This window comes from Cynocephalus volans, chromosome X (genome assembly GCF_027409185.1).
Source record: "Cynocephalus volans isolate mCynVol1 chromosome X, mCynVol1.pri, whole genome shotgun sequence".
Lineage (NCBI taxonomy): Eukaryota > Metazoa > Chordata > Mammalia > Dermoptera > Cynocephalidae > Cynocephalus > Cynocephalus volans.
In genome coordinates, this window is record NC_084478.1 from 167,519,602 (window position 1) to 167,796,909 (window position 277,308).

Sequence of the window (277,308 nt, forward strand, 5' to 3'; positions counted from 1 at the left end):
CAGGTTGGCATTTCCTCAAGTACTTAAGCATGAGTTCTCATATGACCCAGCAATTCCATTCTCAAAAGAATTGAAAACGTATGTTTTGTAAACTGTTTCTACTTTTTGACTGTCATGAATAATGTAGCCATATAAAGGAATAAAGTGCTGAGACATGCAACAGCATGGATAAACTCTGACAACATTATGCTTAAGTTAAGAAACAAGATGTAAAAAGCCACATGTCCCATGATTCCATTTATATGAAATGTCCAGAATAGGCAAATCCTTAGAGAAAAAAAGTATAGTTGAGCGTTCGACAACACTGGGGTTAGTGGTGCCAACTCCCCATGCAGTTAAAAGTCCACATATAATATATACAACATTTTACTCCTCCAAAACTTAACTACTGAACTACTTAGCTACTACTTAAGTACATCTCATGAATTCAGGGGGTGAGCAGATGGTGGGGCGGGGGACATTTGGAGTGATTGCTAATAGGACCTGGGTTTCTTGTTGGGTGATGGAAATATTGTGGACTTAGGTAGTGAAGATGTTTGCCCAAAAGTGTGACTATACTAAAAACCCCTGTACTGTACACTTTTAAAGGGTACATTTTAAGATATGTAAATATATATCAATAAAAAACAACAATAATAATAGTTATAACTGCCCAAGACTCTAATGATGAGAGAAAACCCATATACACCAGAGATGTGTTTCTGAATGTAGTAAAAACAAAACAAAACATAACATTAAAATGCTTCCAGAACTTTCACTCAACACATTCTGCATTAACGAATCCATTGTAAAAGCACAGTGTCATGAGCCAGTTTGTCACAAGCTCATTCCTGAACCACTTCCCAGAGTCTTCCCAACACATCAGGGACAACTGAGGCTTTTTTTTAAGACAGACAAGAAATTTGGTAAAACCATCTCTCCATAAAAAATCTTACAGAATTGTACAGGCTCTTCTTGACAGCAGGTGACACCACGTAGCATGTGAATATCCCTCTCACTATGCAGTATGTCCTCAAAGATCATATACTTGTGCACACACATGCTCACACATAGGCACATGCATACAAGCATCAGTTTATCACATAGTTCAATGAGGTGGGAGGTGGGGAAGGATGGGGGGAAAGTGAGAAAACAATCAGCTTGGAGAGAAAAAGCACGATTGGATCAGAAACTGTAGGAAGATCGTTAAAGAGAATAAAATGCCCATGTCAGTTTCGGGGGTCATGAATCTAAATAAGACCCTGGGGCAGCGTTGTGTGTTGTGTCCAGCTGAGCTTGGCTGCATGGGAGCAGGTGAGAAGTGGGGGGACAGTGGATTCCACTAGTAAGGTGGTTTAGGCATAGAGTAGAAGGGCGGGGTAGTGGACCCAGGCATTGTGTTGAAAATACCAGCACAGACTAGGTCTTTCCGGAGCTCACAGGTTAGTTTACTGGGTGAGACTCACAAACAGCAAATACACAAATAATAAATCCTAACTTGCTGAATGCCTGCTCTGTGTCAGGCATGGGGGTATACACATTTCAGCTATTAACCTCTTGAATCCACACAACTGAGCTGTCCAGTGGGTATTGTTATTCGCCATTTCACACATGAGGAAAGAAAGGCACAGAAAACCTTGCCAAGGTCATGGATTCCAAAGAGCCCCATATACGAGTGGAGGTGAACTGCATACAGATGAGGGGTTAGGGGGGTTTAAGGAGAGGGTGGGGCCAGCTTGGCCAGAGGCCATCTGAGTTTGGATGGGTTCTGGGCAGGCCCACTCTTCTGCCCTCCCTCTGCCCTTATAGATCTGACCACATAGGGGAGTTAGGAGCAGCATTCAGATGCTGAGACACTTGCTCTTGCCCTCATTCATACTTTGCAGCCAGATTTAAAGAACTGGTTGCTGTGTGCCACACGTCTGTCTAGGCTCTGGAATAGAGTGCTGACCAAGATGTAAAGTGTGCCTGACCTCACAGAGCTGAAAATTTGCTGTGAGAAGTTGAGCTAGTCATTACAATTGCACTGAGAAGGAAAAATACAGGCAACTGCAGGCGCATATAATGTATCACGTCATCCTTGGGCTCGGGTGGGCAGTGGTTAAGGAAGATTTCCTGGAGGAGGAGAGAGTGTTTTCACTTTGATCTGACCTATGAGGAGGAATTCAGTAGGCTGGGGGAGTGGGGCTGGGTAGGGTCAGAGAGGCAGTTTACTCCAAGCAGCAGGATAAACACAAGCAAACGTTCAGGCGAGAGAAAAGGAACAGAATAGCTCAGGGCCCTGGAACAGAGGGCAGGAGACTGGGGTCTAGAGATGCTGGCCTGGAGGGCCTGGTGATCCAGGTAAAGGGTGTGGCCTGACCCTCTGAGTCACGGGAGGTGGTAAAGCACTGCTGTTCCATGTTGTTTCTCTGGGCTTTAGTAGTGCAGTTTCCTACAGCCTCATTGTTTAATTTTTAAAACTCTAATCTATAAATGTTTCCTCCTGGGTAACTTTAGAACTTCAATCAGTAGGTTGCAAGAGTTTAGCTCCACCGCCAATGTGGTGAATGAAAGCTGTTTTCACATTTCCCTTTGGAGGGTCCTTGGAAACATCTTGTCATCTCTTGGTCATTGCAGTACTGCCACATGGGCTTCTGCCTGAGGAGAATAGATCAGGCCTAGAGAACCACCACTCAAGATGAACAGGTGAGAGAGAAGCTCTGATCCATTCTTATCCTGAGGGCAGGTGTGGACAGGGCAGTGAAACTACAATATGTGTCAGTCTGGGGAAGAAGGAGGCAGAACGTCAGCATAATGACAGTCTTCTATTTTTATTGGTTATGAATATTCATGAGATACAGAGTTGATTGTCACTCCTCGAGCTGAAGAGGTGAAGGCCAGATCCATATTGGCAGCATGCCCATTACCATAAATTGTGTTTGTACCCCATGTCCCCCACCCAATTATGCCCACCCTCCCTCCCCCTCTCCCTTTCCCCCACCCCACTTTGTATCCCTAGGTCTGTTCTCTCCCTCTGCAAGTCCAACGCAACACTGTGGTCTTTCCTTCCTTCCTTCTTTCTCTCTTAGCTCCCAGTTATGAGTGTGAATATGGGGTATTTATCCCTCTGTGCTGTGCTTATTTCACTCAACATAAGTTTCTCCAGGCTCATCCATGTTGTTGCAAATGGGAGAATTTCATTCTTTTTTATGGCAGAGTAGTATTCCATGGTGCATATATACCACAGTTTCCTTATCCAGTCATCCATTGATGGGCATTTAGGTTGGTTCCACATCTTGGCTATTGTAAACAGTACTGTGATGAACATGGGAGTGCAGGTATCCCTTTGACATGATGATTTCCATTCCTCTGGGTATATACCCAGAAGTGGGATTGCTGGATCGTATGGAAGATCTATCTGTAGTTGTTTGAAAAACCTCCATACTGTTTTCCATAGTGGTTGTCTATTCTGAGTCATTCATCTTTCCCTTCCTCTGCTTTGACAGCTTTAGCATTTATCCTCGGGGTCTCCCTTTGGTTCGGTCTTCCCATCTAGTAGAAATGCCATTAGCAGTTTATAAGCCCAGCTATGGCTTCATTGAGGCTATGCTCTTAGCCTAGTATGCCCTCACAACTCTCTACCAATAAACATAATATATATTTTTTCAAAAGCTAACTAAATATCATTTCCACCATGAAGTCTTCTAGCACGGGCTGGAAGACATTAATTTACAATTTTATTGCATCTTGTTCTAGCTGATTGACCTCAAAAAAGTCACTTGACCTTTCTGAGCCTTCATGTCCTTCCTTTTGCTGCAAAATGGGGATAACAAGCATACCTTTAGCTGCTCAGGAAATGACTTATGCTTCCAAATTTAATCCACTAACAAATTCTGTTGGCACTACCATCAAAACATCCCCAAATCTTACCTGTTCTCACTACCTCTGTTGTTACCAACTTAGTGTGAGCCACCATCATCTACCACCTGAATTGTTGCATGAGCTTCTTCTTGCTCAAATGAGACCTTCTCAGTGATGCCTTTTCTGACAATTCTTTTTAAAATTTGATATCTCATTCCCAGCTTTATTCTTCCCTATTGCATCTATTATATTCTAATTTATTTATATCTGGTCTGCTTTCCTCCCAGTTGAATGAAAGCTTTAGGAAGGTGGGGACTTTTGACTATTTGATTCACTGTGAAATTGCCAAATACTGCCTAGCCTATACCAGGTTCTCAATATTTGTTTAATGAATAAATACTTACCTTAATGGTTTATTGTGAAAATCAAATGAAGTAATAAATATGTGAGTCTATCATATGATTAAGCACTATAAATGTGAGCTATTTCCCTCAGCTGGAATTGAACATTGCCTATCTAAAGCTCATGTCCCTGTTCGTAGGATTCTTTTAAAGAGCTTACTTATTTAGGTGTCTGTATCATGATTTCTTTCTCTCTACGCAAATTGAGGGCCCGTGTCTCAAACTCAGGCTGAAATTCTTGATGTCTGAGCTGGGTGGAGAATGACTAAATTGTGGGCTTCAGAATGTGGAGACAAGAAAGATCTGTGAGAAAATGCCCAGGAGTGAAACTCGAATTGAGAGTGGACAGTCCAACTGGTACAGACTGTGTAGAAAGTGAGAAACAAGTTACCAGGCAACAGTATGGACACCATAACAGCAGAGCAAGAAAAATAGATTTAGTGAATGAGTAAAGAAGAATAGAGGATAGATGGTAGAACCTAGAGCGTTTTCTGAGGTATTTTCACAAAGACACAGATAAACTATATATCAACTTTGGTTTTGTCTGTGGGAGCTATTGACAGTTGTGAGCTGGTTAAGATACCACATCTCTGACATCCTCACCATGGGTGGAACATGATCATTGTTTCCCTGGGGACACTAAGTGGAAAGCTTGGACAGTCTTTGGAACATACTCTAAGTGGGAGAAATAATGCTATGATGGCTTTTTTGGGCATATCACCATACTGGAGCTGGCTAAGGCATTGTGTGTTCAACATCTCCCTTAAAATATACTCCACTTTTTTTGATTATCCCAATTTATCCCTGAGGAAGGGATAGGATCTAGAAGAAAGCAGTAAAAGAGAGAGTACTCCTTCATGACAACGCTGGATTCAGAAGGCAGCTACATTGATAACTACTGTTATCTGGAAGGGCACAGAGGAATTAATGGTCATGCAGCTTTAAGCATCGGGCTGAAATTTGGGTTGCTAATTCATATGTATTGACAGGAAGGCCTAGTATAATGTTTTCCTCTTTAAAGGCCTAGTACTGGCCAACATATTTCTTTTTAAAAAAAATTAATTATGCATATTCATGGGGTACAAAGCTGACCATCACCACCTGTGCCCAGGATGTCATGATCAGATCAAATACTATCAGCATGCACATCACCACAGATTGCAGTTATTCCCTTTGCCACCCACACAACCTCTCCCTGATCTCCTTTCCCTTCCTCTCACCCCAGCAGCCCTAGGTACGCTCTCTCCCTCTGCATGACCAACTCACCACTGTGGTCTTTCTTTCTTTCATTCTTTCTCTCTTAGCTTCCACTTATGAGTGGGGACATGTGGTATTTTTCCCTCTGTGCCTGGCATATTTCACTAAACATAATTTTCTCCAAGGTCATCCATGTTGCTGTGAATGGGAGTATTTAATTCTTTTTTCTGGCCAACTAATATTCCATAGTGTAGATATACCACATTTTCCTTATCCAGTCATATGTTGATGGACATTTACGTTGGTTCCATATCTCATCTATTGTAAATGGAGCTGTGATGAACATGGGAGTGCTTGTATCCCTTCCACGTGATGATTTCTATTCCTTTGGGTATATATCTAGAAGGAGGATTGCTGGATCATATGGTAGGTCTATCTGTAGTTGTTTGAGAAACCTCCATACTATTTTCCATACTGGATGTACTAATTTACAGCCTAACCAACAGTGTGTAATGGTCCCCCTCTCTCCACATCCTTGCCAGCATTTGGTATTCAATCTTTTTGTTTATGGCCAGTCTAACTGGGGTGAGATGTAGTTTTGATTTGCATTTCCCCGATGACTAGCAATGTAGAGCATTTTTTTAAAACCCCTGTTTGCCATTTATATGTCTTCCTTCTAAAAATGTATCTTCAGCTCCTTTGCCTATTTTTTAATTAGGTTATTTGTTTTTTTACTATATAGTTGCTTGAGTTCCTTGTATATTCTGGATATTAATCCCTTGTCAGATGTTTAGTTTATAGATATTTTCTGCCATCCTGTAGGTTGTTGTTTCACTCTGTTGATTGTTTTCTTTGCTGAGCAGAAGCTCTTTCCTTTGATATAATCCCATTTATTTATTTTTTCTTTCATGGCTTGTGCTTTTGGTGTCTTATTCATAAAGTCTTTGCCCAGTCCTACTTCCTGAAGGGTTTCCCCTATGTTTTCCATTAACAGTTTTATAGTTTCAGGTCTTATACTTAAGTCTGTAGTCTACTTTGAGTTGATTTTGGTATATGGTGAGAGGTGCAGGTCTGGTTTCATTCTTCTGCTTATGGATGTCCAATTTTCCCAGCACCGTTTATTGAAAAGGCAGTCTTTTCCCCATGTGTGTTCTTGTTGCCTTTGTCAAAGATCAGTCAGCTGTAAGTCTGTATGTTGATTTCTGGGTTCTCTTTTCTGTTCTATAGGTCTGAGTGTCTATTTATATGCCAGTACTATGCTGTTTGGGTTACTATAGCTTTGTAGTATAATTTGAAGTCAGGTCATGTTATGCCTCTGGCTTTACTTATTTCTGTTCAGCATTGTTTTGGCTATTTGGTGTCTTTGTTCTGATATGTTACATTAATGTTTTCAGATTTCTGCCACCTGATTTTTAATGGATAGAGTCTATACAGCAACCAACTCACAAACATCACCCAGTACAGTTCTTTCATTTAGTGGATGACTACTCTATTCTTTTTGCCTGCATTTCTTTTTCCACTGGGCCCCAGGGTCTCCGCATTTGTGTGTAGTATAGTGGTCAGCCAGGATTTGGGGCACAGTCTATACACAGATTTGGAGGCCCATCCCTTCTGTTACTCTCTTACTTCCAGGGCTCCCACCCCTGTTATTCCACATTCTGTGCTACCTTGAGCCAGCAGCACCGTTGTATATGCCACAGGAATTCTAGGTTTGGGGAGCACCTTCAGGAAAGAAAAACCACAAACTCACAATTCTAACCCACTACTGCTGTCATCTTTCAAGGGTAAACTCACCGTAAGTTTCTGTCTGCTTACAGTCACTTCCTATTACTTTCAAGTTGTGTATGTATGTGTGTGTATATGTATACACATATGTATGGTACATTTATATATATATGAGGGTTCTTCAAAAAGTTCATGGAAAAATAGAATTAGAAGATAGCACAAATCTTTCCATAAACTTTTTGAAGTACCATATCTCTCTCTCTCTCTCTCACTCACACACACACACACACACACACACATACACACACACAGGTGTACTTCAAAAAGTTCATGGAAAAATTGAATTAAAAGATAATACAAATTCTTTGATGAACTTCTGCACACACACCGAGTTGTTGTTCAGAATTTATAATTAATAGCTACAGGAAGATGTATCCAAACAATTTATTCTACTATTACCAAAACCTGGCATATTTGTTGTTATTTTAATTTGTGTTAAGACTAATACTTCCTTCATGTTTATTAGCAATTTTTGTCCACTTCATGAATTTTCTGTTTATTTACCCATTTTTCTGTTTGTGTTTGTTTTTATTTATCTGTAAGATTTCATTATTTATTAAAGATAATAAGATATTAGCCCATCAGACATATTGTTATTTCAAGGTTCAGATGAAATGTGTGTTAAAATATAAGGTTCTGGCATTATGGTGATTGTTTTATTGGCCTTTGATATTTATACGGGATCATTCAGCAGTAGAGAGCAAGTAAGGAGCTTGTCCTTACCAGAGATATCACTCCACAGAGGAGGGAGCTCTTGCCTTTCCTAAGGCAGAGTCTTGTGGTCAGCTTGTATGATTGTGGGGGGAAGTTGTCAGTGATCTTCCTAAGAAAAGTCTTGTCAGATATATTAGTTCCATACCTATCAATCGTCATGGCATTACTTCTCAATCACAATCATTTGCCTTACTCACCAGTAACTGCTGTTAGTAGACTTCTGCTTCCCTGCATCAGAGGAAATATTTCAAGGTAATTGATATCTGCTAAGAGCACTGTGGGTCCTCACCAGAACGCTACTGAAACATTGTTCTCTCTCTTTTTGCTCCTAGGAGTATACTATTGATGTATTTTTTCAGCAGACATGGCATGACGAAAGACTGAAATTTGATGGACCCATGAAGATCCTTCCATTGAACAATCTCCTGGCTAGTAAGATCTGGACTCCTGACACCTTTTTCCACAATGGCAAGAAATCAGTGGCTCATAATATGACCACACCCAACAAGCTGCTCAGACTGGTGGACAATAGGACCCTTCTCTATACAATGAGGTCAGAGATTGGTGGCCCCACCCCAAAGTATAGTGGGGGTAGGACTGGTGTTGAAAGCAGGGTGTTTTAAGATATCCATTGAAAATTCTGTCAGGTTTATAGATTAGAAATGCACATGTATGTATACACTTCCTTACTCATTTGCATGTATACACACACACGGACATTCATATTCTAGATACACATATAGAGAGTTGCACAGATGAACATTCTGAGACACACAGAGATATATGTCCATGATGTGAAAAAGTATGCATACTCAAGGACACATGTGGACTAACACGTGGCACATACATATTCTTTTTTTTTTTTTTTTTTATTTTGTCGATATACATTGTAGCTGATTAATGCTCCCCATCACCAAAACCTCCCTCCCTTCTCCCTCCCCCCCTCCCCCCCAACAATGTCCTTTCTGTTTGTTTGTTGTATCAACTTCAAATAATTGTGGTTGTTATATCTTCTTCCCGCCCCCCCCAGTTTGTGTGTGTGTGTGTGTATGTGTGTGTGTGAATTTATATATTAATTTTTAGCTCCCTCCAATAAGTGAGAACATGTGGTATTTCTCTTTCTGTGCCTGACTTCTTTCACTTAATATAATTCTCTCAAGGTCCATCCATGTTGTTGCAAATGGCAGTATTTCATTCGTTTTTATAGCTGAGTAGTATTCCATTGTGTAGATGTACCACATTTTCCGTATCCACGCATCTGATGATGGGCATTTGGGCTGGTTCCAACTCTTGGCTATTGTAAAGAGTGCTGCGATAAACATTGGGGAACAGGTATACCTTCGACTTGATGATTTCCATTCCTCTGGGTATATTCCCAACAGTGGGATGGCTGGGTCGTATGGTAGATCTATTTGCAATTGTTTAAGGAACCTCCATACCATTTTCCATAGAGGCTGCACCATTTTGCAGTCCCACCAACAATGTATGAGAGTTCCTTTTTCTCCGCAGCCTCGCCAGCATTTATCGTTCATAGTCTTTTGGATTTTAGCCATCCTAACTGGGGTTAGATGGTATCTCAATGTGGTTTTGATTTGCATTTCCCGGATGCTGAGTGATGTTGAGCATTTTTTCATATGTCTGTTGGCCATTTGGATATCTTCCTTAGAGAAATGCCTACTTAGCTCTTTTGCCCATTTTTTAATTGGGTTGCTTGTTTTCTTCTTGTAAAGTTGTTTGAGTTCCTTATATATTCTGGATATTAATCCTTTGTCAGATGTATATTTTGCAAATATTTTCTCCCACTCTGTTGGTTGTCTTTTAACTCTTTTAATTTTTTCTTTTGCTGTGCAGAAGCTTTTTAATTTGATATAATCCCATTTGTTTATTTTTCCTTTGGTTGCCCGTGCTTTTGGGGTCGTATTCATGAAGTCTGTGCCCAGTCCTATTTCCTGAAGTGTTTCCCCTATGTTTTCTTTAAGAAGTTTTATTGTCTCAGGGTGTATATTTAAATGCTTAATCCATTTTGAGTTGATTTTAGTATACGGTGAGAGGTATGGATCTAGTTTCATTCTCCTGCATATCGATATCCAGTTATCCCAGCACCACTTGCTGAAGAGGCAGTCCCTTCCCCAGTGAATAGGCTTGGTGCCTTTGTCAAAGATCAGATGGCAGTAAGTGTGTGGGTTGATTTCTGGATTCTCTATTCTATTCCATTGGTCAGTGTGTCTGTTTTTATGCCAGTACCATACTGTTTTGGTTATTATAGCTTTGTAGTATAGCTTAAAGTCAGGTAGTGTTATGCCTCCAGCTTTATTTTTTTTGCTGAGCATTGCTTTGGCTATTCGTGGTCTTTTATTGTTCCATATAAATGTCTGAATAGTTTTTTCCATTTCTGAGAAAAATGTCTTTGGAATTTTGATGGGGATTGCATTGAATTTGTATATCACTTTGGGTAGTATGGGCATTTTCACTATGTTGATTCTTCCAATCCAAGAGCATGGAATATCTTTCCATCTTCTTGTATCCTCTCTAATTTATCTCAGCAGTGGTTTGTAGTTCTCATTATAGAGATTTTTCACCTCCTTGGTTAACTCAATTCCTAACTATTTTATTTTTTTGGTGGCTATTGTAAATGGGCAGGCTTTCTTGATTTCTCCTTCTGCATGTTCACTATTGGAGAAAAGAAATGCTACTGATTTTTGTGTGTTGATTTTGTATCCTGCTACTGTGCTGAAATCATTTATCAATTCCATCAGTTTTTTTGTAGAGGTTTTAGGCTGTTCGATATATAGGATCATGTCATCTGCAAACAGGGACAGTTTGACTTCATCTTTTCCAATCTGGATGCCCTTTATTTCCTTCTCTTCTCTGATTGCTCTGGCTAGTATTTCCAACACTATGTTGAATAGGAGTGGTGAGAGTGGGCATCCTTGTCTAGTGCCTGTTCTTAAAGGAAAAGCTTTCAGCTTTTCCCCATTCAGGATGATATTGGCATGGGTTTGTCATATATGGCTTTAATTATGTTGAGATTCTTTCCCTCTATACCTAACTTATAGAGGGTCTTTGTCATGAATGAGTGCTGAACTTTATCAAATGCTTTTTCAGCATCTATAGAGATGATCATATGGTCCTTGTGTTTGAGTTTATTAATATGGTGTATCACATTTATTGATTTGCATATGTTGAACCAACCTTGCATCCCTGGGATGAATCCCACTTGATCGTGATGAATAATTTTTCGTATGTGTTGCTGTATTCTGTTTGCTAGTATTTTAGTGAGGATTTTTCCATCTATATTCATCAAGGATATCGGCCTGTAGTTTTCTTTTTTGGTTATATCTTTACCTGGTTTTGGTATCAGGATGATGTTTGCTTCATAGAATGAGTTTGGGAGATTTGCGTCCGTTTCAAACTTTTGGAATAGTTTGTAAAGAATCGGTGTCAATTCCTCTTTGAATGTTTGGTAAAATTCTGCTGTGAATCCATCTGGTCCTGGGCTTTTCTTTGTTGGGAGCCTTCTGATAACAGCTTCAAACTCCTTTATTCTTATTGGTCTGTTCAAATTTTCTACGTCTTCACGGTTCAGTTTTGGGAGCTTGTGTGTGTCCAGAAATTTATCCATTTCCTCCAGATTTTCAAATTTGTTGGCGTATAGTTGTTTATAGTAGTCTCGAATGATTCCTTGTATTTCAGATGAATCAGTTGTAATATCGCCTTTTTCATTTCTAATTTTTGTTATTTGAGTCTTCTCTCTCCTTTTTTTTGTTAGCCATGCTAATGGTTTGTCAATTTTATTTATCTTTTCAAAAAACCAACTTTTTGATTCGTTGATCTTTTGAATTGTTTTTTGGTTTTCAATTTCATTCAGTTCTGCTCTGATCTTAATGATTTCTTTCCGTCTGCTAACTTTAGGATTGGATTGTTCTTGTTTTTCTAGTTCTTTAAGGTGAAGTGTTAGGTTGTTCACTTGCCATCTTTCCATTCTTCTGAAGTGAGCATTTAATGCAATAAATTTTCCCCTCAATACTGCTTTTGCAGTATCCCACAGGTTTTGGTATGATGTATCATTGTTTTCATTAGTTTCAATAAACTTTTTGATTTCCTGCTTGATTTCTTCTTGGACCCATATGTCATTAAGTAGAATGCTGTTTAATTTCCATGTGTTTGTATAGTTTCCAGAGTTTTGTTTGTTATTAATTTCTAGTTTAATCCATTGTGGTCTGAGAAGATACATGGGATAATTCCAATTTTTTTGAATTTATTGAGACTTGATTTGTGACCTAATATGTGATCTATCCTGGAGAATGATCCATGTGCTGCTGAGAAGAATGAATATTCTGAGGTTGTTGGGTGGAATGTTCTGTAGATATCTGCCAATTCCAATTGGTCTAGAGTCTTGTTTAGATCTTGTGTTTCTCTACTGATTCTTTGCCTAGATGATCTGTCTAATATTGACAGTAGAGTGTTCAGGTCCCCTGCTATTATGGTATTAGTGTCTATTTCCTTCTTTAGGTCTAATAGAGTTTGTTTTATAAATCTGGCTGCTCCAACATTGGGTGCGTACATATTTATGATTGTTATGTCTTCTTGATGGATCAGTCCTTTTATCATTAAGTAGTGTCCCTCATTGTCTCTTTTTATGGTTTTTAGTTTAAAGTCTATTTTGTCAGATATAAGAATAGCCACTCCAGCTCGTTTTTCTTTTCTGTTTGCATGGTAAATCTTTTTCCATCCTTTCACTCTTAGTCTGTGTGAATCTTTATGGGTGAGGTGGGTCTCTTGTAGGCAGCATATAGTTGGGTCCTGCTTTTTGATCCAGTCAGCCAGTCTGTGTCTTTTAATTGGGGAATTTAAGCCTTTAACATTAAGAGTTGTTATTGAAAGGTGTTGATTTATTCCTAGCATTTTATTGGTTGTTTGGTTGTCTTAGGTGTCTTATGTTCCTTGCTTTCTGATTTACTGTTTGGTTTCTTTGTTTGTTGGTTCCTTAGGTTGTAGATAGTGTTTTTGTTAGCTTGTTTTCTCTTCATGAATGCCATTTTTATTGTACTAGCAGGTTTAGATTTTTCTTAGGTTTTTATGGCAGTGGTAGTTATTTTTCAGGAACCAAACCCAGTACTCCCTTGAGGATTTCTTGTAAGGGTGGTCTTGTGGTAGTGAACTCCCGCAGTTTTTGTTTGTCTGAGAAATATACTATTTGCCCCTCATTTCGGAAGGATAGCCTTGCAGGGTAGAGTATTCTTGGCTGGCAGTCTTTGTCTTTTAGTATTTTGAAAATATCATCCCATTCCTTTCTAGCTTTTAGGGTTTGTGATGAAAAGTCTGATGTTAACCTGATTGGGGCTCCCTTATAGGTGATTTGACGCTTCTCTCTTGCAGCTTTTAAGATTCTCTCTTTGTCTCTGAGTTTTGCCAATTTGACTATGACATGTCTTGGAGAAGGCCTTTTTGGGTTGAATACGTTTGGAGATCGTTGAGCTTCCTGGATCTGAAGATCTGTGATTTTTCCTATACCTGGGAAGTTTTCTGCCACTATTTTGTTGAATATGTTTTCAATGGAATCTTCATTTTCCTCCCCTTCTGGAATACCCATGACTCGGATATTTGAGCGCTTGAGGTTGTCTGATATCTCTCTCAGATTTTCTTCCATGTCCTTGATTCTTTTTTCTTTCTTTTTGTCTGCTTGTGTTATTTCAAACAGCCCATCTTCAAGTTCAGAGGTTCTCTCTTCAACTTCGACAAGCCTGCTGGTTAAACTCTCCGTTGTGTTTTTTATTTCGCTGAATAACTTCTTCAGTTCAGCAAGTTCTGCTACATTTTTTTTCAGGACATTGATTTCGTTGTATATTTCCTCTTTCAGATCCTGTATACTTTTCCTCATTTCATCATGATGTCTAGCTGAGTTTTCTTGTATCTCATTCAGTTTCCTTAGAATTATCACTCGAAATTCCTGGTCAGTTTTTCAAGGGCTTCTTGTTCTATAGGATCTAGAGTATGAGATTCATTAACTTTTGGTGGTGTACTTTCTTGATTTTTTGTATTTCTGGTGTCTTTTTTTTGGTGTTTATTCATTGTGGCAGGGGGTTTCACAGTCCACCGGTTTGAGACTAATGACTAACTAGGATGTTGCTGTGGTTGCCAATTTGGTATGGCTCCCACCGTGACTGCTCAGTTGGCCTCTAGTGTCTTGTGTGTGTGGTTGCCTCGGGTCTTGGGCTTCTCCGGGGATCCACCTTTCTGGTCAGCTTGTACTCTGCTGGGCTGGTGGATCACGTACCACAGGGTGTGTGATCTCTGTTGAGCTTTCACTTTCTGTACAGGACTTCTCCCCGTTCCGTGTGGTCTGGCCCAGGCTGTTAGATCGTGCAGTGGCGACCCCACCGGGTGTGTGGTTTCTGTCGTGTCCGCCTCCCTGGCCGCACGTCTCCCCCCTCTGTGCACACTGTGCTGGGCTGGGGCGTGTCTTCTGCACCCCTCGTCTATCAGCTGGGCCTTCAAGACCCTGCTCAGCACCGCCTCGCCCAGGAAGTCTACCAGGTTTCTGCTAGGCACAGACGACCGGTCTCTCTGGGTGCCTTTGTAGCACTGTGTAGATCTTTCTCGGGTATTGTTCACCTTTGTATCCCCCAGGTATAAACCAAGTCTAGTGCCCGCCTGCAGCCTGCTCTCCGGCAGGTTCAAGCGGACCTGGGAACTCTCCTACCACACTATTCCCAACCAGAAATTCGTTAGGCTTTTTTCCAAACTGGTGGTCGCAGAGATGGTATCTGCCTCCCAGTAACAGGAAGTTTACCGGGGCGGAGTCCAGGGTGTGGTGGAGTGACAGTCGGCCCGCCCGTACTTCCTAGCCCTCCCAACACTGGTCGGGACTCCCCACACCCCCAGCCCCGCCAGAGAACCGCGGAGGGAGTGGGAGAGGAGGCCGGCCCGCAGGGTCTGGAAAGCCCCGCGCTAGGCCAAGCAAATGGGATCAGTGATGGCCGAGCAGGGCGGAACTGCCCGCACCTGGGAAAATGGAGGCAGCACCGGGGCAGTGAGTGGCCTGGTGGTGCAGGCGGGAGCCGCGTGGGCATCCACCCCCTGAACAGAGCTGTGCCAGGGATCACTCACAGTGCTGTGCCAGGTCGGGCGCTCGCTCTGTCTCTGGTTTGTTGCCTTCCGTGTTCTTGGCACTGCCGCCTCGGGCTGTTCAGTCGCGGCGCAGCTCGGTCGCTCCCAGGAATCTTCTTTAATGCCAGCCTGAAACCTCGAATCCTGAATAGGGCAGCTGGCCGCCTTCAGTGCGGCCCCAGCCTCCGGGATCCTGGCTGCATCCACAGCAGCCCTGGCGCCGTGTTCCCTGTTTCAAGACTCGCTTTTGCAGCTAAGAATCAGTTCTTTTCCTGCTCCACACTTCAAAGCTGTTGCCTGTAAATGAGGCAGCCTCTCCTGCCGGGGGCAAAGTGGCGTTGAGCCCCCATGACCGGCCAGCAGCAGCAGTCCTCCCTTAAGAGATGGCCAGAGGAAGGTCCACAAGTTTCCCGGCTGCCTGAGGCCCAGTGGCCACCTTTTCCACCTCAGCTACTCCGCGCCAGCCGCAGCAGCCACCGCCATCTTGAAACTCTCTCGGCACATACATATTCAAGGACACTTAAGTACACAAACTCACAAAAACATATACACAGGCATGAACAACGTGATAATCAGAATAAGCCAGATTTAACTGTAGCAACAAAGTGCCACTATGATTCAGAGTTGTGAGAATTAAATGAGATGATGAGTATTTTCTAAAACATACAGTATTTTATACATATAAATAAAAACTTACAGCAACATTTATTTATGCCACATTGCCTAGAGATGCTGAAGACTTTGATATGAGTGAAGTTTCCAAACAACTTAATGTTATAACTTTTAAACATGATAGAGATAGATAGATGATAGATAGATAGATAGGTTGGTATTGAATTCTTCATAAAACAGAAAGTATAATTCATAATTTTTTACCTCCCGGTGCATAAAACCATCACAATTTTATGTATTTCTTTTCTTTTTTTTTTTTTTTTTTTTTTTGTCTTTTTTGTGACCGGCTCTCAGCCAGTGAGTGTACCGGCCATTCCTATATAGGATCCGAACCCGCGGCGGGGTCGTCGCCGCGCTCCCAGTACCGCACTCTCCCGAGTGTGCCACGGGCTCGGCCCACAATTTTATGTATTTCATGACTCATTATTGCAACTAGAGTTATTATCAACTGGTGTTGAATTTTCTGTCAATAATAGTAACTTTGAAATCATTTACAGTGCAATAAGATTCTTTGCTCGAATACTAAGAAACTTCCTTGGCTCTCATATCTGCTTTTAGGCTTTTGCTAGTTCCTCTGCTAAAAGTTGTCACTTCTTGAAGCTTTCTCCCACATTCATGAGTGTTGATTTTGTACAACTGAGTGAACCCTTACTGAATGGATAAATGCCCCCATCTAGTGCAGGTTCTATGGCTATTTCAAATTTATGTATTATTATTTTGCACAATGAAACTCAAATTATGCATGCCTGGCAAATATATGGTGAGTAAATTAAGTTTGTTTGCCTGTATACTAGTCCTTCATTACTTTGAATTTGCTATTTTTTGATGTTTTTCCTGCAAGAATTTGGGACACAGAAAGATGACCAAGGAAGAAAGGATAACGAATGAGTATTTAAGAGAAAAGCTGAACGAGAGAGGAGGAGATGGAAGACTAGAGGAGAAATGAGCACAGAGTAGAGGAGAAAATGATGAAGAAAAGAAGTAAAGTAGATAGAATGGGAAAAGAGGGTAGAGGGGGAGGGAGATACTAATCATATATATATATATACACACACAATATATATACAAACACATAATTGTCATTTTAGTACAGGCATATATATACTATATATGCATGCATGTATGTATGTGTCAGGGAAATGAAGGTGGAGAAAAGAGAGAATATAAGAAGAGAGAAAAAATAACAGAAAAGTCGAGAAAGTCAAGAAGAAGATGTAGTAAAATATCAATAAGCTATATATTAGAATATCCTAAAGACAGGAGAAATTGGTGAAGAAGATGTAGTAAGTGGGAAGAAAGACGAGAAGACATAGATAAGTGGAGAGGGACACTGGAGGAAATGAACCAGAGGGAGGGAAATTGTGGATGGAAGAAAGATACGTGTTCATCATTTATTCACTAACCAAACATGTTTTGACTTCCCATACATGGCCTTGGCCTAAGTTCTTTGTATGTAGACATTAATGACACATGGTCTCTGTTCTTAAGACAGTCACAGTATAACAGGGGAGAAAGAGTAATTAATCACAAACAATATTGGCTGAAATTTTGAAGATATGGGTAACTATGGGAGAGTAGGAGAGAGTCATCTTCCTCATTTTGGGGGGGTCAGGTTGAGCAAAGAGTCCCTGCAGAGGGCACCACCTAAACTCCCGATTATTGGTATTATCATTAGTTTTTATATTATTAGATAAGTAGAATGTAGTCAAGAAGATTACAGGTAAGGGGAAGATGAAGAGAGAAGGAAAACCAAGAGAGTAGCTGTAGGAATTGGAATGACATTTTACATAAGAGAATGAGGTGGTTAGTTTTCTATTTTAATATGACACTGTAGTTACTGTGTAAAAAATGCGTTCAAAGGCAACAAGACTGAAATTAGAGAAAACGGTTAGGAGACAGTTGAAATAGTCTTGGTGAGAAGTGACGAAATTCCAGTTCAGAGCAGTGGATTAAGATGGAGCATGGGAAATACATGGAGGAAATAGGCAGTACAAACAGACAACTTCAGACACAGAAAGGTTCTCAAGGTAGTAGGTAACCAAGCAACATGGGTGTGCAAAGTGGGGTAGACCGTATGCAAGCGAGAACCAGTTTAGATAAGAACTCTGTGAGGCTAATGTTGGACAAGATCAACTTAAGAAGACTGTAGATTATTCAGGGAGAGAAGCCTAATAGCAGTTGGATATGTCTTAAAATCGGGAGAAAGATGCAAGCTTGGGATGTAAAGCTTGGTACTGTTAGTAGGTTAGGACAAGTTGAAACCGTAGGAATGGATGTGATCACTTCCCAAAGTCACACCAAGGGTTTAATCATGTAGCACTACTGTCATTCAAGCAGCAGGGAGAAAGAGTAATCTACGAAGGAGATCAAGAAAGAAAAGCAAGCGAGGTGTAATGGAACCACCACTGTGCAGTATCCTGAAAGCTAAGTATGTTGATCAGTACTGTCACTTTCCGTCATTTCTACGTCATCTCTTTCTGCGTACGTGGTAGTGTCGCACTTCCCTTGAGCCTTGAGGTTAGGCATGAACAGATTACTTGATTTGGCTGACCGTATGAGAATGTAAATGGCATGTGTCAGTTCTTAGGGGGGATGGGAAGTCTTTTAGAGCCAATATGATGTCAGGGGTAGGGTCTAGGGGAGCCTGATAGTGGGCCTCAATCCACCTAGTCCTCTTACCAGGTTCTTGACTCCACCACAGCAAAGAATTCAAGTGCAGAGTCACAGCAGAAAGTGAGGACACGTTTAATATAACAGATAAGAAATGCAGGATCCACACAGAGAATGTGGTATGCTCCAGAGACTGAGCAGGGCCCACACCAAGTTTAACACAAAAGTGAGTTCAGTACAGATATCAAGTCTAACACAAAAGCAAGAAAAACACACTTAAAGTTCAGTACAGAGTGCAGGCTGGCTCAAGAGAGTGAGCAGCTGCTTGCTGAAGGAAAGTTTGATACAATGTAAAGAATACACACCTCAGCCAGGGTAGTAAGTTTGATACAAAGTACACACACCTCAGCCAGGGAAGTGTAGGTTGCCTCCAGGAGGATAAGCAACAACCCTGCCTTTGGCTGGGATTTGGCTACCTAATGAATATTCAGTTAAGGGGGTGGCTCCCAGTTATGTAACATTTATCTTGCACATGCTCAGTCGTCTCTTCCTGGAGCATGTTCATTGGTCAGACCCCATCACATGCACCAGGCATATTCAAGAATATTCTGTGCTTTCTGTTGAGCATGCCCAGCCACTGGATGTGCATAAGCCAGCCTGTTTTCATCTTATTTTCCCCATGTTTCTGCTGAAAATAGGTTTAACTGGCAACAGTAACTTACCTCCAGGCGAGAGCCTAGAAGAGGGGGCCTGAGACCTCAGGAAGTAGCTGGAAACCCAGAGGCGTGTCTTGAAACCCAAGCCCAGGGAAACTGAGCACCTCCTATATCAAGTGTATGATTTGCCGTGTTACCTTCCCCATGCCACAGTGAGTAGCATTATGCTGGGGGGTCTTGGATCCATCACTCTGTTTCTTACTGAAAATGGTATAGAAGTAAGCCCTCTTGCCCCAACCTGAGAAAGAGAGTGCGAATGAGAAATAAACCTTTCTTGCTTTAGGACACTGAGATTTTAGGATTGTTTCTTACTGCATGTTAATCTAACCCATCTTGATTGATATATCAAAGGAGTAAAGAGTTTCAGAAAGATGACAGTGATCAATAATAACACCAGTAACAGCATAATAAGTACAATAATTAGAATCAATATAGTACTTAAGTGAGTTTACACTGTTCTAATCACTGTGATTTTATAATCTTCATAGCAACTGTGTGAGATAGGTACTATATTTTATTAAGATAATAGTGATTTTTATTTTTATTTGAAAGTTTTATATATTTTATAAATATTTTTATTAATAAAATGAACAATAATATTTAATATGTTAACAGAACAAGTTCAGAGATTGTTTTTTGTTTATATATATATATATGTATTTATTATTGAAATGTAATTGATTGTGCATATATTTGGGTGTAGCATTGAATATCAATACCTGTGTGCGGTATGTGATGCTTAACTCAGGATAATTACTATATTTATCATTGCACATATATTCATTTTTTGTGGCCCTTTACAAATTTCTCACCACCCCCTCTCCCCCTCCCCCACTTCTCTCCTCTGGTGGCCTCAGTTCTGTTCTCTCCTTTTGAAAGTTCAAGGAATTATTGAAGTTCAAAGAATGATTGTATCATTCTTTCTACATTTATTTATTTATTTATTTATTTATTTATTTGTTTGTTTGTTTGTTTGTTTGTTTGTTTGTTTGCTTGCTTGCTTGCTTGCTTGCTTGCTCGCTCGCTCTCTCGCTTGCTCCCACTTATGAGTGAGGACATGCAGTGTTTCTCTTTCTGTGCCTGGCTTATTTCCCTTAACATAATTTTCTGTAAATTCATCCATGTTGCTGTGAGTGGCAGAATTTCATTCATTTTTATGACAGAGTAGTGTATATATATATATATGTATGTATATATGTGTATATATATACACACATACATACACACCACAGTTTCCTTATCCACTCATCCTTTGATGGACATTTAGGTTGTTTCCAACTCTTGGCTATTATAAACGGAGCTGCGATGAACGTGGGAGTGCAGGTATCACTTCAACATAATGGTGTCCCTTTCTTTGGGTATTTACCCAGCACAGTGATTGCTGGATTGTTTGGCAATTCTGTGATTGTTTGAGGAACCTCCATACTGTTTCCCACAATGGCTGCACTAATTTACAGTCTCACCAACAGTGTAGGAGGGTTACCCTTTCTCCATATCCTCACCAGCATTTGTTATTCTCCAAATTTTGGTAATGACCATTCTAACTGGGGTGAGATGATATCTCAGTGTCGTTTTCATTTGCAAGTTTCTGATGCTGAGTGATGTTTGGCATTTTTTCATGTGTCTGTTGGCCACTTGTTTATCTTCCTCTGAGAAGTGCCTATTTAGCTCCTTTGCCCAGTTTTGAATCAGGTTATCTGTTTTCTTACTGATAAGTTTTTTGAGTTCCTTGCATATTCTGGATATTGATGTCTTCCCAGAAGCATAGTCTGCAAATATTTTCTCCCATTCTGTATGCTATCTTTTCGCTCTTTTTACTGTTTCTTTTGCTCTGAAAAGCTTTTTAGTTTGATATAATCCCATTCATTTATATTTTATTTTGTTGTCTGTGATTTTGGAGACTTGTTCTTTGCTCAGTCCTACTTCCTCAAGTGTTTCCCTTTGTTTTCGTTTAGTAGTTTTATAGTTTCAGGTCTTATATTTAAGTTTTCAATCCATTTTTAGTTCATTTTGGTATGTGGTAAAAGATACTGGTCTAGTTTCATTCTTCTACACTTGGATGTCCAGTTTTCCCAGCACATTTGTTGAAGAGGCGGTCTTTTCTCTAATGTATGTTCTTGTTGCCTTCGTCAAAATCACTTGGCTGTAAGTACGTGGGTTGATCTCAGGGTTCTCTGTTCTGTTCCATTGGTTTAAGTGTCCGTTTTTATGCCAGTATCGTGATGTTTTGATTACTATAGCTTAGTATATAATTTGAAGTCAGGTGGCATTATGCTTCTAGCCTTATTATTATTATTATTTTGCTCAGGATTGCATTGGCTATTCAGGGTCTTTTGTTGTTCCATATAAATGTTAGGACTGTTTTTTCTATTTTTTTGAAGAAAGTCATTGGTATTTTATGGGGATTGCATTGAATCTGTAGATCACTTTGGGTAGTGTGGACATTTTCACAATGATCAGTCTTCCAATAAAAGAGCATGGAATGTCTTTCCATCTTTTCGTGTCCTCTTTAATATCTTTCATCAGTGATCTGTAGTTCTCATTGTAGAGATCTTTCACCTCCTTGGTTAAATTGATTCTTAGCTGTTTTATTTTTTTGTGACTATTGTAAATGGGTTAGCTTTCTTTATTTCTTTTTCTGCTAGTTTGTTATTGGAGTATACAAACACTACTGATTTTGTGTGTTGATTTTTGTATCCTGCAACTTTACTGAAATTGCTTATCAGCTCTAAGAGTTTTTTGGTAGAGTCTTTAGGTTTTTCTATATATAGGATCATGTCATCTACAAACAGGGACAGTATGACTTTGTCTTTTCCAATCCGTATGCCCTTTATTTCTTTCTCTTGCCTGATTGCTCTGGGTACAATAATTAGGAGTGGTGAGAGTGGGCATCCTTGTCCTGTTTCTGTTCATTCAGGGTGATATTGGTGGTAGGTTTGTTGTATATGGATTTTATTGTTTTGAAATACTTTCTTTCTATACCTAATTGGCTCAAAGTCTTTATCATGAAGGGATGTTGAATTTTGTCAAAAGTTTATTCTCCAACTATTGAGATAATCATATGGTTATTGTCCTTGATTTTGTTAATGTGGAATTTCACATTTATTGACTTGCATATGTTGAACCAATCTTGGATCCCTGGGATGAATCCCACTTGATCATGGTGTATAATTTTTTCTGTAAGTTGCTATATTCTGATTGCTAGCATTTTGTTGAGGATTTTTGCATCTATGTTCATCAGAGATATTGGCCTACAGTTTTCTTCTTTTTTAAAAAAAAAAAAATTTGTCTGGTTTTGTTATTGGGGTGATGCTGGCCTCATCAAATGAGTTTAGGAGAATGGCCTCCATTTCAATTATTTTGGAATAGTTTGAATAGAAATGGTACTAATTCTTCTTTATTGTTTTTTTTTTTTTCTTTTTCGTGACCGGTAAGGGGATCGCAACCCTTGGCTAGGTGTCGCCCACACCACGCTCAGCCAGTGAGTGCACCAGCCACCTCTATATAGGATCTGAACCCGCGGCGGGAGAGCTGCTGAACTCCCAGTGCCACACTCTCCCGAGTGAGCCATGGGGTCGGCCCCTAATTCTTCTTTAAAGGTTTGGTAGAGTCAGTAGTAAAGCCATCTGGTCCTCAGTTTTTCTTTGTTGGGAGACTGCTGATTACTGCTTCAATCTGGCTGGTTTTTATCGGTCTTTCAAGATTTCTGTCTTTTTAGTTCACTCTTGGTAGTTTGTATGTGCCCCCAAATTTATCCATATCCTTCAAGTTTTCAAATTTGTTGGTGTATAGTTGTTTATAATAGTCTCTAGTGATGCTTTGAATTTCTGTGGAATCAGTTGTGATATCTCCTTTTTCATTAATAATTTCTGTTATTTGGGTCTTTTCCTTCCTTCCTCCCTCCCTCCCTCCCTCCCTCCCTCTCTCCCTCCCTCCCTCCCTTCCTCCTGGCTAATGGTTTGTCTGTTTTTTGATTTTATCAAAAAACCCTTTTTGCTTCATTGATCTTTTGTATCATTTTTGGTCTCTATTTCATTTAGTTCTGGTCTGATCTTAATTATTTCTTTCTGTCTAGTAATTTTGGGATTGGATTATTGCTGTTTTTGTAGTTCTTTGGGGTGTAGCATTATGTTGTTTATTTGAAAACTTTTTGTTCTTTTGATGTAAGCATTTATTGTAATAAACTTCCCTCTTAGTAATGCTTTTGCTGTATCCCACAGGTTTTGGTGTGATGTGTCCTTACTTTTGGTGTTTGCTAGAAATTTCTGATTTACTGTTTAATTTCTTCTTGGACCCATAGGTCATTCAGGAACATGTTGATTTCCACGTATTTTTATAGTTTCCAAAGTTTTGTTTGTTATTGTTTTCTCATATTAATCCATTGTGTTCTCAAAAGGTCCTTTGAATGAATTCAGTTTTTAAAAATTTGTTGAGACTTGACTTATGACCTAACATATAGTCTACCCTGGAGAATGTTCCATGTGCTGAAGAGAGGAATGTGTATTCTATAATTGTTGGATGAAACATTCTGTAGATATCTACCAGGTCCAATTGGCCTTAAGTATAGTTTAAGTCCTGTGTTTTTCTGTTGATTTGGTGCCTAGATGATCTGTCCAGTGCTGATATAGGGCTGTTCAGTTCCCCCACTATTACTGTATGGAGGTCTATCTCTTTCCTTAGGTCTAATAGCATTTACTTTATGTATCAGCATGCTCTGGTGTTGGCTGCATATATATTTATGGTTGTTATGTCTTCTTGCTGGAAAGATACATTTATCTTTATATAGTGGCCTTCTTTGTCTCTTTTTATAGTTTTTGGTGTAAAGTCTGTTTTATCTGATATAAGAATAGCCACTCCTGCTCATTTTTGGTTTCTATTTGCATGGTATATCTTTTCCAGCTATTCGCTGTTCGTCTGTGTGTCTTTACAGGCAACGTGAGTCTCTTGAAGACAGCATATAGTTGGGTCTGTCTTTTTAATAAAATCAGTCAGTGTGTGTCTATTGAGTGGAGAGTTTAATCCTTTTACATTTAGTGTTGTTATTAAAAGGTATTGTCTTACTTCTGCCATTTTATCCATTTCCATTCGGATGTTTTAAATATCTTTTGTTCCTTTCTTCCCCTTTCATTGTTTGTCTTTGATGCTTGTTGGGTTTTTAGGTGGTAACGTTTATTTTCCTTCTATTTCTCATTTGCATTTTTGTTCTTTCTTTGTATTCATGGTAGTGATTATTGCTTTTTGGATTCCAGGTGCAGGACTCCCTTGAGGATTTCTCACAAGGCTGGTCGTATGGTGGTCATCTCCCACAGTTTTTGTTTGTCTGGGAAATATACTATTTCCCTCTCATTTCTGAAGGATATCTTTTCTGGGTATAGTATTCTTGGCTGGAAGATTTTTTCTTTTAGTATTTTGTAAAAATATTTCCATTCTCTTCTGGCTTATAAGATTTCTGCTGAGAAGTGTACTGTTAGTCTAATGGGGGCTCCCGCATAGGTGACTTGATGCTTTTCTCTTGCTGCTTTTAGGATTCTCTCTTTGTCTTTGAGCTTTGCCAATTTGACTATAATGTGTCTCGGAGAGGATCTTTTTGAATCTGTCTCAGGATCTTTGAGCCTCCTGGATCTGAAGGTCTATGTCTCTCCCTATTTCTGGGAAGTTTTCCATTATTTTTTCATTGACTAGGTTTTCAATGTCTTTTCCTTTCCCCTCCCCTTCTGGAACACTCATGATTTGGATGCTTGTGTGCTTAAGGTTATCTTGTAGCTCTCTTAGATTTTCTTCATTTTTAATATTGCGTTTTCTTTTTCTTTTTCTTTTTTTTTTGTCCACCTGGGTTACCTTGAAAAGACTGTCTTCAAGATCAGAAATTATTTTTTCATCTTGCTCTAACTTGCTTCTTAAGCTCTTGTTTGTGTTTTTTATATCATTGAATGAGTACTTCAGTTCCAGGAATTCTTCTACATTCTTTTCTAAGGTATTAATCTCTTTGTAAATTTTCTCTTTCAGATCCTAAATATTTTTTCTTGTTTTATTGTGGTGTCTAATTGAGTCTTATATCACAGTAATTTTCCTTAAGATTGTTGCTTGGAAATCTGTTTCAGTCATTTCAAGGTTTTCCTTCTCTATGGTGTCCGCTGCTTGACAATTATTGTGCTCCATTGGTGGTGTTGTATATTCCTGGGTTTTGTTTGCTTGTTTCTTTGTTTTGTCTTTCTAGTATCTGTATGTTGATGTCTGGTCATCTGGAAGAGCAGTTGCTTCTTCTACTACTCTTAAGTGGGCTTTGAGGGGAAAGACTTCCTCCTCTTTTTCTAGGCTCCACTGTTGACTCTTCTTTTGTCAGTGTAGTCAAGTGGGAGGCAGGCTGCCTCAATGGTGGCCATGGCTGCTACTGTGGCAGTGAGGCACCCTTGTGGCAGCAGTGGCTGTGGTGGTAGCTATGGTGGACCACCCACATGGAAGTGGTGTTTGCAGCATCACTGGGTCCCCAGTTGTGCTCCTGCCTTCTGTTGGGTAGGGAAGCATGCCCATGGCTCCTCCCTATGTTCTCAGGCATGCTCCTGCCTCCAAATTTTCTGATAGGCTCAGTGTCAGAGGGATGCAGTTGACATGTGTCACCTGTAGGCTGTCCATTGTGCTGCAGCCACAGCCCTGTAGCCTGTCATCTCTGGCCTGTCCCATTCACCCTGGCAGCCACCATCACCTGCTCCCTGCCACCTAGTGAGATAGGTAATATTATGTACATTTTACAGATGAGGGAACTGAGACACAATGTTGATGAGAAAAATTTCCAAGTTTACGTAGGTAGTAGCTGGTTGAGCCAGCATTCATACTCTGGCAGTTTAGCTTTATTTATGATTATTTATACATTTATACAACATCGTTGGCTATTATAGAGATATCAAGTAATATAGAGACTGAAAAGTATGTATCAGGGTTAGAAACATGGAGGACATTGTTGTTCTTCACGTACACAGTTTCTGTGGAGTGGCTAGTGCAGCGGAGGGTTTTTAGGAGTGGAGTAGAGGTAGTGGAGACAACGAACATGGAAAGAACTTTCCAGAGCTTGTTTAAAAATGAAAGGGAGGGGTGTATAATAGCTGCATTCAGGGGTAAAAGAAGTATTTGCCTTTGTTTTCAATGCAGAGACCAACACATATTTGTGAGATAGTAGAAAGAGGTAGAGGAGGATAGGGCAGAGGACAGCTATGAATGGATGTAATGTATGCAGGACAATTTGAAGAGAATGAGCATTAGCAGAGGAATCGTTGGAAGAGAGACATGCTTGTTATAAAGTGCAGAAAAGAGAAGAGTTTGAAGAGGATACAAGCGTGTACAAAACTGTGGAAAGAGTGGAGTGGATGTAAAGAGAGGAGAGGACATATCGAATGAGCTGGATGGAGGGATGAAATGATGATGCAGAGATGTTGATGGGTAAAAGATAGTAAGCAAATGGAAGGGAAGCCAGATGAAGGAGAGATTGATGGACAAGAAAGGAACCGAACACAGTAAAGATTGCGAGTAGGGGAGGAAAAGAATAGGGAACGAATGAGGACAGGATAGAGGAGAAATCGAACAACAATAGGAAGAGACAACAGAAGAGGTTTGTGTTTTGGCGGAGGGGTAGAGAAGAGGGAAGAAAAGAAAGGGGAGGTTGGTAATGTGGCAATTGAGGTGGGCAGAGGAAGAAGCAGAGCAGAGGATTAGTCACCTGGAAATAGAGCTGGATGAATGGGAAGATGATGACCATCGGGCTCTTCCTTATGATCTGAATTGAGCAAGAAAGTCAAATTTGATGAGATGGGAGTCTATGTGGAATGCCCTTGTGCTTGCTCTAAAGTATAGAACATAGGACGTACAGAAGTACAGAAACATGATGAAGCCAGTGTTTCCCCTACACAGTAGTTAGTTAACCATAGATCCAGGAAAGTGGGTCTGGACAGAGAGAAAGTTGGTCTGATGCAAAACTGAAAGATAAAAGCCTGTCTCTCTTCATGGCCCCACAGTTGATTCATCTAGTGACCACCTTGTACAAGTCACAAACTGTCTGCTTTCTCTAGTCTCCCACTCTGAATAAAGTAGCTGCTGCCTGTCCCGCCGGCACATGAAAAGTACAAATTGGATAAAGTCTGCAGAACAGTTATAGTTTTTAAGAAAATGTTAGACCCCTATTATTATTTTCACCCTTAGAAATCTTATCTGGATTCTATGAAAAAACTAGATAAGGACTACTCCCTAGAAAAATCTGGCCGGGAATTGCATGGGTTTGTAACTAGGGCTGTGGAGAAAGAAACCTTGCCTTGCCTCATCTTGGGACCTCAGGAAAACCATAAAAATGCAGGCCAAAGCCCATTACCTGCTGTTTACTTCAGCAGCCCACATACTAAAACTGGAAATATCCATAGATTAACAGAGCCCAGCCCAAGATGTACACACCCTTATGTACATTATTTTCTATTATTCAGGCATGGACATATAGTAATCTTTATTAATGATATCTTACTTGTTGATGGGGATATGGGTAAACATGTTCATTGTATTTTTCTCTGCACCTATTGTATATATATATATTGCATAATATATGATACAGTAAAAAAAAAAAAAACTCCCACTGATTATCTGAACAAGAAAGACACATATTTGTTGAATTTAACTAGATTTTATCTCATTTACTGGAATTCTTCGTTCAGCACATTTACAGGTGCTTATTATGTTTAAGGCTCTAGGATACGTACTAAGCTACAGAGATAAATAAGACGTAGCTCAAGCTCATGCTGTTAATGACCTTACAGTCTAGTAGTTACAGAGACAAGTGCACAGATAGCTGCATGATAATATAAAATTCCTTAGATAGTGGAGGTGCAAATGTGGTAGAATCACACGATAAGGAGCATTTAAAATGACATGGAGGCATCAAGGAAAGCTGCAGAAGGGTGTGAGGCATAGCTTGTCTCTTGACTCTTGAAGGAAGTGCAGGTAGCTATCAGACAAGTGAAGGACAGGGCTGAGGGAGTAGAGGATATTCCAGGCAGAGGAAATAGCATGTGCAAAGACATGTATTCATGAATTGACATCACGTGTCAGAAAGTTCATGTCTCATATGAGACATGATAGGGGAAATAGACAATACTATGGGAGCATCTAGCAGGGACAATGAAATGAATCTGTGGGGAATATCCCTGATAAATTCTGGAGGAAATCACCTTTACCCTGAGACTTAAAGGGTATGTAGCAGTAAATTAGATTAAAAGACAGGGAGGAAATATTCCAGAGAAAGAGTACAGCAGGTATGAAGACCTGGAAAGTGAGTGGGGGGAGGTAGTGATGATACACATTGACAAGTTTATCTCAGGGGAAGGAATCAAACAGATTTGCATTTTAGATAGATCACTCTGGGAGCAGTGTAGAAGGCAGATTGGAGGAAAGCAAGGCTGATGGTGAGGTGCCTAGCTAGGAAACTGCTATGATACTCCAATAGTAAATATAACAACTACTGTGTTTTGAACAGCTACTATGTGCCAGGCACTTTATGTAAAATATCTTTAATCTTCACAACAACTATTCAATATAGGTATATAGTATATATATTTATTATCCCTAGTGAGCTGATCTAGAAGATGAAGCTTGAAAAATAAAAGCGATTTGCCCAAAGGGATGCCAATATCAGGTACATTCAGGTCCATCTGGCTTCAAGCTACCGGTTTTTCCACTAAATAAGGTTTGAAGATCAATATGGTGCCTGACTGGAAGTCAGTGCGGTTTAGGGTGCTGTATGGATGGTTCCCGTAAGCAAAAACTACCCTAGGATAATGAAAGGACTTAGGGTGCAGGAAAAATGATGAACGAATTGTTAACATTCCCATTGAATGTGGAAGAGTAATAAGCATTCGGAAAATGGCAGTGAAGAAGGGCAGTGGGAAATAAAGCCAAATAGCATACCTGTTTGGAGGATAATAATCTGCAAGTGATATGGAATATGATTGCCCTGTGGTTACAGGAAAGCATTATTGGATTATAAAAAGTGAGTGACATTTTAAAATAATTTTTGCTATTTTGTGTTAACAAGTTAACAAACCCCAAATTATATAATAGTTCAAACATGATAAAAGTGTATTTCTTACTCCTTAAAGTTCAAAGCAGATGTTCCTCATTTGCAGGTGGCTGATTTTCACGTGGTGTTTCAGGAACCCAAGTTCCTTTCATCTGGTGACTTTGTCATATTCAACACATGGTTTCCAAGACCACTGCGATTGTCCGTATCAAGGGAGTGGAAGAGGAGAGAGCATGGAGGATTGTACCTGGGAGGTTTTTATGGGCCAGGCTTTGAGTGACATACTTATTTCTACTGGCATTCCTTTGACTAGGATGAGGTCACATGAACATGCTTAACTGCAAGGGAAGCTGGGAAAAGAAATATTGCTGTGTGCCCAAGAAAGAGAAAATGGATTTAGTGAACAGTTGTGACTCTCTAACAATTCCAGCTTTTGGTTTTTTTTAATTAAAATATCTGGTTGCTTTCTGGAGTATCAGTTGAACACAGGGATACCAGTTAGTGGACCATTTCCCAGTCCAGGGAAGCATGACAAGAGCCTGAGCAAAGGCAGTGAAAAGTAAGAGTGGAGAAGAAAGGTCAAATATGAGAGAGGTTGTCAACAGAACTCGGAGTCCAACTGGACTTGGTGTAGTGAGGAAAAAGGTACATTGAGAATGTCCTTGACGTATGCTCCCTGGATACTGAGTAGACTGTGCTATTAAGCAAAATACTCACGATAGGAGAAGTGGCAGATATTTTGGGAAGGAGAGGTGATGATTAGAGACTTTATACTTCTTGAGAATGTGCCATAAGCCAGGCACTGTGCTAAGTGTTTTACATGTGTTAGTCTCATTTAATTGTCACAGCAATGATTGTGTATATATACCACAGAAGTACTACAGCTTTTTACCCATTAAAAAGATGGGTTCTGCAGTGAGACTGTTCCTGGTTCTTCCTACGTAAAATGAGGTGAATCATAACAATGCCTGTCTCATAAGGCCATTGTAGTGAATAAATGTGGTAAGGCATGTGAATTGCTTGACATATATCCTGGCATGTGTGCACTCTGTGGAGATTTTTGTTTTTGTTGTTAATATCCCCACTTTTATAATTGGTAAACTGAAGTTTCAATAAAACAGAGTCATACCACTAGTAAGTGGCAGAGCTGGTATAGAGACCAACATCACTCTTATGTTAATGCAAACCTTTTTTTTTTCCTTCTACATCACACCCCCTCCTCCAATAAGGGAATGTTTGGGCTGTCAATTTTAAGTAATGAGTCTGAGATGGACATGATAAGCTACAGCTGGAAATCCAGGTCTGGAACTCAGGAAAACTTTGACACGATGGGATTTTGTAAAATTGAATACATTGCCCAAAGTGTCTTCTGTGTGTTATGCTACATAGAAATAGTGTCCTATATTTAGCTGATAATCAAAGGAAATAGGCAGTAGTTTCTCCATGTTGAATCATCAAGAGACAAGTGGTGTTTTGAACCACTTAGGAGAGGGTTACTATCATATTCCCACTGTGATGCCTTCCTTTATTTCTTGATTGTACAATTGGGTCAGTTTTGCTTATGTATTTGGGAGGTTCCAAAGACAAATTGTTTGAAGGATAAATTCTGCATGATTTCAGGAGCCCTTCTCCACGCCTCCGCCCCCCAGTTTTGTCTGTAAAACTCCTCTCTTCCTAGTTTAGATTCAAATAGCTTGCACTTGAGTTTTCATTATAGAGTGCCTCAGAAATGGCCAGGAACCCAAAGCATTTGGGCCAGATTGTTAGTTGTATAGGACTTAATGTAATCAGATCAACCAAGCATTAATAGCTTGTTTCACACAGTCCTTTTTTGCAGTGGCTTTTGCTCTAGGGGATCCACCTGTAGTTCCTTATTCATTAAGCTAGCAGCTGACTCACAGAGCCACACTTTGTGAGCCTCACTCTAATGAACAGAAGTAGAGCATGGAAGAGATGCAGTGGCTCATTTTGGGCTCTGAGAAAGCTTACAATGAGGTGAGAAACAAGTAATAGTATAAGTCCTCAGCCAATCACAAACTACTGTGTGCACTCCATGCAGTGCCATCAACCCTGCCCTCCGAGAGCTCACATCCTAGGAAGGAAGATAGGGCACATCATTCACCGTACTATAAGGCATAATGGAAATTTCACAAAAAGCCAACAATGAAGTGCTGCGAACTAAAAATTACAGGATTCACTTAGACTCGGGGGTATGGGCCCAGATATGGGAGGCCTTCATATCTGGGAGAAACGTATCCCCCAGAGATATTCCTATATTTGTTTCATTTTTGCCAGTTCCAAGTGGAAATCAGGGCCTTGAAATAACAAGGATGGCCTTTATTCTTAAAAGCAAGAAGCTGGTCTCCAGGCAGATTGAGCCTGTTAAAAAGCTCATTCTATCACAAGAGAGATTTTCAGATCAACAGAAGTGTCCCTCTTGTTTCAAAGAACCCAGCTATTTTAGATGCTACCCCTAGACAGAGTGGAACCTCTATGTTGCAGTGGAATGTACATTAGAATAGAAATTAGGAGCTCTGGGTGTGAGTCCCAGCTCTGGCACAGATCAGCAGTGTAACCACGGGCAAGGCATTTCTTATCTATGGGTCTAAGTTTCTACTTGTGGGAAATGTGGCTGAAAATACCTGCTCTGTCTGTGTTTCAGAAATATTTATTAAATCAAGAAGCATTTATCAACCATATGCTACATGCCAGCCACCATACTGGGGATGGGATTACAATGATGGACTGAGACTCCTCTCTCACGTTGCTCACAGTCCTGTGCAGAAGACAGGTGCATAAACAGATACTGATAATCCTATGTGGTACGGACTAAAGTATTTGTCCAAAATGCTCTGGGATTTATGCAAGCTGGAGAAAATCACTGTGCCTTGAAAGAAACATGTTGCATATTCCAGGCAAGGAAAACAATGCATGCAAAGATTTGGACACATAAGAGCTTTGTTTTGTGAAATCAAAAGTATTTGCAGATTGCTGGTGAGAGAGGAAAAGTGTGGGTGTCAGAAAATGAGGCTGGAGCTCCACTTCTGAGGTAATTGTTAAAACTCAGATGTGCTCCCTCTGAAAGCTAAACGCAGCAGTAAAGTGGTGGCCTTCCTTCTGGTAGTTACCCTCTTGTCTACAGCTTCAGGATTTAATGCGAAGCCCATCGACAACTGGGATTCTTGTGACTAATGTGCAGCTTGGTTTGGGTGTTTGGTGGCGGTGTATTTCAAGTGACTCATCCTGTGCTGATAATGGCTATTAATGATTTACTGTCTTCTTTTTTTTTCACTGTAAATCCAAGAACCTGCCCTTTGCACCATGATTACAGAAATAGCCTGCTTGGCCCCTCAACTTCTCCAGAAGTACTGTTGTCTGTACTTTGGTTTTTAGAAAGAACATTCCTCAGAGTGCAGAGTAGATTGTTCCATTTCCAGAAGCCCTCGTTGACAGATTACCTATGGTGGGGCTCATACTGAACTCCAGAGACCCTTGTCCCCTACAAAGTTTAAGCCGCTTCCTGCTACATTACTCATTTATTTTATTAATTTCAAGTTAACACTTTTTATTTACTTGTCATTATAAAATGTACCTACTTGGATTTTGCATTTAATTCAACAGTACAAAATAACAATTCACATATAGTAGTTTTTCTTGGCTACTTGACAGGTGTAACATACTGTGATGTAAGGCAACATAGGCAGTAGGCATTTGAAAGTATAAATCACCATACGTAATGTTATCTATTTTGATATTATTATTACACTGGGATGTCTCTATAATCTAATGCTTAGTGTCCTAGAGGCAGGACAAAGTTCGAATGGAAACTGTTCTTATTTATTTTTACTTATTTTTTAATAATTAATGTATTTATCATTACACAATGCTCCCTCCTACATTACTCTTAATGGGTTGATAGCATCACTGAACAAACAGTACATATTATATTCAATGAGCTTTAGACATTTATCCTTTAGGACTCTTGTTATCGTAGGAAATTTTATTTACTTTAGGGTTTTCTCTTATTTTATGCTCCCACTTAAAAAACAATAGATATTCTATATGCAAAAATCTAGGAATAATTTGATATATTTCTGTGGGGCAATTATTAAGATCAAGGTGATTCCATGTTGTATGATTCAATGTATATGAAATGTCCTGAGTAGGCAAATCTGCAGAGACAGAAAGTAGAGTAGTGGTAGCCTAGGGCTAGGGGTTGGCAAAAGGGAGGGGCAAGGAAGGAGGTGATGATTAAGGAGTGCAGAATTTCTTTTTTGGGTAATGAAAAGTTTCTAAAAGTGATTGCAGTGATGAATGTACAACTCTAAATATACTAAAAGCCATTGAAGTGTACACTTTAAGTTGGTTAATTGTGTGGTATGTGAATTATAACTCAATAAAGCTGTAAAAAAGAAAAAGGAAAAGGATCTAGGTGATTCATTCTCGTTCATATTAATTTTATAGTTCTTAGAATTCTTTAGTTGAGATATAGCATGCATATTTTAAGGTATACAAGTGTCATGTGTATAGATCCATAGCACTCTGTGTACGGAGTGTGCTAGAGGTTGTAGTATTAAAACAGTAAAGAAATGGGAGAGTGGCTTAGTAAGGTGAGAGGTATTGTCAAGTTATGAGGACCAGAACCTCATTTTCCAGAAGGATCACTTTCCCTGGGCCAAAGTCAAATGGGCACTGTTTTAATTCATTTGTGCTGCTATAACAAAATACCTTAGACTGGGTAATTTATAAACAACAGAATTCATCACTCACAGTTCTGGAGGCTGGGAAGTCCAAGATTAAGGAACCAACGGATTCAGTGTCTGGTGAGGGCTGCTCTCTGCTTCAAAGATATTACCTTCTTACTGAGTTCTCATGCGGCAAAAAGGGCCAACGAGCTCCCTTGGACCTCTTTATAAGAGCACTAATACTCTTTTATAAGGACCTTTTATAAGGACAGAGCCCTCACCTCCAAAGGCTCCACCACTTAATGTATCACATTGCGGGTTAAGTTTTAACATATGAATTGCAGGGAGACACAAACATTCAGAACATAGCAGGCACAGAGAGCATGGACACAATAGCTTCTCAGTTGGAAATTTTTTCTCATTGACTTAATGCATTGGATAGATTCCCACATAAAAGTAAATGACTTACACGTGGTATTTAATCTAATTCAGGAAACGACATATTTGACTCCCCAAAAATCCTAAAAATGCAAAGCACTGTGTAATACATGCAAAGTAAATACTGGTTTTTATATCAATGGTATAATAAAATAGAAAAATAATCAGCAAATAGCATAATAAGAATAATCTCTCATATGTGTGCTTGTTTTGAAAACATACTTAGATATTTCCAGTGAGGATGAGATAAGGGCACCAAATAACCAAGTCACCAATTTGTCTCAATTCCAAAGGAGTAGAAAAGAAATTATTTACCCAGTGCCTTTAAGTCAATAGCAGGGATTCTTAACTCAGTGAGATGGCATAAGATAATTACTAGAGTAAGCACTTCAAACTACCACAGTCAGTCTATTGTTTACCCCCTCACTTTATGCCCCCTTCCCACTTCGAGATTTGCATCTTCTGCCTGAGGTAAAAGCAGTAAGTAGTGCCTGCTATAGAAAATATGTGAAATGTTGAGTACCACTCCTGTGTTGGGAGTCAGGGGGAAGACATTAACCCGGGACACTGAATCTCAGTCCTCGGACTTCCTGTTTCCCCTGTCTATCACCACTCCCTTCATAATACCTTCCAGTCTTAGGGCTTTAGTTAACATCTGTAAGGCATTCGCTAACAAGGTACAGATGATTGAAATAACTTGCACACAGCTACTATGAGGTGGAGCTGGATTTTTAAATCTGGCAGTCTGGTTTTGGGATCCATGCTCTTTTTTGTTAACTGACAAATAAAAATTGTATATATTTATAGTATACAGCATGATGTTTTGATATATGTATACATTGTGGAATGGCTAAATTAAGCTAATTAATATATGCATTACCTCACATACTTTTTTGTGGTGACATTTAAATTATATTCTCTTAGCAATTTCCAAGTAAACAATACATTTTTATTAACTATATTCACAATATTGTGCAATAGATCTCTGGAATGTATTCCTCCTGTATGACTGAAATTTTGTATTATTTGATCAACATCTTTCCAATCCTCCCATACCCCAGCCTCTGGTACCATCATCTGTTCTCTGCTTCTATGAGTTCTACTTTTATATACTCCACATATAAGTGAGATTGTTCAGTATTTGTGTTCCTGTGCCTTATTTCATTTAACATAATGTCATCCAGAGTCATCCATTTTGTTGCAAGTTATAAGATTTCCCTTTTTTACAGGCTGTATAATACTCCATTGTGTGTATATACCACATTTTCTTTATCCATTCATAAATTGGTGGACACTTAACGTTGATTTCACATCTTGGCTATTGTGAATAATACTGCAATAAACATGGGAGAGCAAACATCTATTCAACATACTGACTTTATTTCCTTTGGATATATACCCAGTAGTGGGATATACAGCCCCCAGTTTGTTCTTTTTGCTCAGGATAGCTTTGGCAATTTGGGGTCCCTTTGTTGTTCCATACACTTTTTTGAATTGTTTTTTCTATATCCATTAAGTGTGTCATCGGTAGTTTGATGAGGATTGCATTGAATCTGTAGATTGCTTTGGGTAGTATGGACATTTTAACAATATTCATCTTCCAATCCATTAACATGGAATATGTTTCCATTTATTGGTGCCTTTTTCAACTTCTTTTATCAATGTTTTATAGTTTTCAGTGTGCAGATCTTTCATCCCATTGGTAAAATTTATTTATTTATCTGTTGTAGCTATTGTGAATGGGATTGTTTTCTTGATTTCTTTTCTGGATAGTTCATTGTTAGTGTATAGAAACACTACTGATTTTTGTATGTTGATTTTGTATCCTGTAACTTTACTGAATTCATTTATTAGTTCTAACAGTTTTTTGGTGGAGTCTTTAGGGTTTTCTATATATATGATTATGTAGTTTGCAAACAGACAAATTAACCTTTGCTCTCCTATGTGAATATAATTTTTTTCTTTCTCTTGCCTAATTGCTCTGGCTAGAACTTGGAATCTATGTTCTTAAACACTGTGTTGTAATGCCTTTCTTTATTATTTTAAAAAATAAGAGGTATTTTAGAAGTATCTTTTACATATGATAAAATTTGTTTTAAGTGTACAATTCAGTGACTTTTAGTAAATTGAGAGTTGTGCAACCATATCCACAGTTCAGGTTTAGAACATTTTCATCACCTCCAAAAATCCCTCCAAAAATTTTAGTCACTTTCCATTGTCACCCCCAACCCCAGGCAACCAGTAATCTACTTTCTGTATCTATAGATTTGAGTTTATTGGACATGTCATGGAAATAGAGTCATACAGTATGTGACATTTTGTGTTTGGCCACTTTCGCTTAGCATAACACATTTGAGATTCATCCATGTCGTTGCGTGTATTCCTTTTTATTGATGACTAGCATTACACTGTATGGATATACCATATTTTGTTAACCCATTCACCATTTAATGGACATTTGGGTTGTTTCCACCTTTTGGCTATTGTGAATAATGCTGCTATGAACAGGTCTTTCTCTGGACATATGTTTTCTTTCCTATTTGGGAGTGGAGAATTAGAGTAAAACCACAGTGTCTGGGCCGAGCCTGTGGCGCACTTGAGGGTGTGCAGCGCTGGGACCATGGCGACGCTCCCGCTGCAAGTTCGGATCCTATATAGGAATGGCCAGTGCACCCACTGTCTGAGTGCCAGTCACAAAAAGGACAAAAAAAAAAAAACCAGAAAAAACAACAAAAAAAGCAGTGTCTTATGGTAAGTTTATGTTTAACTTTTTAAGAAACTACCAAAGTATTTTCTAAAGTGTGCTTTAGCATCATACATTTCCAGCAGCAATTTATGAGGTTTGTTTTCTCCAAATCCTTGTCAACATTTGATATTATCAGTCTTTTTTATTTTAGGCATTTTAGTGTGTATATATTTCATTGTGATTTTAATTTGCATTTTCCTAATGACTAATTATGATGAGCATCTTTTCATGTGCTTATTAGCCAACAGAATATCTTCTTTGATTAAATGTATATTTAAATATTTTCCTCATTTTTAAATAAGACTATTTTTTTCTCGTTATTGAGTTGTGTTATTTATATATTCTTAATACAAGTTTTGATTAGATATATTTTTCACAAATATATTCATCCACTCTGTGTCTTGTTTTTTTGTTTTGTTTTGTTCTTTTTTTTTTTTTTTTTTGGCAGCTGACTGGTACAGGGGTCGAATCCTGGACCTTGGTGTTACCAGCACCATGCTCTAACCAACTGAGCTAACTGGCCAGCCCTTCATTTCCTTGATGGTGTCTTTTGACAAGCAAAAGTTCTGAATTTTGATGAGCTTCAATTTATCATATTTTTTATTATATGGATTATGCTTACTGGTGTTGTATCTAAGAAATCTTTGCCTAACTCAAGGTAACAGACATTTTCTTACATTCTGCTTCAGAAGTTTTAGCTATTAAATTTAGGTCTATGATCTGTTGTTAGTTGATTTTTGCTTACGGCATGAGGTAAAGCTTCATGTTTATTTTTCTTTCTTGCATGTGGTTATCTAATTCTCTTAGCACTGTTTGTTTAAAAAGCTATTTTTTCTCCAGTGAATTGTCTTGGTTCCTTGATCAAAAATCAATTGACTATAAATATCAAAGTGTATTTCTGGATTTTCTATTCTTTTCCATTGGTCTGTACTATATATCTATAGTCCAAAACAGCACTATAATGATTACTGTAGCTTTATAGTATGTTTTAAAATTGGGAAGTAAAAGTAGTTACAATTTTTTTGAAAGGTGCTTTGGCTATTCTAGATCCTTTGTATTCTCATATTAATTTTAAAATCTGCTTGCCATCTCTACAAAAGGAAAAACCTTCTGGGTGGGATTTTAAAAGAAAGCAAGTTGAATCTATAGAGCAATTTGGAGAGAACTGACATCTTGATATAAGGTCTTCTAAATCTATTATCGCAGAATGTCTAAACATGTCATCTGCAAATAAAGACAGTTTTGATTTTTCTTTCTATTTTTTGTCTTATATTCTTTAGCTTGATTAATTATTTCGACAGCTTTTTTGCAATATAATTCACATGCCACACAATTCACCCTCTTGAAGTGTACAATTGAATGATTTTTAGTATATTCATAGTTGTGCAACCATCACCAATATCTAATTTCAGAACATTTTAGTCACCTCAAAAAAGAGACTGCATACCCATTAGCAATCAGTCCCCATTACTTTCCTCTTGAGACAGGTTAAAATCTTCAATAACAAATTGAATAAGAGAGAGCAAATATGCTTGCCTGATCTCACGGGGAAGTAATTTAGTCTTTCACTATTAAATATGATGCTACATATTTTTTTTGTAAAATGCCCTTTATCAGTTGAGAAAGTTGTCCTCTACTCCTAGATTTTTGAGAGTTTTAAATCATGAATGGGTGTTGCCTTTTATCTCCCTGATTTTGTTCTTGCCTTCCTTCAATTTATTCTCTACACAGCTGCCAGGATAATCTTGAAATGTCGGTTAGATCAAGTCACCCTTCTAATCAGAATCTGGCAATGGTTCCACATTTCACTCAGAATGAAAGCCGAAAGAAAATCTCCTAGGAGGCCTTATACTATCTAGTCTGTACCTCACAGTTTCCTCTTTGAACTCAACTATAAGTCTTCTCTCTTGAACTCCCAACTGTAGCCACAGTAGCCTAGCTGCTATTCTTTGAACATACTGGACACACTTCTACCTCAGGTTCTTTGCATTTGCTACACCTTCTTTGAGTGCTTTTCTCCCAGGTTTCCACAAAGCTCATTCACTCATCTTCAGGTCATTGCTCATATGTCACCCATTCAGTGAGACACTCCCTGAACACTCTATTGAAAACTGCATTTTTTCCCTAATACTCTCTACGTATATCTTTTTATTTTTCTTTCTGGGCCATATTACCTTTTTATATACTAAATAATTAACTTATTTATCGTTTTTAGTTTTTGTCTAACCCCTATTCAAATGAGAGCTCTAAGTGGGCAACAATTTTGGTATGTTCACTGATGTACTTATAAGGTTTAGAACAATACCTAGCACACAGCAGGTGATCAATAAATATTTGTTGAATACACCAGCAGGTCAAGAAACTTTTAGTCAGCTCTGTCCCAGACAAGTTGGGTAGTTTGGGGCAAGTTTCTTCCCTTCTGTTTTCTCATACATAAAATATATGAGAAGATAAACTGGATGCTTTCTATAAGGTTCTTTCGGCTGGAAAATTCTGAGAAATGAATTATATGCCCATAGAAGGGGATAGATTGGTATATTATGTTATTAATGAGTAATATTAACATGTTATTTTGCCTGGAACCCAAGGAATATCTGAACCTCGTGTCACCCAACATACACCTACTCTCTGAAAGGTCCCCATAGAAATATATGCCTTTAGAAAAGTCATTTAGTAATTCATTCTTTCAGTGGATATTTATTGAACACCTATAACGTGCTAGGTACTTCACTAGGTTCTTGGCACACATTAAAAATGATAGAAAAATTCCTAACCTTATAGTAAGGAAAGAAAGAAAATAGATGATAAATAGAATAGAATAAAATAAAATAGCATGTTGCACGTTAGGTGCTATGGAAGAAGACAGAGCATGGTAAGGTTTACTAGCCATGGTGTGGGTAGTAAACTGAGTGGAGGGCAGGGTAAGCCTCATTCCACAGGTGCTGATCAAGCAGAGACTTGAAATAAGGCAGGAATTAGTCAACCAGGTACTTGAAAGAAAAGCTTTCGAGGCAGAGAGCATAGTAAGTGCAAAGGCCATGATGTGAGAGAGCTTGACATGTTTAAAGAGCTGGAGCAGCGTGAACAAGAGAGGGCATAACAGGAGATAAGCAAGAGAGGAAGAGAAAATGAGATCATGCCAGATCTCTTAGCCGTTGTCAGAACTTTGGCTTTTGCTCTGTATGAAATGGGGAAACACTAGAAGGCTGTCGTGTAGAGAATATATTGCAAGAGGGAAGGGGGAAAGCAGAGAGACAAGTTAGTCAGCAATAAAACTTTAACTTATTACTGTGGTGGGATAAAAACTGTTCAGCAGCAAAGGGAAAGGTGACAAAGGAGTCAGAATGTGACAAAACAGTAAAATGAGGATAACTGAGGAGTGTGTGTGTGTGTGTGTGTGTGTGTGTGTGTGTATGTGTGTATGTGTGTGTGTGTGTGTGTATACACAGGGCTGAAAAGGGCCATCTGTGTCCTCCTTCCCCAAAGAAGGGGATTTCCGGGATTGCCTCTTATTTTCTATCTGGTCTTCGCATAGGAATCAAAGCTGGCCAAACTCTGGATTGCAACTGGAGCCCTAAGATCTGCATGTCACATTTTGAGGGGGTCTCTGACCTTTTTCTTTTTCTTGACAAACCCGTTAAAGACTACTAGCAAAAATACAACCAAACTTAGTAGCGCTCCGAAAATGAGTCCATGCAGAAGGAGATGGGTTGGAAAAGGAGACAGGAGAGGGAACATTTTACAGGGTTTGTTTATCTTGCTGATCTCAAGTCAGAGGCAACTATTTTACCTAAAGGCTCTGATTCTGCCCCAGCTCTCTTTCTGAAATTATTTTCTGTGTATAATATAGTAATGATGGCAATAATTTTCTAGAGTAGCAAAAGCTTCTGGCTTCTTTTTTCTGACTTGTGCCCCACAACATCCTGTAAATCTATGAAGTTGTTGAATGGAGAAATGTTATGTAGGGACAGGGGTTATTGTCTATATTCTTTTTATAGGTCAAGGAACTGAAGTTGAGAAAATTTCAGTCCCTAAAGACAGTTTGACTTATTTTTCCTCCTAAATATTTTTAGTGTCTCTTTCCATCTTTACTGCTAATCTCTTAGTTCACATCCCTATTGTCTCTTAACTGGATTGCAGTGATATCTACCTCACAGATTTGCCACTCTGTAGTTGTTCCCCTCCAGCCCATAATTCCATAAGTTAAATGGCAATTTTCAAGCCATGACCACTGAGTTATCTTGTAAGAGAAATGGTGCTTGCTAATAAAACCAAACCAAAACAAAAAATATAGTATCTTTATCCCAGTCCCCGGAATGATCTTCTTGAAAGACCAATCTTACCTTGCCAGTTATTAGTTAAAGACCTAGAAAGTAAATCTCCTTGCTTAGTGTGATGCCCATAGCTCTGGACATCTGACTCTAGCCTCGTCTCCCACCACTTCTCAGCTATCCTCAATCCTAGCCCTTATACCCTTCCCTCTAGTCCTAGTGGATCACCAACCATTACTCAGATAGGCCAGATTTGTTCATGCCTTTGTGCTTTAGCATATGTAACATTCTTCAGAATGCCTTTTTTGCCTCGTCCTACTTTGCCTTTAAGCTTCATCTTATGTGACCTATAAAGCCTTCTATGATGGCCTAAAGCATAATAGTTTCTTCATCTTCTGTATACCCACCTATCATAGAACTTGATACGCTGTGTTGAGACTGTGCACATATGTGTTATTCCTCTTAGATAATAAGCTCATCTGAGACTGGGTCCACATATCTTGCCTGATATACTGTGAGTGTTCATGAATATTTGTTGGATGAATGAATGAACACAAGATCTTTGCAGTGAGATTAGGCAGGAGAATGAGCCTGGAACAGAGTAAGTATAAGTTAATTGAATAAATTAATAAATGTATTTTAGCTTCTGTGACTGCAGTTAAGTACATATTCTCTTCATCTCTAGATTTAGGGGGCTCTGTTCATGTGAGGACTCTTTGGAGGTCAGTCCCCATCCTGTGGCAGAGACTCCTTATTCTGATGTCAAAATTTTTTGTCAATGACCTGGCAAGCCTCCAGGGCTAGGGGAAAATATTATTTTATAGAGATTAGAAAATGTAGTATTTGAAAGAAAAACTTAGATATTGTCAGCCATAGGATGAATGACAAAACTGAGGCTAACAAAACACAGCTCTGGAAGAAACTAGCAGGAAAATCAAGCTCAGTGGCATTCTACTCAGCCAGCCTCTAGGTGGCCAAATGGCCAGCATCCCAATCCTGCTGATTGCTAAAGCTGATGGATGTGTAACATCCTAACAAATGATCACAGCAGCAATAGTAGATATTGCTCAAAGCAGGCTAACTAAAACAAATGCCCATGTGTGTATTAGCAAGAACCCAAGGCTGTAAGTCAGAAACCAGGTGTGTGCCCTTCAGCAAATACTTACCCATCTTTTATTTTCAGTATCCCGATCTAAACAGTAAGTGGTTGGAACTATATGGCAGAGATCCTTGCAGCTCAAACTAATCCCCTGAATATTTGCAAAATTTTCCATGTGTCTTGGGTGAGAACTCAGTTCTCAAGCCAGCCTGCAATATTCCACCAATCTGACGTCTATTTTTAAGGCATAAAGGGGGTTTTGTGACTCAAAGAACCAGACACAAAAGAAATGTATTTTACTGAGAAACCTGCTTCCTGTGTTGGATACTAAAAAGATCCCATAAGGATTTAATAAAGAAGATTGTGTTCCTTCTCTACACTTACATTATTATTTCCAAGATACTGCCTCTAATGAGTAATGCCAAGAGGTGTTGCTTTGTGTTGCTTCACTCCTCACGGATTTGTCACCCCACTTCCCCTGGGTGACGGAAATGCAAATAAATGATTACTCAAAGCCCATCTGTACTGAGCAGTGAGAGGCCCCAAAGTGGTTAATCTCCCACTGAACCCTCAAGTGAGAGGCATTCCTTTCTTGGGAAAGTAACACCGAATTAGGGTTCTCATCCTGCTTTTATTTTCCAGACCAGGAAGTTACAGGAAGAGACATAGATAGAGTTATAGTTTAACAGTATAGGCTGGTAACTTTCAGTGAAACAAGACAGATGACATTCTGGTAAGGCTATCAACCAAAGCTTGATCTTAGCAAACATTCCTTCTTATAGCAATTTCTCAGTATCTTTACATAACAATCAGTAACTAGTCTGTCTTTGAGACTGCAACCAGCTGTGCCACAATTCTTATCTGGTAACAGAGATTTACAGCCTGAGTAAAATTTCCAGTCCTCTGCAAGGTTAATATTTGAAACTGCAAGACTTTGGAAAACCAGGCCCTGTAAAGTACATATGCTTTATAGTATATTCCACATCTCCCCCATTTTATTTATTTAAAAGAAAAAGAAAAAGCTATAGATCAGTTTGGCATAGTCAAGACAAAAAGCATTTGGTTAATGCAAAGTTAGTATCATTTAGCATGGCAAGTCCTTTTAATTTACTTCAGTTGAGGACTGATGATGTCATCACCTCTTAGGGCAGCTGCAGCGGCATCACTCCAGGTGCTGTGAATTGGGTGTAATTAATAATTGTTGAAACTCTGGGAAAGGTATTCTGCTCACATAGTTGATTCTGAGTCCAGAGATTTTGTTAATGTTAAAACTGTCCAGGACATTACTGTTTCCAAAGTGTTTAGTCTTTTGTAAATTTTTGATCAATTACAAGTCTTTTGTTTAAGAACCTGATGTCTCATCCAAGTTACAAACACCCTCTTTAAGGCCAAGAAAATTTAGAGAACTGCTTTTGCAGAGAAGACGTCATTTCCCCCTTTATGATCAAGGCATTCCTCATAAAAACATTGATGATCAATATCTTGATTGGAAAGGTCTTACTTTTCCTTGCATAAATCTCTTGGTGTTGGGAAGGCTCTTTCCCAGGTGGTGATTGAAAGAAACATCTCAGCTCACTTTCTTACAGTGATCTGTCCCACGTTCCTGGGAATGCTGTTTCCCAGGTTGTGTTTTGTCCCCCGTCAGGTGAAACATGAACAGCAGGATGAAGCAGCGCCAGGCCATATTTATGGCAACATAAAAAAGGGGTCAGCAACATGGAAATGACACACGCTATCTTGTATCCAAAGTTTTAAATTATATCCTGTTATAAGGAGAGAGAGAGTAAATTTTCATTGAACTTATAAAAATAGCCACATTGCCATAATGATTATAAGGATACTTAAAGTTATTAAATTTTGGGCGGGGGTTAAATAGGGAAAAAACAAATGCTTTTATCTCTGTTTTAAATGACATTTTACCAAACTGTTGTTAGTTATAGATAGATGAAGAGAGAGGGAGAGTTTTCTTACATTTGCAAAAACATTAGGAGAACCAGCAGTGTTTTAAAATAAGGAAATTGTAAAAACCCATAATACTTTTTAATTAGTTTACCAATTAACATTTTTTGTTTTGACCTTTGTGCACAATTTCACAAACCCATCCGTTTTTTCATTAGAATTTTGGAACTTCATTTTAAAGCTATGAACTCAAAGTTTGTCAGAAACTGTACCTATCAGAGTTTTTTCATGAAATATTTGAAGACATAACATTTTAAAATTATAATTAAACCAAGATTATGACCGATAGCATATATATCAAGACACAGATATCTAAGAACCTTACAACATTTTGGAACACATATCCATAACACCTTCAGTACTGACAATGCTTTCCCATATAGTTTAATTTATTAAATAAGCCAATTAGTTCTGATACATCTTTTATATATCCTTTGAGAAACTCCAGGTCCCTTGGAATTTCTCAAAGTTATTTTAAACTTTTAGAATTTCGTGTTGGAAAGCTTTGTTAAATAACAAAAGGCTTAAAACATTTAGTTGAATAAGATCACAAATTACTACAGAAAATAAAACCAAAGTGACAAACAGATTCAAAAGCAGAGAGCACAAGAACTTATCATGAAATAAGTTTTTAAAATCAGTTATCTAAGGGAGAAAGAAAACCTTTTACAATTTTGTATTAAGAGCAATTAAGTGTTGTTTTTTTCTTTTCTTTTTTTTTTTTTTAAGAAAATCTGGTTGTTCCATCGCAGGAGAGCAAATTCTAACTCTGTATTAGAATACTACTGACATTAATTTTTAGAAAAACTCACATAATTAGTTTTTAAATCAAGTTAAATTTTTTGCTATAAACCCTTTTAACAAACTTATTTACATAAACCATTATCAAGACTTACTCATGCATTCTGTTTTTGTCCTATACTTCCTACTTTCTAAATAGCCAGTCGTTTTACTCTAGGACAAAAATACACTGTACTAGATGCTTTCTTACATAAAAATTATTTTTCTTTCTCTTTAGCCCTTCCAACCATAGCCATATCCCCACATCCATAACCTTCTTTAAATTACCTCCTCTTTACATACTTGTTTCTTTTTAATTGATGTTAAATTAGCCTAATTTGTCTAAAAATTATACATAAAATGGGTTTTTTTGTATTTAGCTTTTTTTGGTTTTGGCGGGGTTTACAACTTAAAAGCGTCTAGCAAAGACAAATGTAGCCCTGTTTGATTAGTAAACTCAGGCACCAATGTGTGTTGCTAATATACATTCAGGTTAGTAAATAGGCGTCCATTTATCAGAGCAAATTATACAAAGCCCATTTTTAGTTTTAGCTAAATTTACCAAATACATATTTATGGTTTCCCAGTCAAAAACTCGGTGTATTAGATTTATACCCTTATCAGTTAATGTTAACTAGGGCCTATGTGATATTTGGCATAGGTTTCTTTTCACTAGCCATTTCAGGTCCCAGGTTTCCACCTGGCATTTGGAGCCATGTGGAATCCAGAGAGGCAGAGGGAAGTATTCACTCTCTATGTCTAAAAGATATTGTCTCTCCCAGCATGGCCAGGAGGCAGAGCCAAGATAACAAGGAGACATATTGACCTAGAGACAAATTTAGGTAAAAGGTTTGAATCAAATTTTGAATATATATTTATCAAAACTTTAGAAGATTTAAGTCATGTGAACTTGAAAAGTATACTTATTTATTTAATGAGCATGCATTAATTATAAGCCAATTTGGTACCTTGCACATAAAGCGATTACACAAACAGACATGAACATATAGACAAAACATATGTCTTACACACGCATATATGCAGACATAAACAACAAGAACAAAGATCTTATAGGTTTTGTTTAAGATGTAATAAAAAGCTCATTAGTAAAAAGGACAGTCAGGTTTAGATTTTGTTTTTTCCAAAAGACTTATTGGCGAGGGCTCATCTTGCCTTAAAGAAAGCAAGATAACAAATTTACATTGTAAAGCAAAGTATGCAAGCCTTTTCACGAAGATGCAGAGAAGATTTTCTTCCTTTAAGAAGATAGCATACATGATGAGACTAGAAGATAATTTAGAAGTCTGTTTAAGATAACTAAGTGGATGCCAGAAAATTTGAGACCATCTAGTTAAACAGGTAGATTTTAGGTTAGTTTTAGTTTCTTAAATGAGTTACTAAGCTCAAGAGCTGAGCCACGAATCAGAGATGAAACCATTTGAATCTTGAGGTTTTTAGGAGAAGAGCAGTAGACCCAAAAGGGGTCTGGTTGGCCCCATGGCTGCTTTTCTTCATGAAACTCATGAGTCTTCAGCGAAAGAGAGTAGCACATGCAGTTAAGAAAAGAACCACTGCTTTTAAGAGAGGAGAGAGGCATCGTGCAGATAAGAACATGCTCAAAGAATACCAACACTATAAAGAAATATTAACTTCGTTTACTTTAGATTGTCCAATTTAAAGCTCTCTCAGTCACTGGCAAAGATTAAGTTTTATCCTTTTTTGGTGACATAAACATGTCTTAGTTTTTCGTTAAGGTCTTGGATAGGTCTCAGAGTGATTTGACATAGATTACCAGTTGTTAGGTGGGAAGCCTTAACAAGACCCGTAGCATAATTAACCAGTGACCAATTTGTTCACAAATTTTTATGTTAAGGCTCCCTTCCTTGACGTATCAAGGACATGGTTATTTAACATCCACTAACAGTTTTATAAGATGCCATTCAGTTACTTACAGCCTGCTGCTTTAAGGAGACATTGGAGTTGTAATGTATGTTCAGTCTCCCCTTTCGTTAATGAATATCCATATTTTAAAAGTAAAGAGAATAAAAAAATACCTCCAGGCTTGAAAAAGTCTAACTTTGACCTGCCACAGGTGTGCAACATGCGTTTCCCTTATTAGAGACTACCTTGCTGGGATGAATGGACGTCCTATTCCTCTCTAATGTTTGGCAGGTCAGCCTCCGACCCATGGAGAACATCCTCAAATGGGGCACCATTTTGTTGCTTTGTGTTGCTTCGTCCCCCATGGATTTGTCTCCCCACTTCCCCTGGGTGACGGAGATGCAAAGGATTACTCAAAGCCCATCTGTAGTGAGCAGTGAGAGGCCCCGAAGTGGTTAATCTCCTGCCCGAACCCTCAAACCAGAGGCATTCCTTCCTTGGGAAATTAAAGCCAAATTGGGGTTCTCTTCCTGCATTTATTTTCCAGACCAGGAAGTTACAGGAAGAGACATAGGTGGGGTTACAGTTTAACAGTATAGGCTGGTAACTTTTCAGTGAAACAAGCCAGATGACATTCCAGTAGACAATTAAGTGGACTTATCAACAAAAGCTCGACCTTAGCAAACATTCCTTCTTATAGCAATTTCTCAGTATCTTTACATAACAATCAGTAACTAGTCTGTCTTTGAGACTGCAGCCTGCTGTGCCACAATTCTTATCTTGTAACAGAGATTTACAGCCTGAGGAAAATTTCCAGTCCTCTGCAAGGTTAATATTTGAAACTGCAAGATTTTGGAAGACCAGGCCCTGTGAAGTACATATGCTTTTTAGTCTATTCCACAAAGGGGAAATTTTATGTCGACCTAGCAGTCCTGAGGACGTGGAGAATAAAAGACCATAACAAATAGATTATCAAGGCAGAATGCAAAGGTAGTGATTTCTGATTACGAACAGAACTGATTTATAATAACTTCTATCTTCCTTCCCATCCACTTTTCATTCATCACACCTAAGCACAGAGCAGAAAGGAAAAAGCAGATGTTTGTGGGGGCGGGGTACTTCACAGCCCAATTATGTTGTGCTCTTTTCATTGCATCTTAAACACATCCTAATACTTTCTGACCTTCTGAGTCACACTGTCTTCCCTTCTTGTCTTTCCTCTCTCCCTACACCTATCTATGACTTTCATACCCCTTCAAGCTTTCTCTGCAACAGAAACACCCTGAATGTACCCAGGCGAATGTACTCAACTCCTGCCTCATGTTAATAGCTAACTGCATATGTGTGTGTTATCTTTCTCCTATAACAGTAGTCATTGTGCGGGCAGAGATTGTGCCTCGTGCCTCTGATTGTTCCTTCTTTCCTTGGTATCTCACCTTATACACAGGAAATGTTTACTTAAAGGTAACCAGAGATCATTAGAGCATCCCTCATATGACTGAAGGATTCCTGAGGAGCCGAGGAGACATTTACCCTCAGATGAATAGAAGATAGCTGATGTAGAAAAAATACTGGATTTGCACTCTAGCTTTTTAGGTTGTGTGACTCTGAGCAAATCACTTTAACTCCATGAATTCTCATCACTGAAGTAGGGATGATGATAATGCTTGCTTGCAATACGTCCTTCACAGGGTCACTATGGGAAGCAAATGGCGTAAATAGAATATTTGGTTCCAGGAAACCAGGATCTCTACATTGCAAAAGTCAGGGGCAGGTCTGAATGGAATTATTAAAGAGAGTGTGCTTTAAAAGTTGTAACATGCCGTGAGCATCTCATGGGTTATTAGCAATGATTATCATGATAGTAATTATACATCGAACATACCGTACCTTCCTGAACATGTGGATGTTTGTAATTTTACATTAAATATCTCTTGGTATCTCGCTCTCAGCAACCGAAGAGAGGTAGTATTAGGCAACACTAGCCTGGGGATATCCTCTTGTTAGGATCTTGCTTCCTGACACTATTACAGTAGCACTGGGGTTGAGGAGAGTGAGAAATGGATACTCTGCACATGAGATTCTTACAGGCATTTCTTTACTTATTGCTCCAGCAGGGCACTTCCCCAAAAGGTTTCTTCAGTAATCACCTAGAAACGAGACATATTCTTGTCAGTCTGATATATTGATGCTTTATTAAGCAGGACATCTGGTCCCAAGGAATACTTGGGTCCTAAAAAGATATGAACAAAAGTGCCTGTCCAAGGGAGGAGGCTATTGGGGGAATGAGTGACACTATAATTCATGAGCATCTTCTCACCTTATCAGAACTCTAAGAGGAAGGCAGGGATTGTGTCCAGTATAACCAGGAGGTATAAAGGCTAGACAGAAATAGCTCGTCAGCACTAGATTCCAAAGAACTCCGAATTTTTTTTTTTCTATGTGGGATCTATTTCCACATAGAAGGCTTCTATCTAGGCAAAGAAAAGTTGAGCCTCAAATAATTTGAAAGAAATCAGAGGGGAAACCTTGGAATAGATTGGAATAGATTATTTAGACTTAATTATTTGGCTTAATTATTTAGACTAATGCAGAGGAATGAGCTTGTGGACATGGCAAATTATACCTCATCCAGATCATCGCTGAAGAATCCATGCATAATTTCTCCCACATGTTGCCTCTGTTGAGAAAGCATGAGCTTTTTAAACTTGACCTCTGAGGTTTCTGATGTCCTTCATTACCTTTGCATTTTTTTCTGGAGTGGCCAGTTGCTCTGTGCGTGCGTGTGTGTGTGTGTGTATGTGTGTGTGTGTGTGTGTGTGTGTGTGTGTGTTCTCCAAGAGCCATCTCTTTCAACAAAGCTATAGCAGTTCCTACGAACTGCAGAACCATCTTTTGTGTCTGTCTGTTCACCATCATGGTAAAGATACTCTTTCTGCACATCTTTCCTCTCCAGTGCAATCTTTAAATTGGTAAACTGGCACAATAGCCTGCTGAGAAGAATTATTTCAGAAATAATTAAACTGTGATCAGTAGTGAATGAGTCAGAATCTGCTGTTTCCAAGTTTCTTGGGGGTTGTCTAAGGAAGTACAGGTAGGGAAGATAACATATTTGTTACTAAAGGTGGCGGGTGGGATTCAGATCTGAACTAAAAATGTGAATACTCGATGCTGCCTTGAGAGACTGTCTAGTTCATTTAATTTATCCCTTGTGTTCATGAAGACTTGACTCTCCTTTGTGTTCATAAAGATTGAGTCTCAGTGAACCTAAGCCAAACAAATTCCCCTGTTATTCTTAGAAGCATCCCACTGCTGATGAGTGGGAACTCAGGCCATGTTTATTTTATTTAACATTTATTTTAACTTAGTTTCATTTTCTCTTCTTCTTTCTTTTAGGTTAACTATTCATGCCGAGTGTCCCATGCATTTGGAAGATTTTCCCATGGATGTGCATGCCTGCCCACTGAAGTTTGGAAGCTGTTCGTATTTTCTCACTTTTTAAAAATCATCTTTTCCCAAAAGAAACATAACATATCCTATTCCGTCACCTAGGAGTTTCTAAAGCTGACGCCTGTAATCAGGCTGCTATGAGAGTGAGTTATGGAAGTGGGGTTGAATATTACTTACTGATCAGGAGGAGGAGACAGCCTTTAATAGTTTTCTTCCTAAGCAGCAAACGTTATTTCAGCATTTCTAATTTCTCTGTCATTATATTGAAACATTAACATCTGTTTCCTATTGCCCAGAGGATAGAGCAAGAGAGAACTGATAAAGTATAGTAGCAGCTTTCTAAGGATAAGATCTCTCAAACAAAATGTGTTTACATTTTTTGAAATGTCTATTCTACCTGCGTCTTTTTATACCTCTGTCCAGTTTTCAGTAGTAGATGGTAGACAGGAAGAAACTCTGGAGATTTGCTCATTTTTGAGAGTACTGCCTTTGCCGGTAGCTATAAATTTTACAGAGAAAAGAATAGATACATAGTCCATTTTCGAATAAACTAGGAAAATCAAAATTGAATAGAATTTGTGTTTCTGAATCTAAGAATTTTAGAGTAAGTTTCATATAGGGAGTCATCAGTAATATATCAAGATATGTGTTGAGCATGTCTAAATTAGATTGAGCTTTGTGTTTCGAAATTGAAAGTGCATTTGAAAAGACCTGAATAATTATGTACGACATATTTTTTCAGTCATTAGTATGTCAAATATTTACAGAAAGTCTCTCGTGTACCAGGCTCTGTTCTATGAACTTGGAATGTATCCATAAATAAAACAAATCCCCTGCCCTTATGGAGCTTATATTATAGAGAGGATATAGATGGCAAAAGATACAATAAGTACAATGTATTTTGTAAAGTGAGAAGAACCATGGGAAAACATAAAAGTACTAAAGGATAAGAGGAATCAGTCATGCCTAGGTGAAGAATATGTGTTGTCATTGGAACTGAAAATAGGGTGATCAGATCACCCTTTTTTAAAAGAGTGACATTTGAACAGACATTTTGAGGAAGTAAAGAGGTTAACAGTGCAGATATCTGTGTAAATAGTGCTCCAGCTAGAAGGAACAGCCAGGAAAAAGACCTTAATTCAGAAAAGTATCTGGCTTATCCTAAGAACATTAATGTCATCAATGTGGCTGGCCAGAGTGAGTAAGGGGGAAAGCACTAGGAGAGGGTGAGATCAAAGAAGGGGCCTTGTCATCTAGAGTGTTTTAGGACACTAAAGTGCTTTGGATTATATTATGAGGGAAAATGGGGAGTGATTGGAGTATTTTGGACAAAAGGATGACATTATCTGACTTATGTTTGTAAATAATTACTAGTTATTTTAAAAATAATATAAGTAGGGCCAACCCCGTGGCACACTCGGGAGAGTGCGGCGCTGGGAGCACAGCAGTGCTCCTGCTGCGGGTTCGGATCCTATATAGGGATGGCCGGTTCGCTCACTGGCTGAGTGCGGTCACCAAAACGGACAAAAGAAATAATAATAATAATATAAGTAGTGGAAGGATCAAAGCACAGAATCCAGTTAGGTTATTGCAGTATTTCAGGTGAGAAATTATGGTGGCTCAGATCAGAGTGATAGTAGTAAAAGTGATGAAAAGTGGCCTGATTTGGGATAGTATCGTGAAGAGAGATCCAAAAGGATCCCCATGGATTAGATGGGGAATATTACAAAAAATTCATTGGTGACCTGCAGATTTTTGTCCTAATGGATTTGTTATAAAATGAGATGAGTATTACTTCCATTCTGGTTAGGACAGAGTTGTTTGTCAGTGACCAGTGGTCCCATTATGAACAATTAGAAGACCTAGAAGCAATGAGGATTGAAGAGACTAAAATTATGCAGAAAGGGGAGAACCTCTCATAGTTGAATTTGTGACCTTCAGCTTCTTCATCCCTGGGGGAATTTGACAACTATGGCCCTCAATTACAGCTTGGATTCAAGTTTTAGCTACAGGCATAGGGCTGATACTGGTGGATAGGAAAAAAAAAAATCAGCAGTGCTTTCAATGGTCACATAGGGCTAGGGAGACAAAAGTAAAGATAGCGCTAAAAGGTCTCAAACTCTTGGCTGTTACTCACTTCAGTACAGTTGCTAAATTTTGAATTTGTGCAGAGCATGAGGCAAAAAACTAATATAAGAAATCTTTAAAAGCAGAGCTGCCTTTCTTGGAGATTCCCAATGCTAAAAACAACAACAACAAAAAACAAACAAACAAACAAAATGTGACATGCCAGGCTATCAACATAAAACCCCAAAGAGCTACGTTCTAGTTATGCTGTGAACATAGTTAGCTATGTTCTCTGTTCCAGCAGAGACAGACCAGATTTAACCAAAACTTTAACCTATAACACAGCGCAGTCCTTTATAGGATTTAGGTGATAATTCTCTCCACACGTTACTGCATAGTAAAGGAAAAAATGAAGCCTCTCTGGTAGAAGAGAAGCTTCCAAGTAAAAACTCTACAGTTTTATACACAGTGTTTGGAATTCAATAAAAAAAAATCACTAGGCATATGAATAGGCAGGACCATATGACTTAAAACCAAGATTTAAAAAGTAAAACAAATATGTGGAGACAGACCTACAGGTGATCCAGATATCAGAGTTTGTAGACACGAACTTTAAAAAACTATGGTTAATATGTTCAAGAAAAAAGGGATAAAGATGAATAGAACAGATAAAAGAGAAAATTTCAACAGAAGATTGTAATGTACAAAGAGGAATCAACTGGAAATTACTTACAGAAAAATATAATATCTAAAATTCAGAATTTAATGAATAGATTTTACAAGTAGAAGATAGGATTAGATAACTGAAAAATGGCTAAGTAGAAAATAGCACAACTGCAGCACAGAAAGACAAAATACAGAAAAGACTAAGAAGCATGTAGGACACAGTAAAAGAAAGTAGCAAAAGCAATAATTAGGTAGTTAAAGAAAAATCATTTTAATACTGATGAAAATTATCAATCCAAAGATTCAAGATATCAATCAAAGGTTCATGGAAACACCACATTTACATGGAAGTGCCAAGAATGAAATTGAAAAATTTTCAATAAAATCTAATCCAATATTAGATATCAAGACCTATTTCAAAGCTATCATAATTCAGACAAGGTATTGTTGCAGAGATAGACAAATATATTAATGGGACAGAACAGAAAGAGAGAGAGAGAAAGGAGAGATCTTAACTCTTATCTCACATCATATACAAAAATAAATTCCAACTGGATTGCAGATGTTAATGTCAAAAGGTGAAAGGTAAAATAATAAAGTTTTTAGAAGAAAACATAAGAAAGTATCGTCATGATCTTGGAAGAGGTAGAGATTGCTTAAACAGGACATAGAATAGCACTAACTATAAAAATAAAGGAGGATGACTTAGAATATAGTAACAATAACTTCTCTTTATCACAACAAAATTAAGAGAGTGGAAAGGCAAGCCACAGGGAGGGGGAAAATGTTTGTATTGTGTATGCATGACAGAGGACTCAAATCCTTAAGTTGAGATCCCCTACAACTCTGTAAGAAGTAGTCAGAAACTTTAATATAAAAAGGGCCAAAGTCTTGAATAAGCATCATAAAACAGGGATTCTCAGATGTGTGTGCATGCACACAAACACACACACACACACAGTGACCGATTACATTAGCCAGCAGGGAAATGCAACTTAAAATCTAAAGGGTACCACTACACACCCATTAGAATGACTAAAATGAAAAAAAAAGAAGAAAAGAAAATACCACATGTTGGTGAGGATGTGCAGCAAATCTATACTCTCATACACTACTGATAAGAATGGAAATTTGTACAAAGGTTTTTGGAAATTGCTTGCTTGATGGTACCTAATAGTGCTGAATGTACACATATCATGTACCTTTGCATCTCCTGTCCTGAGTATATTTCCAAACATATATCAGTGTTTATATGTACCAAAAGGAATATAAAGAATATCTATAATAGCAGAGCTAATTATAGACACACACTGGAAACTACCTAATATGCATCAGAATGGATTAAAAACATGTGACATAGCCACACAATAAAATACTGTACAGCAATGACAATTATATTACACTCAGCAACATGGATGAGGTCACAGATATGATGCTGAGCAAAAGCCAGACACATAAATGTGTATAGTGTGGGATTCCATTTATATCATATACAAAAACAATCTAAACAAATCTGTGGTCTTAGGAGTTTTTAATATTTTTTCTATCATTGCTATTGGTAGTTTTCTAAATTCCTGACATATTAAACTATGGGATTCAGGAACCCGAAGTTGGAATTCCCAGGAATTTTATAAATTAAATGTTATTTTTCAAATACTTCAAACCTTACTAATGCTCTTTACTCATTATTATGGACATCCAACTTTTTTATTAAATAAGAAGTAGTAAGTTTTGAAATATTAACAAAGACTGGTAGCATATAGAATATACTCAAACACTAGAAAATGCCAGCAAACTTTATTGGGTGGTATTTGAATATCAACATTTGGATCTCTTATTAAGGTGAACAGCACTACAGAGTCAGGGGTCAAAATTGTCAGTGTAAGGATTTGTATTTGCTTCCCAAACCTGTTATTTCTTGGAAGAACACTCTCAGAGTTTTTATACAGTATACCATGTATGCATGTAGACTTATTAATATTTAATTTGCAAAAATGCCTTACCATTTAGTAGCACACAGAGCCACTAACACACACGTACAATGTGCACAATCAGCTGATCAGATTGTGACCACTTCAATCCTATGTACTTCTGTCCTGGTATCTGAAATTTTTAAAACTTGTGGCTCAATGTGCCAGCATTTCCTGCTGTTGCTTTTGACATGACATCAATAGATCCATTCAAATTAGTGGTCTTTTTGTCTATTCTTAAGCTTTAACTCTTGCAAGAGAATTGTAATATTTTTTTTCATTTTTGCTCATTTCTCAACTATTTTTTTCAGGATTTGATATTCAGAAAAGTTGATAAATTTCCCAATATAATGCCAGGAAGGGATTTTTACACAGAAACACTGGTCAGGATACTGGTTATTTTTTTATTTTATTTTATTTTTATTTTTTTGTATTTTTTGTTTTTTTTCTGGAAAGGGACACATATGATGCTTCTGGGTGCTGGTTACATGGAATGTAAATCTGGTGTTTAGAAAAGAGATCTGGACTGGAGATTTAATTTCAGTGTCATCCATATAGATGGCATTTAAAGGCATCACTAAGGAAATGACTGCATATGGGGTAGAGAATAGAATCAAGGACTGTTTCTTCAATCATGGCAATATTAAGAGGCTATGGAGAAGAGAATAATTCAATAAACATAAAGGAGAGAACAGGAGAAGTATAAGGAAATCTAAGGAAACAAGTTGTCCTGGAAGCCAAATAAAGTACATCAATAAGGAAAGAGTGATTTAAATTCTTTAATTCATAAGTGGGCAGTTAAAATTAACTTTAGAAAATCTCCAGTGAGGAAACAATTCTGGAATAATGGAGTAAGGACTTCTGAAAACCCACTCCTCCATAAAAGCAATAAGACAATTTTCAAATATGTCAAAATAAGCTTTCTCCAAACTTTGGAAATTAACAAAAGGCTCATAACAATCTGTGGAGTATTATTGAAGAAAAAATGGCCAATTCCCAGTAACACCAGAGAGTCCTTATTCCCCTCCTCTTCTCCCTAAATCTGAAGAAGCTTTGAAGATTTTCTAATGATTAAAGGGGCAATCAATCAAGAAGATGTAACAATTATAAAGATATATGCACCTAACCACAGAGCCCCAAAATACATGAAGCAAAACTGACAGAACTAAAGGAAGAAATAGACAATTCAACAATAATAACTGGAGATTTTAATATTTCAGTTTCAGTAATAGATAGAACAACTAGGCAAAAGACCAACATAGAAATAGAAGACTTGAACAACACTATAAACCAAATAGACCTAATAGGCATTTATAGAGCACTCCACCTAACATCAGAATGCACATTATTTTCAAGTGCACATGGAACACTTTTTGGAGTAGACCATATGTTAGGCAATAAAATAGAACTCAATAAATTTAAAAGTATTGAAACCATACAAAATATTTTCTCTGACTTTAATTGAATGGATTAGAAATCAATAGCAAAAGAGAATTTGACAAATTCATAAATATATTGAAATTAAACAACACACTTCTAAATAAACAGTAGCTCAAAGAAGAAACCAGAAGGGAGATTAGGAAATATTTGGAAATGAATGGAAATGATGACACAACATACCAAAACTATGGGATGCATCAGCTTAAAGCAGTTCTAGGAGAGAAATTTATAATTTTAACACCTAAATTAAAAAGAAAGATCTAAAGTTAATAACCTGACCTTCCACCTTAAGAAATGAGAAGAAATAAAAGCAAACTAAACCCAAAGCAAGCAAAAAGAAAGGAATAATAAATATTGGAGTAAAATTAAGTGAAATAGAGAATAGAAACACATTAAAGAAAATCAAAGAATTGAAAACTTGGTTATTTGAAAAGGTCAACAACACTGATAAACCTCTAGGTAGACAGACCACACAATATAGAGAGAAGAATAAAATTACTAAAATCATTTTAAAAAGGACATTGCTACTGACCTTATAGAAATAAACAGGATTATATGGGAATATTATGAGCAACTGTATGACAACAAATTAGATAATTTTGATGAAGTGGAAAAAATTTGTAGAAATATTCCATCTACTGAAACTGAACAAATAAAAAAAGTTATTGAATATATAACAAATAAATATATTAAATTTAATAACTTGTCATAAAGAAAAGCCCAGGCCCAGATGGCTTCACCATTGAATTCTACCAAATATTTAAAGACAAATTAATACCAATTCCTCACAAGTACTTCTTCTGAAATATAGAAGAGAGAAGAGACCATTTCTTAAGGCATTCTATGAGGCCAGTATTATCCTGACACCAAAACCAAAGATCACAAGAAGATATAAGTATAGGTAAATATTTCTTATGATTACAGACACAAAAATCTTCAATAGAATTCTACCAAACTGATGTAAGCAAATTATAAAATGGATTATACACCATCTTTAAGTGGGATTCATCTTAGAAATGCAAAGTTGGCTTAACAACTAAAAATCATTCAATGTAATTCACCATATTAATAAAATAGAGGACAAAAACGTGATCATCTCAATAGATGCAAAAACACATATACCCCATACTAGAAATCCAAAATTTTGTCCTGATTTGCCAGTAACTAGTGCCTATAACATGTCCTGTCACTTTGGATAAATAAAAGTCCTGAGAATTACAGTTATTTTATTTAGTTATAAACTTATACAGTGCTTGCTTCCATTTGATTTCATATGTATGAATCTTAGGCTGTAGCTGTCAGGTTCATCTCATCCCTTGGAATTTTGCTGAATATGTCCAAACCAAACTGATGATCGTTTCTCTAAATCCTTCTTCTGTATTCTCTATCAGGGTTTAGTTTCTGTATTCTAGCTGTTACTTACCCCTTCGTTCTTTTATGCATATATACACACATATATATACATACACATATATTTATTTATTGACTTTTTAATTTTTTTATCATTATACAATGTAACCAATTTTCATGGCTCTTTTCCCCTCCCCCGCTTTACACCCCTGACAACCTGAGTTCAGTTCTCTTGTCTTAAAAAGTTCAACAAACTATTGTGATTGTTGTATCTTTTTTCGTTCTTTACTTATTTGTTTGTTTATTTTTATTAGCTCCCACATATAAGTGAGAACATGTGGTATTTCTCTTTCTGTGCCTGGCTTATTTCACTTAGCATAATTTTCTCTAAGTTAATCCATGTTGCTGCAAATGGCAGAATTCATTCTTTTTTATGGCACAGTAGTATTCCATTGTGCAAATATACCACATTTTCCTTATCCACTGGTCCAATGATGGGCTTTTTGGCTGGTTCCAATCCTTGGTTTTTGTAAATAGAGCTGCAATAAACATGAAAGTACAAGTATCCCTTCAACATAATGATTTCCACTCCAGTGGGATTGCTGGGTCATATGGCAGTTCTATCTGTAGTTGTTTGATGAACCTCCATAACATTCTCCATAATGGCTGCACCATTTTACAGTCCCACCAACAGTGTAGGAGGACTCCCCTTTCTCCACATCCTTGCCAGCATTTGTTGTTCTCAGTCTTTTTGATAACAGCCAGTCTAACTGGGTGAGATGATAACTCAAAGTGGTTTTGATTTGCATTTCTCTGATGCTTAAGGATGTTGAACATTTATTCACGTGTCTGTTTGCCATTTGTATATCTTCTTTTGAGAAATGCCTATTCAGCTCCTTTGCCCATTTTTAATTGGGTTACTTGTTTTTTTTTACTGTTAAGTGTTTGGATTCCCTATATATTCAGGATATTAATCCCTTGTTGGATGCATAGTTTGCAAATATTTTCTCCCATTGTGTAGGTTGTCTTTTTGCTATGTTAATCATTTCTTTTGCCATGCCAAAGCTTTTTACTTTGATATAATCCCATTTATTTATTTATTTACTTATTTATTATTTATTTATTTGTTTATTTATTTGCTGCCTGTGCCTTTGGGGTCTTGTTCATAAAGTCTTTGCCCAGTCCTACTTCCTGAAGTGTTTCTGCTATGTTTTCTTTTAGGAGTTTTACAGCTTCTGGATGTGTATTTAATTCTTTAATCCATTTTGAGTTGATTTGGGTATATAGTGAGAGGTACTGATCTAGTTTCATTCTTCTGAATAAGGATGTCCAATTTTCCCAGCACCATTTATTGAAGAGGCAGTCTTTTCCCCAGTGTATGTTCTTGGTGACTTTGTTGAAGATAAGATGGCTGTAGGTATATGAGCTGATTTCTGTGTTCTCTGTTCTGTTCCATTGGTCCATATGTCTGTTTTTATGCCTGTACCATGCTGTTTTGGTTACTATAGCTTTGTAGTATAATTTGAAGTTAGGTAGTGTTATGCCTCAAGCTTTATTTTTTTTTGCTCAGGATTGCTTTGGCTCTTCAGGGTCTTTTGTTGTTCCATATGAATGTTTGGATTGGTTTTTCCATTTCTGTGAAGAATGTCATTTGTATTTTGTTGGGGATTGTGTTGAATCTATAAGATTGCTTTGGGTAGTATGGACATTTTCACAATGTTAATTCTTCAAGTCCAACAGCATGGAATATCTTTCCATTTTCTTGTGTCCTCTTCCTTCTTATATCATCTTCCTTTCCCCTTTACATTGGCCTCTGCCAGTTCCTAAATCTGTTTTTCACTTAGAACACTTTGCACTTACTGGTTTGGGGGGTTTTAGGTTTTTTTTTTTTTTTTTGGTGAGGGGGGTTGTTTGTTAGCTTTGGCCTGAGATGTTCTCTGTCAAACTCCTAACACAAATGGCTCCTTCTCAATTTTTACGTTTCAGTTTAGAAACAAGACTCCTCAGAGAGGTCTTCTCTGATCACTGTATCTGATGACATCCCTCCTTACCCCAAAACACTATTATCTTCATAGCATGTATCAATACCTGTTTTATATTATGTATTTACATGTTTATTGTTTGTCTTTCCTTAATAGACTGTAAACTCAATGAGGGGATGGAAGCTCAAATGTCTTATGACCTCTGTACCTTGACTATCTAATATAATGCCCTATTATTTGTTGAATGAGTGACTGACTGAATCAGTTAATCAAGGAAGCAATCAATCAATCAATCTCTGATGATATAAGTTCAAAAGGAATGCTTTCCCATTGGTGCTACTGTGGCAGGATTGTTTTTTCCTCCCCATCTTCCTGGGGCCTTTCACACAGTAAGGATCAGGTAACTGGAGGAGGCATTTGGCAAAGTAGGTAAAGGCAAAGAAACACTTGTGCTATCATAGCCAGTACAAAATCTATATTTTGGGAGTACAGAAGTTCTAATTGTTGGATAGATATAATTTCTGTGGTATTTAACCCCTCCTACCCTCCCCTAGTATCTCTGTGTAAATAGAATGATTAGAACTGAGAAGAAGGGGCAGGACTCTATGGGAAGGAAGGTTAGGGGTTAAAGGAGCCCAAGGGCTATGGAAGAAGAGAACAAAGAAGGTCTAAAGGGAGAGAATTCTGTTCCCCATTGGGTGAATGAATCCCACCATGCACTTGAAAAAGCTACAATCTCAAGGTCATCTAGAATCCTTCCTTAAACTCCCCTCTTTCTTTTCTTAACCATCATGAAAAACCAAATGTTATAATCTGTTCTTCTGAAATTTCTTCTCTGTCTCACTCAATTCAGCCCACTGTCTACTATCATTCGTTATGTCCCAAGGGTCACTCATACCAAACATTGTGGTGGTGTTTTAAATGTTGCCTTAGTTTCAGTTTCACTCTCTTCCACCAGTCATCCATTCTGCAGCTAGGGTGATTCTTCCCAAGCATACATCTAAGACCATGTCATCTTTCCCCTTCAGGCATGCCCACAAATTTTACCCTATGGATGAAAACTCTCATTTCTTAGGATGAGCAATTAGGATATTTTGTCATATTAGCTCAGCTTCTCTCTAGCCTGTTAAGTCAAGTGATACCAACAATTCCCTTACCACTCCATGCACTCCCATACTTTTTGCCCTTGCTATGTTGTTCTTTTGATAGGAATATTCTTCTTTTACCTACTAAAGATGTCCTCATCTTCTGAGTATCATCTTCTTTATCTTCTCTAACACCCCAGTCTGAGCAGAAGTAATAGTGCTCACCTCTGCTTTCACATAACACTTGTTTTTGTTTCACTAGTGTACATGCTTCTTGTGTTAAAACTTGCGCTATAGCTATTGTGCTCTCTCTGTCTCCACCAATAGATTGGGGGCTTTCTGCTGGTGGTTATTGTGCTTTATTAATCTTTATTTACCAGTACATGTACAGGGGCAGGCTCTGAGCAGACACTTAACAAAGTAGTTTTCAATTTTTTTTTTAGAATTTACTTTTCCTTCTTCGGTCTCTTTCTTCATTAGTCCAGGCCTTTCCTGCTTTGACCTCCATCTTATGAAAAGAGAGTATTTTTTTCCTCCACAAATACCTCTATTCCCATATATTATTGTCAAAAAAAAAATGAAACCATTGCTTTTTTGCATAAAGCAAGTTACCATCTGGGCCCAGTGAAGTTTGAGGTACTGGTAGCTGCATAATTTATTGTCACATCTGCACTAGGATCTGCTAGGATTTTGAGAGCCAATATTCAATGGTGTTTGTTCCATGTACTCAGTTTTAGTTGAGAGATGCAACAAGAAATTCCTTTTCTTTCTTAGGGGTGAAAAAAACCTTTCCATCACTTACCCTTTCCCTAAACAATCCTGTTCTAGCTCTTACATTGTTAAACTCTTAGGTAGATTGGATAGAATTTTGTATTGTCCTTTAAACATAGGGTGTTACAACCACCTGAACAGCAAAGGTAAGAAGACATATACAGGTGATTCTCTGCTTAGGAGTATGGGTACCCCAAGCATATGTACTAAAGATAGAAGGCACTGGGGAAATATAAGATAAGGGCCTTGTGAAGTCACATTTCACTAACAGCACTTTGACAGTCCTCACATAATAGAATACATTTAGGTAAGGGTATGAGAAGAGGCCTGAGTAGACTTCCCTGTCTTCTTGGTGATAGTAAAGATCTACAGCTCCATTTGGTAGCCCTAGATACCCTGTAGGCAGCAGAAGATACTTTGCTTCCAAGGTTGAATCACAGGGACCATAGCCATCTATAGGTGGAAGTTTCTAGACCAGAAGTTGCAAGTTGGGGGGGTATGCATGTGATTTGTTTGATCCATATGGTGTTTACAACTTTTTAAATTATTTGCCAAGATTTGAAATTTTGGAGATGTCACAGAAAATTACATATTTGTTTATTATTTTATAAGACCAGAAGATCCGACAACAATGGGCTTAAATCCTACATGGCCAGAATCAGCTGAGGCTGAGTAGTGGCTGTCCCTTGTAGATTGGGTGCATGCTTGCCCATTCCTCATAATCTTCATCACTTCCACCTCTCTCTCTGAAATCGGGGTCTGATATCAGTTGCCATTAGTCAACTCACTTGCACTCTTGTTTTACTTATAATAGAATTAGGAACTCTGGAAAGAATTAAGAGGAAAGTGAAATAGTTCTTGTACCCATATCTATCAAAAATTTTTTTAAAAAATTAGAATAGACTGAGATGGTTGTGTTTCAAAAATGATGGGCGAGTTTGTATTTACTTGTAGAAATGAAGAATATTTCTACATCTTTACTATGAATGCAGTGTATGCTTTTGTAAGAAAAATAAAACTTTAGATACCAAAATTATGCAATTCATGATTAAAAAGTTCTAATTGATATATAGAAAAGATATGAAAATCTTAAGAAAACAGAAAGTTCAACAGGTTTTGTGTTTGAATGCATACACTAAGTGTTGCTGTTGGGAAATGCAGTTATGCATTCAACAACAAACCTTTCTAGGCATCAAAATATTTTATAGATGACAAATTTCAAAAAGTGTCTTTTAATTGTAGCAGAAATTATGTGCTGAACTAGAAGCATTGTTGTTGGTGTGTTGAAGAAATTACCGAGGCAAAGGCAAATTATGTGGAGAAGTTAAATTTCATACGGCATTTTCTTTCACAGCTTATGAGGGCACAGACATAAAAATAAATTATGGTCTTGAAATTGATACAACAAGCAAAAAGAAAGGACATTGTTGGGAGGGAGGGGGGAGAGGGAGGAGGGAGGGAGGTTTCGGTAATGGGCCCCAATAATCAACCACATTGTATTTTGACAAAATAAAATAAACTAAAATATATTTAAAAAATTATGTAAAATAAACATATTTTAAGGTAAATATATACATAAAAATGAATTATATATATATATATTTTTCATGATGTCAATGAGAATTTTGTTGCAAATGAAGTACATTTTGGCATGTTGCCCATTACAACCAAATCAAAAAGTGGTTTACTTAGGTATATTTAAAAAGTCCTAAAAAGTGTAATGTAAGCAGATCACAGTTAGTACACGTGAGTTGGTGTTAATGTCAGACTTGTTATGAAGTGTATATCTAATGTTGCAAAGTTTTGCAGAGACCCAGAATTTACATTTGTTCATTGGCAGATTCACCAGAAATTATTTGCATTGCGGTGTAAGGTTTAAACAGAGCATTTTATGGGCATAGTAGTTGCCAGCATGATCTGGAGACCTCCCACAACAGACAGCTCAAAACCTGGAGGAAAGGGGCGAACAGTATGGTGGTCAGCTTCCCATTATGAGTCTAGGTGCCTGACTTAGGGCAAGGTGCTCACCCCAAGTATGAAATCTGCTATGTAAAGAGTCAATCGTGTCTGGAAAGGAATCAACTCATTCCTTTAAGACACTGACTAAAGTTAAATAACCCCACCTCACTCCCCCAACATTTCCCTTACTCACACCCCTAATTTGAGTTAATCCATACAAATTCTGTACTTGACATTGGAATTCCAAATATAAGACCTGACATTAGCACCCTGGTGTGGAACAAAAAGTGTCAGGTTTCTGGTTTGCACATCGAAGTGGTAATAAATAAGTTATAAAAGAAAATTATAATTATTAATTATTGCTATTTTTAATTTCCATTTTTTCAATTTTTAATTTGATATATCACTGGTATGAATTTTTGCTTTATCTCATATGTTCACCCCATAATTAATTGAAGAAAATGTTATTACTTTTCTGGCAATTTATTTTTCTTACAATTAGTCTGAGTTGTTCATTTAAGGTATCTCTACCTCTCTGGCTTCTGTAATCATTTGAGTTTGTGACATCTGCATGAGGTAATATTTTAGCCAGTCTTTTCCCGGCCCTACTGTCTACTCTCCAAGAGAAGGAAAAGTTTATTGGCAGGCTAGAATACTGTGAGTCACTGAAGGAAGAGACTGTTTGGGGTTTATTTTGATGTACCCAGCATATACGATAGTAGATATTTAATGAGGGTTTGTTATATGGATGAATGGATGAATTTACTTTAGTTGAAGAGAGTACATACCCAGAACTCTTTGGGGATGGAAGTTGTATTTTAATCTCATTCAAGTTTAGTATCAAGGATAATCATTTTCCTTTCCCTTCAACATCTACTTCTTGACCCTTCTCTGCATTAGATGCTTATACAACAGCCGAAGTGGTTTATACTTGGACTCTTGGAAAGAACGGATCTGTGGAAGTGGCACAGGATGGCTCCCGTCTGAACCAGTATGACCTGCTGGGCCATGTTGTTGGGACAGAGATAATCCAGTCTAGTACAGGTATTTACTTATTTTATTTAACACACGTGTCTGTAACCTGCACCATATGCCAGTCACTGTTCTAAGTACTTGTAACTTACTTAATCTTCAAAAGAGTGTTGTGATGAAGGTATTATTATGTGGAAACTGACACGTATAGAAGTTCAGTAATTTGCCCCATGTTACAGTTGTGTAATATCAGAGACAAAACCTGAACCCGGGCAGAATGGCTCCCAAGCCCATTCTCTTAACCATGATGCCTTGCTACCTCTTGGGGAGTGGGGCAGAAGGTCAGGGGCATTAGGGCTGGAGTATGATCAAAGAGAAAGCAGAGGGAGGCCATGGAGATGGGAGAGGTGAGTTTTGACCCTAAAGGTTTCATTAAGACATTTGTTTAAACTAATGCGGAGGTGTCACGTTAACAGCCCCAGGAGATGTCAGGCACAGAGCCAGCAGGGCAAGGGAGTAGCCATGGACTTATTTTCTTAAGTGTATCACCCACCTCAGAAAAAAGCTTGTTTGTAAAACTGTCAGGTCTTCTCAATGGCTAATCTTTGGATATTGACAGATGGTTCTAGAGCTTTATTCTGTGTCCTTAAGTCCTGTCCATAAGGAAACTGACCAGTTCCAGGGGCCTGAGGGAGGCACCCTGAATACTCACCGTAGGGTATTTGGCAAAATGGAGTATATGCTGGGGCCCACATACCATATAATATTTTTTGCTGTGAAAGGATGGAAGCTTTGAGCATTACCTTTCAAGCCACACGCGTCTCTGTGAATCCACGTTATGAATGAGGTGGCGTACTCTTGTCCTTTCGTTCCATTATCTGGACACATGCTGTTTCCTCTCCTGATGTTACAGCCTGTCATCTTGTCTGCCCCCTGTTCTCCCTCTACCCCGGACCAGGGAGAGGGAACCGAAAAAGCAGCATATGAATTGGTTTTGAAGAACAAAAAGGATTTAGAGATCTGGAATTAGGTGTGGGAAGAGGCTATTTTTAACCAAGGCAGTCCTGAGGTGTCAAAAGTTCAGAGGGATTAGAAAGCGTGGCCTTTAGGAGAAGCAAGATGAGGAGAGGAGAGAGAGTGCAGGGCTGCGGGGGTGGCCGGCTGCTGTCCCCCACGGCGTTCTGGGGTCACGGGCCAGCAGGCCTTCATGGTTGGTTGGACCAGGTTGGAGAGCAGGCAGGTGTGGCTGGCCCAGGTCTGAAGAGTCCCCTCCCTCCCGCGGTGAGAGTCAGCTGCTGAGGCCACGCACCAGGCTTTAGAGGAGGTGGCAGAGGTGGCCGGCGGGCGGGAGGTGTGCCTGGGCCACCTGGGCCCCGTCACGTTGCCCCGTCGCGGGTGGGGTTAGCAGGGCTGCCAAGCAGCCTGGGCTCAGGTCCCTGGGAGTGTGGCCTGGGGCCGGTCGCCGACCCCTCCCGGCCGGCTCACTGCTCATGGAGGAGAAGCGGGACGACAACACGCGTGTTTCCTGCCCGTGGGCTGCAGACGTGCTGCCGGCCTTCGGTGACCCGATTCTTGGGCTGTGCGCACAGGGCAACGCCCGGTGCCAACGTGCTCCACAAAGGGACGCCGGCCTGGTTCTCTCTTCCCGAAGCCCCATTGAAGAGCAGAGCCCAGGGGACCGTCCTCGCACCAAGGTCTTCCTGCAGTGTCACCACGAACTGGGTGAGCCTCCGGCGGCGGGGAGGGGCGGGAGACCCGCTGTGGGCCCTGCAGGCTGCGCCGGAGCCCGCCTGAAGCCACATCTGCCACTGCCTGCCCTGAAATCGCAAGCGGAGCGCAGCCCTGGGGGTGCCGTGTGGTGGTGGCGGGTACCCTTATACGAGAGCACAAGTGGCCATCCTGGGACTGTGCGGGAGCACCCACGGCCACGTGTGCACAGCCATCAGTCGCTCGCCCCACTGCAGAGCAGGGCGCTGTCCTTTGTCCCAGCCGAGCTTCTTTGCGGTGGGGAAAAGAGGACACAGAATAGTACAGCACAGCAGGTCCCGTGCAGCACAGCACAGCGGTTGCCAGAGACCCAGGGCTGGCTCCTGGCTTCTGAGAGGCCCACCCTCTCGGGGACACTGCCTGACGGGCATCAACTTGTGAGACCGATGTTTGTCTATCTAAGCAGTGGAGCTCCTGTTTCATTTGGTTAAACCACTGTTTCCTTTTAATCACACAGACAGTACACATTCATGCTCGGAAAATCAGAAATATGCAGAGGAGCAAATATTGGTAATTAAAGTAGTTTTTAATTCCACTATCTAGAAGAATCTTAGATTTTGGCACATTAACTGATTATTGTACATTTTGGTATTTAAGCAGGTTCCCTTTGCATTTTTAATAGATATATGTTTTTATATAAATGGAACGATACTGTTGGTAATTTTTTATAAACTTTTAAATTTAATTTTATATTATAAACAGGTCTTCATGTCACTAAATGTATAGGATGCAAATAAAATGCACACAAAATTTAGTAACACTATGTTAACAATTAGGATGGACATACATTCATTATTACCTGTTTAAATAAAACAAAACAAAAACACCCTTCTCTAAGGCCAGAGCATTCTTGACAATAATGTGATATGTATTGTTGTCACTGGGAATTATAGCATTTTGTCATGAAGCTCAATAAAATAATTTTTATCTTCATTTGTAATGCCCTCACGTATATGAATCATAATCTACTTACCAATTATCTGCTACCACATTCTGTGTTTTAATGCTATAACAACGCTGTGAAGACAGTCCTTTTCCAAATGGCATTTTGCTCCTGTGTAATTTTCTGCCTAGAATACAGACAGAATATTGAGATTGTTATTTCAGAAATTAGACACATTTAAAAAAAAATTTAATATGTATTGACAAACTGCTGTTCTGAAAGGTTAAACAGCTCGCACCCCCATCAGTGTAAGAGCATGTCAGTTTCCCTCACCCTGGGCAACAGGGGTATTATAGATTGAATTATGTTCCCCCAAAAGATATTGAAATCCCAACCCTCAGTACCTCAGGATCTGAACCTATTTGGAAATAACTTCATTACAGATGTAATTAGTTAAGATGAGATCATATTCAAGTAGGGTGGGCCCCTAATCCAATGTGAGTGGTGTCCTTATAAAAAGAGGAAATTTGGACACACACATGCGGAGAACACCATGTGAACATGACGGCAGAGATAGAGTTATGCTTCTGTAAGCCAAAGAACCCCAACAACTTAAAGCTAGAAAGAGGCAAGGAAGGTTTTCCCTGCGGGACTCAGAGGGAGCATGGCCCTGATGACACCTCGATTTCAGACGTCTAGCACCCAGAACTGAGAGAGAATGCATTGGTTTTGTTTTAACCCATCCAGTTTGTGGTACTTTGTTATGGTAGCTCTAGCAAACTAATGCAACAGGATATTGTCATTCCTGTTTTCTTACTGTTGATTAGAGTAACACATGGGCATGATGGTAGAATTTATAACAGTCAATTTTTGAACATGTAATATATGCCAAGATTGCCCTGAGAACATGTATTAATTTATTTAACCCTTGAACAACACTCTGAGATGGGCACTTATTATCCCTGGTTTACAGATAAGGACATTGATGCTCAGATAGATGAAAGAATTTTCCCAGGGTCACAGTTGGTAAGTTGGTAAGAGTGAGGTTTTGAAACCAGGCAGTGTAGATCAGTCTACACTCACAATCACCACACAGATCTCTCTGTTTTTAACATTTTTATCCTCTTTTCTATCTTGAAATATACAACACAATATTGTTAGCTATTGTCACCCTAGGGCACCAGGACTTATTCTTCGTATCTAACTGTAGCTTTGCAACTGGTCCACCACCCTTTCCTCAGCCCCTCTCTCTCCTCCCTTTCCCTGCCTCTTGTAACCACTATTCTACTCTTTTATTTTTCTTAATTGACCCATGATAATTGTATATATTGATGGAGTTCTATATTTGGGTACATTCATACTGTGTGCCATGATCATATCGGGGTGCTCAGTATATCCATCACCTCAAACATCTGTCACCTCTTCATGTTGGGAATAGTCACCATCATCTCAATCAGCTATTCAGATACACAGGAAAGGAGAGGAAAGGAAAGGAAGAAAAATCAAATAACAGGAAGGTTTTTACTGAAAAGCTGCATTTTCTATTTTAACCACTTAGGTTTTACTTCTGGTGGTTCCCTCCATAGTTCTAAATAATGTTTTTAACCCGCTAGTTTTTCATTTTTTGTTTAGAAATTAAATATAAACTCCATACCTTGAAATATGTGTGCTTAGCTCACTTTGATGACCGCTCCCCCACCTCTCCTCCCCTCCAACATGCTCGTTCTAAGTCTTGACAGCTGATGGAACGGTTACTCCTATTTCTTGTCCCATCAGTCCTCTGTCCTCATATCTGCATCTCCTTTTTTCTTACAACTTCTGCCAGCTAAAATTTTGCTTTTTATTGTCAAAATAGATTAAAATGTACATTTAGTTCTTATAGTAGGCAAGATAATGGCTCTCCAAAGATGTCTACATCCTAATCCCCAGAACCCGTGAATGTGTTAGGTGACATGGCAAGGAGGAATTAGGTTCCTAATCATCTGATTTCAAAATAAAGAGGTGATCCTGGATTATCCAGGCGGGCACAGTGTATTCACAAGAGTCCTTAAAAAAGGGGAGGCAGGAAGACCAGAGTCAGAGAAAAAAAGATTAGAAGAACCTTTGCTGCTGGCTTTAAACATGAACTGTGGGTCCACAAGCAAGGAAATGCAGGCAGCCTCAAGAAGCTGGAAAAGGTGAGAAAATGTGTTCTTCTCTAGAGCCACCAGAAAAGAAGGCAGCTTCGCCAACACCTTTGATTTTAGCAGCATAAATGTATGTTGCTTTAAGCCACAAGACATTCCATCCTGCAGATGGCACTTTCCCCTCAGGACTGAAACTGAGAGCCCCAGCTATTTCCTAAACCACCAGTCCCATATTAGGGAAGACTCACATGATGGATAACCAAAACGTAGTCATAAAAGATGCACTTTTCTCAGTAGGGATAATAATTGAACTCTGCAAATAAAGATGTGGGGCAGAGATTCAGGTAGAGGACCCCTTTTGTGAGATGATTTCTGGGCCAATACAGCAGGATGGGACAGGACCTCATTGATGTGACGGAACCTCATTGACGTGACACTCTAATTTACGGAATAAGAGGAAATGTGGAGCCCTCATAATATAACTTGGAGAGTGTTGAATGGAGCCTTGGGGAGACCTGCCTCTCGTCCTGGCTCCACTGTGGCTATCTATGAATCTGAGGCCAGTCCTTAACCACCCTGAGCCTCTGCTTCAACATTGGTGAAATTGAAGGAGGTTGACCAGATGCCTCTGTGGTCCTTCACAGGAGTCTCTTTCCACCTCCTGCTTCTGCAGTGTTTGCCAGCTCTGCTGTTGGGTGTACCACCTCAGACCTGCAGCGAGGGCTCTGGTACAAGTCTTTGGGACCCATTTCAAGAGAGAGTGTAATATACAACCCTGCAGACTCTTACAGACCTTTCTGGGTAACACTTACTTCATTGCACTTTCAAAGATGAAAAAGAAAGAAAACGCTCCTTAGCAGACTCATGGTAATCGGGGCTGACAGATGTCACTCAGGATTTTATTATTTAAAGCCACAATGATTTTCCAAATAACCTAAAAATATATAATCCAATCTCAAAATAGTGTCCTGCAACAGAGGCCAGGGAACCCTGTAGGAAATGAAGTCAGAATCTTGGCACCCCTTGTGTGCTGGTTCAATGGCTTCAAACACTTTCATGTTCTCTGAGAAATATGGGAACATGGAACCATATCAAGTTGCTTAGTGTGCCTGCCAATGTCTCAGAGAGCTGGGGTGGGGTGGGGGGTGGTTCTTGGGTGTTTCCTCTGGTACCTAAGCCAGCATGACACCTCTCTTTTGGTCCCCATAAAATGCTTTCTCCCCATTATATGAAAGCATGGGTGGAGATATAGCAACCTTTACATATTTAAAAATTAAGTACCCTCATGTCTAGAAGTTGTTCTGCTATATTCAGAAGATCATGTTATAAATCTGGCCACGTTGGTGGTAGAGGCAGTTGTAGAAGGAAACTAAAACATATTGAGTACCTACTGTCATCCAGGCACTGTACTTTATTTAATCTTCATTTTATTTATTTATTCCTCATTGTTATTTATTAAACACAGATGCTCTTTGACTTACGATGGGGTTACATTGCAATAAACCCATTGTACGCTGAAAATATCGTTAAGTTGAAAATGCATTTAATACACTTAACTTACCAAACATCATAGCTTAGCTTACCTTAAAGTGCTCAGAACACTTATATTAGCTTACAGTTGGGCAAAATTATCTAACACAAAGCCTGTTTTATAATGAAGTGTTGAATATCTCTTGTAACTTATTGAATACTGTACTGAAAGTGAAAAAACAAAGTGGTTGTATGGGTGCTCGAAGTACGGTTCTACTGAATGTGTATCGCTTTTGTGCCGTTTTAAAGTCAAAAAATCATAACTCCAACCATTGCAAGTAGGGGACCATCTGTAATATTATTTATATCAATTACATTAACACGTAATTAATAATAAGTAATACATTAATTAACCTTGTGAGAATTATTGTTCCATTTTACAGATGAGGAAATTGAGGCCCAGAGAGGTTAAAGAAATTTCCTGGTGTATAACAGCTAGGAAATGGCAGAACGACGGTTTGAATCGAGGTGGGTAGGTGGGGGTTTTGGAGCTGGCTTGAATTTCATTGCTGGCTAATATCTGGAGCCAGCAGCCCTGGGACAGTGGGTGGGACCAGCAATTTCTAGCAGTTCTAGGAATTGCAGAACTGGTCTGCCTTGAAGTGGGAGGGGTGAAGGGGCATCTTGCCCTAGTCGTCTGTGCCCCACCCCTTCCAAGGAGCTGTCAGAAGCCAGGCCCTGTGCCCCCAGGTGGCAGCCCCTGCAAGGCACCCGCTGGAGGTTATCTGTTCAGATCAGTCTCCAGGAAGCATCTCCGGGTGGCTTCCGAGCTGGGGGGGAGGCAGGTCGGCCTGCCAGCCTCTGACTGGCTGTTATTTGGTTTTCTCTGACTAGATCTTTGTTTCTGTGAAACCCTTAGCGGCTGAGGCTCTCGTGCATCGGCTTAATCGGTGCTGCATGGAGCGCTAGCCTGGTTAAGTAAACACTGTTGGAATATTACCTGTCTGTTAACCTGTCAAAATTGCTTTACAGCCCCCTTTTCTCTTCCCCCCACACGGAATTTCCCCTGGAGTTTTCTGCCTGCTCTCCGGTTCCTTCCCTCACCCTCCCTGCTCCGTCCTGCAGTTTTCCCACCCTCTGAGTCATTAAATATTGTCAGAGTTCCGCCACTTACAGCTGCCTTGTTTGCCCAGTTCAGATAAATTGTTGTGGACTCTGTGATGCAGACCAAGGACACTGGGCTCCAGCCCCAGGAAAGTAACCACAGCGCCTGCCAGGTGGGCAGAGGCAAGGGGGGGGCTGCTCCACCCTTTCTCTAAACACAGAGTTTATACATTTGAGGGTCCCAGGGGAGCGTCCAGTTCTAACCCCCCCAGTCGTTAGAGGCTAAGACCTGACTCCACATTTCGGTCTCACGCGGGATTAAATGAGTTCTTGGATTCTTGGAGATTTCCTTTTTTCTTTTTTTGTTTTAATTGTGCTAAAATACAGATTACAAAATTTACCATTTTATTCCAATTTAAAGTGGCATTAAAGACATTTACAGTGTTGTGCAACCACCACCACGATCTAGTTTCAGATCTTTAAAAAAAAGTCTTTTAAAAAATCTTCATTGACTTATCATTGATATGTAAAAAATGTCTACAGTTTGAAGAGTCTGCACATATGCACACACCACCCTGAAAGGAAACTCTGTACCCATTAGGTGGTCGTTCTCCATTCTCCCCTTCCCCAGGCCTGGCAACTACCTGTCTGCTTTTTGTCTCTATGGATTGCCTGTTCTGGATTTTTCATCTAAACAGAATCACACAATATGTGGCCTTTTGTGCCTGGCTTCTTTCACTGAGCATAATGTCTTCGAGAGTCCGGAGATTCACTTTTGCCTTCTCTTCAGGTTGGGGCTCCTCCGAGGGACAAGGGGGTGATTGCTGGGGACCTGTGGGGTGGTCTTAACTTGCTCCTGGCAGGCTTGATCTTCTAATCTCTCCATCAGTTGCCTGATAACCTGCAGGATTTTCACTGCCTCCTGGGGAGGTCATTGTGACTTTTACTGAACCCATCAGGCCCTCCGTCCCGGCCAGGCCTCCTCACCCCTGACCTGGCCAGGTGCTGGTCTCCTTCCTCCTCTGACAAGTCGTGGACACAGTTCATCTTTGGATGCGTGGGCTCGACGCGCAGCATAGAGAAGGCCTTCATTTGTAATCAGAATTAGGGGTGTGGGCTTAGGATTCAGCTGGAGGTTTAAATCTTAGCTCCGCCGTCACCTAGCTGTGTACCTCAGTGTTTCCACCTGTAAAATGGGTGGCAATGACTATCCTTTAGGGCTGTGATGATTGAAAGCACTGGTGACCGTAAATCACTTTGTGTGGTGCCTGGTGTTTAGGATGTATACGGTAAGTAGTTATTGTCTGCAAAATCTTGGTTCAAAAAATAATCAGCCTTTGCCATTCTAGAAATTTTGGCAACTTGTGGAAAGTGCACAGGGTTTTAGTGCACCTTTTAATGAGAAGCATTTGCTGGTTTTCGGGATTCTGAAGGGCTCCAAATCAGGTCATGGTCTGTGATAAGGAGAAAACCTTGCTTATATCCAAGTCAGCAATAATCTTTCCCTATTTCTTTTCCTTTTTTTTTCTTTTCATTTTGCCCCGCTGATTTTGGAATTTCTCCCAGTCTAAGACTATTCTCTACTCACTCCTGTTTCCATTCCACCAGGCCGACCTCCCAGGGCCTTGGTGACAGGGAGGCCAGTTAATCTGGTGTGACACAGATGCGCTTCAGAGAGTGTGAAAGAGTTCATGTGCCCCGAGTGCCCAGCCCCTTACAGGGTGAGAGGGAAAGTGACTTTATTCTTATTTGTGGCCTGACTCAAGTTCACTGTAACTCTGCAAAGTGTGTTGAACATCTACCAGGTGAGCCCACAAAGCAGGCTGTGGGAATGTTGGTGGGCACATGATGTCAGGTTCTGTTTTTGGCTGCCATGAATGACCAGCACGTTGCATAACCTCTTTGTTCATTCGGTTCCACGTCTGTGAATCACTCGCCTTCAGCCTGTGTGTGTCTTGTGGTGCAAAGAGGGGGACTGGGCTGCTGCCTGGGCCTCTCACCCACTGCCCAGTGGTGGCTCCTGCTCTTGCTGGTGCGCCATGGGCCTTTCATGCATGTTGGGCAGAAGTAGGTCAGGCACCTTCCAGCAGTGGCTCCTCAGTAGGATGAGTGGATGGCTTTGCTGGGCTGTGGGAACTGAACCTACTTTTGTTCCCTAAAGGAAGTAACTTTTTATTCTTAATTGATAAAAAAACAAAAATAAGTACCACACTTTAGTAATGCAAAAAGATGTTACTTTCTTGTTATTTTCTCCCTGATGTGTGTGTGTGTGTGTGTGTGTGTGTGTGTTTTCTTCAGAAGGGTGAGCCTGTGGATTTTTTTTTCTTAAGTTAGGTTTATCGAGGAACACTTTACATATAGTAAAATTCACACTTTTTTAGTGTTTAGTGGATTTTAAGTTGGAATGCAAGTCTCCCTTCCTAAGATATCCCTAAGAAGCAGATTTGGAGCACTGTGATTCTGTGTATGAGCTGGAGTAGGTAATTGTATGTCAGTAGAAGGGGTTCAGACTGACCTGTCATCTGTTCCCGACACTGACCCCAGCTCTGAGCTCTTTCCTGGAAGGCCCTTAAACCATCCACACCAGGGGTCCATGAAACAGGGCAGGTGGTTGTGTAGGAAACGCCCTTGAATGAGCTGCCTGGCCCCAGCCCCCTTCTGGGTGACCTTGTTTTGCCTCCAAGAGACTCATTTCTTCTTCGCCAGTGAAAGGAGTTTCTTGGGGCCACTGTGGGCACTGGGCAGAGGCTGTCATTCTTTTCTTTTGTGCCTGAGCATCTGCACGCATGTGCGGGGAGTTTGGGGCAGGGAATTTGGGCTAGAGAGATCTCCAGCTCCTTCCAGTTCATCGGCTCTGTGATAAGGTCTGATGGATTCTGTGTCACGTTGCTTGGAAACGAGGTGGAAATAGGGCAATTACAGTTTAAGTGGGGCTCTAGAACTTTCTGGGATCACCAGATAGGAGCTAGGCTTGATATCTTTTTTTGGCTCGTTCTCTGCTTGGTCCTACCTCGTAAGCAAAGAGAAAACAAGCAAAAACTCAAATAAGCTGCCTTAAACAAGAGTGTGAAAGGAGGCAGGCACATGTTGTTTTCTGCCAGCTGCCTCATTTGTCATCTAGGGTCGAGGAAGGGTGACTGTCTTGCCTTCAAAGGTGCAAGAACTGAAGCCAGCCTCAGAGTGTCCACTTGGGGGATGGTAGCTGGACCCTCAATGTGCCTGTTGATAGAAGGGAGGGCGCTTTAGGCCGGAGAGAGCAGCTTTGTCTCCTCGCGGCGGCGCATGGGCTCACAGCCACGTCCTGGCTGAGCGATAGTGCGTCCAGCTTGTTTGGGGCCAGGGCTGAGTCACCATGAATCCTCCACAGCGTTGGCAGCGGCTGTTTAAAGAGACCCAGGACTGAAGTAACAGGAGTGGTTAGAGGCTCTTGCTAGAATCAAGCTAGATGGGGCACGGCAAAGATGAGAAATCTGTCTGAATCTGCTGAGACTCGGGGGAAGCCCAGGCCTGTGTGCTGGGACAGGTGAGTGTGGGTCTCTGTGCCTTTGCTAAGAAAGGCACAGAGACTGGCTCATGACACCTTCATTCCAAGGGGTCCTTCTGCTAACACAAGCTGACATTCAGTGGGAGCTTTCACTTAGCCAAGTCCTTAACTACCAAGTCCTTAACTACATTCTTGTGTTTAAGCCCTCAACAGCCACATGTGTATTGGCCCATTTTACAGAGGGGGAAAGAGAGGCTTAGAAGGATTAAGTCACTCAAAGTCAAGAACAGATCAACAGTTTCTCCTTCAGATTCTGTCTCTGCCCTTGTAGGCCAAGTTCCTTTGCTAGCTAGCTCCTACAGATGGGCTCCCAGCCCTCGGAGAGCGCATCTCAGTTTGTGGACATAGACTCATTACTGTGACCATTTGATTAATATTGGTCCCCTCCACTGGACTGGGGAGGTGGTTCATTTTGTTCCACATTGTATCCCCAATATCCAGCACAGAGTAGGCTCTTTAATCGTTGAATGCATGAATAAATGAAAGGCCCAAGAGCTCCTATCTGGTAGATTCCAGCTGCTGCCTGGGCTGCGTATGTGTGGAGCAAGGCCCTGTAAACACGGGTGGCCAAGTTCAGCTTCTTCTTGAGAGACTGGCATAGGAGTTTAGCAGTGCATTTCACAGTTCCCACCTTGTTCACGCCATCTCTTTGCTGCAAGGGGACAGCTTAGGTGGCCAGTTCAGGGCACTGCCCAGAATTGCCTAGAGCTGAGGCTTTTCCATTCTCTTCTTGTCACTGACCAGGTAGGCATGGTAAGAAGTGCTGGTAAAGCTCACCAAAGAGTTAAGTCCCTCCTCTTGTCTCCTGGGATGGTGGCACTGCAGGGACAAACTGTGAACCAACCTTTGGACAGGGTGACCACCCACTTGGGTGGCTCTGCTTGCTCCATTGCTGGGCTGGGGGAGCACTGGTCTCGTGTTACTTTATGGGTTTAGACCACCCCTGAATTTCTCTCCAGAAGTGTCCCATATTCCCAAATGGCCTTTTGTTCTTTCTTCTCTAGGATGTGAAAAGTGTGGTAGCCACCCTAGGTCTATGCAGCAGGGGAACCTGGAAGCTGGTGAAGATAGAAGGGGAGGGATTTTGGAAGCTGGTATTCATATGTATAAACCCACGTGCTTCTATAATTGATCCCAACTAGGAAAGTGGACAGGAAGAACCGACCAAACCCAGTAGTGAGGGGTTGAAAGCACTCTAGCTTTATTACAGATATTTGCTTTATATTCAAATAAATATATAATTGGGGGGATTGCAAGTGATATGAAGCCAACAAGGCAGTTTATGCTTTTTAAAAGAGGAGGAACATGGCTGTCTAATTACTCCTCCTGGGTTCTCTGACCTGGAGACCCAGAGAAGGGGACACTGAGGATCTCAGCCTGCCCTTCCAGCAGGTGCTTCCAAGCCAACTCTGGGGCCTTCAGCACCCAACCTACCTTGGCTGGAATCAAAAGACCTGAGAGCAGGAGTCACATGGCTCTGTGTATCCTGTGACATAGCACAGGGTGGCATTCTGGATCCAGACTGACTGAGTTGGAGTCCCAGCTAAAGCCGCTGTGATCCAGCCTCTAGAGGGACTCCCCGAGAGGTTGTTGCTTTCCCTGGTTCCCCTTCTCCCCTCTCACCATCTGCCCCCAGAGGTGTAGTTTGAGTCATCTCTGTAAGAGGTTTGTCTTTTATGCTGGAGTTCTGTGTAGCACAGTTACATTAGAATTATTTCTACATGTCAGGCTTAATTTGTTGCAAGTTTTATTTGATTCCAAAAACATGTTATATTTATAGTAGGGATGTCTGTCCATATATCCCTCCTCTTTTACAGTTTGTATTAACAGCGTATGCATAACTATTCACAATTAAAAGAAAACAGACACACCCAACACTGACGGAGTATTGCTTACAGCTTGGGGCTTTATTAAAGCCTCCCTTAAGAGTGGTCTCTTTTCATAAGTTCCAGTTCATGACAAAGCCCACGTATGTACAACTACATGCTCAGAACCCTATGGTCTGATTTTTTAATGGCATGGGTTTCAATTAAAGATTGATAGGTTGAATTACCTAAATGTCAATGATCTCCAAATAGGCCTAAAAAGTCTCCATGAGCAGAAAAGTGCTTGCTTCACTCTGGAAGACACAGAAATAACAGCGCTTTGGTTTCTAAGGGTTTAATCTCTTTGCAGTAACTTGCTCCTCCTGAAGTTACTGCAATAGTTTATCAGCTAAGGAGAGAAAGTGTCTCCTTCATTTTTTCCATCTTAATTGAGGCACAACTAACAAAAGTTGTATATATTCAAGGTGTACAAGTGACAATTTGGTGTATGTATATGTTGTGAAATGATTACCACAATCAAATTAACACGAGGAGTTTCAAGATGGCGGCGGCTGCGCGGCTGGCGCGGAGTAGCTGAGGTGGAAAAGGTGGCCACTGGGCCTCAGGCAGCCGGGAAACTTGTGGACCTTCCTCTGGCCATCTCTTAAGGGAGGACTGCTGCTGCTGGCCGGTCGTGGGGGCTCAACGCCACTTTGCCCCCGGCAGGAGAGGCTGCCTCATTTACAGGCAACAGCTTTGAAGTGTGGAGCAGGAAAAGAACTGATTCTTAGCTGCAAAAGCGAGTCTTGAAACAGGGAACACGGCACCAGGGCTGCTGTGGATGCAGCCAGGATCCCGGAGGCTGGGGCCGCACTGAAGGCGGCCAGCTGCCCTATTCAGGATTCGAGGTTTCAGGCCGGCATTAAAGAAGATTCCTGGGAGCGCCCGAGCGGCGCCACGACTGAACAGCCCGAGGCGGCAGCGCCGAGAACACGGAAGGCAACAAACCAGAGACAGAGCGAGCGCCCGACCTGGCACAGCACAGTGAGTGATCCCTGGCACAGCTCTGTTCGGGGGGTGGATGCCCACGCGGCTCCCGCCTGCACCACCAGGCCACTCACTGCCCCGGTGCTGCCTCCATTTTCCCAGGTGCGGGAAGCTCCGCCCTGCTCGGCCATCACTGAGCCCATTTGCTTGGCCTGGTGCGGGGCTTTCCGGACCCTGCGGGCCGGCCTCCTCTCCCACTCCCTCCGCGGTTCTCTGGCGGGGCTGGGGGTGTGGGGCGTCCCGACCAGTGTTGGGAGGGCTAGGAAGTACTGGCGGGCCGACTGTCACTCCACCACACCCTGGACTCCGGCCCCGGTAAACTTCCTGTTACTGGGAGGCAGATTCCATCTCTGCGACCACCAGTTTGGAAAAAAGCCTAACGAATTTCTGGTTGGGAATAGTGTGGTAGGAGAGTTCCCAGGTCCGCTTGAAACTGCCGGAGAGCAGGCTGCAGGCGGGCACTAGACTCGGTTTATACCGGGGGGATACAAAGGTGAACAAGACCCGAGAAAGATCTACACAGTGCTACAAAGGCACCCAGAGAGACCGGTCATCTGTGCCTAGCAGAAACCTGGTAGACTTCCTGGGCGAGGCGGTGCTGAGCAGGGTCTTAAAGGCCCAGCTGATAGACGAGGGGTGCAGAAGACACACCCCAGCCCAGCACAGTGTGCACAGAGGGGGGAGACGTGCGGCCAGGGAGGCGGAGTCTCGACAGAAACCACACACCCAGTGGGGTCGCCACTGCACGATCTAACAGCCTGGGCCAGAGCACACGGAATGGGGAGAAGTCCTGTACAGAAAGTGAAAGCTCAACAGAGATCACACACCCTGTGGTACGTGATCCACCAGCCCAGCAGAGTCCAAGCTGACCAGAAAGGTGGATCCCCGGAGAAGCCCAAGACCCGAGGCAACCACACACACAAGACACTAGAGGCCAACTGAGCAGTCACGGCGGGAGCCATACCAAATTGGCAACCACAGCAACATCCTAGTTAGTCATTAGTCTCAAACCGGTGGACTGTGAAACCCCCTGCCACAATGAATAAACAACAAAAAAAAGACACCAGAAATACAAAAAATCAAGAAAGTACACCACCAAAAGTTAATAAATCTCATACTCTAGATCCTATAGAACAAGAAGCCCTTGAAATAACTGACAAGGAATTTCGAGTGATAATTCTAAGGAAACTGAATGAGATACAAGAAAACTCAGCTAGACATCATGATGAAATGAGGAAAAGTATACAGGATCTGAAAGAGGAAATATACAACGAAATCAATGTCCTGAAAAAAAATGTAGCAGAACTTGCTGAACTGAAGAAGTCATTCAGCGAAATAAAAAACACAATGGAGAGTTTAACCAGCAGGCTTGTCGAAGTTGAAGAGAGAACCTCTGAACTTGAAGATGGGCTGTTTGAAATAACACAAGCAGACAAAAAGAAAGAAAAAAGAATCAAGGACATGGAAGAAAATCTGAGAGAGATATCAGACAACCTCAAGCGCTCAAATATCCGAGTCATGGGTATTCCAGAAGGGGAGGAAAATGGAGATTCCATTGAAAACATATTCAACAAAATAGTGGCAGAAAACTTCCCAGGTATAGGAAAAATCACAGATCTTCAGATCCAGGAAGCTCAACGATCTCCAAACGTATTCAACCCAAAAAGGCCTTCTCCAAGACATGTCATAGTCAAATTGGCAAAATTCAGAGACAAAGAGAGAATCTTAAAAGCTGCAAGAGAGAAGCGTCAAATCACCTATAAGGGAGCCCCAATCAGGTTAACATCAGACTTTTCATCACAAACCCTAAAAGCTAGAAAGGAATGGGATGATATTTTCAAAATACTAAAAGACAAAGATTGCCAGCCAAGAATACTCTACCCTGCAAGGCTATCCTTCCGAAATGAGGGGCAAATAGTATATTTCTCAGACAAACAAAAACTGCGGGAGTTCACTACCACAAGACCACCCTTACAAGAAATCCTCAAGGGAGTACTGGGTTTGGTTCCTGAAAAATACCTACCACTGCCATAAAAACCTAAGAAAAATCTAAACCCGCTAGTACAATAAAAATGGCATTCATGAAGAGAAAACAAGCTAACAAAAACACTATCTACAACCTAAGGAACCAACAAACAAAGAAACCAAACAGTAAATCAGAAAGCAAGGAACATAAGACACCTAAGACAACCAAACAACCAATAAAATGCTAGGAATAAATCAACACCTTTCAATAACAACTCTTAAGGTTAAAGGCTTAAATTCCCCAATTAAAAGACACAGACTGGCTGACTGGATCAAAAAGCAGGACCCAACTATATTCTGCCTACAAGAGACCCACCTCACCCATAAAGATTCACACAGACTAAGAGTGAAAGGATGGAAAAAGATTTACCATGCAAACAGAAAAGAAAAACGAGCTGGAGTGGCTATTCTTATATCTGACAAAATAGACTTTAACTAAAAACCATAAAGAGAGACAATGAGGGACACTACTTAATGATAAAAGGACTGATCCATCAAGAAGACATAACAATCATAAACATGTACGCACCCAATGTTGGAGCAGCCAGATTTATAAAACAAACTCTATTAGACCTAAAGAAGGAAATAGACACTAATACCATAATAGCAGGGGACCTGAACACTCCACTGTCAATATTTAGACAGATCATCTAGGCAAAGAATCAGTAAAGAAACACAAGATCTAAACAAGACTCTAGACCAATTGGAATTGGCAGATATCTACAGAACATTCCACCCAACAACCTCAGAATATTCATTCTTCTCATCAGCACACGGATCATTCTCCAGGATAGATCACATATTAGGTCACAAATCAAGTCTCAATAAATTCAAAAAAATTGGAATTATCCCATGTATCTTCTCAGACCACAATGGATTAAAACTAGAAATTAATAACAAACAAAACTCTGGAAACTATACAAACACATGGAAATTAAACAGCATTCTACTTAATGACATATGGGTCCAAGAAGAAATCAAGCAGGAAATCAAAAAGTTTATTGAAACTAATGAAAACAATGATACATCATACCAAAACCTGTGGGATACTGCAAAAGCAGTATTGAGGGGAAAATTTATTGCATTAAATGCTCACTTCAGAAGAATGGAAAGATGGCAAGTGAACAACCTAACACTTCACCTTAAAGAACTAGAAAAACAAGAACAATCCAATCCTAAAGTTAGCAGACGGAAAGAAATCATTAAGATCAGAGCAGAACTGAATGAAATTGAAAACCAAAAAACAATTCAAAAGATCAACGAATCAAAAAGTTGGTTTTTTGAAAAGATAAATAAAATTGACAAACCATTAGCATGGCTAACAAAAAAAAGAAGAGAGAAGACTCAAATAACAAAAATTAGAAATGAAAAAGGCGATATTACAACTGATTCATCTGAAATACAAGGAATCATTCGAGACTACTATAAACAACTATACGCCAACAAATTTGAAAATCTGGAGGAAATGGATAAATTTCTGGACACACACAAGCTCCCAAAACTGAACCGTGAAGACGTAGAAAACTTGAACAGACCAATAACAATAAAGGAGATTGAAGCTGTTATCAGAAGGCTCCCAACAAAGAAAAGCCCAGGACCAGATGGATTCACAGCAGAATTTTACCAAACATTCAAACAGGAATTGACACCGATTCTTTACAAACTATTCCAAAAGATTGAAACAGACGCAAATCTCCCAAACTCATTCTATGAAGCAAACATCATCCTGATACCAAAACCAGGTAAAGATATAACCAAAAAAGAAAACTACAGGCCGATATCCTTGATGAATATAGATGCAAAAATCCTCACTAAAATACTAGCAAACAGAATACAGCAACACATACGAAAAATTATTCATCACGATCAAGTGGGATTCATCCCAGGGATGCAAGGTTGGTTCAACATATGCAAATCAATAAATGTGATACACCATATTAATAAACTCAAACACAAGGACCATATGATCATCTCTATAGATGCTGAAAAAGCATTTGATAAAGTTCAGCACTCATTCATGACAAAGACCCTCTATAAGTTAGGTATAGAGGGAAAGTATCTCAACATAATTAAAGCCATATATGACAAACCCACTGCCAATATCATCCTGAATGGGGAAAAGCTGAAAGCTTTTCCTTTAAGAACAGGCACTAGGCAAGGATGCCCACTCTCACCACTCCTATTCAACATAGTGTTGGAAGTACTAGCCAGAGCAATCAGAGAAGAGAAGGAAATAAAGGGCATCCAGATTGGAAAAGATGAAGTCAAACTGTCCCTGTTTGCAGATGACATGATCCTATATATCGAACAGCCTAAAACCTCTACAAAAAAACTGTTGGAATTGATAAATGATTTCAGCACAGTAGCAGGATACAAAATCAACACACAAAAATCAGTAGCATTTCTTTTCTCCAATAGTGAACATGCAGAAGGAGAAATCAAGAAAGCCTGCCCATTTACAATAGCCACCAAAAAAATAAAATACTTAGGAATTGAGTTAACCAAGGAGGTGAAAAATCTCTATAATGAGAACTACAAACCACTGCTGAGAGAAATTAGAGAGGATACAAGAAGATGGAAAGATATTCCATGCTCTTGGATTGGAAGAATCAACATAGTGAAAATGTCCATACTACCCAAAGTGATATACAAATTCAATGCAATCCCCATCAAAATTCCAAAGACATTTTTCTCAGAAATGGAAAAAACTATTCAGACATTTATATGGAACAATAAAAGACCACGAATAGCCAAAGCAATGCTCAGCAAAAAAAATAAAGCTGGAGGCATAACATTACCTGACTTTAAGCTATACTACAAAGCTATAATAACCAAAACAGTATGGTACTGGCATAAAAACAGACACACTGACCAATGGAATAGAATAGAGAATCCAGAAATCAACCCACACACTTACTGCCATCTGATCTTTGACAAAGGCACCAAGCCTATTCACTGGGGAAGGGACTGCCTCTTCAGCAAGTGGTGCTGGGATAACTGGATATCGATATGCAGGAGTATGAAACTAGATCCATACCTCTCACCATTTACTAAAATCAACTCAAAATGGATTAAGGATTTAAATATACACCCTGAGACAATAAAACTTCTTAAAGAAAACATAGGAGAAACACTTCAGGAAATAGGACTGGGCACAGACTTCATGAATACGACCCCAAAAGCACGGGCAACCAAAGGAAAAATAAACAAATGGGATTATATCAAACTAAAAAGCTTCTGCACAGCAAAAGAAACAATTAAAAGAGTTAAAAGACAACCAACAGAGTGGGAGAAAATATTTGCAAAATATACATCTGACAAAGGATTAATATCCAGAATATATAAGGAACTCAAACAACTTTACCGGAAGAAAAGAAGCAACCCAATTAAAAAATGGGCAAAAGAGCTAAGTAGGCATTTCTCTAAGGAAGATATCCAAATGGCCAACAGACATATGAAAAAATGCTCAACATCACTCAGCATCCGGGAAATGCAAATCAAAACCACATTGAGATACCATCTAACCCCAGTTAGGATGGCTAAAATCCAAAAGATTATGAACGATAAATGCTGGCGAGGCTGCGGAGAAAAAGGAACTCTCATACATTGTTGGTGGGACTGCAAAATGGTGCAGCCTCTATGGAAAATGGTATGGAGGTTCCTTAAACAATTGCAAATAGATCTACCATACGACCCAGCCATCCCACTGTTGGGAATATACCCAGAGGAATGGAAATCATCAAGTCGAAGGTATACCTGTTCCCCAATGTTCATCGCAGCACTCTTTACAATAGCCAAGAGTTGGAACCAGCCCAAATGCCCATCATCAGATGAGTGGATCCAGAAAATGTGGTACATCTACACAATGGAATACTACTCAGCTATAAAAACGAATGAAATACTGCCATTTGCAACAACATGGATGGACCTTGAGAGAATTATATTAAGTGAAACAAGTCAGGCACAGAAAGAGAAATACCACATGTTCTCACTTATTGGAGGGAGCTAAAAATTAATATATAAATTCACACACACACACACACACACACACACAAACCAGGGGGGGGGAAGAAGATATAACAACCACAATTATTTGAAGTTGATACAACAAGCAAACAGAAAGGACATTTTTTGGGGGGAGGGGGGAGGGAGAAGGGAGGGAGGTTTTGGTGATGGGGAGCAATAATCAGCTACAATGTATATCGACAAAATAAAATTTTAAAAAATAAAATAAAATAAAAAATAAAAAAAATAAAAAAATAACAAAAAAAAATGAAATGTAAATTAAATGTCATATGACTAAGAATAAAAACTACTAATTTTGAAAAAAAAAAAAAAAAAATTAACACATCCATCACCTCACACTGTAACCATTGTGTGTGTGTGTGTGTGTGTGTGTGTGTGTGTGTGTGTGTGTGTGTGTGAACACTGAACATCTACTCTGAGCAAATTTTAAGTAAATCATGCAGTATTATTGATTATAGTCACATGTTGTACATGAGATCTCCAAGACTTATTCATCCTATAACTCAAAGTTATCCCTGGACTGAAGTCCTCTCCTCCCTTGTGACCAGGGAATCACGTAGGAAAAGAGACATGGATGTCCTCTGGCCAGATGCTAAGTCCCTGTAACAAGTTAGATTTTACTCTCCCATGGGCAGATCCTCCTGTGGTTTCTGGGCAGAATTCAAGAGTAGAATGGGTTCTTCCAGCCGCTCAACCAGACCGCAGAGGCCCCAGGAGATAACAAGCCCGAGATCATGGGCGTTGTTTTGCTTGGGGAAATGGAACCAGCATCTTGCACTTCAAAGACTTTGTCCCTCCTGACCCGAAGGTGTGGCCTTGGCCAGAGTGACAAGATTGCAAACACTGGGGTGAAGAAAATATCTCAGGTTGCAGCCCTTTTCCTTCCAGAATATTCTCAACTTCCTGTTGCTTTTAATATGTTACATTTAGAGAAGAGACTCTTAGTTTAAAGCAGGGTCCCCTTTAAGAGGTTGTGTTGTGTATTAATTCAAGCTGAGCTTGGCATAGAAGAGCATTCCCTCTGACCAGTAGCTTGTTTTCTTTCTTTCTTTCTTTCCTTACTTTTTTTTTTTTTTTTCCTTTCTTTTTGCAAGTCAGGATGGCACTTAAGAATCCCCCAGCATGGGGCAGGGCTCAACTTCTGTAAGCCTTCCCAGCCACCTTTTTTTCCAGTCATCCCAAATATATAGCATTTTATACTGTTTCTAAGCATGAGGACAAAGTGTTTTCCATTGAAGAACAGGAATCTCAAAATAAAATATGGGCTTCTTTTGGAAGAGACACGATGGCCACAGTTAGCATGCTGGGCAGGTTCCTGGTTCAAGCTCAATATGAGCCATTTCTAGATAATGCAAGCAGTTTTATAATCTCTATCCTTCCCCTGATTCCTTTCACCATTAAAAAAAAAAAAAAGACATAATTTTGCTATCAAACCCTTTTTGCCTTTTCTGCTACATGCACTGCTATATGAGCCTGCTTGAAGCTTTCCCTTCAGGGAGTTTCAATAGACACTACAGAGATGAGAAGAAAATTAAGCTCGGTGGGGGTTGCCCCTGTACCCCAAAAGTAGTTCCATGATTGAAATGCCAAAAGCCCAATGATCTGTCTGCCTCTCAGACCCAGAGAGGAGAGTGGGACTAGTTTGAATCAATGAGAACGAAAGAAAGTTTAATTTCTGGGTCGGTCTTTGAAATGATCAATCTGGTTTTGGGGAAAATGCTTGTCTTGAAAATTCATTAACTCTTTCTAGTCCCATGGTTTTCTCTCTAGGATAGTGGAAGAGTTAGTTTACCAAGGAAGTCTTTTATTGTCCTAAGTGAAACTAAGTTAAAGTTACTAATCTATTGGTGGTAAGGCAGATGGGTTCAGGCTTTCTGGATGAGAGTGTTGCAAGATGAGTGAAATGCCTTGAAGAACATACTCTTGACACGTTATTGGTGTGTTTCTAGACATTTATTCTGAGGATATCTTTGGACAGGTATGCATAGCATGTATAAGTTTGCCCATCCTGCATTTATGGAACAGCCAAACATGATAGCCAAAAATGATGGAAAACCCTTCAACAGGAGGTATCACCCATCCATACAGTGGAATATCAGGAAGCTGTTAAAAATGATGCTATAGATTTATATTTGTTGATATAGAAGCATGTCTGTGATACATTGTTGAGTACAAACAATCTTGTTCAAAAACTACGCAAGTGCATTGCCATGTAGTATCCCAGATTAGATCCTGCAACAACAACAAAAACTCATTGGTTGCAAAACTGGAGTAATCTGAATAACATCTGTAGTTCAGTTAATAGTCATATGCCAATGTTAATTTCTTAGTTTTGACAAATACGACATAGCTATGTAAAATGTTCACATTAGCGAAAGCTGGATGAAGTCTGTGCAGGAACTCTCTGTGCTGTCTTTGCAACTTTTCTGTAAATCTAAGATTATTCCAAAAAAAAATGTTTAAAAGTGTATAAGCACATTTAAAATTTTTGGAAGGATTTTTTAACAGGATGAACAAGTTACCTCTGAGTGTTGGGATCATGGGTGATCTTGATTTGCTGCTTTTCAATGAGAATTATTTTATGTTAACACATGTCAATAAAGTCTTTTTCCCAGAAAGTAGTATAAAAGTATAATTTTTTGTTGTTGTTATTAGGATACAAGAGCCTATCCCTTCCTCAGCCCTCATGGGTCTTTCAGGGGTTAAGTCGGCCCTTCTGAGCACAGCCAAGTGGCAAGATAGGCTGTGATTCAGAACACGGACTTCAGAATCAGAGACCTGGGTTCGAATCCATCATTTGCTAGCTGTGTGGTCTTGGGCAGTTACTTTGTGACTCATTTTTTAAAAAAAATCTGTAAAATGTATTTAATGACCCGCCTCTCATAAGGCCATTGCAAGAATTAAATGAGGTGACACAGTGTTACTAACAATGATGCCTCAATCTATGAGGGGAAGGTCCTGGAGAACTCTGCTCCAAACAGATTCTGGTGTCTGATCCTCCCCTGGACACATCTTTTCTGAAATCGTTACCACTTCTATGATAGAGAAGAGTGTGAATTATATTTATTTGCTAATTCACTTAATATGAATTAATGGGCTGTTACTCAAACATTGAATATTTGAGAATCATTATGATGCCATTTCTATTCCCACCCCACTGTTCCAAGCCCTGTGCCCAGATAATCTTTGTGGGTTGTGTTTGTATAGGTTGTGTCTAAATTAGGTCAGTTAAAGAAAATTCTTTACAGGTGTGATTTCTTTTTTTTCTTTCTCAGCCCAGATCCTTGCAGAGAGGTGCATTGCCTTCACATGTCCTTGCTCGGCCTCACCTCTAAGTACTTGAGAAATCACTGTGTGTCCCTGGGGAGATGGCCATTGTCACCATCCCTGGTGAGGACTGATAAGAGATGTTACCATAAGCTCGCATGTCCCAGAAAGGTGGCCCGGGGATTGATTGTCAACTCAGAGCCGGAGCCTGACACTTTCCTGCACAGTATGGAATGCTCTGCACATGGACTTGGAATTCATGCCACCTGCATTCTGATCCCAGCTGGGACACTGCTCACCTCTTGAGAAAGGTTGCTAGAGCCTCTCTGTCTGATCTTCCCTCCTTCATAATAATATAGTGGCTAGTTGGGCTTCCTGGGTCTAATGTTCTGTGATTCCAGAACACGTGGCAAGAAAAAGCTCATTTTCACTCACCCCTTAGAACATATAACAAAACAAAAATCTCAGACCAACATCAGAGGCCTAAAGTCTTTGAACATACCATTTAAAAAAATGTTTATTTAATGTTGGATAAAAATATACTGCCTTACCTTTGAAAAAAATAATTAAATATCTAGGAGGACTTCAAAGCATTTCCTCTCCCCTCTGCTTTCAGGAGGAGAAATATTTTTCAAAGTCATTTGAATATTAAAGAGCTGGGCCTAGAAGCTCTTAGTGTCTGGGATGGAGATCAGCAAGTCCGTCAAGTACTTTTCAAAATGTGGGTTTTGTGCACAGTATGGAACAGAGACCCTTTCCCTGCCACCCTGTGATGTTCCCTTCTCTCTGTTCCTTTTTGATCCCATATGTGTGCTGAGAAACTTAATCCATTTGTTTCTTATCCATTTACACTTAACTCATCAAAATGCTATTTAGTGAGAGGTATTTCAGGTCCAAAAGGTGCTTAATCCTACAGAACAGGAAGTTGCTTCTTGCTCAGGGTAACTGAACACAGACCTGGGTTCCTATGACTTCGGTCTTAACCAGACCCAAAAGTAAATCTCTACATTGGTTGGCTTTAAATCGAGCCCTGAGTACCTAGAAGGCCGTCTCTTCTCTCCTCTCCCCAACGTCTCGATCTGTACCCCAGAGATTTGTGTAAACAGCTCTAAAAACTCACCACATCAATCTTTTTTTCACATGAAGCTGTTTGGGATGTTCTTTTATTTCCTTTCCCCCCAATATTTTATTATGGAAATTAACAGATACATAGAAAAGTCGAAAGAACTTTACAGCCAACGCTACTATGCCCACCATGTAGATTCTGCAAGTGACTTTTTCTTTAATTCCTCAATTGACTTGCTTTATCACTTACCCAACCTGATCTTCAGGCCTGTTTCTGTCTCATGTTCCACATAAGCTGCAGACATAGTATATATACTTCCCTCTAAACACTGCAGCATGCATCTTATTAAATAGAATTCCACATTTGGTTGCATATTTTTTTTTCATTTAGTTGAAATTTGCATGTGCTGTACTGCAACAAATCTGAAGTGTACCATATTCCAGCACCCCAGCAAGTTCCCACATGGCCTTTGCAGTCCCTGCCTGCCCCCAGTGGCAACCATTCTTCTAATTATTTTCTCCTTAGATTAGTTGTAGGGGAAACTCATATAAATGGAGTCAAACAGCGTGTACTCCGTGGTGTAACTCTTCCCACATTCAGCACAATGCTTTTGAAATTCATCCAAGTTACTCCATGTATCAGAGGTCTGCTGCTTGGTACTGATGAGTAGTCCTGCACTGGATGACAGTCCCACAGGCTGTGTATCCATTCTCCTATTGCTAGTACCTGCCTCGTTTCTAGGTGTTGGCTGTTTTTTTTTTTTTTTTTTTTTTTTGTCCTTTTGTGTGACCGGCAAGGGGATCTCAACCCTTGGCTTGGTGTCGCCCGCACCACGCTCAGCCAGTGAGTGCACCGGTCATCCCTATGTAGGATCCGAACCTGCGCAGCGGGAGCGCCGTTGCGCTCCCAGCGCAGCTGCGCTCGCAGCACAGCACTGTCCTGAGTGCGCCACCGGTCGGCCCGGTGTTGGCTGTTTTAAATAGAAAGTTGTTATGCACGTTTTTGAACAAAACTTCTTGAGGACACATATTTCCATTTCTCTTGGGTAAATAACTTGGAGTGGAATTGCTGGGTCATAAAGCAGGTATATGTTTAATTTTATAAGAAACTGCCAGACCTTTTTCCAACGTGGCTGTACTATTTTACAATCCCACCAACGATGTCTGAGAGCTCCAGTCACTCTACTCCACGTGAACATGTGGCGCTGTCACTGTAAAATTTTAGCCACTCTGGTGGGTGTGTAGTGGTATCTGATTGTGTCCTCACCCTATGTGTGTCACTTCTGTCACTGTATAGACACAGAGTAAAATAAAATCGTGAGAGGCAATTCTTCTATGAAGAAGGGTTTACTGAGCCAGTAAGAGTTTGACTTCTTGGGGACCTTAGAAACCTTCCTTTTTCCTTTTCTCTCTTCCCTGCGGATCTGTTTCTGCCTCAGAAGATAAACACCTCTGTGGCGGGGGCCGTTCCCCATCCCATCCGCAGTGTGCAGCTCTGTGCAGAGCCCATGAGACCAGTGCCTGTGCTGGCTCACCTGGGTCCCCCTGTCCAGCAGAGGGAGAGACACACAGCAGGTGCTCAGTAAATATCCAAATGAAGTGACAGAGTTGTCACCCTCTTGCAAGTTGTTTATCCGTTTATTCATCAGCATAATCTCAGGTTCTCCTGTTTCCGTGGTGCTAAGTGAGGGGCTGAAGGCAATTTGGAAGTAGGGAGGACCCGATCCTTGCCTTTTGGGAGCTTGGTCTGTTAGAGAATGTGAATAAAAGTGGCTTGACATCCAGGTAGAAAGAAGGTGGCAAGTGCTGTAAGAGACTCGAGGATCGATGTGCGGTGCTGATTCATGGCCCACCGTCACTCAACCGGGGCACGTTGCTTATCCTGCAAACCTCCATATGCCCATCTGTGCAATGGGATGGTAGTAGTTTCCACTGCACAAGGTGGTTGTGGGGGTTCAAGCCTCAGCCCAGAGAGACCTCAGCGTGTTGTCCCCGATGCAGTGACCACTCCCTGAGGGGGAGCTTGCAGTATCACTACATTTCCAGGCGTGTATAGTCTGAAGAGACGAAAGCTCTTAAACTCTGCTGGGTAAAATGGATCTTCTCCAGTGAAGGGATACGTTCCTTAAAGGCCGGGATCGTCTTGTCTGATTTTTTGGGCCTCTCCTCTGGTACACTGTGCTCGGTCTATGACTGTACATCACATGGGCACTCAATGTTAACTGGAGATTAATGTGCAAGAGGATTTTTTTTTTTTTTTAAATTTTGAAAAGGAAGTGTAAACCCTGCAATAGGTGTGGCGTTGGCTCTGTGCACAGACGTGGGTGATCTCAGACGGGCTCTTCAAACCAGTGTTTTAACCTTATGTTACAACAACTGGTGCTTCATAAGGATTGATGATATTCTTGGACTTGGGACCTGGATTTCTCTTCCTGTCCGGCCTCGGGCTGTTGGGACTAACCTGGCTAAGTCTGGTCTCAGGAAAGAGGATTGTAAATAATCACCATGAAATGGCTACAGGGGACTAGCCTGTGTAAAGTAGAAAGTCAAAAATCCTATTTATGAGAATAAGAATAAGGAGAGAAATGATGAGGGGATGTGAACCTGTAAGGTCACCCTGCCGGTGACACTTCCTCCTGCAAGTGTTCAGTTCACTTTCAGGTCGCCTCGCAGGCTCCATGGATGGGATCGCCCCTTGGTTTCTTCACACACCTCGCCAGGCCCGTCCTGACTTCCCTCCTGGTTCGGGGGTCCACAGCTGGGCCTGATGTCAGAGGCAGAGAACTGTCTGGATTCCCTTCCTGGCCTCCCCTTCCAACACCCTTTTGATCCAAGATTGAGTAAGAGACATTGGCAAGAGTTGGGGAGGGACAATTCAATTGTGTCAGCTTGCAGAGAGAGGGGGAAATGGGTTCTTATCTGCGGAAGATTCATGCACACGACCCCCCACTCCACCCTGCCTTTAGAAAGTTCCAAACTGAATACAAAACCAGATGCAAGCCACAAGCAAGTTGCCCCCTTGCGTGCACACGCACTTGGGGTTCACAGACATCCTTGGAGGGAGGCTGCTCAGCATGTGCTGTGCTTTCTAGATCTAGCTCTGTTCAGGGGAGTTGGCGTCCTATTTCTGGGTTTGCTGTTTGGATGCAGGGTGTGATTCTTAGGGCTAGGGTCCTGGACTACCCTGGTAAAGGCCAGGTTAATTGGGCAGGCTCCCATGCAGCATGGTCCCCCGATAGGTCCCTTCTCAGTGGTGCTCTGAGAACAGCTTTTGCTCTGTCTCCTCGAGGCCTCGGCACCAGTGGAAATTTTTTAAAAAGGCTGAACAGAGAGGGAGCGAGGGAGCAAGCGAAAGAGGAATTATTTTGTTTCAACGTGTTTGAAAGTGGGATCTGTGGCCAGTTGGAGTTTTTTCCTCCTCCCCCCCTTATTTACACAGTCTGTTCGGAGACACTAGGGCCTGTCTGGATTGGGAGTTTGCTCTGGAGACAGGCCAAGTATTTCAGCACTGCACGTTGGCACTGCCACCTCGGCGGCACCAGGAGGCCCAGTCGGTCACAAGACCTCACGGGTCCTCCGTGCTCTCTGCTTATCCTCCGTTCACCTCCTCTGCCTTCCCTGCCGCTGATCCCCAGCAACCTTGGGCAGCTGGGGAGCAAGGCTGCCTGCTAAGTGGACTTCACCTTCAGCACGAGGGTCTTCCAGGCTAGGATGGGGCTGCGGTGCATGGAAAGAGGGAGAGAAGGGTTGGGGTACCCTAGGGTAGATCTTCTCTAGAAGGGCCTGAGATGAAACTTGCAATATGTGGAATAGTTCCAGGTTTTAGGAGGTAAGCAGTGGCCCCTGGAAATTTGCATAAGGGCTGTTCTCTGGGGAATGTGGAGCTGGAATAAGGCTTGTCTGGGGAGGTGAAATAGGATGGGAATGAGCCAGTGTTGTGCTCTAGGTCTTTGCTGTGCCAAGTGTGACCCAGCATCAACCTCCCTTGGGAGCTTGCTAGAAATGCAGACTGTCAGGCCTCACCCAGACCTATGGAACTGGAATCTGCATTTTAATCAGATCCCCAGGTGCTTTACGTGTACACTAAAGTGTGAGAAGTGCTGCTATGGGCCCGCGTTTCCCAGAGGGAGTTAGTTTCCTACTAATGTCATCTTGCCTTGAGATGCTTTTGGACAAAAGGATTCTGTAGACAGATATGTTTGGAGAATATTGCAAAATGCATGCCCCCCTCCCCTCTTGGAAATTCATTTTCTTTTGCTTGCTCGTGAGGTCTCTGAGAAGTTCTGCAGGAAGAAGTCTGTCTGATTTGGTTTAACCCGGTGTTTTCCAAATTGGACCCAGATCATCTCCTACCATTCCCCCCCCCCCCCTGAGGAACAGGTGTTAATATTCTCTAGAACTAGCATTGCATGGCTTGTGCTCTGAGAAACACTGCTCCTGTGGGTCAAACAGTTTACCCTTGGGATTTTCCAAGGAGCTTATCTCTAGTTTAGATAGCAGGTATAGAACATAGTGGTAAAGATGTGGACTCTGGAACTAAAATAGCTGGGTTCTGATCCTGGCTCAGGCTCTTACAATGGCTGTGACTTTTGCCAAGTTATATAGCTGCTCTATGCCTCAGTTTCCCCTTCTGTAAATTGGGAATAATGTTAGTGTTTACCAGATAGAGTTGTGGTGAAGTTTAACTCATTCGGTACTCATTTACATCAGAATAGTTCCTGGAACATAGAACCCCTTCATAAATATTGGGTAGCTAATATTTTTGAGTCTTACCCTCTTGGGGTCACTGCCTCCCAAGTATTCTAGTCAAATAATCCCAAGTACAGTTGTGCATCAGAATCACCCATGGAGCTCTTTTAAAAACACAATTTCTCCGAGCCCCACACCAGATCCACTGAGTGGGTCTCCAGAAAAGCCTGGGAATCTGCATTTTGAGAAGATCCTTGCGTCATTCGAATGCAGCCAGCTTGACCATAGATGACTTGGGAAAAACTGCCCTAGAGCCAGTTTTCTATAGCTGAGTGAGACCCGTCTTGATTTTTCACACTGGTTTCAGCCTAACACTTCAGTAGGGGCAGGGGATTCAGTCAAGAGCTCTGACATTAGTGGTGGAGTCTTCTCTCTGCATTTCAGTCTCCTGTTCTGTAAAATGAGGGAGCACTGCACAACGTGATCCTTGGGCATGTAGCATCAGCATCATTCGGGAGCTTGTTAGAATACAGAATCTCTGGCCCTACTCTAGACCTACTGAATCAGAATCTGCATTTTAACAAGATTCCAGGAGGTTCTTGTTAAAAAGTTTGAAAAAATCAAGTTTGCAGGCATCAAATGCAGTAGCCTTCTGTCTGGGTGAGAAGAGAACTGGACCAGGCAGAGGAAGGGGCAGTGTTAGTGAACATTGAAAGAGTGACCAGCTGTTATCCATCCATAAGGGACAAGAGGAAGTGAGCTGCAGGAGCCCCGGGGATCGTGGTCAGGTTTATGGGAACATTTCCTGACGCTGAAGGTTATGAGTCCCTGGGAAGGTTTGCAGAATTAAGTAAGCTTCGGATAGGCTTCTCCAGAGTCTCTTAAAATCAGATCGATTGCCATGCATCCATTTTACAAATGTTTATTTAGGTGCCAACTGTGCGGGAGCTTGGGTACCAGCAGGTTGAGGGCAACACTTGGAGATGGAGATGGTTCTGTATTGCTGCTGTTCACACTCATGCTTCTCATCACCAAGGATAGATGCATACCTGCCTTGCATGATCAGGTTGTTGGCGTGGACCAGCAAGCACTCTAGCACAACTGATGACCTTGTGGAAGTGTGTCAGTTAGCTGTTGCTGTGTAATGAACCACCCCAAAACTTAGTGTCTTAAAACAGCAACTATTTTATTTGTTCATGATTCTGGAATCTGGGCCAAGCCTGGCTGGGTGATATTTCTGCTAGTCTGGCCAGTGGTTACTCAGGAGGCTTCATTCTGCTAGAGAGCTGGTTGGGGACTGGGCTCAGTTGGGATGCTGGAACACTGGGCCTTTCTTTTTTCCATGTCATTTCAGGGCTTCCCTTTTTCCAGCTGGTCTTTTGACATGATCCTTCCAATAGGGTAGTTTTACTGCTTAACCTAAAGACCTCCTTAAACCTCAGGCTTAGAACTGGCACAGCATTACTTGTACCACATTCTACTGTCTAAAGCATAGGGCCAGCCTGAATTCAAGGGCAGAGGACTAAACGAGGGCATGGGTATCAGGAGGCAAGTTTCCCTGGGAGTCACCAGCATAGCAGATTCTCATACAAAGTCATGGCTGCTGCATCTCCTGAAAGCTGGCTGATGGGAGAGGTCTCATTTTGTGTCTGAGAATGACCAGGTTGTCTCTAAACCACTGCTTAGACTTGCCCGTTAGCTTTTACTATTCTGAAGCCATTTCTACCTGAATACTTTGTGGTTCAACTCTTGTCCTCAGTATTTTATTGGCAGTAGGTCCGTTGATCTTCTGATGATCAGAATCTCCATTATGAAGTGAGGTTCAACCCTTCCCCCTTTCTCAGGCCCCCCTACACAGTTTTCTATCCAATTGAACACAAAAGAGCATATTGAGAGGGAATTGGCAGCCTCCATGGCCGTCTGCATTGCTCCTACCTCATGGAGGCGCTTAGTCATGCAGGACTCACTGAGAGAACTTCTGACTGGCCACACGTGTGCCCGGCCATGCTCGTACAGTCTGTTCGCTCCTGGAAACGCCACTTTCATTTCTCCTGCACTCAGCCCATGAGGCATGCCTGTTTCCTACAAGATAGATCAGAATTCTTGGATATATATGGAATCCTTCCTCAATTCCGTGCAAACTGCCTTTTTAAGTTTTACCCTGTCTGCTCTGAAACGGAATCTATGTTTTATCCAGGATGATGTTCTCAGTGCTCCTCCAATGTTGCAAGCTGATTTCTCACCTCTGCACCCTTGATTTTATTGTCCGTCTCCCTTTCCTCCTTTCCTGCTGATTGGAAGCTCAGGTGAGATCCTCCCTTCTTCGCGGAGCCTGCTGTGAACACTTGAGTCACTGACAGTCTCCTGAGGCACTCAGGTCTTTGAACACTTGTCACCTATCGTAGGCATTTGGTGCTACTCACGGTCTGCTTTACTCTATTAATTTTCTCTCTCTTCTGTGAAATTGCAGGCTTTGAAGCAATAAAGCTTTTAAAAAATAATAAAGCAGTTTCTCACAACACTGAGTTCAGTGCTTTACCTATGAGATACGTCTTCAATGTCTTTTGCTCTGTTGGGGAGACAACAGATTTTGTTCTAGATCTGGATCTGTTCTCCACATGCTGAAGTTCCTATAAGATGTTACCCAAAGGGATGTCAGTTGTTCCACTAGGAAAGTGGTCCCTGTGGCAATGGTAATGGCCTTGAAACCGCAGAATGGAGTAGTAGGGAAGAGATGGGGCTCTCGAGGAAGACTTGCTCCCGTTCAGGCCCTGGCTCTGCCCTTGCTAATAAACCACTGTTTCTCAACTGGGGTGCTATTGGCATTTAGAAGGGAAAAGTCCTGCATGATGTAGATATCCAGCATCCCTGCCACCTGCCTACTAAATGTCAGCAGTATCCTGTGCATTGTGACAACCCAGAATGCCCCTCAGGCCCCCATGTTTCCCCAAGACCCCACCTGAGAACCTCTGAGGCTAACTTGATAACTCCCTTGGGCATGCTCTTGATCCTCTCAAGCCTCTTCAATGAGCCTTATAGGATTTTCGCAAGAATTACATTAGTTATGACAGAAAGTGTCTGGCACATAGCTAATGTTTATCGAGCACTTAGGTTATTAATTTACTGGATAACTGTCATGGTCAGCGGATGACACTTAGCTACTGTGGAAGAAGGCACACTAGGGTCTTAGAGGCTTAGGATCTGGACCAGGTTTCTCTTCTTGCCTTCCCAAGTGCCTATGCCCAGGTGGCTTCAGCACGTTTTTGTGCCTCTGTTTTCTTGTCTGGGGAGGACCTGTCTCAACCTGCCGATGGGGCTTGGTAAGATGCCACATCCTTGGTAAGCACTCGGGTCACTCCAAAGCAGCTGCTTGCTTTTTTTCTAGTAGAACACATGAGGTCCTGCAAATGTGTCTTGAGAACTACAGGACATTTGACAGATATTTATCAGGCATCCACTATATGCCTGGAACCCCACTAGGAAAACTATAAAGTGAGTGGTGATCCCAAGAGAAAGTAAATAAGGTGGGAACCCATGTTTGTAGTCCTCACCTGTTCACTTTTGGAGTTGTTGAAAAAACACGTGTGTGCATTCGTGTGTGTATGTGTAAGTGTGGGAGGTGTGTGTGTGTGTGTGTGTGTGTGTGTGTGTGTGTGTGTGTGTGTGTGTGTGTGAGATATTCCAAGGGCAGTCAGGTGGAGGGATTTAGGGTAGAGGTGGGGAGATGGTATTCATACTTAAAGATTAGGAGAGAAGTAGAAAAGAAGAATTAAGTGTCTCACATAAACAGAATGATAGCCCGCTTGGCTCAGTAAAATGTTGAAAATTTGAACATGGAGATTGGGCTGATTGGAAGCCAGGTCTGATTTGCTAAAGAGATCATGTCTTCTCAATGATGACTTCTTTCATGGGCAAATTGTTTTTCAATTTGCTTAACTGCACCAGGTGTTGTCAACTCCAGTGGATTCTGCCCTGTGAAATGAGACTGAGGGTAGAGCCAGCGACCTGTCTTAATTACAGGACACATAATTGCCAGATGTAAAGGAAAGAACAAAAAGACTTGGTCTCCTTCAAGAGTGAGGCGCCTTGTCTGTAGTGTTCATGCTCTTAAGGGCTTTGCGTTTAATGATAACTTCATCAGGGTAAGAAGAGGGGTCATGGATATGGAGAGAATTCCTCCATAAGGGAGAGGGAATTTGGGTCTGGTCTGCACTTTCCAGAGTTAGTGGCCAGTTTTCTTTCATGTGTGCTCTGTGCTGCCACCAAAAACCTCTCTTTGTGAGCCTGAAATGCTGAGACCTTCTAAATTGGAGATGGTCAGGCAGAGGTTCATGAGCCAGATCTGATCCATTGATGTGTGTTGTTTGACAAACAGTGTTCAGTGTTTAACTTCTTTAAATTAGTTGCCGACATTACAAATTGCAATATCTCATTAAAAAAACTCCAGTTTTCTAGCTTCTCTTGAAAAGTCAGAAAACCTGGCAACAATGGGCTCTTCTTTCCCATATGGCAAAAATCAACAAGCTGAGTAATAAATGTCTCCTTAAGACTGGACATTTGCTCTCAATTTATTCAAATCCCCACCACTCCCCACCTGATCCCCACACCTGGCCCTCTTGGCATGGCTTAAGCGACTGCTGGTCCTGTACACACTTAGACCCATGATCTGGATCCAAATGCACGCTGTCCCCTCGGATGCTGGGGAAAGTGGTGATACTGGGTGAGTCGGGGGTGCTTGGCCGCGGGTTTCCTGGGGCCAGTGGTGCTGGCAAGAATGTATGATTCTCTGGGGCTAGGTCAGAAGGCCAAGAGTTCAGAAGTCTTGTTCCAGCTGTGCCCTTGACTTTCACGATGACCTGTCAGCAGTCATTTAACCCAGGTCAGGACGAGTGGCAAAACACCAAAGACCAAAGTCTTCTTAATACATCTGCAGCGGAATCATTTAAGAAGAGGAAAAAATGCCTTCATGTGAAGTTTTACCTACATTGTTCTCTCTGTATTTCTCACCCTCAGTGTCTTATCTTTGGAGCAAAAACTGTCCTGGGAGTTCATTTAAAATCATTCTAATTGTCTTAAACACTTTGGAAAACTGTTTGGCAGTATCTTCTAAACCTGAACATGTCCATACTTTATGAGCCTCAATATATACACAACAAAAATATGTTCACACTTCACCAAAATATGTATAGTAGAACGTTCTTAGCAGCACACTTTTTGTAGTAGCCCCAAATTAGAAAGTACTCACATACCTATCAACAGTAGAATGAATAAACTATGGTATATTTATTCAATGGAATACTATACAGCAATGAAAACACATGGGCTGCAGCTGCACACAACAGTATAGATGAATCTCCAAAGCATAATATTGAGTGACAGATAAACATATAAGCAAAAATAATATCTAGACCCGATAAAGACTACACACTATATTACTATATTTACATAAATTTTAGAAATGGTCAAAGCTAATCTATGGTGTCAGAAGTTAAGATAGTGACTGTCCTTGTTTGGTGGTACTGACAGAAAGTGAGCAGGAGGTGGGCTACTGCAGAGATTGTAAATGATCTGTTTCTTGATGTGACAACTGGTTACCTGGTTGTATTTATTTTGTGAAAATTTAGTGAGCTGTACTCTCAAGAAATGTTCACTTTTCTGTTGTATATTTTATTGCAATAAAAAGTTAAAATTAATAAAGGCAACAGAAAAAGAACAAAAAATGTAACTGAAGAGATATAGTGTTGTTACTTCCAACTACCAGTGCTAGAATTTTTGTACAGAATCCTACGTCCATCAGGATTTTTGTTTGCAAGCAATAGAAATCACCTCTGTCTAATTTAAGCCAAAAAGGTGTTTATTAAAAAGCAGATTGCGTAGCTCAGCATCTCTATGAGGGTGGGGAAGCCAGGTTTGAAGGCTTTGCAGCCAGGAACATGTCCCAAACATTGCAGAGCTGGTCTGATGATGACATCACTTCTACCACCTGGGCATGTCCACCTCAGCCTGCACCACTGCTGCTGAGGGCAGAAGCCTGCAGCAGAGCCACTGCCTCTTCAAGCAGACCATAACTCCTGCCACTGCTGTTCTCTAAGCTAGAACATTCATAGCCCCAAATCAGAAAGTACCGAAGTACTTTCTGCTGTTATCCCTCACCAGAGTGAGTCTCTCGGGGCTTCTGCTGGTTTGTATTACTGCTTCAAGCTCAAAGTTGGGCTTGAATGTGAGTGAATAAAAGAACCTAAGCCTAGCGCTCTTGCCCCTAAAGGCAGGGAGGCTGGGAATAGAAGAACCTGGCATTTACAGCCTCTGGATCAGGAATCGGCCTTTGCTTCATGAGGTGGGGCATTCCCCAAACTCATGAGATTGACACATGTCCACAAGAGACATGATCTACCTAGTAACAGCTAACTGGTTCTCCTGGCTGTCAGTGGGAGAAGGTTTTGGTGGGATGATCAGGATTTTGTGGTCTTTCCTAGACCAGAGGGAAAGTATACCAACAAAGAGGCATTCAGTGGCTAAACTGTTTTCTCCTTTCTTTGCCACAACCTGTACATTCCCAGCCAGCATGGGAGGGGACATTCAATCCAAGTGCCATGAAGAGGTGGGATGGAAATAAAGACTCTTGCTAACATGAACCTTGTACCAAAGCTTCTCTCCCAAATCCTAGGGGTGAGGGGCATGCCCCAGTGTCAGAAGAGTCAGCTCAACAAAGGGATGTGTTGGCAGGGTACTTGAAGGTCACCTAGCTCAGCCTTCTGCCACTACAGGAATTTTCTGTGTTTAGTTGGTCACATTTTGTTGTGTTAAAATTTTCCTGTTGTTTTAAGAATAAATTTATATATCCGAATCTTATCCATAGAGAAAAAATATTAGAATATTTCTTCAGTCATAGTTGATTTCCTTTCTATTTGAAATATGTCTGGTCTACTTTGTTAATGGTTGATGTGGTTGCTTTTTTATATATGGGCTTTTTTTCCCCCTCATGTGACAGATTCCTTTGGGCAAAATAAAACACCTTTTCTAAGCACCATTTTCCTCATGTGTAAACTGAGGATGATACAGTGATAATGCATGGACTGTGCGTGTTCAAATTAGTGGTAATAATGAGCGGGTTAATGATTGGTGCCCTGGAGAGTTTGGAGAAAAAATGAGATGATGTATTAAAGCACTTAGCACTGAGTATGAATTGTAGTAAACACCCAATAAATTATAGTAACAATAGCTATTATTATTTACAGATGCAGAACACATTGGCTGATCTTGGTAATAGGGTAATGGATAGGTGGAATGTCAACCCCCGGCAGACTGTGGGAGAACATGCCTCCACCCTAAGACTTTCCTCCCCCTTGCCCAGTTCCACAGCTAAAGACAAAGTACACAGATGAGGAAGCCTAGGTCTTAAAAAATCTGCTCACAGCCAAGCAGCAAAAAGGTGGGATGCAGGATAAATGAACCACAGAGCCACAACGCATTGGCTAGGCAAGTGCAACTAAACCCTCTCATTGTTACAACGTGTGCATTTCTAGGAGTGTCACTTTGCAAGCCCCATCTAACCAGAGTGACAGGAGATGAGCAGTGCTGTCATCTGGTTTCAGTAAATGCCTTAACCATACCCTAATTTAGACTTCCATGATTTAGGATCCAAAGTATAGAAACCACCCAATTCCCCTTTAGCTCTCTAGTAACTATCCTGACTCTCTCATGTTGGGCAGAGCTGGAGAAACACCTGGCTGGGCTCTGCATCCACGGAGCCAGGCTCTGCCAGTGGGAAGGGTAAGCGGAGTGAGCGTGCTGGCAGATCGCAGACCAGCCCGCTGTGCAGAAGCCTGTGCACCTCATGGCTGCAGTATAAACAGGATGGAAGGCAGGGTGCTTGGGGAACACCACATGTTGCTAATCTTCCTCTCTGTCCCCTCCCTTGGTCTCCTGTCCCCTTGCTCATGCCACACTCCAGACAGCCCGTTGGGAGAGCAGCCTCCTGTTTCCAGGGACAGGCTCCAGGACAGGAAGATGCCTAACTGGCAGAAAAGGCTTTGCCAGCAGTTCTGTACACCTGAGCTGGGCCCAGCAGGGAAAGCTTTGTGACTGCAAGAGGTTAAAACTTGCCCCTGTGTTTACTTTTGTTGGCTGCCACACTGCATAATAATCTGTCAACACGTCAGGTGCGGATTTATTTGTGCATTAAAAATTGCCTAGAGCGGGCGGATGCAGTCGCTCTACAGCATGCTGGAAAATGTGCCTCAAGCACAAAAACAGCCTCTCCAAATATTTAACCCTTTTAATAAGTGCATTTAATTAAAGTCATATAACTTTAAAAAATATATTTAAAAAATTCTTTCGCCTGCTGAAGCTGAAAGTAAACTCTCAAACACAAAGAAAGGGAGTACTTCCCTCGTCCCTAATTCTTTAAAATGGAAAACTTGTTAACTGGTCTGCTGTCTTGCTCTTTCCAGGCTGACTTGAAGAGGGCACGATGATGGCAAGGATGAGGACGAGGGTGTCAGTGTGGCTTAGGGGAGTGGCCCCAGTTGGCATGCAGACAGATGGAGATAACATTTGTTTGTGTTTAATGTTACTTGTCAAATGTAGGGGTATGATGTGTAGGTCATGCACATATATAAAAAAGGAGGCTTTGGTATCAGCCCTTTAAGGGTAGATAGCTATTTTTCATGTTTCTTTTGAAGATGGCCCTTCCCAATGGCAGGGGAATAGACTAAACGACCTCTTAGGACCATACCTTCCAGGAGTGGAATTTGTGACTTTGTAAGGGGGCTGGAGGATGGAGTGGGATGGAGAGGACAGGATCTAGATGATAGATCAGGATTAGTTTTAGCTGTCTGTTTTCCTTTTTCCCATCATAGCTTGGAAAGTCTCTCAATGAGTTGAGACTAAGTTTGACTTCGAAGCAGTGACAGCAGGGGCTCTGTAGACTTGCTCTGAGCTTGCCAGCGGGTTAGGAAACGTGTCAAGGTGAGGGGGTGGCGGCCGCCCTGGAGCTGTGTAGGGACCCACAGTTGGTGAGGCAGGACTGGGGGAAGGAAGGGTGGGGATGTGTGTGGCGTGGCGGTGGAGGTGGCGCCAGAGAGGAGGGGGCTTGGCGGCTGTGTTTGGGAGTGGGCCACCGCAGCATACCAAGCATGGCAACTTGAAGGCCGCCAATTATGCAGCCCAAGGGAGCAATGTGAGACTTCCAGAGCCACCCGGAGAGGTGGCATGGAAAGCCTTATAAGGGGTCTGTGTGCCTTGGGTCTGACCAGGAAATAGCCTCCAGGGCTGTGGTGCTGGGCCCGAGGGAAACAGGGCTGGATGCTGTGGCTGCTTGCATGTCCACAGAATGGTTTTCAAAACTGGTCTTCTGGAGGTTCTCCATGGAGGAGAGAATGCGGTTTCAGAGTCACTGCTCCTTGGTGGCAGGCCAGAGGTCTCTGGAGCTTCTGAAATCCAACATGCCCATTCCAGAAATTCTTCAGAATCAATCCCCTTGGTCTTTGGCATTCTGCTTCTTGTCATTGCTGCTCTGGGAATGCTCATTAACCTCTTTTTATGGCTACAGAAGCAGAAATCTCAGAGTTGGTTACCTGAGGCCACCCAGCAAGAGCAAGGTGATCAAGGACCAGGCAGGGCTTCTTTTTTAAAGTTATTCTTTTCTTAGCATCTTCTAATGATGTGGGAGCATTGCTATGAATGATTATTTTTCCTGTTCACAGAAGGTAAACAAATTCAAGCCCCAGTTCTCAACCTTCTTTTTGAAGTTGAGATCCCTCACCCCTGACTTGGGTTTTGTTTTATGACTTTCCCACCTTCTCCCATGGCATATAAATAAAAATGTTTTAATTGAAATGATCATGTGTTGTTGTTGTTTGAAAATGTAATAGCACCTTCACTTCCCCGGAGAAAATAGATTTTATTTGAGGAAACTAGGCTGTTCTAGACCTAAGCCAAAGGTATACTCTAAATGTAGTTGTTTGCACTATGAAAAACAGTGTTAAATACGGGAGTTGATTAAATGCTATATTTGTGCATGTGATATATAAGTGTTGTATAATTTAAAATATGGATGTGTATATTTATATTAAAGAATGAGGCCTTTTGTTAGCAAACAAACCTTCCTGCAACGTAGCAGGGAGACAACACTAATTGTAAGACAATTGGTCATTACCCTTGTGTGAAAAACTATTTTAGGCCATTCAGAAGAGCTACTAAGCACCTACTATGTGTTGGACATTGTCTAGGGGCTTTTTTGGAGAGTCGGAGTAGGGGAAAGGCTTGAGAAAATTTTTAAAGCATTTACCTACCTATTTATCTATGCACCGTATATTCATAGAAAATTAGAAATAGAGGGAAAGCCTAAAGAAAGGAATAAAATTACACATATTTGCCATAATCTTTTACAATCTGTTTTTTCCCTGCTTTGCAATACCCTGTAGCTATTTGCTCCAGTTGTTAAATAGTTCTCTGCAATGGTGGATGGTTCTCGAACATTGGCTCTTCGGACTCATTTACGTTCAAATGATTGAGAGCCCCAAAGAGCTTTTCTAGGTGGGTCATAACTATTGATTTTTACAGTACAGAATGCTTCAGAAAGTTTACGAAAGGATTATCATATTATCTTTTAATTCTATTTTTCTACAAACTTTTTGCAGTGCCCTTAAGTTCGACATTAAAAGCAAAAAAATTAAAACAAATATTTATTCGTTTAAAAATAACAATAAATCCATTGAATGTTAACCTTATAATATTTTTATTAAAAATACCTATATTTTTCAAAACAAACATTAGCAAGAGTGACATTTTTTGTATTTTTGCTAAACTCTGGCTTCATAGAAAATGTCCGAATTCTCATATCTGCATTCACTCTCTAGAGACATGTTGTGAAATGTGAGAAAATCCAGCCTCAACCAGGTAGGTGTTTAGAAAAAGAAAGAGTATATTCATAGTGTTTTCAGATAATCGTACGTATTCTTCTTTGATATTTCACCAAAACTTGACATGTGGCAGATTTTTTAGTTGTAAATTTGAAACCATTTTGTTGAACTTTGTCATTCTGTTATGTTAATCTGTTGGTCAGCCTTACATTTTGGATGATCTTTTACCCATGCCAGATTTTGAAACATCATCTATTGATCATTTTGAAAATGTTGAATCACTAGGTTATGCAGGTCTTCCAAATATTGTCGTGTTTCGTTTTACAACGTTAAAGAATCGCATTCTTTAACATCTCCGTCAATATTAGAAAGGTCTCTTGGTATTGGGAAGTTGTCAAGCTCATGGTGATGAATGCAGATTTTCTCAAATTTTAATTCTTGATTGAAGCTCAAATTGTATCATTACTCACAATGTGTATTTTCCATGAAATGACAGTCTTCCTTAACTCATTCTCAAGAAAACGTCTGCCAGATACACACATGTGAATATCCATAATCTGTCTGTCAGTTGTTCTTTCAAGGAGAGATGGTGTTCGATGCAAAACAAAGCTAGTTTTGCTGGCAACTTAATCTCCTGAGTGTTTTTCCCTGAGACAACCATATTCTACTACGTGCCAGAAATGCTTTATACGTGCTCCCCATTTTGCCACGCGGAGTATTAAGATAAGACAAATATGCTAGGGTCAAGGTTTAATAAAATTAACAATTTTTATTGCATCAACAAGGATATTTTGACACTGCTGCCTTCATTCATGGCCAAGTGTTGATGATTATCCCTGCTATTGCTTTTGCACCATCAATGCAAATATGAACATGGTGAAAAAGGCAGATAACATCTTGGTATTATGATGAAAGGAACTTTTATCTTGTGGAATGCCCTCCCCACCTCCAAAAAAAAAAAATGTGTGCAGGACTCTCAGGGTCCAGGGACTATACTTGGAGGATCACTGTCAACAATATTGTTAATTACCTGATATCCCATTGCATGGTGTGCTTTAAATCATTTGACCAATCCCCTGTTGGACATTGAGATTGCTTACAGTAGCAAAAATTAGAAATAGTGGCCATCCTTATAACTAAATCTGCTTATATTCATGATTATTTTGTTGAAATAAATTCCTATAAGAAGAGTGTATGTTTCAATGGTCCTTGAGATAGATAGATGGAGAGATAGCTAGGCAGATAGACAGGCAGACAGACTGCCCTCCAAAAAGGGTACCGACTTGTGCCTACTTTCCTGCACTCTTTGTATGTTTTATTTTTAAACTAACAATGTTTAATCTAATTTCAATCACACAACAATTCCATGAGATAAATAATGTGATTCTCATCTTAGAACTCTAATTCAGGGAAATAAAATCACTGTGTATGACTGCTGTGTGGCAGAGCTGAGATTTGGATTCACGTTTATGTGATTCTAAAGTCTCTGTCCTTTCCCCTACCCTCCTCTTCCATGTGGCTCTTCAAGGAGCTTCCTCACAGGCAGCAGACATTCACAAAGATCCTTCTCTAAGCAAGATTCTGGGCAAGTCTGAGAAGATTCAAAGAACTGAAGGATGAAGTCCCTCACTTCAAAGTACTTACAGTCTACTGTAAGATCTGTGCACCATGCACAAACCCCACACGTCGGGATGGCCCACCTCACAAAGACCATGAGACAGAGACCGATGCAATCAAGCAAGAGGAGTTTATTTTCAGCATGCTGGGGTCACTCAGCATTCAAGACAAAAGCGACCACGAGCCTTAAACACAAGAGCTTTTTACACAGTTTTTTAGACAGACTTTCACAATAGGATGAGTTGTTTACTGTTTACAGGTTATCAAAGGTGACCTTTGGATTTATTGGTGGGCTTTAGAGAGCTGGTACCCTGATAAGGAACAGTTCACTTCCCAATCATTTATCTTCCAGGTGGCTTTTAGATAAGGAACTGGTCAGTCAGTTCCTGGAACCAGGTGGTATTTTACTCCCTTCCTGGAATTTAATGAGTTTATTTCCAGTGTGCTGGGGTCACTCAGCATTCAAGACAAAAGCGACCACGAGCCTTAAACACAAGAGCTTTTTACACAGTTTTTTAGACAGACTTTCACAATAGGATGAGTTGTTTACTGTTTACAGGTTATCAAAGGTGACCTTTGGATTTATTGGTGGGCTTTAGAGAGCTGGTACCCTGATAAGGAACAGTGCACTTCCCAATCATTTATCTTCCAGGTGGCTTTTATTTATTTATTTATTTATTATTTTTTTTTAAATTTTATTTTGTCGATATACATTGTGCCTGATTATTGCCCCCCATCACCAAAACCTCCCTCCCTTCTCCCTCCCCCCTCCCCCCCAACAATGTCCTTTCTGTTTGCTTGTCGTATCAACTTCAAATAATTGTAGTTGTTATATCTTCTTCCCCCACCCCGGTTTGTGTGTGTGTGTGTGTGTGTGTGTGTGTGTGTGTGTGTGTGTGAGAATTTATATATTAATTTTTAGCTCCCACCAATAAGTGAGAACATGTGGTATTTCTCTTTCTGTGCCTGACTTGTTTCACTTAATATAATTCTCTCAAGGTCCATCCATGTTGTTGCAAATGGTAGTATTTCATTCGTTTTTATAGCTAAGTAGTATTCCATTGTGTAGATGTACCACATTTTCCGTATCCACTCATCCGATGATGGGCATTTGGGCTGGTTCCAACTCTTGGCTATTGTAAAGAGTGCTGCGATAAACATTGGGAAACAGGTATACCTTCGACTTGATGATTTCCATTCCTCCGGGTATATTCCCAACAGTGGGATAGCTGGGTCGTATGGTAGATCTATCTGCAATTGTTTGAGGAACCTCCATACCATTTTCCATAGAGGCTGCACCATTTTGCAGTCCCACCAACAATGTATGAGAGTTCCTTTTTCTCCGCAGCCTCACCAGCATTTATCGTTCATAGTCTTTTGGATTTTAGCCATCCTAACTGGGGTTAGATGGTATCTCAATGTGGTTTTGATTTGCATTTCCCGGATGCTGAGTGATGTTGAGCACTTTTTCATAAGTCTGTTGGCCATTTGTATATCTTCCTTAGAGAAATGCCTACTTAGCTCTTTTGCCCATTTTTTAATTGGGTGGCTTGTTTTCTTCTTGTACAGTTGTTTGAGTTCCTTATATATTCTGGATATTAATCCTTTGTCAGATATATATTTTGCAAATATTTTCTCCCACTCTGTTGGTTGTCTTTTAACTCTTTTAATTGTTTCTTTTGCTGTGCAGAAGCTTTTTAGTTTGATATAATCCCATTTGTTTATTTTTCCTTTGGTTGCCCGTGCTTTTGGGGTCGTATTCATGAAGTCTGTGCCCAGTCGTATTTCCTGAAGTGTTTCTCCTATGTTTTCTTTAAGAAGTTTTATTGTTTCAGGGTGTATATTTAAATCCTTAATCCATTTTGAGTTGATTTTAGTATACGGCGAGAGGTATGGATCTAGTTTCATTCTCCTGCATATGGATATCCAGTTATCCCAGCACCATTTGCTGAAGAGGCAGTCCCTTCGCCACTGAATAGGCTTGGTGCCTTTGTCAAAGATCAGCTGACAGTAAGTGTGTGGGTTGATTTCTGGATTCTCTATTCTATTCCATTGGTCAGTGTGTCTGTTTTTATGCCAGTACCATACTGTTTTGGTTATTATAGCTTTGTAGTATAGCTTAAAGTCAGGTAGTGTTATGCCTCCAGCTTTATTTTTTTTGCTCAGCATTGCTTTGACTATGCGTGGTCTTTTATTGTTCCATATAAATGTCTGGATAGTTTTTCCATTTCTGAGAAAAATGTCTTTGGAATTTTGATGGGGATTGCATTGAATTTGTATATCACTTTGGGTAGTATGGGCATTTTCGCTATGTTGATTCTTCCAATCCAAGAGCATGGGATATCTTTCCATCTTCTTGTATCCTCTCTAATTTCTCTCAGCAGTGGTTTGTAGTTCTCATTATAGAGATTTTTCACCTCCTTGGTTAACTCAATTCCTAAGTATTTTATTTTTTTGGTGGCTATTGTAAATGGGCAGGCTTTCTTGATTTCTCTTTCTGCATGTTCACTATTGGAGAAAAGAAATGCTACTGATTTTTGTGTGTTGATTTTGTATCCTGCTACTGTGCTGAAATCATTTATCAATTCCAGCAGTTTTTTGTAGAGGTTTTAGGCTGTTCGATATATAGGATCATGTCATCTGCAAACAGGGACAGTTTGACTTCATCTTTTCCAATCTGAATGCCCTTTATTTCCTTCTCTTCTCTGATTGCTCTGGCTAGTACTTCCAACACTATGTTGAATAGGAGTGGTGAGAGTGGGCATCCTTGTCTAGTTCCTGTTCTTAAAGGAAAAGCTTTTAGCTTTTCCCCATTCAGGATGATATTGGCAGTGGGTTTGTCATATATGGCTTTAATTATGTTGAGATACTTTCCCTCTATACCTTACTTATAGAGGGTCTTTGTCATGAATGAGTGCTGAACTTTATCAAATGCTTTTTCAGCATCTATAGAGATGATCATATGGTCCTTGTGTTTGAGTTTATTAATATGGTGTATCACATTTATTGATTTGCGTATGTTGAACCAACCTTGCATCCCTGGGATGAATCCCATTTGATCGTGATGAATAATTTTATGTATGTGTTGCTGTATTCTGTTTGCTAGTAATTTAGTGAGGATTGTTGCATCTATATTCATCAAGGATATCGGCCTGTAGTTTTCTTTTTTGGTTATATCTTTACCTGGTTTTGGTATCAGGATGATACTTGCTTCATAGAATGAGTTTGGGAGATTTGCGTCCGTTTCAATCTTTTGGAATAGTTTGTAAAGAATCGGTGTCAATTCCTGTTTGAATGTTTGGTAAAATTCTGCTGTGAATCCATCTGGTCCTGGGCTTTTCTTTGTTGGGAGCCTTCTGATAACAGCTTCAATCTCCTTTATTGTTATTGGTCTGTTCAAATTTTCTATGTCTTCACGGTTCAGTTTTGGGAGCTTGTGTGTGTCCAGAAATTTATCCATTTCCTCCAGATTTTCAAATTTGTTGGCGTATAGTTGTTTATTGTAGTCTCGAATGATTCCTGGTATTTCAGATGAATCAGTTGTAATATCGCCTTTTTCATTTCTAATTTTTGTTATTTGAGTCTTCTCTCTTCTTTTTTTTGTTAGCCATGCTAATGGTTTGTCAATTTTATTTATCTTTTCAAAAAAACATCTTTTTGATTCGTTGATCTTTTGAATTGTTTTTTGGTTTTCAATTTCATTCAGTTCTGCTCTGATCTTAATGATTTCTTTCCGTCTGCTAACTTTAGGTTTGGATTGTTCTTGTTTTTCTAGTTCTTTAAGGTGAAGTGTTAGGTTGTTCACTTGCCATCTTTCTATTCTTCTGAAGTGAGCGTTTAATGCAATAAATTTTCCCCTCAATACTGCTTTTGCAGTATCCCACAGGTTTTGGTATGATGTATCATTGTTTTCATTAGTTTCAATAAATTTTTTGATTTCCTGCTTGATTTCTTCTTGGACCCATATGTCATTAAGTAGAATGCTGTTTAATTTCCATGTGTTTGTATAGTTTCCAGAGTTTCGTTTGTTATTAATTTCTAGTTTTAATCCATTGTGGTCTGAGAAGATACATGGGATAATTGCAATTTTTTTGAATTTATTGAGACTTGATTTTTGACCTAATATGTGATCTATCCTGGAGAATGATCCATGTGCTGCTGAGAAGAATGAATATTCTGAGGTTGTTGGGTGGAATGTTCTGTAGATATCTGCCAATTCCAATTGGTCTAGAGTCTTGTTTAGATCTTGTGTTTCTCTACTGATTCTTTGCCTAGATGATCTGTCTAATATTGACAGTGGGGTGTTCAGGTCCCCTGCTATTATGGTATTAGTGTCTATTTCCTTCTTTAGGTCTAATAGAGTTTGTTTTATAAATCTGGCTGCTCCAACATTGGGTGCATACATATTTATGATTGTTATGTCTTCTTGATGGATCAGTCCTTTTATCATTAAGTAGTGTCCCTCATTGTCTCTTTTTATGGTTTTTAGTTCAGGTGGCTTTTAGATAAGGAACTGGTCAGTCAGTTCCTGGAACCAGGTGGTATTTTACTCCCTTCCTGGAATTTAATGTGTCTGGGCCTGTCTTACTTAAAATTGTGTTAGTTATGTTTTCCCATCTTTAGCAAGCATTAAATATAGAAGCAAATTAAGCATGTTAAAGTTATATTTTTTTCTACACTGCTACAGGGGTTGGCAAACTACAGCCCATGGGCCAAATCCAGCCTGCCACCTGTTTTTGTCAGTAAAGTTTTATTAGAACACAGCCATGCCCATTCATTTTCATACTGCCTATGGCTATTTTTAAGCTATGACTGCAAAGCTGAGTAGTTTCAACAGAGATAATGTGGCTCACCAAGCCAAACATGTTTACTATCTGGCCCTTTGCAGAAAAACTTTGCTGACTCCTGGTCTAGGAGTTGAACAAACTGGGCATGAATTAAAATAATGGTGATAAGTTGTGGGTCACCAAGGTAGACTCCCAGGTGCCTGGAAATAAAATAATGGTGATACATTGTGGGTCACCAAGGTAGGCTCCCAGGTATCTTATCTATTGTGTTCCTACAGAGGACTGGCAGACCTCCTCCTTATAATTGTATAATGCTTTACACTTCAAAGGGTTTTCATGTGCATTAATTCCTGTAAATGAGACATGGGTGGGGAGAGAGATGTTTTGAATGAAGGGCTAGGGGGTGGGAGAACGTGGAGGCTGTATTTGGAAGGGACGAAGGTCTTTGGCCACCTGACTAGGAACAGGAAATCTATTGGGGGCAGTGAGGAATGATTGATGCTTTCTGAACTAGGCAATGTTGTGAGGGAAGCAGCTTTGTAGAAGGCATCTTTCTGTGGTGTGCAGGCTGTGTGTGCATATGTGTGTGTGTGTGTGTGTGTGTGTGTGTGTGTGTGTGTGTGTGTGTGTGTGTGTGTGTGTGTGCAGGGGTTCAGGGTTGTGTGGATGGAAGTGGCCAGAGGAGAAGGGAATGGAAGGGAAGGTGAAAAGGAAATGGCTAAGGTGAACCAGTGAAGAGGTGATTGTGTGGTGTGTATTGTGAGGTGGAAGAGCCTGAACGAGGTTCCTGCTAGCAGTAGAAAAGGAGAGCTGTGAAACCAAGCGTGACGAGTCAGCAGCCGTGGTGGCCACTGTGGAGGCCAAGCCAACACCCAGGTTTCCGAGGAATCTGAGATGGGGAAGACTTCATGCTGATGGGCTGAACATGTCGTGTCTCTCATGCCTTTGCCTCTCATCAAGTTCTTCCCAGTCCTACATTTTGGTATAAAAAAATGGGTTGATGTATTTAAGTACCCAGGGGATTTTTCTTTTCCCATCATGAACGTACAACTTGATGCAGATAGTACCACCGAATAGTCACCCCCATGTGTCAATTCAGCTCATCTCCATAGCCCTTTTCTATGGGAGCCACAGTAAGCCAGCAAGGAGAAGCCCCGATGGCTGCCGCCGTGCCAGCCAGCACACCGGGATGCCCACCACCAAGGGAGCAGGTGGCCTGCTGGTGGCCCCGTGCTGGGAGCACCACGCTGATCCCTCCTCAACACTCTGAACCTCCAGCAGCCGATCTGTCACATGCCACAGCCCAGCGTGGCCTTCTGCCAGCCACGTGGGCAGAAGGTCTAAGGTTTATTAATGCAGGACACAAGGAAAACGATCATATGTTTTCCAATAAGCTTTTGACCAAACTTACGAGGTGGAAGTGAGAGCTGACACTTTTTTCATTATTTATATATACAGTTCGTAAAACTGCTCTTTACTTGGATTTATATCCCGTGTTCCAGCTTGAAGTAAAAGACACTATAATGGACTCTACTGGGGGGTGCATCCCTTCCCTGAGGAGAGGGGCTTGTTTTGCTCTTTTTGCTGTCTTTTGAGGGAACAGTTCCTTTTTGAGCATGGTCCTTGGCCAAGGATAGCAAAATGGAGAATGGGTGACTTTCAATTGAAAGATCAAGAAAAAGAGCCACCATCCTGGCTAGTTTTGTAAGCATTGCAAATGAATGCAGACTGAAGTACTAATGCCATTTTTGGCTTTCTTTGGAAGGACAAAGTTTCTTTACATTTTTCAAATTTTCCCGTCACTCCAAATTTTCTCTCCTGTTAACGTCCACTACGTTAAAACCTTAAAGACTTCTGTTTACTTCTTATCCCAACCTAAAAAAGCTCTGGGATGTTACTAGCAGATCTAAAGCCTGGAAAAAAGAGTGAGGGAGGACCCCATTTATATTTTCCAGAAAAAACAGAGCTTGCTCTGTGGCCAGTTATTAGGGGTCCTGTTGAGCCCATCTGGGCCTGTTGACCAAAGTGTGTCATTCCTCCACATTGTGGTTCTCTAATCTAGAGTCCCTAAACATGAGGTTATCCTTGTGCTGTTAATGTCATGAATGTCCTCAGCGGTGCAGGAACATTGCAAACCTTGGTGTTAGCCATTCACTTGGAGCCACCAGCTACCCAGAGGAGCGCTGGTCTGCTCATCAGCACGACTTCTGCATGTCAAGGAACCGGCTGTTCCCGAATCATCACCCACTGTGCACCTCAATTTGTGCTTCTTGAAGAAAGTGCTAGAAATGGAAGATGCAGAAAACTGTGTTAAAACACTTGTTAAAAATTTAGGGGCATTTTAGACAATTTATCTATCCACTGGGAGCACAAGAATTTCCCTGCAGAGAAAATTCCCATTTTTTCCCAAAGACAAATCATCATGTGCTTCTAACTCACGGAGCCAGTGAGATGTGTGTAAAAGTCCTTGGTAACCCAAAGGGAAGGGGCAGGGAGATTTTTTTAATTCCCAAGAATGCTCCAGAATTAGAATATAGTACCATGTTCTAAACTATCTCTGCTTTTGAAAATAAGGACTATGACTTCATTTGGCCAACCAAATACTCTTAAGAACCAGCTATGTACTAGGCATTCTCCTTGCTGGAGTTTTAGCAGTAAATAAGCAGAGCATGCCCTGTCCTTAGGGAGGGGGAGATTATTTGTCTCTCCAAATGGGAGAGACAGATAATATCCAAGTACATAAATATATAATTTTGGGGAGCACTAAGGATATGAAGGGGAAAAAAGCAGGATAGAGAGGATAGAGAGGGGATGTCGGGGTGTGGGTTGAGTAAGGACCATTTCCAGTGGTGGTGTTGTGGAGAGCCCATGAGAGGCTGACATTTGGGCAGAGTAGTTGTCTAATAAAAGTGTGAATGAATGAATACATCACTCAAGCTCAGAGTTCCATATTTTTCATGCTAAACAAGCCCTGTACGTGGGCAGCATGATTTAGTAGGAGTGGAATTGAGCTTGTAGCTTGTGTGTATTAATTTCCTAGGGCTACTGGAACAAAGTGCCATCAACTAGGTGGCCTATCACAGCAGAGATTTATTTTCTCACAGTTCTGGAGGCCGGAAGTCCCAAATCAGGGCATTGGCAGGGCTATGCACCCTTTAAAAGCTCTACAGAAGAAGGCTTCCGAGGTTCTCCCAGCATCTGGGGGCTCCAGGCGTTCTTTGGCTTGTGGCAGCTTTTGACTCTGTTTTCACATGGCCTTCTCCTCTGTGTGTCTTCTCTTCTGTCTCTTACTGGATTTAGGGCCCTCCTGCTTAACCCAGGATGACCTCATCTTGAGATCCTTAATTTCATTTGTAAAAACCCTTTTTCCAGTAAGGACATATTCATAGGTTCTGAGGGTCAGGATGTGGACATATCTTTTGGGAACTACTATTCAACCCAGTAAAATATGGAATCTGGAAGAATCACTTCAACAGCGGGTTTTAAATCAGAATTAAATGTGGCCCCTGGCTGGAGTCCCGGAGGTCCTTCCCGTAGCCATGTGGTTGTTATGCAGCTGCGTTTCAGTGGTGACAGGGAGGAAGCAGCGTGGACACGGGTGAGATACACAGTGCGGCAGGGCCTGGCTACTGCTTTGCTGTGATGTGGATCTGGATCTGCTGAGTGGCCTGGCGAGTCTACCAGCTCAGCGGGTTTCCAGTTAAACTTTACAGTGGCAGCTTGAGTGCTACTTCCCAGGAGAGAAACCACAGGAGTACGATGCAGGGCTATGGGTTTTCATTGGGAGTACCTCACAGAACAAATAGCAGGTCTTCTAGAACTGAGAAAACACAATTAGGCCCAGAGGAACGGAGCAGAGAAGTTGTTAAAGCAGAAGCTGGGCAGAAGGGGCAGTAACATTCTCTTTGGATATTTTACAAGCACATGGCAGGCAATGCTCATGGTGGCAGGAGACCACCATGGACCACCCCATGGAGGTGTTTGCAGAAGTTGGCAGCTTTGGAAGCCAGGACCTCAGCCCAAGAGGAGGTTTTACTGCACCGAGCAATGGTCTCTTGTAAGAATGTGCTCGGTGGGATGTGCAGGTGTGCCTATGGCATCGAACCCACCTCCAGAGGGCGGTCATTCTGTTCCGACTTTATTGCGTAGTCTTTTCTCAGTCAAGCCTTTTGCCAGAAGAAGGCAGGGAGGAGCAAGTCAGTACACCCAGCGCCTGCCCGAGGTGGGGACGATGTTTGCTCAATTCTGTGCAACCCCTGGTGTTGCTCCAGGTGCTAAGTTAGATACTTGGTAATTAGCAGGGCTAATTTATTTAATCATGTTTGTACTGTTTTTCTTCTCCCAGTTGTTCTTCTTGCCCTGATCCTTCAGGTTTTCCTGGATCCACTCCCAGGTGTGTTGGAAGGTAGCATTGAGGGAGGATGGATACTTCTTGATGCCAGAGATTAGAGCAAGCTCTGGCTTGGTGGTGGTGATAGTGGGAGGAGGGGGCATGGATGCTGCTCTCCTCTGTATTCTAGATCAGTTTCTCAACCTTGGCACTGTTGACATGTTGAGCTGGATAATTCTCTTCTGTGGGCAGCTGTCCTGTGCATTGTATGAAGGTTAGCAGCATCCCTCGCCTCTACCCACTAGATGCCAGTATCATCCCCGCCTCCAATTGTGACAACCAAAAATGTCTCCAGATGCTGCCAAATGCTCCCCTGGTGGTGGGGGAGGGGGGGTCAAAATTGCTTGCATTTGAGATCTCCTCTTCTAGATCATGCTTCTGACCACTGATATATTTAACTTGGACTTTTTAGATGAAAAATATTCTTCAAAGTCCGTTCAGTGGTTTGGGAGATGAATGCTCTTTTTTAGCACTTCCCAATGCTCTCTGTTGGAACTGCCACAAACTGAAGCTGAAGGCCAAAGAAGGGACTGGATCGGGGGACCAGGACCTGCAGCCCCATCTCCTCAAACACAGGCTCTCTCTCAAAGACGTTAGTCCTTGTGACAGACAGGGAAGGAAAAAAGAAAGCTGTGATATGTAGAGGAACAACAGGTGGCAGGGTTAACGTCACCAGGAAGATAGGCAGAACCAGAAAAGCCACTTCTGTGTGGATGGTGAAAACCAAGCTTGACCAGCTGCTCAGATGGAATCAATCCAACATGGCAGCCGAGGGCCGGGACGGGAAGGCTTTGTAGTTTCTGTGCTGGTGGGTCCCCTGGGGCCAGTTTTCTAGACCTCACTTCTTAAGGATCCATGTCAGGTCCTTCAGAGCCTTGGCCTCCTATCCAAGAGTCTGATTCATTTTGAGATCTCCCACAGCTGCCAACTTGGTGCTCTGCGTGTGGAAGTCACCCAGAATGTCTTTGGCAAATGAATGAAGATTGATATGCTCTTGGAAAGGATCCAGACAATCTGAGGTCGGTCCACAAGAGGTAGGGCAGGAGGAAAAGGGCAGCTACTGAGCACTGTGTGCCCACAGCGGTGCCATCTGACAGACATTAAACATGATCCACGCAGGTAGGTTTAAACTTTCTGGTGGCCACATTTAAAGAAGAAGGAAGAAAGGAGAGAAGAAATCAATTTTAATTATGTATTTTATGTATAACCCATTATATGCCCAACTTTATTCCAACACTCAATTGACATAAAAAATTTTTAGTGAGGTAATATACATTTTTTTCATATTAAATATTGAAAATCTGGTGTAGATTCTCCACTTCCAGCACATCTTGATGTGGACGTGGCACATTTCTGGCTTTCATCGAGTCGCTTCTGTACTGGACAGAGCAAAATCTAGAGAGGAAGTTGAAGTGATTAAATTTTGGAAATAAACTATTCATTGTGGAATAGGAATGAAAAATGAACGTAAGAACTTCTGTGGAAAAGAGTTCATCTGCAAGGACCCATTACTGCCTTGACAAGCGCCTGCCACTGTAGCGCCAACATCTCCCTGCAAACGGGTCTGTTCACATGAATCCATTGGCTGTGGCTCTCCCATCCCATGACCCCTTTGTAGTCCACTCTATTCGCTTTTGTTTCAAACGAATGAGCACACAAAAAAGGGCCCTGCGTTCCACCGGGCAATCTTATTCAAACATGGCATGGTTGCGCTTTCTCAATTAATCAGCCCACTCCCCACCCCCACCCCCACCCCCACCCTAGCCTACTCCTTTCTTCTCTCCTGTTTTCTCAGCATCTTAATCAGGCTCCTTGCTTGACTCCAGCTTCAGCATACTTTCAGGGGCTGCACTGACACCTGCCCAGGTACATAAAAACTGACTTAGGCCTTTCCAGGTTTCTCTTTCCTCTTACGCTAATGAGAAACATCAGGAGACTTTCCTTAGAAGGGACAAAGGGACACGTTGGAAGAGGTGGAGTGGAGCTGAAAACAAAACAGCAAAGAGGCAGGTCACCTCCTTTAAAAGGCGTGGACTTCAGAAGTAGCCCTGGTTTTTCTGAAACATTTGAGTTTAGCTTTTACTTCCGCAGTGTCTCTTTCTCCTGTCCTTGCCAAGGATTAACTCTGGAAATCTGATTTTGCCTTGTTTTTTCTTCTATCAGAAGCCCATTTTGTTCTCTCTGTGGTATCACCTTGAGGTTTCCAAAATGCCCTGTGGTCAGAGTCTTACGGGTAAGCCTGATTAGGCAGCTGCCCAGGTGGTATGATTTGATGGGGCCTCAGAAATGAGACCTCCCAGTCTCAGCTCTACCCGCCCTGTGACCATTAGAACAGTGGTCTCAACTAGGGGCCAACTTGCCCCCTAGGGGACATTTGGCAATGTCTGGCAACATTTTTGGTTGCACCAACTTGTAGGGGAGAGGAGTCCAATTGGCATCTAGTGGGTAGAGGCGAGGGACGCTGCTAAACATCCTGCAAGGCACAGGACAGCCACCCCCTCCCTGCAACAAACAGTGATCCAGCCTAAAATGTCGGGTGCCAAGACTGAGAAGCTCTGTGTCAGAGCACCTTTCCTTTGCATTTTCAAGGTTTTTCTCCCAAAAAGAACCTTCTCTTAACCTGCAGAAGCCCCTGGGAGGGGTTGGCTATGCTTAAGCATATAAATGATAAAATTTCTACCTTGCTTATCAGTTAACACCTTCCAGTGCTTTGTGGGAAGCCAGCTGAGACAAGACCGGGATCCTGGCTGGATGCCTGGGGGACGGGTGGGTGACCCAGGAGGGAGGGAATGGGAGCTGAGCCACCCCCAAAAAAGTCACAACTTTCTTATTTTTAAAGGGAGGGGGTGTGCTTCCTTGGTGAGGGTCTAATTTTATCCTCTCCAAAGCCTTCCCTGCTATGTGAGCAAAGCCCTGGTAAAGTTCAGCTTAGAACTCTTTACTTGCGTCTCTAAGGCTATTCTGAAATTGCGAGGAAGCTGCCTTGCATGGAACAGACAGAGGTGAACACTGAGAATTTCCCATTGCTGTTAGTGGGGTCAGGGCCAGTCAACAATATTTGCATAGAAGTCTCCTTAGGGAAATAGAAAAAGAAAAAGAAAAAGAAAAAAAAAAAAAGACCATCCTACTGGTCTACCAAACATGAGCAATGAGTTGGCTGTGATGTTTACTCAGGGTGGGTGGAGTCCTTGTTCCAGGCCACCTGGTCTCAATGCTATCTTCATACAGGCCATTGCTGGTGCTGGGAGTTTCTCACAGCTCATATAAACCTGTACTCTTTAGAAATAACCATTTCACTTGCAGTAAACTCAGTCTGATGGCCCCTGGCTTCTGTCTACCAGGGTGGGTATGTCCTGGGTCCAAGTATGGCAACACAGAGACCCTGCCTGTGGGGACCCTTCTGTCTGAGCAATTGGGGGGTCACAGCACAGCCTTGACTTTGTCTCGGCCCCACCCAGGAAAACTCCTCCTAGAGGAGCCATCTGGGTTACTTGGCTGCTGCGGAGTTTGTGCATAGGGTTGCTGATGAAGTTATGGGTGATCTGGAGTCCATCATGCCTGACAATCCCCGGCCCACATCTCTCCTCCTTGTAGAGCTGTTACAAAGATTAAAATGCATCTGGGGCCTGAAGGGAAGAGAGAAAACATAATTCTGGGATGCTGAGGGGGAAAAAAATTTCTCCTGTCATTGAAAAGAAACATGTGACCTAGTAGGATACATCCTTAGCTGTTTCCATCCCAGTGTCATTTGCGATAGACTTTGAAAAATTCAATTTGACCTTACGACCTTTATTTTAACCATGAATATTGCATTTTATATATAAGTGTATATATATGTATATATATATATTTGCCTCCCCTTACCTGGTCTCCTGATTCCAAACAACTTTGGTAGGTGTAGTTAAGTAGGAATAATTCTAGACTTGGAGTAAGTGACCTAGGGCAAGTCATTGAACTTCTCTGGGCCTCAGTTCCTCATTTATATCGTGTGGAGTCATACTGACCTAGCAGGAGTTGTTGCAAGGATTAAATGAGCTAATATCAATGAAGGAGCTTTATAAAGTATGACAAACAAGTGTTTTCTATTATTTGTACTGAGGGATTTTTTACTCTCCCCCAGAGGAGACCTTCTCCTAGTCCTAAGCAGGAACTTTCATTAACAGGCATGTAACTTCTAAGCCATTCCCTCACTTTCTAACCTCTAGCCTCCAGGGTTCAGGGCAATCGTTTATTGGAAAAGACAAGAATGGGGTGGGAGCAAGAAAGGGTAGGAATTTGGAGTAATTGCAGTGGTTGTCTAAGTATAGGTCCTGGTCCCCATTAGTCCTGAAGCTGTGTGCAGGGAGCATAAATCACTGGTGTCCCCTTATGAGAATCTGTTCTCCCACCCCCTGTACCCCTGCTACCACTGTGTGCCACATTACCATTCTCTGCCAAAGGCAGGTTATTTGCTTTAATAAGTTTCTTTCCCCAATAAAAGCCAGGTGAGGACCTAGGAAATCCCACAGCTGCCAGTCCAGCCCCTTCAGTCCAAGGCAACCTCCCCTCCTTCTGCCAACTTCACTAGTGTCCTTTGTCCTTTAACTATTTTGTTTGGCCAGTAGCATTCGGCCACCTGGACATGCTGCCTGTCCCTTGGGGGAGGAGGAAGCAGAGGCAGGAGAGGGTGAGCAGAGAAGGGGAGGAAGAGATTAGAGGGAAGGGAGAGGCATGGCAGCCCATTAAAGAGAAATAAATTTTGCAGAGGGGAAGCAAGAGGTCCCTCCCTCTGTATCTGTAAATCATCTTGTTTTATGGCTGGGATGCGAAGCAAAGTGGGAGATGGGCTGGCCCTGATAACTAGGGTCATTTCTCCTACTTATGTCTGTCTGAATTTTAGGATGTTTCATCCGAGAACAACTTGGAGCTGGAAACTGCTGGGGCTCCTCTCTTTAACTTATTGTCATCATTATTGCTCTAAAATCAGAACTGCAGTTATTGCAGGAGAGCACTTGAAGAGTTTTCTTAGAAAAACATTGCTGGTTAGCTTCTACTGTGTGTTTTCGCCACAACACCCTGTATCCTGGGTCTCTGCATGGGCATTATGGATGCAAGAACAGGATTTTTGTAGGTTGTTTGAAATTGCCTCACATTCAGAAGTTACATTTTATGCTGGAAAGCTTCTTTCAGATCCAAAGTTCATCACAACCTCAGGATCTCACATCTCGCTTTTCCTTGTCTTGTTAACTGGTCTTTAAACCAGAAGGTGCAAACCACCAGCCCCAGAGGCCTGGGTATCAGTGTGTTTATTTTTTACTTATACTTTGTGCTAAAATGGTTTGAATTAGCTGCCGGATCTCTGGCTTTGATTGAAAAAGTGGGACCATCGTGAGTACTGAGCCAGTATGCTCCCTTGGTTACAGACTTCAAGAGCTGCAAAGTGCCACCCCATGGGTTTGTCATAGTTTCTTTCACCTCCTGATTCATTCTTATGCACAGCCAGCTTCATTCACTTCTCTTTTCTGCCTGGTCCCTGAAGACCACTGAGTTTGAGACTCTGCTGCCTTCGAGGAAGCCTCAAACTACCCACCTTGGGAAATGAGGCAGATGCTGGAAGCTGCGGTCGGAACTAGGGTGGCCACTGGGTGTGCAGGCCCTTCTCTTCTGGGTGTTGTAAGTGCCCCTCTCTGGAATGGGGGCTTATTTGGCAGATACGCTGTGTTGGCTGATTTGGAGGTAGATCTGCCCCTCGCTAGCTGTGTGACCTTGGGCAAGTCACCTGCCCTCTCTGGACCTTACTCATATCTTGCTTAAGGTGAATTGGTTAGAGTTCATTAATTTTTGAACATTGCAGCCACTTACCCTTTGTGTAAACAAATTCTTACATGAAAGTCGAATATGAGGGATGGTGGAATGGGATAACTGAAGGGGAGTCAGGAAAGGCATGTCCTGATTTGCCACCCTTCCCCAAAGTCCCCGAGGGGAAGATTCTGCAGGACACACTGTGAGCCACTGAAGTAGATGCCCTCTAGGTGTCTCTCAGCTCTAAACTAGTATGAGTCCTACTGCATGTGAGTGGAATGTGAGCATTGTTGCTTGCCAGGTGTACTGGTAAGTTGTCTAGAGCTTATACGTGCTCATATATAAGTATATGCTCCTACTATATGAGCATCTGCCCTGGTAAAAGTGTTTCTTCTAGGCCCAGAAGTATGAGATCGGGTCCCTGTCTTCAGAGGGATGGCAGACAAGCATAACAAAAGCAGAGTATCTGAGTGCTGGATTAGTAATCCAAAAACTGCCACATTCAGGAGTGTTCGGGGAGATATGAAAAGTTAGAGAGGAACCAAAGATTCGAAGGGATCTTGAAGGATTGCTGGCTTTTAAAGATGGCCATTTCAGGTGGAAACATGCTTTGAGCCCAGACTAGAGGTGAGTCTGGGCAGGGTTCCCCAGGACTGGCAAGTGGGACTGGTGGCCTGGAGTGGAGGAGATGGAGTTAAAATTGTGGATGGGGTCAACCAGGCTCCCCCTGGGCTCGACAGCCAGGCCTGGGAGTTTGGAAAACTTGGAAAGCTTTTGAGTGAGGGGTTGTCTCATCTCCTGGGAGCAGGAAGGAGGGAGGGGGAGATGGCAGCTGAGCAAGAGTTGAACAGTGGTCTATAGGGGCATCGGGGCCAGGACCTCAGTCTTGGTGGAGAAAAGGGAGCAATGAGAGAGGTGACACTGGGGAGATAAGGTTGACAACATGGGACCGAATGCTTGTGGGGAAAGAGCAGGATGCACCCAAGATCATGTCATAAATGCAAGCCAGTCCTGGTGAGGTGTCATTCTTTTCCTAATTAGCACACATTTCTTGCATGTCCCCCTTGTGCTAAGACCTGGGTGTCATGAATAAGCAGAGATAGAGGACACAGGAGGAGTTACGGTGAGTTTCTGGAATTGCCTGAGTGTTGTCCTTGGGAAGATATCTACCTGGCCACTAGAGATGGGGATTCAGAGTTTGGTAGAGAGGCCAGAGGTAGTAGTGCTTTATTCACTTAAACCACATTTACCAGCTTCCTACTCTGCATCAGGTAATGCCAAGTCCTAGGGATAAATGCATGCATGGAGTCTGGTCCTCAGCGATGGTGGGAGATCAAAGCATATGAACAAAGAAACTACAAGGCGGTGTCATCAGGGCTACAAGAGAACTGTGAGCGGAGGGTGGAGCCTGGCCAGAGGCAGTCAAATTCCTTGTGCCAAGGAACACTGGGGAGATGGGGTGTGCATCTACCCCCAGAGAAAGATGTCAACCTGGAGTGGGCCCATTGTGGGAGAGCTGGGAGGTTAAGGAGACACATTCCTGGAGAAGATATGATAGTGATAAGGTGATGGCCTCTGAGGAGCTGTGAAGGACACAGAGCAGTGAGACAAGAGAGGAAGCCACGAATGTGCAGCCTGGCCGAGGAAGGACAGAATTGTACAGTGGGGATGAGGACTGGTCATAATAATGGACATTCACAACCACTGGTTGAGTGCATACTGGGTGCCATCCAGTCTTCCAAGTGTGTGACATGCACCACTTAATTTAGTTCCGAAGACAATAGCAGGCACTCTTTTCTGCTCCAGAGATGCAGGAAGATGCTGCTGGCTCCTGAGACCAATGTTTCTTGCATTTTGGATGCTCATATTTCAAAGAGTCACTTTCTGATCTGAGCTGAACTCATCAGAGGTGCCTGAAATAGAAGTGGACCGAGCAAGCTCCTGTTCTGCAAATCTTGAGCTTAACTGTACCGTACATGTCCCACCCGGCCTCCCCTGGCTGTGTGCACAAAAGCTTTCATGGAGGGAGAGGCCAGGGGAGAGTGTTGGGTTAAAAATATGCTGTCTGTTTGGTTAGAGGACTCGGACTGTTGAAACAGGCCCTCTCAGCCCTGGCATTTCTCAGTCATCGGAAAGGTGACTTGGTCTCTGTGCCTTTGGTCTCAGCGGGATGAGGCAGGGAGGTGGAATCCGGCAGGTGTGGTTGTCGGCCAGGGTTTCATATGTTTTGCTGCTGAGCAGAGACTGCACACACCGTTCAGGGCTAATGACAGGGCACCGCACGTAGGAACATGATTGAGCCCTTCAGCTTGCACGCGTGTGGTTGGGCAAAAGACAATCGCAGATGTTCCTGGAATTCCCAAACCGGATACAAAATTGCTAGCAGGATGCAGAGAAAGAGGAGCGAGCCAAGTGTTTTACATAATGAGAAGCTTGCCTCCTGCCCGGTCTGCTTCTCCCAGCGCCGCAGCGGGTCGGGCCTCCTTTTCCTGAAGTCCCAAGGATTAGGAAACCCGCATGCGTGTCTGGAGGGCAGAGGGCTGTTCCAGCAGACAGCTTTTTCTCGCTTTGGTCGGTTTATATCCAGGATCCGTGGCTTTCCACCGGGTGTGGTGGGTGCAGAGGCAGCCAAGGAGTGTGCTTTTCTACCCAGATGTACCTTGGTGCCTCGGATGGAAAAGAAATTGGGCAGTGGGCCTAAAAGGAACTGAAAGCAGCCACCCAGCTCTCTTCCCTGGGCCCCCCATTTTGAATGAAATTCTGTCTTGGTGGCAGAAGGAGGGAGGCACAGGTCTGAGGGCAGCTTGCATGTGTCCTGGACAGGAGAGACTGGCTGTGGGGAGGTGGGGCAGAACCCTGCTTTCAGGGACCCTGGGGTCAAGCCCTACAAGGGTAGTGGGCCCGTTCATCCACCAGAGCTGAGAATGATGGGCTGAATGAGGTTCATGTCTCTGCAAGTGGCCCCTTAACCACATTCTCCCTATGACCCACCCTACAAGGTGGCACTTAGTTTGTAAAACGCATGCACTCTCCTCCCTTGCCCCAATTCTTAGCTGTTCTTAGAGTCCTTTTGAGCTGCTGCACTTGGTTGAAATGTTTGAGGAGAGACTGGCACAGGAAAGAGAGGGCATCTTCTCTGTGGTAGCCCCGATGGGAGGTTTTCTGAGCTAGTCATACACAGCCGGGGGGGGGTGGGGGCGCTTCTCACCACCTCCCCCTTAATATGGTCTGTTGTTTAAGGATACCGAACACATGCATCCTAGTGTCTCTGTCTAGAGTCAGATTTTTGGGGTTCAAATCCTGGCTGCGTGTGGTGAGTTAATTGCCTTCTCGTAAGTATCAGTGTCCTTGTCTACAAAAACCAAGAAAATATTTACCTGTCTCATGTGTTAATACGAGAACAGTTCCATGTTCAGTCCTTTCATGTAATAAGTGCTCAATAAGTGTTAGCTATTGTCGTGATTATTACATTTCTTTCAAAAGGAAGAACTCTGAGGGTTTCCTTCTAAATATTTGATTCTAGACCAGGAGTTGGCAAACTACAGCCTATGGGCCAACACCAACCTGCTGCTTGTTTTTGTACAGCTTGTGAGCTAAGAATCATTTTCACATTAAAGGCTTTTGAAAAAAATCAAAGCAAGGGCTGACCCCGTGGCGCACTCGGGAGAGTGTGGCGCTGGGAGTGCAGCAGTGCTCCCGCTGCGGGTTCGGATCCTATATAAGGATGGCCGGTGCGCTCACTGGCTGAGCGCAGTGCGGCCGGTCACAAAAAGACAAAAAAAAAAAAAAAAAAAAAAAAAAAAAAAAAGCAATATTTTGTGACATGTGAAGGTTATTTGAAATTCAAGTTTCAGTGTCTATAAATAAAGTTTTATTGGAACTCAGCCATGCCCATTCATGGGCATATTGTATATGGCTGCTTTCATGGTACAATAGCAGAGTTGACTGGTTCTGATGAGGACCCCGTGGCCCACAAAGTTGAAAGCATTGACTGTCTGTCCCTTTACAGGAAAAGTTTGCTAGTCCTTATTCTAGATGACTAATTATTACACAGGGAGGATAGGAGTAGCTTACCCAGAACAAAAATTGTTGGGCTTAATGCTGATTGGAATAGAGCCCACTAACAATCAGAAAAGGAGATAAGGAGAGTATCATTGGTATTTTAAAATAGAGAAGTGAAGGGGAAACAGGGTCTGATTTGAAAGCTCACTGTGATGCGTATGCCATTTTTTTCAGAAACAAAAGCTGAGTTTCAGTACAGCAGGCTGTGGGTATTTGCAGAAGGTGTGTGTCCTAAAATTCCCTTAAGCAGGGAATTCCCTAGGCTGTTGTACAGGTCAGTACAAGGGAGTGGGGTCCGAGAGGGAGTGGAAGGAGGAGGCTTAACACATGTCCACTCCCCCATCCCACCTCCTTCCTGCAAGTGGGGCCCCCTTGTAAAATCAGTGCACTGCTTGGGAAGCTCAAGTTTTATTTCACCTGTCGTGTGTATTTATCTGTTTATACTCTGCCTCATTCCACTTTGTTCTAGAAAGGAATTAAGGCAGCTAGGACTCTTGAATGTCCAAAATCCCAAATCCCAGAAGCAGCAAAACCTGGGGGCTGCAGCTGAGGAGAGTCAGCAGAATGGGGTGTCATTGGTGATTTGAAAGAGTTGGCCCTGGAGCTGAGCTTTGTATTTTTCAACTGAGAGAATATTTTCTCTTGCTTTTATCTCTCTGTCCACTGACACCCCCATGCCTGCGCCCACTTCTTAACCCCTCATCGAACAGATTGTGTTTGCTTGGGTCTGATGGGGGAGAGAAGGCAGGCACAGAGAATAGGCTGTGCTAAGCCCAGGCCCATCCTAGCAAAGCGGCCGGGCTGGGAGCTGCTGTGAGCAGGTCTGAGGAGCAGCCATAGGAAGGGCTGAAGAGAAGGCTGGGTAATGGACAGGAACCACAAATCCACGGGTGACAAGGCTGAGAGCACAGTTTATGAATCACCCTGAGCAGTTGCTCTTTGCCCTAGGGGAGCCACTCACACATTCCCAAGGAAGCCAGTGTCTGGGAGACGTGACGGCACTGTCACTGGGAGAGTTTCAACCACGTGTAGCCTTGGAGGAGCTTGTTCCCATGGGTAACACCCAAGCTTCTCAGGGTGAAAAATCCTAGCCAAAGAAGATGGGGCTCTGAACCTTCTTGTGCATGCATGTGTGTGTTAAAGGATGTCTCATCCAGTCCGAGACCTCATCATTAGCTACTGACTCTGCATCCAGGGTGACAAGAACTCTCATCTGCACATTCGTGGGGGGAGGAAGGTGGCCCTGTGTCTGGTAGCCCACCATTTTGTAGCCATCCCAACATTTTTCTCAAAGGTGCTCCCTCCACAAAAGCCTGCTACAAACCCATGATTTCCACAAAGTATCCTGTTCAACCATGATGTCTCCTCGGTGGCATGTGCACTCACATTGTGTGGTTTAGGGGCTGGCTACCTTTCACTGATTGCAGAAAGGCACGGCCAGCCCTGTACACCTGTGCTGACTGTCTCCCAGGCGTCAGACAATCTCTGGCAGATTTTTCCATCAGGCCTTCTTCCTGCATGGATAGTTCATAAGAGATGGATGAGAGCTCACCCACAGCCTCTCATCACCTTATTTTGTCTTAAAAACCTGATACACACACAGAGCAAACCAAAGGACTGGATACCAGTTGAGTATCCTTTCTCTTTGCACCATTACCAGTCATCACTAAAATCTTTACGTTTTTATAAAATCTTTATTTTTCCCCACCTGTGATGCTTTCCTCCTGAAAAGCCTGTCCCTGATGTCTTGGCTTAGCGATGACATGAAAACCTTTAAAATATTGTATTTCTATGAATAACCAAGCCAAAAAGAGGAAGAATCTAGTGTATGCCCCCTGAACAATTAAGTGAAAGAACAGGGAGCTGAGATTAGGTTCAAATGAGGGTGGGTGGTGTGATATGTAAATTGGGGACATGATTTGGTTGGGGAAGTCCACCGATTCATGATGTTTGTTGCATAGCTGTTTTCCAGTGCGTACTAGGACACAGCACTTATGCAAAATAAACCTCCCTAAAAATAATAAACCACTGTTACAAGTTCATACTTATAAGCTTATTATTTCTTTGAGTCCATCTGTCTCCCATGTGGATCAGCGTTGATAGGCCCAGTGGGTACCTGTGGAGGTTGGTGCTGGTGCAGACGGCGAAGATCTCCAGGGACTTCCTCATCTCCTCCTGTTTTCTTGTGAGTGCTTCCAGCTTTAGGTGCCTCCCAGTTCCTCCTAAGCAGACAGAGGATGTTTGTGGACTGGGTGCTAAGCTAAAACCCAGGAACTGGGCTTTATTTGCACCCTCTCCCCTCCCCAGAGGTGCTGATAGGACAGCCACACCATGGGCACAGCAAACAGAAATGACCAGCACTGCCTGGATCGGAGGGGCAGGTGCCCTGCGGATTCTTGGATCAGGGAGAATTATCTGAATCCCGTTTGGAAACCACTTTCCTTTTTCCTAATCACGTACATTGCTTTTTGTTTCCTTTCTGCCACGCTCTTTCTGAAAATGAAGACATGCATCGGGCAGCTCTCCTGTGCAGGGCGTTCTGCAGAGCCTCCAGGGACACTTTACCAACCAAGTTTTCTTGGAGCTGTCTGAGGGTCGCAGCTCAGCTGTTTTCTAGTTTATTCTCTCTTGTGATGGATACGAAACACTGGCCAGGCTTCTCATGTTCTGAGGCTGCTGCTTTCTGACACGCTTTAAGGGATTAGGGGTTGAATACAGGTGGGTTTCTTCCCCCTCCTGCCTCTGTCACCTGGACATTGCCATGGCGATAATCCTCCCTGAAACAAAAATAAAGGGCAGAACCGGTTGGACAGAAAGTGTGGCCGAAAACTCATCCAGTGAGACCGAGAGGCAGGGACTTCGAGACTGCACGGAGCGCCTATAGATCGTGTCCAAAGAAGGGGCGGGTGGAGAAATGGGTGGCCCAGGTGTGGGGGGCAGGGCAGGGTGGAGCTCCATGGGGATCAGACTGTGTTTTAGGGAAAAGCTCCAGTTGGTTCCTTCCTGGATTAGGTGGGATGATTTTCTTTTTGCCGGCCAGCAATCCTGTGTGGTCTCCCTCTGCCCTTGGAAGATCCGGAACAGTAGATCCATAATCCATCAGTGGAGATTAGCTGGTTTCTGATTCACAAGGAAGGGAGGGGGGCTGGGGATTATAATCTGCTCTGCAAAATCTTGTGGGCTGTGCCGTGGTTGAGGTTTTTGGCTTCTTGAAAAGCCTGGAGGTTTAGGAAGGCAGATTCTACTATGTCAGCACTGAAAAACTGGTTTTGGAGTTTAGGGAAGAAAGACTCACAATAACTAGAAGAAGAGAGGTGAATCTGATTCTCTGCTGAAAAATTTATCCGTCTCCTGAAGAGAAGTAGGGCCAGCTTTTTGTGGATGTAGGGTGGGCTATCGGGAGTCACTATTTCTCTCTCTCTCTCTCTCTCTCTCTCTCTCTCTCTCTAAGTCCTCTGTGGAATGTTCCAAAGGGATTGGCAGATTCTAAGGGAAAGTGCTGTTGGCTCAGGGAATCATCTCAGTGGTGGCACAGAGCAATGACCTGGGACTTGGTCTCAACAAGCATTTAACTGCCCTGTTTCTCTGGAGATCTAGAAAGAAAGAAAAAAAAGACTGAGATCTGGGTGGGGTGGTTTTACATGCAGCCTCCCTGGGGGCAGGGAGGTGGTCTGGCATCCAGGCTGACATTTTAAAGTCTGATCCAGCCCTAAAGTATGAGCCACGTACATTGCTGGGTGACATGTATAGATGGACGAAGCAGCTGCTCATCCATTCACCCAGCAGACATTCACTAAGCACTGACTGTGTAACTTGGGGGACCAAACCAACTAAACCCACCAGTGCTGGGTGCTAGTAATGAACAGAATGAAAAAAAATCTTTGCCCTCCATTGCTAGAGGGAAGACAGACTCTAAACATATAGGCACGTAGATCCGAAAAGAATAAATGCTATGAAGAAAATAGAGAGGGGAGAAGAGATGGGGAGTGATGGAGGGTTCTGTTACGAGTGTAGCCAGGTAGGGATTTCTCTAGAGAAAACATTTGATCAGAGACCAGGCAGGAAAAGGGGTGGGGGATGGGGGGGGATGTTCTAGGCAAGTGGTCAGCAGACTATGGCCCTTAAGCCAAATCTGTCCCTCCAGTTCTTGTTGTTAATAGAGTTTCATTGGAACCCAGTCACACCCAGGCTGCTTTCTCACCACTGGGGCAGAGCTGAGGAGTCGTGGTGAGGCCACCTGTCCTGCAAAGGCTGCAAGACATCTGCCCGTGACCAAGGAAGCTTGCCAGCTCCTGGTCCTAGCAGGAGCAAAGCATGTGTGGTACCCTTTATCCGTCTATTCTCCTAACAATGGATGACTCTTCAGTAAACATCCTGCCCATGTCACTGGGTTCACCTGTTTTGGATTCCAGGAGTGCAGTAACTTTGTATTTTAGGATGAGCAAGGGACCAGAAAACTGCCGACAGGAGATTTTAATCGGATTATAAAACCTGCCTCATCCCATCCTGCCATGCAGCACTCTTCCCACCAGGGCTGTTGATGCACTCCGGGACAAATACGGCTTGTCTCAGCATTGCTTAGGTCCTGTAATACCCTGGGATATTCCTTCTCAGGGGTTTGTCTACTTCATCAAAACGGACCATGTTTGCGCAAGCACTTAGAAAACTGTCGAGGCCTAGTAATTAACAGTAGTGGAATGACTGGGATGGTCTTAACCTCAGTGTTGTGACTTATCTATAGCATAGATTTTTAGAATTCTTATTTATTTTTCATCTTCTCCCCCAATCTAGACTGGAAGCTTCCTAACAGTGAGATCCATGTCTTATTCATCCTTGTATTGCCAGGGACTGGCAAAGTGCTGACACACAACAGGGACATCCCAGATCCTTTTAATTCCATCTCCTGTTAAACTCGTCTAATCAACACAGAAATTTGTTACTTAAAAAAAAAAATCAGCAATGTTCCAAAGCTGGACAAAAATGCACTCAGGTACTATTGTTATATAGATTTTTTCTTTTGTTTTTGGAGGGCTGTGTCATGCTTTGTAGACAGTTGAGAGCATCCTGGGTGTGGTTGATAACACAGAGCTGAGCCGCGTCACTGTCTGGACTATAGAGTATATGAACCTGGGCACGCAGCTCTGTGTTCTTACCTTGTGGTCTGTACAGGCCTGTGTCTTTCTCATCGTGCCAGGTCCAGCTCTAGGTCCCAGCTCTTGCACAAAGCCACCTCGGCCCTCAGAGATTCTTCTCTTGGCTTCACAGCACTTAGTAACTGGGCCATTCACTTGGCAATGCATGGCGTTTCCCGGTGGCATCTCTCTAAGCACGTGCTAGGATGCAAGGTTCTCAGAGGTCAGACTGAGGCTCATCTGTCTGGCTGGTCCCTGGAGGGCTAGCGCTGGGCTTTTCTGTGGCAGGTACGGAAAATATTGATTTATTGATTGATGGGCTAGCTTGTTGCTAGTGTAACAGTTCTAAGTCTCCATGTTAATATCTGTCACTAGCCCACGTTGGTTTGGTTCCCCAGGTCACACAGTAAGGATAAACAGGGTGACGTTAGCTCCCCTGCTGAGGGAAGTAGCATGTTCTACAGGCTTCAAGTTTGGACGAAGCTGGTTAAACCCTCAGTCCTCAGTAGTGTCAGTTGTTAGATGTGTGGCCTTCAGGTTCGTCATTGCACACTGGGAATGATTAAAGCTGCTTCCCAGGGTGTCCTCAGGAATGTGGAGAGCAGAGTACACGAGGGCTCCCTGCCACCACGCCGGCAGGTGGAGCCCTGGGAGACAGGGCTGGAGGACTGGGAGAACGTGTGGCCGTATTTCTCTTAGATCCTTTTTGCTAATGGCCCAAGAAGCTCCTTTTGTGAACTGTGACTTTTTTGATGACTGGTGTTGGTCCCTGAGACAGAGAAATAATTTGAGCAGCGCTAACTACCAACTCTTCAAAATTAGGTTTTATTTTTTTCTGGCGTCTATTTAATTGACAGTCTTAACTTTGCATGAACCAGGAAGTTTGGCAATTTAACTTCCTTGTGATCTTGGGAGAAGGAGGCGGTGAATGAAAATGCCAGATAGGGGAGAGGGAGCTGGAGGGAAAACATCCTGTGGAAAACCCCACGATAGCCGCGCGAGGAGCCTCTGATCGTGGTCTCTCGTAGGGCCCCACCTGGTGGGTGCTGGGGGGACTTCGGAGGTGGCAGAATAAGCTTTCCTCCTGCCTGCTGGGTGGCTGCCATCACGGGTTTTAATTATTTCATTTATGCAGCTTTGCTGCTGCTGATTTTTAAATGTTGAAAGCAGCCCATTTATATGCCTTTGCCTCATATTTTGAGGGTTAGGGCAGCGACGTTTTCTTTAGCCAGTGTTTACCATGCCCAGGGCAGTGTTGGAGAAAATCAATACTGGAGGAGGCCTTGACTTTCAGGCCTGTTCTGTTACAGACTGAATCTATCCTGGAACATATCATGGAGCCTTTCTTTCGGGGCCTCGGTTTCTCCATTGGTAAGGTCGAAGGAAGGACTAGATCTTGTAAGGCCCTTCTGGGACTTAAAAACATTTCTGAACGGGCTCCACCCTCATTTCCCAGTGACCGTCCATGATCCCCCTTTCTCTGGCTTCTGGGCAGTTACCCCAGCCCTGACGAGCAGGTGTCTACTGAGTTCTTGAGATCTGATAGCGGAATATCACCCCAGGGAAAGGGCCTGGAATGAAATTGTTTCTAAACACTCTTGCTTGTAATATCTAGAAATAGTTCAAACTCTCATTATCAGGCAGCACAGATCGGACCCCTCCCATAAACAGAGCCATTTGGAATGATGGTATTTGGATACGAAGGACCCATAGCACATGCCTGTCCTGAGGACCTTAAGCTGTGGTTCTGGAGCTGGAGAAGGTAGGGGCAGGAAAGACTGATTCTCTGCTACAGGTTTTCCCAAGCTGGAGTCATTTTAGTTCAACCTTTACTATTTAAACTTATTTAAGATTTTTTTTTAACTGAATTGATTTAAAAGCAGTGGTTCTCAACAGAGGAGTTGGGGGGTGGGGAGGAGGGTTGCCCTGTGGGCAGCACTGGGCAATGTCTGGAGACATTTTTGGCGTCACAACTGTGTGGGTGAAGGGATGCTCCTGGCACCTGATGAGTAGGGGAGACCAGGGATGGTGCGTAACATCCTAAGCTGCACAGGACAGCCCCCACCACAAAGAATAATCCAACCCCAAATGCCAATAGGGCCGAGATTGAGAAATTCTTATTTAAAGACATATTATTTTAAGATGAAATTTAGTGAACCAGTATCATTTCTCCTACATTCAAAGTAAATATGCAAGCAGTGAGCTCAGCAAAATTGAAACAGTGTTTTTAAATTCTAGGTAGATGCTATTGTCTGCCAGGACTCTGAGCTGGAGGTATCTTTCTCTTTATAATGGAGGGAAATTAGCACGTGGAGAGATGTTACAGCCATAGTAGCACCAAACTGAGTCTCTATGGAGCCCATGGAGTTAAAAGTGAATGTAAGAGGGAATTGTTTTCTCCGTCTGTGATTTGATGCTGTCTGTGATGTGTCTACCTACTCCCCCAAATCAAATGGGGCACCCCTGTGACGTTCCCTGTCCCAAACTTTGGGAAACACTGTCTTGGTGCCATAGGCATAAGTATAAGCTGCTAAAAGCCATTGCCTACAAGGACCTACCCCCTCGCCCTCTGGCTCCCTGAGTACCAGGAGCTAATTATTAGATGCAGATGGGAATCTTTTTTCTCTTTTTTCACAGGTAGTTATAATAATAATAACCCCCTTTAGGCACAGGCTTTTTCATCTTCAAAGCGCTTTATAAACATGAGCTAATCTTCCTGCTCCCCAGTGAGGTCAGAATTCCTATATTTTACTGGATGGTGCCACCAGGGCAAGAGAGATGAAGTGAGTCACCATCAGCCCCGGCTGGGAGTTAGGTGAGGTTAGGGTTGGGATTCAAGTTTGCCTTTGCTGGACTCCTGGACATGTCCTTCACCAGGCCACACCTTTCTCTTGGCCAGCCCTGTCTTGGTATTTGTGCCAAGCCTCAAATTCAGGCGAGTCTGGAGAGAGACAGAGGGTGACATTTCTTTTTCCCTGCTCTTTGCAGGTTGCTCTTACAGGGGCTCCTCATGCTTTTCTTTTAATTTTTTTTTTCTCTTTTTAAATTTCCCCTATGGCAGGTAAACTCCCCGAACCAGGGAGTTACTCTAAGACAATATTTTCCCTGTGGACCCTGTCTCCCAGGATGGCGGTGGGAGTGGAGCTGGAGCAATATTTCTTTTCACAGGCTCTGTTTGAAGATGTCTGTGGTCGGCAGGGCCAGAGCCATAAGGACCAAGGGTGTGTGGCCGTGAGCCGTAACCACTTCGACAGGGACCACCATGGCGCACGCAGCCTCTGGGTGCCTGTGGGCGCTGGGGTATTTCTTCTGCGCTCATCCCAGACTCTTCTGAACTTGGCAGGAGGGGAGTTGAGATGAGGTGTCAGGAGAGAGCCCTGTGGTGGGCTTGGGAGGCAGAGGCTCTGGGGCCACAGCAGCCATTTCATGCTATTTCCCCAGGGTTACAAAAATAATGATAATGATGAAGTAAAATCTTCAGGATCCAAGTGACATTTAAAGCTGCTTGTGGGCCACTGCATATCTCTGGGCCTTGTCGCTCCTGGGGAGGTGATCGTGTTGGAGGCATGTGGGGTCCTGTGGTCCTGGCCCTTAACATCCTGTCCACCACAACATTGAATAAATCAAGGCAGAAAATGTACTTAAAGTTAGAGCTTGAGGGATAGGAGTGAGTGTATGTTTTTGTTTATGTTGGTAGGGCCACCAGGTGTGGGTTGAATGAACTTTTTGTGGCACAGAGACCCTTCCGTACCTGGTATGAGGCATGGGCATTATGGATTGCTTTCAATCTTGTCTGCGGAAGAGTGGATACCCTCAGCTCACAGCATGGGTTTATCTAAAGCCTCTGCCTTTTGTCTTAGCTCAGGCTGCTGTAACAAAAATACCATAGACTAGGTGGTTTATTCAACAAACAGTTATTTCTCGGAGCTCTGGAGGCTGAGAAGTCAAAGAGTAGAGTGCCAGCATGGTTGGTGTATTCATTTCTGTTGCTTATAACAGAATACCTGAAACTGGGTAATCTATAAAGGAATGCAATTTATTTCTTATAGTTTCAGAGGCTGGGAAGTCCAAAGACCAAGGAAAATCTCTTGGGGGGACTTTCTTCTGGGTGGTGGCTCTCTATAGCAACTCGGTATCACATCATGAGAGAAAATGGCTGAGCAAGAGAGATCTAACCTTCTCACTTGCCCTCCTTTTATTTATTTATTTATTTATTTTATTTTTTATTTTTTTTCATAAAGATGACCGGTAAGGGGATCTCAACCCTTGGCTTGGTGTTGTCAGCACCACGCTCAGCCAGTGAGCAAACCGGCCATCCCTATACAGGATCCGAACCCGTGGCCTTGGTGTTATCAGCACCGCACTCTACCGAGTGAGCCATGGGCCGGCCCACTTGCCCTCCTTTTAAAGCCATCATAACTGCACCCACTACACTCACGAGGGCACAGTCCTTGCAACCTCATCGCCTCTTAAAGGCTCCACCTTTCAAATACTGTAATCAGATTTCACACCCTCTTAGCACTGTTGCAATGGGGGCCAAACTTCAATGAGTTTTGGAGAGACGTTCAATCCACAGAAGTTCAGTTCTTGCCAAAGGCCTTCTTCTTGATTCACAGACATGTGAATTGGGGATGAGAGAGGAAGCAAGCTCCCTTGTATCTCTTCTTCTAAGGGCATTGATGCCATTGTGTGGGCTCCATCCTCATGAGCTAGTCACCTCCCAAAAGCCCCAGCTTCAAATACCATCACGATGGAGATTAGGGTTTCGACCTGTGAATTTGGGGGGGGACACAAACATTCAGTCCATAGCAAATTTCTATGGGATCATGCCCAATCACAGGGTACAGAGGAGGGGTTATGAAGCATTGGGAATGGATGGGGAAATGGATGCAGAACAATTAACCACTCAGTAAGATCCAAGAGAAGCAGCAGCATCTAGACCAGGCTGCTCCTGCATCTATCTGTTGATGAACTTGACTGAGGCAGGACCATGCTAACAGAGCCCTGTGGGAGTGAGCTGCAGGAGGAGCTCCTAGCCTGACCCCCTAGAGCTGGCAGACATTGAGAATCTGGGCTTCAGTTGTCCCTGGCCCATACCTGGCCATAGCTGCAGGTAGCTCGTTTGTCCCATAAAGGCCAAATCCAGCTGTTGGAACAATCAGCAGCAGCCTGCCTGTCACCTCACCATTCGTCCCTAAGGGATCCAGTTCCCCAGAAAACAGAAGTGTGGCCCCATTGTGGTGTGAGATCCTCCTAACATTTCAATCATTTCTTCAGGCTGCCTCGTTACCATGGTTTCTAACTCACTGCAGGAAAATGGTAGGCGGATAAAATGGGGTCAGGACAAGCAAGGGGCTCTGAGTGGAATGAAAACACCCCTGTCGAGGCACACTGGCTGGTTGGTGGCCTCCTCCCTGCCCTTCCCCAGCACATGCAGGCTCTTTCTGCCACTCCACCCTGGCTGCTTCTGCACTTATTTTCTCTCATCTACGTAACCCCTGCCCTCCCAAGATCACAGATGTAAACGAGATAGCTCAGGAGCACAACCTCTCCAGTTTGTTCATGCCTCATCCTTCCCTTGACCCTTTTCAGTCCATTTTTGGCCTTGAAGCTGTCCCCCCCAGTGCCACTCAAGCAGCCACTGCTCAAGTCCTGGTTTGCAAATCTCTCCCCAGCTGAGCCCGAAGACTTGATGGTGCAGTTGAGATGGTGGAAGCCAATCACTACCTGCTCTCTTCTCTTGGAGTCTCTTCCTCACTGCCTGGCTGTGAACATATCTAAGGGCCTTTCTTAGCTTAAACCTTTTCTTAGACACTGCCACTTAATATTTTCCTTCCTTAGACAGAGAAGTAGGGACTTCTGTGACACTTCTATCTTATTCAAACAGCTCACCCATTCTTTCCTCTTGGAAATCCGATTCCAGCTTTTACTACTCTGTGGTTTGTTTCCCTCCAAACCACTTCAGATCAAGGGGTCTTTTCTTGGCCCTTCTCTCTGTGATCCCTCAGTACCTGACTGTTCAGTCTGACCACCCACTGCCTCCCACAGATCCCACCTTCTGGTCTCTAAACAGGGATGCGCTTAGGCTCGTGGTCTCTAAAGTCCAGTCGCCTGCTGTGGTTTCATCCACACCCTCCCTAAAAACCATTCCCCAACATGCCTCTGTCCCCTTCAGATTTCTCCAGATGTCAGCTCTGCGAAGCCCCCTTTACGTCCACCTCCTCAAGTTCGTGACCCTTGAAGTACGAAGTCCTCTTGTCCTCTTGCCCCCCGGTTGTGCTCTGCCCTAAGTTTCCATGTTTCTCATTATGGTAAAATAATGTGTCTGGACATCAACATTACATTTTATGTTTACTTCTTTGTCTTTTGGCTGTCACTTAGCTGGTTGCTATGATTTAGAAGCCTACCTGTCACCTTGGCTTTTTAAAAGCCAGGCAGGGCTCTCTGTACTTCCAGGGAGTGCATTCCACGCCACCATCATTAATAAATGTGTTCTGAGCAAACTAAAAGTATTGCTCTCCCACCTGGATAGCACTTTTAGTTTGCTCCCTCCCCCTACCCCCTTTTTCCTGTTCTCCCCGGCACTGCCCTGGACAGGAGGTTGAGACCTCATCCCCCGAGCATCTCACCCTTTTGAATGTTGAAGACCCATTTAATATTCCACTTTTTCATGGACTCCTATTGATGGAGTAATGCTTTAATATTGCGTCTAGTAGATATTTGGAAAATACACATGTTTGTGTAAGGTATGATGTATTCAGTCTTCTAAGAACGATCAGTGTGCCTGTGGTCTTCTGGGACTGCAAGGTTAATTTTGTGGCCTCCCAGGAATTTGTGGCTGACATTTGGTGACCACCCACCTAGACTTTTGCAGCAATTCCCAGTTGCCCATCCCTCCAGCCTGCCCTGCATGCACCTTTACGTTATGCACCTTTCCATACATGTCACCTCTTGCTGAAAGGTTTCCTGCTTCTATGCTAGACTTTATCTTGAAAGCAAGTTCCTTCACCTGGTGTCTGGGTCTACCACAGAATCACCCTCCAGCCTAAGAATCCATTCCCTTTTGATATACATGATCCATTCCAGGCAATTTTTCCCCTCACAGTCTCTTAGGTTCCAGTTGCTTGATCTTGGCTCACGCTGTGGCCTTCATCTGGAAAGCCAATTCTTTTCCCTCTAAGACCTACCTGTCTCTCAGACCCACATTCCACCTTCCTGACTTCTCCAGTTTGTGGGGCTCACTTTGCCACTTCAGACTGGCTTGTGCCCTGAATTTGGACTTAAAGTGTGCGCACGTGCTGTCTAGCTTTTATACACACACACGTGCACATGCACATGCCTTTTTAAACTTTTAATTTGCAAATAATTTCAAACATTATAAAAACAAAGAACACTCCTAACTCCTTTATTCAGAGTCACCTATTCTTAACATTTTACCCCTTTGGCTTTATCATTTTCTCTCTATCTCTCTGTCATTATTTTTCCTAAACCATTTGAGGGTAATATGGAACTTTACATGCATCATGGCCCTTTGCCTCTAAATACATCAGTGTATATTTCCTAAGAAGAGGGATATCCTCTTATATGATCAGAGTTCAGTTATCACCTGTAAATTAATACGATACTTTAATCTCCATCTGTGTTCCAGTTTTGTCAGTTGACCTAATCATGTCCTTTATGACACTGTTTCCCTTCAGTACAGAATCCAATCTAGAGTCAGCTATTGCACTGACTTGCCATATATTTTTAGCCTTCTTTAATCTGGAACATTCCACAGCCTTTCTATGTTTTTTTTTTTATGACATGAACATTTTTGAGGAATACAGTGCCCCCCCATCCCTCATTTTTTTTTTTTTAAAGATGACCGGTAAGGGGATCCTAACCCTTGACTTGGTGTTGTCAGCACCACGCTCACCCATTGAACAAACCGGCCATCCCTATATGGGATCCGAACCCGTGGCCTTGGTGTTATCAGCACTGCACTCTCCCAAGTGAGCCACAGGCTGGCCCCCCTCATTTTTTTTTTAATGGGGCATTCCTGTTTTGTGTTTGAAGTTTCCCTGTGATTAGATTGAGGTTATGTATTCTTGGGGGAACCCTGTATAGATGTTTCTCAGCGTGTCACATCAGCAGGTACCCTATGTCCACCTGTCCCCAATTGGTGATGTTAATTTTGATCACTTGTGTAAGGTTTCTCATTTCTGCACTGTACAATTAATGTGTTTTTTTCTCCCTTGCAACTGATAATCTGTAGGAAGACACTTTAAGGTCATGCAAAGATCCTCATCAACATTTCCTCTTAGATTTAGCATCTAGTGATGATTGTTGCTTGATCCAATCTTTACCATGATGGTTGCAAATGATTTTCCAAAACCAGTTCTGCAACACTTACCATTTGGCTCTTGGAATTCTTTTGTTAGCAAGAGACCTTCCTTCTCCCCTATTTATTTATGTATATGTCTGTTCATTATTGGTATGGGCTCATGAATTCCTAATTATTCAATGCTTTACATATTATTACATTGCTTAAATATTTGGGTGCTCAGATTGTCCAGATTTGGCCAGTGAAAGCTCCTTCTAACTGGTTTCTGTGCCTTTACAGAAACACACATTTATTTTATTGTGCATCCCTTGAAAAGATTGAGCCTCTTGAGACCACATTAGTATCGTGACTCACATATGATAGTAACTCAGATGTGTGTGGGAGGGAGATGTGTTTCTTGGATGCTTTCTTGGGTCCCTTCAGGCTGCTGTTAAGTAACATTTATACTGCAAAGATCTAAGGTATGTCCACCCAAATTGTTTTATGGCTAGGAACTTCGAAATAGCACAGCACTAAAAGTTCTACTGGTTTGCATGGGGAATTCTGAGTGTGAATCATTGATGTTAAATTCTCTTTTATCCATGAGCCTATTTTTACCAAGCCATGTTGTGGGTTAATGTCCATCTTTGACATTCACATGAGAGAGAGCAAATGAGAATCCTCAAGTGAAGATTATTATTATTATTTTTTTAAACCAGAAATTATAAACTCGAATGCCTACAAGGAGTCAGGAAGGGAACCCAAATAAATGAATAAGGCCGATGCTTTGGCATGGTGTAGATTATGATACACTGGTGAGCACACACCCTGCCTTACAGAGGCAGCTGCTTCTCAGCTTTAGCTGTTTTTTGCTGTGCAGGAATACAGGTGCAGGGTTGTCAGATCTTCTCAGTTTTCAAGACTGTCCAGAAATCCAGATTTTTATGTAAAATCTTAAAATCTTCCAACTTATCATCTAATTCCAAAAATATTAAAGCACTCTTCAGGTCTACAAGCACAGCAAGCTAGCTACATGACTTGTGGCCCCTAATTACATCAAAGCACAGAGTCAGAAAATGAAAAGTCGATCTTTCAAATTTGATGATTCTGTGATTTCTTATCCAGAGCTGAAAAGCCTTAACACTCCCTTTAAAGTCCCATTCAAAAAACAAAACAAAACCAACATATAAAATCCGTGCACGTAAAACCCAAATCATTTTCTTTTCATGTTAAGTCCCAAGCACATAATAATGACTTCCCCAAAGCGACAATTCCCAGTGGTTTACCTGATCCACTTTTCATGCAGATGTAGTTACTCAGTGTTTGGAGATGAATTATTAGCCTTTTCTCTGGGACTGAGCAAAGAGGGTTGTAAGGACCACTCCGCCCTTGTTAACACACGTGCCCAGCCTGTCATTCTCCCCTTTGCTGAGAACCTGTTTCCAGGAGGGGCATCTTCAGTATGTGCAGTTGGTCAAGACCTCAAAAATATTTTTACTAGATTGTTACCAAGAAAGCCTTTGCTTTATTGGTTTTAGTTTTATCATTTTGCTAAAGCAAATATACTCTAAAAAGACATGCAGCGTTCCACTTCAGTCAAATAACTATGCCCAGAGCTTTATCTCTCTTTTTTCTCCTAAAGAAAAATCATACGAAATGCCAACTTATAACATATTACGTTTTTCAGATATGCATGTTATTGTCTGTCCTGCTTCTCATGGTGGATAGGTAAGCTGGACTTATGATTTGAAAGATCCTCAAGACCCACAAGTCTTACAAGACCTATAAGATCAAATAAAACCTACTGATTCATGTTTGGAATAGACCTATCAGTTTACACTTGACTCTATGCTTTCTTTTCTCAACAGCTCCCTGTCTCCTTTTTCTACATAAATGGTACCAGAATAGTAGATCTTTCCTGATAGGACATTTTTTTTTTCAGTCCTTTCAGACTTGAGGACTTTCTCCAGCCGAGTTGTTGGAAGGTGAGCTGTGACTTACCTGGCCAGAAGGGGATTGGATTATGAATGGAACTCTGGATAGGGGTCCAAATTTCTGCACTAATCCTTACCCTGGATTTTCTAGGTGACCTTGACATCTCTTTCTTATGGCAAATAGCATCCCTGTCTTTCGAAAATGATCTCCTCATGTCTCATTGCAAAGGGCAAGTGAGTCTCTTTCAGCCTGGTTTTTGCAGACTCAGCCTCACCGGGCACAAACCTGAAACACACAGTTGCTCACGCCCTGTGTTTACTTTTATTTCCAGCCACATCTGGAGGCCAAAATTCATAAATTTATTGCCAAGCCTTACAACAGTTTACTGAGTTCGTACGTTAAGAGGAGGCGGGGGGGGGGGGGGGATAAAACGATCTCCTGACTTGTCGAGTGTAAAATGGATGGAGCAGTTGATGGGCAGACCGTAAACCCCAACCGTGTTTATTAACATCTGCGGCTGCCTGCAGACGGCGAGGCGTGAGTAGGCTGTGTTTGTCTTGGAGGGTTAGCCCAGAGAGCTCCATGCTGTACTCTCCATATACGTATGCACAGCCAGGCATCTTTTTAACCCACCAGAGACCAAGAGAGGGACACAAGGGCCATTCAGAGGTGGAAGACCACAGATCCAATAGGGGGAGAGCCAGGATGGGCACCCGACCGTGTTTACCATTGGGGCAGTGCAGTGGGTGGGCGATTCTCGTGACGTACTTGAGGCTTCGAAAATGATCATAAATCTCATGTCTGTCAAACAGGGCTGGCATTTTCTTTTCCTTTCACAACCAGGTTTTGTGGGATCCAAAAAAAATTTTTTTTTCAACCAGAAATTCTCTAAACTCTCATGAAGAGTGTATCCCACAGTTTGGGTGGAACCCCCCAAACACTGGAGTATTTTGGGGGAGGCTGTAGCCTCCCCCCTCCACTGGGGGGACGGGGCTGCCATTATGTTTTGTGTTTTTACAGAGATTCATCCAATTTGTTTTGGGTCAGACAAGAGTACCCTAAACAAGCCAATAGTTCTTTTAGGTTGCTGCTCTTCTGCCATAAATAAAGCAGGAAGCGAGGGAGCCGTTCTGCAGGGCCCCAGGATGGGGGAAGGACGTGCTGTTGGTGGCCGCCAGCCACGGACCCTTTGACTAGAGAGAAATGTGCTGGGGATGTCCTTTTAGCAGGCGGTCTGGCTCTCCGGCACCTCACGTCTGAGGTGAGTCCGCCAAAGAAAAGGGCGCTTTTTGTGGTCAGAGCCTGGGGCTTGGACGAAACCCTTGGACAGAGGGAGTGTGTGCCTGGGGAAGGCGTGGCCCACCAAGCAGGAGAAAAACCCCCCTGTCTGTGAGCAGCACAGCTGCCAGGTCTCTCTGCTTGGGGAACAGTGAACGACTGTTGGAAACCTTGGCCTGCCCCAGCGTCCAGGTGTGCCCTGGCCGGTCAGGTGTGTCATCTTATGAAAAGAAGCACGAGGGTCCTAGTTTCCACCCCTGGCTCTGTGTCCACCCCCGGCTCCATCACCACCCACCTCTGCCCACCCATGCCAGAGTTTCCCCTATACGTGGGAAAAGGTCCCTTCAGGATGACTGAGTGACCCTCTGCTCTTGTGCAGGCTGGGTGGGATTGGGGTCTCCTCCCCCTCCTCATGCCACCAGATCTTCACATTCCATCTTCCACAGTGGGCAGTGTCCCAGCCAAGCTGCGAACCATCGGCTCTGAAGACCTCGCTGCTTTTCAGGGCTTTTTTCCTGGCCCCTGGCCACACTCGACTGCTTGGTTATTTGGGCAGGGTTGTTCAAGGGTGTGGAACCAACTGGGCCAGAGAGGAAGGTTGGGGCTCAACCCAGTGGTGGGATTTCCCTTGTGGCCTGTGGGTGGGGGGCATAGACATGTTCTCAGCAGGGACCCCTGGAAGAAACCCAACCACTGAGATGCCAGTACTTTTCCAATGGTGGGTGGGGCAGGGAGGAGGAAAACCTTGAGCCTCGGTGACCTGGCAGCCTAGGGATTTTCCAGGCTTGCTTTGGGGAGGTTATCCCAATGAGAGACTTAGAATCAGGAAGTCTTCCTTTTAATTTTTTAAAATTTTAGCCACGCTTCACACGTACAGTGATAACATGTTGAGTGGGCATGCTGGAGGTCCTCAGCAATGCCTTCCTAGTAACCATGGTGCACGAGGGGAGAAGGCGCCTTGGCAAGATGGTTAGCCAGCGAGGGCGGCCTCTCCTGATTCTGCCTTGTTCTTTCAGAACGTGTTGTATTACTCAGGAAGGTGCAAGAACAAGGTCTGCTCCCAAGGGCTCTCTGTGTTTCTTACCTTACCTCAAGGTCATGTCTGCAGTTTGTGAAAATGAGTGTTCCCCAGCCTTGTATCCTCATGGGTCTTGTGTTCTCCCAAGTCTAGTTATGTTTTTAAAAAAACATTTTCAGAATTTCCACTTTCTGCAGTGTGGCCTTGGGTCCACTTTGGTTATGCTTGGGGTAAAGCCAGAAGGTAGCCCCCGTGTCAATTTGTGTGACCATCTGTCTTATCCTTCAGGTATTGGATTAACGCTGTTTCTTTAGAGGGGCCTTCGCTGTCGCCATAACCCTCTTCCCACCCCATATTCTTCTTCATAGAAGCTTCATGATTTATAATCAAATGTTTGTGTTTACTTGTTCATGACTTGGGTCCCTGCCTGGAATACAAGCCACGCGGGCAGAGGCGTGTTATGTCGGTTTTATCACTGATGAGGCCCCAGCTCCTAGCACAGCATCTGACACACGCCAGACGTCCAGTCGGTATTCGAGTTAACGCCTCCAGGGTGGGATCTGGGGAAGTGCGATGTGTGGCAGGTTAAATTAAACTGCTGCCGGGGGGTTGTGCCTTCTAGATTTCTACATTCCTGTTGGCTCTGTTTTATACTTGGCTTCTTCCAGAAAAGAGAAAAAAAGGATAACCGTTTAACATTCAAGCCGGCTTATTGATCTTTGAAAGTTACAGTGTGAGCAGAGCTGTGGGATGATGGTGTATTTAGTTTAGATGGAGAAAAAAAAAATGCAAGCAGGATCATGAGTTCTGTTTATTGGTTATTGTTATTACAGAGATTAATGATAGTAGGGCATTTTTCTTAACCAGGAAGATGGCTTCTTGGCAGGTGTCTGATTTGGTGTTATATAAGTTCCTAGTGTCTCCCACTGCTGGCTGTGCCAGAGGTGGCCTGGTCACCTACAAGGCTGCTCGATCATCTACGAGGTTGCTTATCATGTGACCCATGTCAAGTTGGCCCTTTCTGAGAGGGGCTCAAAGGGCTTACATGGTTTGTCACTCACCACCGCATCTCTTTTAACTGAGAGTTTGCCTGGATATTGGTGACTATGGAGTCTTCTCCAAGTATCTTCAGATAGCCAAAGCTTTCTAGGTGAGAGTCTGAATTGGTGTCAATGTCTGCACAAGAGGCCTGGGACATTTTTCTGGGAGGACAGTCGTGCAGACTCTGAGGTCTGGTTTGGTAGCACCTGGGCTGAGAGACTGGAGTCCTAGGCTTGATTTTGCCTTTGCCCCAGGGCCTGCTTTATGCCAAAGTTGAATACCCGTATTTTGCTGACAGTAGCTAACCAGAAAAGACAATGAGCAAATATCCAATGTATATAATTTGTAAATATGTACATAGGACAAACATACAAAGATGTATGTAAACACAGGTGGCGTGGAGGGTTTTGTCTTCCTCTGTCATTTGTGCCTGTCTCTAAATGAACATGAATACAGCAAGTAAATCTGCATTTCCTGCCCTGGAAGGAGTCTGGGAGTGTGAAATGCAGCCAGTGCTTCCTGAGAGTGTCATCAGACTAGCCAGCTAATTTAAGGTGAGGTATTATTAGTTTGCTAGGGCTAATGTAATACCAAGTACCTCAAACACAGTACCACAAGCAACAGAAATTGATTGTCTCATTGTTTTGGAGGCTGGAAGTTCAAGGTCAAGATGTTGGCAGGGTTGGTTCCTTCTGAGGGCTATTTTGTATCTTCCTCAGCTTTTGGTGGTTTTCTGGCAATCTTTGGCATTCCTTCGTGTGTAGGAGCATTGCCCTGATTTCTGCCTTCACCTTCACATGCATTCTCCCTGTGTGTGTGTCTGTGTTCAAATTTCCCCTTTTCAGACCAGTCATATTGAATTACAGACCCACCTTACTTCAGTGTGATCTCATGTTAACTAATGACATTGGCAATGACTGTATTTCCAAAAAGGGTCACATTCTGAGGTACTATGGGTTAGGACTTTAACATATAAATTTTTTTTTTGTGGGGGGAGAGGTACAGTTTCACCCATAACAGATGATGAATGACCAGCCTTTACAACAGAAGTATAGGTGGAACTCGGGTTCAAGAATTTCCCAATTGTTAATATCACCTCAAGATTTGAGTTCAATATGAGGTATCCAATAACATGTCCAGTATGAAGTTAGAAATGTATGGGGGGAAGGGTGGAGTTAACCCTTCCAGTGCCTTCTAAGAACCTTTGGGATTTTTGCCACACCAGCCCATGCACTATTTTCTTAAATTTTTTTAAACCTGTTTTCACTTATTTTACTTAAATAAACGTACCTTAAAAGGAAACTGCATATCACTGTCATAAATGGGATCCAGCATCACTTGACATCAATAGAAGATATAATGAAATCATAAAGCATTTAGATTGTGTGGCTTTCCCAAGACTCTAAGCCTGAGAATTGCTCTCTTTTCTTATAGCCAGAGTTGGAGAGGTGTTAAGGACTTAATAGCACCCAATGAAGATGTTCTTCCTGCTGTGATCAGGATTGAAAGAGACGAGAGAAGGGAAAACTGTGTCTGTGTGACTCACTATGATTTAATTGCCATGTCTAAGTGTCACCAAGTGATACCTCACCCCTCTTTTGGAAGACACTGATCTAGTTCAGCTTCCGCATCTGGTGGATGAGATACTTAAGGCCTCATAATCTTCAGATCCCATCGCTAACTAGGGGCAGAGCTGCTAAGTGGAGACCAGTAGTTTTCAACCAGGGGCAATTTTGACAGTGACCTGGGGACATTTTTGATTGTCACTACTGATGCTTCTGGCACCTAGTGGGTAGAGGTCAAGGATGCTGTTAAACATCCTGCAGTGCACAGGGCAGCCCCTCCGCAAAGAACGATCCAGCCTCAAATGTCAGCAGTGCTGAGGTTGAGAACCCTGCCCTAGATAAAGGCCTGCTGGCTCTTGGTCTCCTGTTTTCTCCTTTGCTCCCTAGTGCCTCCTCTTCTTGATTGCAAGTGCCATCCATTTTGAGAGGGCTTTAGTACAACAGCTATTGCTCACAATGAGGAAGGTTGGAAGATGTTATCATCTCTAACTTCTGAGGCTCCTAAGCTGTAAAAGTTACAGCCTTCAGTTCTGTCAGCAATCTCTTAACCACGTAATGTTGAATTTTGCCTCTTATTTATTGGATGTAGCCTGGAATCTGATGGTGGCAGAATTGGAGTCCTCCACACTTTCCTGCACACAGGACAGTAGAATAATATCCATCCCCTATACTACATGGAGGAAATTTGCGGGAGTGAGATTTCTTAATGCAAAACTCTGAGATGTTTGACATTCATCCAAAAACATGAGAAGATGAATTGGTTATGGACCATGCCCTCAAGGGGCATCCATTCTAGTAGCAACAGTGAGGTAGGTCCACAAGTTCTTGTCATACAAACCCAGCTAGAAACTTATAGGAGCCATGAAGATTGCAGGCAGATGGTGGGGACACTGAGCCGCCAGGAGAAGGAGACGAAGGGGACTGAGGATACTGGAAACCAGTAGTGCTAAGCTTGTGTTGATACCTACGTTAATTTGAAATTCTGCCCATTTCTTCCTGAAACATCTAAGGCAACTGGCATATCCGTTCTCCTCCCCCATTATGAACTTAACCCTTCACTTACGTTAGCTGATAAAGCTTTGCTTGGTTTAGTGCATGATTCTGCAGCCTGGATATGTGCGTGGGTTGTGTGTAGAGTAGGGTTGGCTATGCTGAGTTTCTGCATCAGGCTCTAGGTCCTCGGAGGCAAGGTGTGTGTTTATTCTGTGCTTTACACGCACGCCTGCCATAGTATATGCAAATTGATGCTCCATAGGAACATCCATATTTAGCCTTGTGTTTGGGTTTCTGAGACTTTTTGCAGGAGGGCGAGACCTCTGACACTTGGCTGTCCATCTCCTCTCAGGTTAAACATGTCTGTTGACAGGCTGGCAGGTGTGTAGCTGAGTCCTCATAGGTCACGTGTCTAAGTGGTAAGCCTGGAAGGTGACAACTGAGGCTCCCATCTTAGTTTTTCCTCTAGCTCTCGGTTGAAGCAACTGTTCCTGAAAATCACACTCCAAATATGGCCCAGAAGCTAGTGGTGCTACACTGTTGAGGAGCCAGGCTAGTGTCCCCGGGCTGCCTGGTTCTGAGAGGTGCCCACTGTCCTGTGCTCCAGGGTAACCTTGGGATCAGGAGAGCCAATTAAAATTCCTTCTGGTCAGGCTTCTGGTCACCGCACAGGTTTTAAAATCAGCAGAACCTGGCAAAGAAAGTGTCATATTATGGGGCTTTTGGATTTCAGCTTATTATTTTAAAATATCTGTACCTTCTTTTTTGATCTCAGCTAAATAACTTTTTTTCTGTAAGGTTATCTGATAAACTCAAAGAAACCTGTAATGATTGCCCACATGTGGCTTCCACAAGTAAGTAAAATAATCACCTTTTAGCTCATGGTTGTTCTTTCTTCTGAAATCCAAGATTCCAACTTTCCAAGCCCATCCCCAACTTGGTTCTCATGTGTCCCCAGACATCCCAAAGATAGAGGAAGGACAGGGAATGATGGTCTAGATTTTGCAGATGGAGATGATAAAGCAGCATAAGTGCAGGCTGGGGCCATGCTGTCCCTGGACTCCCATGAAGTTCCTCTCACTTGCTTGTGTGACTTTGAGCACAGCCAAGCACCTCCCTGTGGCTTCATTCTGACACCACCTCTTCCAAGCTTTCTTGCTTTCTCTCTTTGGCAATTAATTGATCACCTGCCACCTGCCTGCCTGGTGGTGTGCATGCATTAAAAAGCTATACAAACCTCAGCACACAAGATCACACAGATAAAAAGTGCCAGAGTTGTCATTCATACCCAGATAGGCCCAGCATCCTTCTTTCCACTAAACCAAGTTAAGCCTCTGGCTAATGGCTCTGTGGCTTTTTCCCTCCACCCTCCAACCCAGAGAGGTGGGAGCCATCTGCTCCCCAGCCTCACTGTGCACATTGAGTATGTTATATATATTGCATATATATTATAAATATAATACACACACATTTATATATAATTCATTGCAATACATATTACAAAGTATGAGCACTAGTTTTTCTGATGTCATCTTCCCTACTTGGTTATTGACTCGGGTGGGGCCTGGGACCTGCTTTCTCTTCTTTGTATTTCTGGTGCCTGGTCTAATCGCTGGCACCCAGTAGGTGCTTAATCAACACTGAAATGCCTTTGTGGTGAGTAGGTGATTTTAAGTAGAGGCTCCTGCTTGCTTGTGTCTTGTCTTTTGTTGGTATAAGGTTGCTTGAGGGCTTTGTGATGGTTTTTTTTTTACTTCTTCCCTTAAGGGGTATGTGGTCACTGCCATCTGTGTCCATTAAGCTGGGTGGTTGCAGTGTGGTCCTGACAGTGCACTGGGTGTTGAGGGTGAGCCTCCATGCCAACCTCAGGCTTCCCCCTGGCTGTCCATCTGTCATCTGCCTGCCCCTGGACACTGGAGGTGGGGGGACCTGAGGAGGAAGCCTGGAGTGTTCAGTGTGGCCTTTCCAGGATAGCCCGTGTGTCTTTCCATAAAAGACTTAGTGACATGGGCAGGCTTATATCTGTCAGATGGAAAGTTGAATATGTTCAGTCCTCATATTAAGCAGTGTTTTCCAAATTATGTGCCCTGGGACCCCACTGGGCTTTGGAGAGGCCTCAATGGCTTGGAGGAAGCTAGGCACCAGAGGAATGATGAGGTCCAGCCAGGCCACATCCAACTCCTTCATGATCAGGGTCCTGTATTAGAGTTTGTTAGGGACGAGGGAGAGTTTTTAAACTAACATGAAAATAGGTAGCATCTATTGTACTGATAGTACTGTGTTAAATCCTTTAGAAATATAAATTAACCCTCAAAATAGCCGTATGTAGGTACGATTATGATACACATTTGTAGCAGATGAGGAAACTGAGGCACAGAGAAGCTGAGACATCTGTCCAGGGCGTATAAACAGTGGAGGTGGGATTCAAACTCTTACGATATGATCCAGCCTGATTCTGGGTTTTGCTGCTTAAAGAAATAAGTTTGAGAACCACCAAGAGTTTAGTCTACTCTGCCCCTAGCTCCGAAGTGTGCTGAACCAGCGCCACCACATTGGAACTGGCTTGGGATGGTGAATGCCTTGTCTGGCAGGGGTGGTGAACATCTGCAGGCTCATGGGAGGCTGGGGACTGGGTGTTGGGAGATGGAGAAGGGTGGAAGAAAGGCTGTGGCCATTTCTCTGTTCACCAGCTCAGACGCCAACCCAGGGAGGTGGGAGCCACCTCTCCCCCCGCCCCTCTCTACAGCTAATACGTGGGGACTTGCCAATCAATAAATCAAGGCACCTGAAAGATGAACCAGGGAACCACACTGGCTCTCCCCGCTTTCTTGATTAAAACAAACAACATCGTGAAATGTCAACCTGTCAGTCGTTTGGAAAGTTTGCAGCATGGAAAGGCGATTACCCAAATGACTTTTTAAAAGTATGAGAATTTGCCTGGCTGAACGTTTTTTAATTAATGCTGTGAGTTAACATTAATAACTATTCATAGCTTGGTGAGCTGGGCTTTGGGTGGTTTTGGAAACATTTGGTATCTCTGGCAGAGGCAGATGTGGACCTGGCTGGCAAGCTTTTGCAAACCTAGGGGACCTCAGGGTCCAGTGGAGCATGAGGATCAGAGAGGACGGGCTGTTTGCAGTGAGGGTGTGGCTGATGGAGCATCATGAGAGTTTCATGTTAGCATAAGTGTTGCTGCTGCCCAGGTGGTCTCTGGGGCTTAAGGTGTCCCCAAATGTGCCCCCCTCCAATCTGGTGGACCAGCCTCTCAGGGGATTCTTTGAACAAAATATTGCTTGGGGGTCACACCATTTCAACATACCTCCCTGATTTTCTGTGATCTCATTTTTCCTTAAAATATCATTGGAAAAGTGTTTTGCATTGAGTATTCTATTTTCCATTTAAACATGGTGAAACCGAGACAGAGGGGCTAAGCCTTGGCATGAGAGTGGTGGACCTGGGCCTAGGACACCTTCTGTGGTTAGCCTTCAGCAGTCTGGGAGCGGCATTGGCTACCGTGACGTCACGTTCCCTGCCAGGGGACGCTCAGCCTCTGTTTTGCTGATAGGTACAGACGCTGTATTCAGTGGGTATCTCTAGGGGCAAAGATGCAGCTTTAGAAGAGAAAACTCAAAGGGCTCATGAACTTTGGATTTCTTTTTCTAAAGCATAGTAGATTGGGCTCTGTCTTTAAGGTCAAGTTAGAGACTCTGCTCAAGGAAGACCCAAAAGAGAGCTAGAAGTTGGACCACCATGAGCAGCTCCAGATGGAGGTGGATTTGGAAAGACTTGAGGGAAGGGAGAGCCTCCAGGAGCAGCAAGTTCATCTCTTCTTGTTTAGCAGTCTTGAGAGAGCTTTGCCATGGTGGAGGTTGACTGCATATGTTTATGGAGAACCAGGGACCACAGAGTGTGGTACATAGCACACTCTCCACTAAGTGTGGCTGCTCTCATTAAGGATTTGTGCTAGGCTCTAGGAATCCAAACACATGAGGTATATTGCCTGGCCTGAAGGAATTTGAGATCTCCTTCGGGAGAAAGGATAGATAATCTGTCCCCCTCATTATCTTACGAGTAGTGCCAAATGTGGGGTGCAGGCAATAAATGCTGTGGTTCAAGTGTGAGCCTTCACTGAAAGTCAGGTGGCTTCTTGTGGAAGGTGGGCCATGGGCTGGGCTTCGAGGGAAGGTGTTTTTGGGGAAAGGCAAAGTAGAGGTGTTAGAGGTTGTGGGAGGCAGTAAATTTTGGTGTCAGGGTCAAAGATGAGATGAAATGCCTGTAGAGAGGTCCTACAAGCAAGGCTGGAGAGAGAAGAAAGATCAGAGTGTAGATGGCCTTTGATTTCAGGTGGAAGGGTTTAGTCTGCATATGGAAGGCAGTAGGGAGCCACTGACAGCTGTTGAGCAGAGCTTGGCAGAGCTAATTGTTGTTTTAAAATGATAAGTTGGGAGAACTATATAGAATGGACTGGGAAAGGCAAGTCTGAAGTCAAGGAGCCCAAGTGAGGGATTACTGTGACAGTGGAAGGTCACTCTCAGCTTTAAGCCTGGAGTTAGAAGACCTCAGTGCAAATGTTGACTCAGCTACTTACCAGCCATGTGACCATCAGCAAGGTTTTTTTTTTTTTTTTTTTTTTTTTTTTTTTGTCTTTTTCGTGACCAGCACTCAGCCAGTGAGTGCACCGGCCATTCCCATATAGGATCCGAACCCGCAGCGAGAGCGTCACTGCGCTCCCAGCACCGCACTCTCCCGAGTGCGCCACGGGCTCGGCCCAGCAAGTTTTAAATCTTTCCGTAACTCAATTACCTTATCTTTCACACAGGGATACTAATATTCATTCATTCCTTCAACCATAAGAGCCTGTTTGACATGCTGATCCTACAGTGGAGAACAAAGCAGATGAGCTTTCTGCATTCAAGGCTCTTACAATCTTATGTGCAGAGACACAAACTAAAATAAAATAAACAAATACAATGATTTCAGATTAGGTTAAGTACCATGAAGTACACAGGGGTTTGAACTGCTTGGGAGGCCAGTGTAATACGGGCACCATGGAGACCTCTCTGAGGAAGTGCGAGTGGAGACTTTGAAAGTTAAGGGAAGTGTTTCAGACTGAGGAATTAGTAAGTGTAAAGGCCCTGAGGCACCAAAGAGTTTGGAGCTTTCCAGCTTTAAGCTTTCCAGTGTGGAAATAGAGCCAGTGAGCGGAAGGGTAATGAATGAGTTGGGAGGTGATACAAGACTAGGGAGGATTGTCAGAAAATTAAGTGACATGTGGAAAGGGGTGAGGATAGTAAACACTCAATAAATGGTGTGATTATTATGGGAATATCCTGGACCCGAAGGTTAACAAGCGTCTGAGCTGTGATCATGGCCATGGAGATACAGGAGAGGATGGATCGTGAACACCATTAGCAGAAGTGACTGGCCGTAGTGATGAACTTGGTATTAGAGGAAGGCTTCCCACCTGGGTGACTGGGAGAGTGAAGTTCAATTCATTGAGATGGGGAGGTTCTGAGAGGAGCCTGGTTGAAGGGGGTATTGGGTGTTGTGTTTGGATGTGGTGAATCTGAGATTCTGGTGCGAATCAATGATCAGCCTGCCCTGTAGGGAGCTGGCAAACTGGGGCTTAGGAAATGGGTCAGGAACAGGGACTTGGGGTATCTTCAAGGAAGAGGGGAAAGAACAGGAATTAGGCAGGGCTGAGGATTGATCCTCAGGTTCCCCTTTGTGCTAGGCCCAGGAGAAAGAAGGGGGACCAAGGAAGAGGAAGAGAGGAGCTTCCGAGACCTGGGCCCCTGGACGGACATCCTCATTACCGTCACCTGCACATCCCTCGGGAGGCCTGAGGAGTTGGCAGAAGGATTCCCAGGATCCCGGTTCTCAGGCTCAAATCTACTCTTTCTTCTTCCTGTTCACGTGGGGCAGCAGGCCCCTTATTTCCAGCACTGCCTGTACGGGCTGTGTTGGTGGAGCCTGCCCTCTGCTTCCAGCTTGGGGTCGTGATACAGGCATGGGGAAGGACATGAGGCCACAGGTCCTGAACCAAAATGCGACTGTCATCAGAGTCCCCTGTCTATAATGGCCCAGGTATTTGGAAAATGCCACAGAGCAGGTCTTTCTAACTCTGTGTCCTGCAGCCTGTCAGCTGGGTTAGGGTTCTTGGTCAAGTTCACAATTCAAGCCAATATTGACTGTACCCTTTGGTGGAAAGTGCTGCCCTCCTGTCCCTGCAATCAAGATCACCTGGCATCCTTTGCCATCTGGCTGTGTCTGGCCTCCCAGTCTCACTCTGGGTCATGCTGGCCATCCTAAGGGTACCCTGGTGGATCTCACCTGGAACCCAAACTTTGGATCTTGTTTGCAGCTCTCTACCCTTGATTTCCAAGCCATTTCTGATTGGGCAAACAATCTTGCAACTTCTATTTTTACTGTTTTTTTTAAAGAGTGCATTTATAGTTTTATTTCTAGTTTGAAACAATAAATGTCTGTTTTATTTTTATTATTTTTTAAATGCCACGGCATGTTTTTTCTTCACAAAACAACACCTGTTCGCTTTAGATATGCAAAAAATAAGAAAACGAATCACCCGTAACCGTACTACCTAGAGATGACTAATGTTACCCCTTTGCTTTCTCCTTCTATGTTTGTTTTTATAACCTATGTAATTTTATGATTTTTTTTTTCTTTACGGTAGTAGCAATAGCTTACATTTATGGATTACTTACTATGGTCCAGGAAATATGGAAAGCAGTTAAATACATAGTTTAATTTAGTACCAGTATAGAAACAAGCATAGTCCTATTTTACATCCTTAGACAGAAATAACAGCTGTGGTCATGTCATGCAGGGCTTGCATAGGGATGAGGAATAACCACTTCTGCTATCCCATTTTTCAATGGAGACAATGGACACTAAGAAGATGTCCAAGGTGGCACAGCTGGTTAGTGGTCAAGTTAAGATGTTAGTCTTGGACTCTCTTCCTCTAGGGCTATCATGAATGTGTGCCATGATATTGATCATATGACAATAAGCTAAGAATTTTTTTCCTTGTGTTGACAGCATTTTTATTGGCTCCTTGGCCTTCTCTTAATCTGTCTTCCATGGCCTCTGTTCGCACCTAGAGTGGACGGCTCTTGAGAGGGAAGTTTGTATCACAGAATTCACCATCCAGGAAGAGAATGTTCTTTGCTCTCTCTCTCCTGCTCCCAAGAGTCCTTAGTCTAGTCAGCACTGAATGGGTGTTTACCTCCTTCTAAAGAGTGCACGTTTGTCTCAACCATTTTGGAGGTTCTAGCAGGGGAGTGCAGCTACTTGTATACCCTTGACCGAAGAACGGTCCACTCCTCTATTGGGGAAGGTCATCCTTTTTAGCTGAGGGCACAGTCTCAACCATTTTGGAATCAGAGTCTGAGTCTACTCTACAAAGACTGCAATCCAGATGACAATAAATTTGCACATTCCAGTCTCTCTTTCCAGTGCTTCTAACTGGGTCACCTAGAATCCTTGTGCACTAGTCGCAAGAGAACAATATTTTCATTGCTTTAAGTTAAAGGCATTTGTAGAGCTGGTTTGTTTTCCCATATAGTCATTGCTCTTGGGGAAAAAATATATATATATGCACACGCACAAACACCCACACACACACACACACACACACACACGTACCCATACCTGTGTTGTTTAGGTGAGGTTGCCCATGTGCAGTACATCCTAACTCGAAGTGGAGGCATTTGGTTCCCATGCACTTTCATTAAAGAGCAAAATCCTATAGAATCCACATGTAAGTTTAGAAAAGTACACACTTTTTTTGGATTCAGGTCAATCAGTCTCATTGAGAGATGCATTTAAGTAATTTTGTGAATAAATCACGAGGGTATTAAATGTAGGAAAATTTGCTTCAGTCTCTGAATACATCACAACCTTATTTCTCAGAGAGATACATTTTTCTGTAGTCCAGGAAGGTGTGAATGCTGAATACATCTCTATAGATCAGGGCCTTGTCTTTTAAGCTCTGGCATATGGTCACTGCAGGGCTGACTTAGGAGTTTGGGTAGGGAATTATCTTCTCCAGGGGAAACCCCCAGAAAGGTACAAAAAGAAAAAGAGGAGAAAGCTTGCTGCCATAATGTTTGTTTTTGTTAGATGAAAGATAATCCTCTCTTGGTGGCAACCTGTCCTGACATTGTGGTAACAGCTCTTTGGTGATCTAGCTGTTTAATGAACTAAAGAGAGGCCACCAACTCCCATTAACAACCATCTCCTCTTGAAAGACTACCAGGGGGTGGAGGGAGGGAGGAAAAAAGAGAGAGAGAGAGAGAGAGAGAAAGAAAAAAGTGTCTTCAGAGAGTTGTGTATATGTGAGTGTTCTTCAAGTAAACATTTCAGAGTTGGGCCAGAATAATTGGGATGTAAATTGCCATCTGGGAATGACATTTCCTTTGTTTACCTTGTATGGAGTTAGTGCCAACTAATGAATCCCTTCATTTGGGATGCCCAAACTTTTCTTCCTTGTGAAAAATTATATATCTCCTAGTTGATGCTTTCCTTGATTTTAGCTGGAGTTGGGCAGTGTGTGGGAAAGATCACCGTGTACCTTGCTTGTCTAAAAACCAAGCCTGGATGGGGTGGGAAGGGGCGGGCAGGAGAGCAGGCCTTTCCATCCTCCTTCCACAGGAAAACAAAAAGAGATAAATAAACCCTAATCCTGACCTGGGGGCAAATCCCAATAAAGATCCAGGTTAATTTTTCCTGCCTATCCAACCCTCGAATTCATTGTGAGAATTAGACAGTTCTGCAGCACTAATTTGCCAGATCAGATTGTATAATTATCTTTTGTAGGCCTGGGTGTGATGTATGCTCGGTGTTTATGCTGCAGGGGGGCTGAGTGTGTGTGTTTGGACTTCAGAGTTTCTTCTCTGTCCTGCCTGGCTGTGCTTCTCACACACAGGCAGGGGTGGTAGCTGTTGAAGCTTCTGCCTGGTCCGATGAACTTAGCTAGAGTGGAACAGTAAAGCTTTCGACAGAACCCAGAGTAAAAAGGTGAACCAGTGGGAGGCCATAGGGCTGGGTTTCCTGGCTGGAGTAGGGGTCTCGCAGAAAAAACAGTGACAGCAGCTTGGGGAAATTCAATGAGGGGTCTCGGTAAAGGCTGTTTGGAGATTGGAAGGAAGTAGGTCAATGCAGGGCCCAATTGTGATGTTCATGACCTTAAGCACTTTTGTTCTTACAGGCCCCTTCCTCCAGAAAAATATTAAAATTATATTTTATGATGGCAGTGATATAAGGTGAATAGAACCCAGGCTGGATTCCTTGTTATCGAGGCATTCATGTAAGAGTCATTTTATTTGTCCTGATTTTAAAAGAAATTAGAACATTTTTGTAGGCCCTGTAAAAGTATGGGGGCCCACAGTCGGCTTTGAGTAGGTTCCTAGAAATGGAACCAGCGACTTGGCTTCCCGACAGCTTCTGGGCCTGTTTTGTAGAAGACACTGCCCTCTGATTTGGGGCCCATTGGGAAGGTCCCAGAATTTCCTTACACCACAACCCACATTCTGGCCAGAGACGGGGCTCCAGCTTATAAAGTGTGGAAATCCCATGTCCCAGCCCATGTATTTTTCTTTCCCTGCCTGGCTTTCTCCAGCAGCGTGTGGCCTTCTGTGTCAGCAGGGTTGAGCACGTTCCTGGTGCACTTTCTGGAGGAGGCGGCAGGTTTGTGGGACTGGACATGTTCCAGGCTGATGTCTGCTGTGGCCTCCCCTGCTGGGGATTTTGTTTCTCGGTTCCTCGGTCAGAGGTGTCCAGGAGGAGTGGGCCCTTCTGTCTCCGTTGCAGGTGTCTGTGCTGCCAGTGGTTGGGCCAGGAACCACTAGGTGGTGTATGTCTCAAGGCATCCCTGGGGATGTCAGCAGGGGTGGGGGTGCGGGAGGAAGGGAAGGACCTTTGGGGGCAGGCTGTGGGTAGCCGGTTGCACTCTGTGGTGTCCCTCAAAGGTTTGGTGTCGGGTGTGGCATGCTGCTGTTGGCCTGCTTCCGAGGGAGTGACGTCCACTCCCTGTCCTGTTGTCCACAGAAAGGACAGTAAGGGCAGAGCTTACATGTTGGGGAGCTGTGTAAAGCCACAGCAGGGCTCTGCAGGGCAGATGCCAGAGGCAGTGTGCCACAGACAGGGTTAGGATCTAGAGGCCAGCCAAGCTCCCTGGGAGGCCCTGGTCACCTGCCAATGCAAAATGCCAATGGGAAAGAGACCCCTCCACATTTTAAGGACCAGAGCAGCCGAAACAACCCATTCTCTTGAATGCAGTGATCTTCAGAGGTGCCTTTCAGGCTAGAGGTCGAATAGCTTATTGGATTACAGGAAAAGGGCGGGGGGCAGCTGTCTCTTGGGGTATGAGTAACGTCGCTTACCCGTCTGGCAGTCCAGAAGTCAACTGGGCACATCTCTGGGGCTTGATGGAGAAGTGGTGGTTTCCACCCCAGAGGGGAAAGCCGTGGCTGGAGAGAGGCGTGGGTCTGTTTGTCTGAGGTTCCTTGGAAGCATAAGGAGGGTGCAGGAGGGGCTGCCTCTAAGCCCTTGGTAGTCAGAGTGTGTCCTAAGGACCACAGCGTTGGATTCACCTAGGATCATGTTAGAAATGCAGAATCTCAGGCTACCAACCCAGAGCCAAGGGACTCAAATTTTAGCAAGATCTCCTTACGATCCTGCCTCTGCTGCATGTTAGACTGACCTGGGGAGCTTTTTTAAAAAATCCCAGTGCCCAGGCCTCACTCTATCCCAGCCAGAACTTCTGGGGTGAGACCCAGGCTTTAGTATGATTTTACAGTTGCCCAAGGGAGGGGACGGTGCTTTCTGTGAGGAACCAAGTCTGCGAGGCTCGGCTGTAAGCCCCTCGCTCCCCTCTTTAGCCCCTCCCCACCACAGGACTTAAAGATCCCCTCCAATGTCCCAGGAGGGGACAGTGTCTGTGCCACTAAATTGGCTGAATTGAAACTTCACAATGGCCAGTTGAGGAGCTAAGATTTACTCACGTGAAAATTCAGATCTCCCCTGGAGGGGTCACGCTGAAACTGTTTCCATTCATCTGGGCTTTAGCTTGATTGAGTTTATCGGATACTTTCCACCTAATAATAAACTGAAAATGGGTTGGGTGTGGGGATGGCTTTGCGTAAAGTAGGAACAGGAATCCATTCCAGATGCCGGGGTTGGAGCTGGGGGAGGCTACTGTGCGGTTTTGTTTGCTCATTTTTGATGAGTTTTCTTGCATTTGCCAGTCGGCACGTTAGGTTCCAAGTGTTGCATGGTTCGTCGGTGCTAAAATCATCAAGTTTCTTGCCCTGTAGTCAAGAGCCTGTTGCATTCAAGATTGGTCCTGAGAGAAGTTTATGGGTGTGCAAACAGGAGGCAGGCCCAGTAAACATGTGTCGCCGGTATTGGGAGAAGGGGTGCTACAGTGCAGGGGGCCCCCGGATCCGATCTGGTGAGGGGCTCTGGTTGATGGAGTTGGCTGCAAAGTGCCAGTCCAGCCCCGTCTTCAGTAGCTCAGACAACACTGGAGCGAGGGTGTGTGATGTGCACCCAGCAAACAAAACACCACCCTGTCTGTTGTGTGTGAAGTTTACAAGTTTTCAGTTTCAAATCTGATGGTGTTCTTTTTCCCATTTTTTCTTTCTTCTCTGTTTTCATTTGCCAACGTAAGGGTATAGAGTGATTTCTTTGAGCCTAATGATGGGGAAGCTTAGAATGGGGCTATTATCTTTAAATACCTTTTGAAATACAACTCTTCCTGGTGTCTGAATTAGATTGAACAGGGGTCAGATTTAAAGATGAAATATCTGTTATAGCAGCAGCAATAACAGGAGCTAGGCTGGTATCTGTGCACATTGGTTCGGGAGTTATACGGATAGTCTGAAACAGCCTGACCTTCTAGAAACCCACTAAGGAATATGTAATTAATAATAGTATAGCTGGTATATATTGAGTGCTTGGTAGGGGCCAGAAATGGAGCTGGGTGCTTCTCATGTGTTACCCCATTTAATGAATTCAGACATACAGGAAGGTCAGAACACATAAAAATTCAGAAATACTCTGGCTGAAAGGCCCAACAGAAACACAACTGTTGCCACAACAACTGAGCACCGTGGTGATAGGCGATTTTGTAGTTAAGGTCCATTGTGAATTTGAGTTTTGTTATAACTTGAAAAAAATACTCTCCCGTGTAACATCCCTTTACCTCTTAGTTTACTCTAGGTCTAGTTTATTATAGTAATAAACCATATTTCTTTGAAAGTATTCTTTAGTTTGCTGTGCTCACAATTGATATAGGAAATAGATTTCTCCCTTTTTCCTGAATTAATATAGTTTTATTCTATATTGAAGTATAAACAATGATTAAACTTCAATGTCCTTGGGGGGCTGTCTGGCATTGAAAGATGACTCCCTCAACATTTTGAGCTTGGAGTCTTTTATCCTGTGTCCTGGTATAACGCGCCCCTTATCTTTCCAGGTGAAATTGGGGATTTCTGGCTGACTTGGTGGCTGCGTGGAACCATGACAGGAGGACCAGAAAAAAGGTGAGTTGCACATGGTAATCACAGCACAGCTGCATTCCCTGCGGTTCTTCTTGCTGGTGGTTTTTGCTCCTTCTTCAGGACACCCCCTTGCCCAGACATCCCTAACACCCCTTGCAGGCCAGCCCAGAGCAGTGACTGGCAGGCAGGAGCCTCGCAGTTGGCCATCAGACAAGGCCCAGAGAGTACAGGCTGACAAGTACAGTTATTGCCATTAATTCAGGCCAGACTGTGTTCTCATGGCTTTTACTTGGGTTAAGTCATTTTCACCTGTCACAACTCTAGCAGGCAGGTCACGTTACACCCAATCTACAGCTGAGGAGACTGAAGTACAGTCACTTGTCCAAGGTTGCACAGTTAATTAGTGGTGGGGGCCAGGATTCAAAGCCAGGCCTATATCAATCACTGTGGTGTATTGCTGTTTTGAGAGACAGTGAATTGTCTCAGTGGCACAGCATGCCATGCATCAGCTCCTGATACCTGCCCTCTATACACGGAGCCCACTTCAGGGCATGTGCCACTGTAGGGCACAGAAGTCTTGCAGCACACAGGGAGAACCACCAGACAGGTGACTCGAAGCCTTTGGGTCCAGGGGGTAGAAGAACAGGTGGATTGCACCTGCTAGCCTTCGGGAGCACAGAAACCGTCTGCAGGATTAAATGGGATATCAGAATGTTCTGGAATGCAGCCAACTGAAGTCTGATCCTAAGAAAACAGGATCTGGAGCAAGGGATCGCTCCCTAACTTCAAGAGCTGGATTGCTCGTGGCTGTCTAGACTCCACTATCCACGGCAGTTGCAGTTGTGGCTGTAAGTCTCAGGCGTACTGAGCTGGAGGCTGAGAACCTGGGCATGTTTGATTAGAGGCAACAGATCATCTCTGTTTCTCCTACGGAGCCTGAGAGAGGAAGTGCTGTCTGATGCAAAGCAGGGTTTTGGAACTGGTCAGATTACGTTATAAATTTGTGGCTATTGGTCTAGGGCAGTGGTAAAGAGCGTGGGCTCAGATGGCCTGAGTTCAAATCCAACTTCCACCGCTTCCTGGCTTTGTGACCATGGGCTGGTAACCTTTGCTTCTCCAGACTTTGGTTTCCACATCTGTAAAATGGGGATAATAAAGATAACCCTTTCCATGTTGTGAAGTGAAATGAGAAAGTACACAGTTCAGTGCTTAGCACGGTGCCTGAGCTGTATTAAGTGTATGATAAATGTCAGTGCCTTTTCTGTTTCTTTCTTTCTTTCTTTCTTTCTTTTTTTTTTTTTTTTATCTTACTAGCTCTGAATTTGTCCTTGGGTAAATTACTAAACCTCAGTGTCCTCATCTGTATAATAGTAATGCTAATCCTATCCTCAGGGGGATTGAGAGTTGAATGAAATAACACAAATCAAAAGATCATAATAGATTCTCTATCCATTAGTTCCCTTTCTCATTTATCTGTATCTCATTCCACACAGATCCAGCAGAAGGAAGGCGGCCAGTAGTTGTAACTCCCCTGTCCACTGAGTCCTGACAGTTATTGCACAGTGATTTTGACTCAATCCTCCTGCCTCTTCCGAGCCACCTCTCCGGCCTTGGCTTTTGCAGAACAAGCCAGGATACCCACAAGGGGCTCCAGCCTTTGGACTTCCAGCCTTTCCTGCCCATAGTCATCCTATCTGTGTCTCCCATAAGCCTCTTTCTTATAGTCTTCCACATGTCACTTTCTGGTTTAACAGATCTTATTGTCCCAGCAGCCCAATCTCATTGGACACTCGATGGCATTCCCGTCACTGCCCACGCATACTTGCATCCTTCCAGCCGAGGAGTTCACCTGCTCGTATCCCACCCCCAAAGCTGGACTCTTTCTGTGCCCACCCCACACCCTCCCTATGCCACCAGCTCTGTGCCTCACCTTCTTAAAACCCCACAACCCCAGAGCCCCATGGGGCTGGAGCTCCTCTGCCTGGGCCACGCTCCCACCTCCAGGTGAGAGGCGCTGCCTCCCCTGCTGGGGCCTTGGAGTCAGGTGGGGGTGGGTTACTTGTTACTCGGGTGTCTTGTTCACCCCCCATCCCATCTTCACTGCTCACCCTAGGATCCTGGGAGACAGACTAGGTGCTCAGATGACAGTGTCAACTCACTGCGGGGGAGTGTGGGCCTGGAAGGAGAGTCCGTTGTTGGAGTTACTCGTCAGCTGCTGTCTGGGTTTGGGTGACTGGGGCTGTGTGTGTGTTGGGGTGGGGGTGGTGAATGAATGACTCCAAGGGGATTTCCAGGCAAATTGTGAGCGCTGCCTTTCTGAAAACAGCACTCTCTGCCTTTGCCAGCCCCACTCCTTCCTCCCTAGGTGACCTCAATCTGCATGCCGGGTCACCCCATAAGATGCACAGCCCCTCCTCCCACCCAAATGGCAGCGATTCCCTCCTTTGTTTATTTGCTTGCTCGCTCATTCATTCATTCATTGAACAGATATTCACTGGGCGCCCACCACTTGCTGGGACTGCTCTAGGCAGAGAACAGGAACTGAGTGAAACAGACACAATCCTGCTCTCCGGGAGCTTGCCTTCTGCTGGGGGGAAGACAACGCTAAACATTAAAAAATAGTAAATAAATAAATGATCTAGTACGTAAGAAGGCAATAGCGTTGTGGGGAAAAAAATAGAGGTAGGAAAAGCAGCTTGAGTGTGCTGGGCAGGGAGAGAGTGGGGGACAGGTTGCCGCGTTGAGTTGAGAAGGTGACATTTGAGCACAGACGTGAAGGGGATGAGGGCGGGAGGCACATGCACGTTTTGGGGAAGAGCATTTGGGGCAGAGGAAGCAGGTCCCCGAAGGCCCAAAGCAGGAGTGTGTGTGGGATTTGAGAACAGAAGCGAGGTATGCTTGGAGCTCGGTAGGAGCTGAGAGCCAGAGCCTGGAGGCTTCAGGCTTTCCCTCCGAGGGAATTGGGGGCCACTGCAGGGTTTTGAGTGAAGCACGTTGTGATCTGATTTATTGTTAAAAATGCCTCTTAGCCGGGGTTGGAATAGAAGCCCAGAGGAACGTGGCGGCCGGGTGGGGGTCCAAACACTGGGGCATTGCATGTGCGTGTTTCTCTCTTTTCCCATCACACACACATGACAATAGAACAGCTTTTATGGTGGTAATGAGCTGAAAGGCCACATCTCAGGGACTGCTCCTCAACAGCTCTGACCGCCTAATTTAGGACAGCTTCTGGCATGAGGGCCGTGGCTTAATATGAGGTCATCCTCCTCTCCCCCTGCCTGCAGATTCCAGGCCCAGCAATAAAAAATGGAAATGAAAGGAAAATTAAAGGGAGTGAGGAAAATGGATAAGAGGAGAGACACCAAATGCCCCTGTTCTCCTGTTCCAGCTGTGTTAGGGCCATTCTCGAAGGACACCTACAGTGACATTATCACGCCAAGGAGCATGTAACACTGCTCGAGATCACCCTTCGTGGTCTCCCTGAAGCTCTTCGGGGGCTCTCCTTGTCTTGCAGCCTCCTGTCTTCCCCTCATCTTCCTCCTCCCTCCAAGAAACTACAGCTCGACAACTGCAGAGATGAATGGGGTTGGCCAGCATTCCTCTTTTGTCTTTCCCATCCTGTGGCCACAATGGCCATCAGGTGGGGTAGGCTAAGTGTGCTCCAGAGTTCGTATCTGCAGCAGCCTGTCTTTTTTAGAATGCTTTCATGAGGACTGGTTTTGGTGGTGGTTAGCAAATGTCCCAAGATTGCATATGACCTGCAAACTGAGCCTGTGAGGGAATGAACACCTAGTCCCCTCCTTTGGGAGACTTCTCCGTTGCTCATGCATATGGCAGAAGAGCTAGCTGAGGGCCATGGCAGGAACTTCTTCTACCTGATGAAGCCTTAGACATGTGTACCCGCTCTGTTGGAAATGCCTAGAGACAAGAATATGGGCATAGGAGAGTCTTCACCTGTGTATTTCTCCCTAGGTTGAATGTGTTTCTGAGTGACTTCGCCAAATTCCTGGGCAATGGCTCTGCTGGGGACACTTTCCTACCCAGTCCCTTGTACTCTTCCACCTCCAGACCAATGGCCAGGGATATGGGGCAGGACAGGAGCCTGATGGCTGTGTTCCCCAAGCAGTAGTCATAAACGGCAATATTACAATATTACTGACATATTGGCTTGGCCTACCTCCTTTCAAAGGACTGTCGTATTCACTACCTTGTAGCCCTAAAGGCTCCTGTGTGAGATCATCAGGAGGAAGGACTATTTTTAGAGATGAAAAATCTGACGCCCAGGGACGAGGTCCATCGCTCATGTGTGCTGTGGCTCACATGATGATTTCTGCCATAACCATAATTGAGAGTGAAAAGCTGGGACTCTGGGAAGAAGATGCAGGTCTGGGTTCTGAGCGGTGTCGGTGGTGGTGGGGATGAGCTCACCCAGGGACGAGAGCCATCCAGAGGCCTCACAGACAGAACTTCCCCTCAGGGTCCAGTTGTGAGTCACTATGGTTCCTGTCCCCGCAGCGGGCCCCATCCCCAGGCCGCTTGCTTCACCCTGGGACATCACAGTCACTGGTCAGACCTCACGACTCACCTGGTCCCTGAAGCCAGCACGGGGGTGGGGTCTCTCTCCTTCTGGCATCTGGACCCTCTGTACTATCAACATGGCTTGGCTGGCTGCTCTCTTAGATGCGACGTGCAAGACGTGTGTCCCAGGGAAGGCCCCTCTTACTCTGCGGAGGTCGCGCAGAAGCCACAGCCACAGCAAATACATTTCCAAATGCAGTTTGGAAAGTCCAGGGCTCCATGGAGGTGAGATAGCCGCAGCCTTGGCTTTCTGAGCCCCGGGGATGCTGTGATACCTGAGAGATGGGGGAATAGCTAAAGCTCTCGGGAGCGCAGTGTTATCCCATTGAGACAAGCAGAGTTCACCCGAAAGGCCAACGGCTGGCAGAGTGTCAAATTTCCCACCACACCCGGGGCTCAGCCCAGCTGTCCCTTCTCAGTTTTCATCTTCTAAGGAAAGAAGTAGTGTCCTTTTTTTGCAACCTGTCAGTCTCAACCTGCCCGGAGCCCCTGGCAGTGAGACACCAGGGCTGTCCCATCTGACGTTGTCTGTGTTGATTGTCTGTTTTGGAAACCAGTTAGTGAGAGGGACTTTCTGAGGATTAAAAAAAAAGTAAATCCCCAAGTTATTTTGGGGAGGGCTTTTTTTTTTTATACATTGTTTATTTTCATGTTTTCTTTCTCTCTTACTCTTTTTATTAAAAAAAAAAAAATTGTGAGAGACCATATAAGAGAAGAGAAGGGCTTACCCCAAAGTGTATATGAGTTTCTTTTTTCAGTTAACGTTGATTTGATGTCTATTTAGGAGATTAGTCCTGAGAGATTTACTGCAGCGCCACTTTGCCAGTCTGAATGTCCGGAGCCTGGGCCTCGGTGGCCAGTCCTGTTTCTGTCCTGACATATAGTAGGGAAACGTGTTAACAGTCACAGTCGCGGGGTCAGTTACCCAACTCAGTCCTTCCCAAGATCAGTGAGGCTAACTTACTGCATCACTCTCTTGTCCTCTGGCTCATCAGTTCTGGAACTTTCCACCTCTAGTTTTTCTGATCTCCACATAAGGGGCTGGGGAGGTATGAGAGCAATATTTAGGGTAAGGTCAAAGGTGAGATGGACCTGACCGGGCCTCAGGCCTGAGTGCCCGCCTGTCAGGCCCTGTCTTTCTCAGACATCTCGCCAGGCTCCTCTTGGGACAGTGGGTTGGCTGTCCCAGTTGAAAGAGTTGGGAGAGAGGTCGGAGGGCAGAGACTGGGTCACTCATGGTAATGCTGTTTGGCCTAGATCACGAGGGCCAGCTCCACAGACCTGGAAAATAGGTGGGTCTAAGGTATGGTCATGAATATTAGTTGGCCAAGGTGTGAGAGCCTGTGTGAAAGGGCCAGCCTCTGGGTGACTCAGTCTGCGAGCAAACTATAAAGGGGGAAATGACTCACTTCCAATCCTGAACAAGAACTCCTAAGGCTAGGCCGCCGGCACCTGTCTGGGACGTGGTTAGTTATTAACGCTGCCAGTAAGAGTGTCATGGGAACCCAATGCTGGCCTAGATGCCTGGAGGCAGCTTGACTTTTCACAGCCTGCAGATTGTCTGCCCACCTTCCCATGGCTCCTCTCTGTCGGACCCCAAATGCAAAAGAGCCATCGGTCAGGCTGTTAGCTGTGCAGCGTCTCCTCGGGTGCCCCTTCTGGGTGCAGATTCCACAAGGGAAGGGGAAGGGGACAAGGAAATGGGTTGATCAAGGGAAACCACAGTCACATTTTTTTGTCCAGCTGGAAGATCAGGTCCGAGGAGCCAGCCTGAATCTGGGCATTCCAGGAGGAGTGGGCTGGGGATGGGGACGACCCTACCTGCTGGGCCCTGCATTCCCCACCCTGAAGATACTACCCAGAGTCCTGGCTTGTGCAGCTCAGTCAGATCTGCACTGAGTGCTTTTGGGTGGTATGGGCTGTGTCGGTCCTTGGACCCCACCAAATAGGAGCTCAGTCACCTCCCATGCAGGCCCTAGACCTGAGGATCACTAATGCGTGCCCCACTGACCCCAGGCCCTGGACAAGAGTGGTTCTGCTCCTGCCCCATTCTGCTCTGAAGTCATCCGGCCACTTTCTGAGGCTGCTTGAGACTCTTAGTGAGATAGAGGGGCAGCTCTGAGGAGCCTCCCGGGAAGGTGGGGAAAGCTGTCTCTCGGAAGTTCAGCTGGGAGTCCAAGTCAGCCTTGTGTTCTCCTTTCTTTCTCCATGCTTGGAAAAGTAGGGAATGGGCAGCTTCTCCTCCCAGATCCCCAAATCATGCTTCACTGCTCTTGGGAGGAGGCCCAGCCTGGGGCATGAGCTATGTCTACCCCAGCCGTACCCCTCTACTTCCAAACTGCCAAGCAAGAACAGAAAGTCTGCTTGAACAGAAAGACGTAGGAGTTTTAGCGAGTCAGGCTTTCCAGTGTCCAGAAAGGAAGCCCAGGGCTCAGAGGGAAGAGACATCCTCTGATATGCATTACCACCTTTGCAAAGCTCTCCAGTGCTCATGGGCAGCACGGAGGGAGTGGGATGGCATTTGCCTGCCTGGTCTATAGAAGGAGCGCTGGGCTAGGAACTGGGACATGTGCTCCCTGGGTGGCCCTGAGCAAGCCCTCCAACTGCTCCAGCAGAGCTTCCCCATCTGTAAAGTGGGAATAATAACAACACCTGTCCTGATTACTTGATAGCGTTTGCGTGAGGCTGGCTGAGATCAACGAGCATGTGACAAGGCTTTGGGAGTGGTTAAGGGCCACCCAGAATGGGGTTGAGGCACCGGGGTGCTTACGGTGATTAGCCACACAGCAAGTCCTGAAGTTTCTGCTCCCCTGGGAGGGTGGCTTTGCAGGCACCCACCTGTGGCTTAAGAGCTTCTTGGGCCTCCCACAGCTAACTCATTGTCTGGCAGGTGTGCTCTGTCTGGGCTCCAGCATGGACAGACAACCTGCTTCTGGCTGCTGCAGAGAAGTGCTCCTCTGCCTTCTCTCCTTTTCTTCGTGGGTTGAGCAGGCACAAAAATAGATCCCAGTGTCCTGTTTCTTAGATTTTCCCGAGGGGCCCTCCAACTATGCATTTAGAAACTCTGGTGGCGCTGAGTCCTTTTCTCAAACTGCATCATCGTTGGGGTGCTGATTTAGGTGTCTCCTGTCAGGGGATTTATCCTAGTTTGTCACCTTCTTTCCATCAAAAAAGAGAGAGCCACCTAGAGGTGTCACATTTTCTCCCATAGTACAGTATACCAAGGAGGTGCTCTGTACATAGTTGTTGAATATACAAGTACTCTAATTCTTAGCATTTACTTTTTCATGGCTATTTTGCTCTGTACGGTTCTGTGCATTCATAGAAAGAAGGGGTGTTGAGATCTAAGGGGGCATCCCTGATGGGGCAGTAAGCATCTGCTTAGTGCCTTTTCAGTGCCCAGCACTGTGCTGAGTGGCTTGGATACAAGCCTTGCTCTCATAAAAACCAGTTTTGACCACCTCTTTCCATCTCCCACCCAGACCCACAATATCCTCTAAGTCTTCCCAGCTCGGTGCTGTTTGCTTGCACACTTAAACGGTGGAGAATTTTCCCTCTCCTGAGGCTTCCTACTCTAACGTTGGAAGCTCCAGTTGATAGGAAGTTCGCTCATTTAGAGCGACTCCATCTGCCTCTGGATGCTTCCATTTTTTGTCCCAGACAGTGAATAGGGCATGGGCGTATGGCATTGTGGCCGAATCGTGGGGTGCAGACTACAGAAAAGTTCTATAAGGGATTGACTTGACCCCTAGCAACTAGAAGAATCAGAGACCACCTTGTGGAGTTACTGAGCCTTGGAGAAAAACCAGGATTGAAGTGGAGAGAGAGAGGAGCTGTAGGCCGTCTGCAGTGGCTTGAGCCATGTCCCCTCAAAATTCATGTCCCCCTAGAACCTCAGAATGTGACCTTACTTGGATACAGGGTCTTTGCAGATTCAATTAAGGATCTCCAGATGAGATCACCCTGGATTCAGGGTGGGCCCTAAATCCAATGACAAGTCCTTAGAAGAGAAGTTGACGCAGAGTAGGAGGTGATATGAAGGTAAAGGCAGAGATTGGAGGGATGCATCTACAACACAAGGAATGCCAAGGATTGCTTGGAGAAGCTGGGAGAGAGGCATAGGATAGATTATCCCTCCAGAAGGAACTAACTCCGTGATACCTTGATTTTGCTCTTCTGGCCTCCTGAACTGTAAGAGAGTAAAATTCCTGTAGTTCTAATTTGTTATGGCAGCCTTAGGAAACCAAAGCACCATCCAGCCATGAGGAGCAGCGTGAGAGTCAGGAGATAGAAACAAACACGTTTTGTGGGGGGCTGGGGGAAACAGCCTTGAGTAGGGGGCCGTGGCATTGGGCTGCATGGCGAGGAGGCTGGACTGGTTCATTCGTTAGGGAGGAGGGTTTGCAGGCCAGATGGGCCCATGATGCAGGCTGAGGGGTGTGTAGGGAGAGACTTTTTGCCAAGGATCTTGATGCTCTTAAGAGCCCAGAAAGGTACCAGCCCTGGATCCATGTCTCTGTTTGATCTCTCTTCACTAAATTGCCTCAGTTCCTGCTTCTCTGTTTATACAAAGGAATCAAACCGTCCTAAAACTCATATCACCCTGCAAATAAACATGTAACTTATACGACAGAAGCAATTGCTTCACATTAGAAAAATGTATAAAAGCAAGGGAAATATTTAGGAGCCATGCTCAGTTATATGGTGCCAATCCTTTATGACTAAGTAATAGTTTGATATTTTATGGTTGTTTAGTATGTCGTTGTAGGACTATGACATAGTTATTTTTGAACAGCTCTTTGATGTTTTCAGTGTATCTTTCTTTTGCTTTGAAATGAGGCTCTGTTGACAACCCTAGCAACCTTGTTCATATCTGTACTAGTTTTCTGGGGCTGCTGTAACATGTTACCACCAACTTGGTGGTTCAAAAAATTTATTTTTGTACAGTTCTGGAGGCCAGAAATCTGAAATGGATTTTATGGGTTAAAATCAAGTGGTCGGCAGGGCTGGTTTCTTCCAGAGTCTCCAGGGGAGAGTCGCTCCTTGCTTTTGGTGGCCGCCTGCATTCCTTGTCTTGTAGCCCTGTCACTCCAGTCTCTGCCTCTGGGGTCACATTGCGTTCTCTTTTTTGTGGGCAAATCTCCTTCTACCTCCCTCTTACAAAGACACTCGAGATTACATTTAGGGCCCATGCAGATAATCCAGGATCATCTCCCCCATCTCCAGATCTTTAACTTAATCCCATCTGCCAAGTCCCTTTTGCCATATAGAGTAACATTTCTAGCTTGCAGGGATTAGAACGTGGCTTTCTGTTTTCTGTGAGGGGGAGCTGGGGTTGTGTGTCATTACTCAACTTATCAACTTATCTAAGACTTTTCTCACAATAAATTTCTATAAGTGGATATATAGGAAAGGCAGTATGCCTTGTATTAATAGGTTATATGAAAGTACTCAGCGTTAAGCAGATTGAACTGGTGTCTTTTTGTTGCTGTCCCTTTAAGAGCCTTTCCTAGCTCTTCTAGGAGTCAGATGGGATAGGGGGGCTGTGGATTGAAATCCCCATTACAGGAATCATTTAAAGTTAGCCTCTAGGAAGCTCAGGGCTAATGAGATAATTCCCATTAGGAGAGGAAGGAAATGAAGGTGGCCTGACATCCTTTCTGTCTCTAATTTGTATGATTCACTGAAACCTCCCCCTCTTCCCCCCGGGGCCCCCCTCCTTCAGCTGCCCCTTTGAATTCTGGTTCCACTGTCCAGCCGGGGCTCTGGTTTCCAGCAAGTCCCAGCATGCTGACGAACCTGGGAAGGTTGCCTTCCCCCAGACGAGGCATCGGACTCTCTTCTTGGCAGCTGTGCCAGAGAATCTGTTCTCTTGCTTCTGTCCTTTCTTTTCCCAGAGCCTCGCCCCGCTCCCCCTACCCCACCCCTGCCCCAACAGGGATGAGGATGGTGCCTGTAGGACCCAAGAAAAGAGAAAAGCTGTCAACAGAATGCAGGTGCGCTCAAGGGGACCCAGAGGCCAAAGCTGCCAAGATTTTGTTTGGGAAAGAAAAAGCAACAACAGGAGAACAAGAGAGAGAGAGAGCGTTCTCTTCCTGTTTTGCTCTGCTGCCTACACTTTTGGTCAAAGTTCTCTGCAAACATGAAAATTCAGTTTGGGTCTTTAATTAGAAAAGTGTGAAGTCACCCACACTGCGGGGTTTTTGAAGTTCAGATCAAACCCTGGAAACACATCTGGGGGCTGGAGAGAGAAGAGTCCGACCTCCTTGGGGCCTGTTGCTATCAGTTGTCACCCGTTTTATTTACTGGACACCCTCTTTTTTTTCCTCCTCCGACATGCTGGGGGCAAGGCTCTGTGTCCCTCCTGTACTTATGGGTAGCCCCCACTCCCCTGGCACCCAGAAGGAAGCATGTCTCTTTCTGCCTCTGGTTTACTTCTCTTCCTCCCCGCTGTCTCCCTGAAGGAGGACATATGGTGGAGTCTTCCGAGTCAGGGCCAAGGGCCAGAGCGGCTCTGGCCCCTGGGACAGTCCAGCAGCCCTTATGTGCCGTGTGAGTGGCCTGTTCTGTGAACTTGCTGCCTGACCTCCCAGTGCCTCTGAGAGCCCAGCTGCAGCCTTGGGTAACAGCCTGGCTCCATCATGACGGGAGGGTGCAGAGGCCCAGCTCCTCTCCTCACCTTGGCACGGGTGTCACAAGCTGGCCAGGGCCAGGACCAGACAGACCAGACAGAGCCCCTATAGGTATCATTTCCAGCTGGATTAGCCTCTCCTGGCTCTTAAGGCTGTAGGGTCTCTAATGAAAGAGAGAAAGACAGAGGAACTGGGGGTTTAAGAAAGGACACAAAAGAGCAGGATGAAAGATGCAAGGGAGAGAATAAGAGGTGGATGTCTGTGCATTTCAGTGCTGAGTAATAGCTTCAGTTCATACTAGTCTTAGCTGTTTTGGAATAAAGCTTTTGTCGGTGGCTGAGCTGTATCATTTATGATGGGGACTCCTAAGCCCCCTGCTCACAACTCCCAGCTTTGTCACCTCTCTGCACGTGGGCACAAGTTCTCAGAATTTTTAGGGGTGGTTGAGGGCACATGGAAGGAAGGGAGGCAAGGGTTAATCCAAACGCTAAGAACAATTTTGTTGAATGAAAAAAAAAAAAAAAGGAATAATGGGAGATGGATCTGGACTTTTTTGTATACCTCTAAGATATGGTTTATACCAGGAAAATAACCATGGAAATGGCTTAATGTCTTTCCTCCCTTGGAATGTGCTGCCTCTATATTTCAACGGCGATAGTGCCATAGGGAAATAGAATAATAAGGACTAATACTGCTTACTGAGTCTTTAGTATTTAACTAAGTCCTCACAACAATACTATGATGGAGATAAGGTACTACTATTGCCGTGTTTTACAGATGGGTTAAAGAGAATGCAGGTAACTTGTCCACGATCCTGCAACTAATAAGAACCTGACCCATGACCTGAGCCCTGATCTGACTCCATGTCACTAAGTTATGGAATCTCCAGTGGGTTGTGCCTCCTGAAGTGTTTCCCCATTGGTAGGAATGAGAGACACACATGCTCTGTGTCTCTCTTGTACTTGTAAGATGAGTAGCTTGTGTTGCTAGTGATCAGGTCATTCATTCATTCATTCACTTATCTCTTCCGTGCTAGATAGTAAGCTTGGTACCTTTAATGCAAAGAAGAAAAACGTGGCTGCTGCTGCAATCCTGCAGCTGACTGGCAACAGACCTACACCATGGGGCTGAGGAATATTCAGGAAGCAAGAAGCCTGCGGCACCCACGGACTGAGGGCGTGTGCTCTCTCTCTCCCATGTCAGTGGACAGTCCCTCTGGGTGACCCAGATCCAAACAAGTGTCTCCACTACATCTTCACTTCAGACTGGCCACTGTCCCTCAAACATCTGGGTACACAATACAGCCCAGCAAAGGACTTCAGGGACCAGGTGAGGGGGACCTGGCAGCTTATCCCTCCCGAGGAAAGAGTGAAATAAATGATCTCCTCCCCAGAATCTCCTCCTTGGCATGATTCACAAAGGGGAGAGGAGCTCCTGCATGGTCTCTAAGTAGCTGTTTTTTGTCCTCTTGGTCCTCATTGTTGCAAGAGGGCCAGGACTCTGGCCCTGTCCCCCATTTGTGGCTATTAAATGGGCCCTCTGAAGAAAACGAAGAGAAAGGCCTTGTGACTGGCTGTTGGGTGGCCGCTGAGGGACATATTGCATGATAAGGAGAGGGCAGAAGGGAGTCTGGGACGGGGGGACCTATTATCTTTAAAGCCCATCTTTAGGAACAATCCACCAGGGATAAACAAGGGATCCAGGTCGGCTGGTTCGGAAGGGTCTTTGAGCTTCCTATAAGTTAATGCTTTTCAATGGAGAACCGCAGAGCAGCCCCACCCAAGGCCTCGGAGATAACAGGCTGGTGCAATCGCAAACCACCGGCCTCTTGATAATGCCGGGTTTTTTTTTTTTTTTTTTTCAAATGTGAAATGTTTTATTATTATTATTATTATTATTATTTAATTTTATTTTGTCGATATACATTGTGGCTGATTATTGCTCCCCATCACCAAAACCTCCCTCCCTTCTCCCTCCCCCCCTCCCCCCCAACAATGTCCTTTCTGTTTGCTTGTCGTATCAACTTCAAATAATTGTGGTTGTTATATCTTCTTCCCCCACCCGGTTTGTGTGTGTGTGTGTGTGTGTGTGTGTGAATTTATATATTAATTTTTAGCTCCCACCAATAAGTGAGAACATGTGGTATATAATGCCGGGTTTTATTGAGGTCTGGTTTCTGCCCAATGGGAACACATCCGGCGGGCATCAAAGGGAGCAGGCGTCACCTTGTGCAAAGAACCCTGGGCCCTCAGGTGTGTGGGTGCTGGGAAGGGTGCTTGTGTGGTTGTGTGTGCACAAGCATGCTCGTTGGCAGTTACCTTTCTGTAGATCAGAGGCCACCAGCCCTAGAGGGGCCTTGACAAGTCATGAACTCCGTTCCCTTGTTCTGGCTGGTCCAGCTCCTAAGATGTCCCTGCAGATGGTAATTTATCCTCTTAAGCAGAAGGGTCACTTCTGTGTCATTTTGTCCCTGACTCTACCTCCCAAGGGCAGTTAGAATGAAAAGTTTAATGGAGAGGTGAGGTGGGCACTCAGAGAAGACAACGCCTGAAAGTTTATCACTTGGGAATCTCAGACTTGCTCCTTTGCAGTCTTTTGAAGGTTTTTGCATGACATGGAATAAACCCTAGGGGTGTGTGTGTCTCACCTGTAATAGTGGAAGAAATAGGATGTAGGGACTGGTGGAAGAATAAAGGGGGATGTCAGGTTGTGCTTTTGCAATGGAAGAGTTAATGGATGAACTGGTTGAGGGGTGGTCCTGGGGGAGGGGTCACCTTCCCCACTTACCCTAGGCCATGCCTCTCGGATGTCTCATATTTTATCTGGGTCGTCAGGATGCTGTGCTTCGTGTATTGTCCTCTGGAGACCAGAGCAGAGAAACACCACAATACAAACAGAACATCTGGAAGCTTTTTAAGGTTTATTTTTTAACACATTTGCAGCAGTCACGACATTTGCACACGAGGTTTACCGGCTGGAGGGAACCCAGGGATTTTAATCAAGTGGGAGAGAGATTTTGACTTTGTGGGAAGAGGGAGGGGGCTTAGGGTCAGGAAAGGGAGATGGGAATGTTGGAAATGGCTGAGGCCGGCAGCAAAGTCCTATATTCTTTGGACTCAGTTGTTGCAAACAGTAACCAGTTAAAAGTCCCTAGCAACATAAGTGGGACCTGGAATGGGACCTGGGTTCCTTGCCTCTCCGATACTGCTGGTGCGGAGCAAGTGGATTTCTTTGTCCTTGTCTCAATTGGCTGCATTGAGTGGGCTGAAAGAATAGAAGGCAAAATCCCCTGGAAAGGATGGGACAGATCCCATCCCTTTGTCCCTTAGCTTCTGAGAGACACACTTGGAGTTGGCTTTTTCCATATGCTTTGTAGACTCATACCTGCTCCCTCATCCTTCCGTCTGGGCTAGCCAGGTGGGGCTGAAATAGGCAGTGGACAGGGAAGCCATTGCATCCTGGTCCCACAGTGACTTGGTGCACCTAACCCATCGAAGCCTGGAAACTTCTTCCTCTTTCTTCTCTCCTTCTCACCTCCTTCCTTCATTCACTTCCTCCTTTTCTCCACCTCCCCTGGCCTCCCCCTCATGACATCCTGGATTTAATGCTTCGGGCCAAGGGAAAAAAGGAAAAGCTTGGTTCAGCATGTCAGCGGGGCAGGCTGGGAATGAAATGATGAAGGGAAAAGACAGTCCTTGCAGGAGAAAGCATTTACACAGGACTCGATCTTTTTTTTTTTTTTTTTTTTAAGGAGTCACATCATTGACTTATTCATCCCTTCTTTTCTCTGTCTCTGGTTTCTCATCTAATTCTTCCTTCTTCATTCCAACTGAGTTATGGACCCATGGCCAAGTTTATTTTCAGGGCTACATGACCTAGCTGTGAACGCTATACTTGCTCAGAGTGTATCCTTGTGGGAATATCCTGGTTTTAATGCCTATAGGATGTACCAGTTGGAAAGAGAACTTAGGCTCCCCGTTTCTAAATAGGCCCCACTGCCATATCACTGTCTTTATTAAGACAGTTCTTTTTGTCGAGTGAGCTAATGTTTATTGCGCCTCGTGGGAGCCGGCTCATTGTGCGCTGTGTTTATTAGGGGAGGAAACTGAGGCTTAGTGTGGTTATTCATGTGAGAGACTGAAAGGTGTCCACCCTGTTCTTATGGGAAATGAGGTGACACAGCCGCCAGGAATTCCAGCCCATCTGGCAGCTAGGAAGTTTCCCAAGTCTACCCCAGCCACTCTTGTTACAGTTCCTGCTTGGGAACATTTTGTATGCTTCCCATGATCAGGATTCAGAACCGTCATCCAGCTTGGAGCAGACAGTTCCTCTCTGCACCTGCTGGCCTGCTGCAGTGGCTCTTAACATTGCTGCATGCTGGACTCACCTGGGGAACTTTAACTGCTGCCTCGGGCCCGCCCTCAAAGATTCTGATTTAATTGGGCTGGGGTGAGGCTGAAGCATTGGAATTTTGAAAAGCTTCCGAGGTTATTCTAACCTGCAGCCAAGGTCAAGAAAGAACACTTACTCTCGGGCAGTGTTTCCCAACTGGGGGCAATTTTACTGCAGTGTCGGAGACATTTTTGATGGCCACAACTGGGGTGAGGGGTGCTCTGGGCAGAGGCCAGGGATGACGCTGAACGTCCTACAATGTACAGGACAGCTGCACACAACCGAGAATTATGCAGCCCCAGATGTGCCTAATGAGAACTCTTGCTCTAGAACAGTGGTTCTCACGCTTAGTGTGCATCAGAATCACCTGGAGGTCTTGTAAAAACACAAATTGCTGGGCTCCACTCTCAGAGTTTTTTGATTCAGTAAGTCTGGGGTGGAGCCCAAGAATTTGCATTTCTAACGAGTCCCCAGGTGATGCTGAAGTTGTTGGTCCAGGGCTATGGTTGGAGAAACATTGTTCTAGAATAACTCTGAATCCTGCTTGCCTAGATATATTGTATCCATTATGATTACTAGAAAACTCTAATACAACAATGACTTAACTAAGACAGAAAGGCATTTCATGACAAAAATCCAGAGGAAGGTTACTTAAGGCTAACCAGAGTGGCAGCTCTGGAGTTATCAGGGATCCAGGCTCCTATCTTATTAGACCATCTCAGTACATGACTCCCACATTGAAAGTGTCCCTCATAGTCCAGGATGGCTGCTGGAGCACTAGCCATTACATTCTCATTGAAAGCAGAAGGTAGTCAAGGGCTCCTTCCAGAACCTTTTGATCAGCCTCCCCAGAAGTCCCACAATCCTTCTGCTCATCTCTCATTGGCTGGATCTTAGTCACATGATCATATCTAGCTACAAGGGAGGCTGGGAAATGTAGTCTTTTTTTTTTTTTTTTTAAAGTCTGTGCTGCCCCATGCCAGCCAAAAATCAGTGTTCTGTTCCTAAATAGAAAGGAGAGAATAGATTTTGGGGTGGGCAAGTAACAGCTTCTGCCCATATATGCACGCCTAATCTTTCCTAAGAGTTATTTATTTGGCATCTGCATGCCAGGTGCTTTTCATGTATTATCTCATTTAATCCTAAGAGCTTTGCAAGGTAGACGATTATATTATCTCTATTTTGCAATGATGAAACTGAGGCTTTCAGAGATTAAACTACCTGCCCAAGTTACAGGCAGCAAATGGTATAATTTAACAGCCCCCTTCAAAGCCTGGTCTACTTCTTGCTTCTTTTGCTCTCAGAGACCTGCCCTTTTTTCTACTGAGCCTGAGCCTGCAGGGTGTTGGTTAGATCTTTCTAAGCCAAGTTCTGGAGCCCACCCCTTCTGTCCAGCTCCATTCCATGGTAACCTGGATCCTTACTGCGACATCGTCTTCAAAAATTTATGGGGAAATACAGACACAGTATATATCCTGATTGACAAGGTTAGTTTCTTATTGCTGCTGTAATAAAGGATTACAAACTTAGTGGCTTAAAACAATACAAGTTTATTCTCTTACAGTTCTGGAGAGCAGTTTCACTGGGCTAAAGTCTAGGTTTCTGCAAAGTGGTTCCTTCTGGAAGCTCTAGGGGAGAATCCGTTCCCTTGCCTTTTCTAGCTTCTGGAAACCACCTGCTTGCCTTGTGACCTCTTTCTTGATGCCTTCCAATTTTTTGCTTTTGTTATCGTATCTCCTACTATTTCTGTGTCTCAAATCTCTCTCTGGCTCTGTCTTATAAGGACAGTTGTGATTGTATTTTGGGTCCACCCAGATAATCCAGGATGATCCCTGCATGTCAAGATCCTTTTCTTAATCACACCTGCATGGTCCCTTTTGCTGTCTAAGGTAACATTCGCGGGTTGCAGGAATCAGGCCATGGCTGTCTTTGGGGACTGTTAATCAACCTGCCACAGGAGCCTCTGCAACCCTTGTTCCTTCCTTGCCCCCATTTTTCTTCCATGGATTGTTCCAAAGGCACAATGAACATTTATTCTTCACTTCTGTCTGGAAGTTTTAAAAGAGGCCAGAGAGGAAGTTTCAAGGGCAATGCAGCGTGCTGGCGGGCTTGTCCAATCAGCTCCCAGTGGCTATAGCAACAGGCATGAAAACATTGAAGAGGAAAGGGACTGGGGGTGGAAGGGGAGGATCCTGCCCTAGAGGTAGCTGTGTCACCTTGGCCAGAGTGACTTAACCTGTGGAGTGATGTCTACAGAGCAGCATAAACAGCAGAAACGGTGGTTTCATAGCAAGCTTCATAAACCTTCACTGTAATTCTGAGTAATCTTTGAGATCTCTAGGTGCCTTCTAATTTGTGTGCCTCCTCCTATTGCCTTTCTCTAGGCTAACAGAGGCGTGTCTTTGGCCAAATGCAAATGCTATACCTAGAAGAGTTCCATGGGAGAGGGGAGGGAGGGGTTCAGCCTCTGCTTATGTCCTAACTGCATTTTCCTTCTGTGTTGGTTCTCTCACCACCGACGCCCCATGTCCCCCCTTGGCTAGGTCTGCCATGCTGGGATGAGAGTCTGGGGTATTCTATGTTTTGCTTTTTATTTTATCTTGCAAATGCCTCACAACATTCCCCTCTGTGTTTCATGTCCCACTGCCAAGTGCATTCAGTTGCTGGGCAACGAGAAGGAAGTCCCTGTGTGATTCACCCGGTTGCTGCCAATTAATTTGCTAGTTGCCGTGTGTCTCCCAGGGGAAAAGGCTTCTCGTGGGCTCTCCCTGAGACAGCTCTGAGGGCCGCTGCCCAGGAGGGGAACGGAAACCAGAGAAAGGGTAGCAGAACTTTGGGTTTATTTAGGGTGTTTTTAGGTCCAAATGAGAGGGAATATGAAGAGGGGTTGGGCAGCACCTGGGGTGGACTCCTGGTTTCCTTGTTGGCCCCCAATCAGAGAGCTACCTGGAGAGCCAGGGTGCCTCTGCTTCTGCACACAGGCTGCCTCTTCATTTTTTTATATAATTTTCTGTAGGTGATCTTAAACTGCAGACTCTCTCTCCTTTCCCAGTTCTTCTCTCTGCTCCGTCTTCCCTGGGCCTTTGCTGTGACATCCTCCATCTCTGGCCATCAGCACCTTCTCTCTGGGTTTCATGGTACTTGCCTGGGCAAAGCCTACAGGATGGAGAGCCTCTCTGTACCAGGTGGGCTGTGACCCTCACAGATCTGTTGAGGGACGGAAGGGGAACTGTGGTTTCTGGAATGCCTCCATCATCCTCGGTGTATTTCCCTGTGGATGCTTGCCAGAGGAAACCCTTGATCAGTGCCTCTCTACTATGGCCTGTGAGGGTGGGGTTTGCCTGTCTGGTTTATTTCTGTACCCACAGCATCTAATCCAGTATGGTACTTGTGAGTACATGGATTTGTAGTTGCCCAAGTTATCCCTTATGGGCTGAGAGTGATTGCTAGAACCAGAGACCCAGAGAGCAGCCTATGGGACCCCGATTATCTGTATCTGTGACTAGATACCTGCACTGCTGAGACCAATAAATTTTAAAATGGGGAAGTCCCTTGAGGGCAATTGGTGATATTAAATATATTTGTTACTCAGAAATGAGGAGTTATTGGAGACACGGGCGAAGCAAGGAAAATACAATGAGTTCAAGTTCATCTTAATTTATTTGCTGTCAGCATTCGGGAAAGAGAAATGTGTTTACTGTTGGCTTCCCATTTCCGCTGATGGGCCATGATCCATTCTTCATATGTTCCTAATTAGTTGTTTAGGGAGGTGCAAAAGCAGAGAGTAGTTCCAGCTAGAGTGAACACTAGGAATGGGAAACAGACTCCTGCTGTTCTGTACGGAGGACCCTGGCACCACATCCTTCTCAAGAGTGCTGTGAATAGTGCATGTGGCCTCAGTTTACCTGTCTGTAAAGTAGGCGTTCTAACACCTCCATGCTCCCTGCCATATATCCCACAGAAATAAGAGTGACATGCTGAAAAACAGAATTTTCCACTTCATTTGGGCTGGCTGTATTCAGTGGTATTTTTAGAAAGTCATACTCTGGGTGTAGTGGTGGGATTTGTATAGGAGGGTTCCTGGTGATGATTCAGTAAACAGGGACTTCCCAGAGAGGTATAAATAAGCCTTTTTTTTTTCTTAACTAAAATACTGCTTTTGGAAGTGCATGTTCTGTTCAGTAGCTAGAACATTATGGACCAATGACCATAAAGTGATGCTCACCTCTAAAGACATCTCTCGGAAGAGCAGAAGCCGGACTCTAACTCTTATGCTGTTCTTTTGATCTACAGGCCTGGAAAAGAGGACAGATAAGGACTGCTCTTCCTCACCCACACTTCTTTCCAGGAAGCTTGGTGGAGCGAACCAATGCCACGAGGACCTCCCTGAAGGACTTGGCTAAGGTTGGACCACCTCTTGAGAGGCAGGAGCTCTGGATTCGATGGTGAATTCTTGTTTTGGAGAAGAAGAAACTCCTGGATTTGAGGAGACATCTGGGTAGAAAGCAAAGATCCTCACCCTGAGGAATAACCTACGTGTTCACCCGAAGAGCAGGGACGTGCATCTCTGGAGGTGCTCTACACGTGGACAAGACTCACCCTCCCAGACCTTGTTCTTCTTTCCTGTGGAAAACGTTTCCTCTGCTGCTGCCTGCTCATGGGACCCTACCCCCACCCCTCCACAGCAGCCAAAGGGCTTCCTGCCACACCCTTCTTGCCCTGCACCTCCGTGTCGGCTGTGCCTTTGGACTCAGCGGTTCTTCTTATTTGTTCCATTACCTTCTGGCCAGATGCAGAGTGAATAGTTAACTGTACTTAGGTCAAGTGGGATCTTAATTTTTGTTCCTGCTCTTTCTAAAGAAGCCAGTGTGTGTGTGTGTTGTGAGCAGCTTGGAATAGTATTCCTCGTTCACTTGGGATCTGTCTCCCTAGGCTGGGGAGTAATGCACGAAGCAGTGTGGAAGTTGTCCAGGCTCTCGGATGTGAGGGCTGTTGGAGAAGGCTTCAGCAGGGGAGCTGGACCGTGAAGGCTGGCGTTCTTCATGTGCTACTTTCTTTGTTCGGATCACACATGAGTGTACATCCAGAAGGGCAAACAATGTACACTGCTGTTCATTCCAACTCTCTTCTATGACACAGATGCACAGTAGGCTCTGAAGACCCTCTTCTCTCAGGTGGCAGCTGGAGTCCATGCCAGATCATGAGGCTTCATGACAGATGAGACAGCTAGCAGGGTTGCTGGTGTTAGTCACAGACCCCCTTCCCCCGGTGTGTGGTGAGGATGCACACACGCCTGACAACAGCTTGCATCTTCTCTGTTCATTTTACTCTGTAACTGCCATGTGCATGGTTCAGAGTACTTCCTAAACATCTGTCATGGTCAACCTTGTCCAGAATGAAGAGTCAAAGATGTTTGTACTTCCTTATTTCCAAAGGAATATAATGAATGGAATAATATGAATGGGCAGCTAGCTTTTGTAAAAGAATTTCAGCTTCCCTGTGTTGTGAATGTGTTTGTATGACCATTTAATGATGTCCGTGTCTTCCAAGTGGAGCACTGGGGTCCTTCTTAGTATCTTTTATTCACCACAAGGTGATGGAAGGGAACCTCTTAAAGATGTTATTGAAATTGAAAGATTATGGGCCTTCGCCTTCCTTCCTTGACACACAGTGATAGCCCTTGTATTCCTTGGATTCCTTCAGGTTTCTGGGAACAGAGACCCACGATACGACCTCCATGAATGCTGGTTTATTCTAAAGTTACAAAGGAGTAAGGCAGACAGGAAACAGTCCCAAAGGCTGCCCAGCTGGCAGCCTAAAGTCGTTCAACCTTCCCAGTAGCTACAGATGGTTTCCAGGGATAGCAAAAACCTAATATCGTGGTCTTCTTGACCCTCTGCTGAGCAGCAGGAGTCACTGCTCCTGACTCTAGAATTCTGCTGATGCGATGATGACCGACTGTCCCAGATTGCCCAGGACTAAGGGGTTTCTTGGGATGACGGACTTTCAGTGCTAAGCCTGGGATAGTCCTGGGCAAACAGGAGCAATGGATCATCCTAGTGGGTGACTCAATGGCCCTGCCTCTACTTCTATGTTACCTGCTGTCACTGACTAATGCTCTTGATTGGTTTGGCCAGTCTCCATTCAGAGCTCTTTGTCTGGGCACTTCACTGGCCACTGGATAGCCTATAGATGGATGCCATTGGGACAAGCACCAATCTTGACCAAAGCAGTTGTTTCCAGGATGGTAGGGTTGCATGATAGTTGATAAAAACCTGAGTGTGAAGAACCAGCAGAGACCACATCCTTCTGAAGACTGCTGTGGATAGTAAGCATGGCAGGCATCAAGGTGTCAGGGATTCCACTCCAAGGTTGTCCTACTCATAAAGGTGAAACTGACAGTTTATTAAGAAATGGAAACTAACACAACCACTGGGAACGGAGGAAAATAGATCGTGGCATATGCGTGTGTGCATGTGTTTATGTGCACACATGCACACACGCGTACACTATATAGAATAATAAGCCAAGAACAAAATCCTGCATCTTCATTACACAAAGAACTAAAATCTTTGGGATGGTGTTGTCTGGAGAGCAGAGGAGTTGGCTAGAGGACATCCTGAAATTCCTTTGAACTCTAGAATCTTTTAAAATATCAAGGGCATGTAAATTGGGGCTAAGTATGTACTTTCTCCCTAAAGTCTCCTAGATAATCTTTGAGTTCAACTCAGAGTGTCGAGTGGGACCTCCCAGCCCATTCTTGCCTTTCCAGACACTGACTTTATCTGGGCTAAGGGAGCAGAACTTGGAAGTGGTGGGGGAGGGATGGAGGAGGGGAGCATTGTGCCAGCTCAATTTTTTTGGTGTTTATGACAAGTAAGAACAATCTGAAGGCAAATTACAGGTTCTTTTGCAGGTTAGAAAAAGCCAGGTTTTCAGGATCGCATGGTATCCTGATGTTGTTGCTGCTTGTCAGGGGATCCAGCCTCCATCTTTCTGATGAAAGACAGGCATAAACGTCCTCGGTGCTGGAACACATGGGCCTTCAGCTAATCCCGCTCTTCATGCGTGGCGTGGCCACAGGGAGTAATTATATGCTAGGGTAGAGATGAGTGTGCAGACAGCTAGAGTCTGTTCTCCCACTACTCATGAGATCCCCCACGCACCTCAGTGTTTTCCCCTGTACCGACTCTCTCTACCTTCACCACCGTTGGAGAGAAGCTAGCCCAGCAACTTGGGTGCCATTTTTCTTTTGTGAAAGATGAATGTGTTTCAGATGCTTCCTTCATTTATGTCCTGCATGCATCCAGAAGAAGTCCTGCTGTGTGCCAAAGGCAACAATTCCCCCACTCCTTTCCTATCTTTTCATCCACATAGAAACCCAGAATCCCAGAGGCTGAGTGGTCTAAAGCATCACTCTGCTCCAGATCTATCTCTGACAAATGCAGGAATCCCCTTTCAAACATCTGGCAAGGGATTGTCCAACCCTGGGGGAGGTAGCCTTTTTGGCAGAGTGGGAGAGAACTGTGAGAGAAGACGAATGATACTCAACCCAATGGGGAAGCTGGAGAATTTTAAAGAGCAAGTCACAGACTGCCAAGTGGTCACGAATGTCAATTTCTTAATGAGATTTTGAGCTAAATGCATTTTGCTTCTCCCCCACATCTTTCTGGATCCAGATAGTATATTTTATGCAAAGGGCAGAGAGACAAGGTTTTTGTTTTTGTCTGAGTTTTTGTCTCAGAAAGTCTCATCTTGGTTCCTTCCCTGTAAAACGAGGGGGTTGGGCCCCCCAATCCCCAGAGCCTCTGCTAGTCCTGACATCCACGATGCTGTCCTTTATGATGCATAAACCATTAGCTTTCTACTTCAGGTCTTAAAGATTTGCTATCTTTTGTTCCATGTTAGAATAGTATATTAGACATTGCCTAAGGTACAACGTACAGTTACTTCACCCACATGCTGAATGCTCATCTTGCCTCGTTCATCATAAGCATAACTTAATTTCAAGTACCTCCCCTGCCCAATTTTGTTTAAGCTTCCCCATGAGATTTTTCCATGGCATTGGAAACTTGACCCATGAGGAAACTTTTATCTTCTTCAAATGGCCCTGGAAATCTGTGTGAGAAAATGTTAGAATAATGTTGACAGAAAGATAGGAGGTTCTCGTCGTGAAGCAAGTCCCCCTGCTCAGGAGGCTGTGGCTTAAAGGACTTAAGGATGACCTTGGAAATAGCCCCTGACCTTGAATAATAACCTTACATACCCAGATGGTGGAAGGAGGCCTGAGAAGAGCCCCAACGTAGGGGGTCTGGAAACCTGGACTCTGGTCCTGCCTTTGCTTTAACTGGCTCCAAGATCAAGTATCAGTCACACAGGCCTTTGCTCTGGGTCTCTGTCTTCTATCAAATGGCACAGGGAGGGGGAAGTGGTTGGTTATGACGATCCTCTAAGGATCAAGGCCTCTGGCTTGCCTGACCCAGCCCTTTCTCCCTTCGCCTTCTCTGCCCAAGTCGAAAACAGAGCTGTCCTTGGAAGTCCATTACCAAAGAATACCTCAGAGCTGTCTGTTTGCAGTTGTCAGTTGCACCAAACGTGAGTGTGTTTAGCGAGAAGTCAAATTGACATACAGGCAGATGACAGGAGGGGTGGACCGGGGACGACTATCTACCCCCGGGTGACTGGAAGGGGAACAAGAAAACTGCCTGCCGTTTTGACCAATAAATAAAAGCTCCCGGGAGCTCTGCATGGCTAAAATGGCAGGGGATTTATTAGTTTGCTTAGTGGAAGGCAAATATTAATTCTTAAGTTGACCCGTCCTGGGACCTGCCTTTTGGCTTTTGTATGCCGTCCGGCGCCGGTCACCGAGTACTCTGGGTTATCGAGTTCTGTTGAAGGGTTTTTTAAAATTGTTTTCCGTCTCCTTTTCTTCCTCTTTTGTCCACCCGTTCCCCCCACCTTCCACCTTTTCTGGTAACTCAGGACTGGGTTTTGGAGGGGTGAGGAGATTAGGGGCAAAAGACAAGATGTGGTGTCCTGCTCGTAAAACTTGATACTCAGGGCTCTGGCAGGCCTGGAAATGCTGATGCTCATGGTGTGGCAGCTCAGGGTCCCCGTGGGTCCCCTCCATCCTCTGTCCTGGACTCTTAACGTTAGGTTCCAGACTGCAAGGCAAAGGCCTTGTCCCTCATTAAACTTAAAATGAGCATAATTATAAGCATTAGAAAAGAACAGATTACAACGGTTTCTAAATTGTAACCTTCCATCCTATGTGACTATTCATACCTGTGACAGATGACTTCAGCCCGACATGTTGAAAGATGAACTGTCAGGGAGGGGCTGTGAGTGCTCATTAGGGCCTAACCAGGGCTTGTGACTTTCCATGGAGTGAAATATCGGACCAGAGGGGCTGGACAGCCACCACCCAGTCTATCCAGTTTCCAAGTACGAGCTGCAGTGAAAATTAACTTGAAGGAACATTCTTTACCCTTTGCTTTAAACATCCGTAGTGCAAGCCAGTCTGTTCCAAAGCACTGCGGTTCCCGGGTACTCAGGTCTTAGGGGTTGTGCTGGCTAATAGCCACCCTCTTTGGGGTACACACCTTCCCCATGTCAGACCCTCAGTGCCCTGTTCCAATTCCACTCCTGGTGACTGTCTATGCAGGGTGTACCTTACTAGTCTGCCTGGGACATTATAGTTCCCTGCCCATTACTCATGCAGCCAAGAACTGGGAATGTTCTGGAACTGCTTGATTAAGAAAGTTCTTCTCATATTCCAGTATTGATTTTTGATTGAATTTGACATGATTCTTAATCCTTTGGCAATTCTTTGTGGAGGAGATTATTTTTTGAAGGGTAGATGTTGGGCACCTAGGCTACTGAAGCCCAGTGAATCTTTTGAGGCTCATGTCAAATGCTCCCTTCTCTAGGAAGCCTTCCTGGATTTCTTCTTTCCTCTCCACAAGTTGTGATCTCTCCCTCACCTGTTCTTTTAAAGCACCTGGCATCTGATAGTTACTCAAAAAATGCTGGTTTCCCTTTCTTGACTGCAGCACGTATCTCATTTACTGCACTTAACACTGAACTTATTTTGGGTATCCCCTTTCCCTCAACTTACTCTCTTTTTGTCTCTCTCTCTCTGTTTCTTCTAAAAGAACAGGAACTGGGTCATTTCTTAGTCATTGAAATTTATTCCCGAAATACCCAGTAATGTTCAGGATGAAATGGCAGCCACCGTGATGGGCATTTCATGTACTCCCTAATTTTGTAATCAGAAAACAGACTCACAGGGATCAATTGCTTTGACCAAGTCTTCTATGGGAGAGGTGGGATTCAAAACCAGGGTTGTGAATGATCTCAAGTTCAGAGCTCATGAAGTTGCAGCGTGAAGGCTTTTCCGTGGTAGTTGTGCAAGAAAGATGTTAACTTTTCCTATTAACAACCTGTTGCTGTGCACATCACCCAATTTTTCTGTTTTTGTTTGCCCACTGTTAATCAATAAAGTGTTCCCTGAACAGCAAAGAAAATTTGTTTATTGCTTGATTGGTTGGTTTCCTTCCAGAAACTTCAAATAGAATGTGTCTCGTTTTTGCCAGTTATTTGAGACCTAGGTTCATTTTTAAGGTGGGAAAGAAAAATATAAATTCAAAAGTTGAGATCAAAATTTCTAAAGCATTTCACCCTAATAGGGGGAAATACAGAAACAAACACATCTGAGATAGACACTGCTCTCAGGATCTTATTTACAGTCTGGTTAGACAAGACCAGAACATGTAAAACCATCCATCATATTTGCGAATGAATTCATGGTTAGTATGACTGGAGAATCTGGGTGGATCATGCTACCTGCTCTTTGACCTAATATGAACTTTTCCAGCAGGTCGCAGGCAGAGTTGGCTATTGTTGGGCAGATTTCTTGCCACGGGGGCTGGACCTAGGTTCAAGGGCTTACCACCTGGGGTCCGAGGCAAAGGTAGGAGAGGCACCTCTCCAGAGGAAGCAGGCCCCAGGAGGAAGATCCGGTCCCTATTTGCTCTCTGAGTCCTCAAATGGGGAAGATCAGAAACGTAGGCAGAAGCTTCACCTCCTTTTGGGAAGAGACTCACTGAAAGCTCCCCCCTCCTTCCCTCACACAAACAAGTAAAATAAGAGTTTGGACCAAGAGGATGTCATCTGTGGTCTCCAGGAAGGGTGTCAGACATGAGAGAAATGATACGACATTCAGCCAAGAAAAAACAGGTAGGTCAGGGAATAATAAAGTCTTATGGTTTTACAGGACTTTACAATTTTAAAGCTCTTTGCAAAGCTTGTCATTTGAATCTCAAGACGATGTTGTGAACAGGTATTGAGACCTTGCTTTTCTAGATGAGGAAACTAAAGCTGGAGAAGGTTTGGTGATTTGCCATAGAGCACACCCCATAGGCCGCTGTCCCTAAGTGCAGTGGGACTGTTTCGGTTATGGCTGTCATTGTATTAGTCACAGTAAACTACTGTAACAAAATACCCCCAAATTTCAGTTCTTTCACCTGATGAGTTTTTCTCATTTACACTTCTGTTGAATGTGAGTTGGCATGGTGGGGGCAGGGGCTCTTTTTCATGCACAAATGTCAGGACCCAAGCTCCTTTTGTCATAAGGTACCACCACCTTTAGGGGCTTTCTCCTCCTCTGCCAGTGAACAGGGAGGGAGAGCTGTGTGACTGGACATGCACAGGTTTAGCTGCCTTGTCCTGGAAGGGATACCTGTCACTTCTGCTCATGTCCATTGGCAGGAATTGGTCCCAAGGCTCCACCTTGATGCAAGAGAGCTGGGAAACATCCAGCTCTGTGGAGGAAGGGGTGGGGAATGTGCATGTTGGGGAGCACTAGCAGTTTTTGCCACATAAACCCCTGCTGGGATGACTGCGGTGGAGCTTTCTGGTCTTCATCATAGTGATCATTGGGGCTCATGAGTTCTGGCCTTCTGGATGCCCCATCGTCCCAGGCCTGGGTGTGTGGGTTTGGAGCTTTGCTATTGTGAATGTCTGGGACTTTAGGACTCCTGGCCAGGTCAGTGACTCTCAGGGAGGCCGGATAGAGCAGCGCTAAAGAGGGAAGGCTCCCTCAACAAACAGCCTGGGCCTGACCTCTTCAAGGACCTCCAGCACTGCAACCTCCAGTGTGTAACTTAGATTCTCCATTCCTCAACTACCCTTTCTTTAAACTGCTTCCTAGGGTTGTTGCAAGGTTTGACTGAGTTATCGCAGGTGTAGCACTTAGAACGGTACCAGGAACATGGCACTCAGTCAACATGGGATCCAGTTTCATACTCTGAATGTGGAGCCACATGGGCCTATCTGCCATAACCTGGCCTCAGATGATCTCTGTGTCCCGACAGGAAGAGGAAATGTCAAATGGGAACCTCTTCCACTGCATCTGCATTGTCCCCATGTGAAATGGCATCTTTGATCCTTCTGGCTAGGGTTGTTTTGTTTGCTATGGGGGATGGAGCTGAGTTGCAGACACTGGCCTCAGAACAGGGACTCTCCCCACTGGGCATTCATAGTACTATGTTAGTCTTATCTGACTCTAATACAAGGGGTCTTCAAAGAGTTCATGGAAAGATTTGTATTATCTTTTCATTCTGTTTTTCCATGAACATTTTGAAGTACCCTCTGTCAGTCAAGCTTTTTCTCCCAAAGGCTGAGTTCTCTCCATAATCTGTCAGTTTCATCTACGGACTAAAGAGACCCTGCAGAATATTCCACTAGACATATCCATGAGGGCTGAAGCCCTCTTTTCTGCCTTCTCTCCTGGGGCATTTCCAAGCCTGCAGGGGAGCCCCCAAGCCAAATGGCTTCTCCCTGTTTCCACACATAGATTTCACATCATACCCTTTCCTGCACACCCCAGACCCACATGTCCCCCTCTCTGACCCCCTGGGCTGGGCGTGGGCTCTTATGACTGTGAGACCTCAGTGGCCCAGGATCCTGGCACCAGCTCAGTGTTCCGTCTTCGGCTCTCCTGGCACCAGGAGAGAATGGAAAAGCTGGTCTGTTTACAGGACATGGGGCCAGAAGAGCATTAAAAAATAAGGAGCAAATAAAATGCCGTAAACAAATTTCCTTTCCCGTGAGGAGTGCTCCTTTCCCCATCCTGCAACACATCCATTTTTCTCATGTGTTTGGATAAACTTTCATCCTGTGCAGTTACCGTTCCCAGGGAGGGTCCGCTATTTCCGCTGGCTATTTATTTTGATTTTGATCATTCCTTTCCCTTTTGAGCATCACATAGCTACTAGTAAAGAAAACATGTTTCCTAGTGGAGCAGAGGGAGCGACTCTCTCCTGCCTTCCCTGGTGTCTTCTCCCCACCAGGCCTTCACCTCTGACTTCCCTGGAGGGTGTGGACATGGGGGACCTTTTGCCCTGGCTGGCTGGATGCTGCTTCGTAGCACCGGTTGAGTGGGAATGAAGGACGGATGGAAGTGAAGAGGGGAAGAGAAATGGTTTCCAACAAAAGCTGGAGCAGATGCAAAGGGGTCGTGTGGGGGTGACCATCTCCCCACGTGAGCTCTTCGCCGTGAGTCCCCCTCGTGAGTTTTTGTGTGAGCAGAAAGCCACTGGTCTCACGTTTCCTGACCCCAGCAGGTAGCTCATTGTAAAACAGTTCATCCAGAGGGGAAAAACTACCTTGTTTCAGCATTTTAGTTTTGTCTTGGCTCTGAACCGGACTTGAGAGAAAGGGAATGGACAGCAGCTGCCTTTCCCCAGCTCATAAATACACGTGACTGCAGGAAAAAACAGGAACAGAACCCACCTTCGAACAAGTATTGTTCTTGTTGATAAATGCATTGTGTGACCAGGAACCCCTATTTGCATATTTTAAACTGCTCCGCCCCCTCCTACACACTGCACCGCCTTCTGCCCTCTATGTTCCTTCTGTGTGGGGTGGGGAAGATGGAGGTACACCCCACGCTGACAGTGAGAAGCATCACTAATTCTCACTTTCTATTTAAAATTAATTTCACTTTCTAAATGCCTTGCCTTTGCCTGACTGGGTGGATTGATATTCTTGGAGGTGCTGATTTCAGAGAGGCGGTGGAGAGCAGGGTGGCACTGACTCATTGACAGGTCATAGAATCGGGTTGGCTTGAGATTCCTTGAGATTTAACTCAGGGGAGGCCCCAGGAAATGGCTGGGGTGGAGGGCGGGGTTGGCTGCACCACTGCCACTTCTGGATGAGTCCCCCTCTGCCCTTCCAGATGCTGGCCCTACCTACACCTTTCTTCCAAAGATGTTTTAGAGCTGTCACAGGGTCCCCCAGCCTAGGCTTGCTGCCTGGGCTATGAGTTGGTGATGTGAGGACAAGAGAAGCTGCTTGGTATCCCCTTTGGGAGCCCCGTCTTTCTGCAGCCTGCAGGGTATGATTTTAATTTCAGAGGGTGAGAACCTCATGAACCAAACCTGGTTGACACTGGAATGATTCCTGATGTGCCTATTAATGAGTAAAACTCACAGATCCATGTGTGTGTCGTGCCTGAATCCGAAAAGTGCTGCTGGCTCTGTACCTGGTGGGTATGAGCTTTGGGTAGACTTTTCCAGAAGCAAGGAGGAATGTCTAAGGAGCTAACCCCAATCTGGTGCTCAGGTCCTTTTGAGAGCAATGGAAGACTCTAACTTAATAAAAATTATTATTCAACAGTCCAATGAGGTAAGAGAGAGCGCTTGTGTTCTCAGATCTCTGTCTTGGGAATGCTGACGTTCCGGTGGGTTAATTGAGCCACCCAGCCTCCCCCACAAGTTCATGATGAGCTTTGGCTGGAGCCAGGCTTTGAGTCTCTGCTAGGAATGGGGGTCCCCTAGTTGCATCCAATGGCAGATGTAAGGAGAAGAGGCCAGAGAAGGCATCTGGGATGCCTGGGAGGGAAGGAGGGATCCAGCCCCGGCAAAATGCTACAGAAGCAGAATCCATTTGCAGTAGCTTCATGCCTGCCGTCAGGGTTGGGTGCCCCAGGGTCAAGAATGCTTAGAGTGAGAGGCGCTGGGGGTGGACCAGCCTCCCTGTGGGACGCTGGGCTCTCCAGGGAGGAGAAGACATCATCCGGGCGGCCGCCCCGTTCTCAGATCCGCTCTATTTAGAACACTTTTTTTCAAGCAGATTGCTGAGGAGGAAAGCATTCGTCCAGCCGGGGAAGTGGCTTTCTGAATTGAGGATGCGGGGAGACAGGAGAAAGACAGGGACAGAGCAGAAGGGAGCCTTCTCCTCGCCTTTCTCTGTCTCGCCCCTGCCCAACATCCTTCTCCTCCAGCCCAGCAGCCCATCTCTTGTGCAGACCTTAATGGGGACAAAGCAGAAGCATCTGAAACTGCTTCTATGTGTGCAAGGTGAGATAGGCAAGGGAGATTTTTTATTCTCTGAATCCATGCCATAGAAAGCCCTATTGCAGTGACACCCCCCTCTGCAGCGTGTGTTGTCGAGGAGGACTCAGGATCCAGCAGGCCAGGCTGCCTGGGTGCACAATGGCATATGATGGGATTCTTTTGGGAAATGTGGGCGGCCTGGATGCAAGGCAAATCCCCAACATCGCAGCGTTATTTGTCAGTGCAGACAACATAGGAAGTGGTTGACGTTCTGCTCACCAGCACTTGTATAATCTTCACCCCCCCTCCACCAAAGAGATAGCTTTGTTAGATACAGATTAGATCATTGCAAACTTTGTAGGCCAAGCGGGTTGTGGGTGGCCAAAAGATTTCTGAAAACAATGTCTTTAAAAACTCTTCCCAAGGACCGGCCCGTGGCTCACTCAGGAGAGTGCGGTGCTGATAACACCAAGGCCACAGGTTCGGATCCTATATAGGGATGACTGGTTTGCTCACTGGCTAAGCGTGGTGCTGACAACACCAAGTCAAGGGTTAAGATCCCCTTACCGGTCATCTTTTAAAAAAGAAAAAAAAAAAAAAAAAAAAAACCTTCCCAAATCCCTTGTCCTCTCTTTAGCCATGGTCTTGCGAGAGAAATTTGGGGTCTGATAAATGGCTCCTATTGGTCCTATGTGGGCTCACTTTGGAGCCCGGTGGGACAGGTGGGTCTGTGCAATGGACTTCGGTTGGCATCTCGGATGTCCCTTCTCCACAGAATTCTTCCTTGAAACGGACCATAGTCACTGACCTTCCTGGCCAAGGCTATTTTGAGAACAATGGCAACTGATTTTGGGGAGCTCTGGAAGCAGCCAGGGAGTTGGGTACCTGCTTGTTGCTAACAGGCTTTATTTCTATGGCCCTCCTAACAGGCAAGATCCTGGTCATGTTGGTACGAGTGCCAGTGAGAGGCTTCCTGCTGAGTTCCTGGTAGCACACAGCCATCGGTGACCTGCAGATACTCTAATGCACGAGATGCTACATTCCTTTCCAGCTGGCCAGCTTTCTGGCCTTCTTGAGCCCCTACAGACAACCCATAGGGGACTTTCTGATTCAGGATTAGACCCTCCCCAGATGTCTTCCTAATACCGGGAGAGCGATGGTACTGAATTCCAGCTCCACCACTTGTTGGCTGTGCGATTCAGACAAGTTACTTCCTATCTTTGTATCTCGGAACCCTCCTGATTAACCTGATGATTGTGGTAGCACCGACCCTACTGGGTTGGAGGGAGCATGGTGTGTGTCATCTCATGTGTGAGCAGTTGTTACTGTCATCCCTGACAAAGTCTCCCCTCACCTTCCCCAGGCGGAAAGTATCACTCCTGCATCTGGGGAAGAACTTCCTGCATCTTGGAATTCCAAACAGTGAAGAAGTTATGAGGAGAACTGTATGCTTGGGAAGGTCTGGGTTTGATTTTGATATCACCATGACTGTCTCTTCATTTGTAAAGTGATAGGTTTGTGCAGCCAGTGGTTGCATCTTACTTTTCTTTGTCATCCAGTAGGTGCTGAAATAACATTTGTTGAACTGTTGCCTTGATTCAGACAAGTGTTCCTCCCTTGGTCAGCGGACAAATCCTCGATTGAATAAAACCACATCATTTCACATCTCACTTGGTGGGTTCCTCACTAGCCCCTCTGGGTCATGGTGCGTCTGGAAGGTCTTCTGGGCTGGCAATGATCGTTTAATGGCTGATGTGTTAGTTTGTTTCTGTTGCTTATAACATAAATACCTGAAACTGGGTGTTTTATAAAGAAAACAAAATTTATTGCTTACAGTCCAGGAGCTGGGAGATCCAAAGTCCAGGGAACACATCTGGTGAGGGTATTGGTGGTGGCGACATTGACCCAGGGGTCTCACATGGCAGAAATGGCAGAGCAGAAAGCAAGATAGTTCCTCATGCATTCTCTTTTTAAAGCCCTCAGAACCACACCCCTGACCACCATTATCAACCCATTCACTACAGCACAGTCCTACAATCTAATCACCTCTTCAAGGTCCCTCCTTTCAGTTGCCTTAATAGGATTTCCCACTCTCAACAGTTACAGTGGGGATTTAAGCTTCAGTGAAATTAGGGCAGAGGGGAGCGGGGAGGGCAGGAGTCATCCAGTCTATAGCAGCTGATGACCTTAGGAGGCATCTACAGGTTTCAGCCTCTGTTTTCATGGATGAAGTCAGAAGACTCTTGTATTCATTTCTGATCATTATTGGAGTGATTTAAGGAGCATCCAGAAGACCCCTCCCTTAAAATCTGAAATGCTGGTTTTTCTGTTCAATTGAGTGCATGAGTTATCGCCCTCTGTTCAATCCCAAGTGGAGAACACACTGGACTTGATATCGAAAACCTGAGCTGAATATTGGCTTTCACCATGTTGTAGAGTGCATAATCGTCCCCCAAAATGCTCATGTCCTACTCCCTAGAACCTGTGAACATGTTACCTTACACAGCAAAAGGAACTTTGCAGACATAATCAAGTTATAGTCTTGAGATAGGAGATAATCCTGGGGGGCCCAGTGTGATTTCAGTTGTCCTTATAAGAGGGAGGCGGGAGGAAGGGGCCACTAGCTAAGGAATGCAGGTGGCCTCTGGAAACTGGAAAAGGGAAGGGAACAGATTCTCTGCTAGAGCCTGTGTAGGGAGCTCAGCCTGGCTGACCCCTTAATTTCAACTTGGGAGACCCATTTTGGACTTCTAACTTCCAGAATTATAGGATAATAAGGTTGATTTGTTTTAAGCCACTAAGTTTGTGGTCATTTGTTAGAGCAGCAAGAGGAAACTCATACAGATCCTAACAGCTGTGCCTTTGTAGTCCTTTCTCTTTGCCTCTTTGAGCTTCTGTTCTTCAGTGATGTGAAGAGAGAGGATGAGGGTCAGGATGACTGCTTCAGTCCTTTTGAGCTGAGTCCTTGTACAATTATGCAGGTGGTCAGGTCTGTGGTTTATGTAATGCCCACAGGTGCCAGGCCAGACAGGGTGCGTGGGGACTGAAATCCATCCACCCCAGGGGTCACTGCTCCAGCCTTGTGCCCTCACCCAGAATGGTGTGTCCTATTCACCCTCCACTCCCCCTGCACAAGGACATCTCTGCTCACCAGTCCTGCACCCCTGGGGCTGGGTTGGTCCCAAAAGAGGACATGCTGGAGACTGGGATGGGGGCTCCAGCACATTCATTCATCCTTTATCTCCCTGTCTGCCAGGAGGACAGAGTGGCCAGAGGCCCTGGAGCAGAAAAACTGGCTGCAGAAGGACACAGTCCCCACAAAGTTGCTTGGGTTCAGCCCCAAGTAAGGTCATTTCAAGCCATTTCTCGCTGGGAGGAGTGATGCCTCTTATCTTAAACCAGTGGTTCTTAACCAGGGTGATTTTACTCCCTACCCCACACCCCATGGAGCATTTGCAAATTCTGGAGGCACTTTTGGTTGTCACAGCTAGGGAAGGGGGTACTATTGGCATCTAGTCGGTAGAAGCCAGGGACGCTGCTAAAAATCCTACAATGCACCAGGACAGCCCCCACAACAAAGTAGGATCCAGCCCCAAATGTCAGTAGTGCCGGGGTTGAGAAACCATGTTTGAAGCCTCTGCTGCAGCATTAACCAAGCCCTCACCCTGCCCGCCCCCCCGTCTCCCCATCACTTTATTTACCAAAGGGGAAAAAAAATCTGTTATTTTTTCCAAGTGCATTTCCCCCTGTATCTTATCAAGAACAACCAAGTTCAGCACACCCTTGATTAGTCACTTCCATTAACTGTGTTTATTTTGTGGTTTATTTTTGAAACGTGGTCTCCTTTTTCCTCTTTTCTTCTTTGCCCACTAGTGGGGCGGGGCCAGCTTTCTAGCATAATGGAGCCCACACCTTCCTTTCCCCCTTCCCTTCCTTCACCTGCAGCTCCTTGAAGTTCTCTTAAGGTGGCGATTGTCATCTTCCCGCTTATTTCTCAGGCTTTTAAAATCCTTTTTCTTAGTGACTCCATTGACCCACCGACCCATGACAAAGCAGAGACATTATTCACGTTCCATAAAACCAAATTATTTTGGTGGTTTTCTCCGTCGAGGCGGGAGCAAGGAGATTTTTGAGTAGGGGGTGCCTGCTGTTTCCCTCCACCCCTTCCCCTCCTGGCTGCAGGACAGTCTCTGGGTTAGATGTAAGTGTTCCTGACTCAACAAAGAACTGATCCCTGTTTCTCCTCACCCTCAACCCCCTCCCTCCTGGTCAGAGGGATTTCAAGGTGGATGGCTGAGTAACAGGTATTGACAGGGACTCGCTGCACCCGTTTTGAAGAGCTTCATCTTTGTTTGGACAACACCCATCCGTCCCTGCCCCCTCTTTCTTAGGTTCTAGCAGTCATGACCTCTTCCCTTCGCCCATGCAGTCCCTCTGCATTCTGGTGGGTTCCTAGCTAGCTTTGTCTGTAGAAGTAGCCCAATATTTACACAGAAGCACTGGCCCAAGAGTGCGGTGTGTCAAGCAAGTGGCATTGGAGACCCAGAGCAACCCTTTCCCCCTCCTCCTTCCTGGGACATTTATTTAAATACCACCAGGGAGTGGGTTACTTTGGAGTATTTATTTGTTTAAACATGGGTGATTTCTACAGAGGAGAGCATTGGGTTTCAAGGTTGGAAGAGGCTGCAAATGGAGGTGGGTGGTCTGGAAATAAGTGTGTGTGTGTGGGGGAGCCCTTTGCGCCTTTTCACGTTTATAGGTGGAAGTGCAGAAGGGCGACCTTATTGTGACCCAGAGGGGCTTCTGTGTTTAGACTCTGAGACATTTTCACAGATTGTTGAAGAAGAACGTTTGGAAATGGTTGGGCAATTCTTTAAGGGCAGTAACTCCTACTAATTTATCCGGAGGGCTTTGGTGACTATCCAGGTACCTTGAAGAGGAGCAGAAAGGTACGGGATGGATTGGTTCCCACTGCAGCTCCTCCTCAGGGATTGTGGAAGATTCCTAAAAAGCTGAGTGCAGTCGTGGAATGGTAAGCCTCTTTCCCCAAAAAACTTGAATTATTGATGAGAATGAATGCTGCTGCATTGTGTCCTAGGACCAACCTCCTTTCTGGGTTGAACTAGCCAGAAAAATCTCTCCCGTGAGCTTTGAGTTTACGTCAGCCCTGACTAACAGGGCTTGGGGTTTTGTATTAGGCAGGTAATTGTCAAAAGAAAACCCAAGATGTAGGGAAAACCACAGGTGGAGGTGAAATTGCCACTCTCTGACAATAGTATGCCAAAACCGAGAGCAGTGCAATCTAGCATATTGTCCCTCATGTCCCTCCAAAGTTTGCTGAGTGCAGAATTGGAAACTAAAGTGGAAGACTTCCCATTAGTCCCCACAGATGGAATGCTGAAAGACTGTAGAATGTTTTGCCTGGAGATATTTTTTGGAGAGAAAACACCAGGGAAGGTTTTGGAGACATGGCACAGTTAATGACATCGTTAAATAAATACTAAGAGATAGAGTAGTGAGTGATTCTCTTATGTCTTACCAAGGGAAAAAGGAGATGGGATTAATGGAGCCATGCAGAATTAGGTCAAACACCAGAAATCATCTCTTAATACTGAAAGTTACAGCACTGAGAGGCTGGAGCCTCACATTTTTAAAAATTGGGGGGAAAGGAATGCTTTTACCAAGTCCCAAATACTGTTCCCTCAGGACAGAGATATTGTCACGAGATTAATAACCCCTGAATGCCCAAGGTGGGATGCTAGGTTCACAGCCTAGGAATCAATTAGAGACCTTGTTAAAAATTAATGATGTGCATACTGAAGTGTTTAGGGATGAAGTGTCCTGATGTCTGCAGTTTACTTAGACGTGCATGAAAAAATGAGTTGTGTTGATGGGCAGGTAAATGCATAGACATGTTATGAAGCAAACATAGCAAAGTCGCGACAATCAAGGAATCTAGGGGGTGGGTATAATATTTCTATACGTTTAAAAAATTTCAAATAACATGTTAGGAAAAAGTACCAATCCCTGGGCCACCCATGGTGATTTTGATTCAGTGAGTTGGTAATGAAATCTAGGAATTTTGTAAGCTTCGCAGATGATTCTGATAATGAGCCAAGTTTGGGCCTCTGTGGAATAGACCCATAGTCCTCAAACTTGAATGTGCACGTGAAACCTCCGGGGATTCTATCAAAATGCACAGTCTGAGTCAACAGGTCTGGGGTGGGGCATGACATTCAGCATGTCTCAAGCTCCCAGGTGATGTCGATGCTGTTAATCCATGCGCCACACCTTGAGTGCAAAGAACAAGAGGACTCTATTCTTTCCATCGATGTAGCCCACTGGGTCTCAGCTTGGGCTTCACATTGAAATCATCTGGGGAGCTTTAAAATATATTGATGCCTGGGGGTGTCTTACTCCCAGAGCTTCTGGTTTAATTGGTCTAGGGTGCAGCCCAGGCAATAGGATTTAAAAGCTTCTCAGATGATTCGAGCATGTAACCTCTGATTTAATGTCATGAAGTGAATGTGTGGCATATTAAATTGTAGGAAATGAATTTTTGCACAGAAAGACACTGCCAACCTCCATCCCCAGGTGTGCAGGGGCTTTTCCAGTAACAATGGCTTTTCCAATAACAATGAAAGCTTCAAAGTTACCTCCTCTCCTTTCTACTTAATTCCCTTCATAATGAGAATGATTAACAGCTAGCATTTATTAAGTGTCAGGCACTTTACATCCATTAGATCATTTAATCATTACAGTAACCTGGTGAGGCAGGCATTATTATCAGATTTTACAGATGTGGAAAGTTAGCTTGATTGAGTTAAGTGACTTGCCCAAGAAGACACCACTAATAAGTCTTGCACAGAGACTTGAACTAGGTTTGCCTGACTTCAGAGCACATTTTTGAACCATTATATCATTCTGTTGTCTTCATGATCTACGCCAGGGGTTGGAAAAGTACAGCCCCTGGGCCAACTCTGGCCAGCTGTTTCTATAAAGTTTCACTGGAACACAACTATGCCCATTCATTTATGTACGGTCGATGGCTGCTTTCATGCTACAGTGGCAGAGCAGAGTGGTCACAGTAGAGATCGTATGGCCCACAGTGTCCAAAATATTTACTACGTGGCCCTTTACAGAAACAGCTTGCTGACCTTTGAAGAATTGTTGAGGTAGCTTGCACAGGGCGAGGGTGCAATCCTTGGCTGAGCTCAGAGCAAAAGGGATAGCCCATGGGGGATGAACTTGAACCCACGGTCACTGCAGCTCCAGTTTCTGCTTGGACATCTTCATTCAATCTGATGGCCTGTGCTTTACTCTGAGGGTTACTTATTTCCTCTGCACATATTTTATTTTGATGCCAAAATTTCTGATCTGTTTTCTTAAGGGCAGGAGGTCTTGCTCCCAAAGTCCGGGCCGTCACACAGCTCTCTGTAGAGTGGGGTGAGGGAGGCCAGCTGCCGGCCACCTTCCACTCCAACACCGTGGGCGGCCTACGTGGAACAGTTCCAGCCCCACTGCTCCTGGGAGGTGTCGGCAACAGAGGCTTCCATCCCATCCCATCAGCCATCCACGGAGAAACCCTTTCAAGAGGTCAGGAGTGAAGAGGCGGGAAGGAAATGCCAATCAATCCATCCATCAAAGCCCCACCCTCCTGTGGCTTCTAGGCCAGTCTGAGCATCCTTGACCCACCCCCAGGGGCAGCGGGAAGGGCAGGCCGGGAAGTGCATTTGGTAATGATTCTAGATTTCCTGTTTGGTTTCAGTCCAGGAGGCTCTGGGATATGCTAACTTGTATTCTATGTGTACACATGCACTCTACATTTCTCCGAGCCTCTTCATTTTTTTTCTATGCTACATTTCCTCCTCTAGGGCTTGTTCGTGTTTTTTTTTTGTTGTTAATTGGTGTGGCAAAGCCATGGAGCAAGTTCCCAGCCCCCATCAGGAAAATGTGTGGACAAGGAGAGGGATGAGGTAGGGAGAAGCCAGGATCCCCTGCTTAGATCCCAGGAGATTTGGCCTGTGTGCCAGGGGGATTCTGTCCCCGTGGACATGCAGAATGGGAAAGCTGTAAAAAGTCTGTTTAGGTAAGCAAACATTGACTTAGTGCCTACTGTCTGCATGGGATACGAAAGCACAAAAGAAGGAACAGTCTTGCCCTCTAGGAGGTGAGAGAGTAGCAAAGACCCTTTGCTTGGCCAGTCTTTAGTCAGGCTTCTGGATCTCCTGCTGTGCCCACCTGTGCACTACCTTGTAAGATGCAGTTTTAGCAAAGAAACCCACTAAGTCACTTTAGCCAGAACCTCCCATCCTCAATATCTGATCAGGTTCCTCATTCCCCACCATCCCCCAGGGTGATGTCTGGTCACCCTGGCCTGTCTCCAGCAAGAATCCTGTTAGTTGGCTTTAGCCAGAAGCCCCCTGACCCCAGATGTTTCCTCTAAGTAATTTTCCATTCACTGACCCCCACCCTGCCCCATGGCTATAAATTCCCACCTGCCCTGTTGTATTCGCAGTTGATCACAATCTCCTCCACTGTAAGACCCCATTGCAGTGGTCCCTGTACCTATCAGGATGGGATGGTCCTGAATAGTCTTCCTTACGGTACTTTAACAAGTGTTAATGAATTATTTTTTTTAATGGGGGGTGGAGGGAGAGAGAGAGTCAAAGAAAAAGAGAACTTCAAGTAGTTTGGTAAATGCAATGGCAGAAACAGGTAGATGGAGATGGGAGCGTGTGGGCAGGTCAGAAATCCTTTCTCAGCTTTCATTTCCAAGTGGGACTGAGCCTTAGTCATCCAAAATGTCAAGAGCACCTCTCACCAAATAATAATCCAAGAAATAATAAAACCCAGCATTACTGCCAAGCCCCTTAGTGCTGCCTTGTGTCTCCAGCTTTCTGTTACCTGGCAGGCTGGACCACTGTGGGTAGCTACCATGCACTCCCTAGAATACAAACCCTGGCCTCCCCAGGGCTGGCCAGCTGGAATCCCAGTGCTGCTTTAGCCTGGGGGAAGCTGGGAGTCCAGGGAGGAGGATCCTGCACTTCTCCCATTAAAGAAAGACTTTGATTACTCCAACAGGGAGAACAGAGGGCTCTCCCTTTTCAGTGCCTCCCTTGCTGTGTCTGCACCGTCACCTCATCTTGAACGAGACAGAATATGTTTTCAGCTGGGTCCTTTCTCTTCCTGAGTTAGACTGGGAGTAAGGCAGAGCTCAGTAAGGTGATTGTGGTTGTAGGACTCGGCTCAGGTCTGTACCTGAAAACATCAGGTGGTGGTGGGGAGGGGAGACAGGACAGACAGAGTCCTCACCATCCAGTCATGGCTGGTGGCTTGGCTTACACCCACTGATCATGCAGCCCCAGGCTGCGGTTGGTTGCGGTGGAGCTGCGGGGAGCCCAGCATCCAGGACTGCAACTTGGTCTGCCTTGCAAGATTCTGCTGCATCTGAAAATCCTTCAAGGCCAGGCTGCCTGCATTATTCTGCCATCACCTCTGAGATTTCAAGCTGGGAGGGGGGAGGATTGCGACCCCTTTGTCATCTCCCTCCTATCCCCTCTTACCTGTTCCAAGTGAGATAAAAATTCTTCAGCAAGACAACACAATGTTGATGTTTTTGATTCATGTGTGAACTCTGCACCTGAAGCACTTTCAGAGTGACCTGGGTGGTCTATGAACCCTCTGAGCTGAGAACAGGGCAGGAAAATAAATGGAGTGCTCCCGTGATGAAAAACCAATGCCAAGTAGGGGCTCCCATCTGGCTGGTGTGCAGCATGGAGCCTTTGGAAGCCCCCAAAGCTTGAGAGCACTGCCCCAGACAAACAGCTCATGGTGTCTCCTGCCTTCATGGTGGAACCACGGTCCAGGTGTGCTGGGCTCTGCAGCTAGAAAGAGTCCAGCGAAGAATCTTCTGAAAGTGCTGAGAGATCCCCCAGAAATGAAAGAATCTCAGAAGTAAATGGAGTTTTCATTGCTTTCTAATCCATCAGCTTAGTTCCTCTGGTTTTCCATCCAGAGTTCCATTCCCTGCCCCAACCTTGTATAAAGGAACACTACATTTATCATTTTGCCAGGTAAAGATTCTTTTTGAAATGTGAATAATCATCTCCCAATTTATCTTTGGAAAATTTGTACACACATAAGTATACGTATGTGTGTATGTCTGCGTATATGTATATAGCATATATACATATATACATACTGTGTCAAGAATTTTACAAATGAGTGAAGCCCCCTCCATAAAATAATAGCTGGCCCATTGATACATACACACTCTGGGTCTGGTAGGGTGACCAACTCATCCCAGTTTGCCTGGGATTGCCCGATTTTAAAACTGAAAGTCCTTTGTCCTGGGAACCTCAGACCTGGAGATTTGGGAAGGCTGGTTACCCTAGAGCCAGGCATTTTAAGTCCATTATCTCAGACCTTCATGATGACAGTGGAAATCAGATGATGCTTTTACAGATAAGGAGTTGTGGAAGGTCACACACACAGTACGACGAGACTTGCACTTAGGCCTGACACCAGGACCATGTGTTTTCCATAAGGACATAGACCTTGCAAATACAAATAGGAGGTTTTTTTTTTTTTTTTAGATTTTATTTTGTCGATATACATTGTGGCTGATTATTGCTCCCCATCACCAAAACCTCCCTCCCTTCTCCCTCCCCCCCTCCCCCCCAACAATGTCCTTTCTGTTTGCTTGTCGTATCAACTTCAAGTAATTGTGGTTGTTATATCTTCTTCCCCCCCCCGCGGTTTTGTGTGTGTGTGTGTGAATTTATATATTAATTTTTAGCTCCCACCAATAAGTGAGAACATGTGGTATTTCTCTTTCTGTGCCTGACTTGTTTCACTTAATATAATTCTCTCGAGGTCCATCCATGTTGTTGCAAGTGGCAGTATTTCATTCGTTTTTATAGCTGAGTAGTATTCCATTGTGTAGATGTACCACATTTTCCATATCCACTCATCTGATGATGGACATTTGGGGAAAAAAAAAAAAAATAGGGAGAGCTCCACTGAAGGCCCCAAATGATAGACAGTGGGTACCTGGGGTTAGAAATAATCATCTTTCCGAAGGGAGGGGAGGCCAGGAGGAGAGTGTTTCTTGGTGGTGTCTCCTGGCTGGGCTCAGGCAGCTCAGAGATCTCCAGCTTTGGGTTTTAGGAAGGATCAAGGACTTGCTTCAGGCTGGGTTAACCTTCCAGATGGAAAGACAGCTGGGCACCCATGTAACTCCTTCATTTGGTCTGGTGTTTCCATTCCTCTCCCTGCTATCTATTAGCCCCACTGAGGTGGTACCAGAGGAAATGAGACTGGGGAAGTGGGAATTTGCCAAGAACTCCCCTGGAAGCTGCAGACTGGACTCCTTCCTGTCCCCTCCTCTCCACTTCCAGCCCACGCTCTCCTTGTCCCCCAGAGATTTCCAAACAGGTTTTCCTTGCCTGTCTGCCAAACCTGCTGGGGCTGCTGAGCCTATGAGGAGGAGACATGCAGAAAGATGGAGAGCTAATTACTGTTTTCTCTTCTGCAGGCCCTGTGGCATTGCCAAACTGGGATTCCCATTCTGTAGGGACCTTAATCCTGTGCTGGTACCTGGAGGTGTCCCAGGCACAGATTCCATCTTGTTCATGATCACGGGCTCACTTCCAAAACATCTCCACTCCCCATCTTCCTGACCCCTGCCACCACACATGCCTCACACATGCCACACATTTCAGGTGGCTTTGAAAAAGAGATGGTCATGTTTCACTGGGGCCCCTGATTACCAGAGCTGAACTAATAGGAAATCAGGCCAGGCCATTCCATCCATGAAGCCATGAGAGCAGGACCCCTCTTGGGAGTTTCCTACTTTAAAAAGAAAAGGGTAGCAGAGGACTGGGATGTGGATGGCCCGGAAGACAGAGGGTCATTTACCCAGTGGAGAACAGGAAAGCCAGCAGGAAGCAGCCTCAGAAGAATTTTCCTGGGCTGCGGTGTCCCATTCCAAGGGAAAAAGCATCGATCGTGCCCATGCAGTTGGGTCCCCTAGCACCCCCGTCTCAGTGCCATTCTGCCCCCCAGCCTGTTCCCATTGAAATAATCATAGGGTAGGCCTGGCCTGGTTGCGTTGCCATGACAACCACTCTAATTTCTCTTAATCCCAGTGTTCCTTCCTAAAGGGACCTCCTCCAGTCCTCATTCCCCCCTGCAATGTGTTTTAATTGTAATAACTCCTGGGTTTTGGGGAGGTAATGACCATGTATGGGGAGCTGGCCTCAGCCTGGCTCCATCCCCAAAGTTGCTCCCCCAGTGGCACCAGGCAGCCCTCCACCCCCCTAAAAGGAGTCCTCGAGGAACCCAGGGCAGGCCTGGGCAGGGTCTGCCAAGGGGGTCTGTAGCTGGCCTGGCCTCGACACTAATGTAGACAAGCAGGGTGTGGGGGTCTTGGCCCTGCAAGGTTTATGTCCCGAGGACATTTTATGGCATGCCACCCCTCACCCCATCTTCATGCCCTCCCCTGCCTCCAGGCACACCTTGAAGGGAATCCACACGCTACTGCCTTGATCCAGGCCAGGGCAGGGACCCATGTCAGTGGGGCAGACACCAGCTCTCCACATTAAATGCAGATAGGGCTTTGGATCCAAGGAAGTCATTGTCTTCCTGGTAGGACAGTGTTTTACAAAACCATTTTATTAGTAAAATAACTTTCTTAGGCTTTTCACTAAAAAAAAGATTAACCCTCAAATTCCAGAAAATACAAAAAACTTCAAGAAGTAAAGAGAAATTGGCCGTAATTCCCTAACCCAGAGGGCCACGTGCAATCTGCAAGTTGGAAGGACTCTTCTCAGCTACTTTGGGAATTCTGAGATGTTCATCCTCACCAGCCAGCAGACTATGGACTTCAACATGCATGCGAATCACCAGGGGTCTTGTTACAAATCAGGTTCTGAGTCGGCAGGCCTGGGTGAGGCCTCTATCTTGCATTTCTAACCAACTCTCAGGGGGTGCCCAATCTGCATAGCCACAGACCACACTTTCATTGGCAAAGGTCTAGAGCAACCCTGTCCAATAGAGCTTTCCTTGGAGATGGCAATGTTCCTTATCTGTGTTATCCGATATTTCACCACTATCCTTGTGAGGCTGTTAAGCTGTTGAAATGTGGCTAGTGCAACTAAGGAAGGGAATTTTAAATTGTGTTTAATATTCATTCATGTAAATTTAAATAACCACATGTAGGCTGGTGGTTATCATATTGGACAGCACAGGAAGTTCTATTGATTGGTGCAGGTCCAGACCTTGCTAGACCTCTCTCTGCAAAGAGGATGCAGACTTAGATGCAGACAGCTACCTGGTAATCGTGTGCCTTGGATCTGCCACCCAGACCCTCTTCTCCCATTATCGGCATGCTGGGCAGACCCGTCTGCTTTGTCTTCTACACATAGAACTTCTCCCTGGTTTCTGTCCAGCTTAAAATGGACTGCTAAGCAGTAGGCATGAGATCCGATGGCCTGGCTTAGAAATAAGAACCTAAAGCCTGACCAAAGCCTGCAAAAATCTGCACATACCCAGCTTCTTTGGGAAACTAGTTACATCCAAAGCAGCGCTGAATGCCCAGGGACCACTGAGGACTATCAGGTGCTGTCTTCTGACCTTTTCCTCCTAATAACATTGAGACAGTTTTTGATTGACGCAAAAGCACTGCAGAAGCCCTTGGTCCACGTCTGCTCCTACCAAAGTCCTCCCGGCCTGCGCCTTTCCCATTCACATGCTGAAATATTAGATGTTCAGTTGGGAGTCCAACTGCAAAATATTTCTGAAATTGTGTGTGCATTTTTTTTTTTTCTAATTTAATGTGCCAGGCAAGCCTCCCTGTAATTAAAACCAGAAACAAGGACCAGACTTAGACAGAGATTTGAAGGCTGTAAAATTCTAGGACAGGTTTATGTAAAGCAATTAAAAAGGGAGTTAAAAATTGTTAAAAAATTAAACACTAATTACTTTTTTTTCTCCTCTCATTCCTGCTGAACTGTTTTGGCCATGGAGCTTGAAGAAAGAAATAAAAAGGAGAAAGTTTTGCCTCGTTGCTGTAAATCATGTTCAACAAATGATGCTCTGCATTTTGCAGCTGACCCCATCTGCTGTCAATTAGTCTAAATCATGCCTTTTCAATTAAAGTGGCTTAGGGAAGTCTGGTAGCAAAACTGTGTGTGTGTGTGTGTGTGTGTGTGTGCGTGCGTGCGTGCGTGCGTGTGTGTGTGTGTGTGTGTGTCTGGTAGCAAAACTGTGTGTGTGTGTGTGTGTGTGTGTGTGTGTGTGTGTGTGTGTGTGTGTGTGTGTGTGTGTGTGTGTGTGTGTGTGTGTGTGTTGGTTGGTTGTGGGGAACGGGAGAAAGGAGAAGGCTGATTTCAGGCTGCGAGGTGGAAACATCTTTTAAAAGGTGTGATCCCATTTTAGTGTTTTCCATATAAAACAGGGTATTATTTGCAGTGCTGTGGGGAGCAGGGATGGATGGAAGCAGAATTGAGGTGAACCTTAAGAACTGGAAGTCAATTCAGTCTTGCGAACCTCAGCTCGAACTGACCTTGCTGCCTGGATGGTGCCACATGGTTCCTGCAGCCTCCAGGCCTGGGTCCTCTCTTGGTGCGGCCACAGGGCCCTCCCTCCTCAGCTGTACCCCATCTGCTTCCCATCCACGCTGAGGCCTGGTTCACTGGGCTGGCTTCCCCCATTGGCACAATTGTGATGAGCTCGTTCATTCGTTCTTATGGGTTTAAACTATTTTACTGTCTTCACTGTCACTATAGAGTGTTAAGAGAAAAACAAGGTAACTGTGTGTACTCAGCCTGCTGTCATGAACTGGAAGTCCTTCTGACATTCTACCTACTTTTTAGTATTTCATTGTTTCTATTTTTAAAAATCTACATCTCTAATATATCTAGAATTTGTTTACACTGTGAGGCAAGGTATCCTGTTGTACAAATATTCATTAGTGAATAGTCTAGTCTGCTCATTGATTTGAGATGCTGCTTATGTCATATATTAAATTTGCAATGTGCACACACTTTGGTCTGCAACTGGATTTATCATTTCTCTTTTGTGATTTATGAGTATCTGTCTATTCTGTATCTGTATCGCATTATTTTAAGTATTACAGATGAATGTTTTCAAACTAGTTTTGAAACTAGCATATATATTTATATACTATATATAATATATATATATAATATTTCTTAAAAGATACACTAGGTTGTTCACTTTAGTTACCTAAAGGGAGGAGGAATGGGATGGGTAGTTTGGGAGCAGATGTGGGAGGGAGACATTTGGCTGCACACCCTTTTATACCTTTTGATTTAGGAACCTTATAAGTATTATTACCTCACATATATGTATTTTATTGTAAAGCTACATGACTACACCAGTTGTCAAGTCTCAGACCTTTCAAACCCATTTTACAGACTGTGTCACAAAACCCTCACATGGAAGGCTGGGTCACCAAACCCCTCACATGCAGATCCACACACTCTAGGTAACTGGGAAAGACTCTAGGAGCCATTGGCAGACAACACGAGCTCAGTCCTCAGCAACAGCAGCAGCTTATAGGTCCAGGAGTGTCGGCCTCACGGAGGGTCCCAGGGGCCCCAGCAGCACCAGCCTCCAGCAGCAGTAGCGGCCTCCTCATGTCCCCCCGAAAGGCATCCCAGGGACGGCGGATGCTGTGGATCAGAGCCACTCATCTTTTATACTTAAGTCCATGACCCAGGACACCTGGGTGCACATGCACAATTACATTAGACAATAACCAAGGAACATTCTCAGCAAGATTCTGAACATCTGAGGGGCCTTGACTATTTTCCTATTTTTTCCCCAACAATCCACCCCTTCAGGGTCCCTCGCCATACAGTCTACACATTCAGAATCTTCCACGATGTTCCCTTAGAGAGGATAACTGACCCTTGCATTCACTTATCCTGTTCTATCCCAACAGTCCCAAAAGTCTTTAGCTTGTTCCAGCACCAACTCAAAAGTCCAAAGTCTCATCTGAGATTAAAGGCAAAACTCTTTTCAGCCGTGTACCTGTAAAGAGTCAAAAACAATTTTATCTACTTACAAGTTACAGTGGAACAGACACTGGGTACACATTCCCATTCCAAAAGGGAAGAACAGACCAGGAAAGAGGAGAAACATGCCCCAAACAAATCTGAAACCCAAACAGGGCGAACATTAAGCACACTGGGGCACCTGGACCCCCAAAACATTGGGCAGCCTCACTCCTACAGCTCTGCCAGGTGCAGGTCACTGAGCTGCCCTGGTACCTGCAGCTTTTCCAGGCAATCGCTGCACATTGCCAGCAGCTCCACAGTTCTGGGCTTCTAGCGAGCAGTCCCCCATCCTGGCTCCACTAGATATTCCTCAGTGGGGGTTCTGTGTGGGTGCTCGGACTCCACTTTTCTGCTCCACATTGCTCTGCAGATAATCTCCACAGCGGCTCCACCCTTGCAGCAGACATCTGAGTCTCCCGGCTTTTTCAGACATCTTCCGAAATCTGGGTGGGGGCTGCCATGCCTCCCCTGCTCTCACATACTGCTGGCCTGCAAATTTAACACAACGTGAATGCCACCAAGGTTTTCGGCTTTTGTTTTCCAGAGGTGCTGCACGAATCACACTTGGGGCTACCCGAGGCAGGGCTGCTCCAGCCAGAGCGGCTGGGATGCAGGGAGCAGTTTCCTGAAGTCAGTGGCACCCCAGGTCTGTCCTCCAGAGAAACTCTGTTCTCTGAAGCCTCATGGTCTGTAATGGGAGGGATGCTCCTCCAAACTTCTGAAACGCCCTCAGGGCCTTTCTCATTGTCTTGGCTATTAGTATCTTGCTGCCCCATCCCCCAATCTTTAATCAGCTCAGCTTATACCAGCTATTCACCAACAGTCTCAGGCAGTTCTGCAGCATTTGCCCACACATTTCAAACAACTGCATTTTCCCAGTCCATCAAGTAGTAGCTGCCCTGCCCCTGTGCATATCTGCAGCTATTCTATTACCACTGCCACAGAGACAGGCACATGGTAACAGAGACTAACTTTTCCACCCTTTCACCAGGTGAAAACATACTTGAAATTCTGCAGGGGCACCTGTCCTTGGGTCATTTGCCCATCTGCATGCAGCACTCATTTCTCAGGTTTATATGGCACCCGTCGAGCCATTGGGTTTAAGTGTTACCTGGTGAGCCATTTGCCTTAGGGACAAATGCAAGATGCATTTACTACATAATCTCCAGAGCATGTTACACCATCCACCCCTAGGTCCCATAGCTGCAGCAGCCAGGGGCTCTCCCTGTTTCTGCCGCTTTGTTTCTCCAGGGTCACCTGTGGGTTGCCTACCAGTCCTCCTGGTCACATAGGCTGCTCCTGCTTCACTTTCTGATGAGCAGGTTGTGCCAGGAGATGCACAGTCTCCCCCCAACTCACCATCGGGTTCGTCAGACATTTTGGTGTTGGAAGCAGGAGTGACCTGTTGCTGTACATCAGCCTCCAGGGCATGTACTCGCACTTCCAACCTGTCTGTTTTCTGCAAGTCTCAAAACTGTGCTGCTTCATGGGGTTTCTGGTCCATGTTGGCTCGCAGTACAGTGAACAACAACCAGACCCTGTTCAACAGGAAAGTGGCCACCAGGCACCACATACCCAAGGGTAGCCCCATTTCCTCCCCCTCCCAAGGGGCTTTCTGCTTCTTTACCTGCTTGGCATCCTACCTATGATGCCAATTGCCAGGCTCTTTTTTCTGCCCAGAATCCTGCCACGACTATGCCAAATGTAAAGCTACATGACTATGCCAGTTGTCAAGTCTCAGACCTTTCAAACCCATTGTACAGACTGGGTCACAAACCCCTCATGTGCTAGGCTGGGTCACCAAACCCCTCACATGCAGGTCCACACGCTCTAGGTAATTGGGAAAGATCCCGGGAGCTATTGGCAGACAACACGAGCTCAGTCCTCAGCAATGGCAGCAGCAGCTTACAGTTCTGGCAGTGGCGGCGGCCTCGCAGAGGGTCCTGGGGGCCCTGGCTGCAACAGCCTCCAGCAGCAGTAGGAGTAGCCTCCCCATGGCCCCCTGGGGGCATCCCGGGTGTGGAAGGCACCATAGATCAGAGCAACTCATCCTTTATACTTAAGTCCATAACCCAGGACACCTGGGTGCACATGATCAATTAATTACATTAGACAATAACCAAGGAACACCTGGGTGTGTTTGCATATTTACATCAAGTGCTCGGCAAGATTGTGAACATCTGAGGTGCCCTGACCATTTTCCTGTATTTTCCCAACAGTTATTTTCACTGTGACTATAAATTATGGGCATTCCCTTCTGAATCTTGAATATGCTCCTTTATGTAGAGTCCAGCATATAAATGGGAAGTTAGGCTAGAGAAAGGACCCACAATCCATGGCCATTCTGTTTGGTATGACAGACTTTCTCTCAAAATGCTGTAAGTCCTTACTATGAAGTAGCTCCAAGCAGAAGGCTTCTACTCCTTGCTTCAGATTTAAACGTGTGTTAAATAAATGAATGAAATTTCTTAAAATCTGTAGCTAGTTTTTGACACCATTCCCTATTTTCAGCACTGGTTTTATTTTCCCTCATCTGGAAAATTATTTCATTTTCTAAGAAAATAGTTTGGATGCATGATCTTATTTTTCTATCTGTCCTAGAAATTTGATCTTTTGTTAGAATAACTGTTTTATTATTATTGTCCTTATATAATCTCTTTAGATGTGTAGCATAGGTAAGTAATGACAAAGGAGTAAACATGAGGAAGAGAGAGACACAAAGAGAAACCAGAGAGTTGGGGGTAAAAAGAATACAGGAAGCAAGGTATAGAACAAGGAATAGAGATAGAGAGAAGGAAAAATACCACACACGGATTTAGAAAATATATTCACCTACTTTGTATAATGAGTTAATTCACCAGGCTACTTAAAAAATCCTCTTGTGTGTCACAGAACATTAGAAAACTAGCTAAGTTGTGAATGTGTTTACATTGTGCCCTCAAATATCTCACACTTAACGCAGATGGAGCTTAATAAGTTCAAGTGCAAAAGCAAGGGAAAATTATCTAAACCACTTAAAGGGGCATCCTTCATAAAAAGAAACACAGAGAGGGAGCAATAGAGGCAAGGAGGGAGAGAAAATAACAATTAACTTTAGCAAAATAAATTGTTATGTACAGCATTAATTTGCTCATCTGTTCTGTGTTTCTCATTGATAGATAACAAATAATTTGTGAATACATATGCATTATATGTTTTATATTGTACCCTTGAATAGTTCACACATGACAAAGATGGCACTTAATAAGCTTAATAAGCTGGGGGCACATGGGTGGAAATAGAATGGGGGAAGTTGGAAATATCTTGCAATCAGATTAAAGCTTCACTTTGATTAAAAAGATGTAGAGATATAAAATATCAGAGTTGTATTTAAGAAAACGTATTCAGTTAATTGACACAATGAATAAATTTGCTAAGCTTTCTAAAAGGCTAGTTGTAAATTTCACTCATAGAAACTATCCAGAGTGTGAATACCTGTGAATATGCAAAAGTGGTTTTCCATCATTTCTTTGACTACTTCACACTAGACCCAGATAGTCTGCACTACAAGGGCAGAAACAGGGGAAATCTTCCCAACCTAGTAAAAAGCTTCAGTTCTCACTAAGGAGAATTACCTTTGCCTCTTCATAGTGAGAAAGCAAGACAGAAAAAGGAAAGAAGAATAGAAAAGGAGAGGACTGAGGAAATCATATTCAGTTATTCAAAACAAGTGGTTAATGTGATAAGTTTTTGAAAAGTCCATTTCCTTTGCCTTTCACATCCACAGAATATAACTACTTAATGAATAATATTTATTATACATATTATATATTAAATATTTCACATGATCAGAGATAGAATTAATAGGTAGCAGTTCAGGAGTGTGAGACTAAGATGGGGAAGGAGGAAAATACCCAAGCTGATCAAAGTCCAACTTTCATGAAAAATAAATCCTGAATGCCTATTCAGTGGGGAGAGAAAGCAAAGGGAAAGAAAACGAGAGAAAGAAATAGCGATGGACGCACAGGAGAGAGAGAGAGAGAGAGACTCCAAAGTCGTATATGAGATCCTTTGCTAAATTAAAAATAAGCCTACTTGTATTTTATTCACATAAACAAGATGGGATGTGAATACACACATAGTATGGGTTGTATATTGAATGTTAGATGACCAGATGGTGCTTCCTAGGCTTAGGTACAAGGGAGTGGATAAAATAAGAAGGTGGGAAATTGCCTCATTCTGGAATCCTGCCCAAATCAAATGTGGGTAGAGGGAGAGAGGTGACAAATAAGAAGCTCTGATAAGAGAGGTATTAGAGTGGTCACATCGCATGGGTCTTTGGGGGACATTAGGGAGAATTTGGCTTTTACTCTGAGAGATGGTCAACCATCAGAAGGTCTTGAACAGAACAGAGACAGGATCTGACTTACATTTTAATAGGATCGTTTTTGGCTGCTGTGCTAAGAATGCATTGAAGAGGGGGCAAGAGCAGAAGCAGAGACCAATTAGGAAGCTATTACAGCACTCTAGGTGAAAGATAATGGTGGCTTAGATTAGGGTGGTAGCAGTAGAGGTGGTGAGAAATGGTCAAATTATGGATATATTTTGAAGGAAGAACTGGAGGAATTTGCTACTTGATTGATTTATTGGCTCTGTGTGTGTGTGTGTGTGTGTGTGTGTGTGTGTGTGTGTGTGCGTGTGTGCCCCTGCGCGTGCGTATATGAGAGAAAGTGTGTATGAGAAAGAGAGTGTGTTGATGATGTTAAGGATTTTGAAGATTTTGATTTTGGCCTTGTAGCCTGAGAGCTATCATTTGTTAAGAGGGTAAACTATTTCAGGAGCCGGTTTGGAGGGGTATGAGGCAGGGGGAGAGTAAAAGCCAAGATTTGGACATCCTGGGTCAAGATGCCTATTACGTTCCCAAGCGGTAATATCTAATAGGTAGTTGAATATATAAATCTAGATTTGAGTAGGAAACCGTAGGGCTGCTGTAACAAAGTACCACGAACTGGGCAGCTTAAAAAAATAGACATTTATTGTCTCACATTTCTGGAGGCTGGAGGTCTTAGATCAAGGCATCAGCAGGGTTGCTTCCTTCTGGAGGCTCTAAGGGAGAATCATTCCAATGCCTCTTCTGGCTTCTGGGGTGACCAGCAATCCTTGCTGCTCTTTGGCTTGTGGATTTATCGCTCCAATGTCTGCCACTGCGTGGTGTTTTTCTGTGTGTCTCTCTCCTCTTATAAGAATACCAGTCATGTCAGATTTTAAGTCCACCTTACTCCAGTATGGCCTTATCGTAACTAACTACAAAGGGTCTTCAAAGAATTCATGGAAGGATTCATATTGTCTTCCAATTCTCTTTTACGTGAACTTTTTGAAGTACCTTCCTATATCTGCAACAACCCTATAATAAGGCCACATTCTGAGGTACCAGGGGTAAGGACTCCACCATATCCTTTGAGGGAACACAACTCAACCCATAAGAAGTAGGAAGGCCGGGCAGAAAATATATATACATTGAGGAGTCGTAGCGTTTAAGATATTAAAGACACAGGCTGGATGAGAGTGCCAAGGCATGAGTGAGACAGAACAAAGTACAAGTACTGAGTCTTGACATCCTCCAATGTTTAGAGATTAAAAGGAACCAGCAAATAAGACTGAGAAGAAATGGTCAGTGAGGTAGGAGGGAAACCAGAAGAGCATCACTTTGTGGAAATTCTGTGGAGAGTAATTTCAGGAGGACGGGAGACTCAGCTGTGCCAAATGCTGCTGACAAATCCAGAAACACTGAGAACTGACTATTGGATTTAACAACATGGGGTAATAGTTAGTGCCCACCTGACAAGGCCGTTGGGAGGATACAAAGTTAATACTTCAGAAACCCTCAGAAAATTGTTTGTCACATGTTAAGAGCTCAATAGGTTTTCACTCTTATTTTGGAAGTGTGGTAATGTAAATCAGCCTACATTTTACTGTGTGAGCTTTTGGTTCTAACCAGATAAGTCTATTAGAACAGCAGAGCATAGTGGTTAAAAAGCGTGAACTGTGGAGCCAACCTATCTGGGCTCAAATCTGGGCCCCACTGCTTACTCGCTGGGTAACCTTCTGCAAGTTGCCTAATCTCTCTTTGCCTCAGTTTTTTGACCTATAAAATGAGACTAACAATAGTACCTACCTCGTGGGGTTGATGTAAGGGTTCAATATTTTAATAATGCTGAAGTGCTAGATGAGTGCCTATCCCATAGCAAGTGTTGTAGAAGAGATTGCTATTTCTTATTTAAATGAGAATATTCATTTATTTGAATTAACTTGTGTCAAAATTGCTTTGAGCAAGCTGTATTGAAACACTGTTAGCATATTTTTCACAAACAAAACCACACCGTTTCATAATTACTAAACAGTTCTGGTTACATGGACTTGGAAAGTGCTGGGATGTCTTACGTTGAATGTAAGACGAAGGAGCTCTGTGAACTGCATGATTTAGCAATGTTTATGTAGCTTCATACCGCCTAATTTCACTTCTCTCCAGGAGAATATGTCGTCATGACAACACACTTCCATCTCAAACGGAAAATTGGCTACTTTGTGATCCAGACCTACTTGCCATGTATCATGACTGTTATTCTGTCACAAGTGTCTTTCTGGCTCAACAGAGAGTCTGTCCCTGCCCGCACGGTTTTTGGTGAGTGTTGCTTTATTGAGAACGGGGGAGGGACATGTGCGAAGTCTTACCACTGGCGGGTAAAGCAGAGGTGAGAAAGGTGGAAGAGCCGCTTCTGCAGATAATGGGAACAACACGTGAGCCCAGCAGTAGTGACCGAGTCAGCAAATGCTGGAGTCTCGGGCAGGTGGATTCTTAACAGGGAAGTGAGAATAGGAAGAGTGCTGAACTAGTCAGGTTACTGAAAGTCCTTCTGTCTCCCTGATGTTTGCCCCAGAAGCTCGAGAGGGACTGAGCCTTCAGTGAAAAAAGAGAATTTATTTTGTTATACATATATATTTATTTTTGATTTCTCTTTATTTCCTGACTTTGTTGGGTGTCATCTGTGTCCGATGCTGGCGATGTTTTCTGATACCCTGGATTAGAATAACATTTCCTTATTTAAAAAGAACTTTGATTTAATCATTCCACAATGCGTACTTATAACATCACACTGTAACCATAGCGTACACAATTGTTTGTCAAGCAAAAATAAAATAGAATAAAAAATAAATGAATTAGTGTAAAGTGTTTAAAAAATAAAAACAATTTTTTTCTATTTGTAAAATAAGTTGTTTATTTCATATTGTGCTCTTGCTAAAACTGATATTTAACTACAGACTCTTGCCACTGACTTAATGGGTTGATAATTTCGATACATTCTGCAAAATCATGGCTGTTCTATTGACCTCTTATTTCAAGAATGATTTTTGCCATAAGTCAGCTTTCTTTTTATCTGATGTAAACTGTCTTCATGTCTGTTCTGAAAATGTTCTGTTTCAATCACTGTCCTGTGGTGAAAGAATTCAACAGGAACTTGGGGGAGGGGGGACAATCAGGGAAATGCAAGTCAAAACCACAGTGAGATTTCATCTCAACCCCAGTTAGAATGGCTATTGTCAAAAAGACAAAAAACAAATGCTGGTGAGGATGCAGAGAAAAGAGAACTCTTACACACTGTTAGTGGGAATGTAAATTAGTACAGCAATTATGGAAAATACAGTATGGAGGTTCCTCAAAAATCTACAAATAGAATTACCATATGATCCAGCAATCCTACTGCTGGGTATTTATTCAAATGAAAGGAAATTTGTATACCAAAAGGATATCTGCACTCCCATGTTCATTACATCACTATTCACTATAACCAAGATATGCAACCAACCTAGGTGTCCATAGACAAATGAATGGATAAAGAAAGTGTGGTATATATACACAATGGAATACTATTCAGCCATGAAGAAGGATGAAATCCTGGCATTTGTATAACATGGATGAGCTTGGAGAAAATTATGTTAAGTGAAATAAGCCACGCACAGAAAGAGAAATACCACATGTTCTCACTCACATGTAAAAGAAGGATATAGAGAGAGTGGTTAATGGACACCAACTTCCAGCTAGATGGGAGGAATAAGTTCTAGTTGTACTTAGGTGTCTAGTAGTAGTAGGTGTCTACAATTAACAATAATTTATTGTGTATTTTCTCAGATGGCTATAAGAGAGGAGTTCAAATGTTCTCAAACACAAAGAGAAGAATTTAGTGCACAGACTGGAGAAGGTAAAGAGTAAGAAACCAAACTGACAGCAGAGAAGTGGATTTAGGGCTTTTTAAAGACCCATTGTTTTTCTATGAGCATCTGACTTTGCTGCTTCTCCTCTAGCCTTTTTGAAAATAGTATGGATTTTTTGCTATTTAGTAAAGGCTGCACAGTTTGAAGGATTTTTCAGTAGTACCTACAACTGGAGGAAGTTTTTTCAATATGAGTTTGCTGATGTCTAAAGAGGTAGAAATATAACAACCACAATTATTTGAAGTTGATACAACAAGCAAACAGAAAGGACATTGTTGGGGGGAGGGGGGGAGGGAGAAGGGAGGGAGGTTTTGGTGATGGGGAGCAATAATCAGCTACAATGTATATCGACAAAATAAAATTAAAAAAAATAAAAAATAAAAAATAAAAATAAAAATAAAAATAAAAATAAATAAAAAAAAAAAACAAAATAAAGAGGTAGAAAGAGGTCTGCATATCATTAGCACTTTTCCCTCAGAGACTTTAAGCATAAAAAACATTTTCTGCCTGTTTTCCAGTGTAAGATTTTCTAGGACATAAATATTAATTCCTTTAAGCTACTAAACTGACTCCATGGCAATGGAAGCATATACTTGGGTGTACTGGGTACCCACACAGAAGGCATTCCTACTAATATCCTGAAGCTGTACTTTGTAGTTAAACAAATAGTAAATGATGTTTCAGAAAGAATCAGCATTTTAGATCAGGTATAAGAGGAGGCAATAGTGGAGTGAAAGAGTGACTTGTAAAGTAGGAAAAATAAACAGTCATAAAGGTGTGATATCATGGAAGTCAAGAGAGGAAGGAAAGTATTTCAAGAAGCAGGAAATAATCATCTGGGGTGAATTCCACTGTGAGTTTAAGTAAGATGCAGACAGAAACTGTGGGATATGGTGATATACTTGGTTGTTAATGATCTTGAAAACAATAGTTCTAGTGAAGTGAAGAGAGCAGAAGCTATATGGGAGTGGGTTAAAATGCCCATTTTTAGAAATATAATGAATTAGATACCCTGAAAAACTTCCCTCTACAAAATCATAGAAAAGCTAGATAAAACATAAGAAAAAAACCCCAACATTATTTAAATATCTGAGCTCATAAGAAATTAAAGGAGATATTCAGGGGCCAAAATGGAAGAAGAAACTGAAAACTGGAGTGTTAATCACATAAACTGATAATGTTGTAGTAGGAAGATGGGCAGATAGACTAACAAAAAGTTTAAAATTTTAAAGTTACACAAGGAAGGCATTGAGAGCCTGAGTGAAGTTAAGGGTTAGAACTAAGATTGTGGAAGGCTAATAATCGCCCCCACAGATATCCATGTCCTAGACCCTGGAACCTCTGAACGTGACCTTATATGACAAAAATATCTTTGCATATGTGATTAAGTTAAAGATCTTGAGATGGGGAGATTATCCTGTATTATCTGGATAGGCCCCAAATGCCATTACAAGTATCTTTATAAGAGTAAAGCAGAGAGAGATTTTACTACAGACAAGAAAGCAGTATGATGGTGGAAACAGATGAGACTTGAAGATGCTTTGCTGTTGGCTTTGAAGAGGAAGAAGGGGCCCATGAGGGAAGGAATCCAAGTTCCAGCTTTAGAAACTAGAAAAGCATTGTATTCTCTCTCTAGAGTCTCCAGAAAGGAAGCCCTGCTGACTACTTGACCTTAGCCCAGTGAAACTGATTTCAGACTTCTGGTGTCCAGAACCATAAGAATACATTTTGTTGTTTTAAACCACTTGATTTGTTACATAAGCCGTAGGAAATCAATACAGGCACACTTCCCATAAATCCAATACCATTGAAGAGTTATGCCCTCAACACAAGAGAACACAAGAAAAACACACTTATCAGTGCAAGGAGACAATATGTTTATTATCGGTGCAGGGAGACAGCATGTTTATTTTAGTCTGGGCTCTGTGTAAAATACAAGATTTGAGAATTCTTTTTTATTTCTTCTTTTTTGGTGGCCAGCTAGTACGGGGATCTGAACGTGTGACCTTGGTATTATAAGGCCACATTCTAACCAACTGAGCTAATGAGCTGAGAATTTCTTTTTTAATTCAAACTTGGCTTCACATTAATTTAGAATTCATATTTATATTAACTGCATTAGTGTGTAAACTTCCAAGTTAAAATGTTAATTTAAAAAGCGATTGCAGAATTTTTATCTAAAATCTAAGAGCCAAGAATAGCCAATATGCTCCTAAAGAAGAACGAAATGGAAAGACTTGCTCCACAAGATGTCAAAAATGATTAAAAAGCTACAGCAATTAAGACAGTGTGTTATGGGCATAAGGAAAATAAAAATAAACAAACAAAACACTATAGAGAGCCTAAAAGTAGACCCGCATATATGTAAATTTGATTTATGACAAAGATGGCACTGCAGGGTATTAACTGGAGATTGGTCATTAACTTATATAAAAGTTAAAAGTATGATATTCTTAGAAGAAAATATAAGAAAATATTTTTGCAACCTTTGGCAGAGCAAAAATTCCTTAGTGCACAAAAAAGTAATAACAGTAAAGAAAACAAACTAATAAATTGGACCTCATCAAAATCAAAAAGTTCCACTATTCAAAAGGTGACATTAAGAAAATGAAATGACAAGCCATAGACTGGGATAAAGCATTTTATGTTACAGATTTTGCTAAAGGATTTGTATTCCAAAAATATAAAGAGTACCTACAATTCACTAATAAAAAGACAAGGAATCCAATTTTAAAAATGGGCAAAAGACGTGAACAGATATTTCACCAAATAATATACACAAATGCCCATAAGCACTTGAAAAGATGCTTCACATCAGTTTTTATCAGGGAAGCATAAACTGAAACCTCACGGAAACATCACTTTAAACACTAGAATGGCTAAAATTAAAAAGACTGACATTATCAGGTACTGGTGAGCTGGAGGAGCAATTGTAACTACCCTACACTGCTGAAAGGGATGTAAAATGATACAACCTCTTTTGAAAACGAGTTTGACTGCTTCTTACAAAGTTAAAAAGACATTTACCCTATAATCTAGGTATTCCACTCCTCGATATACATCCAAGTGAAATGAAAATATAAGTTTAAACAAGACTTATACAAGAATGTTCATAACATCTTTATTCATAAAAGCCCCAAACTGGAAAACATCCAAATGTACGTACATGGAGAAGTGAATGCATGAATGTATTGTGATATATTCAAAAAACATATTAACAGCTATCAATTCACATAACAGTACAGATGAATCTCAAAAATTATATCAAGCTAAAGAATCCAGGCACACAGTAGTACAGAATATATGACTTTATTTATTTAAAATTCTAAAACAAGCAAAGCTAAGCTATATTGTTAGAGATCAAAACAATGGCTTCTTCTGGGGTGGTGGATTGACTAAAAATGGGCATGAGAGAACTTGCTGGGGTGCTGGAAATGTTACATCTTGATTGGGATAGTAGTTACACAATTGTATACATTTGCCCAAACACTTTAAAATGTACAAACTTGAAGGTGTATTAAAAAAAGATGTGTTAAAAAAGAATAAAAATAATAAATATATGAATAATGATAAATGAGTATTTGATGTAAGTAATAACAGTGGCTTATTGGGTAAATAATAAATTTAGAATAAAATATTAGACCATAGTGTAATCTATATAAATTGAGATAGGAATACATGGAGATATAATGTTCTTGGGACTTTTGTTATCAGGTAGGATTGTAAAAGTACCAATTAATATTAAATTTTCATAAGTCAAGGATGCATGCTGACTGAAACTCATATATCTGCTCGGAATGTTAAATGGTATGAGCAATCACTTTAGAATACAGTTGACAGTATCATATAAAGTTAAACATATGCTTACCATATAATCTTGCAGTTATATCCCTAGGTATTTACCGAGAGAAATGAAAGCATATGCTCATACAAAGACTTGTATGTAAATTGTCGCAGCATATTTATTTATAATAGTCAAACATCGGCAACAATCCAGATGTTCAATAATAGGTATTCACCTATTGTCAAAGAAATTATATTATAAACAAACTATGTTAAACAAATTATGACAAACAAATTATGTCATATCATTACAATGGAATACTACTCTAAAATTAACAAGAACAGATTAAAGATAGATGCGATGACGTGAGTGAACCTACAAATATTATGCTGAGTGAAGGAATCCAGACACAATTCAATACATACGATATGATATTTACGTGAAACTCTAAGGGAAAAATATCTAATCCATAGTGAAAGCAAGCAGATCAGTGGTTAACTGAGACCAAGGAGAGGATGGTATGGGCACAAAGGAACCTTTAGGGTTATGGAAGTATTCTATAGATAATACCTATGAGAAAGGGCGCAGAAGGGTGTGAACAGATGTAGAAGTATCAAAGGAGCACAGGATACCCCAAGACTGTGATCTTGTAATGGTGTAAGGAGTATTAGAGATCAAAGAAAATACGGACCCCACTTCTTAAGCTCCTGATTCTGAATTATCAGTTACTTTTTGAGAACAGAAACAGTGTACTCAAGAGGAGGGCCAGGTTTCAGTTAAGACCAAAAGGGGGACACGCATTCAGAGAACAGGCTGAGAATACAGGTGAATTTGCCAGTCATAGAGAAGCAGAGTTGGACACTTGGAAGGGTTTGGGAGAAAGAGTTTCTAAAGAAGATATGAGGGATAGGGTCAGATTTAGCAATGCACTTCGTAAAACAGGATTGAGCCTGACAGACAATTAATTAACAAATAGCCTCGCCATTGTGGGGGTGTCTGAGGTACACAGGTGTATGGAGCATAATTAATTCTGGTTACCTCCCAGGGAGAGTATGGGTGCTCATTTCGAATGCTGTGGTCTAAAATGTTTTAGATTTTGTATCCCGAGGGCCTAACTCTGTGTAAGGCACAGAATAGACAGTTGTAATGTTGGAGTAAAGAAGACATTAAAAACTATATTATTGACGATAATAACGATATTGTTACTATAAGAAAAGTACATTATTAACTCTGATGGGAGCAATTGTGATGCAGTGTCAAGGGCTATTGTTTGGGTCCAGGGATTAAAGTCATTTGACACACACATGGTTTGGTAGGATAGACAAGTAAGTGTGCTAGAAATACTCAAAGGCAGCAATGAGGGGCAGTCAGTTCTGCCTGAACCTTTCAAGAAAGGCTTTCTAGAAGAGTCATAAATGAGAAGCACTAGGTGACAGGCTGGATCTCTTAAAATGCTGAGAATCTTTTTGTCCATCCATGAAGTGTACCAAATTCTTGATTGAGGGTCTAACAGCTCTGACTACGGAAGAGCTCTCCATAAGATATGACAGTTCTAATTAAGCACTAGAGATAGAGCTCTCTAAATCCTATTGAGATATGGTACAGAAACACTGTGTTGCAGTGTAGTTCTCTCCATCTAAGCACTAGCACGCTACTATTAATATGCCAGTGTGGACGACTGCATTTGCTGATAACCATAAATGAGGTAGCTTGTTTCTCCCATCAGTCATTCCTTGTTTGATATGATCTGAGTATTACTGAGCCTTGAGTCCATTCTCAGAGCATACCAGGTTACACATTCAGTTAATTTGTTAATAGATATATGTGGCCGATTCCTGACATGGCTTAAAATGTGTTTTTGCTATTTAGCCTTAATGTTGCTGCCTAGTTTGTACTGGAATTGTACTGAAATTGTACTGGATTTCCAGTCTTTTCCAGTCTGGATTTGTATTTATATAGCAAATGTATAAGTAAGATACTCAAGGGAGCAACATAGGAGAGGAAGCCCCCAAATTAACTCTACCCAGAGAGTCAGCCATATGTGCTGTAGCCTTTGGGGCTTCAACTCCTATCTTATCAGCAAATGCAGTTGTCCTCTCTGGCACACTCACAGTAGTGTGCTGGTGCTTAGATGGAGGGAACATCGTCTGAATCTCATGAGCTTGGGTCAAGGAGGGCACGGAATGAAGTCCTAATGGGATGTGAGATGCTACGTAGAAAAGCATCGCATTCCACATCCTTTTCAGCATGCCCACACTTAGAAAGAGTTCGTGACGTTTTCCCTTTCTTCAAGTCTGTATGACTTTGGGTACAGAAACTACCTTATCAAAATCGGATAGAGACTGTAGGGAATATTCACAAATGGGGAGAATGGAAGCACAAAAAGACTATGGAAAGTGCCCAAGATACAAGCAAGTAGGTGAAAACCCTACTGAACTCAGACCACTTCCTGAATCTTGGGCTCAGTTCTGGGCTGTTCAGAAAAAAACCTACCAGGATGGGGGATGATGAAGCTGTATAAAAGAAGGAGTTCATGAGGAGAAAATAAATCTCCATTCTCATTCTGGAGATGAAGAGATTCACGAGGAACCCTAATAGCCACCTTTTCAAGTCTCTGAAAGCCTGTCCTGGAGAGGAAGGAGCAGATTGTTTTCTTCCTGTGTGGCCATGAAAGGAACTCTGAGGTCAGTGGGCTGGTAGTTAGAAAAAGGCAGGTTTTGGCTTATAAGGCAGGTGCTCCTCATTTAAAAGCTCTCTCACAATGAAATGAGCTACTAACTCTTCAGTAGAATGTTTAAGCAGAGGTTAGAGGACAACTGTTAGAAGTACTGTACTACAGATTCCTCTTCCTATACCCATTGGGATGGGGTGGTTACTAGGTGGACCCATCCAGCTTTGACATATTCTGTTTTTAACTTTATTTTTAACTTTTTTTAATTGAAAAAACAATTGTATGTATTTATGGAGTACAGAGTAATATTTTGATACATGTATGCACTGTGTGATGATCAAATCAGGATAATTAGCATATCCATCACCACAAACATTTATCATTTCTTTATGATGAGAACATTTGAACTCCTTTTCTAACCATTTGAAAATATACAATAAGTTATTGTTAATTATAGACACCTAGCACTACTATAAGATATTAAAATTTATTCTTCCTACCTAGATGTAAGTTTATATCCATTAACCAACCTCTCCTTATACCCTCTGCCCCCTACCTTTCGCAGCTTCTAGTAACCTTAATTCTATTTTCTACTTCTATGAGCTCACATTTTCTAGTGGCCACATATGAGTGAGAACGTGCAGTATTTATCTTTCTGTGCTGGACTTATTTCACTTAAAATAATTTATTTTCAGGCTCATCCATGTTGCCACAAGTGACGGAATCTCATTGTTTTTTATGGCTGAGTAGTATTCCATTCTGTATATATACCACATTTTCTTTATCCTTTCATCTGTTGATGGACACAGGTTGATTTTATATCTTGGCTATTGTGAATAGTGCTTCAGGAAACATGGGAGTGCAGGTAACTCTTTGGTATACTGATTTCCTTTCCCTTGGATAAATACCTAGTGAGTGGGAGTACCAAATCATATGATAGTTCTATTTTTAGTTTTTTTGAGAAAACTTCATATTGTTTTCCATAATGGTTGTACTAATTTATGTTCCCACCAACAGAGTGTATAAGAGTTCCCTTTTCTCTGCATCCTTGCCAGCATTTGTTGTTTTTTTGTCTTTTTGATAATAATCATTCTAACTGAAGTAAGATGATATCTCATGTGGTTTTGATGTGTATTTCCCTCATGATTACTGATGCTTGGCATTTTTTTACATATCTGTTGGCCATTCATATGTCTTCTTTTGAGAAATGTCTATTTAAGCCATTTGCCCATTTTTAAAATCAAATTACCTGTTTGTTTTTTGGGGTTTTTTTGCTGTTGAGTTGTTTGTGTTTCTCATATATTTTGAATATTAGCTCCTTGTTAGATGCATAGTTTGCAAATACTTTCTCCCATTTTGTAGGTTGTCTCCTCTTTTTGTTGATTGTGTCCTTTGCTGTGCAGATGCTTTTTAGTTTGATGTAATCCCATATGTCTATTTTTGATTTTGTTGCCTGTGCGTTAGAAGTCTTCTCTGTAAAACTTTAGCCCAGACCAATGTTTTGGAGTGCTTTCCCTAAGTTTTCTTCTAGTAGTTTTATAGTTTCAGGTCTTACATTTAGGTCTTTAATCCATTTTGAGTTGATTTTTGTATATGGTGAGAGAAAGGGGTTTAGTTTCATTCTTCTGCATGTGGATATCCAGTTTTTTCAGCAGCATTTATTGAAGAGGCTGTCCTTTCCCCAATGTATTGCTCTTGATGCCTTTGTCAAAAATCAGTTGGCTGTAGATATGTGAATTAATTTCTAGGCTCTCTATTCTGTTCCATTGGTCTGTGTGTCTGTTTTTATGCCAGTACCATGATGTTTTGGTTACTATAGCTTTGTAGTATATTTTGAAGTCAAGTAGTGTGATGCCTCCTGCTTTGTTCTTTTTGCTCAGGATTGCTTTAGCTACTTGGGGTCTTTTGTGGTTCTATATGAATTTTAGTTTTTTTTTAATTTCTGTGTTTTTTTTTTTACAGGAGCCATTTTGAGTGGGGTAAAGTTCCTTCTTTCAAGTAGTAAGTTGATCTCATCAAATACTCTCTCAATGTCTTCCAGTTGCAACTGGTTCTCATCTTTTCTTTACACCGGTGTCACCACTGTTCTCACCATGACCACCTTGAGTATCAGTGCCAGAAACTCCTTACCTAAAGTGGCATATGCGACGGCCATGGACTGGTTCATAGCTATCTGTTATGCCTTTGTATTTTCTGCACTGATTGAATTTGCCACTATCAACTACTTCACCAAGCGGAGTTGGGCTTGGGAAGGCAAGAAGGTGCCAGAAGCTCTGGAGATGAAGGTGAGATATAGCAAAAGAGGGGCTGGGAAGCACTCCCTGCGAGAACTGTATTGGAACCAGGAGTGGGCAGCCTATAGCCTGCATGAACTGGACAGGGCTGTGGGCTATTCACTGGGGTCATCAATCCAATTCTCAACTGGAGTGCTTCTTGGCAATCTGGAGTATTGGGTGGGGGAAGGGAAAGAGGGAAGGTATCATGGAGGGTTGATGTCTTGTGGTGAGGGATCAAATCCAACTTTGATGCTGCAAGACTCAAGGAGAACCCATTGGCACATACAAAGTCACCCAGAGACCTAGGCTCTATCTTCAACACAGAGAACAATCTTTAGGGTAACCTGTGCCCTTCAATTTCCTTTACACTCATATTACCGTCAAACCAAAGTGATCATTATTTCTTCTGTGTCTTTACTTATTTTGTATTCTCTACCTGGAATGCTATTTTCTTTTCTCCCTGCCTGGTGAACACCTACTCATACTTCAAGATCCAACTGAAATGCTACTTTCTTCATACAGCCTTTCTGGAATCACGCAGACAAACTTAGCTTTTTGAGGGAGGGTGCTTCTGATATTAAAATAATTTATTTGTATTCGAGTTATTTGTCTGTCTCCTCACTAGACTATAAAAATCTTGAGGGCAGGGGCTTATCTGCATCATATTTCTAACTAGCCAGCATCCTTGCATAGCATCTGATTCATAGTAGAAGCTGAATAAATGTTGGTTGAATTAGTGGATCAATGGAAAGGAAGAAAAAAAAAAACAAATCAAGAAACCAACTAGATTAGTAGTTGCAAAACATAAATACGGTGAAATCAAGGTTGCTGTCCCTGGCTGTTTCAAACGAGTTCAGGTCTCTAGACCTAGATGAGGATTATTTAAAGATGCTAAAAAGAACTGGCATATGTGATCCCAGAACCATTCCAGTACTCTTCAAAGAAGCATGCACAAGAGAAATAGTAATGATAACTTTTCGAACTGGCGAAAAATATATATTCTACAGAGTACAGACTGGTGAGTTGGCAGACTTTTAGAACAAATTTTACCTACTTATTTAGACAGAATTTATTAACTTTTTGCTATAAATTATGAAGGAATAAGTGCATTTCTACTTCCTCCATCTATTCTACCATATGATTTTTTGGTTGGTTTTATTATTATACTTAGTCTAGTTGTTACCTTTGTACCCTTAAATATATTTACTCCTCAATAATTTGATTTAGCAACTATGAACAGGGTCTGTTGTCCAGCCATCCACCTACTACAAGATAGAAGGAAATTGGTATACTTAGCCTACCTCTCAACTTCTCTCTCTACCAGTCCCTGTCACATCCCAACTTTTGTTTGTAATACTACTTTTTCTGCATTGTCAAGTCATAACATTTACATCTTTTTATGCAACTATAATTCCTGTAGTTATTCAATCATAGTTTATTTAAATGAGCTCTCTTTTCAAAATAGTCCTTTTATCCATTTTTCCATTCCTTGCTTAGTTACCAAAGGCTATCTTCTAGAATTTTTTTAAAGAAGGTCTCATGTGAACCATAATTCCTATCTTGCATGCATAAAATTATCTGTCCATTGTGTTTATATGTGAATTATAGTTGAGGTGTTGTACGATTTGTGGGTCACATTCTATTTCTCTGATAACTTTGTAGACATTCATTGCTATACTCAATTCCAGCATTGCATGTTGTCATCCAGAATTCTAAAGCCAGACTGAGAACTTCTCTCATTATAGGGGAATTAATTTTATGGTCTAGAAACCCATATGAATATATCTTTTATTTGTGAAATCCAGTTACTTTACAACGATATGTCTATCATGATTAATCTGTATGAATTATTCCCAGAGCACCATACTGCTCTTTAAACCTATAGATTCAGGAAAGCTTTCCTGAAAACGTACTTGTTCTATTCTCTTCCTCGAAGCACAGACTGTGCATATCACAGATTTCTTTTTTTTTTTGGTTTTCTATATTTATCATTCTCTAATATTTTTTAACTTTATTATTTTTCATTTCATTTTTGCTCAATTTCCTCAAGCCATGTCCCTGACCGTTTTTTAACACTGCCTATTCACCTCCACTTCTGTGGTAGTATTATTTTTCTTTATATTTATAATATGATCTGCTGACTTATTTTTCATGTGTTCCATGGTGGGGGGGTTGTGTGTTTTCTTCAACAGTCCTTTATTGGTCATTTTTCTCCTTTTTGTAACATATTTTGCATTGGTGCCATGACAGTGTGTCTTCAATTATTACTTTAAGTTGCATTAGAGGAGTACTTTACTAGCCTTGTATGTGTGGAAGCATTACTGTGGTAAGTTACTGAGAGAGTAAGCAGGATCATAGTGAGTACTTAAAAGTGAATAAGAGAGTGAATAGTCTAAGTATTATTTGTTGTTTATATTAAACTCTTATGAACTCTTATGAATACATCTCGCTTTAGTTTTGATTCTGATTCTAACTAGCCAGAAGTTTCCCTTGCTCACAGAAAAGTCCTCTATGTATGATACGGGGCGGGAGCAATTGTATGTGTGTAGTGTTATATTCATTAATTTTCCAGTTTCTAACCCCCTCTGCCAATATGTGGAGGTCAAACACAGTTCCAGGATGTTCTCACTACCAGCATGAAAACTGATTTCATTTCAAAATAAAGATCATTTTTTTTCTGTCAGGTCATGTCACTTACGTTTTGAGACTTTATTCATGGCCTGAAATCCAGAGAAGCAATCATCTTCAGTGCCTTCTTTACTCTGGTCTGGTTTTTACTGCATTTGGGAGCCCTTGCTTTTTGAAATCAGAGTTATAAAAGCTCTAAAGCTTCATCAGATAGAATTTTGGCTTCTACCTCGCATTTGCCTTATTTTTTTCTGGTTGGATACAGAGAGGAGAAGGGAGCAAAGATGTCCTTACTCTGACATATTAAAGTCCCTAGAATATATTATTAAACAACTGTTTTAAGAGTAATTATCAGGGAGCAAAGATGTCCTTACTCTGACATATTAAAGTCCCTAGAATATATTATTAAACAAATGTTTTAAGAGTAATTATCAGTAATTATCATCACTGATACACAGCCTGAGCTCACTAAGGAGAAATTATACCAAACTAACCTCATGAACTTTTATGAAAAGTTTACTGGACTGGTGGACCAGGAAATGTCATAGATTTTATCAAGATATTTGACTAACTTTTAAAATTATGCCTTTATGAAAAAAATAGTACAATTTAGCTGATGTAGTTGACTGATCAATTGAAGTCAGATAGAATTAAGGAGGATGCTCTACAGGGTTTTGTCTTTGACCCTGCCCTCTCAAATGTTTGAAAGGACAGACTGAATTAATAGATTAACATTTGCTAAATCAAATATAAATTCTTACACACAGGTACAAAAACTAGTTCTGGGGTAGAAAAGCTAAGCAATAATTGCAAATTTAATGTAAGCCTACTATATGGTCCAAGTTTCAAAAAACGTAATCTGATTTAGGTCTGAGTTAAGAACCACCTAGAACAAGTGGGATGATAAGCCCTTTTGTTTCTGTACTGGTTAGTTCATGTTTAGAGTAAACTGCTCCAATTTGGTTACTACACTGGAGGAGGAACAAATACCTCAAGTGGATGATGATTGCTGTTTTCAGATATCTGAAAGGCTGCCGTAAGTGTCTTGTAAAAAATGAGATAGACTTATTTTGTTTTCTTTTCTTTTGCATCCAGAAGGATAGATGCCAAAAATGATAACCATTTCTCCATCCAAAGAGTGCTGAAAATATACCTATATATACATATGTAAAACAGAGAGAGAAAGAGAGAGAGAGAACAAAATAATGGACTAAAACTCTTCTGTGAAGATGTTGATGTCAGTCTTTTTCCTTAGCCTCTCTCCATGTTCAACCCATGTATTTATAAGAAGCAGATTATGAGATTTGATAGAAATTAAGGAGTGCATAAAATGGGTCTCTAATGTGAGTGTGCTATATTTTGTCTACGCTGCTACAATAAGGAGGAACTAACAATGAGACACACAGAAAAAATAATTGAAGTGCATTGGAAATAGAAATATTGGAATTTAATCATAACAGTTTCTTTTTTCCTCCTTTAGAGCAACACGTTAAACCTTATTTGCTTTATGCAATAAGCTATATTATGCTTATATAGCTATATTATGCTATATTAAGCTATATTATCCTTATATAGCTTATATAAGCTGTATTATGTTTATATAGCTAGAATTGGTGAGCATGAAAAAATTGTAAAATGAAGACAATGGATTAACTTACAGCTGCACTCTGAATAATAGATGAGTGGTGGGCTTATGAGGATCAACCATATGTGTTTTGTCACTGCCTCCTTTAAAGATCCCATGAAAATGAGAATAAAGGAATAAACTAGGCATAAAACTACAAGCACCAGGAGAGGTGGAGAGGAGATGTCAGTCAGATAATAAGAGATATTAACACATCTTTGGAAGAAGGAACGAGGACGGAAGAAATAACATCTGATTTATCAAGCTGGGGTAAGACAGAACCCTGGAGAAACTTAGTGTTTAGAGGTGCTGTGTATAGCAGAGAATGAAGCACAAAGGAGCAACTAGGGTGATTGGTTAAAAGTCTGTGTAAAGAGTAGTCAAGACCCCAAAGCCTGCACAACATGGGAAATGTCTTCAGCCAGATGTGTACTCTCCAGGAAGAACATCAGGATTTCTCTTCTAAAAAAGTGAATGTCTCCAGAAAAAAACTGTTACATACTGACAGTTTGGAGTACCCCACAAAATGACCTGCTCCTACCTGATTATCTTAAATCATTGTTCACCAATCAACAAACTCATCTTGGGTGCACTCAGCATACAAATATATTCTCTGACATCAAATATTATTGGGATACTAATGTGGATTAAATCGTGTACCCCAAAGTCCATGTATTAGAAACTTAACCCCTACTGAGACAGTGTTAAGAGAATTGGAAATCCTATTATGGTAATTGAAAGGTGAGGCCTTGGAGAGGTTATGAGATCATGAGGACAATGCCCTACTAAATGGATTAGTAAGTTAATGGTTTAATGGGCATGGTTCTAATGGCTTTAAAAGTAGAGCATATGAGGAATTCTCTCTCTCTCTGCTTCTGCCATCTACCATTTGACACCCTGCTTTGCTGTGAAGAGTGTCACTGCCCACCAACAAGGCTCTCAACAAATATGTTCCTTGGACTTTTGACTTCCCAGCCTCTGAAACTGTAAGCAATAAATATTGTTTCTTACAAGTTATCCAGTTCCAGGTATTTTGTTACAAGCAACAGAAACAGATTAATACAGATACCAAGGATTACAAAGCAAAGTTTGCAGTGTGAAAGAGTAAGGCAAAGATTATTAAAACAAAGACAGACCAAAAAATAAAAAATAAATAAAAGCACCTCATCTTGGAGGAAGGGAACAGAAATAATTTAGAAAATTAAAGAGAACTTACAGTAACCAAAACTGACCTATACCTTAGATCTGTAAATACGTGGGTACTTCAAAAAATTTATGGAAAATAGAAATAAAATTAATATGAATCTTTCCATGAATTTTTTGAAGTACTTTCATATATCATATCCATAAAAAATGAACAGAAGGGTTCACATCTCTGTACCAGCCAGCTGCAAAACAAACAAATACCAAAGCAGAACACTATATAATAAGGTAATCAGAGAACAAGTAAGAGCTCTTAAGATTAAAAAGATTTGACGAAATAAAAATTTTAATAAAGAAATAGAAAAACGGAAGAAAATTACCCTATAAATAGGGGAGGGAGAAAGGAGAATGTACTCTGCCTTAGGAAAATATTAGAGGACAGGTTTTATTAAAACAAGAGAGTAGAACATAAAAGAGAAAGACAGAATCATGAAAAGAGGATAGCTATCAGAAGAGAGAAGTGAAAGGATGTCCTCCCACTCTTCAGGCCACTCCTTACATTCAGCAATGATTTAATGTGGACCTTATGGGTAAATAACAATTATGGCATCTTGCTGCCTTGATTGCTTAACATGTTTCTTATTGCCACTGAGCAGAACCATGCTTACTGAGAGAGTTAGAGTTAGAATGGCCACCAAAGGGTACATAGGACAGTTGAAATGGGGACGAGTATTGAAAAGAAGACACAAGACTAAACTGCATTAGTGAGGCTAGGCTTGGTTGTGCTGTGGTACTATACTACCTCAAATCAGAGAACTTAACCCAACAAAGTGTTATTTCCTCTCACACCATGTGTCCATTTCTGGTCAACACAGGTACTCTGCTCGTTGTAATCACTCAGAACACACACTGATGGAGATTTCATCACAATACCTGCTACCATGATTACATAGCAAGGTAAAAGAATGTGGGAAATTGCACATTGGCTCTTAAAACTTCCATCATCAGGTGAAATATATAACTTTGGCTCACATTTCTTGCGCAAAACAAATTACGTGGCCACACATAAATTCAAGGGGTGGGCAAGAGCAATCCTGACAATGGGCTTGAAAAGAGAACTGGGATAGTTTGTAAAGAGCACGAATTAAAACACCCATCGTTCTTGTCACTGAATATTTTGCTTTCTCTCTTTTCTTCACGCAGAACACATTTATCCCTCAAGAGGAATCGGAAATTCCCATTCCATCCCTCTTTCACTCTCAAAATAGGACCTCTGAGTGGTGTTCTGATATTTCTTTACCTATTCAGGAGGTGTCCCCTCGTAGTTGAGAAAATGATGAACTAAGAAAAAAACTGTTGTTTGACCCCTCCTATGCAATATTCGGTGCAAGAATACAGAAAAGACAACCACAATAAATACTCCCCTCCAGAGAGAAGAATAGTTATCACATCAAGCACTGTTTAATAGCAAATCTGAAATCCCACTAGGCAGATTTAGAAAGAGTCCCCCGCCTAGAGGGTAAAAATGTTCCTCGACTGAGCCCTGATTCTGCTCTCTGGGAAAGGATCCCCAGTAAATTTTTCTCTGTAGACCTGGTCTCTTTCCTCAGAGTGCTTCTTTCTATTGTCACGCTTCTTCATATCTGGATTGAGCATTGAGAAATATATACTTCCTGGGGGCTGAAAAACTCACAACCTGTTTCCTGTTTATAATAGATTTGGAGCCCAAGAGTCATTTTAAGTCCCAAACAGTCACAGTTAATTTAATCCATCGATTTTGTTTGACTCAGCTTCAAATGCCAATTACTATACCCACAATTCATTTCTAAACACACTTGGCATATTTGCTTTCTCATGCTCATGTCTCTTGCAACATAACCGTGAGTAACTTGAGCCTATCAGGCTTTTATGGGAGAGCTACGTCCTAAGTTTATTTTCCCTAAACCATTTTCTCCATTAGAAAAGCTTTACTTGGGGCAACAGCCCTAACTTGGTCTTTCCTTTGAGATAACACATTTCATTCAGAGATTCTGACAACGGTCAAATGACCACAACTTTGATCTAATCCTTGCTACAAGGCTGAGGTATTTTGGGGTTTTTTTGTGACCGGTAAGGGGATCATAACCCTTGGCTTGGTGTCATCTGCACCGCGCTCAGCAAGTGAGCGCACCAGCCATCCCTATATAGGATCCGAACCCAGGGCCCCGGCGCTCCCAGCGCCACACTCTCCCGAGTGAGCCACGGGGTTGGCCCAAGGCTGAGTTTCAATAAACTTTTGTCACCAAAATTCTTCTGTTTTGTCTTTTACTCATTGGGGGTGAGAAGCAATTACCTCTTCCAACGCTGCACCTCCTCACATTCCTGGACTCTATATTCACTTGCATCATTGCTTGCAAACCAGCTAATACCTGTGTGACCTCAGGAATTAATACCTTGCCAAATGTGATCAACAGAAACTAACACAGGGTGCCAATATTCTCTATTTTGAGCTGTTCTCCTAGAGCTACACGTTCATTAAATAGAATATCTGACTTACAAATGAATGAAGACAATTTTTTCAGCAACTGTTTAAACACTACAAAACATGGATCATTATTCTCCCAGCTTCTGATAACCGTTTACTCAGCACCCACCGTCTGGTACCTCAGGCAATGCTATATATGTATTATTTTTTTTATTATTACTATTATTGTTAATTCTGTTACTGTTATTATTTCTGTTATGGTAATACACCACCTCCAGGTACCAATTCCTGTTTCAATTCGGATAGTCTATACCGTAATATTAAACAACCCCCGAATAACAGTGACTTGAAGCAACAAAAGATTGATTACTTTTTCATAATCCCTATTTAGTGTTAGGTAGCAGGAGGGCTGGGCTTATTGTAGTTACTAAGGGACAACGCTTACAGAGGTTTTAGGTCAATGTGTGCTTAACACAATCTACTATTGCAGAGGGAAGAGAATGTGGCAAACTGTGCACTCCTCTTAAACCTTCTTCATGGAAGTGATGCTACTTCTATCAAATCTTTTTAGTCCGTACATCTCACATGGCCACATGTAACTTCAAGGGGGTGGGAAGCACAGTCTACCATGTGCCCAGGAGGAGAACTAAAAACATTTGGACAGGGCCGAGCCCGTGGCACACTCGGGAGAGTGCAGCGCTGGGAGCGCAGTGACGGTCCCCGCTGCGGGTTCGGATCCTATATAGGAATGGCCGGTGCACTCACTGGCTGAGTGCTGGTCGCGAAAAAGACAAAAAAAAAAAAAAAAAAAAAAATTTGGACAACAGCAATTATGACTTACCAGGTGAAATCCAGACACATTCTATATCATTTTTCAAACTCTATGGACAAAGAGAAAATATTACAATTTTCTACAAAAAAAGAAGAGGTGGCCTACAAAAAAGAAAAATATGAATCTGACTGGTATCAGACTTCTCATGTGCAAAACAAGATGTTAGAAACAGTGGAGTGGCATGTATAAACTGCCAAGAGAAAAAAGATTTCTAAACTAGAGTTCCTTAGCCAGAGAAACTATCAATCAAGTATAAAGTCAAAATAAAGACCTTCTCAGGGATACAAGGTCTCAAGAAATAGATGATCCATGCAGCATCACTGAAAGAATTATTCTGACACGTAATCTGGCAAAAGGAACCTAGAATCCAAGCAAAATAAAGACAAAATCCATTGGTGAGCAAAAAAGAAAAGTTACACTTTACAATAAATAGTTGTTGATAATAAGGCTATAAAATTTAATATCATTTTAATGAAATGACATAAAATTGAAATGACATGCTGTTGAAAATATTGACTTGAAATAAATATTCAGTTAATATCAATGAAGCCTGAATAACGTGGGAGGGGCAGAAAATAAACAAAAGCTTGCTAAAAGTCTCGTTTGAGAAAAAAGCTAAAATACGATTAATATTTTTTGTTGATGGGAGATTATAAGTTTAAATGTCCTTGCTAGAAGTTTTTTGTTGTTGCTGTTTGTTTGTTTTTGTGGCTGGCTGGTAGCAGAGATCGAATCTGGGACTTTGGTGTTATCAACATCATGCTCTAACCGCCTGAGCTAACCGGAAGCCCCAATTTGCTAGAATTTTTAAGGCAACGACTTGCAGAATGGAAATAAATAGTAGAACTTCCAAAACAGTAGATTACAGTAGAGGGGAAAAAATACAAGGCTATCCATCTAGCAAAAATGAGGGAAGAAGAAAATTGTCTTAGTTCATTTGTGCTGTTATAACAGAATACCACAGTCTGGGTAATTTATAAAGAAGAGGAATTTATTTCTCACGATTCTGGAGGCTGGGAAGTCCAAGGTCAAGTTGCCAGCAGGCTGTATGTCTCATGAAGGCCTCCTTCTGTGTCATTGCATGGCAGAAGGGACAAAAGGATAAGAAAAAAAGAAAGACAAATGCTATATCCTCATGTGGTGGAATAGCAGAAAAGAGTGAACCCACTCTCTCAAGCTCTTTTATAAGGGTCCTAATCTCATCCATGAGGGCTCCACCCTCTTAAATCCCCCACTTCTTAATACTACCACATTGGCAATTAAGTTTCAATATATGAATTCAACATATGAATTTTGGAGGACACATTCAGACCATAGACAAAATGGAGAAATAAATGACAAGAATACAATATAAACATAAAAATTAAAACTAATTAACAAGATTACATCGAGAGAATTCCACTTCTTCCTTGACAACATAAAGAGTTCCATGGATCCATTCCACTCTCTGATGAAACTGGTAAAAATTATTTTTAAAAAAGCCATTTCAAATCTCTGGAAATGGTCCTGCCAGAATATAGCAAATGAAGAAAAACATATTCAAGAAAAACTACTATCATTTGGTAACAACAGTGAAAGTCTTTGGCATTTAAACCACAACCCACTCCCTCCCTCCTCCCTTGTATCACACTGTGAAGGAAACTCTATTCCAGATGGTGCAGCTGAGAACGTAAGTCTCCCTCTCCCCTAGGACTCAGTTGAAGAGCATGGTAAATTCCCTGCAGGGGAATGACATTGTTAGAAAGGTAAACTGAGGCATGATAAAATATTAAAGTTTATTTGTACAAACAATGATTCATGAATCAATCAACTTCAGACCAGAAGTTGTTTAAAAGCTCCACTGAAGGAATGCAATGAGAAAGCTTTTATAGGACAAACAGAGGAGTAAAGCAAAGGAAATATTTGATTGGGTACAGTTATACAGTTGTTGTATTTGGTCTATCGCATGAGAAAGTCTCTAGTTATATAATCATAAGTTTGTTGGCTACTTCTGATTGATTGAGCTTAACTTTTATTATTTAGGTTTTTTTCAGTATAGGAATTTACAAGAAATCGCTCAAGCTATTTCACTTATATTTGCAAATCAAGCAAAGCTTAGATCACTTATGTGGCTTAATTGGTTTTGCCTGCTCAGGGATTCTTCAGGCCTAGTCTCCATTTTAGTTTACTTTTCAACCATCAACATTTCTCATCCCACCCCAAGCTACCTATTGCAGAGGCTAAGTGGCAGGGCAGCGTGATTGAGAAGTGGGGTTTCCCTTCTTCCACCCAACACACACTCATGAGACAGAAACTCTGTCTAGGGCACGGTGCACTAGGAATACTGGGTTTGATTTGCCTTAACTCATAAGGCAGAGTTCTCATTCCAGGAAAGGCAAGAAAGAAAGACCTGGGGCCACTGACACTGCCCCCCCCCCGAAGCCCCCCATCAAGCACCCTGCTTCTAAAGCAGGGGTGTTATGTAGAAGAACTATTCCACTGGTTCTGCCTTTAGCTCCAGTAACATGGCTCAGATTTTGACCAGGGGGAGAGGCAAAGTACTAGAACAGAGATCTCTGAAGCTTTACCTAAAGGAACTGACTTCATTTGATATAGAGCATGAGAAGTTTCAAGCCTGAAAGCACTCTAAAAACAATGGATGTTGTGATAAAAAGCAATGAAGAGAATACTGGTAGATCCATTAGAGATATAAACTAAACCATAGGCCAGGTGGTTTACCAGAAATAACCAGGAAAAGAGATAGCTAAAAGCCCTCCTGCATCAAGACAAGTCTCAAACACTTAACTCAAACACTATCCCTGCAAAGTGGGGATATCCACATTTAATTGGATCAGTCCATGGAGCAATTTGTGTCCTAGGGCATTGTTAAAAACAACTGAGCAATTGGCCAGCAATTATTGGATGTTAATTGTATTGTTGGACTTATAACACATAAAAAAGTAATACAATTGCCACCAATAGCACAAAGGATGTGGGTGTGAGCAAAGCTGTACCGAGATAAGAAAATAACACCAGATGGCGACTTGAATCCATATGAACGAATGAAGAGAACTGAATATGGTAAAAAAAAAAAATGTTAATATAACCTAAACTATTAATATATACTTCTCTTCTTTAAAATACATGAATATATAAAGTAATAATTCTAACAATGTATTATCGAATTTGTAACATACATAGATTTAATGCATATAATAAAAATATCACTAAAAAGGGAAAAATGGAATACAGCTATATAAATGTAATGTTTACCTATAACACTGGAACTAGGCAACCAGAAATCTAAAGGTGATTCTGATAAGTTAAGATGTATATGGTAGGATGTAGTGCAACCATTAGGAAATAACTAAAATTTAGTAAAAAAATCATTAAGGAAGTCAGTGTTACACTATAAAATATCCACATAATACAAAAAAGACAGCAGTCAAAAAGATGTAGAGAAACAAAGAGACAAGAGACATATAGAAAACAAAAAGTAAAATATAGCCATAATTGCAATTATTCAATAATGATATTAAATGCAAATAGATTAAGTGATTCAGTCAAAAGACAGGTATTGTCATATTGGATTTTTTAAAAGATACAATTATATGCCATCATCAGTATATAATCAGCTAACATCATACATAATAGTGAGAGACAGGATACTTTCCCCCTTAAATCAGGAATGAGACAAGCATGTCTGTTTTTGCCAATTCCATTTAACATTTTACTGTAAGTTTTAGTCAGACAAATTAGACAAGGAAAAAAAGGCATATCCAGATTGGAAAGGAATAAGTAAAACTACCTTTATTTGTAGATAACATAAATTTGTATACAGAAAATCCTAGAAAATCAGCTAAAAAAAGTATTAGACCTAATAAATGAGTTCAGCAGGATCGCAGGATATAAGATCAACATGGAAAAATGTACTGTATTCGTACACACCAGCAATGACCAAACCGAAACTAAAGTTAAGAATGAGAATTACAAATGACTGCTGAAAGAAATTAAAGAGGACACAAAAAGATGGAAAGACACTGTATGTTCACAGATTGGAAGAATTAATGCTGTGAAAATGTCCATACTATGCAATGCAATCTACAGATTCAATGTAATCCCCATCAAAATACCAATGACATTCTTCACAGAAATAGAAAAAATCAATCCCAACATTCATAGGGAGCAACAAAAGACCCCAAATAGCCAAAGCAATCCTGAGCAAAAATAATAAATAAATAAATCAGGAGGCACTACAGTACCTGACTTCAAGCTATACTGCAAAGCTATAGTAACCAAAACAGCATGGTACTGGCATAAAAACAGACACACAGACCAATGCAACAGAATAGGGAACCCAGAAATCAATCCGCATATTTACAGCCAACTGATCTTTGACACAAGCACCAATAACATACATTGAGGAAAGGAATGCATCTTCAATAAATTGTGTTGGGAAAATTGGGCATCCACATATACAAGAATGACACCAGACCCATACCTCTCACCATATACCAAAATCAACTCAGAATAGATTAAAGACTTAAATATAAGACCTATATAAAAACTATAAAACTCTTAAAGGAAAACATAGGGGAAATACTTCAGGAAGCAGGACTGGGCAAAGATTTTATGAATAAGACCCTAGAAGCATAGGCAACAAAAGAATAAATAAACAAATGGGATTATATCAAATTAAAAAGCTTCTGCACAGCAAAGGAAAAGACAATCTACAGAATAGTAGAAAATATTTGCAAATTATACATCTGACAAGGGATTAATATCCAGAATATACAAGGAACTCAAACAACTTCAAAGTAAAAAAAAACGAAGAATCCAATTAAAAATGGGAAAAAGAGCTGTGTAGGCATTTCTCGAAAGAAAATATACAAAAGACCAACAGGCACATTAAAAAATGCTCAGCATCACTAATCATTGGGGAAATGCAAATCAAAACCACTTTGAGATGTCATCTCACCCCAGTTAGACTGTCTATTATCAAAAAGACAGAAAATAACAATTGCTGGTGAGGATGTGGAGAAAGGGGAACTCTTCTACACTGTTGGTGGGACTGTAAATTAGTACAGCCACTATGGAAAACAGTATGGAGGTTTCTCAGACAATTACAGATAGAGTGACCATATGATCCAGCAATCCCACTACTGGGGGATCCCACTATATACCCAAAGGAACAGAAATCATCATGTCGAAGGGTTACCTGCACTCCCATGTTCATCATACCTCTATTTACAATAGCCAAGAGTTGGAACCAACCTCAATGTCTACTGATGGATGACTAGATCAGGAAAATATGGTATATGTACACAATGGATACTACTCAGCCATAAAAAAGAATGAAATTCTGCCATTCACAGCAAAATGGGTGAGCTTGGAGAAAATTATGTTAAGTGAAAAAAGCCAAGCACAGAAAAGGATGTCATCATTCTTAAGTGGGAGGAAAGGATGAAAGAAATGAAAGAAAAGAAAGAAGGAAGGAAGGAAGAAAAAAAAGGAAAGAAGGAAGGAAAGAAAGACAATCACAGTAATACACTGAACTTTCAGAAGGGGAGAACAGAACTGTGGTTACTAGAGCTGGGAAAGGGGGAGGGGAAGTTAGCGAGAAATTGTTTAATGGACATAAAGAATTACTACGTTGTGCAGTGATGAATATGCTAATCATTCTTATTTGATCATCACATATTGTACACAAGTACTGATAGTAAAATCTGTGTTCCACAAATTTGAATAATCAATTATGTTTCAATAAAAAAGAGGGAGAGGAGAAGCAACTCCATTTAACTTCCATTTTGATGGAGGTTCACAGCATAACTATTAAGTAAAAACTTCAGAATAAATTTAACTAAGGAGGTGTAATACCTGTACACTGAAAACTACAATACATTGCTGAAAGAAATTAAGGACTTAAATAAATTAAAAGACATACTGTATTCAAGTATTGGAAGACTTAATAGTATAAACATGGCAATGCTGCAAAAACTGAGCTACAGATTCAATGCATTTCCTATCAAAGTTTTACCTTCTTATTTTGCAGAAATGGAAAAGTTGATCCTGAAATTTATACGGAATTGCAAAGAACCCTGAATGGCTAAAACAATCTTGGGAAATAAGAACAAAGTCGTTGGACAGACACTTTCCAATTTCAAAATTTACTATAAAGCTACAGTAATCATCACAGTGTGATACTGGCATAAAGACAGATGTGTAGACCAATAGAATAGAATTGAGAGACCAGAAATAAAATGAAACATCTATGTTCAATTGATTTTTGACATAGTTTCCAAGACAATCCAAAGGGGAAAGAACAATCATTTTAATAAATGGTTCTGGGACCACCGGAAAGCCACATGCCGAAAAATGATGTTGGACCACTACCTCATTCCATATATGAAAATTAATTCAAGATGAACAAAGACCTAAATGTAAAGGCTAACATCATAAAACTTTTATAAGTAAAATGGGAATAAATCTTCATGGCCTTGGATTTGGCAATGTTTTCTTCAACATGACAACAAAAGCAAAAGCAACAATAGAAAATAGTAGATAAACTATACTTCATTAAAATAAAGACTTTTGTGCTTCAAAGGACACTTTCAAGAAAGTGAGAAGACAACCCACAGAGTGGAAGAAAATATTTGCACATCATATATCTGATATCATGCATCTAGAATGTATGAAGAACATTTAACAACAAGAAGATAAGCAATCCAATTTAAAATTGAGCAAGGGAGGGGCCGAGCCCGTGGCGCACTCCGGAGAGTGCGGCGCTGGGAGCACAGCGACGCTCCCGCCGCGGGTTCGGATCCTATGTAGGAATGGCCGGTGCACTCGCTGGCTGGGTGCCGGTCATGAAAAAGACAAAAAAAAAAAAAAAAAAAAAAGATAAAAAAAAAAAAAAAAAATTGAGCAAGGGAGGGCCGAGCCCGTGGTACACTCGTGAGAGTGCGGCACTGGGAGCGCCGCGACGCTCCCGCCGTGGGTTCGGATCCTATATAGGAATGGCTGGTGCGCTCACTGGCTGAGTGCCGGTCACGAAAAAAGACAAAAAAAAAAAAAAAAAAAAGAAAAAAGAGAAAATTGAGCAAGGGACTTGCAAAGATATTTCTCCAAAGAAGATACACAAATGGCCAAAAAGCATATGAAAAGATGCTCATCATCTGGGAAATGCAAATTAAAACCACAGATGAGATACCATTTCACATCCAGTAGGATGGCTACAAACAAAATGGCAGATCACAACAAGTGTTGGTGAGGATGTGAAGTAATTGGAAAGCTGTACACTGTGAATGGTGCAGCTACTTTGGAAAAGAGTTTGACATTTCCTTGAAAAGTAAAATGTATAGTTATCATTTGACCTAGAAATTCTACTCTTTGGTATATACCCACAATATGTGAAAATATACGTCCAAAAAACTTGTACATGTATGTTTATAGCAGCACTATTTTAGCAGCCAAAAGGTGAAAACAACCCAAATGTCCATCAATAAATAAATGGATAAAATATATGGTATAGACATATAATGGAATATTATTCAGCCACATATAAGAATGAAGTACTCATGCATTCTACGACATGGGTGAGCCTTAAAAATATTATGCTATGTGAAAGAACAGTCACAAGAGATTACGTATTATATAACTGCACTTGTATGAAATGTCCAGAGTAAGCAAATTTAGAGAAAGAATTTAGATTAGTGGTCTTCTCAGTCCAGCAGGTACAGGATAGGTCAGGGAGTAATAACTAAAGTATACAGGGTTTCTTTTGAGATGATAAAAATGTTCTAAAATTGTGCTGATAGTTGCACAACTCTGTTAGTATATTAAAAACCATGAAATTGTACACTTTAAATGGATCAACTGCATGGTACGTAAATTGTAAGGTATTATATCCCAATAAAGCTGTTACAAAAATTTACATCAAAAATATGATTTAAATATACGTAAGCTTTTTATGTGTGATTTAAATGTATGTAAGCTGATTAAATTTATCCCATTAAAAGAAACAGACATTCAGATTATTTTAAAAAGAAATCTAGTTACATGCTATTTATTTGGCCTTGCTAAAACAAAATGAGCAAGAAAGTAGGAACATAAATAGATACACATACACCTCAGGCTAATGCCAAAGAAAAGGAAGCTGCAGGGACAATATTATTATCATACAGTGTAGATATCAAGGTAAAAATGCATTAAACGTGTTGGAAGAATATAGTTTATAATAACCCCTAACATTTATCTAACAATCCCACTTTAAAATGTGCAGAGCAAAAAATACCAGAGAATTAAGGAGAAATGGACATATATACAATTGCAGTAGGAAATTTTAGAAATTCTTTCTCAGAAATGAGCATGTTAATGCTCAACATCACTCAGCATTCGGGAAATGCAAATCAAAACCACACTGAGATACCATCTCACCCCAGTTAGGATGGCTAATATCCAAAAGACTGTGAATGATAAATGCTGGAGAGGTTGCAGAGAAAAAGGAACTCTCATGCACTGCTGGTGGAACTGCAAAATGGTGCAGTCTTTATGGTAAATGGTATGGAGGTTTCTCAAGCAATTGCAGATAGATCTACCACATGACCCAGCTATTCCATGGCTGAGTATGTACCCAGACGAATGGACATCATCATGCCGAAGGGATACCTGTACTCCAATGTTCATTGTAGCACTATTTACAACAGCCAAGAGTTGGAACCAGCCCAAATGTCCATCATCGGATGAGTGGATACGGAAAATGTGGTATATCTACACAATGGGATACTTCTCTGCTATAAAAAAGAATGAAATACTGCCATTTGAAACGACATGGATGGACTTTGAGAAAATTATATTAAGTGAAACAAGTCAGGCACAGAAAGAGAAATACCACATGTTCTCACTTATTTGTGGGAGCTAAAAATAAATAAATAAGTACACACACAAGCGGGTGGGGGGACGTGGCAGGAAGAAGACAACAATCACAATTCCTTGAAGTTGTTAAGACAAGTGAACAGATATGAGGTTGATGGGACAGAGTGGGGACAGGGAGGGGGGAGGGAGGATTCAGTAAAGGGACACAAAAATCAAAGACATTGTATATTGATAAAATAAAATTAAATTAAAAAAGGAAATGAGCATGTTAAAGAGGTAAAACTAACAATAGAAATACACAAGATTTGAATAATATTTAATAAATGTGAATTCACATGTGCACAAAAGCATAACCCGTGAATACATATTGTGGCAGATTGCCACACTTGTCTACCCACCTAGAGTCACCATTTCCAGCCTCTGGTTCACCCAGGTGAGTTTTTTTGTGTGTATGTATTTATTTTTATCGAAACAAAATCGATTGTACATATCTGTGGGGTACAGTGTTCACTAAGTTTTTATTGAATGGGATGTTAGCGGCTGTGCTGTGTGCAAGTCATGCCTGCACTGCTTATATAAAAAGCATTTGCCTTGATGTCCTCTTTCTCATGCCCAGTGTCTGATGCTGAGTCCCATCTCAAATCATGCAAACAAGGACAACATTCCAGGTATGGCAAAGAAGCAAAATGGAAGACTCGTGGGTCCTAGACTGACCAGATAAAGCAAAGCTGTCCCCTAACCTGGGTCACATAAATTAGGAATGCTGTACAAAAAACAAATTAATGACTATTTTTCCTTAGTCATCGTGTTTCAGAGTCTAAATTACAGGAGCTTGGACTTACCATAGATAGATGATAGACAGATAGAGGTTAGACCATTAAATATACATAAGTAGATAGAGCTTTACATCCAAACCACACACAAAAATATATCCTTTTCAAATGGGATATTTGCAAAAGTTGATCATGTACTAGGGGACTAAAATTTCCTCAGTTTCCCTAAATAGAAATCATAAAAGCTTCATTCTGGCACCATAACGAATTGCAAAAATAAACAAATGTGATAGACTGACAGGCAGATGATGATTAGATAGAAGACAGATAGACAGATAAACAAACCACCTGGAAAATACTGCTATATGTCTAAATAACCTGAGTAGAGAGGAAATAAAAAATCTGGACATGTGAGTATGAGAGACAACGACATCATTACATATCAATACCCATGGGATACGTACAAATAGCAATAGTCACAGAAAATGTAGAGTCTTAAATGCATTCATTAGAAATTATTTAGAAAGCAGGAAACAAACTAAATAAATTAAGCACTCAATTAAACAAACAAACAAGAAAAAGAACAAGTATATTAACCGAAGGAAAATAGGATGAAGGAAATAATCAAAATAATATAAGAAACTAATGAAATAGAAAATACACAAAAAAGAAAAATAAAATTGATAAATAAAATCAAACATCAAAATAGTTCTTAAAAGCAATAAAACAAACCTCTGGCAAGTCTTGAGAAATAACACCCCAGTGGTCATGAGAAAAAAGAAAAAGTGACATGGAAATAAATCAGAGAGTTTAGAATGTAAGATCATACAATGAGCGACCTGAAGCCAGAATACTGGACAATTTATATTATGTGGATAATATTTTAGAAAATCAATCATTAATATATTAGCAAGGTTGACAGAAGAAATAGAAAATGCACGTATATGTATCCTTTGACCTGGAAGCATTCCACTATTATGAATTCGTTGTAAGGATGTACTCATGTATATGCAAAATGGCATACATGCAAGGTTACTGATAGTGACAGTCTTTATAACAGCAGAAGAATGGACATAACGTAACAACCTACTGAGCCATAACTTCCTCTCTGAGCACACTGGGTCTCCCCTAAGGTGGGTCCGAAAGATTCTGATAGACTCTGATAGACTCCAGACTTGTTCCCTCAAATTAACCCACAAGCTGATGTTATAGCAATCTATCCAGAAATAAAAATCTGATAGTGGGTACACAGATTTCTTTTACATCATTTTTGTACTTTCTGATTTTTTGAATTTTTAAAAAAGAAAAATAGTTTAAAATTCTCATTAAAAATGTGGTAACTTTAAGTTTCAGTTTTCACATGTAAAGTGCTTGGAAATTTTCACTCCCATCGTTATAACAAGAAAAAAGCTGAACAAACTGAAACTCAATGAGGTTTCCTGGACCCAGCAGACAATTGTGATTGCATAGAAAACTGCTGCTCCAAAATTGGGAATGGCAGGCAAATAAGGTCAAACACAGCTGAGACCAGCTTACTTTGAGCAGAAGCCACTGGAGCTACAAACTGGTAGAAAAACTTAAATGGAAACATGAACAAATCAATGGAAGCTGCGTGTGAACTTCCATGAGACTGAAAAACTCTTGAACCTACAGTCTTAGGGGGGCCCCATACTTTCGTAGCTTTTACCTCTAAGAGCTCCATCAGATTCTCATAGTGAGGAGCCAAAAATTCACATCATATCTTTGGCAGTAGGAGAGGGAAAGTAATCATTCTGAAATACACCATGTGCGTTTTCTGTAACACAGACCTACCTCTAGTGACAAAGACATTACCAGAGCCTTATCTCACATAGGGAGAAGGGCAAATAACTTACCCCAGCCTCCGTTAGCATTTCTATCTCAGCTAAGGGACAGAAGTAGGTAAGAAAAACTTCTGAAGAACACAGCCCACTAAAAACAGACATGATAAAAGATAGACTTAATCATAAGATTGCAGAAGGCTTTCCCTTTCCCACACCTTCCCACATTAACAGGCCTCTACCATAATAACAGCAGTTCACAGCTGAAAGAACTGTAAGACAGAGAATCTATTTAAGAAGTAGCGTGTAGAGAAACCCAAAGTGAGGAGGAAAAGAAACCAAGAACTTTAAAGAAATTCAAAGCCTCTGGCACCTACAGGGCAGTAAACATTAAATACAGTCCAACTTCTACTGACATAAAACATCACACTATTAAGGCCTATTTGCCTCCGTTCATACTACTGAATGTAACATTGCTGTCATTTCAACAAAAACAAAAAGTTACATGGCATGCTAAAAGGCAAGAAAATATAGTCTGAAGAGACAAAGCGAACATCAGAACTAGACACAGCTATGACACGGATGCAGAAATGATCAGGCAGGGAATTTAAAATAAATATGGCTAAGATGTCAAGGGCCGTAATGAAAAAAGCAGACAGTATGCAAGAGCAGATAGGTAAGAAGATGTAAGCAGAGATAGAAAACTGTAATAAATATTTAACAGGAAATGCTGGAAAGAAAAACACTAACAGAAAAACACTAACAGAAATACTTTTGATAAGACTTCATTGATAGACTGAACAGACTGAGGAAACAATCAGTGAGCTCAAAAGTATGTCTATAGAAACCTCCCAAATTCAAATGCAAAAAGAAAAAGTAATTTAAAAAAAACAGAAAAGAATATTCAAGAACTTTGGGACAATTTCAGAAGATGTAACATTTAAGTAACTAGAATACCGACAGGAGCAGAAAGGGAGAATTTAACGTCTAAATGAAACGACGCACTTCCTGACACCTCAGGGGCCAGGGAAAGAGCCCCAATAGCAATTTTAAAATTTCTTCTAGGTTATCTGTGTGAGTTTTTGTAGGTTGTGTAATTGAAGATAATTTTATCCAAGTTATCAAATTGGGGACATAAGTTAAAATAAAAATGCAAGTTATCAAAATTTGCGTGATATTAGCAAAAGCAGTGCTTAGGGATAAATTTATAGCACTAAATGCATGTATTAGAAAAAAAATCTAAAATCAAAACCTGAGATTATAGCTTAGGAGTATAGAGGATAAAGAACAAAATAAGTCTAAAGAAAGCAGAAGAAAATCAATAATAAAAAGTTCAGCAGAAATCAGTAAAATTAAAAACAAGAAAAGAATACAGAAAATCAGTAAAACCAAAATCTAGTTATTTGAAAAGATCAACAAAATTAATAATCTTCTGGCAAGGGTAATCAAGAAAAAAGTATAGAAGACACAAATGACCAGTATCAGAAATGAGAAAGAGGTCATAGTGATCTCCTTGACATTCCAAGGATAATACCATGACAACTCTGTGTGACAATTTAATAAATTGTATAAAATCATCTTCAATTATACAAACTACAAAAACTCACACAAGGATAAAAAGATAACCTAGAATTAGGTATATCCATCAAATAAATTGAATCCATAATTAATATCTTTCTAAAAGAGTAACCACCAGGCCTGGTTGGTTTTACTGGTAAATACTACCAAACATTTAAAGAAGAATTATTAGCAATTCTTCACAATCTCTTTCAAAAGATAGAAGCGGAGGGGAAACTCCTAACTCATTCTATGAAACCATTACCCCCAAAACCAATGAAAGGTACCACAAAAAAGCAAAACTACAGACCAGTATCTCTCATGAACATAGATTCAATAGTTAATAAACTGTAAGCAAATGCAGTTCAACAACATACAAAACATTATACACCATGGCCAAGTGAGATTTGTTACAGGTATACAAGGCTGCTTCAACATTCAACAATGATTTAATGTAATTCATGACATCAACAGCTGAAAGAAAAACTATCATATTATCATATTAATTTACACAAAAAAGTCATTTGATAAAATTCAACACATATTCCTTACAAAAACAGTCTCAGCAAACTAGAAATAGAAGGGAACTTCCTTAGCTTAAAGAGCATGTACAAAAACCCTACAGGTAACATCATACTTAATGAGAAACTAGATGCTTTCCACCTAAGATCAGGAAAAAGGCAAGGATGTCTCCTCTGACCACTCCTATCCACCACCATACCAGAAGTCCTAGCTGGTGCAGTAAGACAAGACAAGAAAAGAAAATATGTGTATTGTGGAAAGGAAAAGTTATGGCTCCCTCTGTCCACCAAAGAGATGTTTGTCCATATAGAAAATCCCAGCAACAACAAAACTTTTGGAACTAAAACGTAACTGTAGCAAGGTCAAAGGAAATAAGATTAATATAATAAAAATTGCTTTCCCAGACACTGACATGAACAATTGGATTTTTAAATTAAAAATATCATTTACAATAGTTCCCCAAAATGAAATACCTAGTTATAAATCTAACAAAATGTGTATAGGATTTGTGTGTGGAAACTACAAAGCACTGATGAAAGAAAGAAAAGATCAAAATAAATGGAGTTATTCCATGTTCATGGGTTGGAAGACAAAATTGTTAGAAAGTCAGGGTTTTTATTTTTCCAGTATGTTCTATTAATTCAACACGATCAAATTCTCAGCAAACTATTTTCTAGATATCAACAAACTGATTCTATATTTTATATGGAAAAGCACATCTTAGAATAGACAACATAGTACAGAGGAAGAACAAAGTAGGAGGACATACACTACCCAATTACAAGACTTACTATAAAGCTACGGTAATGAAGACAATGCAAAATTGATGAAAGAATAGAAATATAGATTAATAAACTAGAATGATGCACAGAAATAGACCCATACCCATAGAGTCAACTGACTTCTGACAAAGGTGCCAAAGCCATTTTATAAAGAAAGTTAATTTACAAAACAAAAAAAAAAAGAAAGAAAAAAGAAAAAGAAAAAGGAACCCAGGTAAAACCTTACACCTTTCACAAAAACTAACCCCAAATAGCTTGTAGACCTCATTGTAAAATGCAGAAATTATAAAATCTCTAAGAGCAAACATAGGAGAATATTTATATGACCTTGGCTTTGGTGATGAGTTTTTAGGTCCATGAAAGAAAAAATTGATAAGTTGGATGTTGTTTTGTTTTTTTAAAGTGTGCTCTGTGAAAGACATTGTAAAGAGAATAAAAAGAAGAGCCACAGTCAGTGAGAAAATAGTCGCAAGACACCTAGCTAATAAGGGATTTGTATATAAAATACAAAGAATTTTTAAAACTCCACAGCAGAACACAAACAACTCACTTAAAAACTGGACAAAGGATCTCAGCAGACACCTGACGAAAGAAGACGTACAAGTAGCAAATCAGCATAGGAACAGATGGTGAATATCAGTTGCTATTAAAGAACTGCAAATTAAACAATGAAATACTTCTACACACCCACTGGAATGTCTAAAATCAAAAAAATTTACAAGTTTAATTGCTAGTGAGAAGGCAGAGCAGAAACTCTCATTTGCTGCTAGTAGAGATGGAAAATGGTACAGTAACCTTGGAAGATAGTCTGTGAGTATTTTAAAAACACTGGACATAGTCTCGCCATATACCCAGCAAGCACACTCATGGGTATTTGTCTAACTGATCTGAAAACTTACATCCACACAAAAACTGAGCTTATTTTCATACGTTTGTAGCTGCTTATTTGATAATCATGAAAAAACCTGAAAGTAACCAAGACATCCTTTAACAGATGAAAGGGTAAACAAACGGTGACACAACCTTACAATGGCATACTATTAATCAATAAAAGGAGTGAACTACGAGACATGCAAAAACATAAAGGAATCTTAAATGCATATTGCTAAGTTAACGTAGCCAGTTGGAATGGGCTAGAGAGTGTCAGCCTCTATTTATACGACATTTTGAGAGGGGAAAAAGTATACAGTGATAAACATATGAAGAAATGCATAAGTAGGTTAAGCAAAGGAGATTTATTAGGGCATGAAACTTTTTTATGATACTGTAATGGTGCGGACATAACAGTATGTATTTGTCAAAAATCATAGAACTTTAAAGGCACATGAACCCTAATACATGAAAATTTAACAAAATACCTGAGGAGACCAAGGAATCCCAGCATGGGATGTAGAATGTGGCAAAATATTCCACCTGTATAAAAGAACCCTACTGAAGGGTATAAGGGAGAATTGGCTGCCCGAAGTAACTTGGAAATTAATGTTGTCAGGCTAAAGTCAAAATGAACTATACCTAAGTGCTATGGTCTAGTTGGTAAAGTTGTTTCCCACAGGAGTACAGGTTAACAATTCTAAAACCACTATTCATGTATACATCGAACAATTGATTGAATGGATTGGCAGAGAAATTGAACAACTGATTGAATGGACTGGCAGAGGGTGAGAGCCAGGTTTCTCACTGTTGGGGTGAGTTGTTACAGGTAAGTTAAGGCGAGGAGGTTAGGATGATTTCTGTGGTAATGGATTAGAGTTGGAGACATCGGCATAAACTCATGTTGAGCATATATTTATAAATATATCTGTAGGTATGTGCATACCTACACAAATGGTTACATATATAAATATTTATAGGTATGTGTATATACACATACATATTTCACTGCTCTGAGAGCTGAGAGGGCCTATAAGTAACAACTCCCAGTAGAAACACACCTAGCACTGAGATCTAGGTTTCTGAAACTACCACACAATAAAAAGAATTAAGGCTTCTTGGAGAAATGGCTGATTCTAGGACTGGGGCATGAAACATATAAAATGATCCTGGAGCATTTTGTACGGCCAGAAAGTAAGTGGTATTCTGTCATCCAAAGCAAGGCAACCAAAGCAAAGACAGACAAATGGGACTACAGCAAACTAAAAAATTCTGTATAACAAAGAAAACAAGCAACAGAGGGCAGAAGCAAGTCGCAGGATGGAAGTAAATGTTTGCAAATTATTCTTCTTAAAAGGGATTGATATCCAGAATATACAAGGAACTCAAACAACTCAATGGCAAAATAACAATAATAATAATAGTGATAATAATAATAATAATAATAATAATAATAATAATAATAATAATCCGATTACAAAATGGGCAAATGACCTGCATACACATTTCTCAACAGAAGACACACAAATGGCCAAGAAGTATATAAAAACATGCTCAACATCATGAATCATCAGGGAAAGGCAAATGCAAACATAGGGAGATATCATCTCACTCCAGTGAGAATGGCTACTATCAAAAAAGGCAAAAATCAACAAATGCTGCAAGGATGTGCAGGAAAGAGAACTCTTATACACTGTTGGTGGGAATATAAATTAGCACAGTCATTATGGAAAACAGTATAGAGGTTCCTAAGAGAAACTAAAAGTAGAATAACCTTAGGATCCAGCAATCCCACTACTAGGTATTTATTCAAAGGAAAGGAAGTCAGGAGATACCTGCATCCCCATGTTTACTGCAGCACTATTTACAATAGCCAAGGTATGGAATCAACCCAAATGTCCATCAACTATTGAATGGGTAAAGCGAATGTGGTATATATACACAATGGAATACTACTCAGCCATAAAAAGAATGAAATCCTGTCATTCATGGCAATATGGATAAGCCTGGAAGATGTTATGGTAAATGAAATAAGTTAGGCACGGAAAGATAAATATTGTTTGTTCTCGCTCATATGCAAAATACTTGGAAATGAAATGCTATAATGCCTTGGATATGTTTCAGATTATTCTAGTAGCAAGAGACGGAAGTAGGTGAGGGTATAATTGGAACCAGATTGCCATGTATTGAAGATAGTTGGTGCTAAGTGTCTGGTACACTGGGGTCATTATATACTCTCTTTACTGATATATATATACACAATTTCTCTAATAAAAAAAGCTTTTATTATAAGAATCATGCCATTAAATTTGAAATCCTAAGTGAAATCGATCAGTTAAAGGTTTAATCAAACACCACAAACTGAAACTATATTCAACACTCAAGTCACAATCAAATGTTGCAGGCTGTGGCAGTTTTGGAGGCCGGTTCTACCAAATGGTCGGGGAGAAACAAGCTACCATCTTACATAAACTCTCTCAAAGCATATAAAAAGATGGGCAATTATTCAATTTATTTTGCTAGCTAGCGCTCCATGATTCAAATTCCAGATGGGACTACCACATACAAAGAACATTTGAGCCAAGCTCCCTCTTATAGCAGAAAATACTCTAAATAACTTAATAGCATGTACAATATAGCAGTAAATTAAATAAACAGACTGTGTCCAAGGAATAAAAATACGCTTTGAATTAGAAAATGCTTTCAATTGTAATTCCCTGTATACCAATCACAGGAGGAAAAAACACTTTTCGTCAATAGGTACATAAAAAGCATTTCAAACGCAATTCAACACAAGTTTGTGGTATTTAAAAACAAAAAAGTAAACTAACACTGGAATAGAACTTCCATTTCCTATAATCTGTGCAAACACACCTAAATGTGCAATGTTAGAAGAATTCCCATTAAAGCCAGGAACAAGACAAAAATAAATGCTATCTCCTCTACGATTCAAAACTGCACTGGAACGCACAGCCAAAGCCATGGATATCAAAAGAAATCAGAGATATGAATATTGAAAAGAAAGTGATAATATCCAGTGATAATGTTATTATTGAAGAAAATTCAAAGTAACAGCTACGTGGAATATTTAAATGAATCAATCACTTTAGAAAAACGTTGTACGGAAGCTCATTATAGCAAGATCAAAAACCTTGTCACGCAAACGCAAGAAATAATTAAAAACGTAATAGAAAGTATTCCGTTCACAACAGCAAGAAAAATTTAAAATTACATAAAAGCTTGTAGAAGAATGAAATGAAATCTAGAGGAAACTTTCTCCACAACAGAATGCCAGAGTATTACAAGATGGGATTGTGACCAGTCACCTGTGCAAACAAAAGGAGGTAGAAATGGCTCAAAAGAAAATGATTTATGAGAAGCAAGCACCTCACACCACGGATGCCCATAGTTCTGGGGAAATATCAGGACAGACGGAAAGAGCGGGTTGATTGGTGTCTGTGCTAATAACCACCTGAAAGCACCTTAGTGACTAGTGGTTTTTTTGAAAAGCTATTCTAATAATGATGAACTAGAAATAGAATAGCGAGTGAACCACACATAATATAGGGGTAGGTATTCTTTCGTGAATTCTTTTTATATATTCTAAACGTACACTTGGTAGACATATAAAATATATATATGTGTGTTAAATAGAAATGATGGTTAAAAAAATTAAAATCACTGCACTAGACAGTGCAGTGTTAGATAGCCTCAAAATAATGGGACCTCCCGAAACCCCACCTATTAAGCCTATTTGTGTAGGAAAAAAAACCACAGAACGAAGGGTTTCCAAAGTCTCCGTCTGGCTGGAGAAGAGACCCAGTGGGAGGCGTGCTTCTCTTCCCACAATTCTCCACAGCCACCGGCGCTGCAGCACGCGTCAAGCATCGAGCCGGGGACCCGCAGCCATCCTCTGCCAAGGTTGCCGCTGGGCACATGCTCAGAGGTGGCAGGGACACGGCGTCTCCCACCGAACATTTAAGCAAGGAGACAAGAACCAAGATGAGGGCCCTCCTGAGTGAGGACTGAGGAGTGAACCCTCCGCAGATAGCGGGGCCCACAAAGGCCGGCTCCGTCCCTGCTGTCAGCCCTGGAAGACCCCAGGAAGAACTGGCCGGCTGAAGTCACCCCCATTTCTGCCTTAGTGGTCTCAGGGCAATGAAAGCCTTGGCCTGCAGTGACCCGACTCAAGCTACTTTGGGAAGGAGCCTCGAGTTCCGCCAGCAGTAAACGTGGGAATCTTGAAAGAGGACTGAGGACATCGCTGCCATCCCAGGAGAGAGGAATCCCAGCTGCAGCCTGGCCCTGCACTTAGCCCCAGAGGGTCACGGTGACGGAGAGGCCCCTCTCTTCCGGGAGAGGCCTCTGGGTCTTGGGACGGGGTGTCTGGAACAGAGACGTCGCCTCGAATCAGCAGAGAAAGGAGTCCCAGTCCCTGCTAGGAGCACCCTGATGGAGGGCTGAAAGGCCCTCGACCTCACGACAAGGGGTGTGCAACCCGTCCTACCTCAGCTGCCAGCCCCGGGAGGCTCCAGGCACGCGTCCTTTGATATCGCGGCCTCTGACTCCCGCTGGGAGGGAAGGACTTTGATCTGAAGCGGATGGACCCAGGTCAGTACATGGAGGAGTGGCAGGACCCAGGATCAAGGTGCGGATCCTGCGGGAGGTCACAGAGAACTAGACTCCAGAACAGAGCTCCTCCTCCCCACACCGGGAACCGGAAACCGACCCCTGCAGTCACCCCTAGGAGACCCCAGAGTGGCCTGACGGGATGTGATGTGTTCTGACTTCCGCCTTGGCACGCTGAGAGGGGAGGCTGGTCTGAGGCGGTGCGGTCTGCGGTCAGTGGAGGAAGAAGACGTGAAGGTAAAGATCCTGATATCAGAACAGGGGTGCGGGGTTGGGCGGCGGCCCTACCCCTTCTATCAGCTGTGGGAAGCTTGGGAATAGCTTTCTCATTCTCTTTTTGTCTTTTTAGTCTTAACGTCTCAATATACATTGTCGTTGATTTTCGTGTCCCTCTTTACCCGTTCCTCTTCCCCCCACTACCCCCAACATCATATTGGTTCACTCGGAATAGCTTTTGGACTCGGGCTACACCCTGGATTTGCTCTCGGGAATCTGAGAGACGTGCGTCCTTGGTCTAAGGGGTGTGGCATCAGATCAGCCGAGGGAGGGTACCCAGGCCCTGCCAGGCATCACGGTGCGGATTCTGAGTGAGTGGTGAGGGGGACCTACTTCAGAACACAGAAGGGCCCCCACAGGAAGCCGCGCTGCCCCCACTGTCAGCTCCGATAGACTCCAGGCAGTGCTATTCCACTGAGAGTACTCTCATCTTGACTGCGGGTTCTCAGGGAGGCGAGGGCATTGGATGAGGAGGCTGAACTAGGGTTAGCAAAGAGAAGAGTCCCAGGCCCTGCCACTTGGTAAGGTGAGGCCTCGGATGCCAGGACACAGGTGGGTCAGCCCTGCCCCTGCTGTCAGCCTTGGGAGAAACCAGGCATGGGTGTCCAGATATGGTGCCCCCTCACTTCTGTCTCAGGGATCTCAGGGAGATGAGGAGCTGCGTCTAAAGGGAGCAGCCTCAGGTCAGCAAAGAGTCCCAGGCCCTGCCAGGAGTCAAAGTAGACCTTTGGTGAAGACTGAGGGGAGCTCCCACTCCAGAAAAAAGGGACCTCACAGGGTCTGGGTGTTGCCTGTTGTCAGACCTAGCAGAGTCCTGGTAAGGGTGGCCAGATGTGGCATGCTCTCGCTTTTGCCACAGGGTGGGAGTGGGGAGAGGGTCTTAGGGGGCTGAAGCATTGGTCTCAGGGAGTGATACCAGGTTAATTCAGGAACATGATTCAGACCCTGCCAGAAGTAAACATGAATACCCTCAGGAAGGACTGAGGGACCCCTACCCCCAGTGACAGTTCTGGGAAACCCCAGGAGGGACTTTAGGTGGAGGCAACCCTTCGTTTTCAGCTTGGTGGTGTCAGGGAGGTGAGGACCTTGGTCTGAGCTGAGGGGCCTGGACTCGGGTCAGCAGAGAGGATTCTGGGTCCTGCCAGGAGTCAAGGTGAGAACCCTGAGGAAGGACTCAGGGGACCTCCCACACCAGAGGAAAGAAGCTCTGCCACCCTTACCAGCATGGTGCACCTGCACTTTTAATGTGCATGTTCTCAAGGAGAGGAGGAGCTGGGTCAAAGGATTAGAACCCGGGTCAGCACAGGGAAGAGTGCTGGGCCATGCCAAGATGCAAGGTACGGACTTCGGGTACATCCCACACCAGAACAGATGGAATTCCAGTCCCGCCCTGCCACTTTTGTCAGCCATGAGAGGGTACAGAGCATAGTGGTTGGCTGGGGCGCCCCTCACTTCCTCCCTCAGTACCTTATGAAGGTGAGACTTTGGTCTAAACGAAGGCGGCCTCAGGTCAAAAGAGGGAGTTGTTTCAGACTCAGCCAGCTGTCAAAGTTAGGACTGAGGGGACCCCCTCATCTCAGGACAAGTAGATTCCACACTTGCTGTCCTCCCTATGGGGCCCTGGCAGATGTGGCCAGATGTGGGCCCCTCACTGCCCTTTGTTCCATATCAGGGGTGTGAGCTCTTGTTCTGAGAGTTTCTCAGGGCAGCAGAAGGGTTGGGTCTGGGTCCTGCCGGGGGAAAGATGAGGGCTCCGAGTGAGTATGGAGGGGACCATTCATTCACCGCAGAACAGTGGGGACCTCACAGAGTCCGGCCTACCCCTCCTGTCAGCACTGGGAGCCCAAGGTGTCCGTGCAGTCTGCAGCCTGAGGACCTCCTCTGTTCCTCTTACAGGAGCTCCAGGAACTGAGAGGTGAGACCTTGGTGTGAGGCAGTGTCCTCAGGTCATAGCAGAGAAGGCCGAGGAGTGCAGGAGTCAAGGTGAGGTGCGTGACCTGAATGAGTACCAAGGGCCCCACCGGCCCCGGGACAGAGGGGACCCCGCAGCACCCGGTCCCAACCACAATACTGTCAGTGCTGGAGCCTCAACCTCTGGTGGCTGCACCCTGAGGAGCCGTCTCATTCCCCCTTCAGGTCCACAGGAGACAGGCCGACCAGGAGGACAGGAGCCCTGTGAGGCCCCGAGCACCACCTAAAGACAAGACCTGTGAGTAGGCCTTTGTCACAGCCCCCTAGGGTGTGGCTCTAGGCTGAGGCCGCTCACCTGCTCCCTCCCTCCCCCAGGCCTGTGCGTTCCCATCACCCAACTCCAGCCCACACTCCTGTCTTCTGCCCAGGCCAGAGCCATCATGCCTCGCCCTTCAAAGCTTCGGCGCTGCATGCTTCAGTCCCAAAGTGAGACGCAGGCCGTCGTGGATGCACAGCTTTCGGAGGCTGAGGAGGAGGATACTTCTTCATCCTCCTCTACCTGCTCCTCCTCTTTTCCCTCCTCTTTTCCCTCCTCCCCCTCCTCCCCCTCCTCCCCCTCCTCCCTTTGTCCTCTACTCTCAAGCAGCCCAGGGGGGGAGGAGGAGGTGTTTGCTGCTGAGACACAGAGTCCTCCCCAGAGTCTGCAGAGAGCCGGCTCCCCCCTCACTGCCGCTGCCTCCACTTCATGGAGTCAACCCAATAAGGGCTCCAGCAGCCAGGAAGAGGAGGAGCCGAGCACCTCGCAAGACCCTCAGTCCTTGCCCAGAAATGAGTTTGATAAAAAGGTGGATGATCTGGTAAATTTGCTGCTCCTCAAGTATCAGATGAAGGAGCCGATCACAAAGGAAGAAATGCTGAATGGTGTCCTCAGAAACTACGAGGACCAATTCCCTGCCATCTTCAGCGAAGCCTCTGAGTGCATGCAGCTGGTCTTTGGCATTGATGTGAAGGAAGTGGACCCTGCCGGCCACTCCTATGTCCTCGTCACCACCCTGGGCCTCACCTACGATGGGATGCAGAGTGATGACCAGACCATACCTAGAACGGGCCTGCTGCTATTTGTCCTGAGCATTATCTTCATGGAGGGCAACTGTACTCCTGAGAAGGAGATCTGGGAAGCGTTGCGTGTGATAGGGGTGTATGCTGGGAGGGAGCACTTCATCTTTGGGGAGCCCAGGAAGCTCATCACTGAAGATTGGGTGCAGGAAAACTACTTGGAGTACCGGAAGGTGCCCAGCAGTGATCCCGCATGCTATGAGTTGCTGTGGGGCCCGCGTGCCCACGCTGAAGCCAGGAAGATGAAAGTCCTGGAGTTTTTGGCCAAGATCAATGGGAGCGATCCCAGATCTTTCCCACTGTGGTATGAGGAGGCTTTGAGAGATGAGGAAGAGAGGGGCCAGGCTAGAAATGCCACAGTAGATGATACTACTGCCATGGCCAGTGCCAGTTCCAGTGCCACCAGCGGCTTCTCCTTCCCCCAGTAAAGTCAGGCAGATTCTTCGCCCTGTTTTAAGTCAATGATCTTCCCAGTCAATGATCTAAGTAGTGGCGGGCCAGGCTGGGGCTGGGGGAAGTACAGTGTTATAACCTCATTGTCTTCGCATTTTATTTGGATAACTTGGGGACTTGTCTTCTTTTCTTTTTGTTATTTTGAAATGTTATTACTTTGACTAGAAGGTGTATTAGCTTCGCAATCTAAGTTTACCAATGATGTTAGTCACACATTTATTTGTTGTTTATCCAGTTTGGAGAAAGAGTTTTGCTGTTTTTGTGCAACATATTGGGGAGCCTTCCATCTTATTTGTAATCTGTAACAAGGTGCCATGGCATTGGGATAAGAACTGCCATGGAAATGTAACAGAGTGTATTAGTAAACTGGAGAAAAAGATTTAAAAGGGTTCATTTTTTTATTTCCTTACTGTTTTAGTCTATCGTTCTGTACAATTAAAAAATATACACCTGGATCTTGTTCGCTTATTCAAATCAAAATTAAATTGTAATCAATGAAACCCCTGCTCACTGGTGCATCTCTTCCCCAAACATTCATTGAGCATCACTCTCTGGAAGGCCCTGTGTTAGTCGTGGAGATACTAGGATAAGCCAGACCCACGTCTACCTATAGAATGGTGGAGCCTAGGAGCAGCCACCATATTAGGAGTGTGGTGAGATGTCCTCTAAATCCTACAGAACAAGTAGATAAGGATTGGCCAGAAGGTGGGTCTCCAGGTGAGAGCGGTCGAGTGTGAATGTCCTGAGCCAAGGCAGCTTGGGAATTCAGGCATCTGCACCTCCCTCTGTGGGAGGTGTCTGCACTGAAGCTGGGTGGTGGCAGGGGCCAGGCTCTCAGACGCTGTGTCTTAGGACTGAGAGCAGAGCCTGGATTGAAAAACTTCTCTGAGCAGGTCCTTTTGGATGGTGGATCAAGCAGAGAGAACTCTCCACCTGGGGCAGGTATGGGAGGTGTCCTGCACTCCTGTGCCAGTGCGACTGAACACAGCGCAGGAAGCAGGTGATTTGTACCCACCACCTGCAGGGATATCTTGATAAATAAGCCTGTTAAGGGATGCCCACAAGTAAGCTGGCTCCATTAGAAGAACGTTTTATTTAGGTTACCTTTAGTGTAATTTAGACAACTCCAAGCAAGTGTGAAATAATTTTGGGTGGGAGTGAAGTGAATGAAAATAGTGGTTTGGATGGAAAAGCAGCTGGGAGAGAGGGAAGGAGTTGGTCCTTGACTCAAATTCCGGGAGCTGTGAGGGTCGTCCAGCTGGGAAATGCTCTCCCACAACCACGTTAGATAATAGACCCTCTGAGAGAAAGAATTTACGGATTCATTTGCAAAGCAGCGTTTTTGGCTGACTTGGCATCCCATATCCTATTGAGCGGCATATTCTGAGATGTACTGGAGAACAACCACCACGACAAAAATTCCCGAGGAAAGGGTGGTAGGGTTTGGGGGTGAAATAATACTAGAAATAACTGCAAATCACTAAATTCCAATATACACCAGGTACTCTGCCAGGTGCTCTACATGAGGTACATACGTTCCAACAGTCCTGTTGGGCAGGGCTTATCAAACCCGCTTCACGGATGGAGATCCTGAGGCTGGTAGGGCTTGGTAATTTCCCAGGACCACATGGCTAGCAAGTGACATGGCTGGGACTAGACCCTTGGCCTAAGTTCATCTAGAGCCCACTCTGTTTTTACTCCTCTCAGCCAGAGGCAGGCCTTCTGACTCGTAATTCGTTTCTCTTCTCAGCACTGCATAAAGTCTCTCTAGTAACAAAAAGAAGGACCCTGTGGCCAAGGTACTAAAAGCAGGCCTAAATAAGGTGCCAATGAGAATGAAGCACAATCTGGGGATAGTGTGCGGACTTTGTTAACCTAGGGTCCTCCTGTCTCGATCCCCAGGGTGCCTTAAGAGCTGACTCTATCCAGGAGCCAGCACTTCCGTCTGGCCCCCAGCACTTTCCTGCATCACTGTACCCTTCACCTGGTTGTCTCCTGTGTGGCATCCTGTCCACCTCTAGAACCTGGCCTGCTGACCAGCTTGTCCCTCTGGACTCCTCTGAGTGCTATGCCTTGCTCCCAGCAGGACAGCCCAGAATCACCCGCTCAACTCATGACACAGAGAATTCCTATTCCGTACAGAAGTCCTTTTGCTGTCCTATTCCACCTCTGGAAATCCTTCTTATAGCAACAGCCTTTTCAATATACAAGTTGACTTTGGACAGTGATGTTTAGATACCTGGTTGTTCCCTTGGGTACCTTCAACAAACTCTGTTTTCCAAATGAGCTGGTGAGTGAAACTGATGTGGCCCATCATCTACTAGTTCTTTGGAAATGACCCTAAAGTTAGAGGACTAGTTTTTGAAGCTTCCCTGGTATTTACAGTAGGATTTTAATGGGATGTCTAATTTGAAACAGGCTAGTGAACATATACTCAGATGAGTGAGCTTAACTAGGTGGTCAAAACCAAAGCCTCCCTTATAAGTTAGAGAAGGAAAGACCATAGAAATTACTGTGCAGCAAATATCTACAGAGGCTGAATTCCTAAAACCTCTGGGGGCCCCTAAAAGGTGAAAAATTGTCTCTTGATGGATATGCTCTCTGTAATTTAAAAAGAAAGAATAATTAACCACCTGTCGGGCTAGGGCTCAGACCCTTCAAACCCATTGTACAGACTGGGACACAGACCCGTCACATGCCAGGCCGGGCCACCAGATCCGTCATGTGCCCGGCTGGGCCACCAGACTCCTCACGTGCCAGGCTGGGCCACCAGACACCTCACATACAGGTCACGCGCTATGAAATTGGGAAAAGACCCCAGGAGCCATTGGCACAGTTGACGGGTTCAGTCCAAAGCGAGCTCAGTCCTCAGCTTCCTCAGCAGCAGCAGAAGCAGCTTACAGCAGCCTCCAGCAGCAGTGCTGGTGGCCTCCCGAGGCATCCCGGGGGCCCTGGCAGCAACAGCTTGGAGCAACAGCCTCCAGCAGCAGTAGTGGCCTCCCCGTGACCCCCCTGGGGCATCCCGGGCGTGGGGGGCACTGTGGGTCAGAGCCATTGTCCTTTATACTTAAATCCGATAACCCAGGACATCTAGGTGCGAGTCAGACAACCAAAGAACACCTGGGTGCACATGCGCAATTACATTAGACAATAACCAAGGTACTCCTGCGCACACGTGAATATTTACATCAAATGCTCAGCAAGATTCTGAACATCTGAGGGACCCTGACCATTTACCTTCACTTTCCCTACACCATCCTTCTACTGTTTCTTGTCTGTGTACCCACAGGAAAATCCTGGTTTTCAGCATGCCTAATGGCACCCATTATTAGTGTTCAGGCCTGTTCAGTCATGTGGAAAGGAGCAGAAACACACAGGATTTTGAACATTCATCAAAAGGAAGGAGAAATTCTCAGTGCACTGAGATTATAGACTATATTGCAGAAAAGTGCTATTGCGTGAGGAAGGCAAACCCTCCCTGCTGAGATTTAGAAGATCCTTGGAAAACTACATGTGATACCAAATTTGAGAGCACCTGTCACATACTAGACACTTGAAAAAGTTGGAGGATTTAAGGCAAATTCGGCCTTCTCAGAAACTGCTCCAAGAAACGAGGATGGTTATTGTCACAAAAATTACAATGGTTGCTTTTTTTGAGCATCTATTGTGTGAAAGTGTGTGGGGGAAACTACAAGCTTTCATCCATACTTTGCCTCTCTCTCCTTTGTGGGCCTATGGAAAGGCTACATTGCCGGTCCACTTGCAGTTAGGAAGGGTCATGTGACTACCCTTTTCCACTGAAATATGAGCTGAGGCATCGTTTGTCACATCCAGGCACTTGAGAGCCAGTGTGCCATTTCCATTCTTTATCTTCCACTCAATAGCACACGTGGCAGCCCCATGTCGAGGTGGTGGAACTACAATACTGAAGTATCTTGGATCCTTGGGTCTCCTGATAGTGGAGACCTGCCAACCGACATCAACATCTGTGTGCTCAAAAAATAGACTTTTGTTATGTTAAGCCGTTCAGATTTCAGTTTTCCTCTGTTGCATCAGTTACAAAGTCTGGCAATTACTTTGATTAAGATATAGCTACTACAACTATTGTTAGACATATTTAAATACTTTAATTACAAAGGCAATAGTGCATATATTCTTATTACAAAAAATGTGAAATTACATAATTCTTCTCTTTACAAAGTTCCTCCAAAATTCAGCCCCCTACTCAAACATAACCACAATTAACATATTAAGGTGGTTATTTGGTTAGGGCAGAAAGGTTGTGAATATTCTAAATTTTTATATACGCTGCCAATATTTTACTCCAAAAATGCTGTACTGGTTTGTGTTCTCAAAAATTAATATGTGTGAGCATCTTTCACTCTCAAATAAATTTTACCATTCTTTTAAATGTTGGTCAAAATTACAGGTTCCTGTTATTTTAATTTGTGTTTTCCCATTTCCTAATGAGGTTAAAGAGAACATTAATTTAATTCCTCACCCATGTAAAGCTAGATTCATGAAGCGATGCCCTGAGTAATAGGATGCCACTGGGCATGATCTAAAATTTTGCACTTTGCTTTGGAAAGGATTTGGTCAGACTGACCGGGAGCAAGGGAAGGAGAGCAGACAGCACGCCCTCACCCAGTGGGTTACCTCGAGTGTGATTTGGCCAATTGTAAGCAAGGAGCTGGATTTTGGGTAGGGGTGAAATGAATGAAAATAGTGGTTTGGATGGAAAAGCAGCTGGGAGGGAGGGAAGGATTTGGTCCTTGACTCAAATTCTAGGAGTTTGAGTTGCATCTGGCTGGGAAGACTCTTCCACACCCACATTTTGAAATATATCCTTTGAGAAGTAAGTTACTAAATTTTAGTTGTGGATCCTCTTTTTCTGGCTGATTAGCTATTCCATATTCATGGGGGCATTGGGAGGATCCAGGGGACAGCAGCTGCCAGAGTCCACGAGAGAGACCACAGGCAAATCCAAGTCCACGGAGCCCCAGACAGACTGGTGCTCGGAGCTCTGAACCCAGAGTTCAGCACAGGGGGTGAAGGGACCAGAGGGGAGAAGGGGGAGAGGAGGGAATGCAGGACTGGTGACACCCCAACCTCCCTCGGAATCCCCCATCTCTATCGGGAAGACAGCTGGACCCCGCATCATTCTGGGTGAGCTACATGCCTTAAATTTTTTTTTTAATTCAAAATATTTTAACATTTACTTGTCCATGTTTTCGGGGTACAGTGTGTTGTTTCAATACGTGCATATACTGCACAATGATTCACTCAGGGTAGAGAGCATGGTTTTGTCCCCATTAGTCCACCACTTATCCTCCTCCCCACGCCCATGCCTCTGGTCATCTTTATTCTACTCTCTACTTCTACGTGAACCACTTTTTTCTTTTTTAAGATTTCACGTATGAATGATATCATGCAACTTTATCTTTCTGTGCCTACCTTACTTCACTTAACGTGATGGTTTCCAGTTCCATCCATGTTGCTGCAAATGGTACCATTTTTCTTATGGCTTAGTAGTATTCCACTGTGCATATGTACCACGGTTATTTTTATCCATTCATTCATTGATGGACATTTAGGTTGATTCCATCTCTTGGCTATTGTGAATTGTGCTGCAATGAATATGGGAGTGAAAGTGTCATTCTGATACATTGATTTCATTTCCTTTGGCTATATTCCCAGTAGTGGGATAGCGAGGTCATGGGGTAGATCTATTTTCAGTTCTCTGAAGAACCACCATACTGTTTTCCACAGTGGCTGTACCAATTTATACTCCCACCAGCAAGGTGGAGAGTTCTTTTTTCTCTGCATGCTCACCAGTATTTATTTTTGTCTCGTCGATAATAGCCAGTCCAACTGAGGTGAGATGATATTTTATGTGGCTTTAATTTGCATTTCTCTGATGATTAGTGATGCTGAGCATTTTTTCAAGAACCTGCTGGCCACTTGTATGTCATCCTTTGAAATGTCCATTCAGGTCCTTTTCCCAGTTTTTAATTGGGTTATTTGGGGTTTTTTTTCCTCTTGAGTTGTTTGAGTTGCTTACGTATTCTGGATATTAGCCCCTTGTCTGATGTGTAGTTTGCAAACACTTGATCCCATTCTTCAGGTTGTCTGTTCACTTTGTTGACAGTGTCCCTTGTTGTGCACAAGCTTTTTAGTTTGATGTAGACCCATTTCTGCATTTTTGCTTTAGTTGCCTGTGCCTTTGTGGTCTTGCTCGAAAAAGTGCTGCCCATTCCCATTCCGTGTAGCATTTCCCTTATGTTTTCTTCTAGCAGTTTCAGAGTTTTGGGTCTCAAATTTAGGTCTTTGATTCACTGTGAGTTGATTTATGTGTATGATGAGAGATAGGGATCTAGTTTCAATCTTCTGCATGTGGATATGCAGTTTTCCCAGCACCATTTATTTCAGAGGCTGTCTTTTACCCATTGTATATTTTTGGTACCATTGTCAAAAATCAGTTGGTTGTAAAGGTGTGGGTTTATTTCCTGGCTCTCTATTCTATTCCATTGGTCAATTTGTCTGTTTTTATGCCAGTACCATGCTGTTTGGGTTACTATAGCTTTATAGTATATTTTGAAGTCAGGAAGTATGATGCCTCCAATTTTGTTCTTTTTGTTCAATATTGTTTTGCTATGCAGGGTCTTTTGTGGTTCCATAAATTTTTAAGATTTTTTTTTTCTATTTTGGTCATTGCTATTTTGATAGCGATTGTGTTGAATGGGCAGATTGCTTTGAACAACATGGACATTTGATGATGTTAATTCTTCCAATCCTTGAACATGGGATATCTTTCTACTTATTTGCATCCTCTTCAGTTTTTTTTCCACCAATATTTTCACTGTAGAGGTCTTTCACCTCCTTGGTTAAATTTACTCTTAGGTGTTTCACTTTGGGGGGTAGCTGCTGTGAATGAGATTACTTTCTTGATTTCTTCATCTCCTATTTCGTTGTTGGCATATAGGAAGGCTACTTATTTTTGTGTGTTGATTTTGTATCCTGCCACTATACTGAATTCATTTATTAGTTTTAATAATTATTTGGAGAAGTCCTTAGGGTTTTCTGTATATAGGATCATGTCATCTGCAAATAGGTATAGTTTGACTTCCTCCTTTCCAGTGTGGATGCCCTTTACTGCTTTCTCTTGCCTTATAAAAGCGCTGGCTAGGACTTCTAGTACTATGTTGAATAAGAGCGGGGAGAGTGGGCATTCTTATCTTGTTCCAGATCTTAGAGGAAGAGCCTCTAATTTTTGTCTATTCACTATTATATTGGCTGTGGGTTTGTCATATATGGCCTTTATTGTGTTGAGGTACATTCCTTTTATACCTAATTTGTTGAGTATTTTCTATCATGAAGGGGTATTGGATTTTATCAAATGCTTCTTCTGTTTCTATTGAAATGATCATGTTTGGTTTTTTTCCCCCTTCATTCTGTTGATGCTATGTCTTGTGTTTATAGATCTGAATATGTTGAGCCATCCTTGTGTCCATGGGATGAATCCCACTTGATCATGGTGTATGATCTTTTTAATGTGTTGCTGGATTCTGTTTGCTAGTACTTTGTCAAGAATCTACACATCTATGGTCATTAGGGAAATTGATCTGTGGTTATTCTTTCATTGTGTCTTTTCCAAATTCAGTATGAGGGTAATGCTGGCCTTGTGGAATGAGTTTGGATATAGTCCCTCCTCTTCAATTTTTTGGGAGAGTTTGAGAAGAATTGGTGTTAGTTCTTCTTTAAATGTTTGACAGAATTTGGCAATGAAGCCATCTGCTCCAGAGGTTTTCTTTCTTGGAAGACTTTTTATTACTGCTTCAGTCTCATTACTTGTTATTGGTTGGTTTAGGTTTCCTAGGTTTTCATGACTTGACTTTGGTAAGTTGTATGTGTCCAGGAATGGTAAGTTGTATGTTCCAGTTTGTTTGCATATAGTTGTTTGTAGTATACTCTTATGATCCTTTGTAATTCTGTGGTATCAGTTGTAATGTCCCCTTTTTCATTTCTGATTTATTTATTTGAGCCATCTCTCTTCTTTTCTTCATTAGTCTACCTAAAGGTTTATTGATTTTGTTTATCTTTTCAAAAAACTAATTCTTTGTTTCATTGACTTTTTGTATTTATTTTAATCTCTAATTTAGTTCTGCTCTGTTCTTTGTTATTTCTCTCCTTCTACTGACTTTGGGTTTGGTTTGTTCTTGTTTTTCCAGCTCCTTGAGGTGTAACGTTAGGTTGTTCATCTGGAGTCTTTCTTCTTTTTTGATGTAGGCATGTATTACTATCAACTTCTTTCTTAGAACTGCTTTCACTGTATCCCATAGATTCTAATATACTGTATTTTTATTTTCATTTGTCTCCAGGAATTTAAATTCCTTCATGATTTCTTCATTAACCCATTCATTGTTTAGCCCATTGGCTGTCCAACAGGTAATTTGTCTCCACCAGCACTCCAGTTTCTACTGTGCCCTGTGTAGGCTCGGGCAACCTTACTGGTTTCCATTTAGCATGTGCAATTAATATTGCTTGAAGGGTGGATTCACATACCTTCTGTTTTACAGTACTAGGTAGGGGGAACTTTCCCCAGTCAGACACATTGTCCTTCCCCATAACATAATCAGGTAAAAGACACATCTTCTTTACATAAAGCCTGTTTAAACATTCCATTATCCATAATCCTATCAATCCTTACAGTTTTTATGTTCTAGTCCACCCCTGACCATTTTATTCTTTCTTTTGCAAAAGCCTTTGTGTTCTTCAGCAAGGAGTTGAGCCAAGGGATCCTTGCCTGTTTGTCAGTCTTTATCTTGATTAACCTTCCTGACTACTGCTCCAGGCAATTTCATTTATTTGGTGGTCAGCCAGTATGGGGACCCAAACCCTTGACCTAGGTGTTATCACCACCACGCTCTTGCCAGGTGAGCTAACCGGGCAGACCTCCCAGGCAATTTTAAATCACATTTCTCACTGCAAACTTTGCCTCCAACTTCTTAAATTTCTCCACAGTGGTAGAAAGACAGCAAACTTGTTTGGAACCCTTTAATGCTGTGGGACCAGCAGGGCCCATCCAACCTTTGATAGTGTTGTATTAAGATCTTTGTTTTAACCCCATCAATTTCCATTTTATTCTTTTCATTTCTTAATAACCATCTCAAGATTTCCACTCTGCTGGGATGAGTTTCATGACTCTTCCCTTTCTTTTTCCTCTTAGTTTCACCCCATCAAAGTTTTCTTTATTCACCTTATTTCTTAACTGTTTTTAAAAATTCCCACCTTTCTGGGATGAGTCCTTTGACTCCCCTCTGCCTTTCCCCATCCTCTTGTTAATAACCCTCATGTTTTTATTATCATCTGTAAGACCCAGGAGGGGGAGCTGAGACAGCAAACTTGATAACGCTTCCCTGATGGTAGCTGTCTGGCAGCAGTAAGGTTCCATGGGGTGCCCATGCTAAAGGGGCCCCATTAAACACAGCATTTGCCACGACCTGGGTAATGGGCATATGCAGTGGGTGAACATCCTGGTCATCATAAAGCCAGTCCCACATGGCTTGCATACGAGGCATAGCAGCTGCTTCATCTGGGGTGCACCACTTAGTATTTACAAGGGAAGTTGGGCAGTCCCTGTTCTCAGGGTGAACAGACCTTACAGTGGCCTTTGTCCAGTTCACCAGGCTGGCTGTTCCCTTGGGAATAACCTCTTGTGTGTCTGGATCATATACAGCTGTGATTGTTCCATAGCAAGTTGTGGGGCTTTCATCAACCCAAATGTTCTTCACTGTGCAGCATTGAAAACCAAAGATACTGCTCCAAATCACTCTCCCAATCCAGTTCAGTAAAGGCTCCTCAGGGAGCTGATGAAACCGATCTACGAAATGAAACAATTCCTTCACACTACCTCTGATCTCAGTTATTTCTTAGTTTTGCCGTTCCCCCAGATTGACTGCCTCCTTAGGAACCACAGGTCTTAGAGGTACTTTGTGTCGTCCCTGCGTAATTTTCCCCTTGCAAGACAGCTTTCAGGCTAGTGGCTGAAGCTCAGACCCACTGAAATCTGAGCTTGGTCTAGCATCAAGGTCCGACATGGCACTCTCTTTTACTTTCATTTTAGCTATTACAGGTAACAATAACCAAGGGATTGAATATTTTGCTGTTTTCTTATTAGTTTGCATTTCCTTATGCATCCAGTGAACCAAGGACTTGGATCCATCTCTAAATTCCACTGGTAACTTTTACCTTTCATAGCTGAGCGCAGCACAGATGCTACTCCACAACACGGGTGACCATGAGGCCACCCAGTAATTAAAGGTTCCTCATCCCTCACCCTTTTATCCTTTCTGTTCTTAAACCACATGTTTCTGTGAGCCAGGGCTGATCTAGCAAATCCCACATCTCACCAAATGAGGAGTGGGAAAAACAAAACACAAACTGTTTTTCCTCTACTATTATAGCACAATTATCAGCACAGAAGATCAACTTCTGATTTCTGTGACAAGTGTGGGGACTTCTCCCCACCAGCAAGCAAGCAGCCAGTTCCACAGCCCACAGCTGGGTGTCCTCTAATTGAATTCTGACACTGTCTCTCTGGAGATAGCATCAGATCCCACAGGTTGGGGCTCAGTCCTCAAGACTCCCCCACCCCCACTTCTGATGCCAATTGCAAGTCCCAGGTTGTTTTACCTGTGCTTCCGACTGGCCATAAATCAGGGTTCCCACAACCTTCTCTTTGGGTTTGATTAATTTGCTGAGCGGTTCAGAACTGAGAGAAATGCGTACTTACATTTACTGGTTTATTACAAAGGACATTACAAAGGATGCAGACGAACAGAGGCATAGGGTGAGGTATGGGGGAAGAGGCACGGAGCTTCCATGCCCTCCCTGGGCCAACCATCCAGGAACCTCCCTGTGTTCAGGTATCCAGGTGCTCTCTGAACCCAGGCCTCTAGGGTTCTTATAGAGGCTTCATTAAGTAGACATGATTGACTAAATCATTGGCAATTGGTGACCAACTTAACCTACAACGACTTTCCCCTCCCCCGGAAAGACTGCCTTGTGCTTTCCTGTGCCCAGCCCCCATCCTGAAGCTACCTAGTGGCTGCCAGCCATTAGTCAATTCATTAGCATACCAAAAGACAGCACTTTGGAAATTCTAAGGATTTTAGGAGTTCTGTGCCTGAATACAGGGAAGAAGACTGAAAATATATCTTTTGCAGTGTCACATCTGGAATCTGTGAATATCTTAGATTACGTGGCAAAGGAGAATTAAGTAAGGTAGCAGATGGAGTTAAGGTTGCTAATCAGCTGACAGAGTAGCCTGGATTATCCAGGTGGGCCCAATTTAATCGATCACACAGATCCTTTAAATATAGTAAAGGGAAGCAAAAGAGTCTGGATCAGAGCAATGTCATGTGACACTCAACCGGCCATTGCTGGCTTTGAAAATGGATAAAGGGGCCAGGGAATGCGGCAGCCTCTGGAAACTGGAAAAGGTAAGGGAACGGTTTTTCTCCTAAAGCCCTCAGAAGGAACGCAGCCCTGTCTACACCTTGATTTTCACCCAGCGAGATTTCTGACTTCTAGATCTGTAAGATTATAAGGCATTGAATTTGTCATATTTTGTTGTGGTGGAAAGCTATTAGCGACCTCTTCATTCTTTGAAAAAATAGTATGTGATGTTTCCTTTACCACATTTTAAATAAATTCCCGGTATGCTTTAGATTCAGGATTTTAAAATGTGCAGAAAATTAGACCTCAGCCGTGAACATTTAGAATCGCCTCTGAGGGCCCTGGAAGGCAGCCGGATTACTGTTGCTTGGGTCTGATTCTAAACTGCTTCACAAGGTGATTGGAGCCTGCGCTTCTGGTTTGGGGGCCCACCGGCTCTCTCCAGAGGCCTTTGCCATCACTCTCCTCCAGTCCTGATGGCTGCTTGAAGCAGGTGCTGCCTGGGGCCAGCGGATGGAAGGCTTCTGATGTGCCCAGGCCACATCTGCCCTTCTGGTGAGGCTGCAGAGTGTGCTGCCAGTGGCCTTTCTCGCTGCCCTCACCAGTGCTGGGGCTTCAGCTAATTGTGCAGATTCCCTCTCCCAAGGCGGGTGGGTAGGGGGCAGGGGGAGAGGACCAGCACAGCAGTGGGTGCACCTGGACCCCCACTCTAGCCTCAACCAGTTTTGAGCTCTGCTTTTATTAGTTTTCTACCTAGAGCTTTTCATAAGATGTCAGAGGATTCTGCAGCTTTAAACAAAACAAAACAAAACACTTCTGAAAACTGCTGTAGGTGAAGAGGTCCCCTGTTCAGTGAATATCTGTTTAAAGGAGAGGCTAGAAAACATCTGGTTGGCATTGCTAGGTGGTTCTGCATGGGATTGTTTTCCAAATCAGACGTAATATCTTCTTCAGGAAGTATTGCTACAGTGTGGAATTCATTACCACCAAAGCAGTGCCATAGCATAGCCAGCTGTGACATTCTTCTTCTAATTATTATTGTTGCTTCTGCTAGCATGAGATGGTGGAACTGTTAGGTGTTTATTTGTCCTAAAGGCACTGTGAGAAAACCACTGAGGTTCTAAGGGCACTTGAAGCACTAAGGGAATCTATGGACTAAACCCACCGCAAGCCAGAGGACAAGGAAACCCACCCGTGTAGCATGTGCCAGTCTGGCCTGGGGCACTGTTGGGAAAATAGAATAATTTAATCAGGCCCCCTTGTCTTAGGTCAGGTTGGGGGTAGTGCAGCACATTCTTTGTAAGAAAATTGTGTGAGGGGGTGGAGTTAGTGGGCCTGTGTGGTGCTGCAACTTGGCTGGCATTTGCCTTGGGCGGCCACCACACACAGCCATGCTCTAGAACCTATGGCTTCCAAGGACCTGTTTGCTGGTTACCTAGCTCATAGACCTGTGTGTGAGGGATCTGGTGACCCAGCCTGGTGTGTGAAGGGTCTGTGACTCAGTCTGGACCATATGCCTGAGGGGCCTGTGAGCTCTAGACCCAGCCCTTGCTTGACAATTGGCCCAGTTGGCAGGATTACGGACAAGTGAAAAAGCTCGACAGGCACAGAGGGCAGGTGTGAAGGCAGAAAGCAGGCCTGGTGCTCAGTACACATCTGCTTGTTGAGCCAGGACCCATGTGGGTCATTGGGGGTGAAGCAGACCCTTGCCCCCTTCCTCCCCAGGTTGAAAGCTGTTCCTGTCATGTATTGTTGCATAATCAGCCTTCGTGAACTTAATGGCTTAAAACAGCAACTGTTTTACTATGCTCATAGATTCCATAGGTTGGGAATTCAGAAGAACACAGCAGGGATGGGCCTCAGTTAGGAAGACTTAGGTGACTATGGGTTAGAATCATCTGGAGGCTTTTTCACTCGCATGTCATAAAGGATGTCTCAGCTGGGGCTGGCCACTGGAACACCTGAGCATGGCCTCTGCATGTGGCTTGGGCTTCCTTACAGCATGGTGACTATTGAACTTCTTAGAGCCCTTTAGGCTCTGAGTATTCATTCAGTGGATAAGGTGCAAGCTGCATGCTCCCACCCACACACCTTTTTTTTTTTTTTTTAACTTAAAAGATTGTTGTTGGGCTGGCCAGTTAGTTCAGTTGGTTAGAGCGTGGCGTTACAACACCAAGGTCAAGGTTTCCGATCCCTGTACCAGCCAGCTGCCAAAAAAATAAAAATAATAAAAATTGTGGTAAAATACACACAATTTACTACTTTAACCATTTAAAAGTATACACTCCAGTGGCATTAAATACGTTTATGATGTTGTGTGACTCTCACCACTATTGTTACTGGACTTAGGTCTGGCTGCCCAACCCCTTGAAAAGGAAAGAAAAAACTCAGAAGTCAAACAGTTGGTGTTAGAAAAGCAGACGTGTTCAGCTGAAGGAGATGGCAGGCTGTCCCATCTCAAAGACTTACATTTACTGAGGGGTTTTTAAAGGAAGGCTTGAGGGAATGGAACGTGGGAGGTGAGAGCAGGAGACATGAGTTACGAGGGTTCCGTGTCTATGGGTCAGGTACAAGGTCTTGCCAAGGCCTCATCTGGTTTCTGTTCTCATCTTTGCTGTTATCTCAGGACCCTGCAAGATTTTGATTTGCACCAGTGACTTGGCTAGTGCCCAAGGTCAGCTTCAGTCATTTGGCCTTGGTCATTTCTCAAAACTCCTCGAGTCTCAAAGAAACAACTGTTAGCTTTGCAAAGTACTAATTAGCTTCTCGGCCTTGTTTTCCTACTTAGCGAGTGAGCGAGATAAGAAAGTCCGGGGATGGGAAGCAAGAGTGGAGAGAAAAACTGTCCTTGTTAAAATCCCCCCACCTCCCCCGCAGCCCAGGCAGCTTTAGGGTCCCAACATGGCTTCAGTCCTGCTCATTCCAACACTATCTAGTTCCAGAACTTTTTCATTACCCCAAATGGAAACCCTGGACCCATTCAGCTGTCACTCCCCTTTCCCACCTCCCTAGCCGCTGGCAACCACTCATCTGCTTTCTATCTTTATGGATTTGCCTCTTCTGGACATTTCATATAAATGAAATCCTGTGATATTTGTCCTTTTGTGTCTGGCTTCTTTCACTTAGCATCATGTTTTCTAGGTTTCTCCATGTTGTAGCGTGGATTGACACTACAATCCTTCTTATGGCTGACTAGTATTCCATTGGGTGGATACACCACACCATGCTTACCCACTCATCAGCTGACGGACAGGTGGGTTGTTTCCACCCTTTGGCTGTTGTGCATAGTGCTGCTGTGAGCATTCATGCACAAGTCGTTGTTTGAACAAGTGTTTTCAATTGGGGGGAATATGCCTAGTGCCTGGCCTTTTATGACCTTCGTTGGAAGTCATGCAGTGTCATTTTCACTGCATTCTATAGGTCTGAGTCATTTAAGGATAGTGCAGATTCAAGGCAAGAACATATATGCTACTTCTCAGGTGGACAGTGTCGAAGAATCTTTAGCCAGCATTTAAAACTGCCACACAAAGCCACTCAGACTTCAAGGTCCAGCTGAAATGCTGCCACCTTTCTGGAGTCTTCCCCAGCTCTCCTGGTTGGTGTTAATTGCTTGTAGCTCTACTATGATGCCTACTTCTCTGGTTCTTTATGAAATGATCGCATGTTTGTTATTGTCCTGGTTAATAGCTTAGCTCCATGTCCACCTCTTCCTTTTCTGTCCCTTCCCTTGATGCCATGCTGCTGTTGTCAGCTGTTGGGCTCTCTCTCCAGTGAAGGGGGTGGACTCACTGGCTCTGAGGGTCCTTCCAGCACTAAGGTTCTGTGTGCTTGATCTGGTCTTATTTGCACAGGATTTTCCCATGGGGGAGGCCTCCTCCAGGGAGCATTGTGCCCAGCGTGCAGCTCCCTTGGAGGAGCTTGTAAAGCATGGATCTCAAGAGGTTTGGATTAACCCATCCGTTGAGGATTCATAAAGCAAATGTACTCCACAGGGCCTGGTTTTCCAAAGCCTTGCAGTTTCAAATATTGACCTTGCAAAGGACAGGAAATTTTCCTCAGGCTATAGTCTCTGTTGTAAGATAAAGATTTGTAACACAGCAAGGTTGCTGGCTGAAAGCCAGACAAGTTACTGATTGATATGTAAAGATATTGAGAAATTGCTGTAAGAAAGGAATGTTTGCTGAGATCAAGCTTTTGTTTGTGGATCACTTAATTGCCTTACTGGAATGTCATTTGGCTTGTTTCAATGAAAGTTACCAGCCTATACTGTTAAACTATAACCCCACCTATGTTCTCTTCCTGTAACTTCCTGGTCTGGAAAATAAATGCAGGAAGAGAACCCCAACTCATGGTTAATTTCCCAAGGAAGGAATGCCTCTTGCTCGAGGATTCTGGGGAAGATTAACCACTTGAGAGCTTCTCACTGCTCAGAAGAGATGGGCTTTGAGTAATCCCTTGCAGCTCTGTCACCCAAGGGAAGTGGGGTGACAAATCTGTGGGGGGCTAAGCAACACCCATCAAGGGGGGGAAGCCTGGGAATTTGCCCTTCTCTACCTTGGAGAAGAGGCACTGAGCACTGAGCACTTTCCTGGGTAGAGGCTGTTGAGCATTTTCTCAACTATGGCACTGTTGACATTTGGGCTGGATAGCTGATTGGCAGGGGGTGGGGTGGGTGATGTTTGGCAGCACCCCTGGCCTGTACCCAGTAGATGCCAGTAGTATCCCCCTCCCAACCAAAAGTTTGGCCAACCAAAAATGACTTCAGACATTGTCCAGTGTCCCCTGGGGGACACAATCACCCCTGGTTGAGAAACGCTGCTGTAGAGACATTCTGTGTAATTCCACTCTCTGTTTTCCGTATTCCTCGTGAGTCACTGAAGTTTTCTGTCATTACCACATTGCCTCAGGATAGACATGTTGGAGTAAATCAGATCAGAGCCAATCTTTGTGGACTGGTATCAGCTCAGCCGACTCCAGGATTACACCCTAGACTCCTTGATGAGCTTGGAGCTCATCCTAGTTAGATCAGGCATGTCTCCAAGCTCTGTAGGTAGCTGTTTTCTGCATAGATTTCCACAGATGGCATCTCCTCTCCTTTGTGTTGATCCTCATTACTTTCAATTGTGGATGGCAACCTTGTCTTTTTAAATACATATTATGGTTTTCTGAGAATCGGTGAAGAAGAATAAACAGCAAAATGAGCCAAAGACTTGACCAGGCAATTCATAAAAGAGGAAATCCCATTGGACAGCAAACATATGAAGAGATGATCAACCTCATTAGTAATCAGAGAGATGCAAATTAAGCTGTAATAAGATAAAATTACATACCTCCAGTAGGCTACAATGATCAAGTCTGACAATGCCCACCCTTTACATGATGAGTAATGTGTGCTCTTTGTAGTAAACTTGGAAAATGTGGAAAAGTACAGAGAACCCAAACCCCATAGCCCAGGGATAACCACGGTTAACATGTTGGAATATAGTGTGTCAACGTTCTTCTCTGTGCAGAAATATGTATTTCGCATTATTGGTTTCAAACTGCGTATAGCTTTCCCTCTTCATTGTGAAATATAACACAGATACAAAAAAAGCACAAGGCCTATATGTAGAGTTTAACAAAGAAATATAGAGTGAAGACCTGTGTCACCATCAACCAGGTAGAGAAATAGAACATTGACCATACCTGGGGAGACCAGGGTGCCCCTCATGATCCCAGCCTTTCCTCCCCAGGAGGTATCCAGCACCCTGACTTTTGTGCAGTCATTTTGTTGCTTTGTTGCATATCCTACCACTTGTGTATCAGCCCTAAATGATGGAGTTTAGTTTTGCTTGTGTTTTAGCCTTGTATAAATGGCATCACACTGTAGTAATCTGTTTTGACGTCCCCCCAGCGTTGTTGACGACCTGTTGTGTGTAGCTGTCGTCTATATGTTTTCATTGTTATGTGTTATTCCACTGTCTGAATATACTATGCTTTTTCTGTTTTTTTAATCCAGCCTCTTATTAGTGGACCTCCAGTAGTTTCCAGTTTGGGGCCATTTCGAGGAGTGCTGCCAGGAGCATTATTATGCAGATATTTCTCTATGGCAGAGATTTTCAGACTGTGATCAGGGAACCATGAGACCTGTTCAGGGGGTCTGCAAGGGCCAACTGTTTTCATACTAACATTGAGATGTTATTAGCCTTTTGCACTGTCGTCTCATGAGTATACAGTGCGGTTTTCCAACAGCTCTGAATCATGATATTGTCACTCTGGTGGCTAATGGCATACGAGCTTATATCTCGTGCTTTAAAAATGTCTTGGTTTTAATTTCTAATATGATAAATATCAGTAGATATAATTCACATAAACAAAAGCTCCTTGAGGTCAATAGTTTTTGAGTCTACTCATATAAAGGGTCCAAGGGCCAAAAGTTTGAAAATTGCTGCTCTAGAGTTATACCTAGACGTGGAGCTTCCGGGTTACAGTGTTTGTAACTTTGATTTTATGAGGTGGCACTAAACTGTCTTCCAAACTCTTTGTACCAACTTATATTCCCACCAGCAATGTGTAAAACTTGCTGTTGTGCCGTAGCCTCACCAGCACTTGGTATTGTCAGACTTTGTTATAATATCAGACTTTCTGTGTTTGTAATTTTTATATTATGGTTTCATTGGCATCTCTCTGGTTACTAATGTAGTCGAGCATCTTTTCATGTGTTTACTGTCCAATTTGATTTCTTCTTTTATGAATTGCCTGATTAAGTTTTTGACTCATTCTGTTTATTCTTTTTCTACTGGTTCTTACAGTGCTTTATTTCCTTTTGTGCCTGGGTTTTTTTTGGCTGAGTACTGCTCATTGTCATTGAAATATGTGTGGGAGCAATCTTTGAAGTCTAGAATAAGTGTGTCTTCTTCCAAAGATCGGTGTTTGATTTTTGTCAGGTTCCTTGTGTGATTATCCTGGGACCACCTTAAACAAGTTTCTGACCTTTTTCCTTTGTTTTACCAGCATCAATGCAGCCTTCCCTGTAGCTTCTGGGGGTTGAATTGGGGAGAGGCAGGTTCATTTCTTAGTCACCCAAGGGTGTAACATGTCAGGGTCCCAGTTTAACGTGGGAAGAATTTTCTATCACATTCCTCAATTTAGTGGCCATGGGCCTGGACTTCAGCCCCTTTTGCCTGTCTTGGAAGGCTGCCGAAACCAAGGTCAAAGTTTGTCTAGGTTGGCAAATGCGCTCAGAGCAGGTGGGTAGGTGCGCAGGGGCTCTGAGCTCTCTGGGTGCCTGCTCTTAGGTCTTGTCACGGTGGTTTTTTATTGTCTCGTGAGTTCTTCAGAAGATTTAAATGTCTTCAAATGATGTTGTTAAAATCAACCATTTTTGTTGTTTTTAATGAGAACGTTGGTCTATATCTATTCTGCCATTATTAGAAACAGAAATTGATATATGTATTTATCGTGTTTGTTTATATAACCTTATATTGTAAGGCTTTTCTTATGTAATTAAAATTGTTTTGAATATATGATTTTTGATGGATATTTAGGTTGACCCCAGGTCTTTGCTGTTACAAAAGGCATTTCATTAAATGTCTTTGAACATAATACTTGCTTGAAGATAATGGTGTCTTGCTCCAGGGTGGCCAGGAGAGGTAGGGGAGAGAGGGTCTAGACCTTACTGCCCAGTTAACATTAACTCTCATTTCTGTTATTGTCACGTGCACATGTGGGGTGGCCGAGGGGCATATGGAGCAGCCCTGCTGCATGGTCTCAGTCTTTTCTGTGCAGTAGGAGGCAAGGTCTTGTGCTGAGAGTGTGCGTAGCCAGGTAGAGAGTTCAGGTTGAAGACATGAGCCCTGTCGGGGACAAAGGGGACCAATTAAGGAAACATGGATTGCCAAGCACCCCGAGGGCCGGCTTGAATCACACAAGCTGAGCTGGCAACCGTGCCCATGCCCGTCAATGCAATGTGGCACCACCCCAGAATGCATCAGCTCTGGGATGGCTCTACATGGTCACTTTCCTCTGGGAAACATTAACTGAATGCTATGGATGTCCTGGGTTCCTGGCTTGGTGCCAGGCCAGTGGAGACGATGCAGGCACTGGCCCTGCCTCGAAGAGCTCCCAGGCTGGTGGGGCTAGAGAGTGGGTTCTCTTCCCAAAGCTGAAAATTGGCAGGGAGGGGACAGACCATTGTGACAGGGATTGCTGGTGCTGGCTAGAGTCTCTGCGGTGACCAGTCTGGGGCTGTGCCAGGTGGGAAAGAAGGGGGAGTCACTTGAAGGTCCTGAGGACAACCAGAAGTGATGGCAAAGGGCTGCCTGGCAGGCTCTGTGGGTCTGGTGGGGTAGCAGGTCGGGCCGGAACTGGGAAGATAGGACCAAGGCCAGAGAGTGGGATTTCCAAGGTGGGGCTGTTTCTTGTCCAGCATGGGGATGGAGTGGCCTTTAGCAAAGTGAGGGCATGAAGGCTGTTGGGTGCAGAAGGAGGTGAAAGGGCCCAGGTCAGGATCTGGAGGATGGCAGGCCACAGCTCTTAGCACAGGCCAGATGCCTCGCCGTGGAGAGAGAACCCAGCCACTGTCAGGCAGCTCCACCTCGCTCAGTGACTGACTAGCAGGGAATATTCTGGAAGTCAGGAGAGGACAGCCTCAGGGAGGCTGCAGCCTCAACAGACGGAGGGCTGTCTGAGAGTGGGGGCGGGTTCTTGGACGGTCCCAATCTTCCCTCTAGTGGAGGAGACAGAGGTAGAAAGTCACAAAGGGACGTGGCCATGGTCACAGACAGACCCTTCCTATCCATTGCTCTGAGCTGCGGAAGCCCCTCCACCCACGTTAAAGCAGTTGCATTTTCAGACACTGCACAATTCACCCATTTACAGTGCACAGTTCAGTGGTTTTCAGTATATTCAGAGTTGTGCAACCATCACCATGATCTAATTTTAGAAAAACCTTACCTCGAAAAGAAACCCCTGACCCTTTAACTGTACCTCTTCTGTCCTGCCCTAAACAGCCACTAATCCACTTTCAGTCTCTGTGATGTCCCCATTCTGGACATTCCATAGAAATTTGCCTATATAATATGTGGCCTTCTGTGCCTGGCTGCTTTCACGTGGCATCATGTTTTCAAGGTTCATCCATGTTCCGGCGTGAATCAGGACGTCATGCCTCTTTTATGGTTGAGTAGAATTCGTTGTAGGGGCAGACCACAGGGGGTTCACCCGTTCCTCAGTCGAGGGACATTCGGGTGGTTTCTACTTTGTGGCTGCCATAAACATTCGTATGCAGGTTCCCACGTGGACTTAGGTATTGACTCCTCTTGGGCGGAATGGCTGTTTTCCAAAGCTGCTGCATCATCTTACAGTCCCACCAGAGTGTACGAGGATTCCAATTTCTCCACGTCCTCACCAACGTTTATTTTGTTTCTCTTTTATTCCAGCCCTCCTAGTGGGTGTGAAGTGGTAGCTCACTGGGGATTTGATTTGCATTTCCCTAGTGACTAATGAAGTTGAGCGTCCTTTCATGTGATTATTGGATGACATGTTCTTGAGTGAAAGTCTGTCCAGAGCAAAAGGCACTAAATTAGGAACCAGGAGGCCCTGGCCCTACCCTGACTCACAGCCGGTCCTTCACGTTTCTTGTGACATTTGTTTATTCCCAGGCACTTCATGGTACATTAATCCTTTATGAACATGTCTTACCATCCCCGTCGTCCTGCTTGAGAGCAAGGACCTTGTTCATCCAACCCATCCCTCCTGTTCTATGGTTTCACGTGCCGTCCTCTTTTTCTTGACTCTTTGTACTCACCTGAAAACGTGCTGAAGTTTTCCTTCGTCCTACAACATCTCTCCTTCCTCTGCCTCCCTGTTCCGCTAAAGCCTCGCCTCCTTCCTTTTTCAAATCATCACTCCCGGCTTTTCCTCATTTCCCTTTTGCTTCTCAATCAAATGGGATTATGGCTTTTGTCATTTGCCCCTCTTCTACTGAAAGGTTTCACTAAGGCCACCAGGGTACGTGTAGTTTTTAAGTTGACTGTTGAAGTAGCAGGTCCCAAGTCATTGACACTGGTGACTTCCCTGGGGAGTGGAGTTGGAAGGAAAGGGGTGACTCTCACTGCTTACTGTCGATTTGTTCTTTGGGGGGATGTATTACAGGGAGCCTCTGGAATTCGCTTAGAGAGCAGGACTGGGTGTAGTGGGGCATAGAACCGATTAATCAGAGTTGGTGGTGGGAAATGTCTAGACTAGTGACATCCAAATGATGGGCTCTAAGGGAGACTGCACAGGACAAGTGAATGGCACCTGCTCCTCAGCACGCCCATGAAAGCGAGGAGCAGCTGGCAGAGTCAGAAGAGGAAGGGCTGTTACAGCACTGCCGTGGGTGTCCCCACTAGAAGCCATGTATTGTATCCGGCTCATTAGGGAAGTTCCAGCTCTTCCACCAACAGGACACGGGAGCAAGGACAGCAGCCCACCAGTCAGGGGACACTCACTCATGATTTGAAACAGCTCCAGGGAGGAGCTGGGGGTTCGGCATAAGCTGGCAACCATGGGAGGGGAAAGAATTCCAGGAGGGGACACAGGCGTGGATGACAATTGGAGCTGCTGATATTTCGGGTCCCTTGCAACCCTGAGGCCTATGTCCCATGGAGAAGCTACCTTGTCCCCCTCACCTCATGTCCTAGAGCTTCCCCAGGGACAGAGCAGGTGCATCTCACAAGAATAGAAGAGCAAGCCGTCCTCTGTTGATCCAACATTTACTAACCAGCTACCGTGTCCCGGGCACCCGGCTTACCGCAATGAGTGACCCACAGGACTTACCCTCAAGGAAATTGGAGACGCTGGATGGCCCGACTCTAGCAGTGATTACAACCCTG

General features: G+C 42.8%; 2 protein-coding genes across 2 annotated transcripts; both read left to right on the plus strand.

The window, feature by feature from the left end:
* The first annotated feature begins 5,758 nt into the window (after positions 1 to 5,758).
* Positions 5,759 to 223,325, plus strand: LOC134368539 (gamma-aminobutyric acid receptor subunit alpha-3-like). The gene is made up of 7 exons (XM_063084975.1): positions 5,759 to 5,770; positions 8,252 to 8,472; positions 50,334 to 50,416; positions 64,578 to 64,721; positions 212,294 to 212,444; positions 222,562 to 222,775; positions 223,308 to 223,325. The coding sequence occupies exons 1-7, from the start codon at positions 5,759 to 5,761 to the stop codon at positions 223,323 to 223,325; spliced, it is 843 nt and encodes a 280-aa protein (XP_062941045.1).
* Positions 223,326 to 253,869: 30,544 nt separating this feature from the next.
* On the plus strand, positions 253,870 to 254,973 carry LOC134367641 (melanoma-associated antigen 10-like). The gene has a single exon (XM_063084384.1). The coding sequence runs from the start codon at positions 253,870 to 253,872 to the stop codon at positions 254,971 to 254,973; it is 1,104 nt and encodes a 367-aa protein (XP_062940454.1).
* The last annotated feature ends 22,335 nt before the right edge of the window (positions 254,974 to 277,308 follow it).

Bases quoted from the DNA above. Each gene is read 5' to 3' on its own strand.
- LOC134368539 (XM_063084975.1), top strand. The intron at 8,473-50,333 runs GTCAGAGATTGG...TCTTTCTTTTAG, and splicing joins ACCCTTCTCTATACAATGAG to GTTAACTATTCATGCCGAGT. The intron at 50,417-64,577 runs GTTCGTATTTTC...TCTCTGCATTAG, and splicing joins CCCACTGAAGTTTGGAAGCT to ATGCTTATACAACAGCCGAA.
- LOC134367641 (XM_063084384.1), top strand. From the start codon at position 253,870: ATGCCTCGCCCTTCAAAGCTTCGGCGCTGCATGCTTCAGTCCCAAAGT.